At 41.1% G+C, this 281,555-nt stretch overlaps 2 protein-coding genes across 3 annotated transcripts; one reads left to right on the top strand and one right to left on the bottom strand.

The window, feature by feature from the left end:
• Positions 1-22,707: 22,707 nt before the first annotated feature.
• On the top strand, positions 22,708-199,523 carry LRP2 (LDL receptor related protein 2). Of its 2 annotated transcripts, XM_070803712.1 has the most exons (79): positions 22,711-23,000; positions 57,049-57,156; positions 59,190-59,312; positions 62,118-62,234; positions 73,364-73,474; positions 73,776-73,889; positions 74,612-74,731; positions 76,113-76,265; positions 77,724-77,843; positions 83,037-83,165; positions 85,029-85,198; positions 86,193-86,416; positions 88,184-88,390; positions 90,935-91,137; positions 92,880-93,020; positions 94,381-94,584; positions 103,390-103,582; positions 105,081-105,206; positions 106,146-106,276; positions 108,430-108,564; positions 108,964-109,245; positions 110,213-110,455; positions 111,506-111,625; positions 112,247-112,363; positions 114,398-114,775; positions 115,925-116,173; positions 117,260-117,468; positions 118,344-118,528; positions 119,643-119,871; positions 120,503-120,677; positions 122,231-122,353; positions 126,954-127,120; positions 127,843-127,986; positions 131,695-131,804; positions 134,100-134,277; positions 136,380-136,593; positions 137,843-138,079; positions 139,129-139,317; positions 140,255-141,175; positions 141,309-141,474; positions 141,846-142,004; positions 143,083-143,369; positions 144,287-144,490; positions 145,071-145,310; positions 148,477-148,602; positions 149,984-150,103; positions 152,640-152,771; positions 154,034-154,241; positions 154,885-155,180; positions 156,038-156,554; positions 159,269-159,421; positions 159,919-160,089; positions 161,565-161,791; positions 163,093-163,270; positions 164,299-164,495; positions 165,166-165,411; positions 166,242-166,370; positions 167,271-167,390; positions 167,964-168,080; positions 168,667-168,783; positions 169,631-169,768; positions 172,151-172,273; positions 173,722-173,850; positions 177,256-177,387; positions 178,289-178,420; positions 180,071-180,214; positions 181,715-181,880; positions 183,447-183,575; positions 184,826-185,046; positions 185,815-185,991; positions 187,475-187,594; positions 189,282-189,372; positions 190,279-190,346; positions 190,535-190,652; positions 191,139-191,265; positions 192,518-192,625; positions 193,646-193,750; positions 197,781-197,852; positions 198,028-199,523. In XM_070803712.1, the coding sequence occupies exons 1-79, from the start codon at positions 22,922-22,924 to the stop codon at positions 198,187-198,189; spliced, it is 13,950 nt and encodes a 4,649-aa protein (XP_070659813.1). In that variant the 5' UTR covers positions 22,711-22,921; the 3' UTR covers positions 198,190-199,523. The 2 variants fall into 2 exon arrangements, with proteins under 2 accessions (XP_070659817.1, XP_070659813.1); XM_070803716.1 differs by lacking the exon at positions 197,781-197,852 and having other exon boundaries at positions 22,708-23,000.
• A 38,167-nt stretch (positions 199,524-237,690) lies between these two features.
• Positions 237,691-261,655, bottom strand: DHRS9 (dehydrogenase/reductase 9). The gene is made up of 5 exons (XM_019971439.2): positions 261,464-261,655; positions 244,246-244,617; positions 242,784-243,042; positions 240,720-240,883; positions 237,691-238,309 (listed from the first exon to the last, which is right to left on the bottom strand). Exons 2-5 carry the CDS (start codon positions 244,556-244,558, stop codon positions 238,086-238,088), a joined length of 960 nt encoding a protein of 319 aa, XP_019826998.1. The 5' UTR covers positions 244,559-244,617; positions 261,464-261,655; the 3' UTR covers positions 237,691-238,085.
• Between the last annotated feature and the right edge of the window lie 19,900 nt (positions 261,656-281,555).

Raw genomic sequence — 281,555 nt, forward strand, 5'->3', positions numbered from 1 at the left:
GCTGAATGCTATTGATGTGGAGCTGACTACGGCCTGCCACCTATTTCTCATTCTTTGATCTTTTGCCATGATTTCCACCTTTAAAAGTTTTAATTAAGGCTTTGCCATGGAAAATATGGCAACCTTATGGGCCCACCAGAGTATGTTCAGTCCCTGAAGTTTTATAGATTTTACCATCTAAATTAATTGTAGGCAAACTGGGCCATTTTATATTTAAAAATAACTATCAGTTTTCTAGAAATGTGGTGACAGTTATCTCCAGTTCTGTATTCTCATGAGTTAGCTACATTGTTGTTAATATGACAACTCACTGTATGATGATTTTTTTTTTTCATCCAGAGCTGCTAAAACATTCTTTTGAAATGTAGTGGGAATTCCCTCAATTTCACTTTCCCTTTTTCGGTTGAAATAAAAAACATTAATTAAAAAGATATACATGTCAGCTTTAGCAACGAAACCTGTTCTTATATCACTTGAAACATTCAAAAACGGCAAGAACTTTGTCAACATTTTAATTTGGTTTATGTAATCATTTGCCCCCTTTGGCTCCCTGTATTTTTTCAGTTTTTTCCAGATATGACTGACAAACAAAATTATAAGATATTTAAACTGTACAATGTAATGATTTGATACATGTATACATTGAGAAACCTATATGCAGGTCAGGAAGCAACAGTTAGAACTGGACATGGAACAAAAGACTGGTTCCAAATAGGAAAAGGAGTACGTCAAGGCTGCATATTGTCACCCTGCTTATTTAACTTATATGCAGAGTACATCATGAGAAATGCTGGGCTGGAAGAAGCACAAGCTGGAATCAAGATTGCTGGGAGAAATATCAATCACCTCAGATATGCAGATGACACCACCCTTATGGCAGAAAGTGAAGAGGAACTCAAAAGCCTCTTGATGAAAGTGAAAGAGAGTGAAAAAGTTGGCTTAAAGCTCAACATTCAGAAAACTAAGATTATGGCATCTGGTCCCATCACTTCACGGGAAATAGATGGGGAAACAGTGGAAACAGTGGAAACAGTGTCAGACTTTATTTTTTTGGGCTCCAAAATCACTGCGGATGGTGACTGCAGCCATGAAATTAAAAGACGCTTGCTCCTTGGAAGGAAATTTATGACCAACCTAGATAGCATATTCAAAAGCAGAGACATTACTTTGTCTACAAAGGTCCGTCTAGTCAAGGCTATGGTTTTTCCAGTGGTCATGTATGGATGTGAGAGTTGGACTGTGAAGAAAGCTGAGCGCCAAAGAATTGATGCTTTTGAACTGTGGTGTTGGAGAAGACTCTTGAGAGTCCCTTGGACTGCAAGGAGATCCAACCAGTCCATTCTGAAGGAGATCAGCCCTGGGATTTCTTTGGAAGGACTGATGCTAAAGCTGAAACTCCACCTCCTTTGGCCACCTCATATGAAGAGTTGACTCATTGGAAAAGACCCTGATGCTGGAGGGATTGGGGGCAGGAGGAGAAGGGGATGACAGAGGATGAGATGGCTGGATGGCATCACTGACTCGATGGACATGAGTTTGAGTAAACTCCAGGAGTTGGTGATGGACAGGGAAGCCTGGCGTGTTGCGATTCCTGGGGTTTCAAAGAGTCAGACATGACTGAGTGACTGAACTGAACTGCACTGATACATTGTGAAAAAAATGCATACACTGCATTAATTAACACATGATGCATCCTCTCTCTCTTTTTTTTTTTTTTTTTGTGAGAACATCTAAGTTTTACTCTCTTAGCAGATTTCATTACACACTAAAGTGATCATGTTACCATTGGATCATTTGATCCTCTGACCTCATTCATCTTATACATGAAAGTTTTAATCTTTTTACCAATCTTTCCTAATTTCACTTTTCTATTCTTCGTTTCTCTGATTTTTTTTTTTTTTTTTAGATTCCACGTGTAAATGATGTCATGCAGTATGCTCGTCCTCTAACTGGCTTATTTCACTAAGCATGCTATTTAGTTCCCTATTTAAAGTGTGCTAAAACTCCTTGGTCTCAGCTCTGTGCATCTCAGAGTCAGTCCAAAGACATTTACAAGTAAATAAAAACAGATTAAAGTTCAAGGAGCGAACATCTTGACTTAGTGCTATTTAAAGTTCAGATTTTACAAAATGTAGTTTGCCATATAGTTCAGCAGTCCCACTTATGGTCTGTTCATTATGTATCAAGCTCCAAGTCAGGCATTACACAACACAATGACATTCAAAGTTGCTTTTGGATAGAAGTCGTGTGATTCTTCCTCAGTTTGAGAATGAAACAGTTACATCAGACATAAACTCAAATAGAAAATGGTCTCTGAGATTTGTTTTGTTCTGCATATTCACTCTTTTGATCTTTCCATCTTTCAATATGTTATTTGAAAGCCATGTCTTTAGAAATGCAGTGATGCCTTCAAAATAAATTAAATGACAAAGCTTCAAACACAGCCACTATTTAAAAAATTATATGTAGCCGAGAGGAGAAAACAAAAACACACAAGTGAAATGCTGTAGTTGCTATTGTGAAAGACTGATGCAAGTGAAATTAAGACACAGGTATTGACTCAGTACTTATTTTGAGACCCAGATATTAAATGAGTAATTTTTTTCCATTGAGTGATATCAGGAAACTTCTTTTAAAAAAATGCCATGCTTAGGAGGACTTCCACTGAAAAGATTCCGACGCTACTATTGCTGCCTGCAGCCACATTCCAATCCTATCTCTAGTTCAGAGATCTGAGAGCCCGAGTTAAAGAGATTTTACTTAAAGAGATTTTACAGAATTGTAATTTTTTTTTTCTTTTTGCTGTAACTCAATCTGAGGGCTTTTCATCTAAGTTGTCATTCCTGGGGGAAAACAAAGACCTGCCTTCAAACCTGGTAATGCTTCCTTGGCTGACTGTAGATAACAGCATTTTTGCCATAAAGTTGACTTTGATTAGTTTAAAATTACTCCAGTGAATTTGTTGTCAAAGGAGATATAATATCTTTGCATAAATTTCATATACTATCTTTATTTTAATAATTGGTATATAGCACTTTTACATATTTACCCTTGTTGTCAAGGAATAAAGTGTGATTTAAGATCACCAAAAGTTGTTTTCATGGTGTATATGTAAGTGAGATTCTGATTAATTAATGAACTGACTGTTCTTTTTCCCTACCATGGACTTATGGGCATACTCTTTTCTCTTATTTTGTTGTCTAGAGAGTCATTTACTTGTACCTAAACTAACTAACATCTATAGGAAATCAGAAGATAAGAGTATTATATGAGTCTCTCTTTTCTCCCCTAATAGTGGCTCATATAGTTTAGCCTGCTTAATGTCGTCCCGTGTAGCCACGCCATGCTAAGTCATTTTAGTCGTGTCTGACTCTATGAGACCCTATGGACTGTAGCCTGTCAGGCTCCTCTGTCCATGGAATTCTCCAGGCAAGAATACTGGAGTGGGTTGCCATGCCCTACTCCAGGGGATCTTCCTGACCCAGGGATCAAACTCGCATCTCTTAGGTCACTTGCATTGGCAGATGGGTTCTTTACCACTAGTGCCACTGGGAAGCTCCTCTGTCCAGGGAATTCTCCAGGCAAGAATACAGGAGTGGGTAGCCATTGCCTTCTCCAGGGGATCTTCCAGACCCAGGGATAGAACCCACGTCTCCTGCACTGCAGTCAAATTCTTTACTGTCTGAGCCACCAGGGAAGCCTGGTCCCATCTAGTGTTCTTTCAAAAACAGATATGTTTATGGGGACTTCCCTGGTGATCTAGTGGTTAGGACTTGGCCCTTTCCCTGCAGAGGCCTGAGTTTGATCCCTGATTGGGGAACTAAGATAAGACCCCACAAACTGCACAATGTGGCCAAAAAACAAAAACCAGGTATATTTAAGCATACAGTTATAAGTAAGGAGTGATTACTTGGAATGTAATGTACCACATGATAAATACAATTAACACTGCTGTTATATATGAAAGTTGTTGTGAATTCTCATCACAAGGAAAAATATTTTGTTCTATTTCTTTAGTTTTATTTCAATATGAAATGAGTGTTCACTAAACTTTCTGTTTAATCATTTAATCATCTCATGATGTAAGTCAAATCATTACACTGTACACCTTTAATGTATACAGTACTGTATATCAATTATATTTCAATAAAACTGGAAGAAAAAACATTTGATGACATTCAGAGGGCAGACAGACTGAAACCACAATCACAGACAACTAGCCAATCTGATCACATGGACCACAGCCTTGTCTAACTCAATGAAACTAAGCCATGCCATGTTGGGCCACCCAAGACGGATGGGTCATGGTGAAGAGGTCTGACAGAAAGTGGTCCACTGGAGAAGGGAATGGCAAACCACTTCATATTCTTGCCTTGAGAATCCCATGAACAGTATGAAAAGGCAGAAAGATAGGACACTGAATGATGAACTCCCCAGGTCGGTAGGTGCCTAATATGCTACTGGAGATCAGTGGAGAAATAACTCCAGAAAGAATGAAGGGATGGAGCCAAGGCAAAAACACCACCCAGTTGTGGATGTGACTGGTCACAGAAGCAAGGTCTGATGCTGTAAAGAGCAATATTGCATAGGAACCTGGAATGTTAGGTCCACGAATCAAGGCAAATTGGAAGTAGTCAAACAGGAGATGGCAAGAATGGTTTCTCAAGAGGCAGGTTGGGCTTCCCTGGTGGCTCAGACGGTAAAGCGATGCTTTGGGGTCCAGGCAAACCCTCTCCTTTCTTTGCATGGGCTGAGCCTTCCTGAAAGGAAGCTTAGGAAACATATAAAACATTGTTATCTTTCCTGAGGCAAATGAACCCCAAACTTAGACCATAAGGGCCTGGCTGTATTTTTTGAATGGGAAATAGGAAAGGAACATTTGTTTTCTTTTTTGTTGATGAATTCACAGAAGCCCCCAAAACACTATTTATAGTCCATGCTGGAGCAGTACTAGAAAGCTTTCAAAGCAAGTGAGACCTGCTTTCTGGGAGCTTCTCTTTTCATCAGAATTAATCCATTGACATTTCATAGGTCCAAAAAAATTAAAAATGAACACATCTGAAATTGGACACCCTAGTAGGTCTTTGATAGGGGTAGCAGTAGTGGTAGTCTCTCAATCGGGTCCAACTCTTTGACTCCACAGGCTGTTGCCCACCAGGCTCCTCTGTCCATGGGATTCTCCAGGCAAGAATACTGGAGTAGATTGCCATTCCCTTCTCCAGGGGATCTTCCCAACCCAGGGATCAAACCCAGGTCTCCTGCATTACAAGCAAATTCTTTACTGTCTGAGCTACAGGGAAGATTAGGTCTTTGATAAGTGAAGACAAAATTTCAGTCTTTCATGAAGGTCCTTTGAAACAGCTGATTTCTCACGGACAATTCTTCAACAGTACCCCAATCCCCATCTTTTTGGCTTTGTTTGAAAAAATGTGGGATCATTAATTGAATGGACTCTGAGAAAGACTGAAGAAGAGAAGAGTGGTATCTTGATTTTCTAGAGGAATTTCTACCTTGTAGTTGTCAATAAAAATAACTGATACTTACTGAACATTAATTCTTACAAAAACTGTATGCGGTAAGCACCATTATTAGTCCCACTTTGCAGAGGAAGAGACTGAGTTCCAAGGAAGTTACAAGATGAGGTTGTGTTGCCAAGATTACATAGTGATGGTGAGGGGAGTAGCGTTGGAGTATGAACTCAGGTAATGTAGCTGTCAATTATGATGCTTGCCCGTGTTGGGCTCATTGGCTTTATTATTGGAAGAATCTGAGGGGAACTTGCTAAAAATACCATCTTTCTGTAATACCAGCAATACTCCCCTGGTAAGTGCTGCCAGCCCTAAAGTTGGTTGGCAGTGTTGCACAGCCAAGATTGCCCGTGAAACCTCTTATGCATTGAATGTGTACAAAGTCAGCAGTAAGAGCAAATATTTCCTTTTCTAACCTCCCCCAGGGTTTATCAGGTAAAACAGTTACCTTAATCATCTCAAGGTCCAAGGGTTGGAACTTTGCTTTATCCTAAAAGATGATTTGTAGGAAGTTTCCTAACTAAGAACACACCTTGGCAAAAGGGTAAAAAATTGACTATTTAGTGACTCTCAATCCAGGAGGTTCAGAACCTTTGGATTACTGACAAAGTTCATCTACTTTGACAGTCATATAGGACTTTGAGGGACTGGCACATTTTTATTAACTGTCTGTTAAGCCAGACATGCAAATGTAGACTCAACATATTGAAATACAGTCATAAAATGCTGGGGTATTTTGGGTGTAGAGGGGCACATCTGAAGAAAATCATACAAGTTTATGTCTGTTTTATTCAAAACACCAATAGTATGGCTATGACCAATCCAATCCAAGTGTCTTCTACTTTTCAGGCTATATAATTTTTTAGCACACTTTGCTCAGTAGTTTGTGCAATGTACTGAACTCCAGATGAGTGTGGAGTAAGATTTAAAGTATTACTATATTTAAAATTTGATGTTTGTGATTATTAATGATTTTTAGCATGTAATTAAGAAGCAACCACTAGGTTATTAATATTCTTTGCTCCCAATAATTCTTTTTGACTGCGGCATTGAAGTGTCTTATCCCCTAAGCCATTTCTTTCTAATATCCTTTCTCTTCTAACTGAGTTCAGTTCAGTTCAGTTCAGTTGCTCAGTCGTGTCCGACTCTTTGCGACCCCATGAATCACAGCACGCCAGGCCTCCCCGTCCATAACCAACTCCCAGAGTTCACTCAGACTCATGTCCATCGAGTTGGTGATGCCATCCAGCCATCTCATCCTCTGTCATCCCCTTCTCCTCCTGCCCCCAATCCCTCCCAGCATCAGAGTCTTTTCCAATGAGTCAACTCTTCGCATGAGGTGGCCAAAGGAGGTGGACTTTCAGCTTCAGCATCAGTCCTTCCAAAGAAATCCCAGGGCTGATCTCCTTCAGAATGTACTGGTTGGATCTCCTTGCAGTCCAAGGGACTCTCAAGAGTCTTCTCCAACACCACAGTTCAAAAGCATCAATTCTTTGGCGCTCAGCTTTCTTCACAGTCCAACTCTCACATCCATACATGACCACTGGAAAAACCATAGCCTTGACTAAACGAACCTTTGTTGGCAAAGTAATGTCTCTGCTTCTGAATATGCTATCTAGGTTGGTCATAACTTTTCTTCCAAGGAGCAAGCATCTTTTAATTTCATGGCTGCAATCACCATCTGCAGTGATTTTGGAGCCCAAAAAAAGAAAGTCTGACACTGTTTCCACTGTTTCCCCATCTATTTCCCGTGAAGTGATGGGACCAGATGCCATAATCTTAGTTTTCTGAATGTTGAGCTTTAAGCCAACTTTTTCACTCTCCTCTTTCACTTTCATCAAGAGGCTTTTTAGTTCCTCTTCACTTTCTGCCATAAGGGTGGTGTCACCTGCATATCTGAGCTTATTGATATTTCTCCCGGCAATCTTGATTCCAGCTTGTGCTTCTTCCAGCCCAGCATTTCTCGTGATGTACTCTGCATATAAGTTCAATAAGCAGGGTGACAATATGCAGCCTTGATGTACTCCTTTTCCTATTTGGAACCAGTCTGTTGTTCCATGTCCAGTTCTAACTGTTGCTTCCTGATCTGCATATAGATATTTATCTAATTATTGATTGAAATAACCATACGAACAAGAAAGGATAATAGAAGTCTTCCCATGATTGGCGAATGAAGACGGGAGACCAAGTGAAAATCCGCCAACTCTGAGGACACAGAGGCAAAGGCACTCAGGTATGGAAGATATACTTGTCTTCATTCACCTTCTGGAGTGGGCTATGCTGGAAGAAAAAAAAAAACCTGCAAATTTCTCTTCTAAAACTTGTGTTATAAAGTATCTCCAATTTTTCCAGTTTGAGAAATAGTAAGGGTTTTATTAAAAGGAGTCACATAAGTAGTAAATTGGTTTTTAAAAAATGATTTTTGAAGCTACTAGGTCAACAGGTTTCTGTCATTTTGCCCACAGTTATCACGATCAGTAATCAAATGGCAGCTGGATCAATGTCCCTCTGCTACTCACCAAACATTGTTAATGGTAGGTTGTATTTTTATTTTTACTGTAATTTTAAAAACCTTTTCTATTTAGCATTATTTGCCTTTCAGATTGTGGTATTTCTAGATTTAAGTATTATTTTATGAGACTTCACCTTTATGTTGATAGAACATACAAGTTCTGAAGAACATAGGTACATTTTTATTTCTACTGTTGATGATATATCATCCAAATGTTGTCTTGCAATATATTCAAATATAACAAGTTATTCTTCTTGTGACATATTTATTACTAAAGAAGTTCCTGTAACAATAGGGTGCCCTGCAATCATTAGGTAGAACATACTATGCTTTCAGCTAAAAAAAATTAGAATTTTGGATAACTTGTATCTGTCAATGGAACTTGATAACTTAACAGTACTTTAGTTTTGCTTGAGTTTTGTGGTGATTCTAACCAATGTGATTAAAAAATTCTGTAATGAAATATATCAACTTTTAGAAGAACTGAGTAACAGTAAGTTGGTATTTTTCAAATGACTAGTGCATAATTTTACAAAATCAATTCACAAAAGTGTAAAGTAGACCAACAGACTTTAATATAACCAAAGATGAACATTTCATTGATATGGTTTCAGATTAATTATCTGTAATTGACCTTTAAGAAGCTACAACTTGTTGAGTTTTGGTGTAGCGTCAGAGAATGGTCACAACTATATAAAAATATATTTAAAAATTTTAATTATAAAAGAACCATTTAAAGGCATTGGAGAGCACTAAGACGTTCAACAACTTGGGAGACTGAGATAAAAAAAGAAAGAAAATATTGAGGTAAGCCCCCAAATCTATGACTTTTCTTCTCAAGGCATTTCTACTTTGTAAGTTGCACTGAACTAAATGGTCTAATGCAAGGTGGATGTTAAGATGTTAAAAGATTACCCAGAGCTTTGGTAATATGATGGTGCTGATGAGGTAAATACTGGGGTTCATATCTCATATTTCCATTGAGATACCCGAGGGGCTACACCCTAGCAATAGCACAGAGCAGCACCAGTTCAGCTCTCAAGAAGACTTACATCTAGTCTTGAGACACCTCAGTCTAACTGGATCAAGGATTCACCCCTATTCTAACTGCCTGCTTGGAGGAAATAAATCCCCTTTGGAGACAATTTCATCATCTACAGCCTGCACAACTTTTCATAGTCAATATAAAGTATTCAGTTAAAATTTGCCAGCCATACCAGGAGCTAGAATGGAAAGACTGAAGACAAAAATATAATTAATTAAAAACACATCCAAAGTTGGTTCTTTGAAAAGACCAACAAAATTGATAACCGATAAGGAAAAAAGTGTTAGTCACTCAGTCGTGTCTGACTCTTTGTGACCCCACGGACTATAGCCCTCAAGGCTCCTCTGTCCATGGGATTCTCCAGGCAAGAATACTTGAGTGGGTTGCCATGCCCTTCTCCAGGGGATCTTCCCAACCCAGGGATCGAACCAAGGTCTCCTGCATTGCAGGCAGATTCTTTACAGTCTGAACCACCAGGAAATCCCCATGCAGTAATGAAGAGAGAGATCATATAACAAATCATGCAGATTCCAAAAAGATGATAAGAGGATGTAATGGACACATTTATGCAATATGTTTAAAATTTTGAATTAAATGGAAAGATTCCTAGAAAAGCACAAATTGCTAACACCAACATGAGGAAAAAACAGAAAAATCAACCTCTTGGTGGCATGCTGATTACAATGGAGCTTTTCCTATGAAGGGAGAAATGATTTGTCCTTCCTAGAATCAACAGATCCTCTAAATATGAGTTTCTTTTCCCTTCCCAAACTGCCCCACCAACACTATAATTATGACGATCTATTAAATTCTCATTTAAATGACCAGCTCAATAACAAAACTATAGGATTGGGGTACTGTCATCTAAGATGTAGTATGTGCAGATAGATGATACTCTGTCCCCTAGGAGTGGAAGAAAAACTGGTGTCTCTCACCATATCTTAAGAATTTGCTAAATGACAGAAATGTAATTAAGCTCTGCTGGTTTAGAGGGTCTTGTTCCTTGACATAATGATTCCGCTAAGGGACACAATAAAAGTAACACAAAACATTTAGGTATGACAACTGCCTGGGCACTTGTCTCCTCATCCAGGCTTCTCCTCACCTTACACCGGAAGATTTATGCCCCAGGAACCTTCTGCAACATGCCTTTTACTTTTTGCCCTGGAGCTTCTCCATTGCTGCAGACATTGGCTGGCTCAGCAAGCATACAGGTAGATTACAGGTTAAAGGGAAAGTAACGCCCATGAAGATAACTTTTTACCAACAGCAAATGGAAGCAGATAGAGAAATACTTCTGCTTGATAGTCAGGTGGATAATTCTGAAAAGCCTTTACTACCCTGTTTAGAAGGCTCTGGGAGAACTAAATGCCAGACATCACAGTGGTCACATTGATGTAACACCTGTTTATAGCTTTCCTCCTTGAAGTTATTTCTCAAATAAATGACTTGCACTCAAGTGTTTGTTTCAAGACTCTTCTTTCAGGGAAAGTACAAGCTTAGGTGAAGCTGATCATACTGGATTCAAGTTCTAGGTCTAATAATTGTGTGACATTTGGAAAATCACTTAACTTCTCTGGGCTTAGCTTCCTTTTCTGGATAGTAGGAGTGATTATAGTAACTACTTCATTGAGTTGCTGTGATAAAATAACCTGATGTTCCTAAAACACTTTGAACTGTGTTTAGCATGTGTGTGGATCACAATAAACTGTGGAAAATTCTGAAAGAGATGGGAATACCAGACCATCTGACCTGCCTCTTGAGAAACCTATATGCAGATCAGGAAGCAACAGTTGGAACTGGACATGGAACATCAGACTGGTTCCAAATAGGAAAAGGAGTACCTCAAGGCTGTATATTGTCACCCTGCTTATTTAACTTATATGCAGAGTACATCATGAGAAATGCTGGGCTGGAAGAAGCACAAGCTGGAATTAAGATTGCCGGGAGAAATATCAATAAGCTCAGATATGCATATGACACTATCCTTATGGCAGAAAGTGAAGAGGAACTAAAAAGCCTCTTGATGAAGGTGAAAGAGGAGAGTGAAAAAGTTGGCTTAAAACTCAACATTCAGAAAATGAAGATCATGGCATCTGGTCCCATCACTTCACGGGAAATAGATGGGGAAACAGTGGAAACAGTGTCAGACTTTATTTTTTTGGGCTCCAAAATCACTGCAGATGGTGATTGCAGCCATGAAATTAAAAGACGCTTACTCCTTGGAAGAAAAGTTATGACCAACCTAGATAGCATATTCAGAAGCAGAGACATTACTTTGTCTACAAAGGTTCGTCTAGTCAAGGCTATGGTTTTTCCAGTGGTCATGTATGGATGTGAGAGTTGGACTGTGAAGAAAGCTGAGCGCCAAAGAATTGATGCTTTTGAACTGTGGTGTTGGAGAAGACTCTTGAGAGTCCCTTGGACTGCAAGGAGATCCAACCAGTCCATTCTAAAGGAGATCAGCCCTGGGTGTTTGGAAGGAATGATGCTAAAGCTGAAACTCCAGTACTTTGGCCACCTCATGCGTCATGAGTCAAAGAGTTGACTCATTGGAGAAGACTCTGATGCTGGGAGGGATTGAGGGCAGGAGGAGAAGGGGATGACAGAGGATGAGATGGCTGGATGGCATCACCAACTCGATGGACGTGAGTCTGAGTGAACTCTGGGAGTTGGTTATGGACGGGGAGGCCTGGCGTGCTTCGATTCATGGGGTTGCAAAGAGTGGAACACGACTGAGCGACTGAACTGAACTGAAGCACTACATAAATGTTAGCTATTACTTGCTCAAGGATCATTTTTTTCCAGTGAGGTACTCAACTTTTTATTAATTTCTAGGCACCTTTCTATATTATTAAGTATTAACTTTTTTGGTCAAGGGTATGAATTTTCCAATTTGTCTTTAAATTGTTTATTGTGTTACTGTATTTTTCACTAACAAAATCATTTGATTTTTATAGTAAAACTGTACCTATAGTTTTACTATAGGTGTCAATTCTTTCCATTCTATCTTCATGTTTTATAATATTAGGCTTCCCCATTCTATTATTATAAAAGTAAAATGTAATAAAAATAATTTCTCCAGGCAATTCATTCAAAACAAGGTGTATCAGTACTTGCATACTAGTTAGCTGGAACTTTGCTTGATGTCAGCAAGTTTTCATATGCATGTAAGATTCTTTCATGCTCACTCAGTCGTGTCCCATTCTGTGTGACCCCATGGACTGCGGCACGCTAGGCTCCTCTGTCCATGGGATTTTCCAGACAAGAATAGCAGAGTGGATTGCCATTTCTTTCTCTGGGGGATCTTCCCGACCCAGGGATTGAACCCCTGTCTCCTGCATCTCCTGCATTGGCAGGTTGATTCTTTACCACTCTTAGATAATTTCTGACACATAGTGAATGTTCAGAAAATTTTAGTTACTAATTTTATTCTTTTAAAAAAATGTTCATAAAACAAAAAAAAGAGGAGATCTTGACTGATTATAGGACTGGGTCAGAGATTTTAGAAGCTGAACCTGGAGCATCTTGTGGGGCTGAAAAGTAAGGAAATGCTCAAAACAAACAAACAAACAAACCCCAACCCCCACAATGATGAGAGTATGTTAAAGAGACAAAGGAATGAAATGAAAGAGTTCCTAGAGACCAAACAACCTAGAACAATTTGAGCAATAAGATAATAGTATTGGATTATGATCTGGAGAAGGTGATGGCACCCCACTCCAGTACTCTTGCCTGGAAAATCCCACGGACGGAGGAGCCTGGAAGGCTGCAGTCCATGGGGTCGCAAAGAGTCTGACATGACTGAGCGATTTCACTTTCACTCTTCACTTTCATGCATTGGAGAAGGAAATGGCAACCCACTCCAGTGTTCTTGCTTGGAGAATCCCAGGGACGGGGGAGCCTGGTGGGCTGTTGTCTATGGGGTCGCACAGAGTCGGACACGACTGAAGCGACTTAGCAGTAGCAGCAGGATTATGATCCAAACTATAAAATAAATATCCATAATTCCATAGTGATATAAATAAATAATTGAATAAAGAAATAATTAGGTTGGCTCTACCACAATACAAAATGGCTTTGGTGTTAAAAAAAATTAAAAAAAACAAAAAAATACATAATTAGGGATAAACAGATAAATGCATTCATGCAGAATAATTCCCTTACTTTGCCCTTAAAGAAGTGGAGTGTGGGATGTGCATAAATACTTCCTTCTAAAGAGGACAGGATGAAAATCGGGGAAAGGAGCGATTGCTATGTAGCAACTTGACAAACATGACTTCAGCCAGATGGCCAAAATTACCATCAGTTGACAGTACGTACTGTTGATATGATGTGAGGATTACGGCTGTTTACCTCTGTCATCTTGCCCTTGCGAAACCCTAGTCAAATAATGAAAAAAAAATTAGACAAATCTTAATTGAGAGAGTTGGACTGCAAGGAGATCCAACCAGTCCATTCTGAAGGAGATCAGCCCTGGGACTTCTTTGGAAGGAATGATACTAAAGCTGAAACTCCAATACTTTGGTCACCTCATGCGAAGAGTTGACTCATTGGAAAAGACTCTGATGCTGGGAGGGATTGGGGGCAGGAGGAGAAGGGGACGACAGAGGATGAGATGGCTGGATGGCATCACTGACTCGATGGACGTGAGTCTGAGTGAACTCCGGGAGTTGGTGATGGACAGGGAGGCCTGGTGCTGCGATTCATGGGGTCACAAAGAGTTGGACACAACTGAGCGACTGAACTGAACTGTACAAAGTATCTAACTAGTACTCTTCAGAGCTGTCAAAGTCACCCAAACCAAAAATAATGTCTGAAAAACTGTCCCAGCCAATGGGTGTTTAAGGAGACATGATGACTAAGTATAATGTAACCCTAGATGGGATCCTGGAATAGAAAGAGGGCATTAGGTAAAAGAAAATCCAAAAAAGTATGGACTTTAGTTCCTAAATCAATATCAATAATGGCTCATTGATTGTTACAAATGCACCATACTAATCTAAGTTGTTTATAATAAGCTAAAATGGTTGTAGGATATATGGGAGCTCTCTGTACTATCTTTGCAATTTTTATGTAAATCTATTCTACAGTTAAAAAGTTTATTTTAAAAAGACTTTGAAGAATACAAAGTTTATTGGAGGAGTTATGACCATAATCAAAGACCTACTACCATGAATTGAAAATCTTAATGAAGGTGAGTGTCTGATGGAATAGGATTACAGGAAAAAAAGAGACTCTCTGGGAGAGGAAGCAGTGATTTTATCACAAAGGAGAAAATATTTGAGCTGAGGCTTGAGGAGAAAATAGCAGCTGGTCAACTGGAGAGAAGAGAGAAATTAAGTACTTTTCTCGTTTAGTTTGCATCTACTTAAACATTGCTGAAGCATAAGAATCGAGATGCATCTTCTGCATTTTGAAATACTTCTTAGCATGCCCCATCTTAATGTCTGTTTCTCCTGACTGAACTCTTATAGTCCTTTGCCTATGGCATTGTCCAGTTACTAAGAAGATGGTATTAGCAGAAGTGGGTTTTAGATGAATTTTTGATTCTGTTCTTGAGCTAAAGGTCTGAATTCCATTTTCAAGGTTTAGTTGCTACAGACCTTTTGATTGCACTTTCAGAGTTTCTCATCCTTGAACTAGTGAAATTTGAGAGCAGATGATTCTTTGTTATGAGATGGGAGAGAGGATAAGGTGGAAGGAAAGGTTTGTCCTGTTCCTTGTAGGATGTTGAGCAACATCCCTCGTTTCTACCCACTAGATGACAGTACAACTTCCAGTTACAGCAACTAAGTGAAAGAAAGTGCAATTATCAGTTGCTCAATCATGTCCAACTCTTTGCGACCCCATGGACTGTAGCCCTCCAGGCTCCTCTGGCCATGGAATTCTCCAGACAAGAATATTGGAGTGGGTTGCCACTCCCTTCTCCAGGGGATCTTCCTGACCCAGGGATCGAACTCAGGTCTCCCACATTGCCAGGTAGATTCTTTGCCATCTGAGTCAGCAGGGAAGCCACAGCAACCAAAAAGGCCTGCAAATATTGCCAGCTTCTCAGGTGGCACTAGTGGTAAAGAATCCACCTGCCAATTTAGGAGATGCCAGAGATGCAGGTTTGATCCTTGGGTCAGGAAGATCCTTTGGAGTGGGAAATGACAACCCACTGCAGTATTCTTGCCTGGAAAATTCCATGGACAGAGGAGTGTGCTGGATTACAGTCTGTGGGTCTGCAAAGAGATGGACACGATTGAATAACTAAGCACACACCCCCCTGGGACATTAGAGAAATAATGCTCATTTTATAACTCAGATTGCAACTTTAATTGTAGGCCTTCAAGGCAAGGATAGCTAGAGAGGTTAAAACTCAGATATACCTTGAGGATGCTTCTAATAGCATGCAAGATCTCAAGATCTCTTCAGAGTAAGTTGCATCTTATACTGTTTTATTTCATTTGTTCACTTATTTAATCTGCAAACATTTATTGATTGGCTTGCCATGTATCAGATCCCAAGTCAAGTTCTGAGAATTTGGTGTTGACTAAGACAAAGCTCCAATACTTTGGACACCTGATGCAAAGAACTGACTCATTGGAAAAGACCCTGATGTTGGGGAGGACTGAAGGCAGGAGGGAAAGGGAACGACACAGGATGAGATGGTTGAATGGCATTTCCGACTTGATGGACATGAAGTTTGAGCAAGCTCCAGCAGATAGTGAAGGACAGGGAAACCTGGCGTGCTTCAGTCCATGGGGTTGCAAAGAGTTGGACATAACTGAGGAACTGAATAGCAATAACAGCCTATAAAGGAGTTGGATTTGTCTTCAGTCCAGTTCAGTCCCTCAGTCATGTCCAACTCTTTGCGACCCTATGGACCGTTGCATGCCAGGCTTCCTTGATCTTCACTGTATCCTGGAGCTTGCTCAAACTCATGTCCATCGAGTCAGTGATGCCATCCACCATCTCTTTTCCAATGAGTTGGCTCTTTGCACCGGGTGAACAAGTTATTGGAGCTTCAGCTTCAGTATCAGACATTCCAATAGATATTCAGGGTTGATTTCCTTAGGTTGGGCTGGTTTGATTTCCTTGTAATCCAAGGGACTCTCAAGAGTCCCTTAATAGGGAACCTGGCTGAATTCTGAAGCAGGTCTCCAAGCAAAGTTGTTTATGGAAGACTGGAATTATGTCTAATGGTGATACTGAGATAGCTGTCGTACTTGATTTCACCTGAAGCATGATGTATGGATCCTGACTTTATACAGGCTCTTTCTTCATGCACGTAGTACTCCTTATCACAGATGTCTCTGTGGTCCTCCAGCCCTTTCATAACCCCTGAAATTAGAGATGCACTTTGGGAATTGTATTGGTCTTGGGCTCTCAAGAGTCATTATCCAGGAAGACGTTTTCACTGACTTTTGTCTATGGAAATTGCTCCTGAGAGAGAGGAATTTGAAAGTGGGAGGCTAAACAAGCAAGTACCTCTGTACATACTCTTGACTGGTGCTTGTGGTGCCATGACCATCTGAACATGTATGCCTGCCTTAGGCCCACCTGATTCTCAGGGCTTCCGGCCATCCTGTCTTTAAATCCTAAATTTTTCTGGCAAGTCCTAATTCTATTGAATTTTTTTTTTTCAATCAGTGAGACTTATTAGATTCTCAACTGTTTCTTTAAACCTCTGCCAAGATGTTCCCTATGACTATATTTGCAAAGAAAGAGGATTGCCTTGTCATATTATACCTGGTATCTCTGTCTTTGGTTTAGAAGTCATGGCTGCTGCCTTAGTTGTCCTTTTAGGTCTTGCTGTGGCTTTTCCAGGCCTGGTTACCCATCAGGAAAAGTGTTGGCTCAGGACTGCTTATGGCTTATGGCTCAGGTTGCAGTTCTGAGACTGGCAAATACAAAGTTGGAAAAAACAAACAAACGATGTCCTTTCTTTATGAGTGGCAGTTATTATTACATCACAAGCATACTGGAACTGCTTGATAGGTGAGATACCTGGTGTCTTTTTGGCACTTTTGTATGGTTTTGGTCTGGTTCTGTTTTACAGAGGGCAGAAATCCATTCAAGCTCCCTCAGGGAAAAGGAGGATGATTTTAAGGGTATTCTAGGTTAGGAACTAGACCTGGAGTGCTGTCAGGAATTTAGATAGCCCCATGAAACTCTGCCTTATCCCCCTTAGGTGCCTTAATTTTACCCTCAAGGGTAGGAAAGCAGACAGTATGTTTGCGAAACCAGGTGGAAGCCAATGTGGCTGTGGACAGATTGTCACATGAGAGTCACGAGATGGCCAGTGGCCAGATCATTCAAGAGCTTGTAGCAATGCAAAATCTTTGAATTTTATTCCAGTGATAATGGGGAAACTATTGAAGTGTTAAGACCAAGTGGTTGATACAGTCTTGTGGAAGTCGTGTCCAATTCTTTGAGATGCCCTGGATTATACAGTCCATGGAATTCTCCAGGCCAGAATACTGGAGTGGGTAGCCTTTCCCTTCTCCAGGGGATCTTTCCAACCCAGGGATCGAACCTAGGTCTCCTGCACTGGAGGCAGATTCTTTACCAGCTGAGCCACAAGGGAAGCTGATATGGTCTGGATGACTGCAAAAAAATTACTCTGGCATTAGAGTGAAAAAATTTGACAAGGCTAAGGGAATACAACAAGTGTGTCAAAGAGCTGGGCTGGGGAAATCAAGAGAGCTATGAGGGGGTATCGAAGAGTCTCCTAAGGCAGTAGGGGTGGTTAGGGAAGCCTTCCTGGAAGAAGAGGTATTTGAGATGAGACTGGAAATTTGAGAAAGTCGAGTAAGACCTAACCAGATGAAGGGAAGGATTGGTAGGAGAATAATACTTTAGACTGAGGGGATAATAGGAGCAAATCCTGGGAGACAAGAGAAGAATTGTCCTTGTGGAATTTCTGAGTTGATGCAAAGTTTTTAAAACTTAAAAAAAATCATTTTAATATAATTTTAAGCTCACAGAAATGTTGCAGTAGTGCAAGAGACATTGCCCTTTGCCCATGTGCTCGCTTTCTCTCTTCCTAATTTATAAATTTTGAAATTATGTTTCTGGATGTATTTATATTTTGTCTGTGTCTCTCAGGTGGGATCTTAGTTCCCAGACCAGGGATTGAATCCCAGCCCCAGCAAGGAAGGCACAGAGTCCGAACCATTGGACCACAAGGAATTCCCATTCCTGAACCTTTAAATATTTTAGGATATGTTCCCCCAAAACAAGGACATTATCTTTTACAACCAGTATGAGACATTATAGGATATTATTATGCAATCTATAGTCCATGTTAAAATGCCTCTGATTTTCCCAATAATGCCCTTTGGAGCTATTTCCCCCACTAGTCCAAGTCCAACCCAAGCCTGTGCATTGCACTCAATTGTCTTATCTCTAAAAAGCCCCTCAGTATGTCCCTGTTTGGATTCTTCTGATGCTTTCTCATGACTGTGTTGTGCATTTGTGTAGGTATACCTTGTGGTATCTGCTTTGTTTACCCTATGTCTAGCTTCTGTAATCTTGATGCATCTGCCCTTGCCTGCATTTGCTAGATACACCTTGTCCTAATAATATACCTGACTCACCTTGCCTTGATCTCCTGCCTCCTCCAGAGTTGGTGGTGGGGGTGGGCAGAGGGTGTTATGTTCAAATACGAGGACATTATGTTCAAATACTAACTATCCTATCCTAAACTGCTTACCTGGCCTATCTATTCCCTGTTCCTTCCTGTGGAAACAGTAAAAGTGCTTGCCCCCAATTCCCTCCTTTTGCTCTCGGAGTGATGACTTTGGCGGTTGCCTGTATGGGTTCCAATGTCCTGACCTGTATTCCCTCTTCTGGGATCTGTGAGTATAATAAACAGTCTTTTCAATGGCTGTCTCCTGATCTGTTGACTTTAACATACCTAAGTAATGGTGGCTCAGATGGTAAAGAATCTGCCTACAATGTAGGTGACCAGGGTTCGATTCCTGGGTCAGGAAGATCCCCTGGAGAAAGAAATGGCAATCCACTCCAGTATTCTGCCTGGAGAATCCCATGAACAGAGGAGCCTGATGGGCTATAGTCCATGGGGTCACAAAGAGTTGGACACAACTGAGCGACTAACACACAACACACACACATTAAAACACCTGCCAGGTTCTAAACTTGTTACTATTACTCTAATTAATAAGTAGTTTATGGAGAGATACTTCAAACTTTTTTGACTGAGATGCATAACAAGAAATATATTTTACATTGTGGAATGTCTGTTTCACAAGAGTTCTGTGAAACAACACATATCCTCTCCATATGAAAGTTATTTTAGTTTCTATTCTGCTCTGTTATATTTGAAAATAATTCTTGTCTGACCTACTACGTTGATTTCATAACCCTCTAATAGTTAACTACCTTTGTCTGAAAGCACTAGTCTGGTGGAAATATCACTTTGATCATCTGCTTGTGGAATGGAAAATAGATGTGACAGGGCAGACTGACAGCAAGGACTCCATGATAAGGATCTAGCCATAATTCAGGTGAGAGAGTTGTGCTACTGGCAACCAGATTGAGAAAAATGGTTGAGTTTGATTTGAGAAGAAGTGATTGGATTGAGGAACTTGTATATGGAGTACAGAAGAGAAAAGGGTCAAAAAGAACAATTTCACAGACTTCCCTGGTGGTCCAGTGGCTAGCACTCCAAGCTCCCAATGCAGGGGGCCCAGGTTTGATCCCTGGTGGAGGAACTAGATCTCAGAAGCCACAACTAAAAAGATCCCACATGGTGCAATTAAGACCGATCACAGCAAAATAAATATTAAAAAAAAAAAAAAAAAATGACAATTTTAGCCTTGGCCTGTGGGGTGGATGGTGGTGCCCCTTACTAAGATAAGAAACACTAAAGGTTTATAGTTCAGGCTCCATCATGCTAAGTTTGAACTCTTATGGACATTGGATTGGAACTGTCTAGTGAGCAGTTAGCTCTGTGGCACCAAGAGGCAAATCTGGGTTAGATTATTAGCAAGCTGGAGTTGGACTGTACTCAAGAAGTTTTTCCACTCCCTGTCCACTACAGGAAGCAGAAGTTAAGTCAGAATAGTAACAAATGCTTTGAAAATATTTCCAGTAGTTTGGCATTGAGATGCATGAAGTCAAAAATATACTTTGGAAATCAATGAATACAAATTTAGTAGAATAAATCTCACTTTTCAGCACTTTCCCCTCTTTTGGTTAACGGCACTGTAAAGTCTTTTTTGTACAGATGTAGAGAGAAATGTGGAACATAAAGAAATTTTGCATTATATAGAAACTTGCATTACATAGAAACAGTGCTGCCGTAAATCAAAACTGAGCTAGCCTGCGCTTTCCCGGATGCTGGTCCTTAGTTTTAATCCCCCAAATCTAGCAACAGGCATTCTCAGGTATAGATACCGAGATAAAAACTGGCGCACGGTGCAGGCAGTAAAAAGATGTCTGGTTTTAAGTGGTATGAGTTTGGTAGTGCACTGAAAAATTGGGGTTTTCTAGTGGAAAAGAGTGTGGATGTGCGAATTTACATACAGTGTTGGGATTGATAGGCAGTGTTTCATTATTGGTCCCTCATCCTCTATCCCCACCCCTTCATCTGCTCCCCTCCCTCCAGCCCTCCCTCCATTCTTCCCCCCTTCTCTGGCGTTTTTCTGGGATTAACGGCGGGGTCGGCCCCATACACAAACGCAGCTGGTTCGTACGGTCAGCCTGAGCCCTGCTGTGCAACCACGTCAGGAATTCCAGTAAGTTGGCAACACTGCAGCACAAAGACAACAACAATGAGGGAAACCCTTCAGTGCAGAAAGGAATGTTTGGAGCCCGCGCTGCTACACAGAGAAAGGACACAAACACCGCCCCCACGCCCGCCCCCTCGCCCCCGATCGCGCCTGCGCTCCCTCTCCCGCACCTCCAGCACCCCACGCGCGTCCCGGGCTGGACGGAGCCCCGACCAGCGCACCGCTTGGGGCGCGCGCCTCCCCAGCGCCCGCAGCGGCTCTTTGTAATTGTGGTGCGGGGACGCTCATTGACTATGCAGGGCGGCCCCGGCGGGCGTCGGAGTGCTCTGACCCCGGCGCGGTCTCGTACCATCGCCCCGGCCGCCCGGAACCGGCATAAATCACCCACCGAGACTAAAGTGCAGCTTCTCGCCCCCTCGCCGCCTCCCTCCTCCCGCTCGCCTCGTCCCCCTGACTTCCCAGCCCCCCATGCCCTTCGGGTCCCCAATCCTGCCTCCTCCGCGGCGCCGCCCAGCGCCGACGCTGCGCAGGGAGGCGAAGAGCGTCCCAGTGACTTCGGTCGGAGCCGAGAACTCTGGATTTCCAGTTCTTGGGAAGAAAGCCGCTAAATCTCTCCCGTCCCTGCTCGCACCTTACTCCTTTTTAAGTCAAAGTTTTCTCTATCTGGGTCTATTTCTCTCGTCTTGTCTTTCAAAAATAATACCTACTTCCCCTTCCCCCTCCCCTCAAAGCTTCACCAACCACTAAATCCTGGACTGTTTGGGGTCAGTAGGGTTCCACAGAGTCTCTCAAGATCCAGGCTCGGGGAGAAGGGGTGGCAGTATCTGGGTCGGGGACTACATGGGTGCTGGGCTATCGTCTTGACGGCCACGGCTCCTCTGAGAGAAAGGGCTCCTGACTGAAAGGGCTCCAGGACCAGGGCCTGGCTCCGGGGTGAGGAAATTCCGGGGTGACCCCTGGCCTAGAAACGGTTCCTTCTCACATAGGTCTCCACGTGGCCAGGAAAGCGGTTGCACGGACCCTCCTTCTTTCTGTGGGCACTGGAGCCACGTATCGGCTGAGGACGATGCTCAAGTTTCTCTCACAGTGCTCTTTGGGGCGCCCTCCTCCAGCCCCCACCAGCCTGGCTACACTGCCCCCAAAGAAAGGAGTGGCGGGATTCTCTGAACCCCTTTAGTTTCTCCCTCCCATAAAGGGGCACCTGCACCGTCTAGAAGACGTTCATTCTTTCAGTTTTGCTCAAAATGATCAGATTTGTAAGAAGCACGATCTGGTCTTGACACCTGTAGACGTGGTGCTTAAGAAAATCTAAACAAGGATCCGACGCGCCCCCATCGCCCCAACATTGATCTCACTCACCCCGTAACTCGTAAAAACATAGAGCACGCCATCTCAGCGCCCAACTCTACAGGGGAAACCCGGGTGTCTGAGGGAGCTTGAGGATTGTAGACTAGAGAATAAAATAGTCACAAATCTCGATCGAGCAAGCTCTCCATTCCTCTTTCCCCTTCCCTCCTCCTCCTCCTCTTGTTTTCCCTTTTCAAAAACTGTATAGGTAGCCGACATCCGTGTGGACCGCCTAGCCAACTTCTGTGCGGAGGCCAATCCTGCCCGCGTGTGATCGTGTCAGTGTGAGCGTGTGACGGTGATGAGCGTGTGTGCGCGTATGAATGAGCGTGTGTACCTGGGAAGTGTGCGTGCACGTGTGAGCGGGCGCGTGTGCGCGCGCGGCTGTGTCTGTAGGAGTGCCTGCGTGAGAGTGCACGCGTGTGTTCGGGTCCCGACTCCTCTCGCAGCTGCAAAGTGCAGGGGGCGGGCCGGGCGGCAGGGGGCCTGCCCCGCGGGATTCCCGCAGGCTAGTTCCGGGGCGGGCGGGTCTAAAGGGCTTTATGCACGGTCTGGAGGGTGGGGACTGGCGCCGGTAGAAAACGCGATTCCTCAGGCGCGGGTCCCGGCTTTCTGCCACTAGGAGCCCGCAGAGGTGCGGCCCTGAAAGAGCGCTCCCCAGTGGAGGCGCTGCAGTGCCGAGTGCGACGCGCGCCCACCTCCCGGGGAAGGAACGGCGAGGCCGAGGACCCGGACAGTCGCTGGGATGGAGCGCTGGGCGGCGGCGGCAGCGTGCACGCTGCTGCTGGCTTTCGCCGCCTGCCTGGCGCCGGCCAGTGGCGGAGGTAAGCGCCCACCGGTCCGACCTCCGCGCCGAGTGCGGGACTTCCCTGGCTGCGGCAGGGTCGGGTCCGCGGGCGAGCGGAGGGGGCTGCGGCCGGCAAAGGCCAGGAGCGGGAGGCCGCCGGACAGCTCCCTGTGGGGCCCTCAGGTTGCCCTGCGTGGGGCCGGCAGGAGCGCCCCTCCTTCGCCCGCCCCGGCAGTGAGCTGTCCCAAACTTGAGAAAGCAGCCCCTGCGGTTTCGGTGACAGCACACCCCACAAGGACCCTGCCTTTGTTCCCACGGAGGTTTGTCCCAACCCTCCTGGAAGGTACTTTGCTACTCTCCTCGTGAGTCCGCAGCTTGCTCCCCGCGCTGGTTTCTTCTCTCCGGGGCCAAGCGGTCTTCCGCGCTGCTCTGTGCGCAGTTTTCCACCTGCAGCGCCCCGCCCGGGAATCCCTTCGCGCGCCCAGGCTGCGGGCTCGAGCACCCCGCCTTTCTGCAGCAGCGAAACTTGGTCTCGCCGTGACCCCCAAGAGACCGCATCTCGATAAAGATCATTCACTAGCCGAGATAAGGCCGGGAGGTGGGATTGGCCGAGAGAGCGGCTGATACGCTGCAGCATTTTCTTGAAGGGTTTCCCTTTCCAGCCGGGAAGTGGAGGCTTTTGTGTTGATGAATGGGGCTCGTCTGCGCGGCCGGAGTTTTGAGGGCTCGAATGGAGAAAGTTTCTGGGATGAAGCGCTGTAAACTTCTCTCAAGTTGTCGGGAGACTTTTAGTTTTTTACAGGAACGGAGGCGAGGGAAAGAGGAGGAGGGAGTAGGGGAGAGAATAACAAGAATAAGAGGGGAGGAGGAGAGAAGACAAATAGAGAGTAAAAGGGAGAGAAGGAGGGGAAAGAGAGAGATCGGGGGCTGAGGTCGGGGAGAAGGAGAGAGAGAGGAAGCTAGGGATGAATGGGAGAGGCGAGGAGGCAGGGGAACAAGCGAGCTCTCTCCCTGGCTTTGCGTTGCTAGGTAGCAGCGAAGAGCTGCGTGTGACCGACCACCAGACAGACAGAGCGGACGCTGCTGCCTCCAGGGGGACTAATCTGTCTGTGGGGACGGGAGACCACCCTCTCCCCCACCACCCCTTCCTCCCGCTCCTTCCTTCTCGGACAACTTAATTGCCCTACAATGAAAATGAAACCCCTATTGTTGTAGGATTAGCCAAAGCAATACATTGATTTTCCTGGATCACATATTAGGGTTGAAGAGTGGGGACTGCAGAAGCCCCCATTTATGGCAGAGAGAGGGGATGGGCCAGTGGCATGTATTCAGATGGTTAATCTGCTTTCTTTCCTCAATTCTTAGAGTAAGCTCCTTAGAGGGAATCAACTAAGTAATTATACAGCAACTCCTAACAGTACACATTGCAGACTTCCTGGGAAGAAGTTTGGAAACGCCAACAAACCTCACTGGTCGTGTAAAACTCTTTGGAAAAGGAGGGGAGGCAGGAAGAGAACGTTAATAATTATAACTTCGAAAACCTTTTCTCAGGGTTGGTAACAGAGAAAGAGAATTTATTATTATTGTGGAGGGTTTGTCCTAAATATAGCCACAAGTTTTACTATATGTTCCTGTAAGTGCCTGGCAAAAGGAAACCTTGTCTGGGTTAAACTGGGATACATCTGGGTTATCCACATACAACCCAAACAGATGTTTTCATCCCTGTGTTAATGTCTTAGTCATCAAATAACCTGTACTTACTCTTCTTGGTAGTTTAGACCCATCTACCTTTCATTCTATAATAATAATCACATAATATGTATAGTATATAGCATACGATATCGTATATATCATATACTTTTATGTGGCAGGCCCTGTTCTAAGTATTTTACACTTGTTGAAATTTAGTCTTTATCACGCCTCTTTTTAAGTAAGCACTCTTACTGTTTCTATTTTACAGATGGGAAATGAAGACATAGACCAGTTAACTTCCTTAAGGTCATATGGCTAGAAAATCACTGTGAGACAATTCCCAGAGATTCTGATACCAGAGGCTTTAACTAAACTGCTCTAGTATATGGCTCTTTTGTACTAGAAATGTCATACCCCCTTAGTTTCTGTCCACTTGTGAAGTTACTAAAGAAGCCAAGGGACTTTTTGCAAGTCTTTGCCACATACTGTAGAATTTGCTTGCTGCTCATAACTTGATATTTCCAGAAACTCTTTGCAGGTTTCTATCCTCACTCTCAGTCTTCCCAGTTGATCATTTTTACATACATGTCCTCTGAATATTGTCAACCTGGGGGTTTAAGATTTCTAGATTCCTGTTGTATTGATTTTTGACATAGATGAAGAAGTATGATGACATTGTAAATGCCCTTATTTTAGGTAAGATCATCCTGCAAACTTCATATCATTAGAAACTGGAAAGTGTTTTGCAGTTAGTCTTTTAAAAAATATTGCATATCTGTGGCTAGAAATTATTTGCACTGCCCTCTATTTTGCATAATGCTTTTTAAAAAATGTGGAGAGCCTGAAGCAATGGCTTCACCTCATTCTAGCTGTGTGACCTTGGGAAAGTCCTTTAACTTTGCATGGCTCAGATTGCTTATCTGTAAAACTGGTATGATAATGGGAGAATCTATTCTGTGACATTTTATGAACATAAAGTGGTAAGTGTGCCTTAGCATGGTGTAAGGCATTGTAGACAATGATCATAAACTAATAGCTCTTTTTATTACTTTGATTCATAATACCTTTTCTTGCTTACTGATCATATTTCTAATTTCAAAATGCACATGAGAATATCTTTAAGTATTTTCCACCTAACATTTCTCTGAAGAATTCCCAGATTCCAGGACGTGATTTGAAGTTTTTCAGAAAATGTTATGGTTTCTCAGGACAATGATACTCTTTCATCCAATAGAAGTTTGATTGTGCCCTTAATAGGATCAGGTTTTATGACAATTACATCTTTGGGTACAGTTTATATGCTTAGAAGGGTTGTGTGGCCAATAGCAAACAGGCAACATTTTGGTTCTGTCAAGTCTCTATTATCTGCTGCTGCTTTTATTTCACAGCAATTGGCTTTTCTTTCTCTTACTGAAGTTCTTCCTTGCCAGTCTTTGGGGCTTCTGCTTAAACTTCCTGTCCCTGCCCTATTTTAATATAAACTTTTATAACCTTTAGATATATCACTTGGACTGCTTGGCATTATTTTATAGTTAAGTAACTAAATCCTGGTGGAGAAGGAAATGGCAACCCACTCCAGAGTTCTTGCCTGGAGGATCCCAGGGACGGGGGAGCCTGGTGGGCTGCCGTCTACGGGTCGCACAGTCGGACTGAAGCGACTTAGCAGCAACTAAACGCTGGAGGTAGACTGAATGGAGTGAAAGAGTGGAGTTAAGTGCCCCACCTAAAGGACATTGATCGAGCCAGGGTCTGAACCTGAGACTCCTCATTCTTCCACAAGACCTTTAGATGCATGTCCTCTAAATGTCCCCATGTTGAGATCTCTAGATTCCTTTTGTGTTGATCCTGACTTACCAGTTGAGGCAAAGTATGATGAAAAGATGATCTTGGGCGAATCTTTAGTTGGGTGGGTCACCAGTCTCAGGCCTAAGCTGAATCTTATGATAGATTAATATAACCATGTGTTTTTAGCTTGACCCAGAACTCCCAAAGTCTGTGCCTCTGGATCCATTTTTTAAAAATTGTGGACCATCAGAGCACATTTCTGAAGAGTTGATATAATTCACATATTAATAGTTATAGTCCATTAATTTTGTGGTCTTGAGAAATTTAAAAAATCATTACACTGTGGCTGCTAAGTCACTTCAGTCGTGTCCGACTCTGTGCGACCCCATAGATGGCAGCCCACCAGGCTCCCCTGTCCCTGGGATTCACCAGGCAAGAACACTGGAGTGGGTTGCCATTTCCTTCTCCAATGCAGGAAAGTGAAAAGTGAAAATGAAGTCACTCCAGTCGTGTCTGTGGCAATCCACAAATATTTATTAATAAGCATCTACGAGCCTGGTAGGCTGCAGTCCATGGGGTCGCAAAGAGTCGGACACGACTGAGCGACTTCGCTTTCATTTTTCACTTTCATGCACTGGAGAAGGAAATGGCAACCCACTCCAGTGTTCTTGCCTGGAGAATCCCAGGGATGGGGAAGCCTGGTGGGCTGCTGTCTATGGGGTCGCACAGAGTCGGACACGACTAAAGTGACTTAGCTTAGCTTAGCTTACGGTGTGCTAGTAAGACAGCAGTATCAATATAACAGAAAGGTTAAGGATGATGAGAACTGAAAAGAGGAGTCTAGATTCCACAGTTAAAATGGGCTGCAACTTTGTGTTTACGATTCTGAGATAGTCATTTTCTAGTTCCTAATAACTCTGGCTAGGATTTCACCAATATTAGATTTGACACATTCCAGCCTCAGTGTTTTGGGCTGCTTTTAGAATGATCAGATTGATAGATGTTTTGAAATGTCAGAGATGCTTTGATGCTTCCCATGTTTATAAAGGGCCTGTACAAATGTTTCCTAATTGATTTCTTGACCATCTTAGCATTGTGAGACACAGTAGAAAAAGTGTGAATTTGGGGATTAGAGGATCTGGATTTGTAATGAATGTAAATTCATTACAACATACTCAACTGCTCTGGGTTGGTTTTATCTATAAAATGGACACATGTTTACCTCATAGGGTAGTTATGCCAGTTACCTGAGAAAAGTGTGAAATGCTTTTTAGACTGTGAGGTCTCATGTATTTCTATCCATCATGACTGCCCTTTTCAAGAATTTAACTTTTTATAAACTTGTGGAGAAGATATTGTATCTTGGTGTCTCCCCCTGCCCCCTTTTTAGTACAAGGGATCTTTAAATGATTTTCTTGTGCATCTTTGACACAGTGCTTTATTGGCTACAGCAACTTTACACATTAGTCTGAATTCTCATGTTTGTAAATGACAGAAAACTCAGTTAAACTGCTTGAAGCCAAAAGGAAGGAGTATTGAAATATATAATTGAAAAGATAAAGCTATTAGGTTGAACCATATGGGATTGTTGGACGGAGGAGCCTGATAGGCTGCAGTCCATGGGGTCGCTAAGAGTCGGACACGACTGAGCGACTTCACTTTCACTTTTCACTCTCATGCATTGGAGAAGGAAATAGCAACCCACTCCAGTGTTCTTGCCTGGAGAATCCCAGGGACGGGGGAGCCTGGTGGGCTGCTGTCTCTGGGGTCACACAGAGTCGGACACGACTGACGTGACTTAGCAGCAGCAGCATATGGGATTGTTGTTCCTAGGTCAGAAGCAGTCAAATTTGGCAATTTGGTTTAACCTAGTATAGTTGGGCACTCAGCCTACTTCATGTGGATTGGTTTCTCTATCTCCTGGTTCTGAGATGACTGTGTTCTCTAGCATGTTCTTCTCTGGCATCATATCCTTTAATGTTATGTCCAATGGAAAAGAGTAAGTTTTGTTTTAATTATACTCTGCAAAAGTCTCAATTGCATTCAGGGACTCCTCTTAGGTCATAAGCTCATTGGAGAACCAGTCACTATATCCAGGGATATGTAATGTGCCTCTGGCTTAGACTTGAGTCACATGCTTGATCTTTGAAGTCACAGACTGAAGTCTAGACCCCAGAGGGAAAATGAGGTGAGGCTCCCAGGAGAATGGTGAACAGATGTGGAGTTGCAGAAACAACAGATATCTGGAACACCTTATCAGATAAAACCAGTTTTCCATTTTGTGTATGAAGACAGACTTGAAATTTCTTACGAGTAGGTGGTCCTGGGATAACTCAATAATTGAAGAGGGAAAAGGCTTGCAAATATTAAAGCAAGACACGGACGTGATGTTGTGTTCTTGTGATCATGTTGCAACTAGAAGGTTTTTTGGTAGCCTAAGGGATTCTTATTTGGAGCTTTACTTTGTGATGGACTGGAATGTTCTGGAAAATGATCTGAGAGATCAAAGTATGGAAACTCTTGAGTCTTTTGTAGGATTTCATTTTTCAGCAAGTCCTAGGCCTTTGTCCCTTTTCCAACTTTCTTCATTTGTTTTTATTCCTAAAATATTGTCCCTTTTCCAGGCACTAGACCTTGGCTGTGAGAAAGAGCTAGAAAGAAAGGAGAGAAGAAGGGTTTGGAGACATATGAAGATGCTTCAGTGGAGACAGAATGCACTTTGGTGCTCATCTAAGAATCCTTAGCATATACCCTGCTGCTGCTGCTAAGTCGCTTCAGTCATGTCTGACTCTGCGAGACCCCATAGACGGCAGCCTACAAGGCTACCCCGTCCCTGGGATTCTCCAGGCAAGAACACTGGAGTGGGTTGCCATTTCCTTCTCCAATGCAGGAAAGTGAAAAGTGAAAGTGAAGTCGCTCAGTTGTGTCCGACTCTTAGCGACCCCATGTACTACAGCCCACCAGGCCCTCCGTCTTTCCAGGCAAGAGTACTGGAGTGGGGTGCCATTGCCTTCTCCAAGCATATACCATAGGGAACTTCTTCTATAGACAGTGGAACATGTATCTTTTACACTTCGCTGGGTTAATTCAGAAATGCTAAACATTTGCCCTCTATGCCAGTGGTTATTTTGCTGGTCTTTAAGTCTTATTTCTAATATCTCGGTATCATACCAAGAAACTGGAAACATCAGTTTTTGGGAAATTTAAAAGTCTCTCCAAGAATGTAACAGATTAGACAATGTGAAGTTTCACGTTAAAATCTCTATGCTTTTGGTCATTAACCCTCAGGTCATGCCTGACCCCCAGCATTATTGGAAACAGTAAGAAATGAATGAAAGAAGGAAATGTAATTACCACTCTGTGCCTTGAAAAGTTAAGTCACTGTTATTATGGATATAATGGCTTGTTTATTGTCCAGATCTTGAGATTCCAAGTTTGGAAGCAATACTAGAGGTCTCCTTTAAGTTTATATATCATCAGCCTCGTGAAGATCAGCAACTTTGAAAATAAGCCTTTACTCACTGATTCACATTAATAGTGTATCTACTTTTGAGTGCTCAGTGGGTATTGAGGAAACCCCCAAAAGAGGAAGACGACCACGGCTACACTTCTGTTCTGCTAGACTTTCTTGGATTCTCATATAAAAACATCCTGTCTTATGGTGTCAGAGACTTGCTTGTCATTTTGAGCCCAGTTCTTTGGTTTTTATTCTCATTAACAAGGAGATTTTCTTCATAAAAGGTAAAAAATCAAAACTCATTTATTTTGATAAGGAAATCCTTAAGTAAAATTGAATTTAGGGATAGAAATATCTGAAATATGTCAATCTTACCTACCTTTTACTGTCACTAAAGGGAAGGAGAAAATGCTAGTGTGTACTTTCACACTGGTTTAGTTTTGATGTGGGAAGGCTGTGGAGGATACTTTTTGTTGTTAAGAAACAGAAAACCCACCTCCAATTGGCTTAAACAATTAAGGGTATTTATTGACTCATGTAAGCAAAAACTTCTGAGGCAGAGTGGGGTTCAGGTAAGGTGCATTCAGGGCTCCAGTTCTATTTCTTTGTGTTCTTGACTTTACTCCCCTCTAGGTTTCAGCTTTGTTTTCAGGCTGGCTTCCCATATTGTTATATTATAGCTGCCAGGGCAAATGAGGCTACATGCTTTCTTGATCCTATCTAGGGACAACTTTGAGATTTCAGCTGTGTTCTCAAAAGCATTATTTCATCACAATTTATAGAATGTGATAATCTCTAGGGTCCCTTGATGGAAATAAGCTAGATTCTTAAGCTTGGCATATAAAAATTACCTGGGGAGCTTTAAATATATATTCTTAGGCCAAAACTCACACCTACTATATCAGGAGTATGGAATCTGTATTTTAAGTAATTCTAAGAGTCAGATGATTTGGAAACAACTCATCTGGGTAACCTGTCTCATTTTTAGTTTTGCAAACTGAAACTAACTTGCAACGGCAAATCCCTTCCACTAGCAGTGAAGAGTACTCCAGTTATATCTATTCTTTCTTTTGGATGGGGATGTTACAAGGTAGCTACAGTAACAAGGTGATTTGAAGTACTGCCCCCATTCCTGGCGGTCTCCTTTCATGGCCAATATGACAGTCCCTCCCTGGAGCCACTGTTTGTATCTTAATTGGATTCTTTGCTTTCTCTGCTCTTTCCTTGGACACCCTTGATGTCCTTCTTCCCACTGTTAAGAATCTGAGGTTCTTTGAGCTGACCCAAGTCAGGAATTCATCTCAAGAGCATCCCCTGGCAGAGCTCACTGGCATCTATCCCATGTTTGGCATTGGGAGTTATTAGAAAATGTTATTTCCCAACTCTTTGTTGCTCCCACTGGGTCTTATAGTCCATTGATCCCACCACCTCTTCACTATCCCTCAAATCCCTGTTATTTACCTCCTTGGCTTATATTTTATGGCCCATCATTAGCATCACTTCCTTGCCTCCACCCTCAGCAGTCTGGCCCTCTTTTCTCAGACCTCCAACACCACCTGCTCAAACAACATTGCTTCTTATAGACGTGAAAATAGAAGCAATCAACAGAAGGACGCAAATTCTCATAACTCAACCATCATCATTTGCACCTCAGCCTGTATATTTTCTTTCCTCCTGTTCCTCGGGACAAACTTTCCATGCTGTGTAGTCCAGCCAGTTCATTCATGTTCTAGATCACACTCTGTCTCTCATCATTTGTCTCCTCTCATCAAATCTTCATTTTCCCCACATTCCCTTCTTGCTGTCACCTATTTCCTCTGTACCTTGGCAAAATTCCTTGGCAGATTTATCTTTATCCACTGTAGTTTTGCTCAGTTTTTCTCATATCCATGCCTTTCAGGTGTTTTTTCCCCACCACCCTTGACCAAGGTGTTTCTTTGGCCAAGGTCACTGGTGACTTCCATTGTTAAATCCAAAGACCCATTCTCAGCTCTCATCTTGTTTAGCTAACTAGCAACACTGCACACAGCGTATCCTGCCTTCCACCATGAAACAGTTTGGCTTCCGAGAAACTACATTCTCCTGGCTTCCTTCCTTCCTTCTTGGCCTCCCCTTATTCCCTCATGCTTCTTTCCGTCCACCTTTCTGATTACTTTTCGTCTCTATCTGCATTGCTTTGGGCTCATTCTGTCTCATGACATACCATCTGTACGCTGACAACTTATAAATTTAGGACTATAATCCAGGCCCTACCCTAAACTCTAGTCCTGTATGTCCAACTGCTTATTTGATAACCTGGTTGTACAAGAGTCATTTCAGACTTACATCCAAAAACTGAACCCCTGATCTCCATTAATGCCCCAAACCTGCTTTATCCATTGATTTCCCCATTTGAGAAAGTGACTACTCCATCTTTGCTTAGACTCCAAACTTTGGACTCTTTCTTTTTATACCTTACATCCAACCCATCAGAAAATCCCATCATTTCAATCATCAGAATATATGTAGAATCCAAACAGTTTTGAAACTGGTAACTGATCTTTACCAGTGCTGTGTTGATCCAGGTCATGGTCACCTATTACCTGGATTATTGCAATGCCTTCCCTACTGATCACCTGGTGTTCTTTGGTCCCCCTCCTGTCAACTCTCAGCCCCCTTTAAAAACCAGTCAGATCTTGTCACTCCTCTACTCAAAAGCACCAGTGGCTTCTGTCACACATGAATTGGATTTTTCAGAAACTGATGCTGAGAGGGACTTTGGAGTGCATAATATTAATGAAGATCAGTGTCTGTGAAGGAAAGGGGAGGAAGCAGGAACAGGCAGAGGAAGAAACTGAAGTGGATAAGGCCTCGATTGACCCAGTGGGGAGTTCTGGAGCTGCAGCTGGCAAGCAGAATGGTCTGTGTCAGGCTGAATAGGCTTTCCTCAGTTGCTGGATGTGGTCTATCCTAGCAAGGTACCTTTCTATTGATACAACTGAGGTGGATGTTGAAGGAGTTGAGTGTAGGTAGAGAGTCCTTCCCTGCAGCTGGCCCTTCCTTGAAGGGAAATCTCGATGGTGCATCTCCGCATCTCCCTGGCTACCATTGCTCCCCAGCTCATACAGAGTCAGAGTCCAGGTAGACCCTAACTATTAACTTGGACATCCCCTGAACTGTCTCCTTCTCTCCCTCAACTCACAGTGCAATGGTTGTTCAGTTGCTCAGTCGAGTCCAGCTCTTGGTGACCTTATGGACTGAAGCACACCAGGCTTCCCTGTCCTTCACCATCTCCTGGAGCTTGCTCAAACTTGTGTACATTGAGTCAGTGATGCCATCCAACCATCTCATCCTCTGTTGTCCCCATCTTCTGCCTTCAATCTTTCCCAGCATCAGGGTCTTTTCTAATGAATCGGCTCTTTGCACCCAGTGACAAAGTATTAGAGCTTCAGCTTCAGCATTAGTCCTTCAAATGAGTATTCAGGGTTTATTTCCTTTAGGACTGCCTGGTTTGATCTCCTTGCAGTCCAAGGGACTCTCAAGAGTCTTCTCCAGCACCACAGTTGGAAAACATCAATTCTTTGGTGCACAACCTTCTTTATAGTCCACCTCTCACATATGTACATGACAACTGGAAAAGCCATGGCTTTGACTAGATGGACCTTTGTCGGCAAAGCAATGTCTCTGCTTTTTAATACACTGTCTAGGTACAATGGTATTCTTGCTTTCTTCCCAACATAGTGAGCACCTTAAGGCCTTCGTACTTGCTTCCTCTCTTCTTGAACACTCTTGCCTCAGACTGTGCATGACCTGCCCCTCACCTTCTACAGGTCATTGCTTATAGGTCACTTTCTTAGTGTTGATTTCTCAGATTCTTTGCTCTTTCTTCATTGCATTTATCACCCTCTGACATAATGGGCATTGTTTTGTTTTTGTTGTTGTTGTTGTTTATTTACTTTGTTTCTCTTTTCTAAGATATAAATTCCAGGACCGCAGACATTTTTATCTCTCTTATTCATTGTCTTTTTCCTAGTACCGAGAATTGGGCTGATGAAATAAATCTAACTTGAATGAACGATGGATAGATGCCACCATGGGTACTAAAACTAAGAAGGGCAGCCTCCGCTCATCACTATGTCCCTGGTATTGCCAGCCGTTAATTCCGCCAGGCTCCTGGAGGCCCCATCAAGGTTCTGATGGAGAAAAAAAGAAAATTGCTGTCTCTCTCAAAACAAGTGGCTTAGCAACGCTATTTCTTTCCATTTGACTCTCCCCCTTCCTCCGCCTCACTGCCCCCCAACTACTGATGACTCCCAACACATTTGATTGTAGCGGATTCTGCATCGGCCTTTTTAACTTCCACCCCAGACACTTGGCTACTCTGTGAGAATCCCCTGTACATACAGAATGGGTCATTCTGCTATTTTAAGGACAGATTTGATACAGTAGCTTTTACAAAAAGATAAGCCAAAGTTTTTAGACTTTATGTTAGTGGACTGTCACTCTGTGTTTAAACAGAACACAAAAGAAATCTGTCTGAGACCACGGCACAGTGAAAACAGCCTTGATCAGACAAAAGGCCCTCTGAAGAGGGGAGTGGTTTCCCAAGTCGGGGAGGCGGCGTGGACTGTGGAGGAAAGAACATCACATGTCAAGTCAGGACATTCATGGGTCTTGTTCCTGATGAATGAAGAAAAAATGGGCCCAGTTGAAGAGGGCCAGAATGCTGAACACTGCCCATGGCTGCTCGTCCCTGGGTGCAGTCTTTCTCACTTTAGATCCTTTTTTTTAAATTGAAAAAAGTTATTTATTTGGCTACGCTGGGTCTTCGTTGTGGCATGTGGGATCCAGTTCCCTAACCAGGGATTGAACCCAGGCACCCTGCACTGGGAGCACAGAGTCTCAGCCACTGGACCTCCAGGGAAGTCCCTAGACCCCGTTCTTTTGATGGCTTCGTAATACAAGCATGACCAAGTAGTTAAGTTGTCGGCATACAGATGGTATTTAAAGTCACGACATAGGATGAGACTATAAAAGCAATGCAAATAGAGATGAAAAGTAATCAGAAAGGTGGATGGGAGTAAGCATGAGGGAACAAGGGGAGGCCAGCAAGGAAGGAAGGAAACCAGGAGAGTGAAGAAGTTGGGAGAATGACCTGAAATAATTAGTGCTAAAATTTTTGAGTGTTTTCTATGTGCCTGATACAGTCCTAAGTGTTTTACAGGTGTAACTTTACTCACTTCTTCATTATTAACAGTTTGAATTTTATGGATAAAGAATTAAGGCAGGGACTTCCCTGGTTATGACTTGGTGCTTCCAATGCAAAGGGCACAGGTTTGATCCCTGACTGGGGAACTAAGGTCCCACATGCCTTGCAGCAAAAAAAAAATAAATAAATAAAAAAGAAGAACCAAGACAAAGATAGCGTAGGTAGTTTGCCCATTGCTGTCTAATTAGTAAGTGGTGAAACCAAGATTTGACCCCAGAGTGCTTATTCTTATGTGTTATCACTGGGTAGATAGGATCAAGTGAAAGATAGTGCCTCTGTGTCCATCAAAGCCTCATTTAATGGCTCATATAATGATCAGCTGACCTCATTTCAGAAGCTGGTACCTTTGCAACTCAACTCTTGGGACATTTTTGTGCTATTTTTGCATTCATTCCTTGTTGATGGAGGCCATATCATGCTTTGACATCAAGTAATTGGAAACAACAAAGGATAGAGAGATTCCTGCCACATGGGCCTGTCCAAAGCAGCTTACCCTGAAAGAGTACATTTCCACTATAACCCAGTTTTCCCTCTATTCTCTTCAGGTACTGGCTGATTCCTGCTTGCTGACTTTCTCCTCTGTTACCTTTCCGTTATCTAAGAATGTCTTCTCTATAATGACACATCCTTTAATTCAAAAGACCCTTTGACTGTCAGAGAGAGCTCTATTTTAACTTCCTTTTAGGGATGGCAGTGCAGATATTGAAAGTTGTCTGTTGCTTCATACTTGATGGAAAAATTCCTACTAAGTTCCCTCATTCAAAGTCCTAGAAGAAAACAATGAACAACCAAGAGAGAACTCTTGGCAGCTGAAAAGGTTGTTCCTGGAGAGATGGGGAAGGTATTTGCATATGGTTGGAAGGGCTGGAATGTCTCTTGGCTCCAAAGTGTCTCTCACCCTGGCCAGAGATGTCTGCTCGGTCGCCATTAGTGCCAATTCTTTAGAAGAATACATTCTTTCCCTTGAAACTCTGGTTAAAGTGCAGAAATGTTTACCCCTGTCTGGTCAAGTAGTTAGCTGAGATAATAATGCACAGAAAACATTCCTGAGTGAGGTTCAGAAAGAAGGAGATGCAAAGTTGATAGTTTGATAGGGGGCGGGGACGAAAGAAAGGAAGAACGTATCTGAAGGTGAGAGTCTTGGAAGGGAGCTGACTTCATCTCCTAATTAATTGTTTTGCTTAAATCAGCTTTTCTAGATAACAGATGTTATTGCTTGTGCTTTTTCCTTAGGATGACATTATGGGGAGTTTCTGCTGTAAATCTGTTCAATTGACAACAAAGACTGAACTTCTTACTTTCTAGTAAGGCTCACCTTCCTCTAATTAGCTCAGTGGAAATAAGATTGTTAGAACAAAAGGAAACGTTGACCCTAAAGGCAACAAATTTGCAGCATTCTATCAGTCATTCCTTAGGGACTCATTGGCATCAGATAAGGTTGAGAGGAAGCTTTTGGATTTAGTGTAAATGGAAGTTACAATTTTTCTAGACCATAATGATTATTATTAGGAAATCCAGTTTTATTCCTTAGTATGCAATAAAACAACAGTTTGCATGTGGATAAGGTAAAAGCCACACATTTCTTAAGTCAATTGCTAAATGGTTAACTTTTATGTACCACCTCTCTGAATTATTTTTCTAGTTCACTTCTGACATAAAAATTGACTTCTTCCCTAATATTTGGTGCAGTGAGGTGTTGAAAGAATTTGCTAAGTAATCACTGGAAGCTGAGATTCTAGTGAAAAACAAAATGCATGGTTTAAAAATTGAACGTACTAACTGGGAGAGAGCAAAGATTAGATGCTTCTTTCTGTAAATAATTAAACCCAGCAGGGCAGACAAGAGAGAACATGGGGCTTGAGCTAAGAAGGATGCATGGGTATTGAACACTTTCACTTCCCTGTGAGGGCAATCAAAGAGGTCTTTAATAGTTGTTGCTGATTGTGAATATGTGCAACAAAATCCTTAATCCAGATTTACTTCTCAAGCATTTTGCTGTGATTGAAGGAATGAGAAAGGGAAGAGAAGAGGAACTGTTTGGTTGAGGCCCTTCAGCACTCTCTCTCTAGGAGGCCCAAGTGTGGTTTGTCACAGTGACCTGGGACTTTGGTCCCCTTCAGGACCACCACCTAGCCCTGGGGGTGCCTGGGTAGATCAAAGACAATTGGTTTTACTTTTTCTTGCCGAGAAGCAGTGGATCTATGAATTGAGAGCTGGATTAACACAAGACACATAGGATGGATTCTGATTTTCTCTTTCAGAGTGGTTTTGAGGTGGTTGGTCTTAATTTTTCTATCTGTAAACAAAAAGAAAAAGATTTTACAGTTTTCCTATGGGTAAGCTTGAATATTAGCCTTAATGAAGAGCTTTATCATTTAAATTAACATAGACTTAAATTGTGCATGTATAGTTTTATAAATTTTCATACATGTATATATTTGTGTAACCAGCACCAGGACTGGGATTAGAACAGTTCAATAGCCCCCCACCCCCTCGATTCCCGTATGCTATTGCTGTAGTCGCACTCTCCAAATAAAGCTCCTCAGTTCTTTTTTTTTGAAAACTCACTTTCACATATAAAAGCCTCAATTTCTGCCTTTCATTTGTGCATTTTAATTCAAGAAGTATTTCTAACTCATTTTTGAAGTAATTCAAAATGACATGGGTGAGTGGTAAGGTTGCAAGCTTGGTTTCCCCCTATTACGTGGAGGAAAAAAACTCTGGAAAGATAGCTCTTTCAGTATAGCCATATAGGAAAAAAATTGGCCTAAACTTGGCTTGTTGCTAGATTGGAATCTGCAAAGAAAACACACTCAAGAAGTCTCCCTTGAAGCAGAGGACAGAGGTTTATTTTATATTTAACGATTTACCCCTTGACACCTGGGAAATGATTAGTTGATGTTTTCAAAGAAGATTAAGTCAGTGTGGTTAATTAACTGTGGTAATCAGGTGACTTAAATTAATTAACTCCTTGTTAACAATTTCCATCAATTTTGTAAATAAATGACTGAATCAGTAAATTATACTCAAGATTAAAGGCTATATTTCCTGATTTATTTTATTGATGACAAATTAGAGAATTTTCTCTTCATCTCATTCTCTTCCTGCCAACCTTACAAATGAGAACTGGCTGGTTATAGTTTGAGAGGAACGCACCAGAGTAACTTTTAATGTATGGCTTTAAGTAAAAGTCAGGTGAAAGGACACTTGAAAAGATTTAGGGAAATGAAACTTAACCAGCATATACGTAGCAACATTAAGGGAGAATGTGGGTAGCAAATAATGATGAAACTCACTTTAGGATAAGCTTTTAACTATGAAGTCTTTAATGTTTTATTTTCTTTCTTTTTTCTAAGTGAAGAACGAATGAGGGATATAACAATTTGGTTTTTAGCTAGAAATAAATTTGAGGGGATATTTAGATATTCTATTGAGAAGGAACTTACCAAAATGTTGGGATGTAGTGATCGCATTAGTCAGTAAAGCTCGACGGCAGGTTTAAAGTGCCATACAAATATACAACTAAAATGTTCTTATTTTTAGAAGCTTTATAGTTGAAAATTCTCTTCCTTACTTACATGATTATGTCTTGGTCTCCAAACAATGAGCTGGAACATAACCAAACTGTCTCCCATACCATTGCAGTTTCTGAACGGCATTGAACACTCACGGGATTTGCATTTGTAGGACAGGTGATAGAGGGTTATTTAGGATTCCTTCTAGAAGGAATATTTGGCATCTTGAATTACATATGAGAAGTGAGAATATATTTATGAATTTGCAAAAATTCAGTGCTAACATCAATCAGATTTTATAAGGAGAAAATTCCTACAGTTTCCTTGAAGGCAGCCTAAATTGTGGGGATGAGCTGAAGCCAGTGATATAGATTTGCATTTCTGGCCCCTGAGCAAAATGCTGGGCTCTTTTCACTATTATGGAAGCTCTCTGGTCCCACTCCCTGCCCCCTTCTCCACCCACCCAAGGATCCTCAGTCTGAAGGGTCTCCTCTGGACACAGTTCAGCTGTGGCTGAACCCTGTCTGGTGCTGGAACACGGCCTGGTATTAAGTTCCAGAGATGTACCTCTAGGCTGCTTGACGTCTCTGAGCTTCAGTTTCCTGGACTACTTAGTGATTTCTACTCCACAGGTTCCTGAGAATATTTAAAGGACATTGTGAGCGTGCAGGGTCCGGCACTTGGTAAACATTCAGTAAACCTTTGGCCCCACAGGGAACCTGGTGCTAAATCATTCATAGTTGACCAGCTCCTGCTTAGGTCAATGCAGCAGAGCAGCCACCATGCTGTGTCTTCTGAAATAAAGGAACCACTTGTCACATTCTCTATTCATAGAACTTGTTGGGGGGGAAAATATTAAAAAAAAATTTTTTTTATAAGGAGAGGGAAGTCAAGGAAGCATTAGAAGACAGGCATTGTACCTTGCCTTTCTACCCCCAAGAACATTTATTTGGGCTTTCCCCTCTAGGGCTTGAAATCACAGACCCAAAATGTCACGTTACATAGTATTTCAAACTTCTCAGTGGGCTCAGTGTTTCCATTTTGTGTGTCTTGTACCTACCTGCTGTAAATCTGGTCCTCTGCAGAGTTGACTGGTGATGTCTTTGTAACTCTGAGAACAAGAGTGATGGATGCGTGGGTCTAAGTAGAGCTCAGATGTGCCCTCTGGTCAAGGAGAAAGCTTTTCAGAGGGAGGAGTGTGTTCAAAGATGAACCCTCGGCTTTTAAGCAGACCGTGTAAGGATCATAAATAGTGATTTTTTTCCCCCCTCTTTTAATAGTTTTTTATTCTGTGAAAATAGACAATGGTCCGTTAGTGCTCCATAAATGCCTGGTGAGTTGAATTGACAGCATGGGAGCACTCAGTGGCTTTAGAGGGTGCCAGGATCTTACAAATTTGTTTTTTTTTTTCTCTTTACATCAAAGGAAACCTGCTTCAAGTACACTCTTGGTAATTTGAAGGCATGTGTCAGTGACAGAGGATGAAGAATGTGTTTTTTCCTTGGTCATGCCCTATGCCTTTCTGCCTCTGTGCCAGTTCCAGTTTGTTCCTTCTGCCAGGCACACCCTTCCCTCAGACCCACATATTGAAGCTTAAATGCATCTTCCTCCACAGGGCCTTTCTTGGTCTCCAGTGAATGTTATCTGAGCCTCTCTCACAACACTTACCATCACACCATGAATTAAAATTATTTATGCATTTTATCTCTTTCTCTAGCATAGGACCACTGATGCTAAGAGTTATGCTTGCCTCCTCCGGTATCCTCTGTCTGGCACAGAGCCATGTGTAAGCAGGAAACTCAAGAAATCTTTTAGTGGAAACTTCTCTGAGTTGTAGTAAAGCAACTCTGTCCTCTAGGGTAGGTGACAGGCATGCTCTACTGCAGACTGCTGTTGCAGAGAGGATTGTGTTTGGCTTTGTTTCTCCCTTACATAACCAGCAGTAGGAGGCTGACTTGGTACTTCCGCGCTATCATCAGGGACCTACGTACCCATCTTCCTGCTCCACCAGCCTTTGCTGGTGGCTCCCATCCCTAAGGTCACTTCATTGTCCAAAATAGTGTCTGTAGCCATGGCTACCTCTGCTCTATATTAGGTGTGGAAATGGAGGAGGAAAAAGAAGGGCATGCTCTCTCTTTAAAAGAGACTTCCCAGAAGTCCTGCACAACCCTATTGCTTGCATTTCATCTCATTGATTAAAACTTGCTCCAGTGACCACACTTAGCTGAAGTCTGGGAAATATAGCCTTTTGGCTGAGTACACCATTCACCTGAATAAAACTGGGATTCTGTGTCTGAAGGAGGAAGAGGAATGAGCATTGTGGTCGGCTATTGTGGTCCTGGCCATAGATGGTCAGGACCACATTTTTGTTAAGATATTTGAACTGGATTTGGAGGATAGATGCAAGGAGGATGAGAGAACTGGAAGCATGTTTTGGGAGAAATGATAGAAAAATTTGATGTTTCTTTTGGAGAAGAAAAGAATCAGAGGAACAATGGTTAGCTCTCTCTTCAAATATTCAAAGGACCATCATATGGACCATCATGTGAACCACCATAGGGCTTAATAATGGCAATTTTTTTTTTTTTTTGGTTATGCTTCATGGCATGTGGGATCCTAGTTCTCTGACCAGGGTTGGAACCTGTTACCCCTGCAGTGGAAGTGTGGTGTCCTAACCACTGGACCACCAGGGAAATCCCCTGGAGAGATTTCCCAAGGAAGTCCCTAAAGCCTATTTCTAATGATTCTAAGGGGTAAGAAGGGAGTTGTAGGCACACAGGATGCACCAAAAGAAGGCTGGAGTTTTGAACCCAGGTGTAGACTTCAGGGGTTCTCTCTGGAGTCTTTACGGTCTCTTTTAACCTTTGACCTTATTGAAATGTATACTATATATATGCATCTGTGAGTCTGATTTTGAAGTTAGAAATAGTTCTTATTCAGAATCCCCTTTTCTCAGTGGTTGCTGTAATGGTGCTACTGCATTGCAGTTTACGTTTTGAAAAGCTCAGGGCTCGTTTCCTTTACGTTTGATCTTTTTCAAAATGTCATTGAGAGTCAGAAACAATTTCCACGTGCAGGCTGAAATGAGAATTCTTAGACTGGAAATACTAATGTCAGGGCTTAATAACTGCATATTGTTTAACTTGTCATTATCAACTACTTTGGACTAAGATATCTGTGCTTAGGCGACTGGTTAATGTTATTAGTTAAACATGAATTCTTTTAAATTATTATTAAATGTTTTAAACACCAGAAATGTAATTGCTGAAATGTCTTTTAAAAAAATTGGGATATAGTTGCTCCATGAAAACAGAGACATTGTCAAGCAGAGAAATAAACTAGAAGAGTTAATTTATCTTACTAAACAGATTTATTTTTGAAAGTGCATAGATGTGAATCTGAAAACTTGCCTATCTTTGTAAATTAAGTTCTGTTGTTCTAATTCAGTTTTATTTTGAATATACATACGTTCTTTTGTGAACCTCGGATATAATAAATACTTAGTTAAGGAGAGAGTGTAATTTTTAAAAGGCTTCCCAGGTGGCACAGTAGTAAAGAATCCACCTGCCAATGTAGGAGACACAAGAGATGTGAGTTTGATAATTTAATAATATGATATGAAATTTTTGTATTATCAGCTTTTTGGAGGGTATAAACTATGATTCTAATTAGGGTAATTTAAAACTGGGTTGCAGATTATGAACACAGAAAGGCTAGAGTATAAGCAAATATGTATGGAGCAAACAAAAAAACACTGACAAATTCAAAGGGAGACCATATATAGAGTTTAAAGGGTCAGAAGACACCTGCTTAAAAATAGTAACCATGGCTAACTTTTGCTGACCATGTCCTTATGTGCCAGGCCCATACTTTAAAAAATTTTTTATTTATTTGTTGTGTCAGGTTCTTAGTTGCCTCGTTGTGGCATGCGGGTTTAGTTACCTTGGGGCATGTGGGGTCTTTGCTCTCCAACCAGGACTCCAACCCTGCGTCCCCTCCATTGCTAGGCAGATTCTTAACCACTGGACTGCCAGGAAAGTCCCAGGCCCATACTTCTTATCCTATCTTCGTTTTAACCTTAAGAGTAGGAGCTCTTATTCTCATTTTTAGATGAGGAAACAGGCATAGAAATTAAGTAACATTCTCACGTACCATAGTGTTAGTAAGAGATGGAGCTAGAGTTTTGAACCCAGGCGTAGACGTCAGGGGTTTCTCTCTGGAAAGTCATTGGGTTTCTAATCTTCCCTCTTCTCTCCCTTTCCTCACCCCACTCCTCCTGCCCCCATTTTAGAGTAATATAGCAAGCACATAGCCATCTGGTTATTCAGACTTTGTCTTTTAAACTTCTGTCGAAAAGCTGTTGGCTTTTAGACACGCTGGGTTGAATGGAAGAAGGGAAAGGTAGACGCCTCTACGTGAGATGCATTCCTACAGGTGTAGTGGAAAGTATACCTTCAGGAAAGTGTATCAGCTCCATTCCTTTACAGCAAGCTTTGAAACACTGGGCTTCCATATATGTGTGTGTGTATGTGTGTGTACATGCATATGTACACAGATACACACATACACATTGGGTGGAGTTGGTAAATCTTACATTTCCAATAGAAGGAAATATTTGAGTTACAAACAGTAGAGCAAGGGGTTTTGGTTTACAAAAGAACCAAAATTACAGTATTTCAGTAAATCATATTCATTACTTGATTCTCTTGGGTTTTGGCATCATTCATTTTGAAATATTTTCTTAGGGCCTTTTTCTAAATCCCAGATTAATCTAAAACACATTTCAGTGATTCAGAGATGTTACCAGTTCTCCTGGGAAACCTTTGGACTGTATTTTTGATGGCCTGTGCTTTTATGGAAAAATGCTATCTCTGTGCTGATGACATTTCCAGTATCAGCAAAGATAGCTGACCATGTACCACATTTGGAGTCCTGTTAAGATCCTAAAATCTGTGCCATCATTCTGGTGAAGAAGGTATTTGGGCATTGAAAGTGAAATTGTTAGTCGCTCAATCGTGTCCGACTCTTTGGGATCCCATGACTGCAGCCCACTAGGCTCCTCTGTCCATGGGATTTCCCAGGCAAGAACACTGGAGTGGGTTGCCATTTCCTTCTCCAGGGGATCTTCCTGACCCAGGAATGGGTCCTGGGTCTCCAGTAAAGAAGGCAGATTCTTTACTGTCTGAGCTACCAGGGAAGCCTACAATGCCACAGTTAGAAATTTCACTTCTTTGAGGGCTTCCTGTTTTCTGCTGAAAGTACCAGCATCCACAGAAAGCTTTAAAACTCAAACTTTGCGGTGAGTAAGTTCACTTAGGTGCAGATTTTGAGGCTCAGAACACTTTGGCCACGTCATGGGGATCTAAAGGGAAGAGAAGGAAAGGATTTTTAGACTTGGGTGGGGGAAATGAAGCAGAGGTGGGACTCTTTAACTAGATAAGGCCCTAATCGCCTCATTCCTGGACTATCAGAGGAAACTTTTAGGCTTAAGTTGCTTTTCCCTCTTTGTAACTTTACCTACCAAACTTAGTGAAGTGTTGAGTGCTCTTAACAAACAGTGAACATACTCTTATTCAGGGAAGAACTGGCCTCACTTAGTCCTGGCAGGAGATGGGCTGGTTGTATGGGCTTGACTGAGGACAGCCAAATTGTCCTGGACTTTCTGTCTTTACTGTTGTGTCCTGACAGTTGTTACTCTGTTTCCTCGAGCGTACAGGAAATAGATGTTCTGCCAGAGCCTCAACACATGCTGTTGGATTGAATTGAGTTTGGAGCACTTGCTGTATGAGGTGGAGACTACTTCGGAGGGTGATGAGAATTGTGTTTATTACCAGGAAAGCCTGGGGCTGGGGTCATGGCAATGATGGGGTACTTTATTCCTCCTTTTGGAAGGGTTGGACCAGAGAGAAAGTAATAACTGAAGATGATAAAGTTTTCCTTTGGATATATTGCACATCATAAATCACATATGATTTTAGTCAAAGAATATGTACATTTGTAGCATTTTTATATTGCATTAGTGAACATTTAGAGAATTCAGATACCGAATATCTTAAGCATTCTAAGGAAGAATTTGGAATTTCATGTTTTTGAACCTAGGCCCTGGAGAATTTATGAACTTTCTCAATGAAAGTTCATAATGAAAGTTTAGCTTAGCTTCAGTTGATTAAAATCCTGAATTTCTTTTATGTCCTCAGTTCTATGCCATATGTTGAGGGAAGTGCTGAGGTCAAGGGGAATACTTTTATGACCATAAAAAAGTTGCTGTGTTCAGGTTAATATAATGATTTAAAATCCACTCTGGGAAAGCCTCTATATTTATCATCAAATTTTTTTGTGTGTGTTGAAATTATACACTTAGGAGAGTTTGCATAAAATCTCCAGAGGCTCACCTGAGATTGAGTGATTTGAAATAGATGAAGAATAAGAATGTTTATTGTAGGAAAATGCATTGAGAATAAAATAGAAAACCAGTGGCAAGCTTGGTTTTGGCCCCAGCTTGACCTATGTTTCCTAGGATAAATCTGGATTTTCAATCTTGTCCTTGATCTCAGACTGGGCCAGTGGCTACTTTGTACATGGGCAGGCAACCAACCACCTTGCTCTAAATGCTGAGCTTCTCACAAGCAAGGGGGCTCAGGCTCTGGGAGTTTTCTCTCAATTAGTTAGGGGAACAGACAGGTCTTATCTGGTGAAGGCACTGGTTCCTGAATATTTTACTTTGTAGGCTGTTAGAATATTTGAGATGGATGAGAAGTGGGTATGCCCAGGAGGGAGCCACCGTTCACAGAGGGACTGCTGTCCTTCAGGCTTTGTGCTTATGGTTTACAGGGACCTCTTTAATCCTCATCAGAACTTGGTTTTGCAGGTCAGAAATTTTGCAGGTAATAGCATTAAAAAAGTGTGAAAGTGTTAGTCAATTGTGTCCGACTCTTTTCAATCCCATGGACTGTAGCCTGCCAGGCTTCTCTGTCCATGGAATCCTCTAGGCAAGAACACTGGAGTGGGTTGACATTTCCTTCTCCAGGGGATCTTCCTGACCAGGTGATCAAATCTGTGTCTCCTGCTTCAGCAGGAAGATTCTTTAGCACTGAGCCACCTGGGAAACCCAGGGAACTGCATATCAGAGTTTAAGTCCATGTTCACCAACCTAAGTCAGCTAGGCAAGAAATCCTTACTGATTGAAAATTTAATAGTGAATAAAACAGAATTCCAGCCTTCATGGAACTTTTTGAATGATATGGGAACAGTAGTCTGCGCTACCCACGTGTCTTGGATCTTAGTCTAGTGTTTTCTCCATCACTATCTTCTTATTTTAGCCCTAATTGAAAAATCTGACTTTCTCACTGAATTTAATTAAAATCGTCTTTAAATAATACCTGTATTTGGAATCTCAACTTATTCATTTATTGTCTAAGTCAGCACTGTATAATTCTAGATGTCTAATTTTCAGAATTAAAATGATAATTGAAAACTCCATCCTTGACCAAAATTCCTAATACCAGTTTATTTTCTTGTAGTTTTTTAAGAAGTGTAATACAGGCAAAATTCCAGTAAGCAATAGTTTTAATTTTTTGTGTCAGAGATTTTGTTGTATGTACTTCCTAGTATAGTTTATTACTGAAACCATTATTTTTTTCCATCATTAAAATTCTAAGTTCTATTTTATTGCATGGTTAACACTTTATTATGAAAATAGGTTCTTACGGTCATTATATATTGATACTTAAATACAGATTAGGTGAAATCTTAGGAAATATATGTTACCTTTTTCTTCCTGCTTTTGACCATCACTGCAGGTAAACATAATTTTATTTAAGCTGCTCTTAATATTGGGGAATTATAAACTCACTGTATTTAGTCAGAAACCCAAATACTATTTCATTACACATGGGTATTAGTGGGTGATAATATAATATTGTTGATTCTGTGTCAACAAGCTATTGAGTTTCACATTATAACATGAGGTGATGACATTTATAGAGCCTGGAAGTGATTTGAAGACCCATAAATGCTATTTAAGCCCAGGCATAACAAACCAGGGCCAAAGGACTCCTGGTTTAACAGATAACCTGCTGGTGAGGCATGTCCTGAAGTTCTTTTTGTTCAGTCTGCTAAAATCACTGTAGTAGAGGAGACACAGGAAATTTTATATCATTCTACCATGAAAGTCTTTGCAAATGTAATAGATCCTATTTTATGGTTTCCCAAGTTACCAAATACACCTTTACCTTTGACTCTATAGGCAAACTAACATCATGCATATGTTAGCAAATCGCTTATAATAAAAATTACAAATTTTTAAAAAACTTTTTGTATTGAGGAATAACCGATTAACAATGTTGTGATAGTTTCAGGTGAGCAGCAGGGGACTCAGCCATTCGTAAACATGCATCCATCACCCCTCAAACTTCCCTGTGATCCAGCGTGTACTATAACATTGAGCAGAGATCCATGTGCTACAACAATTACACATTTTGATTTGTGGAATCAGATCTTCTCTTGCAGCTTCCTTGTTTCCCCTATTTTTTTGTGGGGGGTAGGGTACAGAGTACTCCAGAGTAATGCTGTATATAAACAGTTTGTATAATGTGGGTCGAGGCCAGGGAAAGGGGGGAGTTCCATCGTTTACTGAATTAGTAGAGAATGACCCAGACATATAAAGAGGCTCCCAGGGGTTTGAGGTTGGCTTCTAAAGAGTCTTTTGGACCCTCAAAAGAGTCAATATGGAAGATAATTGTTCCATTGGTAGTTAGATTGGAAGAAAAAATGGCAGGATCCATTATAAAAGTACACAAATCATCATGATCTCAAGGCTTTATCAATCTTTTGGAAATCAGCTTCACCCACATATTCTAATGCGTCTCATATCGTTTGTTTATTGATTTGGTTACTAGGAGGTTCTGTGCTAGGCTCTGGGATTACAGAGGTATTTATTCCTGCTTTTAGGAGCTCACACTTTAGAATAACGTGCTGTTCTTGGTAGAATCATAATAAATTCCTATCACCTTGCTCTCACTCTTCTTTTGGTCTCTTACTCTCATTTACTTTTTCTGTTCTTTATTTTTCATATATATATCAGGTCATGGTGGGAGAATTTTGAGCTTCTTATAAAACGCTTTCTGAGATATAAGGTGACTAGAAGGGAAAAAAGGTCAGTGTTTCTGTAAACACTATAATAAGCCCCACAATGATCAATATTTCTGGCCAGAGTTGTCATTAGACTTGCTTATTGATGTGTAAGCATTGGTTGCTTCAGACTAAATTTCATGCATATATTTACAATTATATATATTTTACATAATATATATACAACTATACCTAATCTCCACTTTCTGAAAATGTACAGATTTCAAGTGAGAGCTTAGAGTTCCTAGCATGAAATTTGTGACCTATAAACCCACTTAGCAGTTACAAACCAGTCCAGCCTGGATTTGGGCCACTGTTAAAGAAGAATGAGTTACCATTTTGTACCACTGAGGTTAGGGTACAATGCTAGGTCTCATTACACTTAGTGTTTGGACACTGATATTGGTTGACTTTGGTATCTCTCCTTTCCTCCCCCTCTCTTCCTTTTTCTTTCCCTTTTCTCTTTCTTCCTCTATTTTATCTTTCTGCCTCTTTTATTCCTTTTCATGTCTTGAGAGCATATTGGTATAACTATTGTGAATGGTCAAGAACTAAATAGCATAGAGTAAGGGACTAAGTACAGCAAAGGGTTTGTTAAATAAAAACAAGGAAAAAGTGTACAGCACAAAAGAATATAGCCATTATTTTGTAATAAAGTGAAGTGAAGTTGCTCAGTCGTGTCCGACTCTTTGCGACCCCAGGGACTGTAGCCTGCCAGGCTCCTCAGTCTATGGGATTCTCCGGGCAAGAGTACTGGAGTGGGTTGCCATTTATTTCTTCTCCAGGGGATCTTCCTGACCCAGGGATCGAACCCAGGTCTCCCGGCATTGTAGGCAGACGCTTTACCGTCTGAGCTACTAAGGATTCCCATATTTTGTAATAACTTTATTTATTTATTGGTTGAGCTGGGTTTTTATTGCTGCGTGCGGGCTTTCTCTAGTTGTAGAGAGCAGGGCCCATTCTTCCCTGTGGTGCTCGGGCTTCTCGTTGAGGTGGCTTCTCTTGTTGTGGAGCATGGGCTCTCGGGCATGCGGGCTTCAGTAGTTGTGGCGCACGGGCTTGCTGCGGCGCACGGGCTTGCTGCGGCGCACCGGCTTAGTTGCTTCACGGCATGTTGGATCTTCCTGGATCTGGGATCAAACCTGGGTCCCCAACACTGGCAGGTGGATTCTTATCCATGGTACCGTCAGGGAAGTCCTCTAATAACTTTAAGTGGAGTATAAGCTATAAAAATATTGATTCACTGTATTGAACACCTGAAACAGTATTGTCGGTCAGTTATATTTAAATAAGTTAACAATAAAAATTTGAAAAAAAAAAAAGATCAGAACAAGAAAGTATTTGTATGATTCAGTCCAGAAGACCTGTTTTGTAGTTAGAAATGATTTGCCCTCTGACTGTAGAGAATCACCAAGTCCATCAACTGGGAGTCAATTTCTTCTTTTCCTGCTATTGTCATAATTTCCGGTATCAAGCCATCGATCATTTGATACCCTGTGATCTAATTTACTTAAGATGACCAAAACAGCAATGCTGCCTGTATTTTTAACACACGTGTATTGATTTGACTTATGATTCAACACTTGGGACTAATTAATGAGAGAAACCCTGGTTTGGTGCTATTTATAAACTCTGCATTCGGATTGAAAGTGGGTCTGTCACACCCTATACAAGCCTTAAGCAGGAAAGTGGTTTGCCTGGATCTGTGTAGTCCCTTATTTCTCATAAGTGTGTGATTTTCCTTTTTAGTTTGATTCCATTGAACTATTTTCCCAATAATGTATATTGCTAATCAGTAAGCCATGTAGGAATACTTTGGGCAGCTGGGGTTGGAAATCAGCTCTTAAATGGGGGTGATTTTTAGTTTTTGTACAAGTCATGTTAAGACATTGTGTTGAAGGGCGCTGGACTCTTTCCTTATGGAGTTGGATTCACTGGGTTCTTATTAACCAGAGCAGGGAGACTATCTTCTTTGGTTTGGATAGTGTTCTTTCAGCATCCTATACATATAGCTCTTGGCTATCAGATAACCAGTTAGTTCCTTGGTGGGGAGTGGGGACAAAGTTCTTGGGCTTAAGTTTTCTCCCAGGTGGAGTATGCGTCCCTCTGTAGGAACCTCAGTGACTCAGCTGCTAAAGAAAACAGCATGGATTATATGAGAAAATACAGGGAAGACTAAAACAAACACAATTTCGGTGTTTGGTATTGGCTGGCAGGAAGTTTTCATTGCTGAGTGTTCTTGGTCAAAATAGCTTCTTTTGAATGTTTTAGGCACTCAGGTGATTGTCAATTTATATCTTTCTTTATTTATAAGTGTGGCAGGGTGAGGAGAGGGTGTTTGAGAAAAGTATACATATATTTTTTATTCTAATAATTACACAGATGGGAAAAGGTTGCACCAGAAGCAGGTGTGTTTCTGACTTTGTTTTTCACAGCAGTGATCCTTTCCATTAGTGAAAAACAATTGCCTGAGGACTTCGAGTTTTGGCTTGGTTTTTTTTTTTTTTTTTGGCCTGTGACTCCCCTCAGCCTTGAATGGGTAAGCCTGTGGACTCCTGATAGAGCACTCCAGGGTGACACAGGCTTTCCTGGAACTGGGATTCTTTATCACACTCCCATGGAAGTTCATTTCAAGGTGCTGGCACTAGTAGCTGGGGCATGATATTGCTCAACCCCAGGCCCTCTTATTGATGGGTGGGAGGGAGTATGATTGCCATTTAAGAAATTTTATGATCTTTAGGAGGGAAGAATTTATTCTAGGGGTTTTCTTAGATGATCTCTTTCATGTGGGGTAAGACATTTTGAGCTCTGAATGTCCAAGACACTTAGATGTTCTAAGTTGTTCTCAACCGGGAGTGGTACCACCATTCTCAAGGGTGTTTGGACATGTATGTCACATCACAGGGGATGGGCACACTTGGCATTCCACTTGTCAGGGGCCAGGGACACTAGACATTTGCTCTTTGCCCAGCGCAGTTGAATAATTTTCCCACCCTACATGCCCATTGCTTTCCTGTCAAGAGTCCCTGGGAAGTGTGATTTTATTTATAATGCAGTGCCGTGCTGATGCACAGTCTGATTGTAGGGCTAAGAGGTGCTTAAGGAAAAATAAGTGGTGTGGAAGAGATGAGGGTAGAGGAGAATGGCTGGTAGCTAGTGTTTAAGCAAAATGGGGGAGGGATAGCTCAGTTAGAGAAGGTGGAAACGTAACTTCCCACTTCCCAGAATTTAGAGGCTTCTCTGATAGTATATCATGTTATTCTGCTGCCTTTTGATCATTGAAAAGACACTTTAAAAATGACTAAATCTTTCAGCAGTCTTTGCAACCTGCTATCTCGCAAGGACTGGCTGAATTCCACGTGCTGGATGCTCAGACACATCCATTCAGCTTGGAAAAGACAGAACACTAGGAGGCCTTGGGTGGTGCCTGTGGAAACTGTTGGCCATCTATCTGCCAGGCATTGGATCAGTTGTGGGGCAACTGGAAGGGCTGCAGGGTGAGCACCATGCCTCCCGGAGTCTCTGAGTGAACCACCCACTGCCTTGCTCACCACGCTCTTGCTCTGGGCAAGGTTCTGAAGAGCCCAAGGCCTTCTCATGGCCAAATCTGTATCTTCATTCAGATTTGCATCCACCCAGAGAGCCTTTTAGTTTTAATAGTTACTGAAGTGAAAGTGAAAGTGTTCAGTTGTGTCCTACTCTTTGTGACCCCATGGACTGTAGCCCACCAGGCTCCTTTGTCCATGGAATTCTCCAGGCAAGAATACTGGAGTGGGTTGCCATTCCCTTCTCCAGGGGATCTGCCTGACCCAGGGATCAAACCCAGGTCTCCTGCTTGGCAGGCAGATTCTTTACAGTCTGAGCCAGCAGGGAAGCCCGATAGAGTTACTGGCAGTAAAGATTTCTTAGTTTTCTCACTCTCAACCCATTTGACCATGTCACTCTGTTCTTGACATTGAAGGCCCTTTCTTCTCCATCACCCAGCATCGTTGTCCCCCATGTTTGAAGAGGTTCCCGTGTGTGGGCTTTGGAGGCCTGCTCATTAGACTTGATCCAGGCTGGGCCTCCTTCAAGTTGCTTGGACCCTACACAAAGCCTGGTCTCTCCATCATCCACCCAAGTCCTGATCTTTCACACAGGCCCAGTGCAGGCTTTTCTCCTTCAAGAAGCCTTCTCTCATCACACCATCTTATAGTGCTGATTTTTTCCTCCATGAGACCAATTAGTTCTTACTGTCTCTGGTGCTTATTTGGAACCAAATCATCTGCTGTCATATGGCACAGCTTTGGGGTCATACTACCTGCTGTGTGAATCCCTGCTTCTCCATCTACCAGTTATGAGATTTGGTCAAGCCTCAGTTTTCTCATCTATGAAATGGGGCTATTAATACTGTCTCATAGTATTATAGCCGTATTATCTCATAGTTGTGAGGATAAGTGAGATCATCTATGGGAAATACTTAAAATACTGCTGGCACTTAATACTGCATGTGTGGGAATTTGACTCTTGTCTCTGAGGTGCAAGTTCTCCTACTAAGGGAATAGAACTCTCACTTCATCTATTTCTAAAAGAATCTAATGGATGTGTATAAAGATTTTTATATCATCTGACACATAGTAGGTACTTAACAAATAGCAGCTATTGTTGTTATATGGCTATGCAATTTATAATGCATAAATAACTTTTGTTCCCAATAAATTTATAAACTCTGTATAAGAAAGATCATAGCTTATCATTCTTTGTTTCTTTCACAAACCTTAAACAAAGTCTTGCACACAGTGGGTATAATTTTTTGTGTGGCTTTTTTGAATCTGACATCATATTCTTTTGGTCTTTTTTTTAAAAAAAGTAACTGCATTTAAATAACGTGTGTACATGATCACTCATCAACTGACTTTGTGGTTTTCCCTCAAAGCCCTTGAATTTTTGAAATATACTTTTTGCTTTGTTTTTTATTTTTAAAAAGACTTTATTGAATTTGTTACAATATTACTTCAATTTTATGTTCTGGTTTTTTGGTCGTGAGGCATGTGGAATCTTAACTCCCTGATCAGGAATCAAACCCACACCCCCCTGCAATGGAAGGTGAAGTCTTAACCACTGGACCACCAGGGAAGTCCCTTGAAATATCCTCTTAATACCAGTATTGTTTCCCTCTATCAAAACATCAGGGCTCTGAAACAATTTGGGGAAGCAGTCAACTCAATTTGTTTGTAAACTGGATTAACAAAAAATAATTCTGGCCACTTATTTGGCGACCTGTTCTGAAAACCAGGCAGCTAAAATGCTGCACAGGAAGAGCAGTGTTAATAGGTTGGTTTGCTGTGCCTGTCTTGAGTTGGCTATTGCACTAGCTGACAATAAGAAGGGCAAGGTCACCAGACAATTTGTTACCCTTGGGTGTCACGGCTGCAGTGTTAAGTTTGGAAATTAGCAAGTGATTTTAAATCTTCCAAAGGGGACAGGCCTTGTTGCTATGGATAAGGTGTGGAAATTGTAGTAAACCATCACCAGTTTATAAACATCACAAATATGTTTGTCTGCACCAAGGGAGTAAAATTAAGTACCAAAAAAAAAAGTAAAAATTATGGGTGAATTGAGGAGTGTATTTGAGTTCAGTGAAGGTAGGATTATTAAAATGCCACATAGTGTTACATGTTTTTTTTTTTTTTTTTTTAAACTTTACAATATTGTGTTAGTTTTGCCAAATATCGAAATGAATAAAAAGAGCACATGTACCTCCTCAGGTAGACCCCAAGTGTCTGAATAGAACAGCATGTGTTAGAGGATTGAGTAGGAAAATAGGATTTGCCATAGAAATTACCTTACTCTGTTAACTTTGGACAATGTTCCATTGACTACAACTTGCCCTTTTCTTCTAAGAAGAAAATTCACGAGAGGAAAAAGAAACTGTTATAGGGAAAGAGCAAATGAATAAAACATTAATATGGTAATATTTTTCTCTTTCTTTTAAAACTTTTAGATAGTCCTCCTATTTCAGATTAAACCAGGTTTCATTTTTCTTTCTATAGATTTAAGATAGTAAGTTTCAATTAAAAGACATTGTTTGCCTTGATGGTTTTATGAATCTCTTGTCTGTAATGATCCCAACAGACTGAATTTTACAAAGAGAAATCTTCATTTCCTCGTAAATATGTGTTTACTGTCTCATGTGCCTAGCACTGTGCTTAGAGGCTGTGAAGGATACAGAAGTGGTGCTCTCAATTCTGTGCTGTGCCCTTTCGGGAAAAACAAACTTCTTTCCTCCTTGAGGCATTATCTGTTACTCTAGTATCTTATCTTAACACATTCTTAGCCCAACACTTAAACCCGGAAACTCTATGGCTATTTATGAAGAAAGGATTACTCCTGTTTTTCTCCAGCTTGGAGCTCTGTAAGGTTAAAAAACAGGTTATTCCTATGCCCACTGTAATTTTTCTTGAAACTTTTTAAATTTCCCTGTATTGCTTAAAAAAAATTTTTTTTTATTAAAGTATATTTGATTTGTAATGTGTTAATTTCTACTGTATAGCAAAGTGATTCAGTTATACATATATATATATATACACACATTCTTTTCATATTCTTTTCATATATATTTCATATATACACATTCATATTCTTTCCCATTATGTTTATCACAGTACATATTCCCTTTGTAATATTAATAGAATGGATGACAGTTTTCTAACAATAGGTTGTTAAGTAACATTTGGTTGATAGGTTACCACCCAGCAATGATAGAGTACCCATTTGCTTTTCTTGAGAGGTGTTTCCAAATAATAGTCATTTGGGACTTAGACATGGAAGCTGACATTGAAAAGATGAATTTGATGAATTATCATGGATCTATTGATAAGTTGAGTGATTTGGGCTTCATATATTTAGATGATTGAGTATTTGGGAGGTCAAATGTGAAAAATATGAACTAGAAAGTTTTGAAACTTAATTGCAAAACTTCCCCTATCAATTAAAAAAATTTTTAATGTGTGATACTAAATAACTGCCTTTTAAGTGCTTAAAAAATTAATCTTGTGTATGTATTTTGTATTCTTTTCATGATATGCTTAACTTCATATTTTAGCAAAAACAAAGAACAACCTCAACATTTGACTTGTAATAAAAGTTGCTTAAGTGAAAAAGAAAAAAGGTTGGTTAAGAAATAACTATATGTATATATATGTGTGTGTGTGTGTGTGTGTGTGTTTAAAACAGGCAGTGCTGAGAATCTGCTTCAGTATGCTCAGTTTCTAAGTGTATGATTTTTCTAGCAATAGGAAACTCTTTGTAAGTCGACTGACCTTTAGACAGCTACACTTTTTCAACCAGAAATTATTAGATACTAAGGGAAACAAATGTACTGAATTTACGAATGTATTATGTTGGATTACTAACAATAGACCTAATTGATAAAAGTGATTTAATATATGTTGTGTTAATAGCTAAACCTCCAAAGCCTCTAATCTCTCATGGAAATATTGCTTTGTAGAACAAAATCCAATGAGAAGTTCTGGGATTCCAGAGTGAATTTGTACATTCCTTAGGGGCATTTTTGCAAGGGAGGTTGTTGTGTTTTAAAGGTAGTTGATAAGAGACCTGCACCACCAACCCCAGACCTGCACCACCAACCACCATCATGCATTAGTCTATAGAAGGTATTTGGGTGTACGTATTCCTGTACCACTCGGTACCACCATTTAGTCAAGGAAAGTTTCTGACCATTTGCAGCATACATTATAAATCAGGATGTCACTACCAGACAATCAGATTTGAACATTCCATGAACAAAGTAGCCTATATCCCCTACGAATAGATCACTTAACTATGTTTATGTCATGCTGTTGATATGCCTGCCTTTACACAAGACAGGATAGCACGTTGCTTATTTATTTTGGGAGTAGGTAATTGATCTGTATATTTACTTAATTTCAGGTTAGTTAGTCAAACATTGAAATGGATAATTTAGCATGATTGCTTAAATAGCTGGGGAAAGTATAATTATTCTTCCAACCCCCCAAATTATTCCTCTACCACCATGGGCTTGTGAAAGAATAATTTTGAGTCTTCTCCAAGTTGGGCTGATGTTGACTGCTCTCTTAAAAAAAAAACATGATAATGGTACAGCACATAATGTATGGGGAGGCCACTGGTCAGGTATTTGGGAAAACTGAGGACCTCCAACTGCCAGATTAGTCCCCCAGGGAGAAGTAGGAAAACTGCAGGATATACTGGTTGAATTTAATGAATTTCTTTAAGTTATATTCTCTTTCTGGTATCAGTAGGGGTATCACTGCCACTTGGAAATGTGGCAACTTTGATGCCAAGTTTGTGTACTCAAGATTGGCTGCAGAGATTTTTTTGTTTTTTGGCTTTTGTTTATTGCCGGAGAAGAGCTGTACCTGACATCTTACAAATAAGTTACAAACAAAAAGCCAAGATGTTGGTCTATATCTAAGAACAAGGAACCATAAATTGCTGTACATGATTTAGTAATAAACAGGGACTTAAAAAAACTGTAGGGTGTGAAACTGAAAAACAAAAGCACTATCACACATATGAAAAAGTTAATCATGACGTTATTAATCAGCAATAGTTACCCTTAGGATTCTGGTCTTTTCTGTGCTTTTTTTCTATTATATATACTTTTGGTAAAATTTTGTTCCCTTGTCTTTGTTACATTATATTACAAATATTTCTCCAAATCATTTCATTCTTCATAACTATTTTAATGAGTTCCTAATATGATATATAGATATAGATACAAGAAAGTTTATAATCATTTTTCACATTGGACATTTAGGAGGCTTGCAATTTCATTTATCATAAATACTACTAAGATGAAAATCTCCACACATAAGATTTTAAATTCTCTGCCTCCTTCCTTAAGGGATAATAAAAGACCCAGAAGCTTGTTAAAGTGTAGAAGTAAAAGTATTAAATTAAATTAAAGAAGTATTAAATTTAAATTAAATTAAAGAATAAGTGCTTTTAAAAAGCAGGATAACTGTTGTCAAATTGCTTTCCAGATTGCTTACATCAAGGTACCTTCTAGTTAGCTGTGTGTGAAAATGACCTTCCTGCAAACCCCAAAACAGAATATAATCATAAAAATGTTTTCCTAATTGTATATATAAGTAATTTACATCCTTTGATTACTAATTAGTGGGATACTTTTTATTTCATCAAAAATTTGTATTTCTTTGAAATACCTGTGTGGATAACTTTTTAAACTGGCTTTCTCTTGCTTGTGGGATTACAGGATGTCGCAGTAATGAGTTTCTGTGCCAACCTGGGCTGTGTATTACTGCGTCCTGGCGGTGTGATGGGACCCGAGACTGCCCAAATGGCGCGGATGAAATTGACTGCCGTAAGTGAAGAGGGGCGGGGCTCAGCGCTGTTATGAGTGACAGAAATATTTCAGCTGTAACAAAGACAAAGAGTTGTGACTTTAATAGTTTGTACTGAGCTCCAATCTTCAGCGTTAAAGTGGCATTAAGAATTCAGACCTCTTGGAGGAAGAGGTTCAGTTCACATCAGTTTGTGTCTTATCCAAACACCTTGGTAGGGAACCAACTTTCTTAGCTATTTTCTGAAGCGTATAAGCGATTATTTCATATTATTCAATCTGCAAATTTTGTGCACGAACAAGAACAAAAAAATAATGTCTGTACTGCTGTGATTTGTAATTCAGGGAGTCTGTTTTCATAAACAGGATGTAGTAGATGTAGCAGGATGCAGAGGAACTTGTGTGAATTACTGTAAAGAGGTCACAGAAGTGGCTAGTGCAGTTTATATTTTTAAAAAATATAGTTAAAAACATGATATAGACACCAAATTTAACTTTTTAACTTACAAGTAATTATGAAAATCATTTTCCAAGTATTTCTTCATTTATTTCTGTCCATAGTATTCTGAAGTAGCTTTCAGATGAGGAAACTGAGGCATAGAGAAGCTAAGTTACCTACTGAAGGCTTCCTGCTTGGTGTACTAATCCCAACCCTTATATCCATTTTCTCTCACCTTGCCATAGGAGATCTATCACACTATTGCAGTTTCATCCATTTCGATAGGTGAATAGGCGATGATTATAATCCAAAAACCCAGAAGGCAGGTGAAAATTTGAGTTGTTTGCCGTCCTCTAGCACAACAGAACACACTTTGGTATTTTGTTTGGATGACAGTGCACTTTGAGAATGGGAGAAGCGTGGGGCATAGGTGCCATGAGGTACTTCTCAAATTTTCATGCAGTAATGGGTCACCTTGGGAGCTTGTTGACGTGTAGGTTTTAATTCCACATGCTCGAGGTGGGGTCTGAGATTCGGCATTCTGGAAGCTCCCAGGAGATGCTGATGTTGCTAGTCTGGAAACCACACTTTGAGTAAGGGAGTAGTTCTGTTTGTAGAGACATGATCATGTGTTATCCATTTGCCTCCTGGGCTTACTGAGTTCATTTTAGGTTAAACACAAGGAGCAGAAAGGTAAGAAGAGTGTATCCTGATATAAAGGAATAACAGTTACACCAACAGATTTGTCAGTGTCCCATAGCAATGATAATAGCAACATACCAATGACAATAGTGATTGCAACTAATTTGCGTGGCGCTTTCACGTATGTTGGGGCTTCTGCAGTGGATCAGAAGGTGAAGAATCTGCCTCCAGTTCAGAATACCTGGGTTTGATCCCTGGGTCAGGAAGATCCCCTGAAGAAGGGAATGGCAACCCACTTCAGATTTCTTGCCTGGAGAAGTCTATGAACAGAGGAGCCTGGAAAGCTACAGTCCATGGGGTGGCAGAAAGTCAGACATGACTGAGCAGCTAACACTTCACATATGTTACTCTTCTTATTTTTTACAGCAATGTGAGAAAAGTATAGACCCCATTTTATGATGCATACATTGAGATTCAGAGAACCTGCTCAAGATTTTAAAGCAAATAAATTGTGGAAATAATAAAATGATTTGATTTGGAGTCTTATTTTCCAAATCTCATGGATTTTACAGTTTATCCTCATGCTTTACTATTAGTTATTACAATACAAAACACTTCAAGTAATGTAATAATTATAAACTAATGGTTGATTTTATTAAAATTAAAAATGTAATTAAAATTTAAATTTAATATTGTTTTGGTCATAACCTTGTATGTGTGTTTTTGTATGTATATATGCTATTTGTTTTATTCTCTGGAATTTTGTATCTCTTTGGATCATCATTTTGTTGTGATACCATTGAGATTATTTGACAGTGAACACTGGCTAAGGTCCACAGGCTCTAAGGTTTCTTTATATTTGCTATCAAATATATTGAGCAGTAGTTGACATACTTCCTTTAAAAGGAGTATTGCTTGTTGGTATAATAGGGTGGATGTTTGACACAATGAGTTCTTTTCTGGTTTATTTTAGCCACCAGTAGTTGCCATTCCAACCAGTTCCTGTGTCCGAATGAACAGCTCTGCATCCCTGAGAGCTGGGTGTGTGATGGGGAAGATGACTGCAATGATGGTGCAGATGAACGTCGGCATTGCCGTAAGTGCTTGTAGAGGAGTCTTGCTATGGCCCTTTGGACACCTTAAATTCTAACCTTTACAAATAACAAACACAATGAAATGATTCTTTGTAAGTGAAAGAAAAGTTGGGCCTTGAAGGACAAGGAAACCTGTGCCAGCCATCTCACCCAGGGGTTGGATGATACTGAAAGTGTGAATGTGCTAAAGGTTTATCAATACATCCCTGTGATTTAGACTCCCAGCGTTTAATTTAGGTTATGTTACACTTAAGAGTGAAACAAAACACTTTTTGGTGTCTATATGTGAGGGTCTTCATTTATCTGGCAGTTGGATGTTTTGGCTGCAAAGAATGAAAAATGTAACTCAAAAAATTTAAACAAAAAGGGAATTTATTATCCACACAGCAAGTATAAATGTAGCATTGTTCCAGGATTGACTGGAAGATAATGGAAAATCTCCATTCCTTGAATTAATAACATCATCCAATTTTCTTCCACTGTTCTCCTCTGCTGTCTTTTTAGTCTGTTGGCTTTTCATGATTGCATGAAAGCTGTAGAAGTCCTGAATTTTACATTCCCATAATTCACATTTCGATATCTAGAAGAGAAAGCATTAACATCTTGATGGATTGAGATGGAGAGAAGATACAAGGCTGGACCACCTCTAGCTCTTGACCTCAGGTGTCCTCTGGAAGTATCCAGCTCTGATAACTGTGTAGCGTTCATCTTTGAGCTTTTCCACATTCTGTTTCATTACATGCACATCCCACAAATCAGTGGACATCTGTCATCACTCTGTGTTGGTTTTGAGATAGCCACGATCCTGTTGCATTTTCTCATAGTCATTGCCCACAAAGATCAAAAAAGCAACAGGTGTTTTGACGAGTACTTCATGTGAGAACTTGTTTAGTTGTTAGGTGACTAGAAATGGAGATGCTATGGGCTTCAGTGGGTTCTGGGTATATTTTTATTAAAAAAAATTGAATTTAGTCCAGGAATTTTGAGACCAGCACGGAGTATGAACTCTTCTCAGTTGGGCCACTAGATGCTTTCTTTTGAGGAAAGTAATGGAAATTCTCAGTACTCATGAGTTTGACTTTGGTGTAAAGTTAAACGTAGACTGTATTAAACAATCTGTTAGGGCTTGTCAGTGCTGGTCATGTGGTCTGCCATCCAGCAACAAAGAGATGGTGGTCCTTGGGACAAAGTGATTAAGAAGAAGCCAGTGAGATATGTAGAACTGTGAAAGGTGGTGGTGTGGTGGTGACAGATTGCAGTCTTGAGGAAGGTACAGACAGGAGCTGATCAAGGCCAAATGGGAGCATGGCATATCTAAAGCAGGTCCAGCTACGAATCAGGATTTAAGGTAGATTAGCAAAATGGGAGTGGGGGCCTGCTTCAGAAGTACCGAAAGGAGGAAGGAAACGTAGCAAGGATAGTGGGGAGCAGGAAGAAATCCTTGTTTCTAGGAAATCTGTCTGGGCTCTGATATTCTCTGACTGGCCTCTCAAAGGTCCTAGAGGAAAAGGATGACCTCCATGCTTGATTGTGAAGCTCCCGAGAGCAATGACTATGCTTTATTCAGCTTCTATCCCTAAGGCTTGCTATTCTGTGTCACAGGTAGTAAGTTCTTGATAAATGGACACTGACTGAATGAATGACTGGTTATTTATCTTTTGGCTCCATATGCCATTTTGTTCCATCCCCTTGCTGCCGGCACAGAGCAGGAAGAAAGCTGAGCTGTAGATTGTGATGCGGTGTGTGGTGGATGACCTGTTGCTAATACTGCATAGAGGGGATGGGAACTGCCAAGGGCCACTGCTTGGGGAGATTCTATAATTTGTAAGCGATGCTATTTTAAACGGGTATGGATTTCATAAGGTAACTCTTACATTTTACATTTTGTATTGTGTTTTCATCAGATCATATTTCCCCCAAATGCTTCTATTTTTTATGTGGATAATTAAAAAGTCCCATCATATTTCCTGTGTTAAACTCACAGAGTAGAATTCACATGAAACAACCATTCATTCGATTTTGTCTGATTTATCCAGAGACAAATTTGATAAACTACTGATGTTCTGCCTTCACCTACCATAATCACCTACCATTTAAGCCAGCTTAAATGTCTGTTTATAAAACTGACACATATTCAGTGTAGAAAGCTTATAAAATAAGTCTTCCATATCTTTCACTATCTCCTTGAATTTTCTCTAACTCATGTCCATTGAATCAATGATTCTATTGAAACACCTCATCCTCTGTTGCCCCTTTGTCCTCCTGCCTTCAATTTTTCCCCTTTCAATTTTCCCCCAGTATGTCTCTGGGCCTTTTCCAATGACTCGGCTCTTTGCATCAGGTGGCCAAAGTCCTGGAGCCTTAGCTTCATTATCAGTCCTTCCAGTAAATATTCAGGGTTGATTTCCTTTAGGATTGACTGGTTTGATCTCCTTGCAAGGGGGACCTTGATTAATACCTATACTTGCAAAATTCTTATTTCATCCATCCTTTTTGCTGTGTAGGTTTTCAAGCTATGTTGTGTTCTCAACACATGTTGCTAATATAGTTGTCTACACTCACAAACTTGAGTGTTTCGGGTATTTTGATAGTATGCTTGTCCTAACAGCCTTGCTTTCACATTGTAAGATGTCTTCCTTTGGGTAACCAGGTGCTCTACCTGGTGACCCTATGAATTTTATGTTCAGTGTATGGGTTCCTTGCCTTTACTTTTAAATTTCCTCGTTCATATTTGTTAATGTTGTCACATTTGTTAATTGATCTGTGTTCTTCAGTAATTATAAAGTCATACATTTTTCCTTTCACAGCTGGAATAACATGCTCCAGCCGTCAGTTTACATGCGAGAATGGCGAATGTATCCCAGGGGAGTTCAGATGCGACCATTCCACAGACTGCTTAGATGGAACCGATGAGAAAAACTGCCGTGAGTTCCTTAAAGCCTTTGCCCTGTATTTAGTTTCGCCTTTGTCCCTTTGGCATTTTAATCAATTCGTTGATGGATAAAAATGCCTACAATATGCCTCTTGTTATTGAAATCTCTTGGCAGATTCTTTTGTGGATTAGAGGTGATGTTCTGATAGGAGTCTATTTTTAGCAAGACATTCTGAGTGCGTCCTGCCTTAGCACATGAAGTTTCTGTATGTCTTGAAGAAACTTTTAACTTTATTTTTTTCGGCTTGTTTTCTTTCTTTCTTTTTTAAATAAACTTTAACATAGAGTTACACAAAGTCAGTGAGTACAAAACCCTGTTTGATCAATTTTAACTTTTATTACATTACGATGGTGAGCTTCTAGGTCAAATGTCTTTGGAGAGTTTTTCTGTTCCTGTGGACTCAGTGTTTTCCAGATTACCTTTGGAAAGGCTTTCTGTAATGGAAGAATGTATCAGTTTGTAACTGATCACCACAAGATAAAGCATACAAATCACAGTGTTCTACATTTAATGAATATTTAATTATTACCATAAGCAAAATAAGAAAGTGAAATCATAGTGCATAATTTACTTCTTACAAATGAGTAAAGAGTAATCTGCCTCTCTTGAGACTTATATAGAATTTTTAGAATACGAGAATATACTAATTATTCTGTTGTGTCCTTCCTCTGGTTCATCTAACTCTGTCTTTAGCCTCAGACATACCCATTTTCTCTCAAAGCCCTTATAAGTCTACCATTTCATACAGTTTTCCAGAGCTTCCTTGAGTTTTTATGTCTTTTCTCCTGGCATTCCTTCTGGTATACTGCATTTTAAACTTTAAGGAGTTATTTCGTATTCTAATAATCAGTGGATAGATTTTGCACTTTAGAAATCTTGATCATAAACTTCTTGGTTATTATGTCTTCACCTAAAAATTTAAGTTTTAGTCTATTCTCCTGAGGCAACTCCTTTATTATTTGCTCATTTTGATATGATTTTAGTTCTCTGGACTGTCCCTAAGTTCTTTCCTTTGGTAGACTGTATGAGAAGCGTACACTTTCCAGTATGGCACCATGCTTGGAGTGGGAGCTGACATAGACTGGTTATGAGCACATTGCTTGTGTTTACTGTACTGTACAAACTGTGCTCTTGATGGAAGAAATCCTGGTATGTATGCCAGGTCCATGCTGCAGCCTATCATCACACAGTACAATAAAACAAAAGAAAAAACTTCTCCAATGCTTTCTTCCCTTGTACGTTACTTTGCTTTGAGAGGAGGCTCTGCTATTTGTCTTTATGTCTCTGTTTCCTAGCAGTTCTGGTATAATTCTGTTGTAATTTCCAACTTACACGTTTTCTTTTGAAAGAGATTATGTTGCCTCTATTTCGGATCTTCTTTAACTTGAGAAGATTTATGGAAAATTTAGACTTAATTTAATACTGGCAGTTTTAGAGACAGCGGTGTATGTCTTTAGGTCACAAATAGTAAGTCCAGAATCGAGGGCTCCCCTTTGAGTACTTTGTAAGGCAAACAATAAATCCTTTATGGTGGCAAGTGAAGAAAATATTTTTCATTAAGAACAGAGACAAATCATACATTATATTTTGCAGTATTGTGTAAACTTCAAAGTGTTATGTAAATTCCAGTGGTTACTCTTATTAGGCCGCTCACTGAGAACAATAGCACCGGTATTACAGCACTGTCTTATGAATAAAGTAACTGAACCAGCAAGGACAGAGTGGCTTGTTCAAGGGTAAGTGGTGTGTGGCAGGGCTAGAGCTCAGCTCGTCCTCTGGTCCAAGTCTGGTGATTGCTGTTCATGAAGGACTTTATTTACAGAAGGAGGAAGTCCTACCTTGTGCAAGAACAAAATGGGTGACCTGTGCCACCAGCCTGCATCTTTATCCCTTATTTAGGAATGGATAAAAAAAATGAATGCTTTATTGCAAATGCAATGGGACTTGCGGAAATGCTATTTTAGGCAAAATAAAAGGCATCCAAAACAGACTGTTTGGATTTATTCCATGTGAACACCCTGCAGCCAAGTCTCAAGTCACCAATACAACTGCCTCATGACTGCCAGTGGGCCTTCTGGAAAAAAAGCTGGCAGGGTTCAGGTAGCTCTTATAGGAATGAAGGAAAGGAAGTGAGTTTTGTAAAATGTCTGGGCTGGAGTTCATAATCAAGATTTTGTTTATATTTTTTTTAAGTACATACAAATAATTGTCGAACTAGAGTTAAAGCTCATTGTTTCTGGAATCATACAAGTCATGAATCCTTCAGGGTTCATGGCCCTGAAGTGAATCTCAACATGTAAGGGGGTTTTACAATGAGATCTCTTTCTTCCTATTTTTCTCTACCTTGTTTATTTATTGCTACATGTTATTTAAGGACTAGTATAAAAGAAATTTAACAAATCAGAAGAAATGAAAAAAAAATCCTTGTACTTCCCTGTTAGTGCCTTGATCTCCTGGCTATAGCCAGGTTTGTATAAGAAGGAAAGGAATGACCTGGATCAAAGCGTTTAATAAGTGCCAGCATGCAGGGGGCAGGATTGCCCTTATTTTGTTTTCCCTCTTTGTTTGGAGATCCTGTGGGAAGTGAGAGGGCATCAACCACTATCTTATTCAGTTTTCACATTAGTACTACGAGGTACTTTACAGAGATCCCTAAAGATCATCAAGAGGTAAGGGTGGATGAACCAAGATATTAACCTAGGTCTAAATCCTATGCCCGTGCTCTTGGAATATTTTTCTTTTGTATAAGATGTTTACAGAACATTTTGCCTCCAGATTACATAGCTATTTTATTATTAAAATGATACATTCAAAGCTTTTTATTACGGAAAGTTTTAAATGTAATCAAAAGCAGAGTGATTGCATCAGCTTATAGCTAATTTTGTCTTACCTATATCTCCTTGTTTTTCTTTCCATTATTTTGAAGTAGTTCTCAGATGTCATACAGTTTTGTCTTTAGGTAATTCAATATCTAATTGCTAACATACAAGGAAAGACTAAAACATAATGCTATCAGCTCTGCGTGCGTACTCCATCACGTACGACTCTTTGTGACCCCATGGACTGTCGCCCACCAGGTTCCTCCATCCATGTCCATGGGATTTCCGAGGCAAGAATACTGGAGTAGGTTGCCATTTCCTACTCCAGGCATCTTCCTGAACCAGTGACAGAACCCACGTTTCCCACATCTCCTGCATTGGCAGGCAGAGTCTTTACCACTGCACCACCTGGGAATCAAGTAATCAGATATCCATCCAGTTTTAAAAAGTTCTCCAATTGGCTTATTATTTTTTATTTGAAATAAAAACCCAAAGAAAATTTATATTTTCTTTAGACAAGTCAGTTAGCAACTGACTTGTCCTGGAGTTGCCCATATTTTTATTTATTTTTTTGCTTATTGCACTCTCTAATGTTTTTAAACTGCCCCATAACTGTACTTCCTGGAAATTGGCAGTTAGATCTAAAATAAGTTTCTTCAGTCTTAAAAATAATGACATTCGGGTCCAGTAATTATGGTGGGGAGCTGGCTCGTGCATTGTAAGACGGCTCTCACTGTCCTCTAGTGGCCTGTGTCCACTGGAAGCCAGTAGCACCTCCCAACTGTGAGAACCAAAAGTGTTTCCAAACAGTGTCAAATGTCCTCTGGGAGCAGAATTCCCTTCTCCTGCTCTATCTGAAGACAGCACTATCTAGAAACTTGTATAGTAGCAAGGATGTGTGTGTCTGTATGTGTAAGGACACCAGCACTTTGTATATAAAGGTATGTATTTCCATCAGGAGGCACCTCATGTCTAACTGTCCCTTTGTGAGATTAGCAGCCACTGATGGTCATGTTAAGATCCATTTAGTCATAGGGGTACTTAGCTATTTTAAACATCATTTCAAATATATAGCAGCTGTTTATTAGTTGTTCCACATGGTGAAGGATTAAGTGAGGCTTTGCCAGAAATCATTTTTGTGACACTTTGTTCTATTGTTTCTGCAGTCATGATGCATAGGAAAATTACTCATGTACAGACAGAATCAGTTTATGAATATGCCTTTGTCTATTTCTCAGGAATAATATTGTCTGTAGAAATGAGTCTTCTAGGCACTAGAAACACTTAAATATAGTGATGGATGTTGGAAAATTGCCAAGAAGGACTTATTTCTTTTCCCCAAATATTTGAAAGGATCAGGAAACTTGACTCTCTAGTTCATAGTCCTGCCTGTCAGCTCAGCCCCCTAGGGATATAGTTCTTACTCCTTCAAACTTTTAAGGTCAAGATCTTGAGCTGTGTCAATTCCAGGCACTCTTTTTACAGAACAAAGAGTGGTGTGTAAAGGTCCACTCAGGCAGGGAGAAGGGAGAGGAAAGAATGAGTGAGATGATGAGGAAGGCAAGGGTATGAAGTCCCAATAAAAGGATTATCCTTGAAATAAATTGTTTCTTATTATATTTGATCTTTTCGTCTGCTGTGTCCCTATATGCATAATGCAGATATTTGTGGTTATTCTGCTGTTTGGGAACTATCTGAATTGCGTGTGTGTGTGTGTGTGTGTGTGTGTGTGTGTGCGCGCGCGCGTGCGCGCACGCATGTGTGCTCGTGTATGTGTATAGCTGTGAAATAGGTAAAAGTTCATTTTCCCTAAGTTATTTTGCTCTTCAAGCTGGCTACCTGTAAAGTGGCACTTTCTATTAAACAGCTTGTTAATAATTATTTTTTAAGGAACAGAGATTCGAAACTGCCATCTTTGTTGCTTTTAATGAGATAGCATCAAGGGAAACCCACTCACTCAGAGTCCAAGATAAGCATCAGAACAGTACAGCAATTATGGGTCATTCAATCATGGGTCATGCACTGCCTTTTGGTTGTTCAAAAATAGTATAATTTTTTCTAGTGAAGTAAACAGATTATTTCATTTTTATCAAGTGCCATATTAGCATGCTTTTGGTGCGAGTAAAACTACTGCTAATTATCATTGGTTTGTAGCCTTCTCTTTTGTTACTTAGGAATGCCAAAGAAAGGGTCAAATCCCTGTTACAATGAAGGCTTTCTTGCTGGTAATCAGCAGTGTTTGGTCTGCCTGCCACTGGGGTGGCTTTGTCTCTGACGTTTTATTTCCATTGACGTTCTGTTCTTTAGAATTTTGTATACTTTGGGCTTCCCAGGTGGCTCAGTGGTAGAGAATCCAGCTACCAATACAGGAGACACAAGAAATGTGGTTCAATCCCTGGTTGGGGAAGATCCCACGTGTAGGAAATGGCAGCCCACTCCAGTGTTCTGAAAAATTCCATGGGCTGAGGACCCTGATGGGTTACAGTCCATAGGGTCGCAAAGAGTTGGACATGACTGAGCAACTGAACATATACCTCCCTCTATATATGTCTAACTGCTGAAACTCCAGTTGGGGGCATCATTGGGGGTGGGTAGTGAAGCAGAGAGATAAGTCATTCTGTGAACAGTTATGCCTGGTGACAGACATGTTCATCAAATTCAGCCTTGCTCTTACTGTTCTCTCTACTGCAGGCGAGAAGGAAGAAGCAGAGAGATTGAGCCTTTTTTTTTTTTTTTTTTTTATGATTCTCACAGTTTGAGATAGGATTCAGAACCCTGATTTCTTGAGGAAAGAGAAAAATCTCCTATTTAGTCTTCATCTTGCAAGCACATTATAACTATCTCTCATCTCTTAAAAGATGTTAAGATCTGTCTCAGCTGTTACATAGAGTTGTCTTTAATAACTGTCTCCATTTCCTCTTTCTTCCTTGAACTCACTGAAAACTGTCCATCTCCATTCTCCCCAAAACATTCTTTTTTTTAAATTTATTTTTTAATTGAAGGATAATTGCTTTACAGAATTTTGTTGTTTTCTGTCAAACCTCAACATGAATCAGCCATAGGTATACATATGTACATAGGTATATAAAAACATTCTTGAAAATGTCACCAATGACCTCCATTTTGCTAAACCCAATGGTTCTTGTTTGAACATCACCTTATCAGAGAGCTATTCCTCACTGTCACTCTCTCTCATTTATTTTAATGTCTGTCCTCCTACTCTCCTAAATAAATAAAAAAAGTTCTATGAGAGCAAAGATTTTATGGAGTTCATCACTTTCTTTCTAGTACTTAGCATGTGTACGAAGTCACTCAGTTGTGTCTGACTCTTTGCAACCCCATGGACTGTAGCCCACTAGACTCTTCTGTTCATGGAATTCTCCAGGCAAGAATACTGGAGTGGGTAGCCATTTCCTTCTCCAGGAGATCTTTCCAACCCAGGAAATGGGTCTCCTGAATTGTAGTGGATTCTTTATCATCTGAGCCACCATGAAATATTTTCAAAAAGCTGTGCTACTTATAATTTCAATTATAATCTCTTTATCCAATTCTTATCGTGGTGTCTAGGAAGATGGATTTCAATAAATATATGCTGCATTATTCCTTGGAACATTTGAGGCACAGTTTTCCATTCTGTTTCTCAGTTATTCCAACACTAGGGCTCATGTGAGATTTTTATTATTTTAAAAATTCATACTCTGTCAGTGTTTATCTCGTTTGCAGATTTTGGTGATAGCTCTGTGTATGAGAAGAAGGTACTGCAGATCCAAAATCTTTGGTGCAGGCTTCTTGGGTGATTTTTAAAACTTAGGTCTGAGATCAGTTCACCACAAACTGAGACCAGGTAGGGACTTAGGACCTAGTAGTTTAAAGGGAGGCTGGTAAAGAAACTAGGTAAGTTAATGTCTTCCCTTTTTTTGCTTCAGGTTCCTAAAAAGCTGCTCAGACTAAACTTAATGTTGGTCCAATTTTAGTAGCCCTTGGGACGATCATATTTGCTTTCTCTTTCCAAGGTACTGAATTGCTATTTCCATTTTATAAATATTACTATATGTATGCTTTTCATTGAAAGATGCTTCTAATTATTTTTGGAAAGAGGCAGGAAATGCTTCTCTGTTGCCCACTTGCACTCCCTAGTCCATGATGACTTACTTCAGGGACTGAATTTAACTGACACAGGAGGTGGGAGGTGGGCCAGGGAGGGGAGTAGGCTGATCTTCTGCCACTTTGTGATCCGTCTTCTTCGGTTTTTGTTTTTTGACATAGACTCTTTTTTTAAACTTGTAATTTTATATTCGAGGATAGCTGGGTGACAGTGTTGTGATAGTTTCAGGTGGACAGTGAAGGGACTCAGTCATACATATGCATGTATCCATTCTCCCCTAAAGTCCCTGATGTGGACCATTTTCAAGTCTTTATTGACTTTGTTACAATATTGCTTCTGTTTTATGTTTTGGTATTTTGGCCATGAGACATAGAAATCTTAGCTCCCTACCAGGGATCAAACACACACCCCCTTGCACTGAAAGGCAAAGTCTTAACCACTAGATGACCAGGGAAGTCACTGCGGTCTGTTTTTTCAGTATGGACTCTCTTGTTTGTCCTGGTACTCTTGAAAAGCTGTTTCTTAGCGGAGGGTTTCCTGGAATCCCTGGATTATATCAGATTGAAGTCCTTAGTAGAATATAAAATAATCTGATGAAATTTATATTTGACCTCACCTCTCCAGACTTACCAAAGTGAAATGAGAAACTAAATGGAAAAAAAAAAAAAAACAAACTTTTTTCTTGGGTTGCTTCTTCTCTTTCTTTTCATAGGATTTTTTTTAAGTTTATCTATTCCTTTCATTCAATTTCATTCTTTTCCCTATAATTTCCTCTTCCTATTACTCTGAAGTCAGTCTGTAAGTACTAGAAATACCTATTATAGTGGTTAGGAATATGCATTGTGGGGCCAGGTTGACTGAATTTGAATTCTAGTTCTCCAGCTTACCAGTCATATGCCTTTTTTTCAAATTGTTCAACCTCCTTATACCTCAGAGAGGCATAGATATAAGGTCTATGAAATGGGAATAATAGTACCTCATTGGGATGTTACAAGAACAAAATAAGTTCATATGTATTGAGCACTTGAACAGGCTTCTGAGAGCACATCGTTTTCAATACATGTTTTTGATGATTATTATTGTTTTTGCTTATTTAACTCTGTGGATAGTACTTTTACTAAGTGCTGGTGGTCAAACTAGTAAACTTTTTCTGGCAAATCATTACTCTGACTGGATTGTCCTGCCTCGGAACTGAACTAACAAAGTTACTTATAAAGGATGACTCTAGGACCTTGGAAAATCCCAGGTGTCTATCCAGGACTTATATCAGTGACTTCTTGTTTTCCTTTTAATCTTGGCTTAAGCATCATAATATACCTTTAAGATACCTTCTCTTTCTTTAGAATCAGTTTGTCTTCTTGGCTGTTTTGTCAAATTCTGAGAAAAGAGTGTATTTAGAACCTTCCTGTGAAGATAATGAAGAGTAGTGCCTAATATCTGTGTCTTACTCTGCTGTGGATGATTTCCATTCGGGAAAGTCTATGAGTTTCTTAAACCACCTCTTCCTCCTTGATTATGCAAACTGAGCTATAGCATGGAACTTTCTTGCTCCAAGCCAGATCATTAGCAGAGAAAACATTTCAAACACCGTCAAGTACCAATTCTACATGTATATGTGGAGGTAGCTCCCAATTTCGAGGAGCAAACCTGGACATGAATCATTTTGAAAAATGGAGAAAGGAAGGGAGATGGAAGAGGATGTTCTTGCATTTTTTGTATCAGGTCAACTTTAGCAGTCTGGGGCTTAGTTAATAGGTACTTGTTAATCTTTCCATTAAAACAAAACTTACAAGGATGATATTCTCCGGTATTCTTATACAGTATCTTCTCTCTTACTACCCTTCCCCTTTACTTGAAGTCCTGTAGGGCATTTCAGCAACATGATGGATTTGTCCCATGGGAAAAAGTTTACAGGGTTAGACTCAGACTCTCCATCCAAGCAAATAAACCAAAAAGTTAGACTTCAGAGAGTTACATTATCACCAAGTATCGTGACTTCCTGTTTTCTGGGGTAGATTGAAACTCATTAATACTGTTAGCTGTAGAAACCTTTAAAGGAAATAGAATTTGCTCATTTCTTACTTTGCTCAGTGTACAACTTGGACCTTTTCCCTCTGTGGGGTATTCAAAGAGGGAAAAGCTTTTAGAAACAGTTTTCCAAATCTTCTGTGTATTTTGTGTTTTTGCAGTCCTTCTTATGGGCATCCCCGTACATTTAGTCAGGCACAGCAGAGACCAGAGGTGTGCAGGGCAAATCCTCAGCTGATTGACAGATTTATTATCAGCTTGGTCAGAGACAAGAAAGCTGTTCATACTTCATTCCAAGTGTCAAACTACTGACCTCTACCCTTACCAATATGGTTGGCATATCAGCTTGATGACATCAAGCTGGCCTGGTTGTTTGTGGTGCTGATGTGTTGTGTCAGCAAACTTTAGTTATATTAGTGGATACTAGTTTTCAGTGTGGGAATGGCCCTCAAAAAGGACGGGGAGAACAAGAGATCTGCCCAGCATGTTGGCCTCAGTTCCTTCATATCTACAATAATCACCTTAAGTGAAAGAGTCACAGTCCATGCATAAAATTTCTTCCTGATAGATATCTCCTTTATTGTAAAGAGGTTGGGTTGTCTAAGATTTCCTTCCTGCTTGCTGCTCTCTGAATAGCCTAGATGGCATACTACTATCCAGCGCAAGGGGAAAAGGAATCACTTGCTGGACTCAGCTGACTTCTAGGCATCTCTTGAAGGGAGAATGAATAAACTGAGCTATGTGACCCTTTGAAGATGCATTTGGGATGTGTACCATCCCTATGATGAAAAGACAGCAATAACCCTAAACACTAACTGGCTCTTGGTTGATTAAAAAATAAAATTTGCAAAGAATTAAATTTTATCAGTTATTAAATGCCTCCTATTTTAGTATACAGTTGATTGTGTGCAACTTGGCAATTAAAGTAATTATAGACACTTGGTAGACTAGTTTTGAGCTTCTGCAGATGAGAATATTTGTGCTTGCTCTTTTACTGTGGAACATCATGAAATGGGACTGCTGTCTGATCTTGGAGATGTACCCTTTTCTTACTGAAAAAGAAATTAGAGGAGAATCTGAGAATCACTATGAAAACAATCTTTAATGAAACAAAAAATAGACCAAGAAAGATAACATACTTGTGAGAGGGAGACTCTTTAAAGACCATAAAGAGCCAAAGTTCACACTATTTTTAAAAACTTTTCAACCTAAAAAGTTCAGCTGTGATAACTCTGGCACTCCCAAGCATTTCTTGAGCACAATGGGTAAATGACCTAGTTTCTGTACTGAATGATGGGGATTTGAGTAAGACAGGATCCTTGATCTTAGAGGATTTCATAATGTCATGGGGGAAACAGATAATCAGTGAATAGAACGGAGCCTATAGTGAGGGGGTCATGAGATATGTTCCAAGTCTGGGGAAGCACAGGGAGGGGCTGATAGTACCTTTTTCCTTCAAGGGAACATCCTGATTTTTCCACTGAGAGAAAACCAGGGTTAAAAAGCATTTGGCTAAAAGCAGTGAAGTGATCGTCAGTACATAATGTGGTAATGATTTGGGCTTGTGGCTCATACTGTGCTTTTGTAGAGCACACTATGCTTTTCAGAGTGCTTTACTAGACATTGTCTTTTGGAGGTTCCTGTATGTGTGGATGAGAAAATGGTGACACAGAAAAGATAAATAATTCAAGTAAGAGTAAATAGGTATGGAGTGGCACCCCAGGTCCCAGGTTTCTTGGCTTCTTGGCCTGTTTTCTTTCTTTGACCTTGCAGCCAAAGAACCAGCCCTTCATCTCCCAAACCATGTGTGATGGTACGTTGCTTTCCTAGGGTGTTATTTATATTATGTAAGAGAAGGTTCCATTTTGACAAGTTAAAATTTCTTCTCATTCTTCGGCTTGGAGTGCACAAGTCACTTTAGAGCCCAATTCCCTGGGCTTCCATTTCCCCCTACTATGCCCTCTCAAAGCACTGTGTACTTACCACATTAAGCACATAGTCCAGTTTGTAATTTGCTGTTTGTGTCATTCTTAGGTTATCCAAAGAATGTCTCTTTTGTTTACCAATATATGTTCAGCAGTTAGTGTCTAGGATATAGTAGTCACTCAAGAAGTGATTGCTAAGCAACATCTTCATTTAAGATTTGTGTGCTATTTCCATTCTTTCAGGATACCCAGTATGTGAGCAGCTAACTTGTGCCGACGGAGCCTGCTATAACACCAGTCAGAGGTGTAATGGGCAGGTTGATTGCAGAGATGCCTCTGATGAACGCAACTGCAGTAAGTAATATGCTGAAGCTGGTTTAGCCAGTTATGCACATTTCTTCTCAAGTTTGTGTTCAGTGAATTCATGTTGGTGGCTTGAAGTCAGCCATGGTGGAGTATTTTACACTATGGAAATTGGAAGATACAGTAAGTGAGGACTTTTATGTTCCTGGAGAACTGGTTATTAAACATTTACCAGCACACTGCTGCGTGGTAAGAATCTTTTGAAACTTGAGATAGACTCTTCCTATGAAATTAAGTGGCTACAGTGAAATTGAAATTCTCTTTTCTTTCCCCTTTTAACCTTGTGTCCCAGCTCACCGGTGCACGCGCACTGAGTTTCAGTGTGGCAGTGGGCAGTGCATTCCTAGAACCTACGTCTGTGACCATGAAATTGACTGTGAAGATGGCAGTGATGAACATTCTTGCCGTACGGTGACTTCCTCATTTTGGGTCATGCTCTTAGGAATGCTCTTGTCTTTGCATTTCCGCCCCCTACTGACGTATTATTCTTTTCAAATAAAAGTCACCGCTGGCAGAGGAAGCCAGAATATCATTTAGGGCCCATGGCATGAGCCTCAGCAATGTTGCTGAACTTAGACTTCTTTACCTTCCAGAGATCTGTGTAGAGTTGAAGTGGTGCTAATGGACAGTTTGCATTCTTTTCTTAGGCCACACAGATACAGGGTATATTGTATTACTGGATTTCCTTTCTGGCACCTGGGCTTATTTCAGTGCTAAATTGAGAGGAATGTGATATCATGGAATGAGTTGCTCAGAATCATTGAGTCCTAGAGAGCAGTTACTGTGCTTGGGGTCAAGTGAGAGAATGTTGGCCATTGGCATTTCTGTAGCATCTTTGTCAGTCTGTATTCTTTGCTCTGTGTCAACCTATAGCTATCTTGTGTTTCATCTTGATGCACTTGATTTTCATGTCCTGAACCCAAAGCTACTGTTTTCTTCTCCCCTTCTCTCTTCTTCTCTTTCTCTCTCTTTTTTTTTTTGTTCATTTTTGTCAAGATGGTTAAGGGACTAAATGGGCGTAGAAATTTCAGTTTCTTGGAGCTCAGTTTAGGTGGCGGGGTGAGCACTTTGATTTCTTTCCAAAGGTTTGTATCTTTGGAGTGTAGCTGTCATTTTATTTTCTTCCAGCTGCTTATCGGACCTGCAAAGGCAACGAATTCACTTGCCCTAATGGCGTCTGCATTGCACAGAGTTGGGTTTGTGATGGAGAAAGTGACTGTGTAGATAACGCTGATGAAGATGGATGCGGTAAGGAGGGGAAGAGCTTCTGATTGGAAAGTATTTTCCGATTTTCAATCAAGTGTTTTCCAGGTCTTGCTGTTCCTACTTTCCTTGTTAGAAATTATCTGTGTGACATGGAAGTTTCCAGATTGGCTGGACTGACAGGGAATTTTGGGTGAGGAAGAGTGGTTCCCCTAGCTTTTTCTAAAAAGACACAGAATTCAAATATAGCATAAATTATAATCCTTTCCTAACAGTAAGGCCAAATAGATAGGACAGTCTCTCCCCCTTTACAGCCCTATCTGAGGTTTTCTTTTTAAGACTTTTATCTTAATTAGATTTATCTATATAAAAGAAGTAGTCTGGGGAAGGAGCAAAAATAGAGGAATATGTGATTTGTCTTAAGACCTTACAACCATGAAGAAGGACTGAGCTGCAGATTGGTAGACGTAGGAGAGGCCACTATCAGGAGAAGTGAAAAGGAAATTGTCAGTGATATTCATCCCCTTCACTGGGCAGTTATCAGCAGTACCTCCAACAGCTTGGAAACTGCTAACACCCACACATAAAGCAAGTTACCTTTATGATTCTAGCCTGGGTATATTAATAATGTTGCTTGTTTTGGTTGGGAGCATCCATTGGTTTCATGTTTCAGTATTCCAAGAAGTTGTGTTCCAACTTGCTGGATTATAATCTTTCTTGTACTGTTGACAATTCACTAAAGAAACAAAACCAAACCAACCAAAAATCACACATCACACACACACAAACTCAGGAATCCTGGCATTACCTTGATAGCTCTAGTTCTATTATTCATGATTTAATAACTGAATGTTCTCCTACAGGTTATTCATCTAGTTTGTTGATATGCTATGCTATGCTATGCTAAGTCACTTCAGTCATGTCCGACTCTGTGTGACCCCATAGACGGCAGCCCACCAGGCTCCCCCGTCCCTGGGATTCTCCAAGCAAGAACACTGGAGTGGGTTGCCATTTCCTTCTCCAATGCATGAAAGTGAAAAGTGAAAGTGAATTCGCTCAGTCGTGTCTGACTCTTAGCGACCCCATGGACTGCAGCCTACCAGGCTCCTCTGTTCATGGGATTTTCCAGGCAAGAGTACTGGAGTGGGGTGCCATTGCCTTCTCCGGTTTGTTGATAACTCAGGCCCATTTCTGCTTCTTACTCTTATAATTTGGCTGGGAGTTGCCTCCCCTAGAAAGACTGGAACCTAAATAATGACATTTACCATTCTTTAGAATCTCAGTAAAAGGTCAGTTGTAGCGTTAGAAACTACTTGTTTATTGTGAAATATCGGTCATTTGTTTACCTGATCTCTTAACCATGTATTGAAAAATGTCTGGCTCTACCTCTTATATGGCCTATTGTAACTCTCTTTTTCCCCCACAGAAAGCAAAATTAATCGTACCTTTGAATGTTACCCAAATGAATGGGCCTGTCCAAAGTCTGGAAAATGCATCCCAATTTCTAAAGTTTGTGATGGGACTTTAGATTGTCCAGGAGGAGAAGACGAAAGCAATATCACTGCAGGACAACAGTGTGGTGAGTATGGAAATTTGTCTGGACATCTTTCAGGCAATGGTGTCTCTGTTTTTCTATAACAGATTGCCATAGATAGAGAGTATCAAGTGGTGTTTGCAGAATGAGCGATTCCAAGACTTAGTAGCTCTAACCAACAAACATTTGTTATTTCTCACAGTCCTGTGGGTTGGCTACATTATTCTTTTGGCCTGAACCAGCTCACTCACATCTCAGGATGCTCCAGCAAAAGCATGGCTAGTCCAGGCGTGTTTGCCTGGTCATGGAAAGGGCAAACCCCAGTGAACAAGCTCTTCTAAGCCTCGACTTATGTCATGTTTCCTAAGTGTTCTATTGGCCAAAAGAAGTCACACTGACCCCAGATTTAATGGACTGAAGCAATAGACTCCATTTCTTGATGGGAGGAGTTTATAAATATCTGTGACTCTTCCTCCCCCAACCCGCTGCATCTCCTTCCCAGGAAGAATGGTTTTAATGGTAATTGTGATGACTCTAAAAGTATTCTGGAGATTTGTGATGACTCTAGAAGTATTCTGGAGATTTTATTCCCTGGATTACACCTGTGGAAAAAGTGTTGCTAGCTTTACTCAAAAACTTCTGGTTTCAGGGATCTATACTTGGAGTTACTCACTGCCCTACCCCCACTCCATAGCCGTAGAATATTTTCCCACTATAAGCCATCACTTCTGTGGATAGCCGGCTGTCCTGTAGGAAAATGCAATTCATGGCCTTGATTTCTCTCTGAATTATCTTGTAGTTGCCTAACAGTGACCATGAACTGTAACCCTAAAGTTTTGGTGATTTCTTTTCCATGAAAAAAAGAGGCTTCTATGGCTTCTTTTATATCCACCCCCCCCCCCCCCATTTCTTTGGAAGCCCCTTTAAACAGTCCTAGTGCGAAAGTTAGAAAACAAAAATTAGTTGAAGCTAGGTTGGATTCGGAGAAGGCAGTGGCACCCCACTCCAGTACTCTTGCCTGGAAAATCCCAGGACGGGGGAGCCTGGTGGACTGCCATCTATGGGGTAGCACAGAGTCGGACATGACTGAAGCGACTTAGCAGCAGCAGCAGCTTGGATTAATTAGCTTTTTAAGTTAAAAGTTTAGTGTTTAGTGTTCAGTGGCTTGGAAATTCTTAGGAATATCCTTCTATTCTTTCTAGATAGAAGAAATAGATATCTAGATAGATATCTTTCTATTAGATAGCCTAATATCTTTCTAGACACAAAGATAGACTTTTGACCAGATTTTTTTCATGAACAGCACTTCTGATGCCTTGTGCTTGCACTTAGTTATAATGAATTTTTAAAAATATGTGCTGAGTTTTTATTGCATCATACTGCAGGCTTGAATGGTGTTACTGCATACTTACTGAGCTTTTACTTTGGAAAGTTCTTACTTCTTATAAATCAGCTTTGTCCGGAGATCACCTTTCATTTCACAAAGTCTTTTTCTCTGTTTAGATGTGAATCTGTGTCCGTCCTTGGGATGTGAATACCAATGCCACAGGTCACCAGGTGGAGGGATGTGTTACTGCCCCTCAGGTTTTATTGTCAACCAAAATAGAACCAATAACTGCGTCGGTAAGTGACAGTCTTTCATCACAGTGCTCACGGCACTGGGGGCGCTCCCTTTAACATCAAGAAGTTTGTATTTGTGGAGAGGAGGATCTGTTAACAAAGAGCAACACAGTCTTCACTGAAAACCTGGCCAATATGAAGTTTTAACTCTGAGACACTTTAGTGAGGTGCCCATGGCAAAAGAGTGGTTGGATGATGAGTGAGTAAGCTAGCTACTTATATATCTGTCCAGTACCTAATGATGGAGGTTGTTCTTTTGATATATTGTGTATTGCTGTTTTATATATTTGGAAGCAGAATTATATAGCCATACTTGCTAAATACAGTTGGCCCTCCCTATCTGGGAATATCAATAACCTCAGATATGCAGATGACACCACCCTTATGGCAGAAAGTGAAGAGGAACTAAAAAGCCTCTTGATGAAAGTGAAAGTGGAGAGTGAAAAAATTGGCTTAAAGCTCAACATTCAGAAAACGAAGATCATGGCATCCGGTCCCACCACTTCATGGGAAATAGATGGGGAAACAGTGGAACCAGTGTCAGACTTTATTTTTCTGGGCTCCAAAATCATTACAGATGGTGACTGCAGCCATGAAATTAAAAGACACTTAATCCTTGGAAGGAAGGTTATGACCAACCTAGATAGCATATTCAAAAGCAGAGACATTACTTTGCCAACAAAGGTTCGTCTAGTCAAGGCTATGGTTTTTCCAGTGGTCATGTATGGATGTGAGAGTTGGACTGTGAAGAAGGCTGAGAACCAAAGAATTGATGGTTTTGAACTGTGGTGTTGGAGAAGACTCTTGAGAGTCCCTTGGACTGCAAGGAGATCCAACCAGTCCATTCTGAAGGAGATCAGCCCTGGGATTTCTTTGGAAGGAATGATGCTAAAGCTGAAACTCTAATACTTTGGCCACCTCATGCGAAGAGTTGACTCATTGGAAAAGACTCTGACGCTGGGAGGGATTGAGGGCAAGAGGAGAAGGGGACGACGGACGATGAGATGGTTGGATGGCATCGCTGACTTGATGGACGTGGGTCTTAGTGAACAGCAACTAAGTGAACTTAGTTGGTGATGGACAGGGAGGCCTGGCATGCTGAGATTCATGGGGTCGCAAAGAGTCGGATACGACTGAGCGACTGATCTGATCTGTGAATTCTTCAATCTCCAATTCAGTCAACTGGGGAATCAAAAAAAGAAGGGGAATGGGGAGGCAGAAAGTTCCAGAAAGCAAAACTTGAACTTTCTGTGTGCAGGCAGCTATTTACATAGCACTAAGGACTCCGAGCTTTCACGGTCAAGGGCCAGGGTTCCCTGGTCAGGGAACTAAGATCCCACAAGGTGTGTGGTGTAGGCAAAAATGAATAAATGAATAAATAAAATAAACAAGCACAAAAGAATCACTCTGGTTTACAAACTCTGGAGAAAGTCTATTTCCTGCTTACGCTGTCTTCTGTAAGTGTAAGACTGCTCCGGCTGTCTGCCACATGTCAGGCTACTCTTCCCCCTTTACTGCCACCCAGCTGCCAATCTGATTTCCAGTCTTAGTTCTCTAGGCCTTTCCCCTTTCTCTTACTAGAAAAGGAATTCCAGTAGAGATACCGGAAGCCACATTCTCAGTGTTACATTTGTTTTTCTCTCTTTTTCCTCTCAATCCTAAAGAGAAATTTGGGCTGGGCCGCCTTGTAGTTGGAACTCGATAGGCCATGAAATGTTTTCAGGAAAAGGGATTTGCTCTTTAAGAATCCCTGGTTCAGGTTCGATGCACAGTACTGGATGCTTGGGGCTGGTGCACTGGGACGACCCAGAGGGAGGGTAGGGGAGGGAGGAGAGAGGAGGGTTCAGGATGGGGAACACGGGTATACCTGTGGCGGATTCATTTTGATATTTGGCAAAACTAATACAATATTGTAAAGTTTAAAAATAAAATCAAATTAAAAAAAAAAAAAAAAAAAGAATCCCTGGGTCATTCTTGTGATACCTTGCAACCTATTCTTTAGTCTCTCAATACCCGCCCCCCCCACCCCCCGCCTCCCTTCTAGAGCCACATTTTCCAACATGTTTTCCAACATCTTTTCTAATACTTAAGCCTGTGATGAGGTTTGAGTTGTAGGTCAGAAAGAGGTCCAGGCTGCTTCAATTTTTTGCATCCCTTAAGAAATGAAAAACTTTCATAACAAGATTTTTACGTTTAAATCTATTAATGAACGTAACCGAATTTTGCAGTATTATGCTGTACACAGGATCATTTCAGAATTCAAGAACACATTTGGTGCTACTACTACTGGAAGTAGTCCGATACTTGGGCACTAATTCTAAGGTCCACAAACATCTTTCAGTCCCTTTACGATGTACCTAGGACTTTAGTACAGATGACCTCTTTTGGATACAAGCTCAAAAGTCTGCAATTTTGAGTTTTGTGAATGTGAGGCCCTCTGCTACCTGCAGAGACTTTCTCTGTGACCTTTCTTGTCCTTTAAGAATGTACCTTTGCCTCTGAGTTTTGAAGCTGGGTTAATGTTTATTTCACATTTCAAGAAGACTATATTTTGCCTTCTTGGTAAAGAGAACCTATTAGTTTCAAAACATGACATTATGAAACCAGTTACACTCATTTCAGCTGAGCTTTTAGAGACTTGTTTAGGTCTGCTCTTTCAAGCATTTCAGTTGAACAAACATTCTCTGTATGCCTGTAATCGTCTGCATGCCTGAGTTACCACAGAAGCTTCAGGTGTTGGAAACCTATGCAACGTTTATCAGTTTAGCCATGGCTCCCCGGGGGATGCCTCAGTGATTGTTAAGAATAAAATGGAATAATCATGACAGGAAATCTTGCCTTCTACCATTCTTCTTCTCCTGGTAGTCTTGACCTAGCTGTGGAGACTCTGAGGCAAGCCACCAGAGCAATTCACTGGACTATTGTTTTTGATTGACAAGGACATGCTGTTTGTTGAGGGAATGACATCGTGGTGCAGCCTTAGGGCAGGAAGGTCATTTAGCATGGTGGGATTGCACACAGCCAGCTGGATCAGAGGGTGTCCGAGCAGGATTTTTTTTGAATTACTCTCAAAGCAGTATTTGTTGGTAAGAAGGGACAAAGAGTAAAAAGGAAAGTAGATCAAGGTGACTTGGGCTGGGAAGGAGGATTTTGAAGCAGCATTTTAGTGTTTTGTAGTTTCCATTACCTTTTCTACTCTCTTTAAAATCCTCAGGTCTCCCTTTCATTTTTCTTGTCTTTCTTTTGGCTCTCAATGGATATTAATTAGCCTTCATTCTTTGTAATGATGAACAGAATCTTACTCAGTCATTAAAAGTGACAGTGTTTCTTTACTCATTTAAACCTGTACAGTACTTGTAACCCAGATGGTAGGAAGGGCATTTGCACCCAAGAATTCCTAGTTATGACTTTTCCACCCTCTTTTTGACATGAGAACTCCTGTTTCCAGGGTGATTCCAGATCTTTAGACATAGTCATAGTGTCTTGGATTCAAAATGAGGTCATGATACCCTGGGAGTTTGAGGGCGAATGTCCTGTACATTCCTACTGAAGCAAAGCCTTACGTGGTGTTTTCTCAGAAAGGAAGTGAGGGCACAGAAGAAATAGATCAAATGCTGGTCTTTGGTCTATACCCACTTGTCTTTTTACCTTGTCATGTCCAAATTGGATTAATTTTTTCTTTGTCACAGTCCTGGGGATGAAAGATGTGCTGGTCTGTGTTGTTAAACTTGATCTAGAGGGAAAACGGGAATGATTATCTTGATCCCAGGACTTTCTTGGTCTTTTTTTTAATTAAAGTTTTTTCTTTGTTAGATTTTGACTGTGCTGGGTCTTCGTTGTGGCACGTGGGCTTTCTGTCTAGTTAACGGCACTCGGGGGCTTCTCTAGTTGTGGAGCCTGGACTCTAGAGTGCAAGGGCTCAGTAGCTGTGGGATCTTAGTTCCCCCACCAGGGATCAAAGCCATGTCCCTTGGATTGCAAGGCAGATTCTTAACCACTGGACCACCAGGAAATTCCTTCTTAGTCTTTCTTGTTGGGGAGTCACAGGATGGTGGGGCATGCAGCAGGTGTGGTAGAATTCAACCCACAGCTTTGCAAATGTTATCAGATCCTAGAAATTCTAGAGAACCCTAGATCTGTGAGTCTCAGGAATTATAATTTACTTGAGAATTTTCTGAAGCTCTAGGGGATAGGAGCCTGTTGATTTAGGCTGTGGACATCATTCTTCAAAGAAAGAGAGCAGGGTGAAAGAGGGTGAAGACTGGATGTGAACTTCAAGGGTCAAATGAAATATTTGGCACCAGTTATCCAAGGATAGGACAATTTCTGTGCCCTTTAAGCTTTATAATCTTTAAGAAAGTCATGTGTGTTTTTCTTCCCTGCCCCCATGTTGTATTGTTTATGTGTCAATTATATTGAAAGTCTTTTTACTATTTGATAGAACTGGGACTACTTGGCCATTGAACACAGCTCTATTGTGTAATGGATTTTCAACAAGTACATATTAAATGAATGAATACTGCTAATGAGTAAGCAGAAGAGAATGTATTTTTCATGACTTAAAAATGATGTTAATTTTGGTGATGACTTTTGACATCAGAGAAAAGGATAAACAGACCTTTCCAGATACTTTATTGCATACTTTGTTTGTGTCTCATTGAGCAGTTGGATATAAGGCAGTTCTTTCTGCAGTGAAGGAAGTCTGTGTCCTCCAGTATGGTAACCACTAATCACATGTGGCTGTCAGCATTTGAAATGTGGCAAGTGTGACTGAGAAATTGCATTATTAAGTTTATTTCAATTTAGTTAATCTAAATATAACTCCGAGAAGCTGCAGAGAGCTAGTGTCTACCACATTGGAAAGCACAATTTTAAAAGGATGCATTTATACCAAAATTTTGTATTATACCAAAATTTTGTATCAAGTGTTTTATAAACCATCATTAACAAATGAAATGCAAAGGCAATGAGTCCAAGCAGTGTTGTGCATCACCTGCAATGTTATCCTTTATGTAGATTTTAAAGAACCTTGGGTTTTCCTTAGTATGACAATGCCTATGCCCTGCCTCCCCAGGGGGTACTTTCTTAGGTATTTGCATCACCAGATTCCTGTATAGCTTGTCCACGATTTTTTTCAGAAAGTGCTCAAGCTGTATTGTTAAACATTATTATAACCGGTTATTTCCTATTTGACAGATTTTGACGATTGCCAGATATGGGGAGTTTGTGACCAGCTATGTGAAGACCGAATTGGCCATCACCGGTGTAACTGTGTAGAGGGGTATGTCTTGGAGCGCCAGAAGCACTGCAGAGCTAATTCTTCTTGTGAGTAAATTAAAGACAGTCATGTTTCTGAACAGTAAACTTTTATCCTCTTTCAATGCTGCTGCTGCTGCTGCTAAGGCACTTCAGTCATGTCCGACTGTGTGTGACCCCATAGACAGCAGCCCACCAGGCTCCCCCGTCCCTGGGATTCTCCAGGCAAGAACACTGGAGTGGGTTGCCATTTCCTTCTCCAATGCATGAAAGTGAAAAGTGAAAGTGAAGTCGCTCAGTTGTGTCCAACTCTTAGCGACCCCATGGACTGCAGCCCACCAGGCTCCTCCGTCCATGGGATTTTCCAGGCAAGAGTACTGGAGTGGGGTGCCATTGCCTTCTCCATAGCAGAAGTCAAAAGAAATATCAGCATTAAGGCAGATGGCGGGTTTGATTACCACAAATCAGACGTGGCCCCTACTGTTGGAAGAATGGATCAACATTAATTTCGTGCTGTTAGGGACCAACTTGTGGATTAATAGTTGTTGGGTTTTTAAAATTTTATTGTTTGTTCACTTTGGGCCTGAAATAGTGTATCATCTACCACATAAATTTTAGGAGTACATTTGACCTATTTTTCATTAATGTACCTACCACAAGGTGACAAATATCAATAGGCACTGTTTATGCCAAATTTTTTTAGAGGTGGTTCAAAATGGACCTGCTAAATTTGGATTACAGCTTGTGAAAATGCCCTCATTATAAGAATACTGTGGTATAGAAAAATCATGAAAATTTTTGTCACTGTGGATTTCTGGGTAATAAGATCTTGACTTCACTCTCTTTTCCCAATTATTATTATTTTTTTCCCATACCTGTTTAAACTGCCTTTAGTGTCTTTCTGAAACTGATTTGCCCATCTATGAGTGGACTATTTTCTAGTTGTTTTTGTGTATAAAATACCTGATATGCTGTGGACTAACTTTAATTACAACTGATTTTTAACATTTATTTATTTTTGAACAGGTGCATACTCATATTTTCAAAAATTTCACATTATTGAGAAGTTATATGACCACCTCCCCACCCCCTATACCCATTCCACTCTGCCCAGTTTCCCACTTCTCCTCTCCTATGGATAATCACTGTTTATTTTAATTCTAGAGCTTATTAAATGCATAAATAAGAATATGTAAATATAGACATTTAACTATTTTTACATATATGGTAGTAAACTATACATACAGTTCTTCATTTTACTAATGTTGCATACTGTATTTTTAAGGACTTACCATATCAACAAGGAGAACTCTATTTTAATTTTGTTTTATTTTTATTTGAAGTATAGTTGGTTTCCAATGTTTCAGGTCTACAGTGTTTTTTAATAGTGGCAGAATCCGTTTTTTGGATGTATATAATTTATCTAACTAGTCCTTTAGTGATGGGCTTTTATATTATTCCTTATCCTTTGACATAGCAAATCAGACTTCAATGAATAACTGTATTCATTTTGCATTCTTGTAAGTATATGGGTGTAGCAGGTTTGGATCCACCATTGCCATGTTTTTCACATTGGGTGGTTTCCCATTAATCTTTAAAATGTGTTTTGTGTTTTACACAATCTTAAGTTGCACCTGGGGAAAGGTGCCCATATCAGCCAAGATACCTCAGTGTCATCGAACCAGCATTTAGGACACTTGAGTTCTTGACAGACTCTGTTCCTAACTTACTGTGATTTTGGACATTTCATTAAACCTCTTTGTGCCTTAATTTGCCCATCTGTAAAATGGGTAAAATGATATGTATTTCTACACACACATTCCGATATGTATTTTCTGAAGGTTTAAAACCAAATAAGAAAACATAGTTGTAAGTTACTTCATCATCTCTGTTCACTTCAGGACTGACAATGCCTTCCTTCTTCACATTTAGTTGGTGAGGCCTTTGTGATCTTCTCCAATGGTCGGAATTTGCTAAAGGGTAGCATTCGTGGAAACAACTTTCAGATTCTGGCAGAGTCTCAAAATCGTGGATTGGCTGTGGGTGTGGATTTTCACTATCGGCTACGCAGAGTCTTTTGGACTGACATTGTGCAAAAGAAGGTAAATAGAAATTTCTGGAGTATAGCTTGGGACCTGATAGAACTCCAAGCACAAAGTGTTGATAGTTTTTCATTTTGGGAGGAGTAGGGAGGGAAGTTCCTTTGTTTTCTAACAAAAAAGGCCCTTGAGATATTTTATGTTAATCAGCACCTTTTACAGCTATACTATTACATATGACCTATTAAACAAAGCAGTCTATTATATGGATTAGCCTTGAGCAACTTTTAATTTTATTCGAAATGGAGTCCAAAAGCCTAATTAAAAGAAATAGTAGACATTCTTTCAAAACTGGATAGATATTTGGTAGTAATTTTTGAAACTTGATCATTTAAAATGTAAAAAGTATTCTGCTTTCCTGGATGATAAAAATCAGATTTTACCTGCATCTTCTAAATGGAACTGTAATTGAGCATTGGGTAACAAATATTGACAGTATTTTGTTTAACAGCCAAAATTTCATTATGCTCTCTTATTTGGAAAATGTGATGGATCTGATTTCAACTTTGAGTAATGCAATGGAGATTTTTAAAACATAAATTTTAGAGATTCTTAAAGATTTAAAGATATTTTATTTCTTCTTACATTTCCTTGTACTATTAATAAAATTTTAATTCAATTAACAGATAAATTCCATAAATTTTCCAAAAATTGAGACTTTGGATTATTAGTAGGTCTGATTTAATAACAGCTATAAATAAAAAGAAACCATTTCCACCTGTGCCACCAAAAATCCACATTGAATTAAACTTTCACTAACTACTGAAGAATTAGAGATGCAGGCTTTTTTTTAAAAACTCAACTTTATATATGCCTCACATGATTTTAACAAAATGCCCCACCACCTCCTGTTAACCCATGATGTAAAATTAAATGTCTCTAGTGATTTTTTTTTTAGTTCAAATGACTGATTTGTACACCAAAGATAAGTCCTGGAAAAAAAACTCTCCCAACTAGTTATGCTTAAGAGGTTTAATAATTTTGGTTTTTCTTTCAGGTTTTTTCAGTTGACATCTCTGGTTCACGTATCAGAGAAGTTCTCGGTGTTTCTATTGAAGACCCAGAGAATCTGGCTGTGGATTGGGTAAATAATAAACTTTATATTGTGGAGACCAGAGTCAACTGCATAGATGTGGTAGATTTGGATGGAAGCCATCGGATTACCCTTATAAGTGAATATTTGGGACATCCTAGAGGAATTGCTGTGGACCCAACTGTTGGGTAAGTTATTTGCAAACATACTGATTTCAGCATTTTTTGAGTTTCATTTCTCCCTCTTTAGATAAAACATCCATTGGCCTAGTTGAAGATTCTTTATGCTCGGTACTGTAGAATCCTTGTTTATTTCATATCTCTTTTCATAGCAGCTTTAAAGGGCTTAGCTAAATATAATCCAATTTGAGGATGTGCAGTCCAAATATACCTACCAATGTCCTAAAAATATGTAATGTTATTGGGGTATGAGTTTTATGCTTAGTGTTTGCCATGTTTTCCTGGCTGAGAGATTGAATTCTTTTTTCTGACTCACTCTAATAGTATTGTCACAACTAAACCATTATTAATGCGATCACTCTTAAGTTGTGAAGTTGTTTTAAACAGGGGATAGATCTAAAACCACTGGGTGGTGTTTTGGAGGGCTCTCAAGAGCCCCAGTTCTTTATGCCTCAGCACAGAAAGAATTTAGCAAGAGGCAAAGTGATAGGTAAGTGATTTATCAGCGTAGGATGTTAGTGTTGCTGCCCCGAGTACTTAGTGGGTTACATTTTTATAATCAAAGGAAGAGAGGGGAGGTGGATAAGACCACCTTCTTTTTCGTTCTTTGAGTCTTTGGTCATTAATTCCTCCTATTTGTTGGGTGGGAGAGTTTTTGAGGCGTATCTAGGATCATCATGGCACTGTGGAAAAAATTCAGATCTCAGTACGAGTGTCTTTCACTTTGAAATATCACTTTTCCCTAAATTAGTATTTTTGTGCATGCAAAGAACATGCCCTAGGTGTCATTAACTTGTTGACATCACTGGGCAGGTTGTAGGCCTTATTTTCCATGATTGTTTTGCTCTTTTGGGGCATGTCTCATGTTTCTGTTGCATGGTTTTGTTGGTAAGCAATTTAGCTTGGTTTTGTTGTTAAGGACACCTGTCTGGCTTTGATATTATGCCACTTGCTCTGCTTTATAAGTCAAGCAAACCCACATTGTTTGATGATTTTTCCATTACTTTCTTGAGTGCTCATTAACTTTGTGGTCTCCCAAAGCCTCCCTAAAGTTCCTTCTCTATCTATAATCCCTAATGGAGTTTCTAAGCTAACAATCTGAATACTCTACTCTCTCCCCACTGGACCTGTCCCTTTTAGTGATTTCCTGTTAGAGACAAGTGTTGAGATGTCAGTGTTTTCTCCAGGTATAAATTAAAATTTTCCTCATCTTCACATTTAAGACCAGTTATATAGAGACTAGCTTTTGCCTAGATTTTCACAGTTGGGTCTTAGAAGTGTTGGGTGAACTCGAGGCTGCTTAAGTGCTGGTGATTATTCATTTCTATTTCATGATCTGTCCTTCCTTGAAGATGATGTATATCATGTCTAGACTGTGCCTTAGAATGAGGAATTAAGGAGGGAAATGACTTGATAGATTTTTTTTTTTCCTGGTAGCATTTTTGCTGGCTTTAAATAGAGAAGTGAAAGATGGGGTCAGGGAACAGGGGAAAAAAATTAAGAAGGTTAGAAGGTAGATAAGCTTTTTTTTTTCTTTGCCTGCGAATTGTGCATTTTCATAGTTGCTATTTGGAGTTTTCGACCCCCCCCTCCACAATTGGTCTTCACAGTCTCTGATTTTTAATGCTTTAAAATTTCTCTATTGTTTTAAACCTCCATGGTTCTCTTATCAGCTAGAAGAGATTTCCATTGATCCAAACACACAATCTCAAAAGATATTTACTAAGTAAACTTGTAAAATAGCTGATTCTCTCATCTTTTGTTTTTCTTTTGTAGTTATTTATTTTTCTCAGATTGGCAGAATGTTTTTGGAGTACCGAGGATAGAAAGAGCTTACATGGATGGCTCCAACCGAAAAGACTTGGTAACAACAAAGCTGGGATGGCCTGGTGGGATAACCCTGGATTTGGTATCAAAGCGTGTTTACTGGGTTGACTCCCGATTTGATTACATTGAGACTGTAACTTATGATGGACTTAAAAGGTAAGAAGTTTTTTTTTTTTTTTTTTAAGTACATTTTTATAAGTTTGGGAGAAGTACGTAAAATTTATGGGGAGGGATACTGAAGAACTAGAATTAAAAGACTGCTTTGTTGGTTGACATAACTTGAATGATCTTTGTGTTGACATTTGCATGATGTGACCTGCTCTGAGTTTTAACTTGTTCCATGTTAACACTCAAATTTGATTTCTCTTCTCCAAACCCTCCCCCACTCCCAGATGAAGCACATTATTTTCATTAACTCCTGAGTTCATTATTCTGGGTCCCTTAGAGTTTGTTTCCAAAGATCATTTTATAGTTTAGTTTTCTATTTCCCCCCTAGTAAATAGGTTTAACATTATCTGGTGGGAATTAACTGGATTATACTGCTCTTATATATTTTTCAAACCTTAAAGAGAAATTCTGACTCTTTACCTGATATACTTCAAAGGCATTTAAACAACCTTTGAATGCAGACTATGGCATATTTTTTTCCTTCATCTTCTTAGTCAAATTAGAGTTGACCATCAGTTCAGTTCAGTTCAGTTCAGTCGCTCAGTCGTGTCCAACTCTTTGCAACCCCATGAATTGCAGCACGCCAGGCCTCCCTGTCCATCACAAACTCCCGGAGTTCACTCAGACTCACGTCCATCGAGTCAATGATGCCATCCAGCCATCTCATCCTCTGTCATCCCCTTCTCCTCCTGCCCCCAATCCCTCCCAGCATCAGAGTCTTTTCCAATGAGTCAACTCTTCGCATGAGGTGGCCAAAGTACTGGAGTTTCAGCTTCAGCATCAGTCCTTCCAAAGAAATCCCAGGGCTGATCTCCTTCAGAATGGACTGGTTGGATCTCCTTGCAGTCCAAGGGACTCTCAAGAGTCTTCTCCAACACCACAGTTCAAAAGCATCAATTCTTTGGCGCTCAGCCTTCTTCACAGTCCAACTCTCACATCCATACATGACCACTGGAAAAACCATAGCCTTGACTAGATGAACCTTTGCTGGCAAAGTAATGTCTCTGCTTTTGAATATGCTATCTAGGTTGGTCATAACTTTCCTTCCAAGGAGTAAGCGTCTTTTAATTTCATGGCTGCAGTCACCATCTGCAGTGATTTTGGAGCCCCCCAAAATAAAGTCTGACACTGTTTCCACTGTTTCCCCATCTATTTCCCATGAAGTGGTGGGACCGGATGCCATGATCTTCGTTTTCTGAATGTTGAGCTTTAAGCCAACTTTTTCACTCTCCACTTTCACTTTCATCAAGACGCTTTTTAGTTCCTCTTCACTTTCTGCCATAAGGGTGGTGTCATCTGCATATCTGAGGTTATTGATATTTCTCCCGGCAATCTTGATTCCAGCTTGTGTTTCTTCCAGTCCAGCGTTTCTCATGATGTACTCTGCATATAAGTTAAATAAGCAGGGTGACAATATACAGCCTTGTCGTACTCCTTTTCCTATTTGGAACCAGTCTGTTGTTCCATACATTAGTTTAATTGTTAACTATTTTACATCCTCTTCTTTTGGTGTTTTCAAAAACTGGTTAAAACAGCCTTTAACTTTTGACCAAGAAAAATTACTTGTGTCAATATGATTTTTCCAAATGACTTGATCTTATTTTCACAATTAAAAGACCCATGATACTTTTGTTTCTCCTTTATTTGTAAGGATGGTATCACAGTTTGCCACAATCTCTATTTGTTTAAATGAAGAGATTATTAAGGCTATGACTTCTTATTACTGAAACTGGTTCCCAAAGTGAGAATATGAATTAACCTAATGACAAAAATAATCATATAAATCATACAATTGAGAAATTGCCTAACTGTTTTCTCTTTCATGAATCATCCTCCACCTCACTTCGTGTGGCCTCAGTGAATGACTGATTCTGTAGATGTAGTCATGGCAGCAATGTTGATTTCTTCCCCTTGTCTGGCACTTCTTACCTCTGTTGTCTTCCATTTAAGCAGTTCTGGGCACTCTGTCTCCACTATCAAGTGATTAGCTGACAGTTTAATCAAGCAAGGGCCTGTCAGTGGTAGCCCTGTGCTTTCTGCTCTCTAGAGTGACATCGGAAATAGGTGTGTGTTTGCCACGTGTCGAATTTTCTAACTTGCTATCTTGTTCCCTAGTGGCTGAGAAATGGTCAGTGGTGCAGTGTTGTGAGTAGAGTGAGTGTTGAAGGCATCTTCTACCAGATTTCCCATCCCTTGTTACACTCTTTCCCCTAGGAATTTCAAAATGATGTTTCACATCTTAACCCTTTTATATGTGGGGCAACCTTAAAAGAATGAAGAACAGGTAGGAAAGCAGTAATTTCTCAAAAAATTTAGCTAGGGCAGGGACTGGTCTATAAGTGCCAAGGCTCTTTTCTTAGAGGCAACATGGAAGTCCTTCTAGCAAGTATAGACAGAAATACACCTGCATCTTAAAATGTATCTTGACTATATATTCTATAGTAATAGCTAGCAATTTTTTAGCTTTTAAGCATATATGTGAACTAATTCCACCTTTAATCAAAACTGTATGGTGTATCTCTTTTGTAACAGGATGACAGTAATTCATGGAGGCGCGGACATTCCTCATCCCTTTTCAATAAGCTTGTTTGAAGGACAGTTGTTCTTCACCGATTGGACAAAGATGGCTGTATTGAAGGCAAACAAGTTCAAGGAGACTAACCCCAGATTGTACTACCGCTCTTCCCTGAAGCCATTTGGAGTGACTGTTTACCATGGCCTCAGGCAGCCCTATGGTAGGCACCCCCCAACAGAGGGAAAACCCTGCTTGGTACAGGCCTTGGTTAGAAAGGTTTTCTCAAAGTTCTCATGAGATTTGGGAGGTGTTCTCAAATGTTTGATGGATTATCTAGAGAGTTAAACTAGCTGAAATTAGCTTTGCAGGTCATGGGTATTTTAGAGAGGTTGATGTATTTCGGAATTAAAATGCCCAGTCGACAAAGAACATAGAGATGTGTTTAACAGATATTTATTGGCATATGCAGTATACCAGATCCTGTCTACAGGCTGGAGAAAGAGCAGCAAATACACCAAACTAAAATTACCTATCCTTCGTCTACTGGGAGAAATCTCCCAATTCAACTTCCTAACATTACAGTCAAGGAAGCCAGACCCAGAAGAAGAAAATGACGTGCCTAAGCGGCCACTTTATTTAGGTAGTGCCAGAGCTTTTTTTTTTTCTTCTTCTTCTTCCTTGTATGACACCTGTTTAGCATTGGGTTTGGTGTCTCTCAGATAGTCATTAGTCAAAGAAATGAAATATTTTGATTCAGACACTGTGAAGTCTTACGTTATTTTATGATAAGTTTTGTTTCAGGGTTTTAAACTGACATGACTGGACTGGGTCCATAGCTCTTTACTGCATTTGCTTATGCATCAAAGGAAAGAAATACAAACGAGGCTACATTGGAAGAAAGCTCAATATCAGTGAACAGTAATTCAGAGAAAGAAAGATTTAACTTAAACCTCTAATGCTAAGTGATGGGTCTGGCTTTCTGGAGAAAGACTATAAAGTAATTAGGCTGATTTAAAAAACCCAAACCAACCAACCTCTAGAACTGATGGTTTTGGATGACTACCCTTCCTACACAAACAAACACTTCATTGGAAAATATATACTATATATATATATACATATATATATATATATATATGAAAGTATATACTATATTAGAAAATATCTATTTGGAATGATCAATTCATGGGCTACTAAACTCACATCTGCCCTTGACCAAAAGTATAACCCAGTTTCATCATCTAAATTATATTATTTGCCTCAGAATGATACCTGCCTGTGTTTCTCAAAATGAATCTACTTGAGAAGGTAAAGAGACTATTTTAAAGAGTAAGTTAAAGGATAAGAAAACAATTTCAAAAGCAGACATTTTAAATTTTGACAGACTTGCATACAGTAAACTTTCTGAAGTCATTGCCTTGAGAATTGTTTTTGGATGTATAGACTGGTTTGTGTTTCTGACATGTAGGGTTTTGGAATTAGATCTGGATTTGAATATTAGTTTAGTTGTTTAACAACTAAATAATCTTAAGCAAGCTGTCAAACCTTTTGGAACTTTGGTTTCCTTTTCTGTAAAATTGGGATAATAATGTTTACCTCTTAGAATCTTTGGTGGTAAATTGTCTTACAAAGTTAAGTATCCAGGGAGGTTATTTGGGGGAAGTCATATTTTAATCACTGATGCTAGCAGACAAAGCGATATAGTTTTGGGAGGATAAGACCCCTCAAGGCTATTCAATTGCAGGAATTTTTTTTTTTTTTTGCCCCTAGCAGTTTAAGAGTAGATTCAAGAGCAGCAGTGGGATTGAGAGCAGTTAAATGGATGTACACAGTAATAACCAGTAGTGATGTCTCCAAGGAGTTTCAAACCCATTTCACCCACAGGTTGCAAAATGGCTTCGCATGTCTTGGGTAAATAAGCATTTCTAATTGAGATTTAACAATGTACATTTTTCCTTCCAGCAAGAAATCCATGTGCACATGAAAATGGGGGCTGTCAGCACATCTGTGTCCTCAGCCACAGAACATTCAATGGTGGTTTGGGTTACCGTTGCAAGTGTAGGCTTGGCTACATTCCGGATTGGGATGACTATCACTGTGTTGGTAAGATCACTTTTGGACTATCTTTCTGACAGTCAGCACAGGGCTGTGCATGCACTGCTTTGGGACTGGGCCAGCTCCCTGTAGCACTTCTTCACAGTGAATAAGCTTTTGGTAGCCCATGGGCATCTTCCTTTGTAGGTACCATTCCTTTTGTATGAAGAAGAACTTGTTTGAAGATGTAAATTTCCATCATTTGGGACACATTCACCCCTTGGGTGACTCTCATTCCTGAAATCACTTTCTTTCTTTAAAGTATGCTCTTGAAATTCATAGGATTTAATTTTGAGCCCTTTAGTCTACCACATGTATACCTTTAGATGTTAGTCTTAACCCTGGTGGGAAGCACTTGCCATCACTTTTATTGACTTCTCTTAGCTCACCACTTTGCCAGTCAGGTAATCACATCTTGATCCCACCTCGCTTTACTGCTATATTCCAAACTAAACTCCTAAGTGTTGGGGTAGCTCATTTCTTCATCTGGTGTTTACTCCTCAGTTCAGATTTTCTCTCTGTATCTGCTTCTATGCTCTGGTTTTCATTTGTGCCTTAAATGCGTAGTCTTCCTCTTTGATCACCTACACGTCTACTCACATTAAAATAACGCTGCCTCGTCTTCATCTGATGATGAAATGCACTTCTACAATATTTGTTTCTCTCATTTATTGTCCCTTTGACAACTCTCCTTTTTAATGCTTTTGACACATTCTTACTCCCTGCTGTTACTTCTGGATTAGTATGTAAATCCTCTTATTTTAACTTGAACAAATTTGTTCACTCTGTAGGTCATCCTAGATTCAGATAAAGATCACCCTCATTGCAAAAACCATGCTCTCCTTTTTGATTTCCTGGCCCATTGTCTCTGCCTTCTTCTTTGATTTTACACATCACTTCTTCTTTCCTATTTCCTTCATTCCTCTCCTCCCTTTCTGCTTTCCTCCCTGTATTTCTTTCTAAATAATTTACCTGGTTGCTGTTGATATTCTTTTTTGCTGGTCTTCACATCTCCTAAACTGCAGTAGGATTCTTGATATAGATCTCTACACAAAAGTTAATGTAATTAAGAATTTTGATGGAATCATTGTTCAGTTAATACCAGTTTGGAAATTCAGCATATGGACACCATGTGTTATATAAGTTTAATCCTAAGGATAAATTTCTCAGGGAGAAGTAAGATTGTAATACTTACTGCCTTTATAGTATTTTCCTTCTTTCCCTTATTTCCAACTATGTTTTTTACATATTTTTTGTATTTATTTCAGAATTATCAGGTGTGATTTATGGGTATAAAAGTAATATCTCTGGAACTGGGAGAAGGCAAGAACCATGCTGTGGTTGACTGCGTGTGTCCTTCTTTCTACAGCTGCTGAGCGGTTTCTGCTCTTTTCATCTAATCTGGCTGTTCGTGGCATCCCACTCACCCTCTCTCACCAGACGGAGGTCATCCTTCCAGTGACAGGATCTTCTTCCATCTTCCTTGGGATCGATTTTGATGCCCGCGAGAAGGCTATCTTTTTTTCAGATACAAAGAAAAACATTATTTATAGACAAAAGCTCGATGGTACAGGTGAGAATGGTTTTAAAGTTTTTTTTTTCTTTCTTGTTTTGTCTGTTTTCAATAATAATGCTAATCATTTGCCCTATAAAACTTTTGCATTCACTTCTTAAGCAGGATCTTTTACTAAGCTTGCTAAATATTTTTAGATAGGGAAATCTATAAATTAGGTCTAAGAGAACACTTCCTTTATTTTCAAAATAAGTTACAAATGAGACTGAATTTTAAAACAATTATTGATGTAATTGGAAAGCTACAAATATTACCATATTGACACTTCATAAAAGGAGGGTTAAATATATGAAAGCTGTTAATGGGTTAATTGACTAGAGGCTGTTCCCTTTATTCAAGCGGCCAGATTGAGCTGATGGAATGATCTCTGTGTAGAGTTGCTACACTACCTAAATGGAATAAGAATATTTATTTTTTAAAGATATGAATTATATGTAAATACAGATTTACTGTAAGTTTCTAGTTGACTGGAATTCTGTTAAAATCTCCATAATCCTCACAGAAAGATAAATTAGTCAGACCTTATCAGTTGGGTACTATCAGCCAGACCTTATCAGTTGGGTACTATCATGATCCAGTACTCTGATTTTACCATCCACTAATGGGTCGAAAACCGAAGTCTGAAAAAAAAAAGAGTAGCCACAATAACAAAGCAACTAAGAGGGCCAGCTCAGGAGCTCACTGCTTAGTTTCGAATCCTGAGTTCTCACATTTCTTAGTTGTATAATCTTGGGAGTGTTACTGTGAAATAGGAATAATAATAAAGGCACTACATAACTCAATGTTTTTGATAGGATTTTAGGTTAATGCATTTAAAATACCTAGAATAATGCCTGGAAAATAGTAAATACTTTCAGTAAATGTTAGCTAGATAGTTGGATGGCATCACTGACTCAATGGACATGAGTTTGAGCAAACTCTAGGAAATAGTGAAGGCCAGGGAAGCCTGGTGTGCTGCAATTCATGGAGTCAAAAAGAGCTGGACATGACTTAGCAACTGAAGAACAACAAAAGCTATTATTATAGCTGTTATCAATGAAAAACTCTTATTACTCTGCTCCACCCTGCCCCAACTAAGACTTGCTCACTAGAGGTAATTCCTTACCATTCTTTTGTCCCCATGTTTCTAAATACTTATACTTACTAATACTTATGCTGTTACTAAAACTTACTAATACAATTATTAGTAAGTATTAGTAATTAGTAAGTTACTAATACTTACTAATGCTTATACCATTACTGAGTCCAAGCTCATACAACTCACTGCATGGCAGGCTAGAATAGCAACTTTATTTGGAAAGCCAGCAAACCAAGAAGATGGTGGACTAGTATCCCAAAAAAGCATCTTACCCAAGTTAGAATTCAGGCCTCTTTTGTATTAAAAGCAGAGAGGATTTGGCTGGTGAATCCTTTGTCCTTGGAGCTATCCATGTAATCTGTTTACCATGTTCCTATAAACTACCAACAAAGCAAAAGCTGTTCTCTGTTCTGCAACTTTTTATCTCTATAGAAAGAAAGTAGAAAGTATTAGTCACTCAGTCATGTCTGACTCTTTGAGACCCCATGGACTGTAGCCCACCAGACTCCTCTGTCCAAGGAATTCTTCAGGCAAGAATACTGGAGTGGGTTGCCATTCCCTTTTCCAGGTATCTTCCTGACCCAGGGATCAAACCCACGTCTCTTGCATCACAGATAGATTCTTTACCACTAGGGCCCCCTGGGAAGCCTTTTATCTGTGTGTGTGTGTTCAGTTGCTCAGTCGTGTCCAACTCTTTGCGACCCCATGAACTGTAGCCACCCAGGCTCCTCTGTCCAAGGAATTCTCCAGGCAAGAATAGTGGAGTGGGTTGCTGTTTCCTACTCCAGGGCTTTATCTCTACATGAAGGGAAAATTTATACCCTTAAATGTCACAGCCTTGAGAATGGGCTATGCTGTGTATTTTATCCCATAGGCAACATTCCTTTACAAAAGGTGCCGAGCCTGCACGCTAAGCACAGGCAGCAGAGAACAAAGGTTAGAGCTAAAGGAATAGATGCAATGTGGAATCAGGGTTATTCTTCTCTGTTGCAGTACCTTTTCTTGATTTGTCATTTTAGACATTTATTTTCCTTGTTACAGATAAGGAATCAGCTCTCCTTTTCCCTCTCCTTCTCCCTAAAAAGCTAGAACATAATTTTTTGTTCACTGCTAAATCAAGTAGTCTTTCATGATGACATTTCTCGAACAAATGTTGATTTTTTTTCCCCCTGGAGTTTGACAATTGTTCCATCTTCATTTGCTTAGTTTCTTCTATAGCTATTATATTTTCCCCCAACAGATCTATCAAATGCTTGTCTGTGTATCTACATATTTATCAAATGCAAAATCTGTGATTTTTTTCCCCCTCTGCTGTATAGTTGAATCTGGCACACAGCTCTTCTGACCTCCATCTGCTGCTTCTCTCTGCTGGTTTTCCTATTTCTGGCAAGCCATTTATTTCTCTTTCCAGACTTATTTCCATACTTTGCTGAAACACATTGTATCGTAGCTTTCAATGGGTAGGGTGGTATATAATTTGAGTTTGAATCTACTTTTATTTTGCCCTGCAACTCGATCATTTGACAAGGTGTAAGGTGAAAGTAGTTTTACCTTAGAAATTTGAAGACACTGATGCACTGTCTTCTAGAAGCCCATGTCGGAAGTCCTGTACCATCTGCAGTAGCATTTCAGTGTATATGACCTTTCTGGGGGGAGAGTCTTTTTGTTTCTTTTTGGAAACTTTTAGAATCTTTTTGTGATCCTTTTCATCTTGAGATTTCTCTCCTATTCCAAGGGAGTTTTCTTGCCCCTGCTTTTTTCTATTCAAGCATGTTAGGTTAATCATCTGTTTTCTTCTTATCTTTCCTTTCTTGGTTTTCATCTCTATCATTTCATTCTACTTTCTGTGAGTTTTTTTTTTTTTTGGCATTTTAGTTTTAGTCTATCAGATATTTGATTTTCAATGTTGAAGAGCTCCTTCTTGCTCTCTGATTATCTCTTTTTAAAAATAAAGCCTGGGACTTCCCTGGTGGTTCAGTGGCTAGGACTCCATGCTCCCAAAATAGGGGGCTCAGATGTGATTCCTGGTCAAAGAACCAGACCCCACATTCCTCAGCTAAGACCCAGTGCAAATAAATTAATTAATTAATAGAAAAATAAATTTAATCTTTTCTTAGTCTATGAAGATATTAATTACATTAAATGATTGATTTTTCTCTTTCCATTTCCTTTGGGTTGCTTTTTCTTTTGGGGTTGTTTTCAGATATCCTTTTTATGAAGGAAACTTAAATTTCTTTGAGCCTTGTTTGATAGTAAGAGCAAAGCTATAAAGTGCTAACCAGAAAGCTATAGTTATGAATGGGCCTCATCAGTTGGTGATCAAGCAGCCCTTTTGTTGCTAAGTCGCTTCAGTCATGTCCGACTCTGTGCGACCCCACAGACGGCAGCCCACCAGGCTCCCCCGTCCCTGGGATTCTCCAGGCAAGAACACTGGAGTGGGTTGCCATTTCCTTTTCCAAAGCCTTTTTGTTGAGAAGTTTCCAAATGTCAGTATCAGCAAAGCCTTTCTGGAGATGGTCAGTTTCTTCTTAGTAGATGCTCCTTCTCCCTGTTGGGGTGAGGAGTAAGAGGGGGCAACTAGTACCTGTGTTCTGGGAGCAGTGCAGATGAGACGGGGCGGGGGCCCCTTCAGGTCAGTGTTCACAGGCATAATCTCCTGTGTTCAGTTCTCTGCAGAGCTGTCGGGCCACATGTCCTCAGCCTGCAGCCTCTCTGAGTTGAGTTCCCCCCGAGGAAAAAAATTCTCAGGTCTGTTAGAGGGTGCAGATGAGAGGAGTGTCATAGATGCTTGGGGTTGGGTTCAGCTGTTCACCATACCACCTTTTTGATTTATTTATTGGCTGTGGTGAGCCTTCACTGTTGCATGTGGGCTCTCTTGTTGAAGCGAGCGAGGGCTCCTCTTCCTTGTAATGTGTGGGCTTTTCATTGCGGTAGCTGCTCTTGTGTGCAGGCTTCAGTAGTTGCGGCTCGTGGGGTAGAGTGTTGGCTCAGTAGTTGTGGCGCACGGACTTGGTTGCTCCATGGCTTGTGGGATCTTCCCTGACCAGGGATCAAAGCAGTGTCCCTTGCATTACAAGGCAGATTCTAACCACTGGACCACCAGGGAAGCCTCTGTACTAGGGTAGTTACTCAGCCCTGCCCTTTTCAGAATCTGGTGCCTCTGTGTGCAGACAAGCTGAGGCTTCTGCATGTGTGGGTGTTGGTGCTCACCTCTGCTGGTATATCTCACCTTTTATTTAGTTAGTTACCCCTTCTCCAGTTTCTTTCTCTTCATCTGTTCTTCTACTGGAAGGAAGAGGAGATAAACTTGCGGTTAATCTGTTATTTTGAACCAAAAGACCTTTTTTCTGAGGACTGGAATTACATCTGCAGAGTTACTACACACAGGCTGTCTCCCGTAGGTGCTTCCACAGGTCAGATTCCTATAGCTTTGGCAACTGCAGTTCTCATCATGGTTTTCTTTCTTTCTTTTTTTTTTTTTTTAAATAAATTTCAAGTCCACATGCAGAGAAAATTGCCTTTTAAAATAGTGGTTAAACTCTTTGCACTTTGCTTAGGGAGGTATTACATTTGCTCTGGTTTTCCAAGTGAGAAGGTGAAATTCAGTGAGTTACATGCAAAAACTGTTCGAAGTCAAATTGAAGTCAGTATGGGCTGACCCTCAGGGAACTTGCCGCATCAATGATCCTTTCTCTTCTCCACCTTTTTTTGTTTATCTATTGACTTGTCCTCATCAGATATGCTGAAGTCTCTCTCATCCTAAAAATCCTTCAACCCACCCTCTACTTCATGTTCCTTTTTGATTGCAGTCTTCTGTCCTCAGGTTTGTGGACAAGCACCTTGAAAGTTTGGTGTACGTTTTTTAAGCCCTACTTCCATATCTACATTTCTCACCTCTTTGCACTATGTCACTTTCTTGAAACCAATCTTATCCCAGTCACCTCCAGTCACTTTGTTATAAACTTTCAGTTCTTTTCTTTGGCACCTTAGTCATTTTCTTAAATGTTTTTTTCACCTTGACAACACACTCCTGAATTTCCTTCTGTTTCTTGACCATTATTTCTACTGTTCCTTAAACATTTTTTCTTTCAGTTCAGTTCAGTTCAGTTCAGTTGCTCAGTCGTGTCTGACTCTTTGCAACCCCATGAACCACAGCACACCAGGCCTCCCTGTCCATCACCAGCTCCCAGAGTCCACTCAACCCATGTCCATTGAGTTGGTGATGCCATCCAACCATCTCATCCTCTGTCGTCCCCTTCTCCTCCTGCCCTCAATCTTTCCCAACATCAGGGTCATTTCAAATGAGTCAGCTGTTCTCATCAGGTGGCCAAAGTACTGGAGTTTCAGCTTCAACATCAGTCCTACCAGTGAACACCCAGGACTGATCTCCTTTAGGATGAACTGGTTGGATCTCCTTGCAGTCCAAGGGACTCTCAAGAGTCTTCTCCAACACCATGGTTCAAAAGCATCAATTCTTCAGTGCTCAGCTTTCTTTATAGTCCAACTGTCACATCCATACATGACCACTGGAAAAACCATAGCCTTGACTAGACAGACCTTTATTTACAAAGTAATGTCTTTGCTTTTTAATATGCCGTCTAGGTTGGTCATAACTTTCCTTCCAAGGAGTAAGTGCCTTTTAATTTCATGGCTGCAATCACCATCTGCAGTGATTTTGGAGCCCCCCAAAATAAAGTCTGACACTGTTTCCACTGTTTCCCCATCTATTTCCCATGAAGTGATGGGACCGGATGCCATGATCTTTGTTTTCTGAATGTTGAGCTTTAAGCCAACTTTTTCACTCTCCTCTTTCAGTTTCATCAAGAGGCTCTTCAGTTCTTCTTCACTTTCTGCCATAAGGGTGGTGTCATCTGCATATCTGAGGTTATTGATATTTCTCCCGGCAATCTTGATTCCAGCTTGTGCTTCTTCCAGCCCAGCATTTCTCACGATGTACTCTGCATATAAGTTAAATAAGCAGGGTGACAATATACAGCCTTGACGAACTCCTTTTCCTATTTGGAACCAGTCTGTTGTTCCATGTCCAATTCTAACTGTTTCTTCCTGACCTGCCTACAGGTTTCTCAAGAGGCAGATCAGGTGGTCTGGTATTCCCATCTCTTTCAGAATTTTCCACAGTTGATTGTGATCCACACAGTTAAAGGCTTTGGCATAGTCAATAAAGCAGAAATAGATGTTTTTCTGGAATTCTCTTGCTTTTTTGATGATCCAGTGGATGTTGGCAATTTGATCCCTGGTTCCTCTGCCTTTTTTAAAACCAGGTTGAACATCTGGAAGTTCATGGTTTATGTATTGCTGAAGCGTGGCTTGGAGAATTTTGAGCATTACTTTAATAGTGTGTGAGATGAGTGCAATTGTGTGGTAGTTTGAGCATTCTTTGGCATTGCCTTTCTTTGGGATTGGAATGAAAACTGACCTTTTCCAATCCTGTGGCCACTGCCGAGTTTTCCAAATTTGCTGGCATATTGAGTGCAACACTTTCACAGCATCATCTTTCAGGATTTGAAATAGCTCAACTGGAATTCCATCACCTCCACTAGCTTTGTTTTTTCTTTATCTGTCCTATATGCAATTGTGATCTCTAGTGTTCAACATGGGTCCTCTCTTCTAATTGTGCATTTTCTTCCACATAATTCTGCATCTTCTGTGTCTTTGGTTACCATCTAATGTAGTAAGTATAAATTAGTGTAGGGAAACTTATGATAGGCCATTTTCTGAATGCTTTTCTTCCTAACCTGGAGAATGAAGGGAAAGGTCAGGGAAGGCTTCGTGCAGAAAGTGCCAAAAGTCTCAAACCAAGCTCACATTTTGGTTTTCACATCCATTGCACCAATTGCCTGTTGGATACTTCACCTGGATATCCCACAGATCACCTGAAAACCAATTCGTCTAAATATTCACCATTCTTCCTCTTCTCCAGACCTCCTGCCCCAAGGGAAAGGTGTCACCTTTTACCTGCCGCCCCACCCTCCCCAAATCTGGTGGTCACCCAAACTTCTTCCTTTCTTTTAGCGTCTATCATTAACTTATTAACCTGTAGCCATGCTTCTGAACATGTGGAATCCTCAGTGTCTGTCCTTCCCACTTCCACATCTTTTCTACAGCCCTTCATTCACCGCTTCCTTTGGGAAACCTCTTCCTAGGACTTCACTGGTGGTCCAGTGGTTAAGACTCTGGTTCCACCTCATGGTGCATTGGTTCAGTCCGTGATTAGGGAATTAAGATCCTGCATGCTATGTGGTGGGGCCAAGATAAGTAAATAAATAAAAGCAAAACACCTCTCTACACCTATTGTCATTGTTCATTTGCTAAGTCGTGTCTGACTCTTTGCAACCCCATGGATTGCAGCACACCAGGCTTCCGTTTCCTTCACCATCTCCTGGAGTTTACTCGTATTCATGTCAGTGATGCTGGTTAAGCATCTCATCCTCCTGCACTTCCTGCCATAATTTCCATACCATCCTGTGCATACCACCATCACAGCAGCCAATATTCTTCTATTGCTTTCCCTCTTGCCCTAATTGCCTCCTCTCCCCTCTCCTACTTCATTATAGATATCTTGAAGACAGTGTCCACATTTCTCTCAAGACGCTTCACTTTACATGACTCAGTTTCCCCATGTGGAAAGTAGAGATAATAGTAATTCCTGCTCTTGAGCTGTTGTGAGGATGGATGAATTCATGTAAAGTACTTGGGCTCGTTTCAGGCTCATGAAGTGAAGTGAAGTGAAGTCGCTCAGTCGTGTCTGACTCTTTGTGACCCCATGGACTGTAGCCTACCAGGCTCCTCCATCCATGGGAATTTCCAGACAAGAATACTGATGTGGGTTGCCATTTCTTTCTCTAGGAGATCTTCCTGACCCAGGATTGAACTCCGGTCTCCCACATTGTAGGCAGATGCTTTACTGTCTGAGCCATCAGGGAAGTGGTGGCTCATATTAAGTGCTCAGTATAAGCTGCTGTTAGTAATACTATTAGTAGTATGATGTTTCCTCAATGTCTAGTATGGTGTCTAGCACACAGAGGACTTTCTTTGTATAATTTCTCATATAAATAAATGGAAAAAAGACTAGACTTTTTCCTTCAAAAGAAAGAGGTGTGATTGTTTACTCTGATTCACATTTTTTTTTTTTTAAAGGAAAAAGAGGGGGAAAGGCATAAAAATTCACAAAGGAAAAAGTGGTCTTTGTTTCTCTTCATACCCAGTTCTGATTTCCTTTCTGGCTGCTGGTCTTTCCCAAACTTGGCAACTTTGTGGCTATGAAAGAATTGTTGATGAGAAGGTTGGGCGGGAATGCCTCCCAGATACCCCCAGTCGTACCTGGCAGTGTCAGCTTATCAGTGCTGTCTGTGGGTGGTGGTTGTGAGTATGTGAACTCAGGTATCTCTTCTTCAGATGTTCTGTACTGAGAAATTTTTTCTGAAAGGTTGAACAAGGGAGTAAATCCAGGCCATACCACTGCTGGTTCTGTTTAACAGAATCATATCTATTCTTTGAGATCCAGACATTTGGAGATGAGTAGATTCTAGGTTTATCTCATGTGTTGCTTTGCAGTTTACAGTTGCTTTATTTTTTTTTTTTAAAGAATTTCATGTTACTGAAATACTCTTTGCGTGCTCACACAAAGTTTAAATATGCAGTGATAGGAAAATGTATATCATATAAAATATGCTTACTTTAAACCATGTCCATATTTTAATTTACAGGAAGAGAAATTATCACAGCTAACAGGGTGCCAGCTGTTCAAAGTTTGAGTTTTGATTGGATTTCGAGGAATCTCTATTGGACAGATTCTTCTTATAGGAGTGTCAGTGTCATAAGGCTAGGTGATAAATCAAGACGTACAATCATCCAGAATTTAAATAACCCACAGTCAATCGTAGTTCATCCGACTGCTGGGTAAGTATGTTCATGTTTTCTTAAGAAAACAAGCGATGCCATAGGTATTGGGCAAATTTAGTAAATACAAGATTGAACCATGTAAATTGAAATCACCTTAGATTGTATCCTTTTAGCATATGCTGAAATTATCACTTTACCTCTACCACTTACCTTTAGCTAAGTTTTGGCTTTCCCAGCCTTCACTGAACTGTGTTTTTTTCATAGTCACATAGGACCAAACAGTGAGTCACAGATTCGGTGGAGAAGGAATGAATATGCAGCAGAATTATCAGGAAAGGCTCAAATTCCTTCCCAGCTTTAATGCGTTGATACAAAGCTTATCAAAGCTTTCTAAATCGTTCAGTAGTTTTCAGAATGAAAAGTCTTTCAGACCACAAAGTGTTTAACCACTGCGTTGTTGATGGAGTCAGGCAAGAAAAGACAGAGCATTTCACATCATCCCTTCTAGTTCTTACCTTTTTTATTTAAATATGTTTGATAGTTTGATAGCTTACCATAAAGTCTTAAACCAGGTAGTTATGTTTTAATAGAGTAATAAAAAAGTGATAACTGGTAACTTACTAAAGCCTGATTGAGGGTACATAGCAAACACTTTACATAGTGCATAATCTCATCTAAGCCAAAAGCTGGTTTGTGAGTGAGTGTATACAAGACCTGTTTTGGACCTCAGAGAGATAAAGTAACTTGCTCAAGGACCCACTGCTATTAAGCAACAGTTAGTATTAAAATTCCAGACCTATCTGACTGCAAAGCCTGTGTGTCTAACATATTTTAAAACTGACGATGGTATCGATAAGAAGTTTTATTGCCCGATAGAGAGTTAAATGTTGATTTTCTAGTGAATTTATCTTAAGCTAAGTCTTTGGCAGTGGGTTTTAAAAAGGCATTAAATTCCTTTCCTAATCAGTCATTCATTTGAAACAATATGAAGTCACATTTCAGAAAGTTACCTTTTGGAAAAGACTCATTTTAGTTCTTAAGGCGCACATGAAAGAGAAGAGCTTTGCCCCCCTACACTTACATTTTTGCTACCCTTCGAAAAAAAACAAAAAAAAGCATAAAAAAGATGTCTTGGGTAAGAAATCTTGGGTACATTGATTTGGGTGCATTTTTAATCAGGAATGAAATGCTTTGCTGCAAATTCCTTGTGGAAGATGATTAAAGAGTCATCTAGTGGATCCTTGATGTTTAATCCAGAAAGAAAGTGAGAGATTATAAAATCTGTTTTTGTTTTACTCATCATTTATTTTATTTCAAGGACATGTAGTATTAATAATCTGAATTATGTCTTTTTGAAGAGCCTACTTGGTGACAATAGTCCTGAAGTCTAGCACAGTGGTTCTCTGCCCTGGATGCTCATTTTAATGCTATTTGTATTTTCTATGTATTTTTTTATATAAACCCTACAGAAAACTAGTTTGCAGCAATTCTCTGGAGAATCTGTGTTTAGTTTGTGCCAATGTTAACATTTTCGATTTATTAACTCCTTTTCTAGGTATATATTCTTCTCGGTTTGGTACCGTCCTGCTAAAATCCTGAGAGCATGGGCTGATGGATCTAACATTTTACCTATAGTAAACACTACTCTTGGGTGGCCCAGTGGGCTGTCCATTGATTGGAGGTAAGTAGGAATCGTCCCAAATTGCTGCTAAGGGAGACATATTGTAGTTGGCCAGCTTCTGCTGGGATGAAAATGTATGCATTAAAATGAATATTCTGAAAATTGCTAGAGGAAGCAGAATAGGGCAAGACTCAGGGAAATAGAAGAAGGATTTGATGAAGTACTGGTCATGTGCAATTTTTACAGGGGCCATCTTGAGGATAGGAAATCTTTGGTGTCAACAAATATGTATTTGCCTATATGCACTATGGGAGGGTTTTTGGAATATCAGATTTAAATTTTAAGATATTGATCTGTTAAGGATATAGGAAAAGGTAACAGGGTAAACAAGCTTAGAGATATCAAATGCAAAAGCAGTTCATAGGAGTAAAAATAGGAAGAAATGTGTTTAACCTTTCAAACATAAGTCACTAACGGTATTTTTCCTAAATGTGAATTTAATAAGGCAAAAACTAAAATTCTTAACTTGAAGATAACATTTCAGGTTTTCTAAGACATTTGAAAATCACTTCATGAAAGTTGCTTTGTTTTTCTGGGGAACATAAGACTATTAAACTTTGCTTAATGAATGTAAATGTGTCAGCTGAACATGCTGTTCAGCTGAATTGCTGTTGTTTAGCTGCTAAGTTGTGTATGACTCTTCTGCGACCCCATGGACTGTCCAGCTCTTAGTCGTGTCCAACTCTTTCCACCCCATGGACTGTAGCCCACCCGGTTCCTCTGTCCATGGGATTTCCCAGGCAAGAATACTGGCCTGGGTTTCCATTTCCTTCTTAAGGGGGTCTTCCTGACCCAGGGATCGAACCCATGTCTCCTGCATTGCAGACGGATTCTTTACTGCTGAGCCACCAGGGAAATCCCTGATTTTGAATGCCCTTAGTATAAGGTGTGCTTTTCTAATTTCTGAATAACCAGTAACTAAGTATTTTGTTATTCTAGTTCTTCACGATTGTACTGGGTAGATGCCTTTTTTGATAAAATTGAGCACAGTAACCTTGATGGTTCAGACAGAAAAGCCCTGACCAATGTACATCAGTTGACACATCCATTTGGACTTGCTGTCTCTCAAGGTATGTTTTGAAGCAAAAGTGTTTTATTTATACTGTGCAAGCTGTATAAAACTCATCCTCATTTGGCAATCTCATAATTCCAGAAAAACTGGTCACTTATGAAATGGTGCTCTTATGTCTAAATAAAACATTGTTTGTTGATGAAATATTAATGTTTTTCTGTTTGAGACATTTCTATATAATAGTGCATCTGTTTTCTTCCTCCCATCTCCTCTCTTGTGAGTATAGGCATGTTCTTGTGGGTTCGGTTGCTGGGAATAAGAATCTAGCACGGCACCACAAAACAGGTGGTGTGTTTAGTCTTGATAATAGGGTTTCTGTGAATGATTGTGTAGTTTGTACCAGGCCAAGAGAGTAAGGAGAAACTAAAACTTACCCTGGTTCTGCTTGACAAACCATAATTAATCTGGTTAGAGAGGTGCCATTTTTTGATCCAACAAAGCCTCTACACTTACGCTAGTTGTGTTTCAAGTTGAAACTTCCTGCATGCGTGCTAAGTCACTCAGTTTGACTTACAAAGTATCTGACTCTTTGCGACTCCACGGACTATTAGCCCGCCAGGCTCTTCTGTCCATGGAATTCTCCAGGCAAGAATACAGGAGTGGGTTGCCATGCCCTCTGCCAGGGGATCTTCCCGACCCAGAGATTGAACCCACGTCTCCTGCATTGCAGGTGAATTCTTTTCCATTGAGCCACCAGGGAAGTCCTGAAATTTCCTACTGTGAATCATTGGCATACTGCTTTTAAAAAAAGTAGACACTGACTATAATTCAAAGACTTTCTCATACACATGTAGTATGGAATGAATAACTAGTAAATATATTCTATATTCCCCCCTGTTTTCTGTGGAGGAGTGCATGTTATTTTAAAATATTTTAAGTGCTCTTGTGAGATTTTTGAGTCAGTTATAAATATGCAGCCAGTGCATTCTTTTTCCCTTTCTACTAATGCTGTCCGACACATCCTATTTGTTCTCACATAGGAACAGTATAAACATGTTAAATTTTCTCTGCTGTTTGCTGGAATATTTTGTAATTAAATAAAAATGCAGTTTTTATTTCATTGCTGGTTTGCAGTTTGATTGCTAGTCAGACCAAATATGATTTAGTAAGTCCAATGACGGATTAGTCATTGATTAGACCATAGATAAGGAAAACTGATTTTATGACACAATTTGTGACATCTTAGTCATTTTCTGGTCAGTTGGAATTTTTAGTTGGTTATTGTTTTTTTCTTTGGAAAACTCTATTGAAATATGCGTTTATTTCCCTGCTTTAGTATCTAAGGTAAAATGAACACAATTGAATTTTTGATGTTCAAAATCTTGTATGGCCTCTTCCATTTTCAGCTTTGTGGAGCTTTATTGTCTTTTAAGGTGTAGGAACACTTATGTGGATAAATTTTATTGATCCCTAAACATACACTAACATTTCCTTCTTGAACTATCTATATCTATGCTTTGCCTTCTCAAAGCTCATTTTGAAATCTGAGAGTCAAATTAAAAAAAAAAATGTTCTCATTAAACATGGGATATAAAATGTTTGACCTGGAAGAGAACTTAGAGATTAATTTTACTAGAAACATGAGCCCCCACACAGTGACGATCACTCAGCAGTTTAGTGCTCAAGCTAGGATAAGAACTCAGTCTCCTGAGGCATCATCTCATATTGTATAAAAGAATCCTGAGATTAAAAAGATTTTTACCCATAGAGGTCTAAGGCCAATTGCTATTAAGTTTCATCACAATATTCCATATTCCAATATTCTTCCCTGAATCTAATCACTACTATTATTAATAATGTAGGCTTCTTCTAGGTAGGATCTCTCTCAGATATCTATGCTAGCAACTCTTTCTACTGTTTTTATTCCCTAGCACTCTTGTGTCAGGAAGTATTCTTCCAACTCTATTGTTTTATTAAAGGTCCTTAGCTTCAGAGGCTCAAAAGTCAACAAATAAATTTTTTCTTTAAGAAAAAAAAAATAAGCTTCTAAAGAGTCATTTCTAGAATTACAAGTTATGGAAAACAGAAACATATTTATTTAAACAGATACTTATGAAAGAAGCTTCCCACATTTAGAAGAAGCATTATAAACATATTGCATTTTCCCAGGTGAGCTGTGGCAAGTAAACTTATCACCATATTTCTTCTTAGACTATATATATGTTACTGATTGGAGACGTGGTATTATTCGATTCGGGAAATACAATCCTGGACAATCGATTATTCTCCGAAGTGGTGTTGGTTCTGTGATGCGTGCGAAAGTATATGATTCTAGAGTCCAGACAGGTGAGTAATGTTGCCAGGTTGTTTGTATGGATGTATTTAATATGGTGGCTCCTTTTACCTTTAAATACTTCTTATTTACTATAACTTTATAGTATAGTAAATATACTATATAAATATCCTGATAGCTTTATCTTCCTGTCACTGAGATAATTTTAATGTGTAAGAATTTCTATTCAACTCTACTTACTTTAAGCATATGGGAGGAAAAACACGTTTCGGCACTTCTCTGTATTTAAATTGAATGTGTCATTTGGCGTGTTCCTTTCCAAGAAGAAGTCAGTCTCTAATAGTGGGTCTGACAAGTATTCTTTCCCATTCATTTTTCGTCACAAACCAAACCTGTGATCAACCTAAAAGGACTGTGCTTAACCGCCGTGTTTGGGGGCATTGCTTTTTCAGGGTCTAATGCCTGTAGCCGGCCCACCAATCCAAACGGCGACTGCAGCCACTTCTGCTTTCCAGTGCCGAATTCCCAGCGGGTGTGTGGTTGCCCCTATGGAATGAGTCTGGCTTCTGATCATTTGACTTGTGTGGAGAATGCCTCCCGAGAGCCGCCGGTGGAGCAGTGTGGCACTCTTTCCTTCTCCTGTCACAACGGCAGATGCGTGCCCCTTCAGTATCGCTGTGATGGATTCGATGACTGTCTTGATAACAGTGATGAGGCTCAATGTACCACATCTAGTAAGTAGCTTATACATTAGTGATACGTCCTGTGATATATATATAGAGAGAGGTGCACTTTAAAAAAAAGGCTTAGGTTATCCCTATAGGAAAAAAGGAATATGTACTCTAAAGGCTTTTAGAAAGCTAGACAATGAATATTATTCATAGATAATGTTACAGATGATTTCTAGCATTATTTGGACTATCCTCAATAAAATTTTTTTCTGACATTGGATGGACATGCAGAGTCACTGCATTTTGGCCTCTCCTACCCCAAATAAATGGGATCTAATCTATAGTACTGGAGAGAATGGTATCATGGAATAAGTGTTTGCAATAATAGATTTTGAAAATCTCATGTACTGTATTCCTTTTTCCTCCTGTAGGTGAAAAATGGATTATGGCTGAAATGGTGATTTTAACCTTTATAATCTTTTGATGGTAATCCAATTTATAATAAATACTATTGTGAAAGATTAAAAAAATCTCAGCAATTTCTATCAAGGAGACATTAAAGGAAAGAGAAATGACATTTGAAAATAAAAGTGCTCATTTGTACACTTTTGAAATTTCTAAAGGTTTATTTTGTTTAGTTTTATTTTGCACTGTTCTTTTTTTAAAGTGCAGATTTTTACATAAATGTTTTATCAATTTCAAATGAGCCATATGATGAGAGGAAGCATAGCTTAGAAGCAAAGGATGGGCCTTACAGTCGTGACAACTAGAGCTTTGGTCTTGGGCAGATGCCTAAGCCTCTCAAAGCCTCAATTTCCTCATCTGTAAAAATGCAGATAATTATATGTACCTGGCAGTATCCTTGTGAGGATTCAGAGAGAAAAAAGATATGTAAATAATAGTTGCCAAATAAATGTCAGCGAATGATGATGGCTTTCACATTTTGTATAATGCTCCCATTGAAAGGTAAGATCTCATTTAAAAGGCTATAAAAACCAATGTCTTTACGACCAATTCGTTTCTATTGTAGATGCTACCTGTTCACCTTTAGCATTTGAGTGTAAACGCGAAGGACACTGCATTCCCTCAATGTGGCGCTGTGACGGAGAGGACGATTGTCTGGATGGCAGCGATGAGCAGAACTGCCCCACTCGAGCACCCACTTCCTGCCGTGCTGATCAATTCACCTGTGACAATAACTTCTGTATCCCAAGGAGCTGGGTCTGTGACACAGATAATGATTGTAAGGATGGATCAGATGAAAAGTCATGCAGTAAGTTTTGAACTGATTTCTCTTGGCTGCTCAGCCTAGTAAATAGATTTGAACCATGAGTAGGCTTTGAGTACTTTCCTTGAATGCTCATATAATTTTCATTATATCTTAGCCACTTCTATTCCATCTGTCAACCAGTGTATTAATAGGCTGTAAAAGCAAAGACATGGGAAGTCTTGCTAAATATTTTCTATGGAAGCAAAACAAGGACTGTCTTTGATATTTAACTAATATCCCGATGGAAACTGGAAAATAAAAATCCCACAACTAACTGTTCAGATATTTAAAACAATTGCCCTTTCTAAATCATATAAACACACCCAGATGTTTAGCTACTGGTTTTTCTTTTTATTTATACAGGCAAAAAGACAATAGAATAAAAAGGCAAAGAACATTTCAATTTCATTAATCTTACCCACCTGCACAGAGCAGGTGCAGAGTTCCCCGGACTAAGTTCTGTTTTGGTTGCATGATTTGGCTAGTCCCTTTTTTTCAGGACTAGATAAGCTTTAAGATCCCATCTAGCTTTCACATTCTGTGAGACTATATTATGATTCCTGTTTTGAGTCGTGGAGGCAGCCCTTCTGACCCTAAGGCTATGTCTCTTCAGCCAGCTAGGGTCCTGGTTTTGAGGATAGTTCTGCTTAGGCTTTGGATTAAATTCAGTTATCATGATCCAGTTAAATCCAGTTATCATGTGGACCATGCTCCATGACCACAGGCCATCCTGTTTTGTGGGCTGGGTTTCATTGCTTAGCTGTGCAGAAGAGTCTTGGACTTTATAGTATTCATGAGGTGTAGTCCAAAGCAAGGCCATGATGCTTATCTTCTACGTATGGTCTGTTTTTCAAAGTATCCTCACAGTTTCTGACTCTGAAACTGTTTTCAGTTCCTCTCTCCAAGAAGGCGATCTGCCTGATGTGCAGGAATTTTGAGCACACATACAACTGAGATAATTTATGTATTTCCTAAGCATTGTACAGTTTGGCTCTGGTACACATTGGACAAGAAATAAACTATTAACTTGGTTTTGTTTTTGGATGACATTAGATTATACACAGACATGTTCACCTACTCAGTTTCACTGCCCTGATCACCGATGTATTGCCCTAACTTTTGTCTGTGATGGGACCAAGGACTGTGCTGATGGGTCTGATGAGATTGGTTGTGGTAAGTACATTGTTTTATTTTTTTAATTAATTAACTAATTGCTTAATTAATCCATTGAGGTTATAAGTCCATAACTGATTTATATGTTTCAGGTGTACAATATACTAATTAACATTCAAAGATTAAAATCATTTATAATTGTAAAATATCAGCTATATTCCCTTTGTTGTGTAATATATTCCTGTAGCTTATCCCTATCTTACCCCTGCCCCCTTCCTTCTGCTCACTGTTAACCACTTGCTTATTCTCTATGTCTGTGAGTCTGTTTCTTTTTGGTTATTTTCATTAGTTTGTTTTAGTTTTTAGATTCCACATATAAGTAACATTATATGGTATTTGTCTTTCTCTGTATGACTAAGTCCATCCACGTTGTTGCAGATGGCAAAATTTCATTCTTTTTTATGGCTGAGTGGTGCTCCATTGTGTGTGTATATCTATATCTATATATATCTATATATAGATATATATTTTCTTTATCTATTCCTCTGTTTATGGCCAAATAAGCTGCTTACCTATCTTGGCTATTGTAACAATGGTTTATTTTTATTCATGATGTTTAGAAAAATTTTGATGTTCAGTTGTTCCTTGGCTTAATTTCTAATATTTTTCTCTCATTTTCAGTAATTAACTGCACTGCTTCTCAATTCACATGTGTTAGTAATGGTCAGTGTATTAGCAAGACATATCGTTGTGATGGTGTTTTTGACTGTGATGACCACTCTGATGAGACAGATTGTCGTAAGTACCATATACCTAGCATGTTTCAGGTGATGGGGTCATTTCTTATTTACCAGGATTGCTCTTCCCACAGATTTTCTCTTAGATAAGCTAGAGGGAAGGCAGCCTAATGAACAAAACATTGTCTAAGGACCACAGTATTGATTGTATAAGAAAATCAAATCAATATCACCAAATAGGGATAAATTGTGAATCAAGTAGTTATAAATGGGCACTTTCAAATTGTCTTTTGAGTTGGTTAAATATTTGTCAGGTATTTTGCTTTTCAGTGTTACCTGCGGCATTCAAAATTAGTGGGTTTCAATGAGGTTTGCCATATATAAAGATATTTTAATGGTTTCTTTTAAGTCTCAATAGGGAGGTCACATCAAGCAAATCATTTGTTTAGTATCTGCTAACATGTTTCTGTGGTCTTTGTTCTGGGAGTCTGATAGAAAGTAAGAAACAAAGCAAGGCAGGTAGTTATAAGGGCTTTGTAGAAATGATACAGATAAAATTCATTGAAGGTTCCGAGAAAAGAAATTTTTTGAGGGTTCAAGGAGGACTTCATGGACTATAAATCTGATGGACCTATGAACTTCACAGGCTGTAGACCTAATAATGGAAAGGATTTGTTATTGCCATTTTTATATTAAACAAGGTGAGGTAGTCATTTGTTTGAATGTTGGTGTTTTGGATCATAAAAAGTAGGTTTCTATCAATTCTCCTCCCTAATCAGAAAAGAGGGTTTTCCTGATGGCTCAGTGGTACAGAATCCACCTGCCAATGCAGGAGATGAGGGTTTGATCCCTGGGTCCAGAAGATCCCTGGAGAAGGAAAGGGCAGCCCACTCCACTATTCTTGCGTAGAGAATCCTGTGGACCGTGGAGCCTGGTGGGCTATAGTCCCTGGGGTCACAAAGAGTCGGACATGACTGAGCTACTATAACAACAACAATCAGAAAAGGATGGTTTAAATCTATGGATAAAAGAAAATATAAATTATAAGTGTGTACAACACCCAGAAATTCTTAATCACCAAAGTTTCTGTTTCACATTGAAAACATAGAATTCTTCTCTGGTGGTCTGAGGTTAAAGTGCCATTGCCTCTGGCTTTCTATTACCTTACAAGGTCCCTGGGAGAGAGTTTGGGTTTACTCCTGTGAAATAGGCAAGTAATCTATAAGAACTGCTTGGTGAATAGCGGAAAGTTTGCAAAGAATGGAAGATTTACAGTCATCTTGGCTTCATCATCATCAGTTCAGTCACTCAGTCATGTCCAATTCTTTGCGACCCCATGAACCGCAGCATGCCAGGCCTCCCTGTCCATCATCAACTCCTGGCTGCTGCTGCTGCTAAGTTGCTTCAGTTGTGTCCGACTCTGTGCGACCCCATAGATGGCAGCCCACCAGGCTCTCCCGTCCCTGGGATTCTCCAGGCAAGAACACTGGAGTGGGTTGCCATTTCCTTCTCCAATGCATGAAAGTGAAAAGTGAAAGTGAAGTCACTCAGTCGTGTCTGACTTTTTGCGACCCCATGGACTGTAGCCTACCAGGCTCCTCCGTCCATGGGATTTTCCAGGCAAGAGTACTGGAGTGGGTTGCCATTTCCTTCTCCAATTTGCATGTTACTCCAGGTATTTCTTGACTTCGTACTTGGCTTCATTTAGTATAATTCATTTGAGGGAAAGTGATAACATCCAAATATATGAAATACATGAATTCCATGTCACCATAGCTGTTTAACCTCTATTAAATTCTCTGATGATTCTTTATTATTTAATCCAAAGTTAGAAACACAGGAAATATAATTTTCTTTTGACTCAGGGACTTCTATCCATTGTACATCCGTTTCTTTGTTATCAGATCCATTAATCAGATCAGACAGAGAAGACAATCATTTTACATGTTAATATTACATCTAAAATTAATATTTGTCATAATCATTATTAGAAACTCACCATTGATCCAAAGTGATTTCTTCTGAACCTAGGAGTTATATAAAAGGGATTATGGATCACATTTACAAACGCATTTTCCCCATGCTGTTCTCTTAGCAACCAGGCCTCCTGGTATGTGCCACCAAGATGAATTCCAGTGCCAAGAAGATGGGATCTGCATTCCGAAGACCTGGGAGTGTGATGGGCATGAGGACTGCCTCCAGGGATCTGATGAGCACAATGGCTGTCCCCCCAAAACCTGCCATCCTTCTCATTTCGTCTGTCAGAATGGAAACTGCATCTATAGAAATTGGCTCTGTGATGGGGACAATGATTGCGGAGACATGAGCGATGAGAAGGACTGCCCTACTCAGCCTTTTCAGTGTCCCAGTTGGCAGTGGCAATGCCCCGGCCATAGCATCTGTGTGAATCTGAGTGCAGTGTGTGATGGTGTCTCTGACTGCCCCGGTGGGACAGATGAGTCCCCACTTTGCAGTAAGTCTCCTGACCACAGTTTACTGGCCATGAACTCATCCTGAGCAGGGGCCAGCTGCGTGTCGTCATTGTCACAATCACCATGTAGTTGTTGAGGAAGGAATCTCAGTTCTCTGAATTTCAACCTGTGTAGGGATAGCCCTCATGGAATTCAAATAAATCATCACTGGGTAGTATTTATCATTTAATCCTTTGCACCCGGTTCTGTGTTTTTACTTCATTAGATCATCAAATTAAATTTGGTTCTGTTGGATAATGCGCTCATAAGTTTTTCTAACTTTCATATTTCCTAATTTCAATCAGAACTTGCCACAAAATGAATAAAGTCCAGGGATTTGTGTTTGCTGTGATTAAAATCCTGTGATTGGCATATCATCCTAATTACTGTCCTTTCTTTCTTTGCTCTTTAATCGATGCTCACTCTCAGATGAACCCTAGCCAGGTATGACTGCAAAGTATTTTAGGTTCTTATGATTTTATTTGCATTGCATTTGTGCTGAAAATGTCCTAATCATTTAGACTTACTTCCCCTTCTGGTACATGTTTCATACCATGACTCTTATAAATAAGAATACACATGGAAATAGAGGATATTTGCATCTACAGGCAGATAACTATCTTGGGTGCCTCGGGCATAGTCATTTTAGCCCTGAAAGTAAGGATGATCGTATGTTAGTTTATCTATGCCCTCTAGTCTTTCAGTTCTCTTTCCCCTTTGTAAACCTTTTAGCTCTGTTCTTCAGTGTCAAAGTCTTATCTTCCATATCTGTGTAGGTATAAGAATGAAAGAAAACAAATGGAAAGTAATTTAGGTCTCTTTGCAAGCTTTACCAATGACAGTTATGTTTCTTTATGTTTAGTTTGTATTTCCTCCACGTTTCTTTCATTGCACTAAATGGAGTTATATTAGAAGGTTGTAGTGAAGAAAGTGGTCCAAGTCCAGTGGATGTGAAAGGTGGTAAATCCTTAGGCAAGTCAGAGCACTGGACAGCCTATGGACCTCATCCATGTGGATTCTGCTCATAGCTCAGACTTGGGTATTGTGTTGAGGGTGACGTGAGACTGTATGACATGTAATGTAACAGAGTGAACCAAAGAAGCAAAGATTGCTGACTTTTCCCCTTCGTGATTTCTTTTTCTTTATTCTAGACCAGAATAGCTGCTCAGATTCCAATGGTGGTTGTACTCACCAGTGTATTCAAGGGCCTTATGGGGCCCAATGCCAGTGTCCATTGGGATATCTGCTTGGCAATGACTCTAAGACCTGCGAAGACATAGATGAATGTCGTACTCCAGGCTTTTGTAGCCAGTACTGTTACAACATGAGAGGTTCTTTCCGGTGCTGGTGTGATTCAGAATACACGCTAGATGCTGATCGGAGGACTTGTAAAGCTACAGGTAATGAAAGTGAGCTAACTCCAGCTAGTTTAACAGGCATACTCCACACACCATCTTCGTATAATGCCTGATGAATTAAATTCAACCAGTATTAATTCTGGGCTTCCCAGAGGGTGCAGTGGTAAAGAATCTGCCTGCCAGTGCAGGTAGATGTAAGAAACGTAGGTTCAATACCCGACTCAGGAAGATCCCCTGGAATTGGAAATGGCAACCCACTCCAGTATTCTTGTCTGGCAAATTCCATGGGCAGAGGAGCCTGGCGGGTTACAGTCCATGGGGTGGCAAAGAGTTGGACACGACTGAACACAGCACACACATAGTATTAATTAAGTTTCTCTGACATGAAAGTGTTTGTACTATGTGTTAGGGTATCGATGTGGCTGCTTTAAATAATAATAATAAATAAATAATACTAAAACCAAAGAGGCAGTTTCTTCTTTTCAGGTAGGAGTCTGGAGGGTAGAGGGTTCGGGGGTAAAAGCTGGTGTGCCTTCCGTCCAGGGATCCAGTGATCTTGCTCCAGAGTTTGCCAGCTCCCAGGAAGTATGAAAGGGGTGAGCAGCTTCCTTTTAAGGATGATCCCTGGAATTTGACACATCATTTGTGTTTGCATTTTATTGATGGAAACTTAGTTATATAGTCTCTCCAAATTGAAATGGAAATGGAGAAACGCCTCTAGCTCTTAGGCCCTGTGCTGTGCTAAAAGTTGGCATAATTTAATACTAAAAAGGAAGAAGAGAGAGGACATGGGAATGATTAGAAATCTCTGCCACAGCTGAATGCGGAGTACAAAATAAGCAAGTACAAAAGTAACTATAGAAACAGGAAGAATGCAAGAATAGTTCACTCCAGGTTGATAGATAAACACTGAAGTGTAATTCAAGGATGAAAGACATTTTGAAAGCTTACTTTCAGTACTTGTGAAAATCAGCTATTAAGGTAACATCATTCTTATAGGAGTTTTTGTTTATTTTTCCCCATTACTCTAGTTTGGAATGGCATCTTCTTTCTGTTATCAAAGGTATTACATCAAATATTGTTGTTTCTCCCATAATCATTGACACTTTGTATTTTCTTCCTGGACAGAATCTGAAACTCTGTTACTGGTGGCGAGTCAGAGCCAGCTTGTTGCTGGCAATATGACCCAGAATGGGTACTTTGTCTACCCAGTTATCCAACATGGTTCTCACATTGTGGCTGTTGATTTTGATTCAGTCAGTGGTCGTATCTTTTGGTCTGATGGAACTCAGGGTAAAATCTGGAGTGCGTTTCAAAATGGAACAGATAAAAAACTAGTAAGTACATAAGTACATATCTACTGGCCTTTGATCTGACTAGTTCCCCAGTCTCAGGTCTATTTGCTGTTAATCACCAGTGAGAGAAGGTCCTACCCTATCTTAAGTGGTTCTCATGTCTCCCTCTGGGCCATCCATACTTAAAAGCCCTGGATGTTCCTAACTCCTATCTAATGGGATCTGAAGGGAGAGACTTGAATCTGAATACCAGGTTATACGATACAGAGACCTCATTGCATCTTGGAAGTCCCCTCTGCATTTTTTTTTTTCCTAGTGGATAAAAAACGAGACACAGGGGAGGTTGCTTTTCTTTCTTTTGTCTTTTAAAATATTTTTAAAATTTATTATTTCTTTTCTATCTGGTTTATTATATAGGATAGTGAATATAGTTCCCTGTGCTATACAATAGGACCTTGTAGTTGAAGTTGCTTTTCTTAGCTTTAATTCAGTTGTGTTTCTTGATCAGTATCCCAGAGTTTCAATTTCTTCATCCTTGGTGGTTATGTTTCCCCTGCCCCTTAGAACTTTATTTTGTAATTGTTGGCTCTCAATCAATAAAAGCATTACTTTTGCCATGAGAACACTGTAAAGTTTCATAGGGTGGCCAACTTAGCAAATGGATACAGTTTTTATTTAACTGAAAAAATTCTGAAATCAAAACTCCACACTAATCCAACAATAGAGTATTCAATTCTATACAATCTTGTAGATTTTCCCTAGAAAACCCTACTGTTTATACATGGGAAGACCACATTTTCTAGTCCTTACATGAGAGCATAGGACAAGTTAGATGATACCTTAGTCTCAATTTTCATTTTATTTCTATGTTTGGATTATTTCTTGAGAGTTCACTTATTATTCACTTTCATCTTTAGATACTTGACAGTGGTGTCAGCATGACTGGAAGTATTGCAGTAGATTGGATAGGACGCAATCTTTACTGGACAGACATTTCCCTGCGAACAATTGACGTCGCGAAACTGGATGGGAGCCACAAGACTGTGCTGATTAGTGAAAACATAACAAATCTAGGGGGACTAGCAGTAGATCCCAGAGCTACGTAAGACATTTTTTTTCCTTAAATATCATGTTGCCTTAACATTGTATGAGAAGAAATAACAGTAACGTGATGTGGCTAATACTCATATCACAATATTTTAAATGATCCCTTGTTTAGACATCTCTATATAAATGTTAGCCATACAGCTAGTTGTTGCTGTCTTCCTTTATCCGAATAGTCCTCTTCATAAAGTACACAAGAGCAATTAATTGTTCACTTAAAGATCATGTTACTTTTTAGCTTTCAAGTATATGATGAAGTCTCTAACAAATGCATGCAGTAAAACACTTCATATTTATACTGCAAAAAGCCAGATTTTCTTGCTTTAGTTTCATATTGTTTATTACAACTTCCTTTTAGGTCATGTAAGGAGATTTTTTTCCTCCTGGCCCTAAAGGAAAGAAGAAATTCTCTCATGCTTAGAAATCTTTGAGGGCTTCTTTCCTTGAATTTCCTTAGATTGTCTTCTTTTTTTTTTTTTTTTTAATTTTATTTTATTTAACTTTACAATATTGTATTGGTTTTGCCATATATCAAAATGAATCTGCCACAGGTATACATGTGTTCCCCATCCTGAACCCTCCTCCCTCCTCCCTCCCCATACCATCACTCTGGGTCGTCCCAGTGCACCAGCCCCAAGCATCCAGTATCGTGCATTAGATTGTCTTCTGCAGGAAGATGAGTTAGGCAAATTATGTTCAATGCAGTGCAGATGTGCTAGATATTATAAAGTATTACACAGTAGTGAAATTTATGATGAATCTGATGATGAATAAAGACTTTCTTAAAAATGACAGGGTAGATAAACAAGGACAGATGGACTTTTCTAGATCAACTGTATATGGATTGTACAGAAGCACAAATCAGCATTGAGACATTTCAGTGTGTCACACTGTACTGCTTGTTTTATGAACGTTATAAAAACACCCAGATGGCTTGTTTGCATTATGATTGCAGTTTTGCTTTTTGACATAGTAAGCTCTTGCATATATTCTGAACTGGAGATGTGTTATTTTAAGCAGAGCATAAACATGATATTCTATTATTTAAAATGACAGTTATTTTCCATGTAGAAATGTGTCCTGTCCAACTGGTAAGTCGTTTCTTTCCACAGTGACCGTGTGATGTTCTGGTCTGACTGGGGCAGTCACCCTCGCATTGAGCGAGCTAGCATGGATGGCAGTCAGCGCACCATCATTGTGCAGGAGAAGATCTACTGGCCCAATGGATTAGCTCTTGACTACCCCAACAGGCTACTCTATTTCATGGATGGCTATCTTGATTACCTAGACTTCTGTCACTACGATGGAAGCAATCGGAGGCAGGTGATAGCCAGTGATTTGGTAAGTTGGTAGCAAAGAAAGGAAATTAAAGTAAGATCATGGTTTAGTAGGAAGCATATGGAGTAAAAGAAAAGTAAGAAATTCACTTCTGTGTCGTAGACATCCAGAAAATATCAACAGGAAGGAGGGCCGGTCCATCTTTTTTCACAGAAAATCATTATTCCTGTTCATGGTCCAGGAAGGATTAATAGCTTGCGTGATTTAGTTGATCTGTCATTTAGCTGATGCCAATCTGTTGTTTCCTCATAAATAATGATTTAATTATATGTAAATTCCTCAATGAAATCATAGTTTGTTGCATATTTTGTATTTTTATTCAGGAAATCCTGGTGAAATTTATTTTCACAAGTTAAATGGGAAAATGAAGAAAAAGTATATTTTACTAAAGAGCTTTTGAAGCCTTCAGAGTAAAGATGAAGGCTAAATGACACAGGTCCATGAAAGTATTTTTAATTTGTCAGTGGGATGTAGGTCAAGAAGTATGTTTTTTTCTGTCTCTTGAGAAAGGATTTTGCTATGTCTTTGTTAAGTTAAATGCTAAAGGAAACCATCTTCTTGGGTAGGTATCCCTTCCTACTTTGTTCATCTTAGTTTTTATTTCTAGGTCTCATTGTTCTCTTCTGCTTCACAGATTCTGCGCCATCCTTACTCCATAAGTCTTTTTGAAGATACTGTGTACTGGAGCGATCGTGCTACTCATGAGGTTATGAAAGCCAATAAGTGGCATGGGGGGAACCAGTCAGTGGTGATGACTCTTCACCAGCCTCTTGGCATTGTTGTGGTTCATCCTGCAAAACAGCCAGTTTGTACGTGATAGGCATATCTTTTCTGGGTCTAGCTTGGAAAACATTGATTCTGGGAATGTAAAATGTATAATTTTGCAGACCTATTTGTTTGGACAGTGTATTTCCATGATTTCTATTTATCATGGAAAACACAAATCTTTTATGTGTTTACATACTCAAAGTCTCCCTGGTTTTTTTCTCTCACTTACTCTTGCCACACGGGGCTTCCCTGGACTTCCTTTCGGTACAGAAGCATATCCGGCTTCTTCCCATCTCTGAACGTCTGCCCTGGGATGCTCCTTGCCCAGATCTCTGTCTGAGGTGCTCCTTCTGTTACTCTCAGATGGTCCTTTGTGACTTCATTCTCTCAGATGGCTCTTGACCATCCTATCGAAAACGGCTCTCTCTTTCATAATTCTTTTGTTCTTTGTTCTCACATTCTAAAGTCACACGGTTTATGAGTTTAGTTCTGGTTGCCTTTGTTACAATAACGGCCTCATATTTACAGTATTCCCAGTCTCCTGCATTGGCAGTTGGGTTCTTTACCACTAGCACCACCTTGAAAGCCTGTTTGGCTTTACTAGTTTTTGAGTGAACAAATGGATTACTGCATCTAACAAAGTGTATGTAATGAAAATATATAAGATCTAGAGAATATCCTATCAGCACAGGATACACACCAAGTCTCTTTACTTCAAGGAGTAGAAACACAACAGAAAGATGTCACCAATAAAAAAAAGAAAGATTATTACCTAACCAGAACTTTCACAACAGTAGATAAGGTCACATAGAGAACACAACCTGGTTTCATTTAATGTAAAAAGATCTTTTTGGGGTCAGCCAAGGAGACACATCTTATGTAGCATCAAATTTCTACTTCTAAGCTCTGGATTACTCAGGGGCTGTTTGTTCATACTCCATTTATAGACTGGATTGGTCTGTGACCTTGAGTAAGTCATTCTTCCCACTTATGCCTCTTATGAACCTTATGTTGAAAGATGATGTTAGGGAAGGGTGAAGTAGTTAAGGGCAAAAACCGAACTAGCCAAGGTAACTAAAATATTTGTGTGTCCAAATATCAGAGACTTCTGGGATTACAATTTTTTAATCAAGATGTAATTGATAAATGACATTGCATTTGTTTTAGGTGTGCAACATAATGATTGGATATTTATATATATTGTGAAACGATCAATGTGAGATTAGTGAACATCCATCACCACATATTTTTCTGTGATTAGAACTTTTAGGATCAACTCTTTAGTCTTCATGCTGTACATTACATCCACAAGACTTCTTTATGTTGTAACTGGAAGTTTCCACCTTTTGACCACCTTCACACTTTTTGCTACCTTGCGTTCCCTGCGTCTGGCAAGCACCAATCTGTTTTTTATTTTTTGATTTAGATTTCATATGAAAGTGATATCATTATACCCTTCAGGTCTGTCTATGTTGTTGCAAATGGAGTATTTTCTTCTTTTTTGGTGGCTGATTAATATTTGATTATATGCATTCTGTTCACTTTAATGTGGGCAGTTTTCCATTCACCCTGTTTTCTTCTCTTTGTATTACAGCCTCAAATCCGTGCAGCTATACCCGATGCAGCCATCTGTGCCTGCTTTCCTCAAAGAGCCTTTACTCCTGTGCTTGTCCTTCTGGGTGGACTCTTGCTCGTGATTCTGTGACTTGCGTGAGAGGTAGAGTATGTCCTTTAAGTACGCTCTGAAGGTGGAACTTGACATCGAACTCTAAAGCACTTGGTGATGGCGAGTGTGTGTGATGTTTCCTCTGATCAGCAGATATCTGTGGGGTGTGTGCCGTATGGGGTGAGTTAATTGAGCACCATAAACAAAAACTGATTTACAATCAACCATATACAGAAACTCCATTACAAATGAGTTGTAATTGAAATATAGTTTCTATATATGGAGCCAATATTATGTGTGCCTGTGGTTCAGCATTTTTTAACCTCACATTTTTTCTTACCTGGTTATAGGCAGTCAAGCTGTGATAATGGGAAGTTCCAAATTCTGCATTTAGAAATAAAAATTATGTGTATTTGTGGATAGTTTCATTTTTAGGTTACTTATCTCATTTTTAAAAATATTTATTTTTATTTATTTGTTTGGCTGTACTGGGTCTAGTTGTGGCACGTGGGATTTTTTAGTTGTGAACTCTGCAGCATGTGAACTCATAGTTGCATGGCATGTGGGATCTAGTTTCCTGACCTGGGATCAGACCTGGACTCCTGCATTGAGCATGTGGAGTCTTAACCTTGGACCACAAGGAAAGTGCCTCCTATTTCATTTTTTATTCTCATAACCAGTAGTAAATAAAGAGTGTTACAGTATGGGTGTTCTGACTCCAGTTTCAGTCCCTTTATTATTTACTATTTTATGGTGCTCTAAAAATGAAACTTTTCTTTGTATGAAATACTTTGAGTGATTATTTCAGCAATTTATTCTTCATCTCATCCTAGATATCTTCCTGGGTTGATTGAAGAGTATGTGAGTATTATACTAAGTACTTTAGGGATCAAGAAAGGAAGGATAAGATAGAGTCAATCCACAAAGGGAATTTCTAAGAAATCATTTGCCTTTGCTTAAAAATCTAAAGAGGTAGTATAAGCAAGTTTCTTTCATTACTCAGTGAAAAGGAGTAAACATATTTTCATCCTGATAAAAATGGCTGTGGACAAGTTAAAAGTAAATGTTTAATGGTGAAAAATTCCTAAATTAAGAGAAAAGTAGTCTTAATTCTAGAGGAAAATTTAGTTTTCAAAAGGAAAATATATTCCTGAATCCAGGAAATTTATGGCATTTACAGGTTATACAGATGCAGGGTTACTGAACATTGAATTCCATCAGCATGTAATATTTTGCAGTGATACTTTTGTGATGAAAGATTTTAATTATTGGTAATGCTTACAAAGGGATTGGCATTTGCAGTGTTTCTTCAGAGATTTATTATGAACCTAATCCTTGTTGACATTGTTTAATTTACTGTGTCCTCAGAGTCTTTCAGCAGAAGATTAAACGGGGCTATAGACATTCTTTGTACAAAACATTCTTTCACCACACAAAGATTGTTGAACTGTGCGTTGGGGATTGGTGTCATCTACGTTTCTATCTGATAGTGATTGATAAGTGTCAACCCTAAAAAAATACCTTTTTTTATTTCACAAATAATTCCACTAGTGGTTTCCCATGGACTGATTTTTACTGAGGTGGAACTTTTTCAACATTTTCCAACAGGCTTCTGAGCATCGGTTGGGTTACTGAGTCCTAATATATGTGAACTAAAAAAAAAAAAAATTGCTTTTTTTCAACAAGAAGCTTAGAAGACAACATTCATAGATGAAAACAGTTTATTTAAATATTTGATCACCTTTAAAATTTTGTCTGTACAGTGTCTAGAATATCTTTGAAAGTTCTTGTATAAGATTAGGTGAAAAAGCACAGATTGTTTAATATTGGCTATGTATTCATAAAAGCATGCATTAAAAAAATCTGGAGGACAGGATACACAAATGTCAATAGTGCTTACTGTTGGGAAGGCAGATTAGGGAGTATTTCTATTTTTTCCTAATTTTATGTTATAAAATTTTAATGGGAGAGCTTTCTCTGTATGAAATAGTTTTTTTCTTGTTTATCAAATATGTTCTTCAAGTGCCAAAAAGCCCCCCAAACTCAAACCATCTTCCCAGCACCCCCTAATATTAAGAGCTGCACATCCAAAATAGGGTTGTATAAGGTCTGACTCTGGGAGGAGCTATGCTTGGGAGTCATAAATGCCACCTCTTAATGACAACATAAATTTTTCATTCACGACTGTTGTCTTTTCACTTCTTTGCTCTGCTAACACTAATCTTAATTCTTAATAAGATAATGACATGAAAAATAAAAATGAAGAAATTTTCATTTCTCCTGATCTCCTTTCCAGCCAACCCTAGATGCTGCTGTGCCTACTCTTTCATGGCCATGGTCCATATTCTTTGTCTGGCCCCCCAGATTCTCAGTTCCTTGAGGATAAACCTGATCCCTTCGTATATGCCCATGGCACACAGCATCACTCAGTGAATGTTGAATGGATGACAAACCTTTCAATATCATTTTTTATTTTCCATTCATGTATTTTTCACATGTTTATGCCTTTACTGATGTGTAGAGTTATAAAATTAGTCCTTTTTTCTTTGCCACAGAGCACTTTTCATGCACCTTCCTATGCCACCTGCTGTTTTGGTGGTCACTTCTGCCAGTGCAGCGTTAAATGATACCCCACCTCTAATCTATGGCCCGCAAATGTTCATTGGTTGTAAACCCTCTCAAATGCAGTGAACAGATGGAGGTCCTGAGACCTATCCCTAGGGAGGAGAATTGGCTGAAGGAGTAGCACTGGAGGAAGAGCTTATTAGAGGAGGAGTCCGGGAGGCCCATGTTTGATGGATAAGAGATGAAGATTTTTCAGCCTTAAACAGTGCTTTAGTTAACAATTCTTCCAATTAAGCAAAAGAAAAATTACCCTAAAAAAGAGCAGAATCAGATTTTGAGTAAGTAAAAATTCCCCTGTGAAATTGAGAAATATTTCTTATTTCTCTGAACCAATGAGCATTTATAATATATAATTAATTAATCATTAAATATGATCTCAGAATAATTTCAGGGTACATTTGAAACTCATAATTTTTAATTTCTGTATTTAAATCAAATGAATTCAGGAGTGATTTGATATTCAATAAATAGTACCCAGCATGTACTTTTTGCAGAATAGTGATTAAGAACATAGGTTTTAGAGTCCAAGTGACCTTGGTTATTTTGCAACAACAACAAAAGGCTTTAAGGAGAGAAATTCAATGAACAAGTATTTGTTTGCTGCATATTGTGTAGCATGTATTCTCAATAAATGGGGATGGCTATTTTGATTTATTGCAGTTGTTCAGAAAAGAGGAAAAGCAGCTGAGCGAGGCAAGGTTTGGGAGTTAATCCCATTGCATTGTTTCCTGCAAGAGTTGCATAGCTGTGGGAGGCTCCTTGGCCTCAGTTGCTTTTGAAAACAGCATTGCTGGTTGCTGTGAAAGACTACATGCTATACATTGTAGTACTTTTCAAGAAGAGTTGCAAATTTCAAATCTGTACTAGGTAATCAATTGAGTCAATTCATTTCTCAGTAATGGAAATGCCAGGAACAAGGAAAAGCTAATCGAATGTAAAAGAAAGTAAAGAAAAAATTGTCAAAATAATCCTGCTGAAGATGCAAAGCTTCCGGAATAATCAAAATAATGCAAACACCATTTTTAGCCCATGAAGATTATGCAATAATTAATCATTTTATACTTTGTCTTAATAGGTGATATATCTTACATGTCTTAATAACACAAACTCACATTTCAAAGTTTTCCTTTTCTCGCAGAGGAATGATAATAAAACCCCACTCATGAACTTTATTAGTTTTTTCATAATGCGCCTATAGTCTGGAGAAGATGATCTCTGAAAAAGGACCTCATTATCTATTAAAGAGCCTACATAAAGTGATAGTTTAAATAAGATATTATGAAGATGTTTAAATTGCAATATATAGATACTTTTGAGAACTTCAGAAGACACTCTACATATTTACTTATCTGTCCATCCATTTATTCATGTATGGGGTCAATCAGTTAGCAAATATTTATTAGACAACTATTCCAAGCTCTGGGGACATAATAGTGAGTAAATTGGACGGGGTCACTGCCCTTTGGGAGTTAGAATCTAATGCAGAAGATAGACATTAGTCAAATAACAGTTGGTGCAATTATAAATTAGATTTACTTAGTAATTAGACCCTTTCATAAACACTAGGCAACACTTTGTGGTGTTATTTTCTAAAAATACTTAAAACTAATGAACTGCCATTCACCAAGAAGAGACTACAAATTTTCTTTTGCCCCAAAATGTGAAAATCCAACTCTCTCTTGCCTGAGTCATTCTGCATCTAGAAATGGGAGAACTTCTTGTCTGTGACTATCCAAACATGGATTAGCAGTGTGAGTAAGGAATTAATGAAGTGTAAGGTAAATGCTGATCTACCTTGGGTGATTCCAGAAGTCTCGTATGTGAAATTGGTGGTCTGGTGACCCAACAACCCACTGAAACCCAATGGAAAACCCTGAATTTTCTGGTGAAATATCTATCATGCATTATAATTATTGCCATGTTCCTTCAGTGGCATTTTATCCTATCAGATGGTAATAATCCTTTGCCTTCTGTTAGTCTAAATATCTGGGATATAATTTTGAGTGATATTCTGTTATTTTCACAGATGATCAAGCATTCCTAATAGTTGTAAGAAACAGTATAATTTTTGGAATTTCCCTTAATCCTGACGTGAAGACCTTTGATGGGATGGTGCCCATATCAGGGATACGCAATGGTTATGATGTTGCAGTTGATTATTCAGAGCAGTTCATCTATTGGCTTGAAAATCCAGTAAGTTTCGAATAACATTCCAAGTATGTAGCTTGTTCTTGAAGAGCCTACCTTCACGGAGGCCTTCTTACATTTTTGCTTGCGGGGGTCGGGGTGGGAATGACCCAGACAGAAATTAGTTCAACGCTAAGCCTTTTTTAATTCAGTGAGGGATGTCAATGGGAAGTTGGCCTGGAGCAAAGACCCAATAATAAACACGTTTAAGCCCTTGGGTGCATTTATTCATTCATCAAGTATTAAGTGACTACTACTTTCCTGCAGTGAACTGGCTGCTTCCAACTGCAGAGTACATGCCAAGAGGAAGCAGTAACCAAGTTTGCTCTTGAGCTTTAATCTAGTGGAAGATATTAGACTAACATAAGAATGATCTTCAGTTAAGACCAAAGGCAATAATTCCCTAAGGGAATTTCAGGAAAACATCTGATGTGGCTGCTGTGGCCTTCACTCAGAATCTTTGTCTTTAGGAGAAAAGAGAACATTCCTCCAACTTCCTTCCCACTGGGACTCTTTCTTTACCTATTAGGGAAGAAACCTGTGAGAATGGGGAAGGGGCAGGGAGAACATGAATGATTCAGTGCTGCTGGCATTGGTGTTTTACCCAGTGAGCCCACCCAGTGGCCCTGGCATTTTGCATTTCTTCCATGCATGAAGTATCTTAAAGCAACTGCAGTGAAGAAGCTGTGGCCTTGAAACAGCTCACCACTCCTTGTCTTTCTCACTAGGGTGAAATTCACAGAGTGAAGACAGACGGAACCAACAGGACAGTGTTTGCTCCTCTGTCAAGTTTGGGGGCTTCTGCGAGCCTGGCCTTAGACTGGCTATCAAGAAACCTTTATTTTACTGATCACGTGACTCGATCAATTAAGGTACTAAGTCCATAAAACTGTTGATACAAACACTGGTTTCTGATTCATGTAAAATTTCAGGAAATGCTGTCATATGGAGGAAGGAAAAAGGGATATTAGTATTAGTTCTCTGAAGACAAGGAGAAACCTAAAAATTGAAACTTTCTACTGTGCTATTTTGTCTCCACCTGAGTATCAATGGCAGCCTGTTAATAATTTAATAAATAAGAATTTATTAAAATATATACAAAGATAAGTAAAAATTATGTAATGAATTCAGTGTAAAGGGAAGCTTATAGTAGGCAAGGCCCATTTCCATCATCTTTCCCCATCAAGTATCCAATGCTATTTCAGTTCTAAACCAAATTTTTAGATTACCATTGTTCTAAGATGGAAATCTATGACTCTAACAGTGAAACAGAAAGTAGAAACTTGATTCTGATTCCTTTGATGCTTTCCTTTGTGAGATAAGTGTTCTTTTCACTCTTAATTCCCAGAAGAAACTCTATAGGGGCACAGGTATGAAATCACATGAAGTAACTCAGAGGTAACTTGACTAGTGTTGGTTTACTCCAGTCTGGGATAAGGTTAAGACATGGGAGGGATTATTAATTCAGAGTGAGAATGAGAAGTCCTAATGCAAAGGGGCAGTCTTGGGAATGTGGCTGTAGGGTGACAGTCCACTGCTCTGGATGAAGCATCAGTTAGTACGTCGGTTCTCTTTGGGACATTCAGAAAGATTGATGTTAACGATGAGGAAGGTGCACAGTAGCCTTCCTCAGAAGCCTCCACGGTAGCCATCCAAACCCTACAACATTGCTGAGGGCCAAAAAGAGCAGTAAACGGTCACGGGGACAGGGATATTCACAGTATGTACTCAGTATCCTAATCTCAAGCCAAGTAGAATCACAGCTCCTAACATGAAGGGAAACTTGGAGGCTCATCTGGTTCATGCTCTTCATTTGGTAAGACTGTGAAGCCCACAGAAGTCAGCTTCACTACCCTGATTCCAGGAGGTGGGGTGGGAAGGGGTGGGTGGTCTAACTTTGCCTTGTTATAAACCACAAGTGCAGCAGTCCATCCTGCTTCAACCCCCTTGTTCAGTGACAGAAGGTATTTTGCACAACTTCAACTAAAAATATCACCGGCCCAAGACAAGGCAATATTTACTGCCCAAGACCTTTAGTACCAAACTCACATCCTCTAGAGGCCACTCAGTACAAAACTGTCTTCTTTCCAAATGGCAATTAATCTGCTCCTGTTTTGTAAAGGGGGTCTTCTCTTGTGGACTGATAGTCTTTCAAGAGCAGGGCGCTTGTCTCCTTCATCGGGGTTAGATAGCACCAGTTGAAGAACTGAGTGTGTGCGTGTGTGTGTGTGCATGTGCGTGTGTGTGTATGGGTGAGGCTACTTTAACCATGGAAACTTAAATTGTGCCCCCAGTGAAGCAAGGTCCAGAGGAAAGAAAGCTTGCTCTGGAGTCCTGGCTTCGAGTCTGGCTTGTTTGCTCAATTGCACATTCATTCAGCAAACACTAGTAAACGCTTTCCATGGATCAGTGCCATCCTGTGTGTGTGTTCAGTCGCTCAGTCATGTCTGATTAAAGATCCCGTACAGTCCCAGGACTGTAGCCTGCCAGGCTCTTCTGTCCATGGAACGTTCTAGTCAAGCATACAGGAGGGGGTTGCCATTTCCTTCTCCAGAGTATCTTCCTGACCCAGGGATTGAACCCTAATCTCCTGCATTGCTGGCAGATTCTTGACTAAGCTACCAGAGTAGGAGTAAGTCATGTTGAATTCCAGCTTTTCCACTAGGGGTAGCTGTGTGCTCATTCACTGAAAGCAATTTTGTAATTGAAATGTGAAACATACAGAAAGGCTGTCTGCCACAGAGCTCCAGCTATTCCAAAAAAACAAGGAGACTTTCTTTTGAACCGAAGACATCCTTAGGAAAAGGAGAGAAATTGTAGCAGAAAGAGGCAAATTGAAAAACTTATTTTAATCCAAATAGGAGAAAAAGCTGCTACACAGGAGAGAGAAAAATAGAAAGAGTGAGGGAGAGAAGGATGTGTGTGTTTGTGTGTGTGTGTGTGTGAAAGAGTGCTGTTGCTGCTGCTGCTGCTAAGTCGCTTCAGTCGTGTCCGACTCTGTGCGACCCCATAGACTGCAGCCCACTAGGCTCCTCTGTCCCTGGGATTCTCCAGGCAAGAACACTGGAGTGGGTTGCCATTTCCTTCTCCAATGCATGAAAGTGAAAAGTGAAAGTGAAGTCGCTCAGTCGTGCCCAACTCTTAGCGACCCCATGGACTGCAGCCCACCAGGCTCCTCCATCCATGGGATTTTCCAGGCAAGAGTACTGGAGTGGGGTGCCATTGCCTTCTCCATGTGAAAGAGTGAGGGAGGGAGAAAGATGTATATAGATAGAAAGGCAAAGATGGAAACAAGCATAAATAATCAGTTTGTATTGAAATACGATTTTATAGAAAAGGCTTTGTGCAAATCAAGAGGCGTTTTCTTATTTCTTACGAGTGTTTCTCACCTCAGACTGTCTCAAGTGCATACTAAAATGGCCTTGTTTCTATAAGAAACTGCTTCTGGTCCAGTAACGCGTATCTCTCAGTGGTGTTTCACAGTGGTATAACCCTGTAGTTATAACAGTTCAAGCAAGATTGCTTAAAAACATAACAATAGGAAGCCCACAAATCCTCTCTAGGCTTCTTCTTTATTACCTTATGTGGGCATGATAGTGGCATCCATCTCATGAAGTCACTGTGAGGATTAAATCCGATAGTGCTTAATTTAATGCCTGCTGTATAGTGGGTTCCCATAAACAGGTCGATAAAACACACTGACTGTAGTCGTGCCGGGTGCTGGGCAAAGCACTTTGCATGAATTGTCCCATGTTGCTGGGACCTTTATGCAGAAGGGACCATTATCTTCACACTTGACTAACACAGTTCAGAGAGGTGAACTTACTTGCTTCAGGTGCTGTAGTCAGTCATGTAGGATCTGGCAGGGCTGGCATTGGCACACAGGCCGTTAACGTGGCACAGAACTCACTCAAGTGAATTAGATGGTTTGCTCAACTGTGTTTGCAGTGATGGACCACTGGGTGCTCCGGTCCAGTCATTGGGGCACAGGAGACCTGTGGGGTTCCCTTTGGATGGTTCTCATCTTTTTCTGTGGAGAAGGCAATGGTACCCCACTCCAGTACTCTTGCCTGGAGAGTCCCATGGACGGAGGAGCCTGGTGGGCTGCAGTCCATGAGGTCGCTAAGAGTCGGACACGACTGAGCGACTTCACTTTTAGTTTTCACTTTTCATGCATTGGAGAAGGAAATGGCAACCCACTCCAGTGTTCTTGCCTGGAGAATCCCAGGGACGGCGGAGCCAGGTGGGCTGCCGTCTATGGGGTCGCACAGAGTCGGACATGACTGAAGCGACTTAGCAGCAGCAGCATCTTTTTCTGAAGGCATTTTGTAGTTTCACTCAGGCAGTGATCCATGTAAATAGCTTCTCCTGGATTTTTAGATAAATTGCAAATAGAAATTTGAGAGGTGATGTCATTTTCTTACTCCCATTTTCTATTGAGCTGATTTTTCTCATAGCTCTGAGATGTAATTAGGGATTATCTACCATGCAAACTCTCTCATTCACCCCAATCATAGTTTGAATTTGTTGCATGTTTCAGTTTTCCTTCACCTTAGCTTTCTTACTTTCCTCTTATACAGGTTATGACACTTCAAGGAGATGTCAGTTACAGGAAAACCCTGATTGCCAATGATGGGACGAGTCTTGGAGTTGGTTTGCCAGTTGGCATAACTATCGATCCTATTAATGGGTGAGTGTTCATTCAGAAATAGCATATGTCTTCTATACAGCAGCACTTTGGTTAGTATTATGATCTGATAAAATAGAAGATTTCAAACATAGGATCTCTTCTGATTTCATATGCCAGCATTTGAAAAATATAGATCTCAGGGCTTCTCTGGTAGCTCAGTGGTAAAGAATCCATCTGCCGGTGTGGGAGATGTGGGTTTGACCCCTGATCTGGGAGGATCCCACGTGCCACAGAGCAGCTACACCTGTGTGCCACAATAGAGCCTGTGCCCTAGAGCCAGGGAGCCGCAACTACACAAGCCTGCATGCCCTAGAGCCTGTACTCTGCAACAAGAGAAACCACTGCAATGAGAAGCCTGTATACCACGACTTGAGAGTAGCCCCTGCTCACCCCAACTATAGTAAAGCTCTCGTGCAGCAAAGCCCCAGCACGGCCAAAAAAAAAAGAAAGAAATTATATAAAAAAGAAGGAGAAGGAAACGGCAGTCCACTCCAGTATTCTTGCCTGGGGGATCCCATGGACAGAGGAACCTGGCTGGCTACAGGTCATGGGGTTGCAAGAGTCGGATACGACTTGGTGACTAAACCACCACCACCATATAAAAAAGAAAATATAGATCTCAGTATGAAAGAAATAGCTGTTAAGTTATATGTGATATGTATTTTTCAAATTAGTAGCCCTGAATTTCAAACAGGCAAGAATTTCAGGCATTTTAAAATAGAGTGAACAATTATATATTTTGACTTTGAATGAATGTGGAAAGCTTGAAATAGACCTTGAAGGGTGAGAAGACCACCAGTAGATGGAGGATGGCTTGCAGCTGAGAAGTGGTACTTGAGGCCAAAGAGCAGTGGAGGCCCAGAAGCATGGTGGTACTTAGCATGGTTGTGTAGAGGGCTGGAACCAGAGACTTCGAGTAAGGGACAGTTGACTAGTTGGGAGAGATACAGCAGCTAAAGCCACTTGGGGATGAATCAGGGAGGGGCTTTAATGTCATGCTAAGGAGTTGTACTGTATTTTTTTTTTTTTTTTTGAGAAATAAGGAGCCAGCAGGAAATTTGGAGGAAAGGAATGATAGAACCTAATCTGTATTTTAGAAAGATTAATCAGGATTGGAGTGGCAACAAATCTATCATTCTGTCCAGAAAGATTAATCAGGATTGGAGTGGCAAGAGTCAGGGGAAAAAGAAAATGTTTAGCTAGTGATGAGAGTTCTTAGCTAAGGTTAAGTAGCTTAAATTTTTAGTGAACTCAGAATTTGTAAGAGTTTTGTGACTTTGTCCAGAAAACTTTTGGCAACCTGGAATGGGAGAGGAGAGAGGATAATGACAGGAACTTACGGTGAGCAGTTAGCAAGTTAAGGAGATCATGAGAATAAATAAGAGTACTGTTAAAACAGTTAAAATGGTATGAGGTCCAGGCATAGAGGGCCTGAAGGTTTGAGAGCTCAGACAAATTTTAAGGGCAGAGGATAGGTTCAATGGAAGAAGTAAAATAGGAGAAAGGAAGAGATGGAAGAGTTTGGTTGAATTTCAGAGTTTGAGAACTTAGAGGTAAAGAAGTTTAGAATTGAAGAGTAGGTTCATGGGAAGGGTATATTGGATTGATGGTGAAAGAAAGATGCCAGTAAAGATGATTGGAATTAAGGCTTTGCGGAATCGTAGAAGAGTTTGAGAAGGCTGTCTGGTGAAGCAGGAGGTGAGTTTGAAAGGAATGAAAACTTTGACTCATGTCTAGAAGTTAAGTCCTCAATGGAAATGGAAAGCAACCTTCACATATTTTAATGAAATTGGTAATTCTGTGTGCTGATTAGGATTCATGTGTATACACTGCATTTTCCATCATGAAAATTGGAATAGCTTATCTTGTGGTAATTGATTCGGAAAAGAAATAAAGAAGGCTGAGAAGTGATCAGGGAGGTACTTGAATACTTTTGCATTAGCTCTTTCTTTTCTGGTGTGCTTAGCAGTATGTGAGTCTGGAATTGACTGTTGATACAGGCTTTTTAGTCCATGAACGTCCTGTGTGACCAAGCTAAAGGACTGTCCACCAGTGGAAAATGGTATCCTGTGTCAGATTTCATTTTAAGTGGCCTCTCTCCCAGTAATAACTGGGAAGTATACAGACATTAGAAAACACTAGTTATGGACTCCTCCACGCTATATGTAACAGGATATTGACAATTTCAGACTTCCCCCATTGAATGGTGCGTATCCTGAGGACAAAAAATTTGTTTTTCATTTAAATACATAGTGAAAATGTTTCACTCAATACCTTTATTTTTCATGGTTGTAGGAAACTGTACTGGTCAGACCGAGGAACCAACAGTGGCCTTCCCCCCAAGATTGCCAGCGCTAACATGGATGGCAAATCTCCAAGAACTCTCTTTACTGGGAGCCTTGAAAATGTGGCATTTATCACCCTTGATATTGAGGAGCAGAAACTCTACTGGGCAGTCAGCAGCACGGGAGTGGTATGTGCCCCATTTTAGTCTGTTGGTCTTCGTTGCAGAACTTGGGTAGTTGACATCCATTGCTCTGAGTTGTCTGGCAGTGGTTCTCAAACAATCTCAGCCACTTTTGGGGCTTCCCAGGTGGCACTAGTTAGTTGTAAAGAACCCACCTACCAATAAAGGAGATGTGGAAGAGATGTGGGTTCGATCTCTGGGTTGGGAAGATCTGGAGGCGGGCATGGCGACCCACTCCAGTATTCTTGCCTGGAGAACCCCATGGACAGAGGAGCCTGGTGGGCTACAGTCCATAACATCATGACTGAAGCGACTTAGCATGCGCACACATGCACCAGGGCTTTATTGCCCTTTCTCTCAATAACTTCTTTCCTTGAAGTCCAGTTCTTTACAGAATGTTATTTTTTCCCTTATTCTTTCTTTTTCTTCAAGATAAATTCCATTTCTCATTCCACATTTGTCCTCCAAGAGCCTTTTCTTTTAAACAGAAAACTTCTGAGCTCAATAGGCATCTGTTCACAGATGCCTATTATTTTCTGGTAGTTGTAATGTGTGAGGACTCCCTTTCTTGGTCATTTTAAACTTCAAGATGAAATTCATTATAATCTGCAATAAAAAATAGGAAGTATACAATTTCATTCATTCACAGAAATAACACTTGATCTTTACTACTGTGCTTATGCAGCTGATCTGGAACTAGGCACAAAGAAAGTACTCAGTAATAATTATTGATCAGCTACACTATTGTTTTGGTTGTTGAATGTGTGCTAGTTGCTTCCTTGCTTTAGAGAACAGGAGTGATTTCAGATCTGTTTATGACATAGACGCTCTTCAAAAAGTGGTCCAGTAGATTTGATTTTCAGTTCATGATAGCTTGACGAGGACTCATCTCACTCTTAATACGTGATTATAATGAAGAAATGCAGTGATGTGTGTGAAAGCCCTTTACAGAAGTACTTGCCACATGCTGTGATTTCTGCATACAAGTTAGGATGTCCCAGACCAGACTACCCAGCAGCTCCCACTTCCTGTTTCCACATCTGCTCTGCTCTCCGCAATCTGTGAGCCGGTTGGTGGTGTGACTTCCATCCTTTCTTCTAGGCTAGAACCCTCATATTCCTCCTTCACACTAATAAGCATGTCCTGTTTAATCATCACAAAAATCCCGGCAGTTTGTCCCTGAGCGTCTTCTCTCAGGTCCAGCCTTTTCTGCCACCTGCACCATTCTGAACCACTTCTCTCTAGCTGTCTCGCTAATGAAACTGCTTTCATGATGGAGACATGTGGTCTTCATAAAACTGCAAGGAACCCTGAGCCCTGGCCCGGATAAGTAGCTCCAGATTCCTGAGCCAAGTGTGGGCAGCTCATCTGGTCCCAGTTACTCCCTCAGCAGCTCTCTTCAGAGATTATCTTCCTTGTGCTGCACCCTTCTGGAATTTCTGTTGGTTTCCAGGACATAGCCTGCTCTTGTAACTGCTGGATTCCCTTGTCGAGAGAGGCCAGGGAGTGACACCCATTTGTCTCTCTCGCCAGCAATCAGTTCAGATCCTGACACAGAGGAGGATCAAACCAGCTCTGTCTATATATATTTTTTCTTCCAGAGCAGACTGCTTATCACTTCCTGTTAGGAACTTCATTCTTGAGTTCTTCTCTAGTTCACCAGAGTCATTTTGAGGCTGACTTATTCCTGTGCTGATTTAATAGCGCTGTCTTGCTGCCTTCTGTGAGTGTGTTGAGTACGTTTCCTATCTCCATTGCAGAAATGGTTGGTGACGACGTTAAACCCAGGGCCAGTTAGCATACAGTATCCTTGACCAGAATATCACATGCAGGGATTAGTTCCCTATTTTTCACCATGCCATCTGAGAAGGTTGACTGGCTTACTTGGACTTCAGCTTCATTATCAGTGAAATGAGCACAGTGACATTTGTCTGACCCACCACTTGGGATAGGTGAGACTATCACATATAGTGAGAAATAGATATGAAACACCCCTGGGAAGGATAGAATGCTATCTACGTGTGAAACGTTATTTAGTGAATATTAGTTTTAAACATTTGCCTCATTTCACCATGAATCAGTCAATAGCAAAAATTCTAACCTTTCAGATTGAAAGAGGAAATGTGGATGGAACAAATCGAATGATCCTGGTAAACCATCTTTCCTACCCCTGGGGACTTGCTGTCCATGGCCGCTTCCTTTATTACTCTGATGAAGAATATGAGGTCATTGAAAGAGTTGACAAGGCTACAGGGGCCAACAAAGTAGTCTTGAGAAATAATCTCCCAGATCTCAGGGGCCTTAAAATTTACCAAAGACGTGGTGAGTATTTGTCACTGAAACATACATTCATGCGTGTTCAATGAATATATCTATGCACTTACATGTCTGTACACAACCACACCACACACACAAACCTGTGTGCATACAGAAATAGAAATTATCCCAAAATATATTTTTTAAAACTTAAATTTATTTATTTTAATTGGAGGCTAATTACTTTACAATATTGTATTGGTTTTGCCATACATCAACATGAATCCGCCACAGGGGTACGCGGGTTCCCCATCTTGAACCCTCCTCCTACCGCCCTCCCCATACCATCCCTCTGGGTCATCCCAGTGCTCCAGCCCCAAGCATCCTGTATTCTGCATTGAACCTGGACTGGCGATTAGTTTCTTATATGATATTGTACATATTTCAATGCCATTCTGTCAAATCATCCCAGCATGGCTAAGTGTCAAAGACTAATGTGGCATCTGAAAGGCCTGATTCACTTCAGAGTAAACTTTCTCCCATTCATTCCCCACCACTTTTTACTTTGCTTTTGTTTTATTGCCCTCCCTGACATAATTATGTATGTGTTTATTGTCCGAGTTCTTCATTAGTTGTAACCTTTATAAGGACAGGTATTTTGTCTGTCTTGTTTCTTGCTCTCTACCCAGTAACTAGAATAGTTACTGGAGCATTGGAGGTTGGATACCTACTGGAAAAGTGAATAACACAATAGAATTTTTTTAATCTTAAAAGGAGTACTCTTAGGTGTGCTTTTTTGAGATGATGTAACTTTTGATTTGCCCCTTTAAATTAGTATTATGATCTAGAGATAATTTTTTTTATTTTGAAATATCTAGGCTAAGATGATCAAGTAATTTGTTTGTTGTCCTATAACCTAGGTTTGTCACTTGATATTTTATTGCATATTCAAAAAAACTTCAAGTATTCTTATTTAATATACATTAAATCAAATATCCATCACATATTTGATTATATAATTAAAATTGATAGAATTTTAAATGGTAGTACATAGGTTATTCCTCTAACTCTTGAGTGATTGGTGGAAGAAAAACAATTGGTGCTTCATTCTCTACTATGATATAACACAACATGGTTGTGGTCCTATTTTAAACTTCTGTGTGTTAGTTCTATAAGCACTCGGCTCTCCAATATTGTTTTTAGGTTAACTCCGATTCCATATTTTGTTATTGACTTTTATAATGACCCCAAAATTTGACACTGAGTGTCAAATAGATGGGGTGAAAAGTTACAAACTAATTGTGATTTCATTTAGGCTCTGAATCCTCAAACGGCTGCAGCAACAACATGAATGCCTGTCAGCAAATTTGCCTGCCTGTACCAGGAAGACTGTTCTCCTGTGCCTGCGCCACTGGATTTAAACTCAATCCTGATCATCAGACCTGCTCTCCATACAATTCTTTCATTGTTGTTTCCACGCTGCGGACAATCAGGGGCTTTAGCTTGCAACTGTCAGATCATTCAGAAGCCATGGTGCCAGTGGCAGGCCCAGGTACGTTCCTCCAATACAAGTAACATTTGACTCCACTGGATGCCATGTTGAAGTCCTTATAGCATTTCTATATGAAGTCCATATAGCATTTCTCCATGTTTGGATTCAGCACGTAAGGAAGCATGTTTATTCTGCTTGATAACCATATTCACATGTGCTCATGATTGATCTCTGCTTTCCTATGTCTAAAAAGTCATCTAAGTTACCATCTTGTAAATATATTATACAGTCAGCAAGTTTTTCATCCAGCTTTGCATTTTGAAAAATATCAAATGCAGAAAAGTTGAAAAGTGTAGTGAACACCCTTATACTTGCTAGATTCAACCATCGTTAACATTTTGCCACAATTGATACTTAAGTTTGATCACCTGGTAATGGTGATCACCATGAAATCTCTGCCTTTTTGCCCCTCTACAATTTATGTGAAAATTTGGGGGTTATACTTTGATACCCTATGAATATCTTTTCCCCCAGGCATCTTTTATTCATTGGTTTTTGTCTTTGTCTGAAATGATGATTTAATTGGGAATTGCAAAATGGTTCTTTTTCTTGCTTTATTATTCCTTCTACATTCTTCTCTCCTTTTTATTATCACATACACTCAAGTTTTTATTTCTTTAATTCAGTGTAGAATCATTTAGCATAATTGTTCTTTTGATGCTCCTATTGATCCATTTTGTCTGGGAAGAGCCTCTCATACTGCTGTCTGTATTCTTTTGACATGATTCCATTAGTGTTTGAATGCTTCCTTGCTTCCTGGTCTAATAAATATGTTCCAGGCTTACCTTGTACCTTCCCTTCCCAAACCTATGCTTAACCATTTCTCCCAGAAGCCGGTACTGTTTATTGTGGGAAGTGACTTTTAGAAACTAAGATCTGGGGGTAGTTGTGCTCATTGCAACTGGGAAATAAATAGTTTTATTTCATAATCAGGGCATGGTTTGAGCAAAGGGGATTTGGAATGAGGGTTAGAGAGGAAGGGCAAACATTTTTAAAAGTTCTAATTCAAGCTAGAGCATAGTTTAATGATCTTTTCTTTAATGTTCCAGGACGAAATGCACTGCATGTGGATGTGGACGTATCTTCTGGCTTTATTTATTGGTGTGATTTTAACATCTCTGTGGCATCTAATAATGCAATCCGTAGAATCAAACCAGATGGGTCTAATTTTACAAACATCGTTACAGATGGGATAGGAGTAAATGGAGTCCGGGGTATTGCAGTGGATTGGGTAGCAGGTGGGTAAGCTGTATAGTGATTTTATTGAAAAGCTTTTTGTGTTTGCATTTCTGTCATCTTATTTATACTATAAAGTTTAACATACGTGTGGCAGATCTATTTTCCTAGATGTTTATTGAGATTAGTTAAGATAAGCTGAATTGAGTTTTTAGAATCAATGTGACAGCCTTGTGCCTGTTAATGGTAGTGTTTCAGTTGACAGATTCATTATAGATGATCTCATTATAGATTATTTACTGAGTCATTGGCAAAATGGAAAGAAATATTTAATTATGTGGACTTATTTCACCCTTAAAGGAACATCTAATTTCTAAATTAGAAATGTCTAAATTTTCAAAGAGAAAGGAATATCAAAATATAAACCATTAAAAAAAAAAAAACAATATAAACCATAAAATGGCAATCATTTATTTTAAAGCTGAGCAATTGTAGTTGCTGAATTTTTAACTGCTTCCTCATGTTATTTATGAAAACCCTTTGATTGTTAGGTACTTTGTTGTAGTTAACTGAAATGCCTGACCCAACATTATATTAACTTTTCTATACTGATTTATATACTTAATTTTGAATTACCATCCAGTTTTTCATAATACATTGAAAAACAGCTGTCAACAGTCTATGGCCTATGGGCCAAATGTAGCCCGTGCTAAGTAAAGTTTTGTTGGAACACAGCTATGCCCATTCATTTATGTATTGTAAACTATCTTCCCACCATACTTTTTTTGCTCTAACATTTACTTTGTTCTGTAATGCCCAAATTTGGTGACTTTAGAAGGTCCATTCCTAAGAGTAAATATTTATTTTCCTAAGCCTAAACTGAGATATTTATCCTCCTGGGAAAGACAACATATACTGGCTCAAACCTCTATCTTACAAGAGCTATCTTCTTTTTTCTTGGTTTGCCATTAATCAGCATGGTCTTTCATTTTCCTGCAGGAAATCTTTATTTCACCAATGCTTTTAGATCTGAAACACTGATAGAAGTTCTAAGGATCAATACCACCCACCGCCACATTCTCCTTAAAACCATAGTGGATATGCCCAGAGACATTGTTGTGGACCCCAAGAATCGATACCTCTTCTGGTCTGACTATGGGCAGAACCCAAAGATTGAACGGTCTTTTCTTGACTGTACCAATCGAACTGTGCTTGTATCAGACATCACTGCCACACCACGGGGCTTGGCATTGGATCATAGCAGTAACTATATTTATTGGGTTGATGATGCTGTAGATTTAATTGCAAGGATCAGCATTGAGGGAGGGGAAACTGAAGTGATTCGTTTCGGCAGTCATTACCCAGCTCCTTATGCCATCACGGTATTTGGAAATTCTATCATATGGGTAGACAGGAATTTAAAGAAAATCCTCCAAGCCAGCAAGGAACCAAATAGAGCAGATCGACCAACAGTGATAAGGGACAATATTGATTGGCTAAGAGATGTGACCATCTTTGACCAGAGTGTCCAGCCTCGGTCACCAGCAGAGGTCAACAACAACCCTTGCTTGGAAAATAATGGAGGATGCGCCCAATTCTGCTTTGCTCTGCCTAAATCACAAACCCCTAAATGTGACTGTGCCTTTGGGACCCTGCAAGCTGATGGTAAGAGCTGTGCCATTTCATCAGAAAATTTCCTCATCTTTGCCTTGGATGATTCCTTGAGGAGCTTACGTTTTGACCCCAAAGACTATAGCCAACCTTTCCCAGCAATAAGTGTGGAAAGAATGGCTGTGGCCCTAGACTATGACAGCATAGATAACAGAATCTACTTCACACAACTTTTGCCATCCGGAAAAGGCCAGATTTCCTATATCAACCTGAATTCAAGGAGCAGTCCTCCCACTGTTGTTGTTTCGGGTAAGTGCACTCTAAGTGTAGCTTATCTTGGAAAGAGACGCAGTGGGATCAACACACATGGATGACCCAGGGATTCTATAATGTTTATTGAGATTCTGACTTCTTTTTGTGTGTTTGTTGGTTGTATGTCCAGGCATAGGGAGTCCTGAGGGCATTGCCTTTGACTGGATCAATAAAAGAATTTATTACAGTGACTACACCAATCAGATGATTAAGTCCATTGCCACGGATGGGTCTAGACACACTCTGATAGCCCAAGTTCCAAAGCCAAGAGGAATTGTGTTAGATCCTTGCCAAGGGTATGTCATGATTGCTTATTTCTGGAGGGAGCGGGGTCTGAAATTATCTTATGTTAATAGAGAGCCAGTGTTTCGTGGACTTGTAATACTGTAGCTACAGATTAAGGGATGAAAGAGCATGAGTGACCTTACTTGGGAAGGAACCTTGGTTGGTGCTCCTAGGAAGTTTGGCTGCATACTAGGGAATTAATGCCCCGACTCAGTAAATCCCTGTTGGACAAGCTGTATGGGTGGGAATGGAGTAAGTTTCCATTTGCTCTATTGGTGTCAGATATAACTGTTATATTTGCAGTTAAAGAATGCTGCTGTCTTTCTTAAGTAAAAAGAAGTGAGTTCCTTGTGGTGAATTATGACTCCTTTTGGATCACTAGGTACATGTATTGGACTGACTGGGGTACCAATGCCAAAATCGAGATGGCCACGATGGGTGGATACTCCCGGAGAAGCTTGGTGGACAGGGGCCTGGTCTGGCCCAACGGGCTCACTCTGGACTATGAACAAAACCTTATCTACTGGGCAGATGCTAATCTGTACGTGTCTTTGGTTATTCTTGTGGGTATTGATGAGATTTCTTCCTCCCTGTTCAAAAGAAGAGGGATATGCATAATGTGGTGAAATACTGGTGAATAGACCTGTGAAAATTGATCTCTATCATGAGACTGAGTAATTATGAACTGAAAGACATCTAAAGATGCATTACTGGACAAGTTAATTTCAACTATGGTTATAAATATAATCATTCAGTTTATAATCATGTAACTACCTCGAAAAATGAATGACTTTAAATGTACACTGATAGTAACTTTTCTCTGGGTTTTAACATTCAGTATCTTATAAAAGCATTTTCCTTCAGTCTTTGTCTTTTGATCATCTTCTCAAAAGAAAAATTATTTCTTGTGCCAGCTTCTTCTCAGTCCATTTTGCAATATTTTCTTTATAAACTTCTGTCAGCTCTAATTTTTGCATGTAACTCTCCAATCACTTCTGAAATTACATATATTCCCATCATCCTAATGATTGAAGGTATGAGATGATTTTGTTTATTATGGCTGGTATCTGCATGTTGGGAATCTTAAACTTTCCTTGCTTATTTTCTTATGATTTTTGGTCTCGTGATGCTGAGCACCTAACAACTTTATCTTTATTTTCTCACTTGAAATAAAGCAGGGATGTTTTGTGTCTAAATTAGGAAGATATCTCAAAGTCAATGACAAATGGAAAAACTTATTAAGCGGGTGGGAAGGGAAAAGTAATTCACATTTTATTGAGTGACTACTATGTGCCAGACACCAAGACAGGTATTATTTCCAAGCAAGAGGTGTATTATTTCACAATACTTCCCACTGTTCGTTTCTTTTTCCTGTTTCATTTAGTAGGATTACTTGTGGGTTATATTAATATTTGGATATCATTTATATAGGCCATTGTTTAATAAGGAGATGAAGTTCTCCCATTACCAGAAGAAACATTTCTTGCTGCCATACGCTCCACTTGAAAGGAAAGTTGGGGGCTTATGTAAAAGTCATGATTGTACTGAGGCATTGGGTGCCAGTTGAGGACCTTAATCCTTCTAGATTCTAGTATTTTCTTTTTCCATTTTCATTTTAGGGAGAAGATTGAGCGCATGGATCTAGAGCACTATCTGAGGGAGGTCATTGTCAGCAGAGCCAATAGTCCTTTTGGCTTGGCTATTTATGGCCAGTATGTTTACTGGACTGACTTGCTCACTCAGAAAATTTATCGAGCTAACAAAGTTGATGGGTCAGGCCAGACTGCAGTGACCGTGACCCTTCCCTTTCGGCCTAAGGGTATTCGTGCTGTTGTGAAGGACCAACAACAATGTCTCAGTCCTTGCGATCGGTTTAATGGGGGCTGTAGCCATATTTGTGCACCAGGTAAATACTTTGGTCACTTCTTGCGAAGAGTTGACTCATTGGAAAAGACTCTGATGCTGGGAGGGATTGGGGGCAGGAGGAGAAGGGGACGACAGAGGATGAGATGGCTGGATGGCATCACCGACACGATGCACATGAGTTTGGGTGAACTCCGGGAGTTGGTAATGGACAGGGAGGCCTGGCGTGCTGCAATTCATGGGGTCGCAAAGAGTTGGACACGACTGAGTGACTGAACTGAACCGAACTGAAAGCATTGGGCACAAAGATAGAATCATGGAGAGTGATAATAATGATGACCACTAGTAGGGAAGGCTGAGGGAATATTCAGCTCCAGCACGAGCAAAGATTCTCTTTGTTTTCAGAGGAATTTCTAAAATAGATTTCAGGGTTTGTATGTTGAGAAGAAGACTTAAGGTTTTTTTTCTTTCCTATTCCATATGGAGCCTTCTTACAATGACATTTTAAATTCAAGCTTAATGGAGGTAGAAAGAAATATGCAGGTTTGGCTGCTGCATATCATGTCTTGAATAGAAATTTCATACTTTCATTTAGGAGGTACTGTTTATAGTTGAATAAACAGAGTGTGCCTCAGAAGTATGTTTTATAGAGAATGATAAATTCATAAGAGGATGTGCTTTTTGAGACTATTGCTGTGCAGATTTTGCTGAGAAGGTAGAATCATTGTTAATGTTTCAATGAAGATAAGAAATAGTGGTTTAAAGATTAGGGTGAATTAGCCACATTCATTAGAAACTGGTGGTGGTTCATATTGATGAAAACATAACATAGAGCAGAGTTTCCATGTCTTAGAGGGTGTTTAATAATATAGAAGCTGTTGCCAGTGCTCTTCAGGGGAAGAAAATATCAGTGTTTGCTACAGAAATATTTTGCTTTTTTCTGGGCTTACCTTTCTTCAGGTCCAAATGGCGCTGAGTGCCAGTGTCCACATGAGGGCCGCTGGTACCTGGCCAACAACAATAAGTACTGTATCCAGGATAATGGTACCCGGTGTGACAGTTCCAAGTTCACCTGCCTCAGTGGGAAGTGCATCCCTGACCAGTTGCAATGTAATGACATCGACGACTGTGGTGACAGCAGTGATGAGCTGGAAACTCTCTGTGGTGAGCTGAACTCTTGGAACTTTTGAAGTTCACGATGTACCTAGTGTTTGGTCCTTTTACAAGCAAAGAACATGTACCCTGAGAATCTAGACTGCACTTTGCTTAAATCACGCAACAGTGGATACATACGCTGTGAAGTAGTGTTCAATGCTTTATTAGGAAGCACCTCTGAAGTGCACCTAAGAAAGAGCAGAGATGCTGCATGCCATTTATAGTCTGGGGAGCTCTGGGAAAATTACTTAACCTCTCTGAGCCTCAGTCCCATGAAAGCATTGTGTTTACATGCTTTCATGAAACTGAGATAAACTTATACATTGAGATGGTAGAGGAACGGAGTGACTTTGCCGTTTGCGTCAAATACTCCATTTGCTTAAAAAAAAGTATACAACATATTTGCTTAATTTAGCTAATTTAAAGTTTGAGCTCACTTTGCATGCAGTACGTGTGGCAGCTTTTGCCTTGGAAGGTCAACCCAAAGTGTCTTATTTTACTTGATTGTATCTTTTTAGAAAACGGGATGATGCTTTAATCTACGAGCTTCTTCAATGTTTTTTTCAATATTTCTTCCCCCTCCTCTCAGCGTTTCACAGCTGCCCTTCGACAAGCTTCACCTGCGCCAACGGGCGGTGTGTGCCATACAGTGATCGCTGTGACCACTACAATGACTGTGGCGACAACAGCGATGAGGCCGGGTGCCACTTCAGGGCTTGTAACAGAACAGAATTTACTTGCAGTAATGGAAGGTGCATCCCTTCTGAATTAGTCTGCGATGGGGTAGACAACTGCCTTGACAACAGTGCTTCAGATGAGAAAAACTGCCGTAAGTTCACCTTAAGTTCTTAATGGGCTTTGGAGCCTCGAACTCTCAGAGCCTGGGCGATGTAAAGACGATGCATTTCTGAGAAAGAACCGACAATGTTCATCTAAAACATACATTTCATTTTACATGTCTACTAGTGATTTTTAAAAATAATTGTACCTAATATTTGGTTTATTCATACAATCTTTGACTATTTTCACCTTCAATATTTTATCTTTGGTTTGTGTTTCTGATTATTGTGAAGCTTTACCAATGATTACTGACAAAATTAATTGATTAATGTGTGTGGTTAATGTTTGTTATGCACAGAGCTATGTAGTACAGTGTTGACTGAAATGATTTGGTAAATTGCTTTTTAGTGAGTTGCTTTTCCCAAATTCCTGGAACTTACAGTTTAGCATCTTGAGAAAACAGTAGCACAGAGTATGAGCAATAATGCATTTTCAGTTTGGGTATATCTACATGTTCTGCTGTCTTTGTATGCGGTCACACACAATATTTATTTGGGTGTGCCAGTATTATTGCCTGGATAATCCTATGGACAGAGGAGCCTGGTGGGCTACAGTCCTGGGGTCACAAAGATCCAGACGTGACTGGGTGACATCCAGAGCATGCACCCCTGCCTTTTTGTTTTGTTTTTTTTTAACAAGTGGTCAATATGTTTCATCCATGCCTCCAACTTTTTTCCTGAGTATTTTAAAGCAACTTCCAGAAACACATGTCACTGATAAAGACATTTGTTCTGCTTTACAGTGTTATGTTGGTTTCTGCCATACAACAAGGTGAATCAGCCATAAGTATACATATACCCCCTCCTTGAGCCTCGCTCCCTTCCCACCTCATCTCATCCCTCTAGGTCTTCACAGAGTACCAGGCTGAGCTCCCACTAGTTATCTGTTTTATACATGGTAATATATATTTTGAAAAAGAACTACTATTCTAGCATTATGCTCAACAAAGTCAACAATACTTACTTAATGTCCTCTAGTACTAAGTCCATATTCAAATTTTATCGCTTAGCCCCAAAATGTCACCAGTTCATCTGTTCACATCAGGATTCAAAGTCTACACATTGATTTAGGTTGGAATTGAGACCCAGACCTTTGATTACATTAGACTTAGTTCTTTGGGCAAGAACACATCATAGGTGGAGCTGTCTGTTTCTTGTTATATCACATCATGAAGCATATAATGCTTGATTGTTCCACTTTAAGTGAGGACGATATTAATTTAGAAGTCAGTTTGAATCTTCCCTTTAGGAAGTTCCCATCAATTGTTCACCCAGTGGTTTTTAACCATGGATGGTTGTTCCATGAATTTATTATTATTTTAAGGGTTATAAATCAGGTATTTAAAATTTTTACTATTCCACCCACAGTTATTATCTCAAGGTCTCTAAAGAAGAAATTTCCCTTATCAGCTATTTTGTTACTCTGAAATACAATTCTGCAGAGGAAATGTTTGATTCTTTCTTTCCCTTTTCAGTTTTCAGAGTAGTAAGTTGGTGACCAATGAGCATTAAGCTTTGGCTTTGTTTTGTTTTTACTATTGTATTAAACTCATGGATTTTTACATATTTGAGTTTTAATGAGATGAAGTAATTTACTGCTTTTGGTGCTTAATTGTCCTATTTTTGGCTGCGGGAATCCTGCTAAGTTGGATCCTTTTTTATTTTGACTTGATCCTATTCGATCTTCCATAGTACATTTCAGGCTTGTGCATTTCTTGTCTCAGACCTGGAATTTGTCTCATTCCTTTTGTGTGTGGTATTTAAAAATTACTGGGACTTCCCTGGAAGTCCAGTGGTTAAGACTTCCAACACAGAGGGTGTGGATTCCGTCTCTAGTTGGGGAACAAAGATCCCACATACCTCATGGCCAAAAGACCAACACATAAAACAGAAGCAATATTGTAATTTAATAGACTTTAAAAAAAATTAAAATTACCACAGTGTTGGGTTACCTATTCCTATTTGGCCTTTATTGCTTCTAGGCCTTTTTAGTGGACAGGACTAGGAAATACAGTTCTAAAGGGAAAAAAAATGATATTGGTATTTTCCATTTTAATTTAAGATAAACATGTTTTTACCTTTTAGATTTTATAATCACATCTCTTACACTTAAAATCTTAGTTTGTAATAGGTGACATAGTCACTTATTTGCTTTATTTTAGAATACTTTCAAAATAACCATGCTATGCTATGCTAAGTCACTTCAGTCGTGTCCGACTCTGTGTGACCCCATAGACGGCAGCCCACCAGGCTCCCCCGTCCCTGGGATTCTCCAGGCAAGAACACTGGAGTGGGTTGCCATTTCCTTCTCCAGTGCATGAAAGTGAAAAGTGAAAGTGAAGTCGCTCAGTTGTGTCCGACTCTTAGCGACCCCATGGATTGCAGCCTACCAGGCTCCTCCGTCCATGGGATTTTCCAGGCAAGAGTACTGGAGTGGGATGCCATTGCCTTCTCCGAAAAGTAACCATACAAATGTAATTAAACATTTTATGTCCTTCTTGTTCTTAGATTATTTCCCATTAGAAATATGCAGTCATTTGTTACTATTTCCAAATTTTGGAAATTGCTTTTCTTTATCCATTTTTATTTCATTGTGTTCAATTATAGAAAATAATGTGCATGGATTCATAGTCATATAAAAATTGTATGACAAGGTACACTCACAGACGTCCTTCATGCTTGCCCTCTCCACCCTGTTCCCTCCATACTATTCTCAATCTGTTCATAGGAGTGACAATTTTCGTTAGTTTATCTTTTCATTTTTGTTTTAAATGTAAGCATTTCTTTCTTGCTGGACACACACAGTTACCAGTTTTCATACACAAAAGATAGCCTAGTGTTTTGCTTTCCTGCTGTTAATGCATCCTGGAACTCATGCCATCTTTCCTTATCAATATATAGAGATCTTCTTCATTCATGTTACTCCATTGTGTGGGGAGTGAGGAGAGTGGGAAGTCTTGGTGATGCTATTAAATAATGAAAATAGGAAATGCTCTTTTTACTAGAGACTATATGGCATCACATAACTGTCATGAGTTATGCCTCTCTGATAGTTTCCCTTCTGCTGGTTTGTGTAGTAGATAGGTTAGCATGGACATATATGACGTACATGTGATGAATATGTTCCAAATTGTTTTTCTGGTTGTCTTTTTCAAGCTGAACGCACGTGCCATACTGGATATGTAAAGTGTACGAATTCAACGATTTGTATTCCACGTTCTTTCTTGTGTGATGGAGACAACGATTGTGGAGATATGAGTGATGAAAACCCCCTTTTCTGTGGTAAGATAAACCTTTTGTGGTTCCAGGCATGCATGTCTTAAGCTAATACAGACACATGGCTTCTGTGTTTCGGCTAATTTCAATTTGTCCTCTCAAGTGGACCTTATAAATAGATACTGCTGCTGCTGCTGCTGCTAAGTTGCTTCAGTCATGTCCGACTCTGTGCGACCCCATAGACAGCAGCCCACCAGGCTCCCCCGTCCCTGGGATTCTCCAGGCAAGAACACTGGAGTGGGTTGCCATTTCCTTCTCCAGTGCATGAAAGTGAAAAGTGAAAGTGAAGTTGCTCAGTCGTGTCCGACTCTTAGCGACCCCATGGACTGCAGCCCACCAGGCTCCTCCGTCCATGGGATTTTCCAGGCAAGAGTACTGGAGTGGGGTGCCATTGCCTTCTCCGTGTAAATAGATACAGCAGGCAGTTATTTAGGATGTAATTGGAGGGGCATAAGAAGTCCCTTCTCTCTGTTCCCTGGCTGGATGCCTGACTCCAAATATTTCTTCCAGGGATCAACTATAATGCATAACCTCCTATAATTAAAGGTCTTTCATCTTCAGGAACTACAGGCAGAATTTGCAAAATAAGCCCTCATATTTATTCTCAATACGTTTATAATAACCATGAGTAACTGAAAGAATTTTTGTCTTTTTCATATGTTTGACTTTCAGAAACCTTAATATTTAGTTGTTTGGTTCAATCAAATAATTTCTTATATTTATAGCTCAAATTCTTAAGTTCAATAACTTTGAAACTATTAGTGTAAATAGATGCATCCTTTAAGAATTTAGGAATGGTTACCAGACCAGGTTACAATCCAAGAGTAGGAATCAGTTGTAAAAACAGCCACAAGAGGAAATAGAAAATCTAGAAAACATATCAGACCATAACCTCAGGTTATATGAGAAAAGTTTACACATAGGCAGAATCATTTACTCAAATAAGTTGCAAGGATGAATAAGAGCAAAACTTTGATAATTCTCTAGAATCATGGTCTAATATGGCTTAAAAGGTTGTGTATAGGGTGATTTGGTTATTTTGTTGTTTTTTTCTTTTCAGTAGAATTTATTTTGTGTTACGGCAGAAAACATAGAACCATGTTTTCTTTTATCTATAATTTGATTTCATGTATCAAAAAATAGTCTTTTTGGTATTTCTAATAAGTGCAATTCATTTTCTGAATCTCTGAAATTTAGGAAAAAAATTCTAGGAGACTGGAAAAGTATTGCTCTCCCATGTTCTTTCCTCTGGATGGAAAACTTCTATAAAAACTCATGCCTCAGTCTTCCTGTCTTGGCAACTCCTACCCAGTTCAGAGATATAGGCAGGTTATGAGGAACAAGCTTGTGTGTTGCTCATGGATTTTCTCTTCTTTACCTACTGCAGCCACTCGGTCGTGTGGGAGCGATGAGTTCCATTGCACCTCTGGGCCCTGTATTCCTGCACGTTGGTATTGTGATCATGAAAAAGACTGTTCTGACGGCTCTGACGAACCTCCCACTTGTGGTAAGAGAGTGAGCCAGCATGAAAAGCATTGTGATGCAGCTGGCACCCCTCTTCCAACTGCTTCAAATGTGACCTATGGCTCTGGCTAGGGAATGTTTGCACTCCTTGCTGATACCCCTCAGCAGATATTCATTAAAAGCCTGGTCATGTAGGGCACTGGGTGGGTTGTTGGGCAGGATATGGAAGTTGCTGATTGATGCAGACAAAAGTTGCACCTACCAAAAGTTGGTGATGCACCTACTACCTGCCTGGTTTGTGGAACTCAATTAATTGTAATTGACTCTGAATTGGAATTTCTGAATTTGGGTGAGTTCTCACCCATAAGACTATGGGAGGATCTAAAGGTTATTGAGAGCATGATGTACATGCTGAGGGGGCAGGTGAGGGGCACACGTTTCTTCCTGCTCTGCGTACCAGCTGAGGGGTTAGGGTCCCAAGGCCATCTGAGCTTCCTGAGATGTTCCAAGGACCTAGTTATATTCTTGGAGGCAGTTGTGTGTTGCTTGTATTTGAAGGCTGCTATTTACCTTTGCAAATCCTAATCTGTATCCATGCACATTTTTTTAAACCTAATTGTAAAAATCTGAATGTACAATCTTCTATATTGCTTTTTTTAGGGGGTATGGCAATATTGTTGTATGTGGGTCAGCAAACTATGGCCATGCTTGTCTTTTTTTTTTTTTTTTTTTACAGATTTTTTTGACATTGACCATTAAAAAAAAGTTTTTATTGAATTCGTTACAGTATTGCTTCTGTTTTATGTTTTCTTTTTTCTTGGCCATGAGGAATGTGGGATCTTAGCTCCCTGCCCAGGTATCGAACCCACACCCCCGGTTATATTATAGTGTCAAGTAGTTGTGAAAAAGAACATATGGCCTGAAGCTTAAAATATGTATGCTGTCTGGTTAAGAGAGACTTCTCTAACCCATGTTGTCATCTTCATACTCTTGTTTAATGGCTGTGTGATATTCCATTGAGTGGCTATATGATCATTGAGTTAACTGCCTCTATTTTAAGTATTTAGATTGCTTTATTTTTTCTGATATTATAAATATCACTGTAGTAAGTACCATCACTTTTTTTGGAGGGGTATTTTCTTAAGACCATTAGCCTAGTTTTGCAGCTGAATTCAGGCTATTTTCTATTCCTGTTTTCCCTTGGGCTCAAATTCTGTGGCTAATAGAGAATGGTATTTGAAGCTCCTTGACAATTTCTTTTTCCCCAACACTAAAAGTTTTGTAGAAAACAAAGGGCACACAGAGTTTTAAGGAGCTGTAAAAGAAATAGTAGTTGTTAGGTGAGTAGAAGGGTCTTAGAGATTATTTTAAATATATGAACTATTGGTTCAGATATATGAAGAATAAATAGTTTCCAAACTTATCCATGGGAACCAAAGTCATTATCAATTAGTATTATCAATTAGTACCAACTATCTGACATATTTAAATAGAAGTAAACACACAATCTGATATTAATGGATTTTCATAATATAGAGGTATTTTTTTCTTCTAGTTTTATTGAGATTGACATATAGAACTGTGTAAAATTAAAGTGTAGAACATAATGATTTACATACATCATGAAACAATTATCACAGTAAGTTTAGTGAACATCCAATACACAGATATTATTTTAAAGAAATAATAAGATGTATACAAAAGAGTGAAATCCCCATTCTTTCACCCTCTTACAATCCCCTCACCTCCGGACATAACTGCTATTAAGTGTGAATTCTTTATCTGTATATCCTGACATATAGGGATCTTACTATATATATCTTTCTGCTGTTCCCCTCCCACTTTTTTTATCCTAACAATACCTTATCAGTTAGAAAATATACCTCTCCCTCTTGAACCTCCCTGCCATCTCCCTCCCCACCCCACCCCTCTAGGTTGTTACAGAGCCTCTGTTCGAGTTCCCTGAGTTATACAGCACATTCCCATTGGCTGTCTCTTTTATATGTGGTAATAGAAAACAACAAAATTCTGTAAAGCAATTGTCCTTCAATTAAAAAATAATTAATAAAAGAAAGAAAATACACGTTCATCTTATCTTTGTACTGCTGAATATTGCTGTAAAGTGTGGATGTTCCTTGTGTTTTTATCCCTTTCCCAACTGCTGGGCATTTAGCTTGTTTCCATTTTTTCTTTGTAAGATGTAATGCTGGAATGAACATCCTGCGTATGTGGGAAGGCTCGATCTCTGGGAGTCAGTTTCCTGTGTCAAAGCCTTTCAAAGGCTGTATCGATACATACTCCATTCTTTCCAGCTCGTGGAAGTTCACGTTTCTCCTTACTGTTATCATTGTGCTGTATTCTAATAGTTAAAAGTAAATGTTCTTTTGCCTTAGGCTAATTTTGAGGGATCTCTGGGATTCTGGGCATATGACAACTTGATTTGTTAACATGTGGGATATGATTAAAGATTTCTAATTGGTGTTCTAGGAAGCCCTTGCTATAGTATGTTTCTCAAGATTCCTGACTGCACATGACTTTTCTCACCAAGAGTGCTTTTTTTTGTTTTTTTTTTTTCCCAGAGTTTTCTCAGTCAACATGTGCCAGTGATTATTTCAAGTGTGACAATAACAGGTGCATCCCAATGATGTGGGTCTGTGATGGTGATAATGACTGTGGAGACATGAGTGATGAGGATGAAAGACATAACTGCAGTAAGTGCAAACAATTAATTCTTCTCTGGAGTCACGTTTCAGGGAAACAGTAGCTTGATTTTTCTGTCTTTGGAGAATATGGTTGTCACACAGGTTCTTCTTTATTGGAAGTATGCAGATAGAATGTTATCTTTATTTTTCTGCTCAGGAGTGTTTTATATTATCTACATAAATGCTTGTAAATGATGAAAAATGATTTGAATGTTTTTTTTTTTTTCTGTTGCATTTAGGTAATGGAAATAATGTCCTACATTTCTAGAACAGATAAAGAGAGCTCAGTTGGCCACTGAGTTAGCAGCTTTAATACTGTTGCAATTAACTGTGCCTCTAGTTTTATCCATTACCCTAGAGTTGTTAAGCGGGGGGCAGGGGTCATTCTTTTAAGTGAATTATGGAACAGACTATGAAACAACATTTCCCATTACCAACAGAGCATAGAACTCTAAATTCAGGTGTCTTAGAGTATCTTTCCATGGTAGGATAATAAAAACAATGACTCAGTGATCTTTGCATTTGATTCTCACATGTCCGTGACTTTGGCGATGGCCCCTGTTGCTCCATATCCTCTATGAAATGGGCGGGCAGCTGCCCAGATCTGGACTGTAGTGTGTACTTTTCTCCCATATCTCTTCTTCAAGACCCCTTTCCTTTTGTCTCCTTTTCACCCTCAGATAAAATATCTCTATTTTATACTGCAGAGTTTCATGATTACATGTTAGCATTTTCGCTCTTTCCTAAAGTGTCATGGTGTCTGTCAACTCTTATTAACAAGTACTCTTGCTGTATATCTAGGAAAGAAGCCCTAGCTTTTTAGAAAATTCTGTGATTTTTTTTGCTGTCTAGATAACCATTGTGAGTTTCACTTTTCTCATAAAACTGGCATAAAATGCCTATCTCACATTGTGTTTGTGTGATTATACTTTATAAAATAAAAAAAAATTACCAAATGTATGGGATTTTTAGTATCCAGTTAATAAAATGCAAGTAGTTTTCTATATCCCTAAGGGAAAACTATGACCTTACATTAATTTTATGGAAATTAAATTATGAGGTGTTTATCTTTACTTTTTACTTCTGAAAAAAATTCAAGGTCCAAAGCATTTAAAATGAAAATTTGGGAGAGTAATTTGTCTTCCTATTTTCCCTTCATTTCCCTTCATCCCTCAGACTTATGTAACGTAAAGCAAGATAAATACTGATTCAGAATGAACTTGACTGCTGGAATGAGGCTCATATGATTCCTGATTCTCTTTGTGCTTTAGCTTCAGAGAATCGCAACTGCTCAAGTTCTGAGTTTGCCTGTGAGGTTGGTGTGCGTCCACACAGAGGCTGTATCCCTAAATCGTGGGTTTGTGATGGCGAAGCAGATTGCCTTGATGCCCTTGATGAGCACCAGAATTGCACCAGAAGATCCTGCTTTGGAACAGAGTTCGTCTGTAACAATGGCTTGTGTATCCCCAACCACTTCAGGTGAATTGGGGATTAAAAAAGTTATTAACAAACCTCAAAAGTCCATGAGGCAGGGCTGGGGCCCATGATACTTTTCATGGCCTCTGAAAATGTTTGGACTTCTTTTCAAATCAAAAGAAAAAAAATAAAGAGAACTTTTAGGTCAAAGAAAGTATTTACATACTAAATAATAATATATATGCCTTTATACCAACGTAGTCCTTAAATATAATTTTAAATATTTTTATGGAGGAAGGGGCCCATGAAAGCAGAAGTGCCTGGGGTCCATGAAGGTCATAACGTGACCTTGCACAGAGGATCAGAAAGATGAGTGAAGTGGGCTCACTAGAAGAAAAGTCTTTCTTGAGGCAGCTGACGCTCAGGGTTTGCCACTTGGAATAGAGGCATGGGCATAAGAAATACTTCATTCAATTCTTTCTGCTATAAGAAAAGTGACAGTGTGAGCAGGATGATGAATGGGACTGCACGCTGTGGCTCAGGGTCAGCCTGACAACAGAGAGAGGCAGGTGAGGCGGACTGTGGGCGTGTGCCCCTGCTAAGAGACACAGACGCTATCAGCATCATGTGTTTGGAGAGAAATTGGGGATCTGGATTTTCACCTGAAATATTCTGATTTTAAGTGGTACTGGGTCTCATGACACAGGTGTGACCGGAACAATGACTGTGGTGACTACAGTGATGAGAGGGGCTGTGTGTACCCTACCTGCGATGAGACCCTTTTTACATGTCAGAATGGACTCTGCATTAATAAGGCCTATGTCTGTGATGGGGACAATGACTGTAAAGATAACTCTGATGAGCTGGAGCACCTGTGTCACACCCCAGAAACCACATGCCCCCCTCATCAGTTCAGGTGTGACAATGGGAACTGCATTGAGATGATGAAAGTCTGTAACAACTTCCCTGACTGCTCAGACAACAGTGATGAGAAAGGATGTGGTGAGTATAATGGAAGATTAGGGAAAAGAAAACGAGGGGGACTGAATGTGGATTCTCAACCCTTTCTGACTTAGTAGGACCTTTCAGTTGGTTCTCTAAGTAGCACACTGCTAGAAAATTACTGTTGTTTGCCTATCAAAAAGCAAGGATTTCTTGGTCTATAAGGTCAGTCACACACGTTTTTTGGACTAATCATCAGTTAGCCATTCATTATAGAGAATCGGAGATAAACAAATTAAGGCCATCCGTATCTAAGAGCAAACAGCACTGATCTTGCAATGACTTGTTGCAATGACTACATTCCTTAATCTGTTCTTAATTTTCATCCTCAGGTGACTAAAGGGGAGAGTTTAACTGGAAGTCCCCCTCCCACCCCGCCCCTAACCCCCACCCTGGTTGTATTAGTTGTTAAAACCATTGGTGAAGGATCAAGGAAGGAAGTTGAGTAAGAGTGACTTTTGAATAATGTGGGGCCTTTAGAAATCCCTTCTTATTTGTCCCTGTTTATTTGTCTTTTTTAGCATGATTCATTAAGAACTTGGCTCTGTCCAAACCCAACCAAACAAAAAGAACTGCATCTGTCCAGCAGGAAGGCTGACTTTTTTTTTTTTAATTTAAATTTATTTATTTTAATTGGAGGATAATTACTTTACAATATTGTATTGGTTTTGCCATACATCAACATGAATCCGCCACGGGTGTACATGTGTTCCCCATCCTGAACCCCCCTCCCGCCTCCCCCCCTGTACCATCCCTCTGGGTCATCCCAGTGCACCAGCCCCAAGCACTTTTTTGACCATTATGGTGGGTCCATTACTGACAACTTAGGTTCTCTGATAACTGTCTTTTACCTACAGGCATTAATGAGTGCAATGACCCTACACTCAGTGGTTGTAACCAAAACTGCACAGACACCTTAACCAGTTTCTATTGTTCTTGTAACCCTGGTTACAAGCTGTTGTCTGACAAGAGGACTTGTGTTGATATTGATGAATGCGAGGAGACGCCCTTCGTCTGTAGCCAAAAGTGTGAGAACTTACCTGGCACTTACATCTGCAAATGTGCCCCAGGCTACATCCGTGAGCCAGATGGAAAGACCTGCCGGCAGAACAGCAACATCGAGCCTGATCTCATTTTTAGCAACCGTTACTATTTGAGAAATCTAACTGTCTATGGCCATTTATACTCCCTCATCTTGCAAGGACTGGGTAATGTTGTGGCATTGGATTTTGACCGAGTAGAAAAGAGATTGTACTGGCTTGATATAGAGAATAAAGTCATTGAGAGAATGTTTGTGAATACGACAAACAGGGAGACAGTCTTAAAGTACAATCTACCTGGTGCGGAAAGTCTGGCTGTCGACTGGGTTACCAGGTAAGACAAAAGCTTTTTAAAAGTTAACAAGTTTTTGTGTTTTAAAAAGTGTTCTAGCCAGGCTTTCATCTTAATAGGGAATTGATTTTTCCAACTTGGGTTACCAGGTAGAAACATTTTAATGCTTCTGCATGTTTTGTTTTTTTGTTGTTGCTGTTTTCTGCTGTGTACCTAATAATCAAATGGGATACCACAGCATCTAAAATCTAGTGATTTTTAAGAATTTATGATATGAATTTTATGGGGCGGGGCATCATAAAGGAAGAAAGAGCTCTGTTATTACTGGAGGTATGTGAAGGGATGATTCATGCTTTGGTTGGTGCATTCAGTCATTTAAAGCTGTTGCCTAAGTGCGATGCTATTCTAGGGACTGGGGTTTGGAGGTAAACAAGACAGACACAGCCCCTGCTTTCCTGGAATTTACAGGCTACTTACAATGCTAGTCATTCCCAACTTGGGCTGGTTATAAATTAAAGAATGGCTAACTTGAAACTCTGAGCATCTTTACGGTAGACAGTGGTATTTTAATTCAACTCTACCAGTTCAATCACACTTCTTCACATCTCTATTGAATCAGACACTTGGCTTTGTGGCTGACAGGAAGCTGCATGCACTTAGGCTGCAAATATTATTGCTTTGGTCACCCTTGACCCACAGAGGATGCTTCCACATCTTTTCTGTTTGATCGTCTTAAGAGTAAAGATGGGGGATGGAGAATTGGCTTCCTACTTCTAGTTGAATAATAGCCTGCCTGCTCCAAAACTGCCTGCAGAATAATCAATAAAATATTGATGTGAATACAAATATTTTATATATAATGACTCTGTGGGGTGTCAAAAAGCATAGCAACTAATGATTTGCAGGAACAGAACTAACCATTTATCTTGTCCTTTGATTCAATGAAGGGAAAGATGGATAATATTTTAACCTTGATATTGTCATTCAGCCCTCTCGCCCCAAAACTGGTAGGATGGTATTTTCCCCTGGACTTTAGCTGCTTTCCTCTTGTCCTAGGCATGTTCTTGACCAGGGGAAAGAATTAGATACATGTGTGGTAGTCAGGAAGATGGAGAGAAAAAGTCTAGGGTGATTGTAGGATAAAATACCTTACGAATGAAGCATTTCCTCAGATGTTCAAGAGAGATTCCAACCAGATTAAACATTCCTTAAAACACAAGGCAGAATAGAACCTAGTCACTTTTAGGCTTAGAGGGGAAGTTCTAAGATACAATTACTTGGAAATTTGAAATAATCTTCCCAGTATCAATAAAGATGTCCACACTAAACTCAAAGATGTTTGGTTCCCAAAGCCCTTAAACTTGATATACTAGTTTTTCAAAGCACAGTGCAAAATTTCACAGTGGAAAATTGGACTGGCTCTCAGTCCTCTTAATTTTTCCCTATATGGGGATGGAGTGTCTTCTCCATATTCTGTTCACACGTCAGTGTTTTGATTGTTGAATAAAGAGGAATTAGTGAGTTGGCAGTAAGCTCCACAGAGTAGAGTGCCCTATGGTATAGCCAGTCTTGAATTAATTCCTGCTCTAGCTCTTACTACCCTCTGGGTCTCAGCAGCCTTATCAAGAAAACAAGAGTAACAGTAGAACTTACTCCGGCAGTTGTTGTGATCTTAGCCCTTAGCCCAGGGCCTGGCACTGAATATGAGCCTGTTCAGTCACTAAGTTGTATCCTACTCTTTGCAACCCTATAGACTATAGCCCACCAGTCTCCTCTGTCTTGGGATTTTCCCAGTAAGTATACTGGATTGAGTTTTCATTTCCTCCTCCAGTGGATCTTCCAGACCCAGGGATCAAACCCAAGTCTCCTTTGTCTCCTGCATTGGCAGGAAGAGTCTTTACCACTGAGCCCCCTGAGAAACCTGGCATTGAATAGATAGCTACTATTATTGTTGCTATTATTGCCCTCTACAGTGATAGAATCCAAAATTGTGGCCATCTCGGTCATCAGTACTCACCCAAGTGAGCAAGGCTTGTACATTTTGGGGTACTCCTTTCCTCATCCACAAGCCTAAGAAGGTACTACTGTCCTGACAGTTACTCTGACACCTAGTACGATTGGATCATGTTTACCTCTAGCAAGGAGACATTGGAGGTTTTGGAAGGGAAATCATTTCAGTGGAAATTGACTATCAGACATTCTAGGAGTATTGAACTTTGGAAGGTTATGGATACTTTAAGACTGGTGATTTGATTAAATGAAATTTGGCTCAGGTTAAGAAAGTTATTTTGCCAGCCTAGTGGGACAAGGCCAGGGAGGCGGTAAATTTTTCTTTAGCTTAAGGATGCTAGCATTCAGAGTTCCCTTTTGCAGTCTCAAGGCTGCACTTGAGACAAGTTTCCTTGACTCCACATGTAAACTGTAATTCATGATACTTATTGATTGCTCTCATTTCTGCTTCCTTGCTCCTGTGAAGCCTGGATCATTACCTGGAAAGATGCCTTTTGCTGTATGAAGCAAGTAAAGCCAAAATCCTTCTGTGGCCCCACAATTCCCTACTGTAAGCTGACATCACCTTGCAATAGGAAAACAAGCACACATTATTGCATCTTTTTTTGCTTCATTGCAGGAAGGTCAACTGTTTTCCTCTTGTCGTTGTTTGCCTGGGGGAAAAGTGCTTGGATGGGAAAGTGTGTGGCTAAATGTACGTTGTTTTACAAGTAAAATGGCTCTAACTCCTGCTTCTCCATCTGCAGAAAGCTCTATTGGGTGGATTCCTACCTGAATTGCCTTTCTGTCTCTGACCTCAATGGTCGATACCGCCGCAAGTTGGCTGAGCACTGTGTGGATGCCAACAACACCTTCTGCTTTGAGAATCCTAGAGGACTTGCACTTCACCCTCGATATGGGTATTGTCTTCCTGTAATCTCAGGCTCTTCTTTTACGCCCTTCTTCCACCTCTGTTACCAAAAAGGCTGTTCACGTAGTGATCTCAAGGCCAGTATCTTGCTGGAATTTGTCTTCTGCTTTTTCTACCTGGTAAATGGCTTAATGGCTAGAAGCATGACTTGTTCAAATAATATTCATATGCTATTTTCTTTGCCATGACACATCACTTCACTTATAAAGTTACATATTTTGGCTGCATGCAAGTAAATCATGGTTAAGAAAACAACAACTCACTTTATTGGACTTTCCATGTCAAGCCTACTGAAATCTCTAGTTTATCATGTTCATTCCTGAGAATTTCCTACACATTATCCCCTTTTAGATTCTGTTAGTTCTCTTTCCTTTATGAAATGCTCTGTAGGATGTAAATTCTGTTTCTCTAATTGGAGAAAGCTTGTGTCTTTGCCACTGAGTTCCTCTGGCTTCAGGGACTGACATGTTGTGTTTGCTCCAACAGGCACGTCTACTGGGCAGACTGGGGTGACCGAGCATACATTGGGAGAGTAGGCATGGATGGAACCCTTAAGTCTCTGATTATCTCTACCAAGATCATGTGGCCCAATGGCCTCACCATTGATTACACCAATGATCTACTCTACTGGGCAGATGCCCACCTGGGTTACATTGAGTACGTACATAGAAAAGAATAAAGCAAACCACATAACTCTTCATTCCAAACAGCAGGGTTTGTGTTGCCAGTGTATTATTCCTGCTGCTGCTGCTGCTACTAAGTCGCTTCAGTCGTGTCCGACTCTGTGCGACCCCATAGACGGCAGCCCACCAGGCTCCCCCATCCCTGGGATTCTCCAGGCAAGAACACTGGAGTGGGTTGCCATTTCCTTCTCCAATGCATGAAAGTGAAAAGTGAAAGTGAAGTCGTTCAGTCGTGTCCAACTCTTAGTGACCCCATGGACTAGGCAGCTTCTAATTGGCCTGTTTGATGAACGTTCACTCTGAGGTCGTTTCTAACTAAAGTGCCTACAGGCAGTTCGCCGAGCTCTGAGGCATGGTACAAGAGAAAGAGTGTGAACTTTGAAGCCATCCAGATCACAGTTTTGTCTTGGTGCTTTTACTTCTTATACTCCTAAAAAAGCAGCTAGTAATCTCTCCCCTATGGTAGTCAGCCTAGTGCTCAATTCATCTTAATTTCCTTATCCCTTTACTCTGCCCTTCCCTTGCAAATATATGATAAACAGACTTGGAAACATTATACTGTTCAATGAAGAGTACTCCTTGTAAAAAAAGGTAATGCAAATTTTTGGCCAAGCAATATGTGTTTATTTCAGAGACATTGCTAATTATGGTGTAGTTAGATGATGGTGATGTCTTCTGGGTATTTATGAATTCGTACCCAGATACACAGCCTATTGCATGCAAAAAACAAGATCTTAAAAAATTGTGGCATTCTGTTAAATTTATCTTGAAAAAAATTTCACTTGAGAAAAAATACTCATAAAAGTATCTGAGCTCTCTATGTAGAGATCATGTAAGAACTGAAAGAGAAGAGATCAAGACCGCTTTCTGGTTTATGAATTTTTTAAAAATAAATGGATAATGACTATATTCTGGTCATTTGTCTGCAGTCTTAGCAACAGAGATCCAGAAGATTGACCTCTGGTTTTCCTATGCCTTCTTTAAGTTTTCATAAGATATTTTGGAAAAATTTCTGACATCCCATGGCTAATGTTATCAACTTTTTTAGTTGCTAGATCATTCCACCTCTTGTGGGAGTTTTAGGGTCTGCGCCCAGATTTTTAAATATAAAAGTAACAATGAAGTGAAAGTCACTCAGTCATGTCCGACTCTTTGTGACCCCATGGACTAAACAGTCCATGGAATTCTCCAGGCCAGAATACTGGAGTGGGTTGACATTCCCTTCTCCAGGGGATCTTCCCAATTCAGGGATCGAACTCAGGTCTCCCACATTGCAGGTGGATTCTTTACCATCTGAGCCACCAGGGAAGCCCCAAAGTAACAATATTCTGACATAATTTCCTAGCCAAATTCCATGATATTCATTGATTTGTTAGCTCCTCTATCCTTAAAGGCATTAGAGGAGAGGCATGGTCTTCATTGAGTCACTCTTTCTTCCTTTGATCCTAGGTTCTCTGATTTGGAGGGCCGCCATCGGCACACAGTATACGAAACTGGCACACTGTCTCACCCCTTTGCTATTACCATTTTTGAAGACACCATTTATTGGACAGATTGGAATACAAAGACAGTTGAGAAGGGAAACAAATACAATGGGTCAGATAGAGTGGCGCTGTTGAATGTAACACACAGGCCATATGACATCCGTGTCTATCATCCTTATAGGCAGCCAATTGGTGAGTAGTTGATTCAGAAGTTTTTGCACAGTTACTCAGAAGTTTTTGCACAGTTACCTTAGGGTCTTATACACATTACTCTTGTTTTTTTTTTATTTTTTTAATCATTAATATCATAATTTATACTGGAAATGGTGTTACTTGTTAATGTTTTCTATGAAACAAATGTTGAGAGTTGAGGGGATAGAAATTAAAGGTATAGAGTTTATTTCCCTGTTTCTGGAAAAGGCTGCTGATGATTCTTTTTCATAGTATCTGCTATATTCTTAAAGATCTTGGGTTTTGTTTTTTTTTTTTTTAATAAAAATCAATAGTTATTATATGTTGCCTTGACATTTCAGTCCTACTTAAGAAAGCACCTTTGAAAAATACTTTCCTGTATAACCACAATAAATTATAATACCTAAGAGACGTATTATAATCACATGGATGTATTTATAAGAATCATTTCTTTACTAAGATCAATCTACTGAAATGATTAAAAGAAATGCTTAAAGGAAAGTTATAGTAACCATAAAATATAATTTATTAAATGGCTATTTGCATTTGATATCTAGCCAAGTTCTGGAATATTCTTTGGGGATAGAGTGCATTTTGTGGGCCTGCTAGGTCATGTTGTCTTAATAAACTTGGAAGTTAGGAAACATATCATAAACATATTTTATCATAAACATATGATAAACTTGGAAGTTAGGATATATGAGAACTGGCAAACTATTTTTTTCTGGAAGATAATATTCTTCATATTATTTAGCAGAAGTTCAAATTCATCTTTACCTCTGAGTGGCAGCCCAGAAAATTAGTATAGATGTTGCTCAGTTTATCTGTCAACTTGATTCTGGGCCAAGTTGCCTGTTGCCTTCTGTTGCCTGTATCCTTAGGAGGAGAGAATATAGCATCTGTTGGAAAGTAAAACTTTAACTTACGTTCTGGGTGCATGGAGGTAAGCCAAACCTCCCACTTGCTCTCCAAGAACGTTCTTTTTTAATGGAATGTGGGATCTAGTTCCTTAAACAAGAATCAAACCTGTGCCCCCTGCACTGGGAGTGTGGAGTCTTAACCACTGGACCACCAGGGAACTTTTCTAGCAGTAAGTAAGCCTCACTTCTGCACATAAATCAGTATTAGCAACAGGGTTGCTAACACAGCTCTACCATATGTCTTCTTTATGAACTTTTTGAAAAAGCATGTATCTAGGGTAATGATTTTTTTACTAAGAGGTGATGAGTTTTATGTGGCAGGTAATCAGTCCGTCCCTGCTTTAAGTGAATGAACATATGTTTTCTCCCTTCTTTCACTAGTGCCTAATCCCTGTGGTACGAACAACGGTGGCTGTTCTCATCTCTGCCTCATCAAAGAAGGAGGTGTTGGATTCACTTGCGAGTGTCCAGATAACTTCTACACCGTCCAGCGTGGTCCCAACACCCAGTGCCTGCCCATGTGCTCCAGCACCCAATTCCTGTGTGCCGACAGCGAAATGTAAGGCTCGCTCCTGCCTCTCTCCGCTGCTTCTCCAGCCTTTGGACACACATTGAACTTCAAGGCCCCTGGGGATAAGAGTTTTCTAGTGAACCAGATTTTGGCTAATTAACATGGCTCATTTGGGATGCACCAAGACTCTCTCCAACTGTCCAACTTCAGTCTGAAGTCTCCAACTTCAGATAATTTCTTCCATGAAAGGAGGCATTTGGGGAACCAAATAATTACACCCAGGCATGCAAATTTTCATATCTGTAACAAGGAAGCAAAATTCTAATGAATTGCCCAAAGTCTCAGGGTCAAGAATGTACATAAATGTACACTGAGAAACAGCCCTTAGGAATGATAGAAATTCCCCATCTTTTTCAAACACGTGCTGGCCTATCTCCTCAGTTAACTATGCCAGAGGATCGAGGGTCACACAAATCTATTTTTGATCATTTGTATTTGTTATGAAACACAGTCATAGATTATTTCCCTCACAGTGGGTACAGCCCTTGATGACTAGGGGTTCAGAGTCAGAGAGTGAGATTAAGAGGAGGTGTTATGCAAACCATAGCATCTAAGATTCAGTGGCAGATTATTTTGATGATTGAGTAAAGAATCTTAGATTAAGAATCTAGCATACCCCATCACGACATAGACTCTCAACAAATGGGAGTGCCTCCAGCTTCCCAGCCCATAGCCTGATGTCATCTCTCCCTCTGACTGATAGTTCTAACCATCCATCTGTTACCCAGAATGCACACTTCACTGTTGGCTGTGGCAGGAATTTGGTCATCATGCTCAAAGCACTTTTTGAGCATATGGTGGGTCTTAACACACCTGTTCTTTCTAACCTAGTTATGTTTTCTCTGAAGATTATGCCACAGTAACCACGGTTGAACTGATCCTCTTCTTGGGCCGTGATAAAACGCTTGCATATCATTGCTTGAAATTCAGCTTTGCCTTCTTCTCTCCGAATGGTCATTGCCTGCTCCTCTCACTGCCTGTTGCTTTGCTAAGAGAAGGCTGTTTCCTTTGTGCAGGTGTATTCCTATCTGGTGGAAATGTGACGGGCGGAGAGACTGCTTGGATGGTTCCGATGAACCTATCACTTGCCCACAGCGCTTCTGCGCATTAGGAATGTTCCAGTGCAATGATGGCAACTGCACCAACTCACACTCCCTATGTAATTTGCGTCAGGATTGCCCTGATGGGTCGGATGAAGACCCTGTGCTTTGTGGTGAGTGGAATCACTTTCCACGTTCTTTGCCCGCTTCTGTAGTTGATCGTGTACAATCAGGTTCTGTGGGGGTTTTCTGAATATCAAATCAAAATCTGGTCCAAAATCCTGGGGGAGGAAAAAGACAACTCAGAGTCCATCCCACATTATAAGTTGTCTATATTGGTGGTTCTTTGCTGTGTACTGTGTATAGAGTCTTCTTTAAGAGCTAATATTGAGGGTGAAATCAGGGATTCTCACATTTTAAACAGGGACTCTCAGTTGTGATATTTATTTATGTCTCCAGTTTTAAAAAGCACCCTCTCAAAAAAAAAAACTCCACTAAAACCCAAAAAATAACCAAAAGTAGCACATCAACAATACCAACAAACACACAGTTTGAAAACCATTGTCCATTAGGGCAACAGGTACCGGAGAAAGTGAATTTAGTAGGCTGTCAATCCTCATCCTCTAATGTTACATTCAAGAAAAAGATCTTTAAGAATGTAGGGGACAGTAATAGTCAAAGGACTATCTGCCCGTGTAGCGTTACTGGTTAATAATAAGTGCATTAGGCCATAAGTCCTCTAAAAGGAAAGTATAGTGGAGTTCTACAGGATCCATTAGTGTAAATTAGGGGCTTCTGTTCCTGAACGCTTGCAAACTGATAACCAAATGCCACCGCTTGCAGAGCATCACCAGTGTGAGCCCTACGAATGGCAGTGCGCCAACAAACGTTGCATTCCGGAGTCCTGGCAGTGTGACATGCAGAACGACTGTGACGATAACTCGGACGAAGACAGCTCGCACTGTGCCAGCAGGACCTGCCGGCCTGGCTACTTCAAGTGCGCCAACGGCCACTGCATCCCTCAGATATGGAAGTGTGACGTGGACAACGACTGCGGAGACTACTCAGACGAGCCCTTGCAGGAATGCTGTGAGTTCCGTGTGCCCGTCCGGCCTGAGAACAGCTCTGTGTGGCTGGAGAGAGAGTGCATAGGCCCTGCTGCGGCCCTATGGCATGCACCCTCTTCGCTCTCCCCAGGAATGCAGAGGAGAGCTGCATGCTCAGCCTGCAGCTTGAACCACATGCCTGGGTCTCAAATGGCGGATTCCTGGTCTCTGCCCACGGGATGTCTAACTACAGAATATGATAAAAGAACTTACATTTTTATCTTGCACCTTCTGTTTTGAGCCTCAGAGAAAGCTGGTGAGAGACAGCGAAGGTGAATGAGGGACCTGAACCTCATGTGATTTTTTTTAACTTCAAACCCAGTAAAAAAATGTACCAGGGTACATTTTCCCCCATCCCACCCCATTCCCCCCTCAACAGTCTGACCACAACATAAATGAGTTGTAATGATGTGTTGAGAAAACCTAAGGTCTCTGCCTTTCTACTCTGAGTGAACAAATCACACCTAAAGGAGACACAGGCTTCCCAGGTGACTCAGTGCTGAAGAATCCATCTGCCAATGCAAGAGATGTGGGTTCGATCCCTGGGTTGGGAAGATCCCCTGGAGTAGGAACTGGCAACCCACTCCAGTATTCTTGCCTGGAAAATTCCATGGACAGAGAAGCCTGGTGGGCTACAGTCCATGGGGCTGCGGAGAGTCAGTCACACGACTGAGCGACTAAGCACAAATGAGACACCGTTGCCAAAAAGACAGAGTCTGGTTGGTTGATAACATGGTCACTGTGGAAGGTGTCTGTGGTTTCCTGGCAGGACAACGACTTCCGTTCTTACTTTGCTCCGTCCTGTCTTTTCAGTGGGCCCCTCCTATCGCTGTGATAACTATACGGAATTCAGCTGTAAAACAAACTACCGCTGCATCCCGAAGTGGGCCGTGTGCAATGGCGTCGACGACTGCAGGGACAACAGTGACGAGCAGGACTGTGGTAGGCGGCGCGGCGTGGGGGGGAGGGGCGAGAGCTTACCAGCAGCTGGGCTGGATTGCCCACGTCATCCTTCCTTCCTTTACCTCTAATAACGTTTGCATTTTACAGTGATTTTAAAGGGATCCCGGCATTTTACAGGGGTACTGGGAGGTTCATTTATATCATCTTAAATGAAATCTTTCTCCAAATGTGAAGATATTAGGAATTTGTGTAATTTCTCACAAATGGGAAAGTCTTATTTACATTTGACAAGTTTGTCTTGTCTTACAGACTGATTGAAATGGATGGGAGGGAGGAGGTAGAGAAAACATTTGATATGTATCTCTAAAAATGATATTTCAAAATCAAAATATTTCTTATTTGGAGGTTTTGGTATTTTGAATGTCTCTCTGACCTTCCACGTCTTTTGTGTTTGGCAATATAGAAAGAATCTATGGACAAAAGGCCAAATGAATTAATGGAATTTTCCAAGATTAGGCATATTCTCTAGCTGAAAAACAGTGCGTGTTGTGTTTAGTTGGAAGAGAGGTAGGAAAGATAATGAGTTATTTTAATAACACTGAATCTAATCACCTAGAGACAATGCAATGGACATGTTTTGTTTGCTGGCAGCATCATTTAATTTTCCTTTTCAGGCCTTTGTTGCAAATTACAAGCCAGGGACCAAATCATTTTTTGAACTGTTTTCTACAAAAGAGAATGGATTTAGTTTCAAATAGTAGGATAGGCTCAGTCTATCCTAAAGAGGAGTATTGACAGTGAATGTGGCTGGCATTCCTCTTTCTGGGAGTTTCGAGACTAGGGTAGCATAAGCCTGAGACCGTCTCACGAGAGCCAGTACTACTTTGGCATTCCTTGACCATGGGCTTCTGAAGTATTTGCAATGACTGTGATTTGCAGAGTCAATGACATGCAAACCTTCTGGGGAATTTCGGTGTACAAATCACCGCTGCATCCCTCTTCGCTGGAGATGTGATGGGCAAAATGACTGTGGAGACCGCTCTGATGAGGAAAACTGTGGTGAGTGTTCGGGGTCCTTCTTTCCCATGTGCCATTGGAGTGGGAATGTCTGCTCTTTGTAACTCAACTGTCAATGCCATTCATCCTCAAAGGGTAGGATGATGGCTGTCTGATCTCTTGCTTTCTGACTGGTACATTTCTACTTTTCATCTTCTTAGCAGATTGTAATCACGCTCTAGGAAAAGAATATTTACCCAAGTATATCTTTTGTCTGTTAATTTATTTACACTCAACAACATCTTTTTTTTTTTCCAAAAAGAACTTGAGGTGACTTACATCATTGCCTTATGATATGTATCAATTTCAGATTAACTAACATGAAATATACTCTAACTTTAGTCTCCTTTTGGAAATGAGAAAGTATGGGCTGTGGAAAGAATCAGGGTGCTGGTTTCACCTGCAATTATAACTGACTAAAAACAGACTTACAATTGAAGTGAAAAGTCTATTTTTGCAGGTTGGATAGTCTGGGACTTGGGGCACAGGAGGGGGTTGGGCACAGAGGGCACTTGGGCCAGCCCACTGTGTATGAGTCCTGGTGCCCTCTAATGGCCATGTGGCTTTCCTTTTCAGCCCCCCGGAAATGCACAGAGAGCGAGTTTCGATGTGATGATCAGAGCTGTATTCCTTCTCGATGGGTCTGTGACCAAACCAATGACTGTGGGGACAACTCAGATGAGCGGGACTGCGGTAACTGTTACAGCAATTTGAGGGGCTTCCCATACAGTCTCGTACTAGGATCAGCACATTGGAGGGGAGTAGGGAATTCGGTATTCTTTCTTGGGAAATCCCATGGATAGAGGAGCCTGGCGAGCTGCAGACCATAGGGTCACAAAGAGTTGGACATGCCTTAGCCATGAAACAACAACAACAGGGACTTCCAATGTGTATTTGTAAGGTTTTATAGAGTAAGATGACTTTTGTGTATTTTCGGTAATATAGAAACCTTAGCATTACAGTACCTTCTTCTCTGTACTTTCTAAGCTGTATGATTACCTTAGGGCATTCTAGATCAATAATAGGGGAAAATCACAAGAGAGTTTTAAAAATCTCATTTTAACTAGAGGAGAGATTGGTACTTCCATCTCCGTATCTTCAATGGGGAAGGTGTAACTTTTGAGAGTTTATTCACTCACTAACCACAAGTTGTGGGTTTGTTGTGAGCCAGTCACTGGGTATGGATAGGAATGCGATGGAATACTTACTACCCTCCACAGAGCTAAAACTTGTCTGAGAATACCAAGGCACCTTGGAAATAACATTCTTTCCTTTTCAGAGATGATGACCTGCCGTCCTGGATATTTTCAGTGTGATAGCGGGCACTGTATTTCTGAACATATGAAGTGCAATGGGGTGGCTGACTGTCGCGACGCCTCTGATGAAGCCAATTGTCGTAAGTTTCTAGACAATTCGTATGGTTATGGCTGTTTAGACCCATTAGCCACCACTTCTTAGATTGAAAGGTCATAGATATTTTCTATTCAGCATTCATTGATAATTATCAATTTACATGGGGCTTGAGTCATCATGTCTATATATTTCACAGTAGTCATTCAAGTATATTTCACAAATAATATTTCAAATATTATATATAGATAGAGAATATGTTATGTCTGTGCTAATGAAAGTATTTATATATTATCAACTACTCTACAAATCATTAATCACATAAAAATTTGGCAGGAAAAGAATATTCAAGCAATGAATAAATGGGTATTCAACCATATTGAAGGTCCAGCATTAAGCATTTTCTGAATTGTAATAAAGGCATATAAAACCATTTAAAAGTATAAAGCCTATATGATCATTTGTATTTTAGTCTTTTTGAACCACTGAATAAATATTAACTATTGATGCTTATCTATGATGGATTTTGTTGATCATGTGGTTGCCGCATCTTAAAACCTTGGTTTCCTAGAGACTTTAAATATATGATAGGAAAAGCCAGTGCTGGCACTGCTGAAAAGTTTCACTTACCTGAAAAAGAAAAAACCCAATGCTGTCCATAGAATGACTCGTGTCATTAAATACTGGGCTTAGTCAATTACCCTTAAGAAACATTCCATCAGAATTTCAGACGGTTTAAGGCTGCAGTACTTGTGGTTGAATCAGAAAAGAGCAGGCTATAATGGAACACTTTCTATTAGGAGAATTCTTTCTATAAAAGGAGAAATAGCCAGCTAGCTTTCCAAAAAGTATCTATTTCTAATCATTTGAATATGTCTCCTCCCCACCGACAGCCACCCGCTTTCCCAATGGTGCATACTGCCCAGCTACTATGTTTGAATGTAAAAATCACGTTTGTATCCATTCATCATGGAAATGTGATGGTGATAATGACTGTGGCGATGGTTCCGATGAAGAACTCCATCTGTGCTGTGAGTGAGAGACTGAGGGGTGGTGTTGTCAATGTTTCTTATGTGGAGCATAAGTGGGAGGGCATTTGTACAATTTTTGTGTGTTGGACACATGATCTGATTAGTGCACTTTCCTTGGCCTTCCTGCTTAGTTCTCTACTTGAGACATGAGAAAGTTGGGCAGACATCCATAGTTTTAAACATTTTTGTGGCCTTTGAAAACAGTGGCCTCAAAAGAAATTGTTGGAAAACCAATATGCATAAATAAAGGCAGGTCTGTTGTGGTCGAAGTCTGAGTTAGGGTGGAGTGTATATCTCTCCTGCTCCACCCCACTTTCAGTGCCCCTCAGAGTACTTCTGCCAAGCCTCTGGAGCTTCACAAAGCACCTTTAGGAAATATTAAAACCACTTAATCTTTAAACTCACTTCATTTACATCATAATTCAAGCCCATCTAATTCCTTTCTGTTGTATGATGCATATTTGTTTTTTAAACCAGTCAATCTCAATGTGGGTACCCATCCGAATCCCTTGGGAAAAGGTGCTTTAGAAGCACATGCTCTGGTCCCACCTCAGGCTTAGACCTATCAAAGGTCCAAGGACATTTTGGGTCTGGGCAAAAATATATTGAAAAAGCTCCTTAGGTTTTAATTTGGTCTCTTGGTTGAGAACTACTGCATTTTAGCAAAATGAATGAACATAAGTTTGTTTTGATCATTTTGCTCCATGCCTTGAGTCATTGGAGATCTCAGGTGTTATCTTTGTTACTAAGAGAGTCAGTATCACCTGGCGACCTGTTAGAAAAACAGATTCATTGCTGGCAGTGGAGGCCAGCAATCTCTGCATTAGTAAGCTGCCCACCCGCCTCCCCAACCCCTCCCTCACCAACCATGTGATTCAGATGCAAGCCAAGGTTAAGAAGGTCATGTAAGTAGAAGCCCTCCATTCCTCTTGAATCTCTTAATTCTTAGTCTCATTTAGCTGTAATTCACTTCTGAGGTTCTCATCATCACCTCTTCCATTCAATTTCCTAGATTCCTCACTATTCATTTTAGCCCTCACTATTCATTTTTATGATTTGACTCTAGAAAATAATATATCAGAATATTCCTTCCATCAAGAGAATTTAATTATATTATATAATTAAAATATAAATTGCATTATATTTTCCCAGTGGCATCCCAATATTTCCCTTGCCACATCTTTTCTTCTAAGGAATTAACAATAGTTTGTTTTGTTTTTCACTTGAAGAATCTTGAAAAAGAGCCTAAACATGTGTAACTGTCAAATAAATCCTGGAAAAGTTGTTTCCCACTATAAGATAAAGTGCCCATAGTTAGTAAGATTAAACTTTGGGGAGACAGAGACACAGCCACATGAAAATGATCCACACTGTTTTATAATGTTACATTTTCCTTTCACCACAAATAATCCTTGTGAAGTTCTATTAACAATACTTCCAAGAGCCAACTTTTGCAGCTGTTCTTTTTTTCCCCTCAACCTCATTAAAAATCTCTCCTCTTGCTTCCTGTGTGTGGTACCAAGGCAGAAGGAAAATCAAACAGCTCATGTCGTCCATGGGAAAGAGGAAGACACCTGTGTGTTGAGTTCTGAATTCCTGGTACATGTAGAGGACTGTGTCCCTGTTCTAACCAAGGGCCCTGGGTTTTACCTGTAGGTTCCTCACAGGGGCATGAGCATCAGCCAGAGATCTAACTCTGGGTAACAGAATGAGTACGTGTTTGCTTTGAGATGTCAACTTTGAAAGTAATAGGTGAGGAAATTGAGGAAGGAAATTCCATCATGGTGTAGAACTTTAATGAATGGACTTCATTTTCTGGATTGTAGTCAGAGGGACAAACAGTGAGCTCCTGGCTGTTAGGATGAGAGTTAGTGTATAGTCCTGCTGGTCTCTCCAACCTCCCGGCCACCGTTGTCCTCCTCACTCTAGCTCCAGCCACAGAGATCTTTTATTCAGGTCCAGAAGCTTGCCATCTTCCTCCTGACCCAGACTCTTCCCACGTGAAGCCCCTTCTGACTCCTCCTCCCCTAGATCTATATCAGATCTTCCCAGTAGCTGGTTTCATAGCATGTTTCCTTTGGGGCTGTTACCACAGTTTTAGTTGAATGGTTAATTTGTGAAGTTGGTTTCTTTGCTAGAATAAAAGTTCCATGAGGATAAGGACTGCGTCTTTCTTTTCCCCAGTTGAACCTGGTGCACAGAGCAGCACCAGGGTGTCAACAAGACACTCAAGATATGTTTGTCAATTGGTTAATCAAATAAGCCAATAAGGGGCGAATCAAGCAAGCCCAAGCCTGGTGTTGGCAACAGGAGTGTTTTTATATCCTGACCCTTATGTTCTATTCTTAATGTAAACTTTTGCTTTTTCATCTTGTGTTCTAGTAAATGTTGCCTGTGACTCACCATACCGTTTCCGGTGTGACAACAATCGCTGCATTTATCGTCATGAGGTGTGCAACCAGGAGGATGACTGTGGAGATGGAAGTGATGAGAAAAAGGAGCTCTGTAAGCAAAAGTCAAAAGGGAGAAGGGAAAAGAAAGGCCCCCAGTGTCTGCAGTCCGAAAAATGTACCTCAGGGATTTCAGTTTGTTCTATAGAGGCTTGAGCTGTGCGTATGACTGCAGATCTCCATGGACATTGTTTGCAAGACTCCCTAAACACACAGTACTCAGATGCAGCCCTTCCCCCATTCTTCCTATTTCATTTGAACCAGATGTTGGAAAGTTCCTTAAGGAAGTGAGAACAAACACTAAATAGTGGTTTGAGTCCCACTTGAAAAACTAAGGGTTTCTCTCTTTTCAAAAATGAGGTTTGGTCACTCTTCAGCCTAGAGCTTCTAACTGTTAATCTAGGGATGGGAACTTCTCAATGTCCCGCTGAAAAGCTCATGTTGAGTAAGGCTGCACTAGTGTTCACAGGGCTTATCTAATATCCTTCTTTAAAATGAAAATGCATTTCCCAGACGAGAAAAATGATAGATTATTTTAAGAGATAAATGGCTGCATTTAATATTTTAGGTATTGAGAAATCTGTGCTTTTCCATTTTGAGACCGTTTTCCATATATCCATTGAAGGAAAGAGCTGATTAATTTTCTGGGCAATTTAGTTTACCTAGAAAAAGTCAGTCAGGAAGGTTATTTATCCTGAGTCCAATTACTTTTTTTTCTAAAAGGATATTAGCTGGGGAAATTTGGATAAATGCTTTTCTATTCTCTATTCCTTACATTGATGTGGCCTTAGAATGCTTACTGCCAGTTGCCATCCTATGTCAGGCAGACTTTGATACCATCTCCATGTTCAAGTTTGAACCCTTCTTCTCCTTCCCCTTTTTGGGGCAGAGATGAGCCAATGGTTATAACATTGTTAATATGTTTGTTTGAAGCATAATACAAAAGGATGAAAACCTGGAAATAAAACCTTTTTTAAAAATTGGGGCAGGTTTACATCTTTTTGTCTTCTGTTTCCACTTCCTCTATTAATCATGCCATACATTTGTAGGATGTGATCAAATCCCATTGTGGAAAAAAGGGATAGGAAGCTAAAATTCTTCCCATGGAGGAGGATGTTAGAGGAATCACAGCCAGGCATCACAGTAGACAAACTGCAACATTTCAGTGGCTTACACCAGCAGAGGCCTAAAGTTTGATGAAGGTCAGGCAGCCCCCTTCATCCTGTATTAAGCCATCCGGAACACGTAGTCTTCAAGGTTGCTGAGGCTGGAGAAGAGAGAAATGGAGGAGACAGTTTCCTTACTTCTTAGGCCTGGAAGTGACAGGTGTCCATTACGCTCATAGTCCATTGGTTGGATCTGGCCCCAAGCTACCTGCAAGGGAGACCAGGAATTGTAGGGAAGCACCAGCTTATTTGTGAGAAACACTGTCTCTGACACAGAAGGAAGCATCTTGTTTCACAAAAGACAATGTTTTGACTTGAACTTATTCTTAAATTATAGGTGTAGAACCGACTCCTAGACCTTGTACACCAGATGAATTTAAGTGTAGCAATGGGCGTTGCATTCCACAGCACCGGGTGTGTGATCATGTTAATGACTGTGGTGACAATTTCGATGAGACGGGATGCAGTAAGTAAATAATTATTTTTGTACTTCATGGTAGTAACTCAGGTTACCTTACTGAAAAACTTGCAATAACATAAAGTAAATGGTAACCACATTTGTCTTTAGTTTACATGTTGTGTTTCTTTATTGAACAGTTTTCTATACCAGACATTGTGCTGAATACTACATGAATACTAAATAGGACTATTTCATTTTATCCATGTAACAATCCTGTGAGTTAGGTATTGTTTGTCTCTCTGTCACTCTCTTTTAAACAAATGAGGAAACCACCCTACAGGTTAAATAAATTGGCTGTGTCTTCCTGTCATTAAGAAATTGAGTCAGGATTTGAACTCTGGTCTCCTTTAACTGAAAGGCACAGCCTCTTCCCAGTTCACTAGGTGGCTGTCAGCACCTTAAAGCTATTTATTTTGTTTCTAAATTTGCACATTTTTTTCGTCTTAAGCCAAATGCAGTATCTTTGGCACAGAGGGGAAGAGTAGTTGGTAAGAATGGAAATGTCAGGACATGCTTATGGTGCAGTGGTTAAGACTCTGTGCTCCCAATGCTCCCAATGGAGCCTGGTTCAATCCCTGGTTGGGGAACTAGATCCCGCATGCAGCAACTAAAGACCCCATATGCTGCAACTAAGACCTAGCACTGCCAATAAATTAAAAAAATATATATTTTTAAAAGAATAGAAATGTCACGGGGGACCTTGGAAGGAACACAGATTTTTAAGAGAGGATTTTTGTGTAGGAAAGGTATGATGTACACAAACAAGGGATGATTCTAGCTTAATGGAAAGTGAATGTTGCAATGGCAGGCTAATAATTTGCCCTTTGGTAGTCCTGTATAGCGTTTGTGAAATGCTTTCACATACATTCTTTTTTTGTATATATAATGTTTATCTGTTTATATATTTTGGCTGCACCAGGTCTTCCTTTCTGTGCGGGGGCTTTCCTCTAGCTGTAGGGAGAGGGGCCCTCTTCCTTGCAGCGTGTGGGCTTCTTGTTGCAGTGGCTTCTCTTGTGGAGCACGAGCTGTAGGGTGTGGGCTTCACTAGTTGAAGCTTCCAGGCTAGCACACAGGCTCAGTGGTCGGCTGTGGCGCATGGGCTTAGTTTCTCCACCGTATGTGGGATCCTCCCCGACCAGGGATTGAACCTGTGTTTCCTGCATTAGCAGGAATGGGTTCTGTACCACTGAGCCACCAGGGAAGCCCCCCATACATTCTTTAGTTTGTTACTCAAATTAGCTCCAGGGGATTACTGCCATTATATCTAAAAGAAAGCTCAGAGAGCTTAAATAACTTGCTTGAGGTCACACAGAGGGGCAGGGGCCGAATTGGAACCGTCCTGGGACTCCAGACTGGAAGAACTGGCTCCCACTTCCTCTGCCACTAACTGTGCCACTTAGAGTACATACTAACATCACCAGGCCTCAATTTCTTTTTAGGAAAAAGGAGGGAGTTCTTCAAACCCTGCAAGTCTGGACTTGGTAACATTAGTTAGCTCCACATGCTTCCAACTTCCTGGGCTTTAATAGCCTTTTTCTGAGGCCCCTCAAGGATTTCCTGGCAAATTTTTCTCCTGTGTGGGTTACAAAGGAAGATGAAGAACCAACCATATTGAGTTGATTTGCCATTTGTTTCACACACTTTATCAATAGGATTGGACTTTTTGACATAATAATGTGATTTAAATTAAATATTTAAAAGGCATAAACATGAGGGAATTTGCAGAACCAAGAAGTTGATTTGGGTTTGATGCCTGGAGACTAACTGATAATGTGAATGGTTCCAGGACTTTGGGGATTTCCAAGTTAGGCTTGGATCAAGCTTTGGTTTCTTTTGCAGTTGCCTGTGCAAGTTAAAAGGCTTAAAATCAGCCATAGTCCCTGTTCTTTTTAAGGTAACTTCCTTGCTGAGAAATTGTTTATTTATATTTTTGGTTGTGCTGGATCCTCATTGTTGCGGCGATTAGGGGCTACTCTTGTGGAGCGTGGGCTCTAGGCTCGCAGGCTTCAGTAGTTGTCGCTCAAAGGCTCTAGAGCACGGGCTCAGTGGTTGTGGAACCTAGGCTTGGTTGCCCCATGGCATGTGGGATCTTCCTGGACCAGAAATCGAACTGGTGTCTCCTACACTGCAAGGCAGGTTCTTCACCATAGTACTTCTAATTCAAATGACATTGCGTTAAAAGCAGGGTTTGTTTAAGGGAACTGGGTAGCCCAGGCAACGGCAACCCACTCCAGTACTCTTGTCTGGAAAATCCCATGGACAGAGGAGCCTGGTAGGCTGCAGTCCATGGGGTCGCTGAGGGTCGGACATGACTGAGTGACTTGACTTTCACTTTTCACTTTCATGCATTGGAGAAGGAAATGGCAACCCACTCCAGTATTCTTGCCTGGAGAATCCCAGGGACAGAGGAGCCTAGTGGGCTGCCGTCTATGGGGTCGCACAGAGTCGGACACGACTGAAGCGACTTAGCAAGCAAGCAAGCAAGGTAGCCCAGGCATTAATCTGGTATGGAAGCAACATTTCTTTTCAGATATTAAGTGGATCTGTGATGGAATTCAATCTTACTGCATTGGGCTACTTTGACTAAGATATAGAATTCTCATTTTAAATACCAGTTCTTGGTGCTGCTCATCCGCTTGCTTTCCTTTTCATTTCCCTTTCTCCTCCTTTTCTTTTAAACAGAATCAATGCCTTCTATTTATATGTGTGTGTATACATATGCTATATATACATGTATACACACATGAGATATATATATTATATATACATCAATATTTATATATATATATATATATAAAATTTGAGCTTCCCAGGTGGCACTAGTGGTAAACAACCTGCCTGCCAATGCAGAAGATGTAAGGGATGTGAGTTTGATCCCTGGGTCAGGAAGAGCCCATGAGGAGCGCATGGCCACCTACTTCAGTATTCTTACCTGGAGAATCCCATGGACAGAGGAGCCTGATGGGCTACGGTCCATAGGGTCACAAAGAATCAGACAGTACTGAAGTGACTTAGCATGCATGCACCCAAATATTATTTATATATTGATATCATTGTATAATAGTAAGATAGTGGAGCAGGTGGTGATGGTTGTAAAGAGTCCCTGGCTTTTTGATTCTGTCCAGAAATGGATGCTCAGAGGATGATCATGGCAGTGCTGAGTATAATCAGAAAATTGCCTCAAGGATCTAACATTACATATATTTGTACAAATGGAATTCAGGGCATTGGCAGATATACCTGTAGAGAGGTCTCTGATACTCAGCAAAACTTATGGAAAGGGGGCATCTCAAGACTTTCTGTTCTCTGATGGCCATCTGTAGGTGTTCTTCTGATAGGCCACTTGAGTGTTCACTTGTGCTTCATCTGCTTTGTACCTTTCATTTGTAATGGTGGGATTTTGCGTTTCAGATACAGGAAAAGACAGATCATGTGCTGAAAATCTGTGTGAACACAACTGTACCCAGTTACGTGAAGGAGGATTCATCTGCTCCTGTAGACCTGGATTCAAACCCAATAGTATTGACAGAAACCTCTGTGAAGGTAGACTGTATTTCCTCCAGTTCCTATAAGGAGAACCTTGTACTTTTTAGGTTCTCCACTCATTCCCTTTTATTAAACATGGCTTAATTCCCTTCGTGGGGCTAAGCTCATGCCGGTTGCTTTTTTTGCATGCTGTCTTACCGGTGTCTGGCATAGCACTGGGTGATAGTCTATCTTCAGTAATGTCTGTGAAATTGATATGATGAATGAAGGCTTGGCTGATGATGGCTCCCTATTGTATCAGTGTGTGAGATCAAAATTTCTCTTTAACAAACACAAGTCTGCCTTTCTTCAGACAATACGTATTTATTACACCCTTATGTCAGACTTATATAAATGAGTTCTAAGATGGGGCGCTTACCAAGATGGTAAATATCAAGTAGGATTTTAGGTGTATTTGATCATTTGAATTTACTAGTCCTATTTCATGATGTACCATACTCAGATGATTAGAATAGTTCTTTTGAGGGCTGATGCCTAAGAACTCAGTTGAAAAAGCCAAATCAGTGCCACCCCTTCCTGGAACCAGTTAGCAGGAGGGAAGTGGTACCAAATACCAGTGGTACAACAGCTGCTTCCCCAAAGGGAAAATCTTGTTCTGCTGTTGTACAGAGTCAGACTGCTTCTGTTTAAATCTGGTCTTTGGGACTTTGGGTTCAATAACAGTCCATATCTGAGAGAGTCGTTTTGGAAGATCAAATGAGGGAAAAACTTGAAATGCATGTGAAATAGTATCTGAAGTTTGGTTAGTGTTCTGCAAATGTTGGCATCATGACTTGTGTTCATCTGCACTTTTCTCATCATTATTGCTTGTGAATATGGATTTAAACAGAAGCAGGATCTCTAAGGAAGAGATGGGCTCTAAGCAGATATTGCTCACTTGGTTTTATTTTGCCTGCAGACATCAATGAATGTATGCAGTTCGGGAGTTGTCCTCAGATCTGCCATAACACCAAAGGAAGTTATGAGTGTTCCTGCGCTGAAGGGTTCACATCTCTGAGTGACAGATATGGAGAACGGTGTGCGGCTGACGGTATGATGCTTTGACGGGGGATTAACTGACTTTCAAAGACTCAAAGCCAAGGGCTACAATATACCAGGAAATAAACTTTTGAGTCCTATTTTTTAAATTCACCAGCTGCTTCTCTTCCAATACCCAACCCACTCTCTTCTCCTCTCCCCTGACAAATCAAAACAATAAACACAACCCCCAACAAATACATAGACACTGAAACAAGAGTCAAGTGTTATTATTCTGGATTTAGCCTCTGGTCCACCTGGATAAAAACTTCAAAAAGTGGACAAGATATCCCTCTCCAGAGGATTCAGATAACAAATGCATCTGTGTAGAATGGTAGTCAGCAAAGCCTTCCACTCCACTGAGGTCAAGGTTTGAGGTCCAGCAATCCAAAATAGGTCACAAAACACATCCCATTCAATGGGTCATAGTCAGTTGGGGCAGACCAGGACCACTCTGTTGAGAAAACTTTTTTTTTTATTGTTCGTGGACTATTGATCACAGACAGAAAGAGTCTGGCTTATTTACGACTTCAATCATTAGCTCTGCATTTTTGGTTAATGCCAGTATCTGTGAATCAGGCCTGAGTAAAAGCAGAAATAGAGACTACATAAAAATGGCAAAAGAAAAAGTCAGAAGTTACCACAGTCCAGATTTCCAGAGTTCTGATATAAATCAGCATATCTCAGTTAAGGAGTCTTTATAATCTTATGGATTTGAATTGAGTTTGTAATTGAGTTTAAGGACTTGATAAGAAGGCGACATTTTTATTTTGCATATTAAGGGTAAAATGGCTGTTCAATTTCTTTGTACAAATTGAGTTTTTGTACAAAGCATACATTTGACTAGCATGCTTAAATGTTTTACCCTCTAAGCATTTTTGACTCTGAATGCAAACTAGGGTGAAGCATTTGAACAGTTGGTGTGGTAATTAAGCAGCAAATTAGAAAATTTTCAACTCTTTTAACCAAAGAGATGACTGAAATGAGAAATTTATGTAGAACATTATATCAAGATACATAAATACATAAAAATACATAAAATGAAATACATAAAATGAACTTTTAAAAGTTACTTAAATTGGGTTTGATTGACATTATGCAAGTAAATTTAAAAAAATTCTAGACAGTATATCTTGGAATAGTCACCATTTACATAGCTGCTTTAACTAAAAAAAAAAATAAGAACAAGCTGGTTTTTTGTCATTAGCTAGAAGCTAAACTAGGTCATGGAGCTGATTACCTGCTAAAAGAATCATTAAAATCTGTCAGTAAAGAATGAGAAATGGAGACTTCTGGGTAAACTTTTAGTAAGACTCTATATATTGAATTTCTTCTGTGAGAATGAATGTCTACAATCTTATTTGTTTTATTGTCATTGAAAAAAAAAATCAGTGAAAATGAGGTAACTATCCAGGGATTTCAGTCTTTACTTTGCTTTAAACTGTTACCTAAAGATAAAGAACTGATTATATCCCTAACAGAAATGGAGACAAGAATGTCACAGATTTTGCAACCCAGTTTATGGTCAGCTCCACTGATTAGCAGAGTTTAGTTCCTAGAAAAATGTGTGTGTGTGTTTAAGGACAGGGAGGATATCTGCTGTTTTATATCCAAAATTCAGGTAGAATTCAAATAGATTAATCAGCCCTTCTTTTGTCTCCAGGTAGTCCTCCTTTGCTGCTACTGCCTGAAAATGTGAGAATTCGAAAATACAACCTCTCATCTCTTCAGTTCTCAGAGTACCTTGAAGACCAGGAGCGCATTAAGGCTATGGATTATGATTGGGATCCGGAGGGCACAGGCCTCAGTGAGTATGAACCCTGGCATCTGTCTCCGATATCAGTTGAATCCACTGAGTGATAAGGTGTTGAACTTTGGGAAATGGATTTTTAATGAGCGAGTGTTGCTGCCTGAGTGGAAGAGGACGCTCCTCCCACCCGGCATGCTCCAGACTGCTCAGCGTGGCCATGCACCCAGCCTGTTTCCCAACTTCTCACTGAACCTTCCCCCATCTCTGGGGACTGTTCTTTCAGGACTGCCTCACATCCCTTTGTTCACTGTCTCCTTGTCTTTGCTCTTGCCAAGACTGTTCTTCCCCACTGCTGTATGGTTGGAGCATTTCTATTCAAATCCCAGTTCAAAGTCACCTCCCCTCTGGTGTCTTTGATAATCTCGGTTCTGTGAACCTGTAGCATTTTATCCACATTGGATTGAGTTTACAGCTAGTTGTCCACACATCTTTCTCCCTACACCTTAACCATGTGCTCTTTGGAGACAGAGATTGAATCAAATTCATCTCCACATGCCTGGCATCTGACCCAGCATCTAATTTAGTGTATGTGGTGTGTAGTTGATGAAGGAAAATAAGTGATGCTTACTGCTAAGTCTCTTATGGTTCTGTATGGCATGCGGGAGATGGTTGTTGGGCAGGAAAACTTATATAGTATGCCTGTCTCCCTTGTCTACTGGCTTTATGACCTTAAATAATTGTAACAACTCTCTGGATCTCTATTTCTTATCTGTAAAATAAGAGCAGTAATCTTGCTCAGCCTGGCTCCCTCTGAGAGTTGTTTTGAAAGTCAAATGAGATGATAGATATGAACATGCTTTGCAAACTATGTAGGGTTTATTTCACATTTCATCATACAATGCAGTAAACTTTTCAAGAATGGTTCCTACCTAGGAAAGTGTGTGCCCTGAAAGGCATAGTCTTCCTATGCTTTTAAAAAGAAAATTGTATTTTTTTTGGCCACAGTATGTGGCATGTGGGATCTTAGTTCCCTAACCAGGGATCGAACCCCTGTTCCCTGCAGTGGAAGGCGAAGTCTTAACTGCTGGACCATAGGAAAGTCCCTTCCTATGCTGTTTAAAGTGCCTGCTATCCAATATCTTTTAGTTTATACATAAAATAAGACTTTTCTTCTACACAGCTTCATTATTGCCAGTATGGACTTAAACTCGTAACAATTTGCCCCTAGTTAATCTATATATTCTTTTTTTGAAACTAGAACATGATCTTAATGAGGGTAAACAGGCTCTTGGCTGAAATATATTTTAATGAATTACCGTTCAATGCTGCTGACTAATTATCAGTAGGTTATCAGTTAAAGCTTTTATAGCTAGAATGTCAAGTATGATAGATTTTTGAGGTTTGATCATAGTGGTTTCATTGCACTATTAGTATTACAGGAACACTGAGGAAACAGAGACATCAATGAATGAACAGTACTTCACCTGATTAGACTCCAGTTCTTCCCTTACCTGATGCTGGTTACACGCACCTGATCGCTGTGTCTCACCTCCGCAGGTGTTGTATATTACACTGTGCTAGGGGAGGGCTCTAATTCCGGTGCTATCAAACGTGCCTACATTCCCAACTTTGAATCTGGAAGCAATAATCCTGTGATGGAAATTAACCTGGACCTGAAATACATAGTGCAGCCTGATGGATTGGCAGTGGACTGGGTTGGAAGGTAAGTTTAGCTTCATTTCCTTCTGCCTTTTCTACTCTTCTGGCCAGAGCTCCCCTCTGCTCAGCTTGGCACATGAATTGAATTGACCCAGATTATGGGTGCACTCAGCCTCAGGGCAGCTGAGTGATACCTGGACTTACTCGCATCCCAGCATCTACCTCTGCTTACCCGGTGGGGTGATGGGGTAAACTTTATCACTTCCTGTATTCTGTGTGCCTCAAAAATGTGGGGAAAGCCCCAAGGTCAAGATTTTATATTCTATCTAGGAGAGCATTTTTGTCAACAGAATTCTGGATTCCAAAATGAACTTTCAGTATGGCAGCACTGCTCATTTGGTGAAGAAATGGGACAGCCTTGCATTCTACCAGCAAAGCAGTTGAGACGAAACACTTTTCCTGATGCTGATTATTTTGAGGAGGAACAGTCCAAGCGTTGTGTTCCTAGCAGGCTGTGTTGTCTGAACAGATTGGAAGTTTGACTTTCCTGTTTAAGCTTTGGGTTTGAGCTAATAGGGGTGTTCTTCTAGAACTTCAGGAACCAGAGCCAATTTAAATGATGTCTAAATAAGAACCTTAAGTAGGTTTATCATCAGATAGATTCACGAGAGGCAAACTGATGTGGAAGAAACCTTCTTCAAGGAAGAGCCTTGGGTTGGAATAACATTTACGGGAAAGTAACTACATTACAATCAGAACTCAATCATTTGTAGAATCATTATGTCCTTCTAATGAAGTAGTAGTGTAAAATGTTTGTTGCCCTCTGAGACAACAGAGAGTCATCTGTAGTATTAATTTTCACCTCTTCACATACTTGTCTAGTACTCCTGGAAGACTTGCGCATCTTTGCAGAAGTTAGGCAAGTCCCACTGTACTTGCAGGATAACAGGAGACTCATTTCAGCAACTCCTGTCAGGAAACAAGACCTCAGAGACTCATGAACTGGCACCTCTAGACTTTAGCACCTCCTTCTGAAAACCAGCCTGGCAACGGCAGATCTTTCTTCTTGTTTTCCCTCTTTCTCAGCCTTAATGAATGAGTGAATTTAAGAAAGTACTGCAGCTCTTTCTGCTTGAGACTGAGACCTGAAGCCCGAAGAATAAGGGCAGGGTGGCTTTGCTGAGTTTGCTATTTTGAGTGTCTGTTTCCACTCATCCTTGAAGCTGATGCCAGATTCCTAATGATGATGATGGACTCTTGGCTGAGGAGGAAGCTGACTCACAGGCAGTCAGAACGAAAGGCCCACAGAGCCTCACGACCCCTACCTAGAAGCAGTTGTCTCGTAATCATGCCAGGTGTGAGGGTCACCATCGTTACCCGTCCTGGCTGATAACCGCTGCTTCACTGAATAGCCCCTTCACCCCACACCCCATCACTTGTAACTTCCCTCACATGTCCCCTTGGCTGAAGAGACTGGGGCATTCCTGAGAGACAGAGGCTGTGCTCTTATCACTGGTGTCTGAGTAGCTGTTTTGCTGGCCAGAACTTCCACACTAAATGCTCTGGTCTTCACACCTCCACCCCGGAAGTTCATTCTAGACTTTTCAGTTGTTTGTCTCTCTAAATTCAGGCATATTTACTGGTCAGATGCCAGGAGACAACGGATTGAAGTGGCTGAACTTGATGGAAGGTACAGAAAGTGGCTGATTTCCACTGAACTGGGTCAACCAGCTGCAATAGTTGTGAATCCCAAGCTAGGGTAAGTACTTGAAGGAGTCCTTAATGTGCAATATTTTCCACTGGGTTCTCAAAAAAATTATTTTCAATAATTTTCAATTATTCCCAATTGTACTGAAGTTGTCCTTGGACTTTTTTGAGCGGCAGCTATGACTGTTTTCAAGAACTATAATATGCCTAAAGGATCAAGCAGGCTTCAGTAGACAGACACTGCATATGGGGAAGGGTTTAGCCACATTTTCAACACTGCGGTTTGTCTAAAATCCACGCATTTCTCAGTAGTATTTAGGGATTGGGCAACACCTGATGATTGGTTTAGACTCGAGATTGCAAAGTGGTTGGTGGCTGATGGGCTAAACATGGCCCGTATACTTATTGGACTTGAACTTCAGAGCTTTAAGGAAATGTAGTTGATAGCATTAGATATTTAAAAGATGATTTATTTATTTATTGGCTGCATCAGGTCTTAGTTTCAGCACGTGGGCTTTTTGTTGCAATTTGAGGGGTTCTTTAAAGTTGCAGGTCACAGGCTTAGCTCCTCTGAAGTATTTGGGATCTTAGTTCCCCAACCAGGGATGGAATCCAAGTCCCGCCTGCATTGGAAGGTGGGTTCTTAACCACTGGACCACCAGGAAAGTCCTGATAACATTAAAATTTAAAAAAATATATATTTGTATTTCTGGTTTGAAAAATCAGAATAACTGGTAACCTTACGTGGATATGCTTTCCTTGACACAGCATTGCCTGGAACTCTTAGGCTAGGGCTTGGCTTAATGTGGTCTTTGCCCATCACCCTACATTCACAGCTGCCCTGACCATCCATTTATCTTGCCTGATCCTTTCTAGGTACTTAACGTGGTGCAATCCTTGGTTTACTCAGTTCTTCTACAATCAAGTATAATTGGCTGCAAAGGAATACATTTTCAAAGAGTTAGGATGAGGAAAGGAATCTTTTATTTTTTTTTACTCAGATACATTCCAAACACAGGATTGTGCCTTCTTATACAGTGGCCATTCAAGAAACAGCCTTTGTGATTATATATATTGAAGGGTCTGGATACATATCCTAGGACAGGACTGTCCAGGTTGTATTTGGAATGTGCAGTTCTCATGAAGGAGAGCTCACAGATGCACCCGCTCTCCCCTGTCTCCCTGTCTCTCCCTGTCCCATGTAGATATAAAAGCAGCATCCTTTAGGACCCAGGCCTCTTTGAAAATCAGTTGGTTTTTCCACCTGATGAAATGCTACCATGAGGAAACCTTCTGTTACAGGTTTATGTACTGGACTGACTGGGGCGAAAATCCTAAAATCGAGTCCGCTTGGATGGATGGGCAGCGTCGGAAAGTCTTGGTTCAGGAGGACCTCGGTTGGCCAACAGGCCTCTGTATAGATTATATGAATGGTGACCGGATCTACTGGAGTGACCTCAAGGACAACATTGTCGAAACCATCAAATATGATGGAACCGATAGGAGAATTGTGGTAACTTCAGGTTAGAAATTTCACTTTCAATTTCCTATATTAATTAATGTGTTTCCAGTCTCTTTGCCCCCCTTTTTCCAAGAAGTAATCCTAATCTTAGGAGACGGTTTATATAGTTTCTTATATACTTTCCATTCTACCCAGCTCCCATCTGCTGATTCAAATGCAAATGAACCTGTTAGGAGTTCTTTCTTGTATCATTAAAAAAACTGCTCTCGGCATCAGATGTTAAAATAACCATTTCTCGTTAGGTTGCCCTGATAGAGGTGAGGATCCTGTGTTACAGTGGTTATATCCAGGTCTAATTCCTTCTAGATACATTCATTTTTAACATGCTAAATTGCCTTTTATGCAAGACTGGAAACATTTAGGAGAGTAGCATTTTGTTTTCTTGCCTAAATTCTACAGACCTGAAAAATCCAGCACGTATCAAGTTTTCCTGATAAGTGGTATCTTATGTCTAAGGAAAAAAAATTCTCTGCCATACAACTTGTTTTCTAAAAGTAAAATAAAATCAGCAACTTGAAAGTGAGCGAGTCCCCTATAATTGGTGTCAGCCTGTAGGCATTCATCCAATTTAATTTCTGTTATCTTGATCTCCTGGCGTGGCACACTTTCTTGGCCGTGTGTACAGAGAATCTACGGATGTTGCTGGAATTTTAAGGTGTTGCCTTAGAGGTTGATCTGAGCAGCTTGACTTCCAGCCTAGAAGTGGAGCTTGGGTATCTTCTTTTCAATAACCTTGTTTTGTTTTTGCTTTTTCCCTGTGGGTGAACAGCGGTGAACCCTTATAGTCTGGACATCTTTGAGAGCCAGTTATACTGGACATCTAAGGATAAGGGAGAAGTGTGGATCCAAGATAAATTTGGGCGAAACAAGAAAGAGAAATTGCTGACAGTGAACCCTTGGCTTACTCAAGTTCGAGTCTTCCATCAACGGAAATATAATCATTCAGGTAGCCACAAACCTTATTTCAAATTAATGGCTATAGTCTTTCTGGAAAATGGTGGTGGATAATAATAGCTAATCTCCCTGTGCCTGAAATGTGCATGTGTGTGTATTTTAATCATTTTGAGGAGAGAAAGATAAAATTGGAGACAAAATGAAATGATGCACACCATCAGCAGATATGAAGTAAAAATCCTTCAGTCCTTGTTGCTTGCAGTGTGGGAATGTCTTCTTAGGCCACAGAACCCAGTATGGGTTAGACCCCTGATAAATGTAAGTGGGGTTGACAAGTCACATAATAATAGGTCTCATGGACATCAGAAGTCTTACCCACTCTTAACAATTGCAAGGTCAGGCTAGGCAAGTCATCCTGAGCTAGGCAAGCCTTAGCTTAAAGCTTGAAGGATGCCTTTTTACATTCTCCCTCCTTCTTTTCTTAGTTCTGGTCCTGCTTCTTCAGGTGGTGGTGGTGGTTTTGTTGCTAAGTTGTGTCTGACTCTTTGTGACCCTATGGACTGTACCCCATCGGGCTCCTCTGGCCATGGGGCTTCCCAGGGCAAGAATACTGGAGTGGGTTGCCATTTCCTTCTCAGAGAGATCTTCCCGACCCAGGGATCAAACCCCATCTCCTGCATTGCAGGCAGACCAAGGGGGATGTGTTCTAATTCATCCTTCATCACTGTGTGGAGTAACGTGAAAGGGAAAGGACATTTTTGAAGTGAGGAAAGGAACTAGAAATCTGCCCAAGTCACCCAAGCAGTAGATAAGCTTTAAACCCAGAGATGATTTTTAAACTTTATTCCATTCAACCCAAAGCTCAGCATTTTTCTATTCTGGTCCATTTGTCAGTAAACCCAGTTCCAGCTCAAATTCTATGGCTCTGTGTGAGCTGCATCCCAATTCTGGATTTCTGTGACAGGGCCTCAGTAATTGTAATAAAGGTGATGCTGTTAATCAGAGCTCTAAATTCCCTAACCTTGCAAATAATGAAACTGAAGCCCAGAAGAAAAACTTGTCTTTGGAGAGCAGGGGTGAAAAATCACATCCACTGTATGCTTTGGCTGGACTACACTTTTGGATCCATCCAGATTTGGATACTGACACGTCTGGATATAATAGTGGGGTCTGACCTTTTGAAATATCTCAGATTGCTTAGTGCTGATTGACTTTTGCAGTCATGCGGTGAACCAGGCAGACACCCACCATCCAGACTTGCCAGGGCCATAGGGGAGATAAATGATGCCACTAGAAAATGTGAGGGGCACAGAAGTGGGGTGGAGGGCACGGGGAGGGACAGTGCCATGGTGGTGAGGCAGCAGGGGAGGGTAGTGTAAAGGGGGTGAGTTGTCAGGTGTCACGTGGCCTAAAGGTATCAGGCTGCTGCCTGAGCTCAGATGTTGCCTGGCCACAACTCAGCAGACGGACATGTCCCTGGTTGGAGCATTCATTCCCTCCTCAGAAACTAATCACTGTTCTCATTTGCTTTCCAGTGCCCAATCGCTGTAAGGATGTCTGCAGCCACTTATGCCTTCTGAGACCTAAGGGATACACCTGCGCCTGTCCCCAAGGCTCCAGATTTCTAGAAGGGAGCGTCACAGTGTGTGATGCAGGTAGGAACGCTGCCTGGGCAGCCGTGGGGGCTGGGGGGAGCTCCTTTGCCATCTTTAGTAGAGTCCCTTACCTAGGCTTCACCTTTTTCAGGAGCCTAAAGAGTCCCTGGGTACTGGTCTCTTGCAGAAGAGAGTGGGGGTGGCTGGAAGGAAGGATGGGAGATCTGGAAACTATGAACAGAGCTGAGTGGGACTGAAGGGGCCAAACGGAACTTGTGTCCCTGTGATTTCTGAGGATTGTTTGCCAAAATCTGTAGAGATTTACATCCAGTACCCCTAAATCGACTGTTAGGTTGTCTTATAAAGACATTTTAAAGAGTGACTTTTCTATAAAGCCTCATCCTCCTCAATCTGCCCCATACTGGATCCCAGTCACCCCAGAATCTATTCAGCCTTACTGGGAGTTCCTCAAAGTGGAAAACCAGGCTCCAGAGGTTGTGGGGTGATGCTTATCCTGTACAGAGGGGAGACATAGAGAGAGTTCACTCTTTTTCCCATTTGCTCATTTCAAAGTTTTGACAACTGAAAAAAGGCCACGTTTTAAAATGTACTTTATGCTGTTGACAGATGGAAGCTGAAATAAGTAAGCAGTGGTTTAATTCTCATCCCAAATGCTATAGATGACCTATTCTTGGCAAGACCTTTCTTCAGTGACTTTATTAAGGAATTAAAAAGCCATATAGTAACTAGTTAGTGTCCCTAACTAGTATCCAGTGCTTGATAAGGATGATAGGAATATCATCCTGTTCACTGCTGCTGCTGCTAAGTCGCTTCAGTCGTGTCCGACTCTGTGCGACTCCATAGATGGCAGCCCACCAGGCTCCCCTGTCCTGGGATTCTCCAGGCAAGAACACTGGAGTGTGTTGCCATTTCCTGCTCCAATGCATGAAAGTGAAAAGTGAACGTGAAGTCGCGCAGTCGTGTCTAACTCTAGCCGCCCATTTTATGGCTCACATTCTGGGGAAATGAAGAGACATAACCATGTTCTGCCACCAGAGGGAGCAAGCAGTGAAACAAGCCCCCACCTGTTGACTCTTCCCAATCAGGCTGAAAAGTTGCAGGTTTAGAGAACGAACTCAGCAAGTAACTGCCCCTTCTGCTCTCTCTATCCCCACTCTGTCCCAGTGCTACTGGGGAAGTATTTGCAAGATTACGATCTTTAGCAAGGGTAATTTTGAAGGTCTTAAAAAAATATCTCCAATCAGCTATCAAGTATCTATTGATCTGTGTATGTGTCTGTTTATTGATCAATGGATTGCTGATGCTTCAAAGTCTTTAGTGGATGTTTCAGGGTATGCCTAAATTGAGCTCTTGATTTAACTGGGTTCAAAAAGAAGCATTCTGAAAAGCTCAAATGAAATGTGAATGTCCTAAGAGATTTACCACAATGTTCTTTTTAACTATTAGTGCGTATTTTCAGGAGTCTAGTATCGCTCCACTATTTTGGAGGGGGGCTGCTATAAACTGCCTTTTTTCCCCCTATCAAATATATGTTAGTCCCCAAGACCTTATTGATAAAGGAGTTCATCTGACTTAAGGGCGAGGTATCATTTTGATAGAGAGGATAATCAGCTGCCCCACTCCATTCACTCCCTACTCCAGCTTGGGCTGAAACAAGTTTGCAGGTTGGTGGGGGGCTCTGCTGAGTGTGGCTGACTCACACATGTGTGACTTCCTCCTTCTGCAGCCATTGTAGGTGCTGTCAGCATGCCCCCTCCATGCAGGTGTATGAACAGAGGAAGCTGCTATTTTGATGAGAATAACCTCCCCAAATGCAAGTAAGTCTGAATGCTGAGGTCTGACCTGTAGGTCTTACCCCTTCTGGGGGGAAGTTGAGACCCTTAAAAACAAGCACAAGACCCTTGTCAGTTTTCATATCATAAGCAGCTTGCCCTCCAGTGGGGGAGTCCACGGAGAACTAAGGCAGTACTTCTCAAAGTATCATGTACATTAGAATCACCTAGGGCTTTGGAAAAAAATGCCCATCTCATTCACAGGGATCCTGCATTTCTAAGTCCTGGTGGGGGTGGGGGGGGGAAGTGAAAGTGAAAGTCTCACCGTTGTGTCCAACTCTTTGGGACCCCATGAACTATACAGTCCGTGGAATTCTCCAGGCCAGACCACTGGAGTGGGTAGCCTATCCCTTCTCCAGGGGATCTTCCAGACCCAGGAATCGAACCGGGGTCTCCTGCATTGCAGGCGGGTTCTTTACCAGCTGAGCTACCAGGGAAGCCCCGCTCCTGGGGGGATGCCACAGAATTGTATGCCCCATTCTGGGGAGCAAGCAGTTAGAGAAATGACAACCCAATTTTCCTCCTCACCTGGAATTGCCAATTTTAACTGTGGGAGAGCAGCCATTAGCAGAGCTGCTTCAGTGCCAAGCTCTCCAGAGGAAGAGACTCGGCTAAAGATTTGGAAAGCAGAAAATTATCAAGAAAGCTCTTCACATGGTGCACAAAGATATTTCATGAAAGCATGTCCAAGGAAAGAACACGATGAAGGTTTCCGGGTTTACTCTCCAAGGAAGAATTCCATAGGTTAGAGAAGACACCAATAGGTCAGTTTGATGAGTCTGACTCCGTAGATGGCACAGCTGTTCCCTGTGAAAGTGAATTTCCATCGTCAGATTACAGTCGAAACCTAAGGAAGCAACAGCTCATGAATGGTTCTTCCTTTCCTTTCAGGTGTTCTAGTGGCTACGTGGGAGAATATTGTGAAATGGGGCTTTCCCAAGGCGTTCCTCCAGGAACAAGTAAGTTTTAAGGATAATGAGGGGTCTGGGAATGCATCATGCTCCCTCAGTTGCGTGCTGTCTATAATCTGTTTAACTCAGTTTTGGAAGAAGTAAAGGTTCTAGTCCCCAGCCCCTGCTGCTCAGCCAGCTCGCTCTTTTCCTTCTTCTCCTGTTCATACATTTCCTTCTTCTTCCCTCTTCGGCAGCGGCGTCCGTGCTATTGACAGTCATCTTGATCGTCATAATTGCTGCTTTAGCCACTTTAGGATTTCTCCACTATCGGAAAACTGGCTCCATTTTGCCTTCTCTGCCAAAGCTGTCAAGGTCAGTTTCATTATGTGGAATATTGATTTCAGAAATCTGGATGATCTGTAAGCATGTGAATAACTGAATTCTTCTTTTTTAAATTAAAAATCATCCTAGAGTGTTCAGCTACTCTGCAGAAGCAAAAGATGCTGAACTGAAAGCATTCACTTCTTTGATTGCTTCTCTGAAGCCTGAGTACAAATCACATTTTAGAGTGTAAATGGCTGTGTCGACCAGGTTACACTGGAGAACAATATCGGCTGTGTGAAGGGCCAGGCTTTCTTTCCCCTAGTGCCCTCTCCTGGTTCTTAAGCACTCAGGAATGTGCTTGAACACTTCTGGGTGACCAAGGAAATTTACTCCTGTACATGATGTGTAAATTCAAAAGTGGGATTCAAGCCTTTCAATTAAGTGAGAGTTAGCTAGGAAACTAGCTAGACAATTATTGCAAAAGATTAAAAACAAAAACAAAAAACAAGACACTGTTTGATTATTTCTTTTCAGCTTAAGCCATCTCAAATCCTCTGAAAATGGAAATGGGGTGACCTTCAGATCAGGGGATGATGTGAACATGGATATTGGAGTAACTGGTTTTGGGCCCGAGTCTGCTATTGACAGATCGCTGGCGATGGTGAGTGTGGTTACAAAATGACTATTTGAAGGTTAGTATTTTCACTGTTTTATCAAAGAAATACTTAAGAAAAATATATTTATTTATTTATTTGGGCGCATCGGGTTGCAGCATGCGGGATCTTCACTGTGGCACATGAACTCTCTAGTTGAGGCCCATGGGCTCAGTAGTTGAGGTACCTGGGCATAGTTGCCCTTCAGCACGTGGATCTTAGTTTCCCAATTAGGGATTGAACCTATTCCTTGCATCACAACGTGGATTCTTAACTGCTGGACCACCTGGGAAGTCCCAAGAAACCCTTTTTATAAAGAATAAAATTCAGCTACTAAAAAAAAAAAATTAAATACACTATGCCCCTCGGAAGAAAGTCTTCGCTCTACAAAGTTAGGGAACACTGAGCTTGTTGCAGAAATGTGTCTAAAAACATTAGTAATGAAATTGAAATGAACCCCTGAGCTAAAAGTAAGTCACACTGTTGACCTGGAATCATGCCCAGTTTTAAGTTTAATTGAAATCTTAAAACAATCTATGTTTTGGGGAAACGGGAGAGCGACCATGATATTCTGTCTTTATTTGATGACTTTTTATATGTTAAAGGAAGAGGCAGGGAGATACATGTTGCCTAGTCTCATGTATTTTCCCACCGAGGTAGTGTTGGGATAAACATGGTTTTTGAGTCAGTGGTTGGTTTAAATCCCAGCTCTGCCAGCTTCTAAGAATGTGATAGAAGCATGGAGGTTGAACTTTCTGTGCCCGTCTGTAGAGTGATCCCTCCTGTGAGGACCAGATACTTTATGGGTGGACTAGGATCCGTGCAGTGTTCACATTCGGAGATGGGAAGCCATTCTCAGCGTTCTGCCTCCCCCCTCCCCCGATCTTTCTTTCTTTTTTGTCCCTGCCTAAAAGTGCAGTGTTATCCATTCTGCTTTCCCCTTCTGCCTCTTCTCTTTGCTTTTCTTCCACCTCCCACCCTTCTATGTCCAAAGCCAACCCGAAAGTGGCTTTGCCTTAAGGACCCATAGAGTGCTCAGAAATGGGAAGAGTGTTTTTGTTTCCCTGAGCTGACGAGTTAGAGCATTTATGTCGCTTTACACAGTGTTTGCCATAGGGAGGTCTTGTGTCTCTGCTGGCTTTTCTTTTCATCTTTTGGGGTCAGTTCGGCAAAACACCTAACATACCTCCTGTAAGGAGTGCATCTTCTGCTGTGTGTGAACCAGGTTTGCATGGTATAATCCTTTTTTTCCTTCATCAGAATGAGCATTTTGCCGCAGACTTCGGGAAGTCGCCCATAATATTTGAGAACCCGACATACTCCTCCAAGGACACTGCTATCACAGTGGCTCAGCCAACAACAGCCCCGGTGAGAAACCACAGTCCTTTCTGTCAGGTGCTGCTGCTGTTGAGTCTTGTTCTGTGGAATAATGTGCCTTTAGCATCCTCCCAGCCTTCCCTCCTTGGAAGGAAGCACGGTGGTCCCTTCCTCAGCTTCATGCTCTGCAGTCACAGGATTGGCCAAAGGACAGAAGGCCTGAAAACAATCAGAATCTTGGGTTTTGGCCACCATTCTGGGGGTGCCAACCAAGAGCAGTTTTCATCCTGAGTAGCAGAGCAAGAGGTCTGAGTGCATTCAGTGGCAGACACAGGGCCTGGCACACACAGGTGCTTTGTAAATATCTGTGAGCTGAGTGAGTGGACAGTCCTCAGGCCGTTATGCAGAGGCCTGGGGGACTGGGCACACACTGTGTCTGGTCCTTACTGGTATCATGAGAGTGTAATTTGAGGTGACTTCCCTGCTCACCTTTCTCATACTTTTCTGGAAAGTGCAGAGGTCTCTGAGGTTGGTAGACAGATACCAAAACTTCCTTTGGTACGGTCCTATTACTCACTTATCTTTGAGAGGAACAGAGAGATAAATTAGACAGATGGATGGAGGGACATTTCTTCACTGGGTCCGGATCAGCAGGCCCAATGCCACTGCCGGTACCTGTCAATTTTCAGCTAGCCTGTCTTCCTCTTGTCTGAACCACTAGAGCTAAGCTTCTTTTGCATCAGGAGATACAGTACATTTTAGTATGACAGAAATAGAGTGTGACCAGTAATGAGTGGTCCCAAGAATATTCGTGGTCCCAAGAATATTCTATCTCATGCCTGATTCTCCCAAGAATCAGGCATGAGATAGACAGCTTAGTCGTTGGCGCTCCTGATTTGGGGGAGATGAGAGTGATGTTTATTCACGGACCAGAGGGTCGTTTTCATATAATAAAAATGGTGCCTGATCATATTTGTACAGGAGCAAGGTGGTAAGCAGAATCAAAGAGTTGATAAACTTTACAGCAAAAATTCTTTCAAAACTGAATACTGGCCTTCAATATGCACACAGGTAACTGAATCTGCAACAGTGTATAACAAAAACTATGGAAGCCCCATAAACCCTGCTGAACTAGTTACAGACACAAAGCCAACTTCCTCAAGTGATGAAACTCAGGTAACAGTGACTGGAATGATAATGGGATTTGGGAAGGACTTTGGAATTGCTGGGTTTATTAATCCTAGGCAAACTAGAGAGACCGTGATAGGCTCACAGATCCCAAGATGTGTAGACAATTAGTAAAGATGATTTTAAAAATAATAAATTGAAAACATTCTACTGAGTAAAGCTACATTGTAACATTGAGTTGGGAATGATGTTCCTTGTGACACAAAGCAGGAAAGAAGGGTGGCATACTTCTGAACCCAGCCTCTTCAAATCAGAGGCATTTAATTTGAGATAGCAACTTAAAATGCATAAAGACCTCACTGTGTCGATGATACATATAGAGAACCTTTTCCTTTCCTGCGCAGTGCAGTTTTTCCGCTGTGTATGTCTTTGTTCCCTTAAGAACGCCGTGTTGCGTTTACTCTACTGTTGTTACTGATGTTCACCACTTGGTGGCACTAGTCTACACTCGCTCGATCTTTCCATCTAACATCATTGTCCTCAATGTGCCAGGCGCAGAGTTTAATACCGAAGAGTAAAAGAAAAAAAAAAGAACACTAGATGGAGCTTCTCTATCTTGTCTGCAGACCCTCTGAAATTTGTAAACTATGTGGTCTACAAAGAGAAATTCAATAAATTTGATACAAAGCTTTACATGAATGGATAATATATCATTAGTTTTAATAGACACTTAAGAAGAAGCTATTTCAGATATAGCTGTTTGATTCTGGGCAACTATTTTACCTCTGGGCACTAGAGTCCTTAGTATTACTCACTGGGGGCACCATTGGCATCTTGGGTTGGGCAGTCCTTTATGGCACAAAACTATGCTCCACGTTGCTGGACATCCTAGTATTCCTGGCCCCTGTCCACTGAGTGCCAGGAGTTTCTCCAGTGCGTTGTGACCCCTGCCCTCCCCTCAGCCCCTAAACATACACTCCCCATTTAAAACAGTAGGATCTGGGATGTTCTAAGGTCCTATGACTTTTGTTAAGTAATATAAAGGAACAAAAGCCCAAAGGTAGTTAGAAATCTTACCATTTTCTAGAATAACCCCTGTTCTCAAATTGCATAATCTATAAACAAAATTAGTGTCTGCAAAGTCATGTTGGATTCTCAGCACTGGTTCCTGTTCTGCTCTTTCAGGTCAAAATAAGAGTTGAACTAAATTGATGCTAACGAGGAGAGCTTATAACAAAGGTGCCTTTGCCTACCTTTTCATCTTTCATTTACTAATTCCTTCTTACACACACACATACACAGACAAATGTAGTCTTAGAAATTTCCACTTTCATTTTTTGATATTTCATATTTTCAAAGGATTACATATTTTTCTTTAAGCTACATTGAAAAGTTTATTTTGCAGACTACTTTTTCCACAGACACCAGAATACCTAAATGTCACACGTTGGTTCCCCGTCTGACTTGGCCCCGCGGCAGTGCCAGATCTACATTCTATCCTCAAGTCCAGTGATCCCCTTCTTTCAACAGAGCTCTCTCCCAGCTGAGCAGGAAGGGGAATGTGATGGGGATTCTGCAACCTCTGCCCTGCACGACAGTCATTGGAAACACTGAGAGACTCTCTCAAGTGGAGCAGACCTTTACCGGTTGCAGTCCTTTTTTTCTCATTTCCGTCTTTGCAATACACTGGCTCTTTCTCCTTTTTTCTTTTTTTAATCAGTTGAGGCTGAGGCCCTCTAAGGTCTGTCCTCCATGGTATGTCCATGGATTTTTCTATGACCTTTGCCTCCTGGGAACTAAGATAACAGCCAGAGTGGCTTAAAGCAGTAGAAGCCCTTGGCTAGGATGACCTTAGGTTGACATTAATGTGCCAGAGAGGCTTACATTTTTCTCTTTCATCAATAAATCTGCTCAAAGGACTTGAAAAAATGAACTCCTATGGTTTAGTTCTGTCATTTTCAAAAGTTGTGTTGACACGCATTGGACTTCCCAAGAGGATAACAGTGAAAATCAACACTGCTTCTCTTGTTAGTAATTACTCAAGTCCATGGGGCCATTCCACACTGAAGCAATGAGTTTGGGCCTTCCTCATTAAGGGTAGGTTTCTAGAGGCCGGGCTTTGACCTGAGTATCTCCATCTTCCCCTTGGTGGTGGCTGTATGCTGAGGAGGTGCTCAGTTAAATGTGAGTGAATGCTTTCTTCTACTTCTGTATTCACATGCTCTCTAGTCCTTCACATGTTGGCCCCCTACTTTCAGAGAACGGGAGACACTTCATAAAACACACGTGCTACCTTAGCGACCTGCAGGAGGGCATGGTCTATTCCCCAGTCTCCTGTTCTCTTATCTCCTGCCAGCTGGCAGCCAGAGCCATGGCCAGCACTCTACCATGGACAGATTTTCTGTAAGACACGGGTCGTTCATCATAGTCCAGGGTGATTTCTCTTTGGGTTCTTTAGTTTTGAGGCCTCTGAATCCTAGAGGCATTGCCTGCTCCTCTACCTACAATTTAGTTCAGTGATTTTGCTAACACCCCCTTTCCTCATCTGCAAAATAGATATAATCAGAGCCTTTGCCTTGCAGTCATTGGGAAGATTAAATCAGAAATGTGCAAGACTCTTAGAATAGTCCCTGACACATAGTAAGCACTCAATCAATGTTCAGTTCAGTTCAGTCACTCAGTCCTGTCCGACTCTTTGCGACCCCATGAACCTCAGTATGCCAGGCCTCCCTGTCCATCACCAATTCCTGGAGTCCACCCAAACTCATGTCCATTGAGTAGGTGATGCCATCCAACCATCTCATACTCTGTCATCCCCTTCTCCTCTTGCCCTCAATCTTTCCCAGCATCAGGGTCTTTTCAAGTGAGTCACCTGTTCGCATCAGGTGGCCAAAGTATTGGAGTTTCAGCTTCAACATCAGTCCTTCCAATGAATACCCAGGACTCATCTCCTTTAGGATGGACTGGTTGGATCTCCTTGCAGTCCAAGGGACTCTCAAGAGTCTTCTCCAACACCACAGTTCAACAGCATCAATTCTTCAGGACTCAGCTTTCTTTATAGTCCAACTCTCACATCCATACATGACTACTGGAAAAACCATAGCCTTGACTAGACGGACTTTTGTTGGCAAAGTAACGTCTCTGCTTTTTAATATGCTATCTAGGTTGGTCGTAACTTTCCTTCCAAGGAGTAAGCGTCTTTTAATTTCATGGCTGCAGTCACCATCTGCAGTGATTTTGGAGACCCCAAAAATAAAGTCAGCCACTGTTTCCACTGTTTCCCCATCTATTTCCCATGAAGTGATGGGACTGGATGCCATGATCTTATTTTTCTGAATGTTGAGCTTTAAGCCAACTTTTTCACTCTCCTCTTTCACTTTCATCAAGAAGCTCTTTAGTTCTTCCTTGCTTTCTGCCATAAGGGTGGTGTCATCTGCATATCGCTTTCCAAGTGACTGCATTTTTGTATTGTTTTGTGTTACTGTAGTTCATACTTTGGCTGTTAATTGTTGTTTTTATGTACTCTTTGTTCTGGGATCAGTTGGCATGAGGGATCTGGGTTCCCCGATCAGGGATCAAACCCAAGCCCCTGCTTGGAGGCACAGCGTCTTAACCGCTGCGCCACCAGGAAAGCCCCTGTTACTTGTTTTCGTTATCATCATAATGGCAGGAGGAAATGGTGACAGGATATGGAATATGATGGAGTTGACCAAGGATCAATATGAGATGAGGGTTATAGTCTGGCTTGTTCCTTAAAGTTTCAGGCAGCCCCTGAAGAAATCTCTTGCCTGTCTCTGTCAAAACTTCTAGATTCTCAGGCACAGATTCTGTGAACTATACATTTCAGATCAAGCAAGTGTTTTGAAATTATTAGATGACAAGAGCCCAGAGTTTCAGTGACTCTTCAGGGCCCAACCATGGGAGAATTGAACAATTTTCCTGCATGGGCCGGGTCATGTGGTCCCAAGTTCCAAATTACTTTTTCCCTCTGTAAGAAGAAGTTTTAAAACCTAGGCTGGGGGCAAGAAACAAAAAATTCCATTACTGAAAGTTTTCTGTTTCCCTCTTTTTCGTTTAGCCAACAAAATGGAATATCTTCAAACGAAAACCGAAACAAAATACCAACTTTGAAAATCCATTCTATTCTGAGGTAATTGTTAACAATTTTTCTCAGCCCAGGCATTCTTTCTTAGCATTAACTTGCTAAATCAGGCATGCATTCAGATTATTCTGAGCAAATTGGCCACAATTTGTCTTCCCCACACAAAACCATTTTCCATCGTGTTGGAAATAAGTGACAGATTCTTGTTTCTTTGTGGTTTTAGATGGAGAATGAACCAAAGGTCGGTGCTGCTGTGACCCCACCTCCATCACCTTCTCCTCCTGCTAAGGTTTCTTGGAAAAAAGGCTCAACTCCAGGCTACAGTGCAACAGAAGACACATTTAAAGACACTGCAAATCTTGTGAGAGAAGACTCGGAGGCATAACTGTGCTGGCTATTTAGGGAATAATTAGAAACACACTTTTGCACATTTTTTTTTTTTACAAACAGATGAAAGAAATTAACATTCAGTACTTTATTAAAAGAATATATTTCCCCCTCTGTACTCCTGTAGTTGGGACTGTTTGTGGAAACAATGCCTTGTGTGTCTTTTTTACTCATCTCATATTTTTACAACTAATTACCACCTTGTACTATATGTATATCTTTGCACTGAAACTCTCTGAAGGTAATGCTATAAATATATTGTACATTTGTAAATTTTGGAAAGATTATCACATCATTAAATTTGCTAATGAAAGTATCTGCTGAATTGGTTGGTGATCATTACATTCAATGATCCACTGAAGAAAGGAATTGACTTGGGGCCTTTAGCAATATCAGAAGAGGCACCATCCTAAGACCCTATAGCATTATCAAGGAAGGGAATCCAGGCCCCATTCTTGGGTCTGTTTTCACACATCAGCACTTAGTGTTCAATTTGACCTGATGAATAGCATATCCATAGAGATGCAGATGATACAGAAGGTTGAAAAAACTAATTCAGTTCCACCCTTCTGCCTGTTGGCATTGTCCAACCAGAACTCTGTTTGCTATTATCTCCCTAGCTACCAAGTGAACATGTTTATGTTAATGTCTGAGAAAAAGCTCGTGTCCTTAAGTCTAAGTATCCTGCAAAGAGTTGGTAATCTACTCACATGAACTTGCATTTGATGGACCATAGGGTGATCAACACGCTTTCCTGGCATCTCAGGTGGTTGCCTACTCTAGAAACTGGAGCTGAATGAATGAAAAGCAAATCTGTCTTCATAAAGGAAGGTGCAAAGCAAATACCAGCAGAGCAAAGCCTCAGCTGGATTTTGTGTTTCTCTGTGTGAAAATTTTCCTTATAACGACTATTTATTTTCTCAGTTGAACATGAATAGAAAGGGAAACCATTTTTATTGAGCCTGGCTTAGATTCTTTAGCAAAATCGTACATTTATATCAGAATGTATTGCAGAGTCTAGCCTTCCTCCTGAATCTAGACTCTAGTCTCCACAGCCGGAACTGTGGCAAGAATACAGTTTCCACACTAGGTAGCATTCCCAGTTCTCTGTGCTAATAATGCACATTTTACAACAATGAATGAATGAGTGTATGAATGGACAGATGGATGAATGAAACATGTACTACTGATGATTTTATTCCTGAGTTCTCAAAATATTTTTTGCTCATATTTTGAGTGTTTATTGTAATTATTTTGAAATGTACTTTGATTAGAAAAGCAAATGGAAATGATGCTGCTGAAAAATTTCTAATAAAGGTGTATTTTATCAGACTTCTTCTGTGTGCTTTAAAATTCCAGGTCATGAATTGGTTGTATTTTGCTGTGCATGGAGATTGGGACTTTGAGTGCTAGGCATCAGGGAACCAGGATTGCCTGGGGTTCAAGAAGGGAGGAGAAGGAAGAGGAATCCATAGGTCACTTAGCCCTGACACTGGCCTGGAGCTGGGGAGCAGTGAACACAGGAGGATAAAGTGTAGGCTTCCACCTGAACTCTGGGAGGCAGCCCCCTCAGTTGCCTTAAAGGGTCATCCAACCCCCCTCCCCTTTCCTTCCCACCCTAGGACCCCAGCCAGTTGCCCGCTTTGGATCTGATGGTGATGGGAAGGCAGCAGCAAGGTCACAGCTGGAGAGGATTTTGTTCAGTTTGGTATTTGGGCTCCCATGGCATGTGTGAGCCATACCAGCCTGAAGTCAGAGTAAAAGGGAGTTCTAAAACAGTTGTGATTTCCAGCTTTGGTATTTGTCTTGGGCCTTAAGCTCAATAAGAAATAATCTGGGGAATTTAAAAAATGAGAATTAATTTCCTGCTTAGCTTCATTTCTGGGTCTCCCTTGGAAGGACCTAGAAAGCATGCTGCTGCGTGTCTGTTCTCTGCCATGTGAGCTGGCACTTGTGGTCAGACCATCAGTGGGTCGGTCATCCCTCCTTGGTTGGCTCTCCCAGCTGGGGTTGGCTGGGGTTGACTCTGCTCCTGCTTTATTCTCTCCTGGAGAGAAGTTGTGCCAGGAGTGTGTGTGGTGGGGGAGGGGGAGATCGGGAAACAGGGTGCTGTTTAGAGGATGGAAAAGCTGATGTGACTCAGTATATCACATCACATGAAGCCAGGTCAATCCTAAAGGAAATTAACCCTGAATGTTCATTGGAAAGACTGATGCTGAAGCTTAAGTTCCAGTACTTTGGCCCCCTGATGTGAAGAGCTGATTCATTGGAAAAGACCCTGATCCTGGGAAAGATTGATGGCAGAAGGAGAAAGGGGTGACAGAGGATGAGATGGTTGAACGGCATCACTGACTCAATGGACATGAGTTTGAGCAAGCTCCAGGAGATAGCGAAAGACAAGGAAGCCTGGTGTGCTGCAGTCTATAGGTTCACAAAGAGTCAGACATGACTTAGTGACTGAACAACAATCACGTGAAGTGGAAAAAATTTTACCAGCAGAAATGTGTTATTGCACAGTGTAAAATCACAACCATGAGAAGGTTTGTCCATGGGAAGCCATTGGATCACACTGGTCATCTGTCCAGAGCTTCCCATTGATTTTTTTTTTTTTACCATCCCTTTTTTCCTTCATTCATCGATTTACTCACTCACTCACTTGCCTATGTTCTTACCAGCATTCAGTTGCAAACTGAAACCTAACTATGAGTTTAAGGAAAATGTGTGAGAGGAGAACTTTTAGTGGGGAATTCCATCCATTAATTCTTGGCTTTTTTTTTTTTTTCCTGAATTAGGAAAAGATCACTAATATTTGATTTTTGAGATAGAGTACATCAGGCTGGCTCAAAAATGAGAGCTAGTTAGGCCCTGGAGTGAGGGAGGGGTCTGAGGAAATTGGTTATAGATGTACATTCTGGAAAGAGGCCTGGACCCACAGCCTGGAGCCCTGGGTTGCCCTTGAACTCTCAGCCTCTTTTCAGTCTTCCCCTCTGCATTCCTCAAAGTCACAAGCCACAAGTCATACTGAAGATGACATATGATTATATGTTTCTGTTTTTTAAAAAAATTCTAATTTATCTTGGAGTATATTTGATTTACAGTGAAAAGCAGTTGGACATACATGGAAGGTGTCTAAACCCTGGGAGAGGAAGGCCAGCTCTGGAGACCATTGCCTCATGCCTCCAGTGGTCCTAACCATGGCCATCTCAAGGTGAGGATCAACACAAATCACTAGGCTTGTCAACTCCTGAAAGTTACCAGCCTGTGGAGGACTTTTAGTCACACCAATTATGTGCCTCTTCCTGGAAGTGAATTCAGAACATTTTGTTTGAAAATCAACCACGTGTCTGCATTCACTTTGTGTCCACGATATTCTGGAATAAACTATAGGAGACAGAGAAAACAGGTCTCCAGAAATTATTTGACATCACTGAGTCCACTAGCTAACAATATGGTCATTGAATGCTGTCCCCTCTTATGCAGACTAGAGAGGAAGGGCTCATATTTCTGCTCCTCTGATAATTAGCATCCCCTAATGATCGTCACTTGCTAAGAGCACAGTTTCCCAACCAATTACTTCCATCACAGGGGCTAGGCCATCCTCCTGCTGCTAATCACTGAGCCTCAGCTGCTGCTTCTGTGGAAAACAGAGAGGGGGGCTATGAGAGTTCAGTGCGAAAATACATCAATATGTAGACAGTGTATGCAGCCCACTGCCTGGCACCAAGCCCTGAATCCCCAGTAGCCGTGATTTTGATCATTATTAAATGGAAGAGAAGGGAAGAGTTTTTTTTTTTTTTTAATGAAGAAATGTATTTTGGGCTTCCCAGGTGGCACAGTGGTAAAGAACCTGCCTGCCAATGCATGGGACATGGGTTCAGTCCCTGGTCTGGGAAGACCCCACAGGCTGCAGAGTGGCTAGGCCTATGCACCACAGCTACTGAGCCTGTGCTCTGGAGCCCAGGAACTGCAACTGCTGAAGCCTGCGTACTCTAGAGCCTGTGCTCTGCAGCGAGAGAAGACACTGCAATGAGAAGTCCTTGCACCGCAACCAGAGAGTATACCCTGTTCACCGCAACTAGAGGAAAGCCTACAGACAATGAAGACCCAGCACAGCCAAAATAAACAAATAAATAAGATTAATTTTTAAAAATGTATTTTTCAAATATTTATAGAATGCAATTTCATATTTAATTAATTAATTGCTTTTGGCCACACTATGCAGCACGTGGCATCTTTGTTCCCTGACCAGGGATTGAACTTGTGCCTCCTGCAATGGAAGTGCAGAGGCCTAACCCTTAGACAGCCAGGAAGTTCTCCAGGAAATGTATCTTTACAAGCTCCTTGGGGATTTTAACATGAAGCCAAGGATAGAATTACTAATCTAAATAGAAGTGGCTAATCTTTTTATTTAATGATGGATGTTATAGGGGTAGTCAAGATTTTCTCCGGGCCTGTGGAAGAATGCATAGATCTTGTATGTAATGAGGCTGGAGTGTAGATGATAAAATTCAGAGTCTCATTTTATTGTCATGCAAGAGTAATGGGAAGGCAGTAAAGAACACTGGGTGTGAAAGATGGGAATCCTGAGGCTGAGAAAGGGAGAGTTCATGCTCCCATCACAGGCTGAGGAGCACGGCCCAGGTTTTCCCGGTGCCCCGTATTCAGGCCTTCGCTGAATTAAAGAACAGGTTGATGTAGGAATTTGACAGAACATATTTAAAGCCTATTCTTCTATCTCTTCCCATGTTTCCAGACTCCAGAGGACTTTAATTATGCTGTCTTCAGTTCAGTTCAGTCGCTCAGTCTTGTCCAACACTTTGCGACCCCATGAATTGCAGCACACCAGGCCTCCCTGTCCATCACCAACTCTCAGAGTTCACTCAGACTCACGTCCATCGAGTTGGTGATGCCATCCAGCCATCTCATCTTCTGTCGTCCCCTTCTCCTCCTGCTCCCAATCCCTCCCAGCATTAGGGTCTTTTCCAATGAGTCAACTCTTCGCATGAGGTGGCCAAAGTACTGGAGTTTCAGCTTTAACATCATTCCTTCCAAAGAAATCCCAGGGCTGATCTCCTTCAGAATGGACTGGTTGGATCTCCTTGCAGTCCAAGGGACTCTCAAGAGTCTTCTCCAACACCACAGTTCAAAAGCATTAATTCTTTGGCGCTCAGCCTTCTTCACAGTCCAACTCTCACATCCATACGTGACCACTGGAAAAACCATAGCCTTGACTACACGGACCTTTGTTGGCAAAGTAATGTCTCTGCTTTTGAATATGCTATCTAGGTTGGTCATAACTTTTCTTCTAAGGAGTAAGCGTCTTTTAATTTCATGGCTGCAGTCACCATCCGCAGTAATTTTGGAGCCCCCCAAAATAAAGTCTGACACTGTTTCCACTGTTTCCTCATCTATTTCCCAAGAAGTGATGGGACCAGATGCCATGATCTTCGTTTTCTGAACGTTGAGATTTAAGCCAACTCTTTCACTCTCCACTTTCACTTTCATCAAGAGGCTTTTTAGTTCCTCTTCACTTTCTGCCATAAGGGTGGTCTCATCTGCATATCTGAGGTTATTGATATTTCTCCCGGCAATCTTGATTCCAGCTTGTGCTTCTTCCAGTCCAGCGTTTCTCATGATGTACTCTGCATATAAGTTAAATAAGCAGGGTGACAATATACAGCCTTGACGTACTCCTTTTCCTATTTGGAACCAGTCTGTTGTTCCATGTCCAGTTCTAACTGTTGCTTCCTGACCTGCATACAGATTTCTCAAGAGGCAGGTCAGGTGGTCTGGTATGCCCATCTCTTTCAGAACTTTCCACAGTTTATTGGGATCCACACAGTCAAAGATTTTGGCATAGTCAATAAAGCAGAAATAGATGTTTTTCTGGAACTCTCTTGCTTTTTTGATGATCCAGCGGATGTTGGCAATTTGATCTCTGGTTCCTCTGCCTTTTCTAAAACCAGCTTGGACATCAGGAAGTTCATGGTTCACGTATTGCTGAAGCCTGGCTTGGAGAATTTTGAGCGTTACTTTACTAGCGTGTGAGATGAGTACAATTGTGACGTAGTTTGAGCATTCTTTGGCATTGCCTTTCTTTGGGATTGGAATGAAAACTGACCTTTTCCAGTCCTGTGGCCACTGTGGAGTTTTCCAAATTTGCTGGCATATTGAGTGCAGCACTTTCACAGCATCATCTTTTAGGATTTGAAACAGCTCAACTGGAATTCCATCACCTCCACTAGCTTTGTTCATAGTGCTGCTTTCTAAGGCCCACTTGACTTTACATTCCAGGATGTCTGGCTCTAGGTGAGTGATCACATCATTGTGATTATCTTGGTCATGAAGATCTTTTTTATACAGTTCTTCTGTGTATTCTTGCCACCTCTTCTTAATATCTTCTGCTTCTGTTAGGTACATACCATTTCTGTCTTAGTTTCCCTGAACTCCACTGTGGCTGCGATTCCTCAAGAGGCCTTTGGGGGCCAGGGAAGAGATGAAAACATCCCGAATTTTCATGACATTAGAGACTTTTACCCCAAGATGAGTGGGATACAGTCTATTTCCAAGAGTGCAATTGTATATTTATTGCTTCTAAGTTTTCATTTGTCGAGTTTTTTTTTTTTTTGAAAATTCAAAATTTAAAGGATAAGCGATCTTGAGCTATTCTTGGCAGCAGCGCTTTGCAGCTGTTTTCCAAATTTTCAAGGGACTGGATTCACTCAGTGGAGGTCAACGGAGATGCTAGCATTTGCTGCACAGAAATGTTCCCCACATTATGGAGGTGGTGCTTGGACTCTGGGCTCAGGAAGTCCGTTTATCTGTCATTGGCCCTCACTCAGGGCCTTGTGAAAACAGAGACAACAGTCATACAGGCAAGGAACCCCTCTCCTAGAGAGAGGGGACCTCTGAGCGGCCATGTGATCTTGGATCAGTTGTTTCACCTCCCTGATGGTTAGTAACTTCATCTGGAAAGTGAAGTGGTTGGACAAGTTTATTGCTAACTTCTTTGGTTTTCAAGTTCAAAGACTTCTCTCTACTTCAGTCTTAATTTGGAATTTGGTTCAATTCAAAATCACTGCGGCTGTTTCAGTAAGTTCTAAGCCTGTTACATCAACTTCAAGGACGACAGCTCCAATTATAGCTTCTTAGTTTTTATCCTCAAATGCTGTCTCTCTCTAGGTGAGCTATCGAAGAGATATATTTTAGAAAATCTTTTCTTTTTGTGAAGTATCTGAAAGCCTGCTGATAAGTTTCAGGGCTGAAAGTTGCCACCAGGGATTTATTTTTGCAGGAAACTCCTGCAAACATCCTCTGTAGAGTCAAGGCCACAGGGGTCTTTCATGGGATTCCAGGCCCACGGAGTGTTTCCTAAGACGTATGAAGAAGGGACCCTAGTCAGAGTAAGGCTGGCTGGAGGACCAGGAAGTCACCTCTGATGAGCCACTGGCATCCTGCAGACTTTTGATGAGATGCTAGGCCCTTAAATGGGCTCTGGATGAAAGAACAGATGAACCTAGAAGTAAAATAAATTAATTATGATTTTCAATTCTTTTCCTATTAAACCTGAATTTACTTTTTAATTGTGGTAAGATATATATAACGCAAAATTTTAAATTTGGATTTTTAGTCATCTATCTGACATCTGGAGCTGTTCCCCCCCCCCCCCCTCCCAAGATGGCCTTAGAAGGCTTCCTGTAATGGCTTTGAAAATCACTGAGGCATGGTATTCCTTCTGATATTCTGACTGTGTCAGGGCCTATGAAAAGAGGGCAGGAGACAGAGCTCAGCTCAGCCCAGGCCAACAGGAAATGCCCTAGTCTCCTGTGAGGGACATGGGAATTACTTCTCATGGGCTGAGCTGTGGTGTTCAGAGCGCAAAACCACCACTTAATAACTTAAGCAAATTGCCGCCTTGGCTTATCTGGGAAGGTGAAGTAGAGTTGGAGCCAGGACTCTTTCCCTAACTAGCTGGCTGACCTTGTACCACCTGTTGAGTTCCTCCAAATTTCTGTTTCTTATCTTAAAAAAAAAAAGAAGAAGAAGAAGATAACAAATTCCATAGGGACACCAAGAGGACAGTATTTATTCATTCATTCTACAAATGTTGAACAAGCATCTTCTAGGTACCATGGAATGGTATCAAATAGTAATAGCTAACATTTCCAGAGCACTTTATGTGAAGTATCTCATTTAATTCTGGAAGCCTTATGCTGAAAGTACTATTTCACTATTTTACAGACCAGAAAACAGAGGGACAGATAGAAAGCTAAAGCCACAGATAGCAAGCTGCTTTTTTATTTTTAATTAAAAAATTAGAAAATTATATTTTGGTAATTATAGTCATAAAATAATTCAATGATTTTGTGTAAATGATAAAGCACAAAACAAAGCACAAAAGCTTTGGCACAAGATCATGACCTAGGAAAAATTTTCCTTTACTTCCTCCATTTTATTTCTGTGGATTGTTAGTAACCTATACTGTCCAGCAACAATAAGTATGTGAAAGTGAAAGCGAAAGTCACTCAGTTGTGTCCAACTCTTTGTGACCCCGTGGGCCATACACTCCATGGAATTCTCCAGGCCAGAATACTGGAATGGGTAGCCTTTCCCTTCTCCAGGGGATCTTCCCAACCCAGGGATTGAACCCAGGTCTCCCACATTGCAGGCAGATTCTTTACCCGCTGAGCCACAAGGGAAGCCCAACAACTATAAAAGTAGGTATTTACTGAAGTTTTCCTATGTTTCCAGGACATTTTCTAAGCTCTTTCCAAGTATTAACTCATATAATCCTTCCAGAAACTCTATGAAGTAGATTATCATCCCCATTTTACAGATGAGGAAACTGAGATAAGAGAGGTTAAATAACCTACACAAAGTCTTAGAGGTATTAAGTGTTGGATCTGAGACCCTACCTCAGTCCAGCCCCTGAGTACACACTCCACACCGCTGTGCCACACTGAGTCCTCCCATAGGCTGGCGAGGAAATACCCTGCCCCACTCCACCCCCAGCTAACTCCCTCTTGATTCCCGTCCTACCCTGCACTGACTGCCCAACAAGTTCCTAGTCTTAAAAACTTTTCCTAAAGCCTATCTAAACTTCCAGTTCAAAGGACGCCTTCAGTGACTTGTAAGCTACTGGATTCAGGTCGATGCCTTCTGGCCCCTGTGTGTTAGTATTCTGCCTTCAGGCAATGCCACTGTGATTTAACAAGAGCCCTTGGAGAAGTCCCACAAGGGACCTCCTTGTGCTGGGCTGGCTCCTGGGTGTTCCTTCCCTAGTTGGGTGCTGGCTTCTCCCTCTGGGAAGGGCAACGCCAGCCTAGTCCAGCTGTGCCCACCAGCATTAACCTTTTCTTCACGCAGTCATTAGCATTTAAATATAGAACGAACCAATGCCTTGATTTATTCTGTGGAGAAATAAATCTGCCAAGACAGGCTCAATATTCCTGGTGCATCTCCTGCTGTGTCTGACCCAGCAAGGCTCTTGTTTCTGAGAAACAAAAGAGGCAGAAAAATGTGAAAAGCAGCCTAAATGATTTTTCTGAGCTCTGCCTCAAATGCGTGGTGGAGTCAAACAGCTCAGACAGCTAACCCTACCCTAATTGTTATTTGTTATTTGTAATTTCCTGGGCAGGGAGGGATGGTGTGTGTGTGTGGGATGTGTGTGTGTTTTTCTTTAATCAAGCAAGATGCACACCCTTTTTCTGCCTTCACAGGACCTTCTAAGCTCACCTCCATTCTAGTCGTGGTGTGCATTTAATAATCTTTTTTCTTATTTCTCTCTCTCTCCAACCCCATGTCAGTGTCCCAGGGACCATGACCAGCTTTCACTTCTCTATCCATAGCTCCTAACATAGCACCTGGCATATAATGAGTGCTGAATAAATGTTAGCTGAGCTTCCCTGATGGCTCAGATGTAAAGAATCCGCTAGCAATGCAGGAGACCCAGGTTTGATCCCTGGGTTGGGAAGGTCCCCTGGAGAAGAACATGGCAACCCACTCCAGTATTCTTGCCTGGAGAATCCCCATGGGCAGAGGAGGGTGGCAGGCTCCAGGGGTCGCAAAGGGCCGGACATGACTGAGTGACTAAGCACACAGGCAAATGTTAGCTAAGGAAATAAATGGATAAAAAAGCTAAGGGCTACAGCAAGAAAGAATCCATCAAATCCTGAACCTCCAGTGGAAGGAGCGTGCTCTTACAAACACATCTATCTTTGACCTACATCGCCGGGTGGTTCAGGATTCATGAGTGTGAGGTTAGTTGGTCATGATCAAGTGCCATTTAAATTTGTGTCTTTTTTCTTCTGAGCTCCTAGGACTCACAAAGGCTTTTCATTGAACAGAATGGTTAAATGTTGTGCAAAAGACATCTGAAGAATTAACCTCATGCTCTTCTAGAAAGATGACTGAGAGGGAACGAGCCATCACTAAAAGCTCACCTTTATGTAGGTAGGAAGGCTCCACCCCTCTCATGCCACTCAAGCTCTAAACCTCCAGTGTTCGTGCACAGGACAGTGGTGCAGAGAGCCACTCACGAAACCAGCCTGGCTGTCTGGCCTTTTGAGCCTATGCTGGCTAGGACCCTGGGCCTGTGATAGCTGGGGTCTGCAGAGCAGTTAGCAAGTGCTGTTCTGCACACAGGCTCTTGTTTAGGGGGTACACCAAGCTGAGGGAGGTACTGTTATTAGCATCCCCATTTTACGGAGGAGGAAACTGAGTCATAAAATCAAAACAGGCTGCTCAGGATGGCTCAGCTAGGTAGTGGCAAAGCCAACCTCTGAGCCCAGGAGCTTCAACCCAGAGCCACATCTCTAACCCTGGTCGGTACTGCTTTCCAGTTCATCTCTACCTGAAACACAGTGTCATGGAAAGAGTCCTGTTCCAGGGAGGAGGAGACCCAAGTCTTATTCCAGACTGGTCAAAATTCAGCAATGTGATCTCAGAAAGTTGCCTGCTTTTTGTTGTTTCTTAAAAGGAGATAGAAGATCACTGCTTTACAACCTAAATGTCCATTGACAGTCGAATGGACTAAGAAGGTATGGTATATGTATACAGTGAAACATTCAGTTCAGTTCAGTTCAGTCGCTCAGTCATGTCCGACTCTTGGCGACCCCATGAATCGCAGCACGCCAGGCCTCCCTGTCCATCACCAACTCCCGCAGTTCACTCAGACTCACGTCCATCGAGTCAGTGATGCCATCCAGCCATCTCATCCTCTGTCGTCCCCTTCTCCTCCTGCCTCCAATCCCTCCCAGCATCAGAGTCTTTTCCAATGAGTCAACTCTTCGCATGAGGTGGCCAAAGTACTGGAGTTTCAGCTTCAGCATCATTCCTTCCAAAGAACACCCAGGACTGATCTCCTTCAGAATGGACTGGTTGGATGTCCTTGCAGTCTCAGCCATAAAAAGAATGAAATAATGTTATTGCAGCAACATGGATGGATCTAGAGATTATCACACTAAGTGAACTAAATCAGACAAAGACAGATACCACATGATATTGCTTACATGTAGAATCTAAAATACAATACATATGAACTTAATTACACGACAGAAACAGACCCATAGACATAGAAAACAAACTTATGCTTTCTTAGGTTGCCTTCGGTTACCAAAGGGAAAAGTCGGGTAGGGATAAATTGGGAGTATGGGATTAACAGATACAAACTACTATACATAAAATAAACAAGTATTTACTCTATAGTACACAGAGCTGTGTTCAGTATCTTGTAAAAACCTAAAATGGAACAGAGTATGAAAAAGAGTGCATATATACATATATGTCCCTGATTCACTTTGCTGTACACCTGAAACATTGTACTTTAATAAAAAAATGAAAAATGTTTTATTTTCTAAAGAACATTACCACATTAAAGTCTTTCATAAAGGAAGACCCTCCTTAATTAATTCCATGGGGTCCATGCTTTGAATGTATTATTTGTAAGAAGAATCATATTTATTGGGTAACAGTTTCCCTGCTTTCCATGTTTTATTAATCAAGTCAAATCAGACTCTCAGTTTCAGTGAGGTTCTGCTTGTCCATTTCACCTAGTTTCCACCTTCTCTTTTCCTGTGTCCCACCATGGATTATTTTTCTTAGTCTTAGCCACCATTTTCTATGCAATAAGTCTGTTGACTCAGTTTCATCTGTCTGGGCCAGCAATTTATCCGCCTTATTCTCCTCTGTGTCCTCAGGGTCTAACATCTAGCAGGTGCTTGATGAGTTGTTGGGCTCATGAGTAAATTGACTTATTGGTATTGACAAGCCTGTTAGCTGAGGCTATTGAAGGGTAAGCCATGTAATATGGCTTTAAAGGTATTGAAAATAACTTGAAGAGCTCCATTTTTGCTCTTTAGAAATCTATAGGCTCTGGGTTTGATATTGCTGGGAGGAATGACCTCTAAGCTCCCATCTGCTTCTGAAATTTCACAACCCAGTGGATTTCCCTTGTGAAGACTGGAGAGATTCACTGAAGACTGGACTCTAGGGGGTGTCTTTCTCCCAATTCACGTGAAGTAGGGAACGCTGGCACCACCTGCCATACCCATCTGTCTCCAAGCAGGGTCACCCCAAGGCCAGGTGACGTAGCATGACTGTATTCATGGTGGAGAGACGTCTATGGTAGTAGAAGTTCTTTAAAGATCCAAATTGATAGGAAAACTATACCCTTTCCACTCACACATTTTTCTTTCCCTTTACACACTTAATGTGTAAGTTGAAGGAACTGGAAAAAAGACTCACTTTATCCTCTCATATATATATGAAAGATGCTTGGATCTATCCCTTTAAGAAACTAAATATTAGCATTACAAGACCTCATGAATGTTGTGAAAAAGCCATGTGTACGCTCATAAGGATGGGTGGATGAAGGCAGGCTGGGCAGAGGGAGAAGCTCAACTCAGATGCAGTTGCCATGGAGGCCTCAGCCAATGGTACAGGATGCTCTGGAGCTGGGAATGGTCCTTCTGAGTCATCCTTAACTGAGGCTGGGGCCAAGCCTTTGGTCTCTTCATCAGCCAGGCATTGGTCACCTACCACCCTGTGTTAGTCTATTCGGGCCTCTACAACAGAATACCATAGACCGAATGACATACAAACAATAGAAATTGATTTAGTTCAGTTCTGGAGGCTGGGAAGTTCAAGATCAAGGCACTTGCAGATTCAGCATCTGGTGAGAGCCCACTTCTTGCTTCACAGAGACCGTCTTCTCACTGTGTCCTCACATGGCAGAAGGAATAAAATTCTCTGAGGTCTCTTTTATAAGAGCACAGTCTCATTCATGAAGGCTCCACCCTCACGACCCAATCACCTTTCAAAAGCCACACCTCCAGATACCATCACACTGGGGTCAGGGCTCCCCTAACACAAACATTCAGTCTGTATCACACCTCCACATCCTTGGCTGAGGCAGCACAATGGCTGCGGGCAAGTCCATCAAAGGCCATAGTCCTGGGCCCTTGGCAACAGGGGAGTGGGGTGGGGTGGTGGGGGTGGGGTGGCAGGGGTGCAGAGGCCCCTAGTAGGGATCTGGAACTTTCATCTGTCACCATATCCTATAGCATACTTGATTTGTTAGAATGGACTCGAATAGAACAATTTTCCCGGCCAAGACTGTGTTGCACTCAGCAAACGAGGAATCAACCTGGAAACAAAGATGGCCTGGTCCTCCATTTGTCAGATCTCTTGGCAGGGCAGCCAACACAAGAATAATCTCCAGAGGAAGGTTCCTAACCTCCTCTCCCTCTGGCCTCACCTTCTCACTTTCCCTTCCCCTCTTCTCTGTTAGTTTTATTTTCCAGCTAAGCTGTCAGTGGCAGCCTTTGATGGGCATGGGGTTAGTCCTTAGAGAAGGAGGTTGAGGGGACAGGGAGGGGCTTGCCCTTCCAGGTTAGGGGGCAGGGAAGGGAGTGGGAGTCTTCTTTCTGGGCCAGAATCCTTTTGCTGACAGAATGACACACATGCCCAATTACCTTCCGAGATACAGAACGTAAAACTGAGCTGCTGCTGCTGGGTCGCTTCAGTTGTGTCCGACTCTGCAACTCCATGAACTGTATGTACCCCGCCAGGCTCCTCTGTCCATGGAACTCTCAGGCAAGAATACTGGAGTGGGTTGCCATAGTGGGCACCAAACGTTCTATCTTTTTGAAGGCGTGGAATTTTGATCTTGTAGATTAAAGGGTATTTCCCTAAGATCATGTATTAGCAGAGGTGTGTCCTGGGCTTGTTTGTTTGTTTTTGTCTTTGGAGAGCAATGAATCACCCTAAAGAAGTAAACAGAAATTCAATTCTAGGAAGTTCTGTTGCTGCTGCTGCTAAGTAGCTTCAGTCATGTCCGACTCTGTGTGACCCAGTGGACTGTAGCCCACCAGGCTCCTCTGTCCATGAGATTCTCCTTGTGGGTTGCCATGCCTTCCTGCGGGGGATCTTCCCTGTATCTCTTACATCTCCTGCGTTGGCAGGCAGGTTCTTTACCACCAGTGCAACCTGAGAAGCTCAGGGAGGTTGAGACTGTGCTTGACTTAGTGAGTCTACTTTCTGACCTTGCGGGAAGCTTGGTCCCTCTACGTGTCCACTTGCGTCTTTAGCTCTTTGACTAGTGAGTGTGCATGTTTCATATTGGATTGCAAAGGAAATTTATATTTTCTAATTATTTTTTCATAAAATATACCAGTCCTTCAGATTCCTGGTAGCAGCTTTTGAATGGATCTATTATCCTAATGTTTTATTGGAAATGGAGTGATCTATAACACGACATATCCCTTTGATAATTATGGCTTCCTGTGGCTTCAAGGAGGCTTGAGAAAACCTCTAATTGGTTCCACGAGGCCGTGGTCATAAAGACAGCCTCCCAGCCCTACCCTGTTGACATATGAGCCCGGGCTCCCAGCCTTCCTGTCACCCCTACTCTCCCCTTCCGGCAGGTGGCACTAGCGGTAAAGAATCTGCCTGCCAAGCAAGAGACACAAGAGACTCAGGTTCAGTCCCTGGGTCGGGAAGATCCCATGGAGGAGGAAATGGCAACCCACTCCAGCATTCTTGCCCGGAGAATCTCACAGACAGAGGAGCCTCGTGGGCTACAGTCCATGCGATTGCAGACAGTCGGACATGACTGAGTGACTAAGCACAAATACACCCACCCCTCAGCTTGTGGGAAAGGTGGGACCCCTTAAGAGCCTGTGAGTTCAGAAGACAAAGAAGAGGGGCTGATAGAAGTGTGAACAGCCCGGGCCATCAAGCTGGGGTTTTGGAGCCCATCTATGTTGGTGAGGGGGAGCTTCGGGGGTGAGTGGCGAACTCTGGTTCCAAGACCACCAAGCCCAGTGCTGAAGACACGGATTCAGGCATTGCAGGAAGCCTGGCCTGGGTTTAGTTACTTACCCAGCATATTCCTGCAGAGCATGATTTAATCTCCAGGTACCTCAGGCTTGTTTTGTTTTTGTTTTATTTTTTTGTTTCTTTTTAACTGAGTAAAACAGGGTGATAGTAGCAGGCTCCTAGGTTATTATAAAAACGAACTGAGACAACGACAGGAATGTGAGCTTCGTGAGGACAGGGGCATTTGTTTCATTGCGGGGCTGCAGTTCCAGTGCTCACATCATTGCGCTTGGTGCTGAAATAACTGACCAATCACAGCACACGGCCTGGATTACAGCCAGTGTTCATAGCAACACAGCTGCATAACTGACCAATCACAGCACACGGCCTGGGTTACAGCCAGGGCTCATAGCAACACAGCTGCATAACTGACCAATCACAGCACACGGCCTGGGTTACAGCCAGTGCTCATAGCAACACAGCTGCTATTACTCTGCTGGGAATATCCCCCTCCAGCCTGCTGCTTCCAGATCAGAACGTGTGCCAGACACTCCTGTGCACACTCACGGGAGGGCCCAGGCGCAGTCACCCCTCACACTTGGTCGAGAATTGACTGGCTGGGTTCCTTGGATGACTCAGCAGATGGCAGACCCATGAGAGGGACCATGGGATTGAAGTGGCAGGTTCCAGTGTTCTTTTCTGGTGCCTGCAAAGGGGTGGGGGTTGGGGTGCCAAACTGAAGGATTTCAAAGGGCGGGAATCCTGGAATGCTTGAAGAGTGGCTGTTACGTGCTGGACAGGAGGAGTAGTGGTGGGGAGAGGGTGGAATGGCAGGGAGCCAAAAGACATTATGTTCTGGGTTTGTTTTAGGAAATTTGCCAGGAAAGGAGAAAGTCCTTTTTCCCTTTTCTGTATTCTTCTCTCTCCCAGAATAGAGCCTAGTCCAGTTAGCTCTACAGCTGAGCCACATTTTGGGCCCATGGGCTCTTGCTCGCTAGAGAGGGACCTGGACCACCAGCTGGCCCCCTTGTTTCTATGAGAAATTCATTCTCAGTTCCAGGCAGATGATGAATGGCATTGGTCTCAGAATGAAAACTGTTCTGTGCTCTGTCCTGGAATCCAGATACATCAGGGCTTGATTTTGGTGGGGCCACTGGGGAGTTCTGCTAGCGTACTAGAGATCTCACAGATCCCCAAGCAGAATGGAAGCAGACTCTTGGGCCAACAGTCGGTTCCAGGGCAGAAAATTCTTGAATTCTTGAATAAATCGGAGGGTCTCCAATTGGTTTCCAATTGCAAACTGGAGGCCAAAGAGCTTTCACCTCCTTGACGTGTTAGGAAGTGCTCTAGTTGGGGAAGAACTTCACTTGAAGAGACAGCCATGCGCCAGCTGGTCCAAAGGTTGGCTGAGTTTCAAGGAACATCTTGAGAGGGGCTATCAGCGTGTTCATATTTTCTCCCAGCCATGCTCTTAAGGGCACTCTGGCCACATGTCCTGGGAAAGACACTTATGAAACGAGCACAGAAGGCCACAGGAAGATGTGCAACACTGGGGGTGTTAAGGAAGCCCAGAAAGAGAAATCCTTTCTTAAGTAGCTCTCAAAGATTGATTGTGCTGGTGGGAGGGGTCTTTGCCTGGGCGAGCAGTGACCAGGCCATGTTACGTTGTGGGGGAGGATGGGAAGATGACAGATCCTTCTATAGCATCCAAGGGCTGAGCTGGTTACCTGGGGGAATGGGAGTGCTGGGAACAGGGCAGTTGGCAGGACTGTGGGTACCCACAGCCTCCTGGCTGCCAGAAGGACCCTGAACCTCACCCACCCTGCCTGGATATAACCTTGGCTACTGTCAGAACTGGAGCTACCTGTATAAAGACACTTCTGGATTACATGACTTTTGAAATTTGGGGACTTACTCTAATGGATCTCAGCTTGGGGGTCTTCTCCCACCTACTGAGGAAGAGAGAGGAAGAGTGTGAGGAGCCAGCCAGATGGCTCCAATATTAATGGACCAAACACACTATGTAAGATAGAACTGTTTCCAGTGAGTTCCTGGCCTTGCCTTGTTAGTGCGGCAAACTGATTTAACCCTGGTGGCTCAGACAGTAAAGAATCCATCTGCAATGCAGGAGACCAGGGTTTGAAACCTGGGTCAGGAAGATCCCCTGGAGAAGGGAATGGCAACCCACTCCAGTATTCTTGCCTGGAGAATTCCATGGACAAGGAGACTGGTGGGCTACAGTTCATGGAGTGCAGAGTCAGACACGACTGAAAGACTAACACACCCAAAGAGCAGCCAGATCATTCCCACTGCCTCCATCCCCTCTCCCCGCCCTCAGTAAGAATGCTAGGACTTGTTGCCAAAGGATGGGAAGCAAAGAAACAAACACCAGATATTGATCCGATACAGTGGGCATCTGGCATGCTGTCCGGACGTTGTGTTTCTCTAGAGTGTTGTAGTTCTTTTCACAGGTCATAAACTGTTTGATTAGCTTCAAAAAACATGCCAGCATGTCCCAATTATCCTCAAGAAGGAAGGCAGAGGGGCAAAAACATTGCCTAAGAGAAGTTAAAAGGTAATTCCTAAACCCAATCTAGGCTAGTGGTTTTCACCAAACTCACCTGGCATCACCCCATCAGGGGGATTGGTCAAAAACAGCTGTTGGTATCCCTGCCCAGTGAGGGTTCGAGGGCTCCAAGGAGCCTCAGATGACTTACTGGAGGTGGGGGATGGCCAAAGGCCAAAGGTAGTGAGCAGAGGAGCATGTCTGCTTAATCAGGAGACGCCCACTGGGCTGCCAGGAGATCCTGACTCTCCAGGGTTGCTCTGCCGCTCTGGGCCGCCTCTGGAAGGTCATTCCCGGTCCCTGGGCCTCGCTTCCCCTTCCCCTCCCCTCCTGTACCGGCTTAAAAAATGTAACTCCTAATACGCCTCTGGAAGGTCATTCCCAGTCCCTGGGCCTCCTCCACCCCACCCCCCTTAAAAAATATGACTCCTAATACCCGCCCCCATCTCAATAAGGAGCTAAAACCCAAGAAATGTTAAAAGGTGTTAAGGCCTTGGAGAAGGTTCCCACGGAGGGGCGGTGGCCCCAGCAGGAGAAGGTGCACAAGTGTTTGTGTTTCACACCAAAGGCAAGGGCATGAAAGTCGCATCCGACTCTCTGCGACCCCGTGGACTGTAGCCCGCCAGGCTCCTCTGTCCATGGGATTCTCCAGGCAAGAATACTAGAGTGATAGCCGTGCTCTCCTATGGGGGGTCTTCCTGACCCAGGGATCGAACCTATGTCTCTTACGTCTCCTGCGTTGGTGGATGGGTTCTTTACCAGGAGCACCACCTGGGAAGCCCTGGTTCTACACTAGCGGATACAACATAGTCTTTGCCTGGTCTCTGCCCTACATCTCCTGCAACAGAATTCCCCTGCTTCCCAAGGATACCCAGGCAAAGAAATATTGATTCCTTTCAGAGTGCCAGGAATTTTGAACATGGGTGTAATTCATCTTCTAGGAACTAAAGTTTTTTTTGTTGTTTGTTTCTGCACCATGCAGCTGTTTATATTAGGTTTGGTTTGACAGCCGATTCGACTTTATCTAAATGTGTCTTCCCCCACAGGCAGGGTGGACTTGCCCCTGAGTTAATCACTCATCAGCTGCTGTGTACCCAGACCTCAGAGAGGGAGGAGCAAGAGAGACTTAGCACTCACTCTGGGTCTCCGCAAAGCAGTGGATAATGATGCCGGATTCTTGTTTATAATTACGCTTAGCCAGAGAATTCCCCAAATTCATTGTCACATCTTGTTACAGAGACGTGCCTGCTCCGGAGGGGCCCCCTCCAGGCGCATCTCTGGGGAGCAGGCAAACAAAGGAAGAAACATGGGAGCCAAAGTCATTATTGGGACCACAGTGACAGGATGGAGGGACTGTGAAGAAATGATATGCACAATTAGCAGCCTGGCAAGTCTACAGACGTTACTCGTTAAGATTTCCCCTGATACGCTGATGGGGGCTTTGTAGCAAACTTTAGCTTCCTATCCATCTTAGGAGTGACAAAAATAGAGCACTGAGGTTGATTGACAGCACCTCGTAGGGCCCATTTATCCATTCCCAAGCTTTCGTGAGAAGGGGAGGCAAAATGCCTTTAGTACAGCAGTGGTCCCGGCCTCTTGTCAAGACTCTAGCCATCTTTCTCTCTGGTCTGAAAAGTGCTTTGGCTCCAGCACAAGGAGGTCAGTGGGAGAGACCAAGTGAAGGTCAGACTACTTTCTCTTTCTTCTTTCTTTTTTGTTAGTCACGGTTAGTGGCTGGATTTTTAAAAAGATCCAAAAGCATGAAGTGGGAGACTTGAATATTCTGATTTGCATATTCATGTCAAACCTGTGTTGCCAGCACTTGGTTGTTTCAAAGGCTTGTTGCCAAGAGCCCAGCTTTGAAAGGCCTGAGCACGTCGGGGGCACCTGGGGCCTCTGTGAGAGGCTTAAGGAAGGAGAGCACCCTGCCCTTCCCTCCGCTTCTCTCTGCTGGTTCTCCAGTCTTCCCCGGGGTGAAATGAAAGACACCTTCTCCAAGGAGCAGACTTCACCTGTCCACGCTCCTTTCTTCCTAAAGACACGTAAGCACATCAGCTGGGGGCGCCAGAGAGGCACAGGACTTTGGAGATGGCGGGTGTTTTTCTTGTATGCCTTGTAGTGTTTTTGATTACCATCATCGGCTGTTTTCTGTGTTATTCTGGGTTATCCTGGGAGTGTTAGTCACTCAATCATGTCCGACTCTTTGTGACCCCGTGGACTGTAGCCAGTCAGGCTCCTCTGTCCATGGGATTCTCCAGGCAAAAATGTTGGAGTGGGGTAGACTTTCCCTTCTCCAGGGGACCCAGGTCTCCCACATTGCAGGTGGATTCTTTACCATCTGACCCACAAGGGAAGCCCTAGAAGCTTCTGGGTTATTCTGCTGCTGCGTCGCTTCAGTCGTGTCCAACTCTGTGCGACCCCATAGACGGAAGCCCACCAGGCTCTGCCGTCCCTGGGATTCTCCAGGCAAGAACACTGGAGTGGGTTGCTATTTCCTTCTCCAATGCATAAAAGTGAAAAGTGAAAAGTGAAAGGGAAGTCGCTCAGTCATGTCCGACTCTTAGCCACCCCATGGACTGCAGCCCACCATGCTCCTCCATCCACGGGATTTCCCAAGCAAGAGTACTGGAGTGGGGTGCCACTGCCTTCTTGGAGAAGGCAATGGGTTATTCTAGAAGCTAGCAATAGTGGGGCTGGGAGAAAGATAGTTTTCCATCCGACAGAGGTAATCTATTTTTTATGGTGTTCTCACAGCACAAACCTACAGCATATCGGATTAGATAGTCTACAAGGAGGAATTCTTCAGTAGGAAAAGCTATGAAACGAAGAAGTGAGTTCGTCTTGAAATGGCAGATTTTAATCCGTTGGAAGTGATATTTCTCAGGGGTAGAGAGATTGTATTCCTTCTCAATCAGTTCAAACAGGGTCCTTCCTGGGAATCTCAGAGATTTTATGAGTATCTGGCGCCTCCTGGTGGCCAAGTGTTAGTACTGGCCTTGGATGCTTTGTTCCTGACCACCATGGAGCACAGGTGTGAGGAGTCACGAGCGGAATCTCAATTTGCCTCCGTTTGTTTCCTGGGGCCAGAGGTGTTGGGGGGAGTAGAAGCAGGGATGGGGCTGGCTGCAATAAGTGGCTTGTCCAGTTGCCTGACCGGGAAGCCACAGTGTCCTGCACCACACCACTTGAACAAAGGACTCACTGTATCCTTATTGAGAATCAACATGAGGGGACCAGGGCTGTGCAGTGCAATGACGTCGACCTTGGGACTTAAAGAGACTAGAGCTCAACTCCTAACTTCTTGGACTAAACACTTAATCTTTTGGATGGAGTCACTTTCAGAATGGTGACAGGAATAAGTGCCAACAAAGTGCCTGCTGACTCTCAGTAAACCCCAGCTCCCTTTGCCTCATGCCTGTCCCTCATCCCAAAATTCTGAAAGAGATGGGAATACCCGACCACCTGACGTGCCTCTTGAGAAACCTGTATGCAGGTCAGGAAGCAGCAGTTAGAACTGGACATGGAACAACAGACTGGTTCCAAATAGGAAAAGGAGTTCATCAAGGCTGTATATTGTCACCCTGCTTATTTAACTTATATGCAGAGTACATCATGAGAAACGCTGGGCTGGAAGAAGCACAAGCTGGAATCAAGATTGCCGGGAGAAATAACAATAACCTCAGATATGCAGATGACACCACCCTTATGGCAGAAAGTGAAGAGGAACTAAAAAGCTTCTTGGAGTGAAAAAGTTGGCTTAAAGCTCAACATTCAGAAAACGAAGATCATGGCATCTGGTCCCATCACTTCATGGGAAATAGATGGGGAAACAGTGGAAACAGTGTCAGACTTTATTTTGGGAGGCTCCAAAATCACTGCAGATGGTGATTGCAGCCCTGAAATTAAAAGATGCTTACTCCTTGGAAGGAAAGTTATGACCAACCTAGATAGCATATTCAAAAGCAGAGACATTACTTTGCCAACAAAGGTCCGTCTAGTCAAGGCTATGGTTTTTCCAGTGGTCATGTATGGATGTGAGAGTTGGACTGTGAAGAAAGCTGAGTGCCAAAGAATTGATGCTTTTGAACTGTGGTGTTGGAGAAGACTCTTGAGAGGTCCCTTGGACTGCAAGGAGATCCATCTGGTCCATTCTAAAGGAGATCAGTCCTGGATGTTCATTGGAAGGACTGATGTTAAAGCTGAAACTCCAATACTTTGGCCACCTCATGCGAAGAGTTGACTCATTGGAAAAGACTCTGATGCTGGAAGAGATTGGGGGCAGGAGGAGAAGGGGACAACAGAGGATGAGATGGCTGGATGGTATCACCAACTCGATGGACATGAGTTTGAGTGAACTCCGGGAGATGGTGATGGACAGGGAGGCCTGGTGTGCTGGACACGACTGAGCGACTGAACTGGACTGAACTGAACTGTCCCTCATCCCAAATTTGAAACAGCTCCCTGGGTCTAATTCACTTGGCACACAGCTCTGTGGGCTGGCTTCATGCATATACTATTTCTTTATAAAAATATTATAAGGATTTGTGGGTTTTTAATTTGTTTTTTGCTGCTTTGTGTGTTAGCCACTCAGTCGTGTCCAATTCTTTCCACCCCATGAACTGTAACCTGCCAGGCTCCTCTGTCCATGGAATTCTCCAGGCAAGAATACTGGCTGATGGTGCTGCTAAGTCGCTTCAGTCATGTCCGACTCTGTGCCACCCCATAGACGGCAGCACCAGGCTCCCCTGTCCCTGTGATTCTCCAGGCAAGAACACTGGAGTGGGTTGCCATTTCCTTCTTCAGTGCATGAAAGTGAAAAGTGAAGTTGCTTAGTTGTGTCCAACTCTTTACAACCCCATGAACTGTAGCCCACCAGGCTCCTCTGTCCATGTGATTTTCCAGGCAAGAGTACTGGAGTGGGTTGCCATTTCCTTCTCCAGGATATCTTCCCGACCCAGGGATTGAACCCAGGTTCCTCCATGGCAGGAGATTCTTTACCATCCGAGCCACCAGGTTTGCTGCTTTAATTGATTTTAAAAAGTAGTCTTGAGACATTCCTGGTGGTCCAGCAGTTAAGACTCTGCACTCCCCATGCAGGGGGCCCGGGTTCCTTCCCTGGTCAGGAAACTAGGCCCCGCACATTACTACTAAAGATACCCCGGCTGCAACAAAGGTCCCGCTTGCTGCAGCCAAGTAAATAAATATTAAAAAAAAAAAAAAAAAGCCTACTCCCTGGCTCTCTTACCCCTGGTTCTCCCCTTTCCCTAACCTCTTTCCCAAACCCTTATGTAAAAGTCGGTCTCCCTTAAATTTGACCGTAAAGTAGCTCATGCGACCATTTCCATCTGAGATGTGGCCATTGCACTTGGACAGTTATGAGACACAGCTGAGCCTTCAGGCATGCCTTGCCTGTTGGCCAGTGAGGCACCAGGACCTCCAGACAGCAAACTCTCGTCTTGCTGATGTGTTTCTTCAGGCTTCACTAGAAGTCGTGAATAGATTTTCCTAGTGACCCACTTTAATGTGATATCAGAATATCTTCACAACAAATCTCAAGTCTTTTTCGCTTCTAGTTTTCCTCCTATCATCATTCATTTGGGACAGCTTTTCTGTCACAGAGGAGTTGGGATTTAATCACAAAATGCTTTTCTGCCTCCCATTTTCACTGTGGGGGGAAGAAAGAGAGATTACTGATAGCCTAGATAGGCGAGGTAAGAGGGGGACTCTTTACAGACTGCACAGGCTAGCTTGTCTGACTGTGGTCTTAACTACTTGAAAGAGGACTAAAGTAGAACACACGATTAGGTCATTGTGGAAACTTGTCATGTGTGTGGAAAGGGGCAGCAGAGGTGGAGACACACGAGTATCTGCTCTTCCAGGCCAGTCAGAGGTGTGTGTGCGTGTGTGTATGTAGGGTCCTTGGGCATGAGAGCCAACCTCTCCCAAATCTCTAGTTTTCTCATCTGTAAAGTGAGGCGTCATAATAGCACTTACCATAATGTTGAGATTATATCTGATAATGCATTACAGTTCACAGTCACATAAAAAGTGTTTAATAAACAGTGTGTCTACTATTTTCAATGGACTGTTATTCATTCACTTTCTTTCTACTTTAACTGATTTTGGGTTCATCTGGTACCTTTGGAAACTTCCTTGGCAATTTACAGAAGTACAGGTGGTCTTACTTCACTTCCAGCTGAAATGGAAGTGCAATTGTTATTTTAACCTTCTAGGAGCTTCCCAGATGGCTCCGTGGTAAAGACTCTGCCTGCCATGCAGGAGACATGAGAGATGCTGGTTCGATCCCTGGGTCGGGAAGATCCCCTGGAGGAGAAATGGCAACCCACTCCAGTATTCTTGCCTGGAGGATCCCATGGATAGAGGAGCCTGGGGGCTAGTCCTTGGGGTCACAAAGAGTCAGACATGACTTAGTGACTGAATAACAACAAGGGATGAAATAGAGAGAGGGGTCTGTGTTTCTGCCCCGGGACATTCTGCCAGCTCCCAACTCGGCTCTGAAACCAGAAGATGCTCAGGAAATGCTTTTCACCTAAACTGGAGCCAATACAATGCTTACTAGGAAATACGCCAAGTGCAGGCACCCCCTCATATACCCTCTGTCTAGCATAAGCCTTCTGGGAGTGGTGTCCCAAGTGGGGTCCCGTTGGTTTGTTCTTAGTTTGGGTTTAAATGGATATTTGTAACCAAGACCTTTAAGTCATGTTCCCTAAATGACATTTCTCTTGTCCCTTAAAAACAGACAGGACCTCCTGATTATGTTACATAGCCCACTCCACCTTATTTTTTCCCACAGTGCCCTTGTCAGAGTGTTGGAGTTGATCATGATGGCTCAAGTTCAATAACCAACCACAGCATTTCCTGTGGTTTCCATTGCATTTCATTACACTGTATTAGAAAAGTATAAGAGGAAATGGTGTTATGTTACCCAAGAGAAAAGCGATGATTTCGGCAAGTTTCTGATAGTGCAGAAGCAATCAACACCAGATCCAAATGCCGCTGAAGATTTTGTCTTAGAGTCCATTCTTCCAAGATGAGTGTGGTCGTTGTTTCTGATATTATTTCCACAGTTCAAAACTCTGTATGGAAGACCAAGTAGATTGATTTCACTGGTAAGAGATATAATTTAGTGCTGTGGCTTGGATAATCTAAAAATATATGCTCCTTGAGCAAGAAGGGCCCTTGGCAGCATCTGTTGCTGGGGCCTGTCTCTAAGAGGCGTCCTACATAGAAGCTGATGGTCCTCACTGCTACCCAGCAGCTCTAGGTGCTGCATAAGTTGAGAATCCTTCTCTGAGCTCTCATCTTCTTTGTAACCACCTTGTGAGGTGGTTGTGTGAGAATTAAATGAGGTAGTTTTGCATAGAAACAATTAACACAGTGCTTGCTGTGAGTGGAGTAGCTGCTCAATATATGGTACCAGCATTACCGATGTCGTCATCATCATCAATATTACCATCGTTATCTTATTTCCGCAACTCCTCTGGAGTCAGGGATCTTAGATTTCTATTGAGTTGTGATTTGGGGTGTCTCAGCTTTCTCACAAGAGAAGCAGCCTATTTCTTATCTGAGCCTCATTCTGTAGTTACTCTGACAGAAAATGTTGCTCAAGTCTTTTCACCTTTCAGGGCCTCTGTTCCCTTTTCTTTGAACTTAGACAATAGATCAGAGATCTGAAGGGCCTAGAATTTCTGCCCTCTCTGTCGGAACACTCTTCTAGTAATTGAAGCTTTGCCAGGTCCATCCTGCATCTTGGACTGCCTTCCTCTAGAGTCCCAGCACTTTGGCGAGGACTCTCCGTGGGGTGGGTGCTGAGAAAACAGTGACCAATGGATATTTTGTGTGTGTGTGTTTTTTCTCATGTCTTATTTCTTTTCCCTTTCATTATTCTGAGGGCTCTGCTGTAGTTCCAATCCCTTCTTATCACACTTAATTTAAAAAATTGTGGAGAACAAAAGTCATTGATCTTGTCTTTGGCCAATGATCCGAACAGGCTGAGAAGGGGGCTGACCTACAGTAAGTTCTGCCATAAATCAAGGCTGATTTGAGAAGATTTCAACAGAATGAACAATTACCATTGCTGACGTTTATTGAGGATTGTGCTAATCTTTGATATGTATTCACTAATTCTTATAACCATCTGAGGGACAGTCTATAGATGAGGAAGTTAAGGTAGAGAAATTCTGTTCCTGCTGAGTGTGAATCTAGTGTGAAGGCTGGAGCTTGGTTTTAACTCCAGCAGCTTGATCCAAGAGTCCTTGTTCTCAACCAGTTGTGAAGCACTTCTGAACAGATTTATCACAATTTTGTAAAGGTACTCCCCTGGGAAAGATGCTTAAAGGGAAGGAGGACCAGGTGAGTGCCTCCATATTACTTTCACCCCAACATTCTGCCAAACCAATGCCATGTTGATATTATCACATGGTTCTGGAATAAAGTAGCCCATGGTGGTAGCTTTGGCACAGTGCTAACTAATCTGCCTGCAAATCCAAGAGACTGGGTTCAATCCCTGGGCCAGGAAGAACAGCTGGAGAAGGGAATGGTAACCCACTCCAGTATTCTTGCCTGGAGAATTCCATGGACAGAGGAGCCTGGCCAGCTACAGTCTATGGGGTTGCAAGGATTTAGACATGACTGAGTGATTGAGCACTCACTGTGAGCTCTATTGGATGGCTTAGACAACAGAAATGTATTGTCTTTCCAGGAGTTCTAAAGGCCAGTAGTCAGGGTTGTTTCCTCCTAAAGGCTGTGAGGGAAGGCTCTGTTCCAGGCTTCACTCCTTGGCTTACAGATGCTCTTTTTCCTGAGTCTTTTCACATTACATTGTTTTCTGTCTTTGTGTGGGTCTATGTCCAACCTTCCCTATTTATAAGGACATCGGCCACATTGGATGAGGGCCCACCCTAATGACCTCACTGTAACTTGATTTCCTCTGTAAAGACCTTATCTCTAAATATGGTCACATTGGGAGGTACCAGAGGTTATGACTCCATCATATCTTTTTTGCAGGAGGACCTAATTCAATGCTGTAACAGCTCCCCTTTGTCATTCTGAAGTAATCAGCAAGGGGGCAATTTACTTTAACAGGAACTCTCCGACAGGCCTTGGAGTCAAATGGAGTAACTTTGTTAATGCCTCATTTGCTACTGTTAATCAATAATCAAATTAGCTGATTTCTAGATTCTCATCTACAAAAGTAAGAAAAAAAGAAGAAAAGGAAGGATTCAGTCAGTGTCTAACCTTAGAACCCTTGACTGTTGATGACATGGAACGAACTCTCAGTGTATCAAACACTATTTAGGAATTAGATATCCCCCAAGAGAATGTATTGTTTTCAAACTGGTTTCCTTAAAGAGTTAATTAGCCTCTCGTAGAGGAGCAGTTTACCTTCAGCACCATTTATTAATGCCTTGGTGATTCCACTTGGAACTGCCCATGTTGGTAAGCAGCGCTCTTAAGAACTATTTACAATTAACACTATTATCTCCTTTCTTATTTCATTCAAAATAAAGATCAGAATTAGAGAGGAAACCAGGCTATAGGGAATACAAACTTTAAGATGTATTTAATGAAAGAGTAACAGCATCATGATTTAATGAATTCATGTGTTGGTTTAAGGCAGATGCTGAAGAAGTGAAATGCTGACTTCACAGCTGCCTGTTGCCTAAGCCTGGGTCAGATTTACACAGGAAACTGAGTGCTTGTTTTAAAGACTTCTACACTCTTGTTCATTAAAATTAGAATGTGTTGTGGAGGAAAGTGTGTAGAGTCTAGCACTGCTACCTTTGTGTAAAAATGGGTGCAGGGAGGACTCTCTATGTCCATATTTATTTACACATTTCAGGAAGGCCTTGTGAGAAGCTACTAGCTAGGGACTAGAGGCCTGGTGGGAGGAAAACTAGGTTTCCATTATACACACTCTGAATGCTTTCATTTATTTAAACCTCATCCATTGATAAAAGCAAGTGCATGTTTTGGATAACTGCACACACTTCTGGTTGATAAGGTAGGTGGAATTAGGGGAGAGATGGATTGGGAAGTTGGGTTTACCAGATGTAAGCTATTATATAAAGAACCAATAAGCAACAAGGTTCTACAGGGTACCTACAAGGTATACAGAAAATGATATTTTCTATCCTATGATAAGCCATAATGGAAAATAATATTAAATATATATATATATATATATATATATATATATATATCTCAAATCACTGTTGTGCAGCAGAAACTAATACAACATTGTAAATCAACTATACTTCAATTAAAAAGTTACTAATAAATATATATTCCCCAGGGAATGTCCCTCTTTCTTTTGATTTTCCTACTACAGCTTAGCTCTGCCTCTCTTTCCATCTCTTCCTGAAAGTGGAGTATTTGAACTATTCAAAGGCATGGACATTCCAAGCTCCTTGGAACCTCGAAGAATCCTTCCAGGCTCTGGGCATGGTATGAAGTTCAGCGGAAGTTCATCTTGAGGTCTGTGAGCTCCTCTTTGAGCACGGCACCCCTCCTTTCCCCTTGTCAGAGGCTAAGACAAGCTTTCAAGGCTTGAAGAAACAATACTCCAGACCTTGTGAGAAGCTGGGTGAGAGACATTTGGCCTATGGCTTCCTCAGGCTTTGGAGACTGGGAATTCTTTGCTGTCTCTACTGGTATGTGCTATATCTGAGGAAAGCCCCTTGCCCCAATCACAGATTCTTAGGTTTGCGAGTCTGCAAACGTCAACCAAGTCAGCCACCCCAACCCCCTGTTACTTGAGTCCCTTCTCCAGCATTTGTACGCCAAGGGCTGTCCTTCCTGTGCTCACCCACCAGCTGTGCTTGCCTTCAGGCAAGATTTTACTGGCAAAAAACCACCTCCTTATATGATGCTGAACTTGAATTTCTTGTAACTTTCACCCATGACCCTGGACCTTTCTCTTTGCCATCTGGAAAGGAGTTTAATTCCTGTTTCACAGGGAGCCTCCTTCAGGCGGGTTGTCTTCCCTCAGGCTCTCCTTCCAAGTAAACAACATAAGAGTTTTCAGCTCTGCTCCAGCTCCTACTCGATTTCCTGGCCCCCTTCTTCAGAATATCTGTGGCCACACAAGAGTGGGGTTCAGATCAGTGAAGGCTCAATTTTACCAGCACTCTGAGCAGTTGGGAGGAGACATAGCCATCATCAGCCTTACTCTCTATGTTGTAAATTTAAAGTTTAAACCAAGATTGAAACATCATTTACATTTTTCTTCCTTGTGAGGGATGGTGGAGGAGGGCTTTTACATCATCACATCATTACATCACACTGTTGCCTCATTTTGAGCTGATGTTACATGAAATGCCTCAGTCACTTCCACAACGTGGCTCTGAGTCCCATGCTTGCTTTATTGGAACCACAGCGAGGCCCTGCTTCCTTCCCTTTATCATTTTGTCTTGCTAGTCCATGGTTCGGAGAAGGCAATGGCACCCCACTCCAGTACTCTTGCCTGGAAAATCCCATGGATGGAGGAGCCTAGAAGGCTGCAGTCCATGGGGTCGCTAGGAGTCGGACAGGACTTAGCGACTTCACTTTCACTTTTCACTTTCATGCATTGGAGAAGGAAATGGCAACCCACTCCAGTGTTCTTGCCTGGAGAATCCCAGGGACGGGAGAGCCTGGTGGGCTGCCGTGTATGGGTTCGCACAGAGTCAGACACTACTGAAGCAACTTAGCAGCAGCAGCAGCAGCAGTCCGTGGTTAAAACTCACAGACGCATTCCAGACCCAGATTGTGTTTTATGGTTTTCCTCTGGTGAGCTGACAAACCTCTTCATCTAAGTTGATGGTAAAAGTGCTTCTCTCTGGGGCAGAACTTGGGTCAGATTCTGTTCCCTTTAGAAGGGAAGGCATGCCAGTGGAGGGAGGGGACATGAAGAAGACTTGAGCATTTGGAGAGTTTTTGTTCTTTTTTCCACTTGGATCTTCCTTGCAGCACACAGGCTCTTCACCATGGTGCACAGGCTTATCTAGCTGTGGTACAAGGCACGTGTAATCTTAGTTCCTTCACCCAGGATTAAACCTGCATTCCCTACTCTGGAATTCTTAACCAATGGACCTCCAGAGAAGTCCCTTAGAGAGTTTTCTGACCAGACTCCTTTTTTTCCCCTTACCCCCTTACGGTCATAATGAGCACTGGAATTTGTAAAGTGTGGAGATAGATAACTGTATTTCTGCTCGTGAAAACAAGTTGAATTTCTTAGAAGGGTATTAGCAGCAGTGGGTAGAGAGTAAGGAGGAAAATGAGAAGAGCTTACACTTCTCTCAAGGGTTCAAGAACATGGAGAAGGAGCCAGGAGGTTCATTGTCTTATGCTTTCAGTACTCAGAACTTTAGCACTTTTCATTTAGGATGGCTATAGAGTTCCAGAAAAAAAAATTGAAAAAAACATTTTGGGATTAAAGTCCACTGTTAATTTTTCTCTCTCACTCTCTTCTTTTTTTTTGAAGAGGAAATGTAGGAATTATTATGGTTAAAAGCGACTTGGACATTAGGATCCTCTTTTGTAAGATGGGTCAGTAAAAGTAACTGTTGTGTAATAGTTGTAAAGATTATGTGAGAAAATGCAGGAAGAGTCCTCTGGGTGAACCCTGACTCATTTGAAAGGCTCCGTGAACACACTATTATTATCATGATGGCTGTGGAAACAGTGGCCGTTTTCCCCCCCTCCTCTCCACTGATCATTTTTGGCTCAAAAATAATGAAGAACACTCTATTAACTAGAGCTAGTCAACAAGGTAATTAGAGGTGGAGATCTTCCCATTTTTCAGCGGTACTGGAGCAGAAACGGGTCCTACTGGGAATGTTGTTAGTGGAAATTGCTCTGTGAGACAGTCTAAGCTATCTGTTCTGCTCAGCCAAGTCGGAGTGTCCAGCTACATTCCTAGTAATATCTTCAGTGTGTTAGTGGTAGGAGGGCCAAGTGCTTCCTTGGCCCAGCTAAGATCCCCTCATTTCTCTCATTAGTATTTCCAGGGCTAGAGGCAGCCACAGTGACTAGGATCAGTAGGGTCACGGTGTCACTAGTAACACCGAAACAGTCCACCCCATTACCCCCAAGTGGTGTTTAGAGGATTATTTCTCTGAATTGTAAAAAATACAGCCATAGGGAAACATGGGATTCACAGGGTCTTACTCTGCTGTTCCTTTTTCCTTTTTCTGATCTTAAAAGCCTAGAGATTCAAAGAGTTGATCTGGGGTCAGGACAGATCATCTAAGGCCTTTATTAAGATTAATGAAAATTATTTACACATAAATATATGAAACAACAACAATAAATAAAATCAACAGCAAAAAAGAAAAAAGAGAACAAAATACAGTTAGAAGATTTCAAGCACCTGAGGAATGATGTGCGAGTGCTTTTGTTATTTTACCACAAGTGAGAAAATTTTTTAAATAGAATCTAGGAAAACAAAACAGAGTGTGTATTTATATATGCTAAAAACTATGCATTTCTCTATGCATAGTAATTATTGGCTTGGAGAAGGCAACGGCACCCCACTCCAGTACTCTTGCCTGGAAAATTCCGTGGACAGAGGAGCCTGGTAGGCTGCAGTCCATGGGGTCGCTGAGGGTCGGACATGACTGAGCAACTTCACTTTCACTTTTCACTTTCATGCATTGGAGAAGGAAATGGCAACCCATTCCAGTATTCTTGCCTGGAGAATCCCAGGGATGGCGGAGACTGGTGGGCTGCCATCTATGGGGTCACACAGAGTCAGACACGACTGAAGTGACTCAGCAGCAGCAGCAGTAATTATTGGCTAGGTAATATCATATTAGATTAATTTAATAAAGATTTTGCTTCTGTAGATCCAGTATTGAAGTTTAGAAAACTACTCTGTAAGATGCAATTTCTATATAATTACAGTGGCTCTGAGCGTGAGTTCTGGCATCAGCCTGCCTGGGTTTGAACACTGGCCCACACTTGGGTAAATTGTTCACCTCTCTGTGACTTCATTTCTCTGTCTCCAAAAAACATACCTCCAGAATATATAAGGAACTATTCCAACCTAATAGCAAAAAGCCAAATAACCTGATTTAAAAAATGGGCAAAAGACTTGAATAGACGTTTCTTTGAAGAAGATATTCAAATGACTAACAGGTACATTAAAAGATGCTTAATATCACTAGTCATCAAATAAGGTGAATTAAAACCATAATGAAGTATCACCTTACTCCTGTTAGGGTCGCTGTTGTCAAGAAGACAAAAGATAAGTGTTGGTGAGGATGTAGAGAAACTGAAATGCTTAAGCATTGTTGATGGGAATGTAATATGGTACAGTTGCTTTGGAAAACACTATGAAGTTTCCTCAAAAAATTAAAAATTATCCAGCAGTCCCACTTCTGGGCATTTAATCAAAAAGGAGTGAAATCAGACTCATGAAGAGATATTTGTACTTCCATGTTTATTGTAACACTGTTTAAAATAGCCAAAATGTGGAGAAACAAATGAAATATTCACCAATAGACGAATGGATTGAAAAAAATGTGGTATATACACACAGTGGAATATTATTTAGCCTTAAAAAAGAAGAGAATTCTTCTATATGCCTCAACTTGGATGAACTTAAAAGACATTACACTAAATGAAATAAACCAGTCACAGAAGGACAAATATTGCATGTTAATACTTAGATGAGGTATATAAAATAGTCAAACTCATAGAAGCCAGGAGTAGAATGGGGGTTGCCAGGGACTGAAGGGATTGGGCAATGGGAAGCTGCAGGGGACCAGCCCCGGCTGATCCAGGGTATTCGAAGGAGAGACGGCGTAGGCGAAGATCAGGAAACAACTGCTTAATTAAATGTTAATTAAGGATATAAAGAGTAATAGAATGAGGATAGCTCAGTGAGGAAATTCAGTGGAGAAAAGAGGCTGAAATAAGGATAGCTCAGTGAGGAAATTCAGTGGAGAAAAGAGGCTGAATAATTCAGCCAGAAGGTAAGAGAAAGAACGACATGGGGAGACCAAGTTTCGGTGAACAAGGCCCGCACTTTATTTTCCAAAGTAGTTTTTATACCTTAAGTTATGCATAGAGGATAATGGGGGAAGGGGTAGAGTCAGGCAGCAAGCCAGGCTTTCTTCCTGCAAACTTATCATATGCAAAAGCTTAGGTGATTTGCATCATCTTCTGGCCCGGAGGCCTGTTAACATTTTAAGACCCTTTCTTCAGAAAACTTATTTTTCTCTAAAGGTGATTGGTCAGGAGCCACCCTCCAAAAGCATTAGATAAAGTTGCATTCCTACAGAGCAAAGGTGTGGTGGGCTATAACAAGAAAAAGAATTAATAGGTTACAAACATTAAAGCTACTACTTACACCAAATATATTAATCAATACACTGCCAGGGACACAGCAGGTAAGGGATATGGAAACTTAGCAGCAAACATTGGCCCAACAAGTGAAAATCCCTTCACCAATACAATTTCTAATCAATCTTTTAACTACTCAAAAGAATCTGTGTTTAGACAGTTTAGAACATCTCCTGCCTCTCACAGTTGGGAAGCTCTGAACAATCACATGTGGCCGGAAAAACCTATTCAGGCAGGCTAGAGGATTTCCAAAGGAGTTTGTAGGTTAAACACTGTCACACCCAGGAATTATTAACTGGAGCTGTAAGCTAACTCTTTTTTCAGAGAGGTAGTGGGGGACAGCCCCCCGTAAAGTCAGAGGTGTAGGTGAAAGCACAAAGCAGAAAGTAGGCAGACTCTGGTTTTGGGGGTAGATTGCTCGAGAATTTCCAGGGAGACTCCTGAGGCTTGATCCCGCCTTTGCGTATGCCAAGCCTCCTTCCTCATGACCTTTGCCAGGGGCGGAGCTCGCTCCCCGCAGGAAGCTGTTTTCAACTGGTATAAAATTTCATTTACGCAAGATAATTGAACTCCTGAGATCTGTTGTATAACGTCATGCCTAAGTTTACAGTATTGTATACTTCATTTTTTAAGAGGGTGGATTTTGTGTTGTGTTCTTACCACATTAAAAACAAATGAAAAGCAAAAAAAAAAAAAAAAACAACACCAAAAACCTGTATCTAAGAGAGAGTTGTGTGCTTAGTTGCTCAATCATATCCGACTCTTTGAGACTTCATGGACAGGCTCCTCTGTCCATGGGGATTCTCCAGGCAAAAATACTGAAATGGGTTGCCATGCCCTCCTCCAGGGGATCTTCCCAACCCAGGGATTAAACCCAGGTTTCCCACATTGTAGGCCGCTTCTTTACCATCTAAGCCACCAGAGAAGCAAACCAGGTAAGGGGAGACCCGGATGGTTAGGGTTAGGTAAAATCATTCATGAAATGTACAAATGCTTTAAGAACCTGACATGCACTCAGGGTTAAATAACCATTATTATATTTTTATTATAGCATTGGGAACCCAGGTTGCTTGGATTACTTGATCTAAGTTACCATCATTAGTTGGGTGGCATCATGCTTAAGTTCTAGTCGCCATAAGTAAGAGGGAAAAACAGACCTAGAGGATTGAGAGTAAATATTTTACTTAGGTGTTTGACTGGCTGGCTTTGGTCAGGGCTTATGCTGTGCAGCTATAGCAGATTGCTTTCCATCTCCAGCTTCTCAAAAGGAGCTGAAATGAAACTGTTCAGGGCAGCTGCTGGTATACAATGTGATAGGATGCTGCGTTGCTTTGCAAGACCTGTTTCAGACTAGGGCATTATTTATTTCCAGGGATGAATCAGGCAAGAGCTGTGATCTGGCTCTTTCCTGGGCAGATGCTATGTGCAAAAAGAGCTTAGAAAGCTTGTTAAACCAGAATCTGCATTAGAACCCTGGTAATTTTAATTCCTCATATAGAAGAATGGATTTACTCATATTTTGTTTTAAGAAGTGAATCACGGAGTTGAAGAATGCCAGCAGTGTATCAGCAGAATTGTCGTATTTTTCAACACGCAAAAACTTATGAAACTGTTGGCCAGTATTATCTTTATAAACAGTGGTGTAGATTAAGTTGTCACAAATAATTCATAAATATTAAAAAAACTTATAATTTTGAAAATGTTTAGCTCTTCCATCCACACTGATGGGACTGAGATGTCTTGTGTTCCTGAGAATTGTTGGGATTAATAAAGTGGAGAAGAGCCTAAATTGATAATTTTTCTTACATGCTCCTGGAAATTTCCCTCATTAAATGTTGGGCTAGATTTCCCACAGAAGTTTCAGAGTTTCTGGGGAGATTTTAAATAGAAAAGGATTCTCTTCAGCCTGGATGACGTGGACATGCCCTGCCTACAGGCAGAAAAATGGACAAAATGATGTCTGATGCTCCCTTTTTCTGTGACCACTGAACCCTAAGTCTCAACTTAGACACAGGCTCCTTCACAGTGTCTCTGGACCAACAGGTCATGAGAAATCTCTATGGCAACAAACCAGCATTAGGGAGTCCCTTGCAGAAATACTCAAAGGCTTGAGGAAGTTACAGGATTTTGTTTGAAAAGACACACTGACAGCACAAGTAATGCAGCTGGTGAGCTTGATCTTAAGTGCTAGACTGCACCTTAGAAGGATTAATACAGGCTTATTTCTGCATTTATTCAAGACATATTTACTGAACACTGGTCTATATGCCAGCAGTCTGCTAGACAAGGGAATAGGAAGATAAGCAAACCAAAGTGGGTTCTGATTTCATGAAACTTATACAATTTGATAAGAAAGGCCAATATTACCTAGCTTACCTGTCACACAAATACATAATTACAGAGTGTAAGCTCCCTGAAGTAAATTACAGACTGCAGTGAGAATGTATAAGATGGGAATGTCGTTGGAATGAAAAGATGGTGGTAGGAATTTGGAATTGTATGGGCTTGCCCGAGAAGGGGTTGAGTCTGCAAGATGAAGAAACTAGATAAGCAGGTAAAATGGGAACGTTCTAGGGAGAAGTATGGGCAAAGGTCCTCAGATGGCAAAATGAAGACAGTAGCCTAAAATGAAGGTTCATGAAGTGTGCTGGGACAATGTGGTTTATGTCATGTGTTTTAATCTTAGTCAAAGGGCAATGGGAACACACTGAAGGGTTTGGGAAGGTGGAAGTGGGGAGAAAAGCAGCAAGATCAGACTTTAATTTGGGGCAATCTGACTGCAGTGAGGAGAAACCGTTGAAGGTACACAGAAGTAAATATGCTGTAGTTGAGGTAAGAGATGATAGACGCTTGGACAAATGGTTGCCCTAGAGGTGAAGAGGAGTAGATGGACCCGAGATCTCCTTAGGAGATAAAATTGATGGTACTTGGTGCGGGACCCAGAAAGAGTTGGTGGGGCAAGGGAGATAGAAACTCCAGGTTTGAATGTATTGTTCACATAGAGCTACATCAGACAGAGCTGGATTTTTAGTTCAGATTAAGGGGAAGATCTGGAACACTTTCTTGGTCCCTCTAAACTAAGTGGGGAGGGACCTCCCTAGCTTGATGTGGTAGAAGACGATATCTCAATTCATCTTTTTTTTTTTTTTTTAAATATTTATTTGGCTGTGCCAAGTCTTAGTTGTGGCATGTGAGATCTAGTTCCCTAACCAGGGGTTGAACCCAGGCCCCCTGCATTGGGAGTGCAGAGTCTTAGCCACTGAACCACCAGGGAAGTCCCTCAATTCATCTTGACCAGAGATTCCTGGAGAAGCCCCTCTAAGGTATCCTGAGCAGTGGCCTCAGTCTTCAGTTTACCTTTTTTAAAAAAAAAATTAATTTATTTATTTTAGTTGGAGGCTAATTACTATACAATATTGTAGTGTTTTTTGCCATACATTGACATGAATCAGCCATGGGTGTACATGCATTCCCCATCCTGAACCCCCCTCCCACCTCCTTCCCCATCCCATCCCTCAGGGTCATCCCAGTGCACCAGCCCTGAGCACCCTGTCTCATGCATCGAACCTGGACTGGCGATCTGTTTCACATAGGGTAATGTACATGTTTCAGTGATATTCTCTCAAATCATCCCACCCTCGCCTTCTCCCACAGAGTCCAAAAGTCTGTTCTTTATATCTGTGTCTCTTTTGCTGTCTCACATATAGGGTCATCATTACCATCTTTCTAAATTCCATATAAATGCATTAATATACTATATTGGTGTTTTTCTTTCTGACTTACTTCACTCTGTATAATAGGCTCCAATTTCATCCACTTCTGGTTTACCTTAAGCTCTGTGAAGAAAGGGACTATGTCTTGTTCCTGACAGTTGGCCAGTGCTTAGCAGAAAGCCCAGCACATATGTCCACCAAAATATTATTGATAAATATATGATATTTTCCCAAGAGCACAGAGACTATAAGAAGCAGTGGCGCGATGGGGAGAAGTCTAGAAACCTATACTTCAGACCTTTGGTGCGGTGACCCTGCCTCCCTCCCAGGTCATGTACTTTTGTTGAGACTATGCCTTTCTACCTCAAATACCCTCATATCCTCATTTAGTTGAAAAAGCTTTAAAAGTTGCTTGGGTGAATATGTTTGGTTTCATTTTGAAGTGATACCATAATTTGGCAGCATTTATTTAAGTATAGCATTTTTTTTTTCAGTTGGATGAAACAGGGAGTTATCAATTATAACTACATAGAGAATGAGTAAAGAACTCAGGTCTATGCAAAACAAGGGAAATAACCATTAGGAAAGTTCAGCACTTCCCAGATAGCTCAGACAGTAAAGAATCTGCCAGAGATTCTTTCAGGAGACTCAGGTTCTATCCCTGGGTCAGGAAGAGCCCCTAGAGAAGGAAATGGCAACCCACTCCAGTACTCTTGCCTGGAAAATTCCATGGACAGAGGAGCCTGGCAGGCTACAGTCCATGGGATCATACAAAGACACATGACTGAGCATGCACGCACGCAAGCTCAACTACACAGTGGAAAGTTCAGCAAGGGAGGTTCTGGAAGATTCTAAAAGTCGGGGCAGCCTTGGGGGCCTGGAAAGTTGGGGAGCAGCAGGCTAGATTTGTTTTATAATATTTATTTACTTGGCTGCATCAGGTCTTAGATGTGGGCATGTGGGATCTTTAGCTGTGCCATGTGGGATCCAGTTCCCTGACCAAGGATCAAACCCGGGCTCACCTGAATCGAGAGCATGGAGCCTTAGCCACTGAACCACCAGGGAAGTCCCAGGTTAGATATTTTTAAAGCAATGAAATGAACCTAAGATCTAGGAATTCAAGGTGAGAAGGAGAAGCCTCAGCAAACGATGTGGATGAACTTCATCTCCAAGGACAAGATGAGTGACAGTCGCCTGGTGTTAATTCCAACCAGAAGAAATCAGGGATGTACAGGTGGAATGGTCTCTGGGGCTCGCAGGACCAAGATGGAGATGAGTCCACTGATCAGTAGTGAGGATAGTTGAGATAACTTTGCTTGAGAATTTTTCTATATCATTCTTGTTGTGACTGTCTTCATTTTCATGTAAAAAGGATGAGTGTATCTTTTCTCAAAATAATGAAACATATGGGCCTGATACCATTGGAAATTTGATTTTTGAAAGTCATCAATATGTTGTAAATGTCAAAGGAGGAAACTCCCTCACAGGTAGATGTTTCCAGAAAGGTGAGTAAAAATGAATAGGATTACTGACATCTTCAAAAGAACACGGTTTTAAGCAGCAGATATTAAATATTTTCTTCACAGTAAATTCAGTGTGTGTGTGTGTGTGTGGGCATGCACATGCATGCACAAATATACACACTAGATAATTTCCCCAACTCTTTCACTCTGTGTTATTCTGTGGTTACTCAAGTATGTTAGCTGCTCAGTTGTGCCTGACTCTTTGCGACCCCTTGGACTGTAGCCCGACAGACTCTGTCTATGGGATTCTCCAGGCATGAATACTGGAGAGGGTTGCCATTTCCTTCTCTAGGGGATCTTCCCAACCCAGGGATTGAATCCCAGTCTTCTGCAAAGAGGTAGATTCTTTACCATCTTAGCCACCAGGGAAGCCCATGTTATCCTGCAACAGATATTAAAATTTGACACTTTGGGTTTTTTCGTATAAATATTCAACCAACCTTTGTGAGTGATACTGGGTGCTGGGGTTTGGGGAAGCATCTGTTTGGGCAGTTTCTTTTGGATGGGGTGTGGGTTCAGAGTCAACCCAGCTTAGAACCATGAAATGAGCCAGCAGCAGGCCTGCTCTCACTGTAACTGCTGGTAAAAGAGAGTCTCTGAATTTAGCTCTGTATTTTCATGGGGCTTCAGAGACACCTCACATACTGGCTTTCCCAACCATCTCAGGTGTAAGTTGTATCAAAGAGTCTATGTCTCGTTACATTTACAAGCCTCAGGGTAAACACACAGGTACATTTTTCTTCTTTTGGAATGACAAGTTCCTCTGCTGTTACCATCTGTCCACAGATGGTGGTCCTGGAATCTCCCTACCTACACTTTTACACCTGTTTCTCTTTTTCAGTCCTCTTATTCCTTCTCTCCTTTTCCTTCCCTCCTACTTGCACTTTTACCTAGTATTTTTCTGCTGTCCCTTAGCTTCTTCCAGTCTCACATTGCCCCATTACCCTTTCTTCTCCTGCCCCCACTGAAGCCCACAGAACCGGGTTCCAGTCCTTCAGAATCTTACTTTCAGCAAGATAGCACATCCAATCCCCCTTTAGGAAATTATTTTACTTATCTCTTAATATTTTGATCAGGAACAAATATTTAACATTCAGGAGTCACTCTAAGTGGTATGGATTAGAAGCAGGGGGCAGGCACGGGTGAAAAATCATTTTGGATGGGAAAGCCTGTCCACCTTCCATGCATTATAACCAGCAGGCAAAGACTAAATATTGGGCAGGCGCCATCACTGCCCATCTTCTCAAGAAAAATTTGAGGAGGGACCCTGGAACCTCGAAGGTGATGGTGGCAGCCCGTCTTTTTACCAAAAGGAGTTTGATTCAAATGAGTCCAGTTTGGATTAGGTAAAGAATGAGATTGAGGAGATGTGTTCTAGAAATCAGCCAATTTCGCAGCCTGGGGCAGGTATTTGTCATCAGCTGAGTCATACTGCCCTGGGATTAGCCAGCTCTACTTTCTGTTTCAACAATAAAAAGTCTTGCAAAACTGCTGGCATGTGAGACAGAGGGATCCAGAAAGTTTTGGCATCTTTTCCAGCAGCATAACGGGTTTTAGGGAAGAGACTTGTGAGAGCATGGTCCATGCACTCCACCACCAGGGACAGATCCACGTTCACAAAGGATGCAGTGCCTTTCAATTGTTCTAGGCCTGTAAAAAAAGAGACAGAAGCACATTTACCCCGTGGAAGAAGGGGAATAGGGGAATGTGAAGCTAGGTTGCAAAGGGGAGGATGCAGTGAGGGAATTTATTTTGATTTTGCCATTATAACTCGGTCCGCTTGTGGTGGGTTTTTATCTATTCCTCAGAAAAGGATGCAGCAGTGATTTCTTTAGATTGTTGGCTCTCAGACTTGAGTGAGCAGCAGAATCTCCTAGAGAGCTTGTTCAAAGCCAGAACCCAAGAAGTTAGTAGTTCGTATACCCATGGTGGTAGTAATATAAACACAGCACTTCTTAAAACAAACTTGATATAGGAAATGTGTGTACACATGCTTGTGCATATATGTGTGCACTAATATAGCATGTGCCTCTATAATTCAGTGAATAAAGAGAGACTCATCCACTAAAGCCCTGACTCACAAAGCTAAAGGTGTCCTGGTTCTCAGCAAATGAATTGTGTGAGTAATGAGCTAAGATACCTTTAAAGAGGCAGGGACTGGTGATGGCTTGAAGCATTACTCCTAAGCTCTTAAAACATATCTTAAATTGTGTATCCTCAAGGGAAAATCTATTGTGTTAAATCTTTTGACTTCAGCTCCCAGTAGCCACAAGGTGTCCCAAGAGCCTAATTGAGGTTAGCTCAGAAGTCTTAAGTCTATTTTAAACTCCTACGACTCCAGTCTGGGAAACGAAGCAAAGTGATCTTAAATTTGTGGTCTGCTTTTACTATGAGTCTCGCTGATCTCAAAGTCTTGGCTTGGAGAACTCTAATAAGAGCAACCAGGACAAAATAGGGCTCTAAGCCTTTGGTGATTCTGAGAAAGGACCCCTGACCCAGAGGCCAAGTCAAAAAAATTTGAGATAGAAGTTGAAGATATATTCTCAGGCATCTAGGAAATATCAATTTCAACATCAAATGAGGGATTTTGTTTTCGAACTTAGAGGCTTCGGAGTCGGTGAGAGAGAAACAGAGCCTTTAATGGCAGTGGTTGTAACCTGATATGTGGTGAGGTGTCAGCACCGCGAGGTTTGTCAAACCAGACGTTCTAGTTGACATATGTGTACCTGTATGCATGTGTGTGTGTGAGTGTGTGTGTGTGTGTGTGTGCGTGCTCAGTGGGGTAGTTGCAGAAGTCAGTCATTCTCCCCCAGTAGATGTGACTAGGCTCTTGGCTCCACCTTGAAAACTCCTGGCCTTGAACCTTGCCACAGTTGGCTGTCTTACCGAAGCCCACCGAAGAAGAGGCAGGACCACAGCTGGGGTTAGGGTGACTCCAGGTCAAGTGGAGCGCCTGGCTCAAAGCAGGAGCTTAGTAAGCGTTTGAGGACTAGTGAGTAAATGTTGATAGGGCTGGGAAGTCTGATATGGAGGCAAGAGCCCCAGTACAGGAAGTTCCGGCAGTTCCTCAACGCCTCATTCCCATTGCAGTGCATGGCGGAGAATAGATGGCCAAGTCAGGCCATCTGGGTTCAAATCCAGCTCTTCACTTACTAGCTGTGCCACTTTGGGCAAGTTACATCCCTGTGCCTCTGCTTCTATGAAATCCAGAGGGTTTGTTTGGGCGTTTTAAATGAAAGAGTTTGTGTAAACTTAGAATGGTGACAAGTATAGAGTGAATGTTCACTATGTGTTAGTCATCGTTATCTAACCTTTATGATTATTCCTCCAGCCTTGACTCAGTCTGACTTACCTTATTTCTCCTTCCATCTCCACTGCCATGCATTCCTGCTGCGGAAAGCTTCCACCCAAATATTAATAATTTCTTCCTGTTTAGGTCATATTCAAACCTGACCTTTCCTATAAAGGTTTCTTAACCAGCAGCGCTTTGATTCTGTGTTGAATTTCTCGAGCAGTTAGAGACTGTACTATCTAGCACTCCTTCTAGGCTGTTGGGTTGTGTCTCAGAAATAAAGAATCAAGTTTCTTGCACGTTGTAAATCTCAGTGTTCAGAGTCATCTGGTTACTTTCTGTTGTCAACTAGATTGTAAGTTAGTCAGAGTTTGAGTCTTTGAATGAGTGGTAGGTGGTCACCAAAAAGAGGTGGTTTGTGTAGATGTAATGACCATGGGCTCCAGTCCAGGCATTGCTCTGAGGAGTTGTATAAACTTGGGTAGGACATTTCCCTTTTCCTTTGCTCGCTGCTATAGTTCTTTTGAGGAATAAATGATACAATTCATAAGGCGTTTAGTATGGAACTTACCACTTAGTAAATGCTCAGTAAATGTTTATAAACACGAGCAAGAGATGACACTAATTAACAGGGACTCCTGATCTATATTTGAGATCTCTACTGGTGTATTACCATGGTAATCTTATTTTTTCCTTTCTGTTTGAGTCTCTTTCAAGCTGTCTAGGACAATGAACCCCATAGGATCCTGGGTCCACCCCAAAGCTCACTTTTCTCAATGTAGCTTTCTCCATATTGTTGTTTGATGTCTGGAGACAGATGCTTCCAAATGGCAAGTTTCTTTTCAGCAGTCTTTTCTGGATCTGACAAATTGGTTTTGAACAATCCTGGTTCGATGCAAGCGACATGCACACCAAAAGCTTTCATGTCCCGCCTGTGAAAAGAGCCAGTTGAAGACATTTAATTCAGGCTTATTTGAATAATGTTTGCTTATAAATCCTTTCATGGAATCACAGAGTGGGGTGCACAGGAAAGAGCATCTTATTCTACCATCTCAGTTTGCAGATGAGGAACTGAACTACGGGGTGGATCATCTTCCACATTCCAGACTGGCTACTATGCAGTACGCCTGTGGGACACATCTGAATAGCACAGCAAAGTCTTTGAAAACTGAACAAATATTGCGATCTCAAACCACAGAAGGTTGGTTGGAAGTTGTGACCTGAACACAAGCTGCTCAATTACCTGCTAAAAACAACAACAATAACAACAAAAACCTATCAACATTCTCCCCAGAATTTAATAGGACTCATAGTTTCATGTTGTACCAAATGTTTAGCATATGATACATAAAAGAAGTCAGAAAATCTCAACTCACATGAGAAAAGACAGTGGACAGATACCAAGGCCGAGGCAACACAGATGTTGGAATTATCAAAGTCTTTAAAGTGCTTGTTACAAACATGCTCCAAGAGAGAGACACTCCTGAAGTAATTGGGAATTTAGAAAGCTTTAGAAAAGAAAGAAAAGATAAAGAAGAACAAAGTTAAAACTTTACACTTGAAAAATCCATTAACCAAAATAAAATATTTACTGGCTGGACTCATTAGTAAAATGAAGAAGATGAAGGAAAGTCAATGAATTTGAAGATGGATCACTAGAAATTACCTAATCTGAACAGCAGAGAGAACAATAATTGACAAAGTGAACAGAACCATAGAAATCTGTGGGACAAAATCAAAAGGTTTAATATTTGTGTTAGAATCCCAGAAGGAAGAGAAATAGTGGATTGTAGATAAAAAATGTTCGGAGAAACAATGGCTGAAACCCCCTCAAATATGTGAAAAGGCATAAACCTACAGATTGGAGAAGCCCAGTGAACCTCAGACATCATAAACCCAAAGAAGCTAATGCCTGGGGCACCGCATTGAAGGACTTTGCTAAATTGGTCCTTTCATGGTTTTATGCTCTGGGGTTCTCTGATGACATAGCAAAAAGAGGTGGTCAATGCTTTCCTGTGGTAGCAAAATCTTCACATTAGATTAGCAAGCTTCTGTGTGTGTGTGTGTGTGTGTGTGACTCAGTCTTGTCTGACTCTTTCCCACCCCATGGACTATAGCCCACCAGGCTCCTCTGTCTGTGGGATTCTCCAGGCAAGAATACTAGAGTGGGTTGCCATTCCCTTCTCCAGGGTAGCAAGCTTCTAAGTTTTATTTGGAAATGGAAGCATCAGAGGAAAGCTGACTTTCTTGTCTTTGGGGTAGAGGTGGGACGGTTACCATCCATTCAGCTATAGTGTTTGAAATTTGAGTCTAGAACTTGCAACAAGAGGGGAGAAAATTGCTGCATCGCTAAGTCATTACTTTATCAGATAATTTTCTACTGAGGGTTTAAATAAGATGTCACTGTTGTGTCTGCAACTGACAGTAATACCAACAGAGAGACCTGATTTAGTTCCTCTCTCTGATTCCCTAACTATTAAACAAGCTAATCTGTTGAATACAAATTTGCCACCACTATTCTCATATGCATTAATGCAAAAAGGAGAAAAGACTTTAAAAGATTTAGGTTCAAATCCTATTCTACCACTTGACAGCTGGGTGACCTCAGGGGAGTTATCTCATCTCTCTTAGCTTCAGTGGTATCATTTATATTTTATTTCTCATTTTTTAAATGTTTTTTCCTTATTTTTTGCTTAGAACCCTTGTGCCAAGGGCTGACTTTCAGTATCATAAATTGGGAATAGTTTAAAGCACTAAATAGAGTGTCTGGTATATACATGTTCAATGAATGTTAGTGGTTATTGTTTGCTAAGATGTCCATGTTTGCTTTACCTTAAGCTGTCATTGAAGCCTTCTACTGCATATTTAGATGGCGAATAGCCCCCTCCACCAAATGCAAGCCGACCCCCAATGCTGGAGACATTGATAATTCTCCCTCGAGCCTTTTTGACCAAGGGAAGCATGTTTAACGTGACACTGATGAGTCCAAACAGGTTCACTTCAACAGGTTCTCTGTAGTCCTCAACTGTCAGCCAGTCATTGGGTGCCAGCACACCAAGAATGCCAGCGTTGTTGATCAGACCCCAGAGACCTGGAACAGAGCGGAAGGGAAGGAGGTGTGGTAGAAGGTGATACTTATATAGGCATCCTCGATGGAAATACAGCTCTGCCTTATCTGATGGTGTCATTTTCTCCTTCCAGTCACATTCCTTCCTGCTTTGAATACTTGCAGTTTGGGGAAGTGATAGTACAGTGGGTGAGAGGTTAAACTGAAACGGCTGAAGTTCTGTTACTGGAAGCCACTCTCACAATTTTTCTGTTTCTGCTTCGAATGTCAAACACTATCTGAGTGAGACTTTTTAATCTCAGATGTGAGGAAATTGCTCTATTTTTCCTATCATGCTGGATGGCATAGCCAGAGAATACTTATGAACTGTTTTTATAGACAAAGAACAACATCGATCTATTTCACATTTATTTTTGGTAAAAATCCAGTCATTTACCTGTCTTATTTTATGATGGGAAACACTTAACATTGTTAAAAGTGTTTGGCATTCAAGCATTAAAATATTATTTGGCGCCTTATCAAACCACTGCTTTTGAGGTTCAGAGTCTCAACTATATGATGAAGATGTGATAAAGAAAAATAACATCTGTTTGTTTTTTCCTTTGTGGATTCAAATATCTTCATCCATGAGGATATTTCAAACTTCATTCAGGGAAATAAAATAAAAAGTCTTCTAGTTCGGAATGCGCCTATCTTTGCAGAATCTAATGCAGAATGAGGTCCAATGACTCCCTATTCTACCACAACTACCTAAGACACATTTGCTCAGATCGCCAGACTATTTTCTTCCTTTCCCAGTGACAGTGTGTGAGCTCTGGAACCATTTCGCAGTCGGAAGATGGACCTGGATATTCAGATGGCAATTCAAGGGTTGCCCTCAGAATCTACTGTAGCTTTTAGCCCCAAGTTGTTTGCTGCGTAAGTGGTGAGAGTAGCACTTCACAGAAAAAGATCGGTTAACACCATCATCTCAGTTCTAAATTCACCCATGGGAACGTATGAGAAGATAATGTGGGCTGTGTCTCTCATGCATGTAGAGAGCTTGCAATGTAGAAATATTCAGGGCTATTCTAAACTTTCTCCCATCTTCTCTAGTACACAACTGGTATTTAGGAGACTTTTTTTTTTTTTTTTGGAAAGAGCATTTAAAATCAGACTATTTACTTTCATTTAGCTTTGCTTACTTCTCAACACCCCCTCCATTCCCCTCATTCTCACATCACTCACCTTTCTCCCCAACTTGGTTTTTCACCCACTGGGCAGCCCTCTTGACATTTTCTGGGTCAGTTACATCCAGGAGCACGGTATGAAGCCTCTCTGAAGTTTCTGCCTTTAAAGCTGTTGATCCTGATTCAGTTAGGCAGGCAGCAATTACATGAAATCCTTTCTTATCAAAAGTTCTGGCTGCCAAGTTTCCAAAGCCAGTGTCACACCCAGTGATGAAAATGTACTTATCAGTGATGTTTGCGATCTTTAGCTGTCTTTTATAATTCCACAGAAAACCACAAAGGATCAGAAGGACTAACAGCCAAAAGAGCATTTTTTTCCTGTTGTATGACAAGGACACTTCTTTCTTGAACAATAAAAGAAGATGGCGTCCTGAGTGTTCAAAATTAGAAAGAAAATTCAAATTAGAAGCATTAGGGCATAATAACCCAGAGTGATGAACTTAAGATATCTTAATGCATTTGGATGGATACATAGATGGTTAAAAATGCAATAACTCTTATTTGGTTGGGGAGATGGCCATTTAAGTGTTAAACTACACCTATCATATGTGCATGTGTGTGTGCTCAGTCGTGTCTGACTCTTTGTGACCCCCATGGACTGTATTTCTCCAGGCTCTTCTGTCCATGGGGTTCTCCAGGTGAAAATACTGGAGTGAGTTGCCATTTCCTCCTCCAAAGGATCTTCCTGACTTAGGGATCGAACCTGTGTCTCCTGCATTGCAGGCAGATTCTTTACCACTAAGCCACAAGGGTTTCCCAAGTGGCAGAGAAAGTAACTGGCAAAATTGACAAGGGTCATTGGGTTGATTTAACTTTTTTTCTCTATCTGTATATATGCAAATATTTCTTTGCTTAATAAGGAATATTAACATAAACACAGATAGAATGATACACACACTCGTGCACACAGACACACAACTCTATTTCTACTGTTTTACAAGGAATAGATTGTTTCAGATAAAAAATAATGCAACATATCCTCACTTATTGTGGACGATTTGGACTCTGCTTTCATCTTTTTTTCCTGCCGAAAGATCTATAGCTAAAGAAGGAAAAAATGGGTAATAAAAATAAGTCAAAGGTAAAAGGAAGGTTTGTGCAAACTAGTTGGTTCTTGTGGTATAGCCATGACTATTACTAAAGCCGTCAGGTTTTTAGACTATTGTTACTTAAAAATTTGGTATAGTTTTTCCAAATCTTCCCTCTGTAGGAATTATTGATTTGTTGCAAGTCGATGTCTATGTAGCAAGATTTCCCCTTTTCAAGTAAATAAATACATTTAAAATATGTAATTTTGAGGGGTGGGGTGGTGTAACCAACTCTTGCAAAATTTCATATTTAGACATTTTAAGGAAACTTCATGTTTATACATTCAATTAGTATAGCGTTTTGCTCAAGCCTAGGTCTTGATAAAAAATTGTTGAATAACTAAAAGTTAACTATATTCACCAAATGGATTCTGTAACCTTTGTTGCAATCCAAACTCCCAAGGGAATTATGTGAAAAATGCAAATATTCATGGGGTTCAATGTGCCCTAGAGCTGAGAGTCGGAGAAGGCAATGGCACCCGACTCCAGTACTCTTGCCTGGAAAATCCCATGGACGGAGGAGCCTGGTGGGCTGCCATCTATGGGGTCGCACAGAGTCGGATACAACTGAAGTGACTTAGCAGCAGCAGCAGAGCCGAGAGTGGAAACTCTGTGCTGTAGGGTTTTGCTGCTGGCAGGCAGGCCTAAGGGGAGCAATAGTAAAACAATGGCTTACTTTTGTAAAGCATTCTGCCTTTCACTTTTACATATAAGTCTCATTTGACCCTCTTTGTAGCCTTTTCAGTTAGAGAGGGCTCATTACTTGCCTCATTTTATAGGAGAATTAATATGCCAATTAATAAATGTAAAAGGAAAAATGAAATTAGCAAATTATGATGTGGCAGCTGACAAAGTGACAGCTGTTCCAGGCAATTCTAAACTAGTGGGTGAAATTCCGATGAGAAACGGTAACTATAGAATCTCAAAGAATCTCTGCATAAAGCTCGTACTAATTAAAAAGAGAGCAATAGTAATTTCACAGTGGAGAAATCTGACGGATACCACTTTAACCAAGTGATAAAAATGAACACTACAGAGACGACAAAATGGCGGAGGAGTAGCTGGACATGGAGTACTTCTCTCTTCATGGATGGATCAGGGATATAGCTTCAGATGCAGGGATCTCACAGAGCACCAGCTGAGGGCTGGCAGGAGTGCCTGATCACCGGAAAGGAATATGGATCCACACAAAACTCAGTAAGAGGAAGGAAGGAAGAAAGGGAAAATTAGGAGAGTGAGTAGGACTAGATCTGCACTCAGGGGGAGAAGGAACTGAAGCAGGGGTGAGATTCCCACACTGGAGCAATAGTTTGGGACAGAGAGGAGGCATTTGAGGCTGTTGGAGAGTGAATCAATTGATCTGTGACATTCTGAATGGAGCAGAGAACCACAGCCCTACCTGTCCAGGACAAGGTCCCTCCGTACGTGCAGTCACTGGGAGCTGGACCGTTGGGATTAAAGAGCAATCCTAAAGTGAGGGCTGCTGGTGACTGCTGGAGATGGCCTGAGGGGATGTGAAGGAGGTGATCACCGTGGGAGTGCCCTTGAAGGAAAGCTGGGCAGCCATGGAGGCAGGGCCATACTGCTGAATCATGCGCAGGGGGTGGGGCCACCACTGTAGCCTCTCTCTCTCCCCACAGGCCAGAGCCAGCAGCTGACCAGTAGAGAAAGACCCCAGAGATGGTGGTCCTTGGTGGGCCTGATGCACCAGTTGAGCTCAGTTCAGTCAATTCAGTCACTCAGTCGTGTCCAACTCTTTGCGACCCCATAAACCGCAGCACGCCAGGCCTCACTGTCCGTCACCAACTCCTAGAGTTCACTCAGACTCACGTCCATCGAGTCAGTGATGCCATCCAGCCATCTCATCCTCTGTCTTCCCCTTCTCCTCTTGCCCCCAATCCCTCCCAGCATCAGAGTTTTTTCCAATGGGTCAACTCTTCGCATGAGGTGGCCAAAGTACTGGAGTTTCAGCTTTAGCATCATTCCTTCCAAAGAAATCCCAGGGCTAATCTCCTTCAGAATGGACTGGTTGGATCTCCTTGCAGTCCAAGGGACTCTCAAGAGTCTTCTCCAACACCACAGTTCTAAAGCATCAATTCTTCGTCACTCAGCTTTCTTCACAGTCCAACTCTCATATCCATACATGACCACTGGAAAAACCATAGCCTTGACTAGACGAACTTTTGTTGGCAAAGTAATGTCTCTGCTTTTGAATATGCTATCTAGGTTGGTCATAACTTTCCTTCCAAGGAGTCAGCATCTTTTAATTTCATGGCTGCAGTCACCATCTGCAGTGATTTTGGAGCCCATAAAAATAAAGTCTGACACTGTTTCCACTGTTTCCCCATCTATTTCCCATGAAGTGATGGGACCAGATGCCATGATCTTAGTTTTCTGAATGTTGAGCTTTAAGCCAACTCTTTCACTCTCCTCTTTCACTTTCATCAAGAGGCTTTTTAGTTCCTCTTCACTTTCTGCCATAAGAGTGGTGTCATCTGCATATCTGAGGTTATTGAGATTTTTCCCGGCAATCTTGATTCCAGCTTGTACTTCTTCCAGCCCAGCATTTCTCATGATGTACTCTGCATAGAAGTTAAATAAGCAGGGTGACAATATACAGCCTTGACGTACTCCTTTTCCTATTTGGAAGCAGTCTGTTGTTCCATGTCCAGTTTTAACTGTTGCTTCCTGACCTGCATATAGGTTTCTCAAGAGGCAGGTCAGGTGGTCTGGTATGCCCACCTCTTGAAGAATTTTCCACAGTTTATTGGGATCCACACAGTCAAAGGCTTTGGCATAGTCAATAAAGCAGAAATAGATGTTTTTCTGGAACTCTCTTGCTTTTTTGATGATCCAGCGGATGTTGGTAATTTGGTCTCTGGTTCCTCTGCCTTTTCTAAAACCAGCTTGAACATCTGGAAGTCCACGGTTCACGTATTGCTGAAGCCTGGCTTGGAGAATTTTGACCATTACTTTACTAGCGTGTGAGATGAGTGCAATTGTGAGGTAGTTTGAGCATTCCTTGGCATTGCCTTTCTTTGGGATTGGAATGAAAACTGACATTTTCCAGTCCTGTGGCCACTGCTGAGTTTTCGAAATTTGCTGGCATATATTTCACAGCATCATGTTTCAGGATTTGAAATAGCTCCACTGGAATTCCATCACCTCCACTAGCTTTGTTCATAGTGATGCTTTCTAAGGCCCACTTGACTTCACATTCCAGGATGTCTGGCTCTAGGTGAGTGATCATACCATCGTGATTATCTTGGTCATGAAGATCTTTTTTGTACAGTTCTTCTATGTATTCCTGCCACCTCTTCTTAATATCTTCTGCTTCTGTTAGGTCCATACCATTTCTGTCCTTTATCAAACCCATCTTTGCACCAGCAACAGAGAAAGATCACAGCCAGGAGGGCCCTTTGAGCACCTGCTTCACCAAGCAACAATGAAGGACCAACTAGGGAAGTCCTTTGAATGCCAGCTTCCAGAGGCTAGAAAAATACTCTATGTTCGTGCTAAGTTGCTTCAGTTATGTCCAACTCTGTGCGACCCTGTGAACGGCAACCTGCCAACCTCCTCTGTCCATGGGATTCTCCAAGCAAAAATATTGGAATGGGTTCCCATACCCTCCCCCAGGGGGCTCTTCCCAGCCCAAGAAACAAACCCGTGTCTCTTATGTCTCCTGCATTAGCAGGTGGGTTCTTTATCACTAGCACCACCTGGGAAGCCCCTGAAAAAGAGTCTAATAGCACTTTATCACCTATGCCCATGGCCACCGGGTTCCCTACACTTTTGGCCCCACCAGGTTCCCTACACTCTGAGCAGCCATGCCTCCTCCATGCCCAGTCCTCACTGGTGCAGAGCTGCCAGAGGCTAGAAAGAAAAAGGCTTAATAGTGCCGTATCTCCTGCTCCTGTGGCCACCACCTCCCCCATGCATGGTGCTGCCAGGGTCCCCACAATTCAAGCAGCTGTGACACCTCCACTCTTGGTCCTCACTGGGCAGACCCAAGTCCTCCAGGGCAGCCTCAGGAGTGAACTCCCATGGATAACCTGCATGGAGTGCTGGGGATGAAACCACAATTGACTTCCAGGGGCAGAATGGCTAAGGAAGAGGATTGGAAATCTTTCCACCAGCTGTACAAGCTGCAGATTAAATCCACACAACCAACTAGGTACTCTGTGCCTATGAAATATATAAAAGGACAATGAGTGTTCACATAAAAGCAAAAAACCCTAGCTCTGGCAACAGTGGAGGTAAGTATACACAGGAGTAGAGGCAGATAGGTCCAAAGAACAGTCCAGTATAGGAGGGCTTCCTAGGAGGTGGAGGTAGAGTTACTACTCTCTATATACAATTTTTTTCCCTTTTTTCCCCCTTTCCCCTCTTTTTCCCTTTCCCCCCCTTTCCCCCTTTTTTATCCTTTTAATCTTTTCCCCCTTTTTTCTTTTTCATATATTTCTCATTTTCTTCCTTTTTTTTTTTCACTCTCTTTTTTCTCTCTTCCTTTTGTAAATGTGTGAGTTTCTTTGGGTGCTCTTAGCAACTGAGTGTTGTTTTCACCATTAGTCTTGAGGTTTTGTCTTCTGTGCTGTGATGCCTGTGAAGTCTTGGTGCTACAGTAAGGGAAGGAACCAATAGCAGACTATTGGAGGCAGAAAAATGGATAAGTGATCTGGAAGACAGAATGGTGGAAAGAACTGAAGCAGAGCAGAATAAAGAAAAAAAAATAGAAAGAAATGAGGACAGTCTCAGAGACCTCTGGAACAACATTAAGCACACTAACATATGAATTATAAGGATCCTAGAAGAAGAGGGGGGAAAAAGGCATGAGAAAATATTTGAGGAGATAATAGTCAAAAACTTCCCTAACTTGGGAAAGGAAATAACCATCCAAATCCAGGAAGCCCACAGTCCAATACAGGATAAACCCAAGGAGAAATACACCAAGACACATATTAATCAAGTGAATGAAAGTTAAACAGAAAGAACAAATATTAAAAGCAGCAAGGGAAAAGCAGCAAATAACACACAAGGGGATTCCCATAAGGCTAACAGCTAATCTTTCAACAGAAACTCTGGCCAGAAGGGAGTGACAAGGTATACTTAAAGTGATGAAAGAAACAAAATTACAACAAAGATTGCTCTATCTAGCAAGGATCTCATTCAGATTCAAAGGAGAACTCAAAAGCTTTACGGATCAGCAAAAAAAAAAAAAAAAAGATAAGAGAATTCAGCGTCACCAAACCAGCTTCACAACAAATGCTAAAGAAACTTCTCTAGGTTGGAAACACAAGAGAAAGAAAAGGCCTACAAAAACAAACCCAAAAGAATAAAGTAAATAGTAATAGGATCATTAGTTAATTAGTGTTAGTCGCTCAGTCGTGTCCAACTCTTTGTGACCCCATGAACTGTAGCCCACCAGGCTCCTCTGTCCATGGAATTCCCCAGGCAAGAATATTGGAGTGGATAGCCATTTCCTTCTCCAGGCGATCTTCCTGACCCAGGGATTGAATCTAGGTCTCCTGAATTGCAGGCAGATTCTTTACTGTCTGAGCCACCAGAGAAGCCCCATACGTAGCATATATATCAATAATTATGTTAAGTGTAAATTGACTAAATGCTCCAATTAAAAGATACAATGGATACAAAAACAAGACCCTTCTCTATACTGTCTACAAGAGACCCACCTCAGACCTAGGGACACACAAAGTGAGGGGCTGGAAAAAGATATTCCATGCAAATGGAAATCAAAAGAAAGCAGGAGTAGCAATAGTCATATCAGATAAAATAGACTTTAAAATAAAGACTGTTATAAGAGACAAGGAAGGACACTACATGATGATCCAGGAATCAATCCAAGAAGAAGATATAAAGTTATAAATATATATGCATCCAACATAGGAGCACCTCAATACTAAGGCAAATGCTAACAACAGGGAGATCCAACCAGTCCATTCTAAAGGAGATCAGCCCTGGGATTTCTTTGGAGGGAATGATGCTAAAGCTGAAGCTCCAGTACTTTGGCCACCTCATGCGAAGAGGTGAAAAGACTCTTTGGAAAAGACTCTGATGCTGGGAGGGATTGGGGGCAGGAGGAGAAGGGGACGACAGAGGATGAGATGGCTGGATGGCATCACTGACTTGATGGACGTGAGTCTGAGTGAACTCCGGGAGTTGGTGATGGACAGGGAGGCCTGGCGTGCTGCGATTCATGGGGCCGCGAAGAGTAGGACACGACTGAGCGACTGAACTGAACTGAACTGATTAAAGGGGAAATTGACAGTAACACAATAATAGTGCAGGACTTTAATACCCCATTAATACCAATAGACAGAGATCTACCAGACAGAAAATTAACAAGAAAATACAAGCCTTAAATGATACATTATATCAGTTGGACCTAACTGATATTTATAGGGCTTTTATCCAAAAACAGCAGCTTTCACTTTTTCTCAAGTGCACATGGAATTTTCTCCAGGATAGATCACATTTTGGGTCACAGATCAAGCCTTGGTAAATTTTAAAAAATTGAAATCATTTCAAGCATCTTTTCCAACCACAACACTATAAGACTAGATATCAGCTACAGGAAAAAACACTACCAAGAACACAAACACGTGGAGGCTGAACAGTACACTTCTGAATAACCAACATATTACTGAAGAAGTCAAGAAAGAAGTCCAGATATACTTAGAAACAAATGACAATGAAAACACAACTCAAAACCTACGGGAGGCACTAAAAGTAGTTCTAAGTGGGAAGCTTATACCAATACAAACCTCCCTTAAGAATCAAGAAAAACATTGAATAAACAACCTAACCTTACACCTAAAGCAACTAGAAAAAGAAGAACAAAAACCCCTAAAGTTTGTATAAAGGAAGAAATCATAAAGATCAGAGCTGAAATAAATGAAGGAGACAATAGCAACTTTTGATCCTGCACCAAAAAAATCATTTTTTCTTTTGTCAAAAAGAACATTTTTAGGTTGACAAATGAAATTTGAGTAAGCTCTGTAGATCGGATAAACAATAAATATTACATGAATATCAAATTCTCAGTTTTGATCACTTCTATGATTATGTAGAAAATGTCCTACTTTTTAGGAAATACACATGGAAGTATTTAAGGATTAAGTAGCACCATGTCTCCAACTTACTCTTAAACGGTTTAGGAAATAATAAAAATATGTATATAAACAAACATTAAGAATATGTACATTCTCTAAAGAGAGAATAAGAATGTAAATGTGGTACAGTGTCAATATCTGGGGATTCTGGGTTGTGCTATTCTTTCAACTTTTCCATAAGTTTGAAATTAATTCAAACCAAAAAGTTCAAAATTTGGCAAAGGAAAATGATTTTTTTTTTAATGAGAAAAGTGTTCATTTGACTGCTTTGAGTTCACGCACAGGATAGATGAGAAGTTTCATATACAGAACTTCAGAGTCTAGTGACCTTGGACACCAAGTTTTCTGCCTTCTTCTCTTTGGGAAATTCACCTTCATAACCACTGGAGGAAAGCAAAAACTCAGACCAAATCAGTCAGACTCCCTCTCCCTCCTCATCTTATCCATCTCCCCCCTCAACTTCCTCCTTCCCTAGCCAAACCAGTTTTTCCCGGGTGACAAGCAAACGGAGAGGAGGTTTTAGTTGTTAGGGATGGGCTCACTTTAAAATGTGTTGCCCTCATTAGTTACTCCTTTGGGCTGAGGGTTATTTCAGATGCTGGTGTCCCAGCCTGCAGCCTGAATCCAAGGACTGCCAGCCTTGACCTAGAGCTTTGCATAGTCTGTCGTTTCCCCAAAGATTGTCATCCAAAAACACTGCTTCTTCTTCAGTCCCTAAGGTTCACATACCTCTAGGTCATTGGACCAAGTCAGCCACAAACCAACACATACCTTTGTCCTCTAATTTTAGCCAAGATGCTACCTTTGAGTAATAACCCTTGGTCAGTCAGAGTTGCTGAGAACATGACCTGTACACAGAAGCTGATTGATGGTTGATTGGTTCATTGACCACTGGGAAGTAAATGAGTAACAGCAACTCACAGGGCTGCACCAGCCTTATTCTGCCAGCTGTGGTCACCTCCATATGGGTCCTTGGTGCCAGCAATTGAGTCAGGGCGTTGACTTTGGTAGCTTGGGTTGTTGGCTTCTCTGTGTGTTTTCCAATTTATCTCACAGCATTTATTGGACATTGTATTTCCAATTTATCTCCCTGCTTAGTAGGGGTACAAATCTCTCAGCAAGAAGTGCCTAGGTCTGTCAGGGTCCCTCTAGCACCCAGGGACTGTGAGCTTATTGATTCATCAAGGCCAAGAACGGAGTAAGAGAAAGCAGATCTTCAGCCCCTAAAGCTCAATGCATGAGGTAGGGTGCAATTCTGAGCGTATGTCCTCTGAACAGGTCATGGAGTGTTTTCTTCAGCCAAAATCAACACTAGCCAATTTGCCAGTAAAAATTTAGAAAGCAAGGACCAAAGTCACACACACACACACACACACACACACACACACACAAGAGACATTAAATCAGGGTTTAGGAGCTGAGGCCTTGGAATCAGGCAGATCAAGTTTCAGGTTCAGTTCCTCTACCATCAGAGGGCCTTTGGGTCAATTGTCATATTATCTTCATTTCCATTTTTCTGTCTGTAAAATAGAGATAACTTCTACCTTGAAGAGTGTTGTTATTTAGTCACTAAGTCGTATCCAACTCCTTGTGACTGTATGGACTATAGCCCGCCAGGCTCTTCTGTCCATGGGATTCTCCAGGCAAGAATACTGAAGTGGGTTGCCATTTCCTCCTCCAGGGGATCTTCCAGACCTAAGAACTGAACTCCTGTCTCCTGCATATCCTGCACTGGCAGAGAGATTCTTTACCACTGAGCCACCGGGGAAGCCCACCTTGAAGAGTACCTGGTGAAATAAAATGACTAGAGGCCTGACACACAGGAAGACCCTTGTCATGTGGCAGGACTGGCCGCTGTATGCATTGCTCATGTCTTAGCATGGGGTTCTCAGGCTCAGTATTTTTGCAGTTTTGGTCAGATAATTCTTTATTGTGGGGGGTCTCTGCTGTGTATTACAGGATGTTTAGCACCACCCTGGCCTCTGCCACTTAGATGCCAGTAGTCTTCCCCAGTTGTGACAACCAAAAATGTCTCCAGACATTGCCAGATATTCCCCTAGGAATAAAATTCTTCCCAGTAGAGAACTGCTGGTCTAGTGTTTCCTTGTCTTGGAGGTCCAGAATGGTACAGCATTCAAAACTGCTGAAAACTACTGAAAACCCAGACTGGAAATTCAGTCTTTGTTTCCTTAGTAGTGACATATTGACGAAAGTTTATATTTTTTATGGTCTTACCAGAAAATTTTTATTATTTATAAATACTGGATGGCATCATCAGCTCAATGGACATGAGGCTGAGCAAACTCCTGGAGACAGTGAAGGACAGTGAAACCTGGAGTGCTACAGTCCATCTGGTCGCGAAGAGATAGACATGACTTAGCGACTGAACAACAATAAATTCATAGCCTGCTGCAGTAAGCATTAATAGCTATGATTTTAAAAAGTTTCCTAGGAACTCGTGTATTTGAGTCCACGTGATACAACTGGAAATTTTATGCATCGCACCACAGGGATCTCACATGCTGCAACTAAGAGCCGAGGCAGCCAAATAAATAAAATAAATGAATATACATATTTTGAAAATTGCCTTTTTGTCATCAGGAGGATAGGAGGCAGTGAGCAAAGCCAAATTTATGTATGCTACCATTTGTGAATTTAGAAATTACCAAATGAGCACTCACAGCATTTATGAGGCCTAAATGCTAGCTGAGCCTTTTGAGTTTGGACCACTATGAACTCCTCTGGGGTGCCCTTCAGATGAGTACCACTGACTACAGAATTCAAAGAATGCTCTGAGAAAGCCATGGTCCTTGGGATTCTCAGTTGATCAAGTCAGGTAGGAATGATAGTAACTCTATGATCTATTGAGTGGCTCAGCTGGTAACGAATCTGCCTGCAGTGCAGGAGACCTGGGTTTGATCCCTGGATTGGGAAGATCCCTGGAGAAGGGAAAGGCTACCTACTCCTGTATTTGGCCTGGAGAATTCCATGGACTATATAGTCCATGAGGTAGCAAAGAGTCAGATACGACTGAGTGACTTTCACTTCACTTCACCATAGTCTAGGACCTCTGCTAAGATCTAGAAATATTTATCTCTTTCAAACCTTACAGTAAAATTATCTCTATTTTATGGATGAGGAAACAAATTCAGAAATGCATGTTAATGGGCGCAAGATAGAACTGTGTTGTTTCAGGCCACTCAATCCCAGCATCCATCCTTTAATTGTCTGCTCCACTGTTAAGGGGACTCCCACTCAACTCTGGGAGTCTGGACTGTGTGTACACTTCTCTACACCACCATGCCTAATGATACTTGATTTTAAGTAAATACACGTAGAAGGAAAGAAGAAAGAAAGAGAAGAAAGTTTCCACTCGAACACCAGGCATCTAGCAATAACTGGATTGGTTTTTGAGCCCTTTGATTCATCAGGGCATCTTCCTCTCCTCCTCCTTGTCATCAGATAGTCACACTTCCAATTTAGATAACTTTGAACATTATTGAAAAATATTCCTATAAAATTTATCTCATCAAATTATCAAAATACTTCTGTGAGCTAAGTAGGGTTGGTGTCAGACATAAGATCATTTGCCAGAGAGTGGCTAGAACTAAAAATTTCATCTCTGAGCTCCTAAGCTGTGTTAAAAAAAAAAAAAAAAAGACAGAGAGAGAAAGAAAAGTAGAACTAGAAAGAGATGAACACATTATCAATCAATAGGAAAATTAAAATATATTATCAAAATTCTCCATGACACCACAAAGACTCAAAAGGAATCAAAAAAGGAGAACTAGGTTTCTCTTTGATCTGTATTTGAAGGGCTGAAGAGTAACTGCTTGTCTGCGGCTATTGGAAAATATTACAACTCAATTGCTGTCCTTGTCTACTTCTGCTTCTTTTAATTTTCTCTTCCTGGTTAAAATATCTAAAATAAGATCCTTTGATTTCACTTCTCTTATTCATCTTCCTCCGCCCTTTAAAAATAAACGAGAGATTCTTAAAAAAAAAAATAAGATAAAAATAATGTCTCCATCTTTCAGAGTCACTGTGAGGTATACTTTTTATTAGAGAGGTAGAGTTCTTTGTAGTTACTTCCTCCCAAACAATTTGGTTTTATTTCCACAAAACTTCACAAAGAGAAAGCAATACTGAATCTAGTCGATCACACTGACTGTTAGGGTATTCGTTGAATCTTTATTTTTATTTTTTTCAATTTGCTGCAAGTGTGACCTGAGGTGAATTAACAACTAAGTTTTTTAAAATCAAAATACATCAAATAGAGAACATTTATCAAAAAGCTTTCTAAAATATTTTCTTTCTGAGTTTCTCTTGCACAAGCTTTCTTAAAAGTTGACAGCAGTCTGACTGGACATGTATGTCCCTTGTCCATTTAAATCTTGTAAACCTGGGACTTCTCTGGTAGTCCAGTGCTTAGGAGTCTACCTTGCAGTGCAGGAGACGTGGGTTCAATTCCTGGTCATGGAACTAAGATCCCACATACTGCAGAGCAATTAAGCCCATGTGGTCAACCATTGAGCCCACACACCACAACCAGTCAATAGGAAAATGAAAATCAATTCAGTTCAGTTGCTCAGTCGTGTCCGACTCTTTTCGACCCCATAAATCGCAGCATGCCAGGCCTCCCTGTCCATCACCAACTCCCAGAGTTCACACAAACTTACGTCCTTTGAGTCGGTGATGCCATCCAGCCATCTCATCCTCTGTCATCCCCTTTTCCTCCTGCCCCCAATCCCTCCCAGCATCAGAGTTTTTTCCAATGAGTCAACTCTTCACATGAGGTGGCCAAAGTACTGGAGTTTCAGCTTTAGCATCATTCCTTCCAATGAACACCCAGTGCTGATCTCCTTCAGAATGGACTAGTTGGATCTCCTTGCAGTCCAAGGGACTCTCAAGAGTCTTCTCCAGCACCACAGTTCAAAAGCATCAATTCTTCGGCGCTCAGCCTTCTTCACAGTCCAACTCTCACATCCATACATGACCACTAGAAAAAACATAGCCTTGACTAGATGGACCTTTGTTGGCAAAGTAATGTCTCTGCTTTTGAATATGCTATCTAGATTGGTCATAACTTTCCTTCCAAGGAGTAAACGTCTTTTAATTTCATGGCTGCAGTCACATTTGCAGTGATTTTGGAGCCCTCAAAAATAAAGTCTGACACTGTTTCCACTGTTTCCCCATCTATTTGCCATGAAGTGATGGGACCAGATGCCATGATCTTAGTTTTCTGAATGTTGAGCTTTAAGCCAACTTTTTCACTCTCCTCTTTCACTTTCATCAAGAGGCTTTTTAGTTCCTCTTCATTTTCTGCCGTAAGGGTGGTGTCATCTGCATATCTGAGGTTATTGATACTTCTCCCAGCAATCTTGATCCCTTATGATTATACAGTGGAAGTGAAGAATAGATTTAAGGGACCAGATCTGATAGATAGAGTGCCTGATGAACTATGGAATGAGATTCGTGACATTGTACGGGAGACAGGGATCAAGACCAATCCCATGGAAAAGAAATGCGAAAAAAAGCAAAATGGCTGTCTGGGGAGGCCTTACAAATAGCTGTGAAGAGAAGCGAAAAGCAAAGGAGAAAAGGAAAGATATAAGCATCTGAATGCAGAGTTCCAAAGACTAGCAAGAAGAGATAAGAAAGCCTTCTTCAGCAATCAATGCAAAGAAATAGAGGAACACAACAGAATGGGAAAGACTAGAGATCTCTTCAAGAAAATTAGAGATACCAAGGGAACATTTCATGCAAAGATGAGCTCGATAAAGGACAGAAATGGTATGGACCTAACAGAAGCAGAAGACATTAAGAAGAGGTGGCAGGAAAACACAGAAGAACTGTACAAAAAAGATCTTCATGACCAAGATAATCACGATGGTATGAAGACTCATCCAGAGACAGACATCCTGGAATGTGAAGTCAAATGGGCCTTAGAAAGCATCACTATGAACAAAGCTAGTGGAGGTGATGGAATTCCAGTTGAGGTATTTCAAATCCTGAAAGATGATGCTGTGGAAGTGCTGCACTCAATATGCCAGCAAATTTCGAAAACTCAGCAGTGGCCACAGGACTGAAAAAGGTCAGTTTTCATTCCAATCCCAAAGAAAGACAATGCCAAGGAATGCTCAAACTACCACACAATTGCACTCATCTCACATGCTAGTAAAGTAATGCTCAAAATTCTCCAAGCCAGGCTTCAGCAATACGTGAACCGTGGACTTCCAGATGTTCAAGCTGGTTTTAGAAAAGGCAGAGGAACCAGAGACCAAATTGCCAACATCCGCTGGATCATGGAAAAATCAAGAGAGTTCCAGAAAAACATCTATTTCTGCTTTATTGACTATGCCAAAGCCTTTGACTGTGTGGATCCCAATAAACTGTGGAAAATTCTGAAAGAGATGGGACTACCAGACCACCTGACCTGCCTCTTGAGAAACCTATATGCAGCTCAGGAAGCAACAGTTAGAACTGGACATGGAACAACAGACTGTTTCCAAATAGGAAAAGGAGTACGTCAAGGCCGTATACTGTCACCCTGTTTATTTAACTTCTGTGTAGAGTACCTCATGAGAAACGCTGGGCTGGAAGAAGCACAAGCTGGAATTAAGATTGCCGGGAGAAATATCAATAACTTCAGATATGCAATGGAGAAGGCAATGGCACCCCACTCCAGTACTCTTGCCTGGAAAATCCCATGGACGGAGGAGCCTGGTAGGCTGCAGTCCATGGGGGCGCTAGGAGTCGAACACGACTGAGCGACTTCACTTTCACTTTTCACTTTCATGCATTGGAGAAGGAAATGGCAACCCACTCCAGTGTTCTTGCCTGGAGAATCCCAGGGACAGGGGAGCCTGGTGGACTGCCGTCTATGGGGTCGCACAGAGTTGGACATGACTGAAGCGACTTAGCAGCAGCAGCAGCAGCAGATATGCAAAATGAAAATATGTTATCAAAATTCTCCACCACGCCACAAAGACACAAAGGAAATTTAAAAAGGAGAACTAGTTTTCTCTTTTATCTGCACACAAAGTCCAAACCCCACAACGAAAGACCCTGCATGATGCAACCATATGACTAATGAAAGATATTTTTTGTGAAGAAAATCTTCATGTTGGGCACCCAGAAATCTAAAAAAATTTTAAATGGAGCCAAGAGATCTTACCTAAAATAGTCTTACATGAGCGTCAGATTAAAATAATAATAATGATTATGGTCCCCCGATGAGATCGTTGATGTGATATTCATCCTTGTAAGTTCCCTCAGACAGTGTAATGAAGAAGCTCCTCCATTAGTTACGTTCCCCTTGAATCCTGCTTCCTGCAGGAGGAAGGTGCCCTCAGGACCCAGTGTGCCTTGTAGAATGGGACACAAGTGTGTGTGTGGGGGGTGCCTCTTTTGTAGGCTCATTCAGTCTCCTGGCTGAGCCTGGAGGTGTGCCAGCCCACTCTTTTGTAGGGAAGACCTGATGAGTTTATGTTTTGCATTTTTAGTTCTAAAGAAAAAACCTATCTCCGATTTTCTTTTGACTTCTTTCAAAACTTTTAAATTATAATTCATCAAACCATCTGTAATAATACTTAATATTCTCAGTCTCTTACAGGTTTATTATTTTGCCAATATGCTTTCTGATATTATTGGCAGGTTAAGAATTATTGCTAAAGCCATGGTTACCTTATTTATGTTGCTGAGTAAGCATTGCTAACTGGAAGACATGATATATTAGATGTTATTATAGCTTACAGTTATGCAAGTCTTCAAGGAAGCTTGCAATATCGAGAGAATGTTATGTAGAGTTGCAGAAAGTGTGTTCAAATCTTCAATATATTTCTTTTCATCTCAGTTATCTTTGAGCAGTTTTTAATGGCAATACCTTGAGAAAGTGACATTCATTGTAAGAGTTTTAAATCCAGTTCCCATTATTTTCCATTTGATATATGAAATAATAAATTTTCCTTGAATTCAGATATTGAACCTTGTTTTAAAAATTTGGCATGCTTTTCAAATATCACAAATAAAGCAAAGATGATACAACATTTGATTTTCATTTTATGCAGCATCTAGCCAAGGATATTTTTAGGGCACCTACTAAGCTAAATAAAGCACAGTCCTTACCCTGGAACTAATAGTATAGCAGGACATTTCAGAACTATTCGTTCAAACTTAAATTGAATTTTAATTTAAAAATGTGTTTTTTTAAAAAACTTTTCCCCCAACTGCTAAAAATTGATCCATTGAGAAAGACCACACCACCACTTGGGTCATAAAGCCTTTAACAAGAATTGCCCTTGAAGCCACTAAACTGACTTTCTCCCTCTGTTATTTGTATGTTGGACGTTTCAGGCAAAATTCCAACCCTTGAATCATAAAACAGAATGAATATCTGAAGCAGACTTATTGTCATCCCAGTGTCCAGGAATCAAATGTGCATTGAGGAATATCCCTGCTTTCTCCTGGACTAAACAGCATCTTTCTCACTCAGCTTAGTGTGTGTGTATATGTTTGCCTAAATTGCCCTCTGAAGTATTGGTAAAGCAGGTAGACAAACAGACCTGACCTGCAGTTGGTAGCAAATCTGTTGTTCCAACTAGGAACTCAGCTGAGATTCCCACTCTTTTTAGAGCTCTTCCCCACTCCAGTTTCCAATTAATTATAAGATTCATAGATGGTGTCAAATAGGTACAGAGAGATGAACTAGAGGTAAATCTAATTGTAACTCTAGGGTGACAAAGAACATTCAAAGAGAAACCTGGGGAAGGAAGTTCAAGGCAAGGTTTCTGGTGGCATTGAGCTTTTTTCTGTGATGAGGTGGACCCAGTGGCCATCACAGCCTTCTAACATATCATTAAAAAAAAAAAAATAGCAACTGCTGACCACAGCATGAAAGACAACTTGATTTATTATGTAAGAGTGAGGAAAAGCAAGACAATTTGAAGACTGACATAAGAAATGAAGGAATAAGTGACAGAACTCCATCAACGGTTACCTTAGTTAAGATGAACTGGGACACAGAAGCTGTTGTGACCTTGCTGGGCTGCTTGTAATCTGCCTGATCTGGTCGCTGTGCTGGGGGAAGGAAGGATTGTGTCACCCTGACCTCGCAGATCCTCTTAAGGTAGAGATGCCTGGGCTTCCGTCAAGCTCAAAGTGCTTAAGTGTGTGAGGAGTCCGCAGGTTCCCTCCTCACTCTGTGAGTCACTGTGACTCGAGCTGATGACTAAATTTGTCTTCTTCAGATGGAGGAAGCCAAGAAGCTCTGGGTCATGTGTTTCCAAAGGAATCTGCAGTATCTTTAGCAAATAAAATGTAGTAACTTTTAGAAGGGACTTAAAAATGATCAATGACACCTTTTTCATTGTAAGTACTGAAATAATTAACATGGAGACATTTTGTAAATTGCCTGATACATTGTTTTAATTATTTAACTTTTGAATTATGATTATTGTTCATGATCTCTAGTTATTTTTTTCATCCTGTTAATAGTACTCCTTCCTTTCTAAGAGAATATGTAGGGGAAATCAGTCCTTGATGGTTCTTTTTACCACCTAAAAAAAAAAAACAAAAAACTGGTAAGCAAGGAGATCAAAACTAGTGTAATGAGAGAGTGGACTTATAAGTCTTAATTTGTATTTTAAGGTACGACAAAGAGATACTGACCCTGGTGGCTCAGATGGTAAAATGTCTGCCTACAATGTGGGAGACCTGAGTTCAATCCCTGGGTCAGGAAGATCCCCTGGAGAAGGAAATGGCAACCCACTCCAGTACTCTTGCCTGGAAAATCCCATGGATGGAGGACTGAGTGACTTCACTTTCACTTTCAAGGAGATACCGAACAGTCTTTAGTACTGAGACCACTGGGCATGGGAAAGGATGCCCCCTTCTTTCCCAGCATTGGTCTATTTTAGAAATGATCAAAACTGACCTGGCATATCCTGAAATGCAGTGGGAAGTGCTGAGGCTGCAGGTGCTAACAGGTACCACCACCTCCTCTCCCCTGCCCCTCAAGCTGACCACCTATATCTTAGGCACACAGGCTGGTACAAATGCCTCTGATTGTTTAGTTTCAGTCCCTTTACATACTAATTTATCGCTACATGTCTCTGATTTCCCAAGCTTCTGTGTTCCTTCTTTGAAAAGGGCAGTTTCTTGTGATTGGGCTGGGTGGATGAATGAACTTACCTGTCTAGGTAGGGTCTAGACAACTGCTATCACTCTTCAGATTACACAGGGACCTTTTTTATGCAAATGAACAAAACATTAAGACTGAAATTTACTTAGCTAAAGGTTTGCCATCACTTCATGGCAAATAGATGGGGAAACAACGGAAACAGTGAGAGACTATTTTGAGGGGCTCCAAAATCACTGCAGATGGTGACTGCAGCCATGAAATTAAAAGACGCTTGCTCCTTGGAAGAAAAGCTATGACCACCTAGACAGCATATTCAAAAGCAGAGACATGACTTTGCCAACAAAGGTCCGTCTAGTCAAAGCTATGGTTTTTCCAGTGGTCATGTATGGATGTGAGAGTTGGACTCATAAAGAAAGCTGAGCGCTGAAAAATTGATGCTTTTGAACTGTGGTGTTGGAGAAGACTCTTCAGAGTCCTTTGGACTACAAGGAGATCCAACCAGTCAATCTTAAAGAAAATCAGTCCTGAATATTCATTGGAAGACTGATGCTGAAGCTGAAACTCTAGCACTTTGGCCACCTGATGCGAAGAGCTGACTCATTGGAAAAGACCTTGATATTGGGAAAGATTGAGGGCAGAAGGAGAAGGGGATGACAGAGGATAAGATGGTTGGATGGCATCACCAACACAATGGACATGAGTTTGAATAAGGCCAGGAGTTGGTGACGGACAGGGAAGCCTGGCATGCTGCAGTCCATGGGGTCACAAAGAGTTGGACACAACTGAGTGGCTGAACCGAACTGAAAGGTTTAGAGTGTCCAAAATGTCCAAATATAGTTCTTCCCCTTTGACATTTCATAAGTCAGAGTAGGCCTTAAATTGAAAATTTTTTGAGAGATAGTACATTGACTTACCTCCACATGAAGAAAGATACAACCAGTTAACATCTGACCCTTGATGCAAGCAAGTTACTGTTACTGAGAGGTGGAGACAGCCATAGGCACTTGGGTGGTAATGAGGTAGAGACTCAAGAAGGACCAAGAAAACACTATAACAATAGTAGGTTTTACTGACTCAGTCATCTTGTTTAGTGCTGCCCCATTTTAAAAACTTCCCAAATAGACTTTTAAAACAATCAGATGTTTTGACTGATTTGCACGTTATGAAGCAGAATTCTGGACATGTGTCTGGTTTCCCCAATTCCAGTGGACCCAATTTAGGAGTTCGGCTTCTGTAGCACTGGCACCAGGGTTGGAACACTTGCTTCCTTTGTCAAATGATCCTATTTAGGTCTTCAGTTAAAGGAATCACTTATTAGCAGTGCGTTATCTGGACTGGCAACATGTCTGCATCAAGTTCACTTAAGCGCTAAACTTTCTTTCATTCTCATTCCTTAATAAGGCTATGAAGGTGTTTCTTTGTTCAGAAATCTCCTTATGTTAGATTTCTGGTCATCAAAGGTGATATAAAAAAATCCAGAATCAAATTGCCATTCTATTTTCTTTCCAATTCCCTTTTAAAACAGAAGATTGCACTGTGAACTTCATTCAAGTGTAAATGTCAATGTTGATAATTGGGATGTAATCATATGGGGGTAAGAGTTGACTCATTGGAAAAGACCCTGATGCTGGGAGGGATTGGGGGCAGGAGGACAAGGGGACGGCAGAGGATAAGATGGCTGGATGGCATCACTGACCCGATGGACATGAGTTTGAGTGAACTCCGGGAGTTGGTGATGGACAGGGAGGCCTGGCGTGCTGTGATTCATGGGGTCACAAAGAGTCGGACACGACTGAGCGACTGAACTGAACTGAAAGCTAGATACTGCCATAGAAAAAACACTAAACATATGACTCTCCTTTTTCTTCTAAATGTGTATGTCCCCCATATTTCCCTCTGCTTTCTGCCCAAGGATGCCTTCTCTACTCTTCTCCAGACACCAAAACACAAGGAGAATATCCAGACCTGAGGCTGTCTCAAGTGACATCCATCAGGCTCACTGTCCCTGCACTGTGCCGGGGTGGTCCAAGCCACAGGTAATCCTGAAATGGGAGTCAAATGGAGAAAAGGACTGATTTCAGCAAAACAAATCCCAGCGGCTGTAGCAGAACAAATTCCTGGAGTATGGCTGGTGTCACTCTTGTAAGAGTTGTCAGAGGGTCAAGGCTGTTCATGGAGTTTGCATGTTGACCAACTTCTTCCTGCATAATAATATAGTCCTCTCTCTAAGGTCACTCTAGCACAGTGTGTTTCTCTGAATAACTATGAGTTGAATTTATGGCTTCCTAGTAAAAAAAAGTACACTTTGAAATTTCTACCTCCTCCCTTTGTCAACAGCTTTCCTAGTTCCACTGTATAGGTTCCCCTTACTATACCAACAATGGTTCTGACAAAGGAGGAGCGTAATTCCAAATGTTGTTCATAAAAGCATAGCTAGGCTTGGTCAAAACCAGGAACTCTGTTTTTTATCTGGCATTTCCTGACTGTCCCAACAGTAAGATGAAGCTGGGGTAATCATTTGTTTCTCTACACTGTAAGATCCTTAGGTATAATAATAATAATATAATAATAATAATAATGAGTCATGGGTACAGTTGATAGATTCTTTGAAAAAAGATTCTTATTTGCAGAACACATCATTTCAGCTGAAACAAGAGGTCTTAGTTTGAAAGGTGGGGTGAAGTGTATTTTATTGGTGAGTATTATCCTTCAAGAGCAAGAGAAGATGGGTGAGAATGGAGGGAAAGGAACAGAAGAACTGGGGATTCCCAGCAACAGAGAGACTTGTGAGAAATAGCGTGGGGGTTTAGTAAGAAAAATGTGACTCTCACAGAGGGTAGGAAGTGGTTACTCCTTCTGGTGTGACCGACACACGTAGAGCATTACACTGTTTTTATTCCCTGGCTTAAGAATGATCCTCTTACTAAGTTTACTGGTTTCTTCCTATCCAAGACAACTTCCTTTTCCCAGAATCTTAACTGAGATGATAAAGAATCAAATGAAATCAAGAGCAGATGCTTCATAAATCCTATTGTGTAATAGGCAAGTACCATCCAGTAGGAAAGAACTCACTAGGAACCAGGAAATGGAGAAGAGTTAAAGACAACCTTCAGCAGTTAGAGATAACTGGACTCGAACCCTGTTTTAAGGTCTTCTGGAATGTTTGTTCTGTGCCAGCCTGTGTTAGGCTCATGAGGTGCAAGGATGACTGAGTAGGGCCTTTCCTATTGAGGAATCACTCATCATTCATTTGTTAATTGTGGTTTAAGGAAGCTCATAGAGCGTCTTCTTCTCCTTAAATGCCCCTTGCTGGCTCCCAACATGTGACCCTCATCTGTGACTATTTTTCATTCCTTGAGACTGTTTTAGATTGTCAGAGAAAGGGTGAGTTCATCCCTTGCTGGTGGACATGTGCGCCACTACAGCCTTTTTTGAAAGCTGTCTGGAAACATTTATTAAAGTAAAAAATACGAATTCCTTTTTGAGCCAGCAGTCCCACTCCTGGGAATCCATTCTACAAAAACAAAGCCAGTATGAACTTATGAACACGATGTGGCAACAAGATCCAGGAACAAAGTGGTGGCTAGTAAGAGTGGGATGGCTAAGTAAATTGTGGTAGATATGTACATGGAATGTTATTTTGAAGCCATGAAATATAACAAATTATGGCTCTGCCATTTGGCATGGAAGGTTTTCCATGACCTCCTTTTTGTAAGGCAGACAGGAATCTCTATATGCATGTGCATAAAGATATTTAAGTGAACAGGGAGAAAATATGGAGGGATATGCCCTGAGTTGTTAATATTGGTCACTTGTAGATGGACGGTGTAGGTGAATCAACAATGGGATAAAGCAAGAGAGAAAGGAAAAGATTTTTTTGTTGTTGTTATGTTGCATGACTTGTGGGAATTCTCTAACCAGGGACTGAACACAGGCCCTTCGCAGTGAAAGCTCAGAGTCCTGACGACTGGACCTCCAGGGAAAGATATTTTTAAAAGACTGGACTGAAAATGATTTGACTCAACACAATGCTAACTAAAATAAAGTCCTGTCATACTGTTAGGGGACGCACACTGACTGAAACTGCCCACCCTGGCCAGGCCCTTTAGTAACCATTTGCATGAGTTGTTTTATGACAGGAGATCCTGGTAAGGAATACAGAACTAATAAGCCACCACCAACCGGAAGAGTTTGGGAAAGGTCAAAAGGAGACACCGCATGTCCGTCCACTTCCCAGAATCCCTCTCGCTGGCAACCATCTTGGCTGAGTGATGCGTGTCCCACCAGGAAAGACTCTGAATTAGAATGATTGGCCAAAGACCACCCGGAAACTAATCCCATCACCATAAAACCCGAGACTGTGAGCCACGTGGCAGAGCAGTTCTCCTGGGTTCCCTTACCCTACTGCTCTCCACCCGGGTGCCCTTTCCCGGTAAAATCTCTTGCTTTGTCAGCATGTGTCTCCTTGGACAATTCTTTTCTGAGTGTTAGACAAGAGCCCACTCCTGGGGCCCTGAAGGGAGGCCTCCCCCTTCCTACAATAATACATCTACTCCCCTCCGCAAAACCAAACATCAAAACCAAAGGAAAAAAAAAACCAAAAAACCCTGATTCTCATAGAGCCTTTACATCCAATTACCAATTTATAGGCAATATAGAGAAAAGAGGAAACAGTCAAACTATATCCTGGGGGCTATAATCAATAAACCAGTGATGGACTCCTAAGGGCAAACAACTTGATTTATTCAATAAAAATAAAATCACACACAAAACAATGGAGAAGGAATCTACTGATGAAAGGAGATTTTAAAGATACAACCATCTGTAGTATGCAGGCCTTATTTGTATCCTGAAGGAACATACTTTAAAACAACAATAAATCCATTTATGGCAATTTTTATGGAACAGTTGGAAATTTAAATAATCAATAGTTGATTATGGTACATAGTTTTTATTAATTTCACAGATATGATATGGTATTAGAGTTATCAATACAGGAGCTCTTATCATTTATGTTAATTACTGAATTTTAATGGATGAAATAATACGATGTCTGGGAGTTGTTTCAAAATACCATGGAAGGAGTGAATGAGGGTGTGGCCGGGCCAGTAGTTGTAAGTTGATGGTGGAGTGAGTGATGGGTACGTGGGCCTTCAGGATACTAATTTGTCTACTTTTATGTATGTTTGAAATACCCCATTATAAAAAGTTGAAAACATGATATAACCACATTTTGTTATTTATATAAAGTTTTTTGGCAAATTTTTAAGGGAAATTAAGCAAATTAAAAAGTAAGATTGACTTTGAGATATATAACAATCTCTTTTATCAGTGTTTCCATGAATTAAAGTTCAAAACTGAATTAAAGCATTGCAGAAAATGGGACCATACTGAGATTAGCTTCTGGTTTTATAACCTGTGCCTGAGATGAATATCTTGTTAAGAACAGACTGCCCACCTATTGGAAAGTATAGTTTTGTTGTAGGCTTTTTACATTCTAAATGTGATTTCAAATTTTCTCTGCTCCTTTGTCATAATGTTAAAAAGTAAGATACCTCATTACTATTTTACAAAATGTATCAAAAGCTTTCCCTATAATGGACTTGAGCCTGTATTTGCTAGGCAACAGCACCCAATGTCAATTCAAATGTTTTTGATATTAATCAAGGAAATCAATCTGGCCTCATGTATTTCTTATGCAAAATGCTTTTCCAGCTGTTATGGGAAATACGAATATTAATAATACGGAACACAAACCTGACCATCAACAAGTTTGCGATGTCTGGAACAATCATTGTTTTTAAACATAAATATCTTTATCATCTAGATGCATCTGGATTAATTTAGTTTGCAAGATACAGTGATACCATTACATTGACTGAAATCTGTGAAATATTTGCTAGCCTTTCTGCTTTTCTGAATATAATGTTCATGTCCCGCTTGAATACAATGAAGTAAACCTGGCATTTTGATGGTTGCTTATTTTAAAACGTGAATTATTAGCTTGAAAGCCAACTGTGATAAACTAATTGGAATTCAAAGCATCATGTGATGGGAATGGCAATATTGTTAATGAAGCCTACCTGCTTATGCAGAGCCTATAGTGATTGGGACTAACGTGATTAGGACTCTGGGCTTCCACTTCAGGGGGGCATGGCTTTGATCCTTGGTTGGGGACCTAAGATCCCATATGCCTTGACAGGCCAAAAAAAAAAAAGTGAAAGCTTATAGTCTTTAAATCTTTTCCGAGCATTCATGTTGCTCTGGGCATGTGCTCGGCTTTCTAGATTCCCTGGCACACTTAGGAGTTTTTCAAAGCCTTTATTCCCCAGAATCTCACTACACAGCCTTTTCTTCCTTTTATCATGTTTATTGCTTCCTTCAACTGTTGATTTTCATCCCAGGTGGCAGCAGCTTGTTCCTTTGGCTGCCAATATTTTTCAGGAACATCCTTCACCCTGAGGGCATTGCAAGACAGGTGAAACAAAGGCAAGCTCCTTGTGGTGCTTCTCCAGGGAACTCACAGACATGTCAAAACAAGTGTGATTCCTTGGGAACAAGGTTTTCTCTACTCTCTCCAATATCATGCATTCATACTTGGAATTTAAATTGCCATCTTGAAGAATACCATGTGTGTGTGTGTGGGTGGGGGTAAAGCTAAGTTAAAATGTTACAGATTCTCTTATTATGTTTTAGTGGCCTTCTGGTTAAATGTTTAGTGGGTTGCTGTAAAGCTTTGCTTATCTTCCAGAGTTCCAATAAGGTTGATCCTTACAGGACCCTTAGTTTCCACTCCTCTGACCCCCGAGTAAATGAGTAAATGTTTAAAAATGAAAATTAGATCCCATTATTCCTTTGCTGGATCAGAACTCATGAATGGTTTTCAAGGTCCTGCACGATCAACCTTCCCCTACCCATCCAGCCACAGGCCACACCACTCTCTCCCTTTCTTAGGCCAGCCTCTCCAAAGCTTCAGTCTAAGTTAAATCCCTCTTCTCAAAAACCTCTTGAACATTTCCATAATAGACTTTATGAAATTTGTCATCATTTCTATGGTTACTTGTGTAATTATTTATTTATTATTGGTTCTCCTTTGGATTATAACCTTCATGAGACTATGTCTATTTTGCTCATCATCTCTATCCATAGTGCCTATCATGATACTGGGCTAATAGTCAATGATAAATGAATATTTGTTGAATTAATAAATGAAAGAATGAGTAGATTTGGGATCAGAAGCAGTCTATTGTGATTTTTCCCAGGGGGTAACAGCATTAAGTGTTTCCTGGGTACCACCTGTCTACATACTAGCAATGGGAGCAAACTCTCTTTTTCCCTTGTTCTTTGCCCCCTTATATGTGTCAGGAATATGATCCAGTTTGTTCGAGGACTGCTCTGGGATGGAGGAACTGAATGCCAAGATGAGCCAGGGGCAAGAGCGGAATTTTTATGCTCAAGATGAACTAGGAATTACCAATGAAGAAGGAGAGAAGCTAAACCCATTAGATTAAAAAAAAAAACATTTTTTTAATTAAAGTATTTACAATTGAAGTTGGTTTACAATGTTGGGTTAATCATAGCAAAGTGATTCAGTTCTATTTATACACACACACATATATGTGTATATGTAGGCATATATATGTGTGTGTGTGTGTGTGTGTATGTATATATATATTCTTTTACAGAGTCTTTCCCCTTATAGGTTATTACAAAATAATGTAATTACAAAATAGTATAGTTCCCTATGCTATATAGTAGGTCCTTGTCGGTCACATTACACACTACTATACTCAGTAGTGTGTGTGCTAATCTCAAACTCCTAATTTACCCCTTCCCCCATCTTTCCCCTTTTAAACTCGTTAGATTATTCAAGAAGTTCAAAAGGCCATTAGTTTATGAAGACATATTTCTCATAAATGTTATGATGATATAAATAAAACAAAAATGAGGGCAAAAGACATTGGAGTTATGGTAAAATCTAACAACTGTGTCAAAAAACACAGCTGCAGGCCCTTCCAAGGGGAAATTTAAAAATGTGAATCCAGTGGAGTGTGAAGAAAAGAGGAAGCGGGTTCTCACTGTTGGGAGTTAAAAGTAGTTCAGGGGCTTAGAGATTTCAAGGTGAAAATTGAGAGGCAACATTGGAAATTATGAAGAAAGATATATATATACTTTAATATTGCTGTGAATTTTAGCCTGATTGTAAAAGTTAAATATGAATGCTTTGAAACTTAGGATATTGTAAGAGATATCAGAAATGACAAATGGAGTTTCATGCTTGGAAAGGGTGTAGGTGTTTTTAATCATTGTTTAGTTGTTGTTAGTTGCTAAGTCACATCTGACTCTTTGCTACCCCGTGGGCTGTAGCCCACCAGGCTCCTCCATGGGATTTCCTGGCAAGAATACTGGAGTGGGTTGCCATTTCTATACATTATCTTTTCATTGAAATATCAGTCTGATCACACATGACCCAAGAATATTCAAATAATAAACCAAATATAATCAGATGTTAAAGATCAGTCCTTAAACATTGTAGCCAATCATGCCAGGCTTGCCTGTGATTTCACTGATATAAAGCCATGGCCATACCTCACTAGCCACTGAACTATTTGGCACAGTCTCCTTAACTGTGAGCTATTTGCTGCGACCAGTTTGAGCACTGCTGATGATTTTTTCAGGTTCTAAGTAGTTATAGAAATCTCAGCAGAGGTTGGAGAACCCAGCTTCATCATAAGGTCTGAGGCCAAGATATGGCTAATCCAGGCTTTGAGCAAGTCATAGCACCATTTATTAGCACTAGAGCCTTCTCAGTGAGATTATAGACAAATTGTCACCTTTAACAGTTGACTGAATTAGGTATAGGTAGTTTACAAGGCTGATAAGAATAAAGGGATCCAGGAAGCAGAAGTGTGGAGGAGAGCAGAGCTTAATGCTTTGCCAGTGTATCTGAGCTGGCAGTGACATGTCAGGAATAGGTCTGAGGGAGGAGAGGGAAGTCAGTAATCATTTAGGTGGGGGATCACTCAGAGAGGCCATGAGAAGTTGTTGGAATGAAGATTTGAGATGAGTCATTGCAGAATCACTTAGTTGGGCTGTCTCTTCCTGTTTTTTTTTTTTTTTTTTTCCTTCTTCTTATTTTCTTGTGCCATTTTCTGAATTCCCTCTGATCAAATCTTCAGAATATATAAAATGGTATACCTGTGTCTATGTGTATTTGCCTATATCTCCTTGAAAAATAATAATGCAGTTTAATTTCTGGAGCTATCTAGGAATGTAAGAGGATCTGTTAGCTTGTGTCTAGCTGCATGTGAAAGAATATCCTGGTAGTAGTGGCTTAAATAATAAGAGCAATGATGTCACAGTACATGAAATCTGGAGGTATTTGGTTCCAGGGTTGGTTCAGTGGTTCAATTATGTCATCAAAGCCCAGACTCTTTTTATCTCTCCACCCTGTTGTCCCAGCATGTGACTCTTCATTTTTTTTAAAGCATGTCATGCATCTCATGATCACCAGACATAATTTCCTAAGTTCTGACTTAGAGGCAAAAAGCTCCAACTTAGAATATGATACCTTGTGAGTTTTGTTTCTGCTTGGCATACATGTGTGCAGGCACACACACACACATTCATTTATACTAAAAATAAAGATTTAAAGCGCAGTCCCTGGAGGGGGTGGTGGTGGAAACAACTAGTGACTGTCCTTAGAATATGCCCATAAGGAACATGTGAAATCTTGAAATGAATTCCTGAGAAGGCAAGCAATCACCCCTCCACGCCCAATAAAGAAGTATGTGTGCGCTCAGTCACGTCTGACTCTTTGCAAGCCCATGGACTATAGCCAGCCAGGCTCCTCTGTCCATGAGATTTCCCAGGCAAGAATACTGGAGTGGGTTGCCACTTCTTTCTCCAGGGGACCTTCCCAACCCAGGGATTGAACCCACATCTCCTGCACTGGCAGGTGGTATCTTTACAACTGAGCCACATGGGGATCCCGATAAAGAAGTTCATGCTCAATCATTTCAGTTGTGTCCGACTCTTTGTGACCCCATGTACTGTAGCCCACAAGGCTCTTCTGTCCATGGGATTCTCCTAGTAAGAATACTGGAGTGGGTTGCCATTTCCCAGTCCAGGGGATAAAGAAATGAGGATGTGGCAAATCAGCAAGTGTGGGATGGGCTGTGGTTTAAAGAGAAGGACACCTGACTACAACTCAGGATAGAGGTCTGCTGAAACCCTTGGGTTGGATGAGAAGACAGTCTCTAGAGTGATGGCAGCTGACTCTACTTCTCCGTCAGAGTTGGCTACAAGTTGAACTTGGCTGCAAGTTCTCTATTTGGCCGCATCTCAGTTTGAGGTTTGATGATCATGACCAGGGGCCCCTAGTTAATCACTCTTAATCACTGCTGTTTAAAATTGTGACAGAGTTCCAAAGAATAGCAAGGAGAGATAAGAAAGACTTCCTCAGCAATCAATGCAAAGAAATAGAGGAAAACAACAGAATGTGAAAGACTAGAGATCTCTTCAAGAAAATTAGAGATACCAAGGGAACATTTCATGCAAAGATGAGCTCGATAAAGGAGAGAAATGGTATGGACCTAACAGAAGCAGAAGATATTAAGAAGAGGTGGCAAGAATACACAGAAGAACTGTACAAAAAAGATCATCATGACCAACATAATCACGATGGTGTGATCATTTACCTAGAACCAGACATCCTGGAATGTGAAGTCAAGTGGGCCTTAGAAAGCATCACTATGAACAAAGCTAGTGGAGGTGATGGAATTCCAGTGGAGCTATTTCAAATCCTGAAACATGATGCTGTGAAAGTGCTGCACTCAATATGCCAGCAAATGTGGAAAACTCAGCAGTGGCCACAGCACTGGAAAAGGTCAGTTTTCATTCCAATCCCAAAGAAAGGCAATGCCAAGGAATGCTCAAACTACCGCACAATTGCACTCATCTCACACGCTAGTAAAGTAATGCTCAAAATTCTCCAAGCCAGGCTTCAGCAATATGTGAACCGTGAACTTCCAGATGTTCAAGCTGGTTTTAGAAAAGGCAGAGGAACCAGAGACCAAATTGCCAACATCTGCTGGATCATCGAAAAAGCAAGAGAGTTCCGGAAAAACATCTATTTCTGCTTTATTGACTATGCCAAAGCCTTTGACTGTGTGGATCCCAATAAACTGTGGAAAATTCTGAAAGAGATGGGACTACCAGACCACCTGACCTGCCTCTTGAGAAACCTATATGCAGGTCAGGAAGCAACAGTTAGAACTGGACGTGGAACAACAGACTGTTTCCAAATAGGAAAAGGAGTACGTCAAGGCTGTATATTGTCACCCTGCTTATTTAACTTCTATGCAGAATACATCATAAGAAACGCTGGGCTGGAAGAAGCACAAGCTGGAATCAAGAATGCCGGGAGAAATACCAATAACCTTAGATATACAGATGACACCAGCCTTATGGCAGAAAGTGAAGAAGAACTAAAGAGACTCTTGATGGAAGTGAAAGAGGAGAGTGAAAAAGTTGGCTTAAAGCTCAACATTCAGAAAACGAAGATCATGGCATCCAGTCCCATCACTTCATGGGAAATAGATGGGGAAATAGTGGAAACAGTGTCAGACTTTATTTTTGGGGGCTTCAAAATCACTGCAGATGGTGATTGCAGCCATGAAATTAAAAGACGCTTACTCCTTGGAAGGAAAGTTATGACCAACCTAGATAGCATATTCAAAAACAGAGACATTGCTTTGCCAAAAAAGGTCTGTCTTGTCAAGGCTATGGTTTTTCCAGTGGTCATGTATGGATGTGAGAGTTGGACTGTGAAGAAAGCTGAGTACCAAAGAATTGATGCTTTTGAACTGTGGTGTTGGAGAAGACTCTTGAGAGTCCCTTGGACTGCAAGGAGATCCAACCAGTCCATTCTAAAGGAAATCAGTCCTGGGTGTTCATTGGAAGGACTGATGCTGAAGCTGAAACTCCAATAATTTGGCCACCTGATGCAAAGAGTTGACTCATTGAAAAAGACTCTGATGCTGGGAGGGATTGGAGGCAGGAGGAGAAGGGGACTACAGAGGATGAGATGGCTTGGTGGCATCACCGACTCGATGGACATGAGTTTGAGTGAACTCCGGGAGTTGGTGATGGACAGGGAGGCCTGGCATGCTGCAATTCATGGGGTCGCAAAGAGTCGGACATGACTGAGTGACTGAATTGAACTGAACTGAACTGAACATGTACCTGGACAAGTGTCATCGAGAAGCCATGAACTGGTGAATCAGGTCTAGATAGCTCATTGCTTTAGAGAAGTGTTTCAAAGCTAAGTTTCCTGTTGTATAAGGCATTGCCTAGAGTCAGTAAGAATGGAACTGGGGAGCCTTCAACAGTAATTTACAACATAGCAATAAAAATAATGTTCCTGCCTTCACTCTTTCACTGATAAGAATACTAGTTTACAACATCCACCAGGATTGAAAAGCTTATATAGAGAACTGTATCTTGGTCATATGAGTCTATTGGATTGCTGTCCAAAGGCGTGATTGACTGATTTGGTAAGACTGGTTCCTTGTTGCCAAGGTATGCTACCTGAAGAATGAATTGCCTTGCTTTAAGCTAGGGAGTCGTAGATAACCACTCACACCTTATTTATAACCGCTTGGCATAGATTACTGTGAACTATGACTGATGATTACCCACTACCCATACCTTACCAACCTCACCCCCTTTAGATCCCAGCAAAGGAATGGTTTTCAGGACTGATAGATCACTTTAAGAAGAGAGCTGTCCCATGTGAAGTCAAGACAGGAAAAGCCAATTCACCCAATCTTCAGGCAGTCTTGCCCCTCTCCAGTGAGAAACACATTCATTTAACAGTTCATTCATTTAGCAGTTGAAGTGACTACTCAGCACCAAAGGCACAGCCACTTGTTTAAGATTTTTGTTCTGTAGAAGAAATCTTTCTGATATCTTTCTTCTTTATTTTTAAAAAACCCTCTGTTTTCATTTATTTAATGATTATTGAGATTGACCTGCTTGTTTAATGCTTGTTTTTTGTTGTTGTTTTGTTTTTAAAACATTTTCGGCCACATCTCTTGGCATGTGAGTTACTAGTTCCCTAACCAGGGATCAAACTTGTACCTCCTTGCATTGTAAGGCAGAATCTTGACCACTAGACTGCCAGAGAAGTCCCTTTTTCTTCTTTGTTAATTTTAGCTATTCTTCTCTCTTTTCCAATTGCTGATTTTCCCTTGTAATTTTTATAACTATGTGTGCAATGATGAGCCTTTGGGGAAAGGCAAGAACTACCATACTCAAAAGCATGAAAAAAGATGTGCTCGTGAATGAAGTCTGTATTTTTTTCTGCCAGCTTTCTTCATTAGTAAGGGCAACAGAAATTCTGACCAAGTACTGAGTGCTGAAAGGATAAATATCTGTGAAATTCAATGAATTTCTTTCAGATAATTGTAAGTTACAACTTGTTTAAACTATGATTAAACAGTCTTATTTAGTACTGTTTATTCTATAGGGGGAGCATAAAACATCTAAAAATATGTTGAGGCTACTCAACTCACTGCTTTTGGTTCCCATGATCATCTTAAAGGAAGCATGATTTGAAGGCCATCCTGAAATGTTGTATGTGTCAAGTATATTACTCTAAATGATCAAACAGGTAGGGCCTGAAGGAGTTCCAGGAGCCAAGGCCAGATGTGCCAGATGGTTGGGACAGGCTGTCCATGGGGCCAAAGGGCATGCCAAGCATTGTTCAGATTAGAGCCAGCTTGTGGGAGAAGTGGGTCCAGATCAGAGGTCTGGAGGGGGTTGGAGCTACCTACAGGTTTAAGACCATTAGGTCATACTACCGAGTAACAGCTTCAGACACCACCACACTGGGCTAGTCTACATAAGGATAAACCAAGATTGCAATGCAGACAAAGACCTAGAATCCACAGAACCCTTGCCTGTGATGTCCAGATGAAGGCCCCCATTTTTCTGCAGAGGCTAGAGTCTCTAGGGCAGAGAAGTAAAGACTGAACTGCAACTAGTATTTGGAGAGCACCCAGACTTTCTAGATATATTTTTAAAACATCATTCTTAGTATACATTTTATTAAACATCCTTTTAGACATTGCCTCTTGCCATATACTTTATTCTTTATATATAATAACTTGCATATTACAAATAGGAATAGTTTTCTCTTATTGTATACAGTTCAGAAGATACAGAAAAGCACAAGGCAGAATCTAAAACTCACCCATGTTCACATTTTTATAGCTTACAGATAATCACTTTTATATTTTCTTGTATTTTCTCCTGGTCAGTTTTATATGTCTATAAAACAAAATTAGGAATATACTAATTTGGATAGATACAAAGTTTACCTCACTGCCTGCCTGGGGGTGAGTCATAGGATAAAAGAAGTGGAAGAGGAAAAATGGATGGGTTACTGGTTCACAGTGTTATGCTTTCATGCTGATCTCTAATCATCCCCGCATAGCCATGGATATCTTGACTTCTTGGGAATGGCTTCTACTCCATGACTATCAATACCATATCTGGGTATCAATCATGGGAACCCTTGACTAGACAAAATAGGATTGAGAAACTTCATTAAAAATTTTTAAACATATATTTTTCATGGCACAGCTAGGTGTAGGATGTGATTAAGGAGGGTGCCTAATTGGTGGCTTGGGGGATGTTGGTGTCTACATCCACATGCCAGCCAGAGAGATTAACATCTCAGGCTCTAAACTAAAAATTTCCTAATCTTAAAGTGTAATCTCTAGGAGTCAGATAAACTTGGTGGTACCTATGCTGGAGGAGAAACTGCTCTGCCCCTAGATCCAAAACACTTTCTTTTCAAAGCCCAGCATATTTGTTCAGGATCTATGGCACAGGGAAGTTCAGACAGGCTTTGTCACCTTATGAAGGTGGTATTACCACTCCCATTCTACAGATGAAGAAACTGAGGCTAATAGAGATTAAATAATGTGCCCAAAGTCACTCAGCTAGTGTGTGAACTCAAATCATTGTGTTGCCAAAGCCTATGTATTGAGATTGGTTAACTTTTAACCAAATCTCCCGTGCCCACAGCTAGACCTCATCTCCCAGTCTCTCTGGCAGGTAGGTATGGCCATGTGACAGAGAGCCCTGGCCAATGAAGTGTGGTGGAATTGATGGATGCCTCTTCCAGGTTTGTCCATGGCAACTGCCCACACATAATGTTCCACATTTTCTCTTCCCTTTGTGTTTTGGCTGGATGCCAATGTACAAGGAGACCTTGGAATCCACACATGGAGGATGGTGGTACCTTGTCAGCTTAGGGCCCTGAATGACTTGTGGAGCAGAGCACCTTCCCCTGCCACCAATTTTCCTTCACTCGAGACCTGTTGGACTTCATGTGAGTCCACATATCATTAGCAGCTGCCATTCAGTTCAGTTCGGTTCAGTCACTCAGTTGTGTCCGACTTTTTGTGACTCCATGAACCATAGCACACCAGGCCTCCCTGTCCATCACCAGCTCCCGGAGTTTACCCAAACTCAAGTCCATTAAGTCAGTGATGCCATCCAGCCATCTCATCCTCTGTCATTCTCTTCTCCTGCCTTTAATCTTTCCCAACATCAGGGTCTTTTCAAATGAGTCAGCTCTTCGCATGACGTGGCTAAAATATTGGAGTTTCAGCTTCAACATCAGTCCTTCCAATGAACACCCAGGACTGATCTCCTTTAGGATGGACTGGCTGGATCTCCTTGCAGTCCAAGGGACTCTCAAGAGTCTTCTCCAACACCACAGTTCAAAAGTATTAATTCTTCGGTGCTCAGGTTTCTTTATAATCCAACTCTCACATCCATACATGACTACTGGAAAAACTATAGCCTTGACTAGATGGACCTTTGTTGACAAAGTAATGTCTCTGCTTTTTAATATGCTGTCTAGGTTGGTCATAACTTTCCTTCCAAGGAGTAAGCGTCTTTTAATTTCATTGCAATCACCATCTGCAGTGATTTTGGAGCCCAGAAAAATAGTCAGCCACTGTTTCCACTGTTTCCCCATCTATTTGCCATGAAGTGATGGGACCGGATGCCATGATCTTCATTTTCTGAATGTTGAGCTCTAAGCAGACTTTTTCACTCTCCTCTTTCACTTCCATCAAGAGGCTCTTTAGTTCTTCTTCACTTTCTGCCGTAAGGGTGGTGTCATCTGCATATCTGAGGTTATTGATATTTCTCCTGGCAATCTTGATTCCAGCTTGTGCTTCATCCAGCCCAGCGTTTGTCATGATGTACTCTGCATATAAGTTGGAAATCAGCATAACACCCAACATGGTGTCACGTAAATAATTTTTTTAAATTATGTATTTATTTATTTTTGGCTGTGCTGAGTCTTCATTGCTGTGCACAGACTTTCTCTAGTTGCAAAGACTGGGGACTACCGTTTAGTTGTGGTGCACGGGCTTCTCATCGTAGTGGCTCCTCTTGTTGTGGAGCATGGGCTCTAGGCACTCGAGCTTCCATATTTGCTGCCGGTGGGCTCAGTAGTTGTGGCTCATGGGCTCCAGAGCCCAGGCTCAGGAGCTGTGGTGTACTGGCTTAGTTGCCCTGCAGTGTGTGCGGTCCTCCCAGACCAGGGATTAAACTGGTGTCTTGCATTGCAAGGCAGATTTTTAATCACTGGATTACCAGGGAATCCCAATAATTTGTTTTGAATGGTGTAAGGAAGGAAAGTAATGCAGCTTCTTTTGTTTCTTCCATAGTGAGTGCCCATAATGATCTGCAATACAAGTTTTTAAACAATCACTGGCCAAATTCTTCCTTGAGGCATTTTGAGGCATGATTTTGAAATGTCCAAATTGGTCTACTGTGACTTCTGAGGCTCTACAATAGGGGTTCTCAAGCTTCAGTATGCCAGGGACCACCCCCAGAATTTCTGATTCAGTAGGCCTGAGTCGAGCCCAGATTTTCTATTTCTAACAGATGCTGCTGCTGGTGGTCTAGTCATCGCAGCTTGAGAAGCTCTGCCCTACTTCCACCACACTGATACCATCTACTACTGCTTCCCTGCTTACTCTACTCCACATGCTCCCCTGCTTACTCTACTCCACATGCTCCCCTGCTCCAGGGCTTTTGTGTTTACTGTTTTCCCAGATACTCCTGGACTTTCTTCCTTATCTCAGGTCATTCCTTATATGTCATCTTTCCATTCACCTGATTTCTAATGACAACACTTTCCACCCCCTCTCCCACCTGCCACATACATATACATATGCACACATTCACACACACACGCTCACACATACACACTCCTTATCAAATCCCTTTCCTGATGTTTTCCTCCATAGGGTTTATCACAACCTGACATATATGTTTTCTTTGTTTACTGTCTAACTCCTGTCCACACCAGAACAAAGATTCCTGAGGACAAGGATTCTCATTCATTCCTGTGTCTCAGAGGAATGAACAGTGTTTGGCACATAGTAAGCACTCAAACAGTAGTTGATGTTTTAACTGGAGGCCAGCAGGGACTATAACCCTATTGTCTTCAGACCATGAACCATAAAGAAAACACTCCTACTGCTGAAACAAAACAGGAATGATTAACATGGCATTCACTCTGCCTGGGCTGACTCAGTCGAGGGGCTGGAGTTGAAGGAGCAAAGGAAGACACCATTAGCCCTCCCAGAGGCCCTGGACAGGTCACTGTCCTGTCCTTACTTCTCATCTACAGGATGAGGGGGTTGGATGAAGTGTCTACAATCTTGTTTCCTGCTCTAAAACTCCAGGCTTCGTCTTCCTCCAGGTCTACATGCCCCACAAAGGGAAGCTTAGGACAGGACCAGTGAGAAGCTCTGCTCAGTTTTCTCCTGAGCATTTTCATCCTTTGGCTGTTGTCAACAATTTCACCAAAACAAAGTTAGCAAAATTCTGCTGAGACTCTTCTCCCAATCAAAAGGATGATCCCACAGCAGTGCTGCCTTTTTGGTTTTGTGTCAAGTTCTTTGTCCTGTGTCCTAATTGGTGCCACACCCAACATTATTCTAGCTTCATTGCCTCAGAAGTCAACCCACTCCTGGGATTCTCAAACCAGTTCAGATAGGGGACCATCAAGAAATCTTTCTCATCTTTGCTGACCTTGATATATTGAGACTTTAACACCTAAATATAATAACCCACAAAATTTGGGGCTAAATCACAAACTGTCTTATATATAGAATCCAGTAGAGACAAACAGTAGTGGAAGCTGAATTACAAAGGAAGCCTTATGGCAGAAAAATTTGTAATTTAAAAATTTCGATATTATCATTTAAGTTGATCTTACTTTCTTTAAACTGAGAAGCACTGGTTGGTCCACAGCATTTCAGAGTATGGGGTGGAAGAGGGTTAGCTTAGAAGGGTGAGGAGCGTAGGTTCCGAAGCCACTGGTTATAAGAACTTGTGTGGACTATTCACCTCTCTGAGTTTCAGTTTCCTCCACTATGAAATGGGGATGCCGATGACAGCACCTAACTCCTATGGTTGTGGAGAAGTCCAAATAAGGTGGTACTCTTAAACTCTTAAACCGAGCCAGGTACTCAATAAGGGGATGACTAACGTTGGCTGTTACTATTCATTGCTGAAGGTCATAGTGAGACGTGTTTAGGAAAGGGTTTGCTCAGGAGAGGGAGAGAGAAGAAATGGGAGCCTTTGAGAAGATGGAAGGGCCAACAAGAAGGGAGAGGAACAGATACGAGTGGCAGCACAAAGCTGTTGGAGAAGCTATATGTATTGATTTGACTTGGTTTTCTATTCATTTAAAACTTTTAAAAAGAAAGCCTTACACAGGGCTTCCTTTGGCAGGTACAGCCTGAGGTTATTGACTCTTCAGACCAGGGTGCAAGGGTCATCTGAGCACTCAGACTTTTGAGCAAAAGTCTGTTTCAGGTGTTCTTTGAGATTATCTGTTTCCACG

This window comes from Bos indicus, chromosome 2, assembly GCF_029378745.1.
Source record: "Bos indicus isolate NIAB-ARS_2022 breed Sahiwal x Tharparkar chromosome 2, NIAB-ARS_B.indTharparkar_mat_pri_1.0, whole genome shotgun sequence".
Lineage (NCBI taxonomy): Eukaryota > Metazoa > Chordata > Mammalia > Artiodactyla > Bovidae > Bos > Bos indicus.

Bases quoted from the DNA above. Each gene is read 5' to 3' on its own strand.
- LRP2 (XM_070803712.1), top strand. From the start codon at position 22,922: ATGGAGCGCTGGGCGGCGGCGGCAGCGTGCACGCTGCTGCTGGCTTTC. The intron at 169,769-172,150 runs GTGAGTGAGAGA...CTTGTGTTCTAG, and splicing joins TGAAGAACTCCATCTGTGCT to TAAATGTTGCCTGTGACTCA. The intron at 190,653-191,138 runs GTCAGTTTCATT...ATTTCTTTTCAG, and splicing joins TCTCTGCCAAAGCTGTCAAG to CTTAAGCCATCTCAAATCCT.
- DHRS9 (XM_019971439.2), bottom strand. From the start codon at position 244,558: ATGCTCTTTTGGCTGTTAGTCCTTCTGATCCTTTGTGGTTTTCTGTGG. The intron at 240,884-242,783 runs GTAAAGCAAACA...CTCTTTTCACAG, and splicing joins GGCTTCAATGACAGCTTAAG to GCGGGACATGAAAGCTTTTG. The intron at 238,310-240,719 runs GTGAGCTTTGGG...CTTTTTTTACAG, and splicing joins AGAAAGCTACATTGAGAAAA to GCCTAGAACAATTGAAAGGC.